At 39.3% G+C, this 288358-nt stretch overlaps 1 protein-coding gene and 1 long non-coding RNA gene across 9 annotated transcripts; one reads left to right on the top strand and one right to left on the bottom strand.

Moving 5' to 3' along the window:
• Positions 1-46374: 46374 nt before the first annotated feature.
• Positions 46375-205586, bottom strand: EYA1 (EYA transcriptional coactivator and phosphatase 1). 8 transcript variants are annotated; one of them, XM_059862073.1, is made up of 20 exons: positions 205458-205586; positions 193299-193406; positions 132045-132094; positions 130521-130648; positions 128634-128696; positions 118212-118292; positions 116267-116336; positions 115717-115859; positions 111534-111671; positions 104916-104998; positions 104314-104500; positions 93514-93653; positions 92230-92313; positions 86163-86252; positions 60531-60589; positions 60142-60302; positions 59830-59944; positions 59412-59533; positions 57103-57203; positions 46375-49801 (listed from the first exon to the last, which is right to left on the bottom strand). In XM_059862073.1, the coding sequence occupies exons 2-20, from the start codon at positions 193329-193331 to the stop codon at positions 49721-49723; spliced, it is 1929 nt and encodes a 642-aa protein (XP_059718056.1). In that variant the 5' UTR covers positions 193332-193406; positions 205458-205586; the 3' UTR covers positions 46375-49720. The 8 variants fall into 8 exon arrangements, with proteins under 8 accessions (XP_059718056.1, XP_059718063.1, XP_059718046.1 ...); XM_059862080.1 differs by having other exon boundaries at positions 111534-111656; positions 115717-115862; XM_059862063.1 differs by having other exon boundaries at positions 115717-115862.
• On the top strand, positions 132280-136982 carry LOC132335522 (uncharacterized). Its single transcript, XR_009488676.1, has 2 exons — positions 132280-132455; positions 136186-136982. It is a non-coding gene; the product is annotated as an uncharacterized LOC132335522 (long non-coding RNA).
• Positions 205587-288358: the final 82772 nt, after the last annotated feature.

Raw genomic sequence — 288358 nt, forward strand, 5'->3', positions numbered from 1 at the left:
TCTGTGTTGTGGCCAGGGCCCAAAAATTAATTTCTGCTATTATCAGGTGACAACTTCAGCTACAGTTTGAATCAACGAAATGCCCTACAAAATGTCTTGCAAAGTGATTTTCCTTCCACAGAGGAAAAAGGTAACTCATTCCTAAACTCCAGCCATGGCTGAATTATCTGATGTTGGCAGTGGTTCAGAGACAATCTACAAACAAAATTATAATCACGAGGCCATCAGTTTCCATAGGTCTGGCCAGAAAGGATTTTCCCCCCAGACCTTATCCCATTTAATCTTGTTTCTTTTGTCTTCACCGCTTCACTCCCTTCCTCATACTTAATTTCTCACGCTTCTCTCTGAGTCTTTTTCTCAATCTCCATTTTGGTTTCCCTTTCCAATCATCATCCTTTATTTACTTGATAACACTAGGTGCAAGAAAATTCCAAATGAATCAGATTTGGCTCATGTCTTAGGGGTTTTTTGTTTGTCTGGTTTTTTCCCCTGTTTTGTTTTGTTTTTTTTTTTTTCTATTCTAAATAAAGCTGAGATAGGAGTTGTAGTCTGAAATACAAATACTAAAATCTGATTGAGAATTTTGACTCCTTCATCTGTATTTTGGCATCTAAATAAAAGTGGTTCTCCAACAGCTTTGATTATCTGCAGTGGGAGTGTCAAGTGCTGCATTTAGACATCCACTTATAAAATGTTTCTAATTACAAAAATTAAAAACTTTTGGTGGTTAAAGTATTCTGTAAGTGAACTAGTAATCTTGTCTCAAAATAAATGCTTCATAGTAGCAAAGTTAAAAGTGGTGCATTCCAGTCCTGTAAAAGCTTTTTGTTCCATGGTTCCATAACACCATGTTTTTCATATTATGTTTAATTATGGTATTTCTTAGCCAAGATAATAAGTGTTCAAAAGGGTCTAATTAATAATAATCCCCATTCCAAAGACTACAGTGAAATTTGGGAAATTAGTTTGAATAGAACCATTGGTCTTTCTAATCCGTCCTTTTTCTTTGGATTGCTATTCATCAGCCATGCCCCAAAATGATCTCCACTTACTGCTCTTCAACTCCATTCTGTTTGAATCTTCATCTGTTGTTAGACTTTTCAATATCCTAATTATGTTTTTAAGTGAAAAATCTCTCATTAAACCCCAACCTAAACCTCCTTCTCATTTCCCATTTCAAGTCACAGTGGAAACAAAACAATGACCATAACAGATTTAGCCCTTTTTTATGCAGCATTGGTTACATTTAAGTTTTCCTGTCAGCACTTTTTTCAGACTGCAGACATTCAACTCCTCAAAACAAGCTATGGCTGTAGTATTGCCAAAGGCAATTGCATCAAGGGAGCTTCAGTAAACATCTTTAGAGAAGCTTTTACATTTGGAATTTTCCTTAGCTTAATGCTAATTACTTAGTTATTAATGACTTTATTTTTGTAGACCTGATAGAGGAATATGGACAGCAAAAATGGCTCTAGCATTAGTGGCTGTGTGGGTTTTATAGCTCTATTTGTAAACATGAATTTTTGGTTTCTAGATCCAATCTCTCTCTGAACTAGAGGTCAAGAGATGAGTGGAGGAAAAGGTAGGCAAATTGCTTTTTTCCCCATTAAAAGTGATGAAGAACTTCCTTATACAATTTAAATGACATGTCCATGGTGGTATGTGAAAGATTGTCTCCCCACAATGCATTTTTCTTTGTAAACATCCTGTCAAGGTGCCTCAGTGATTTCTGAATTGTCTTATCTCTGCCTCAAGGGGAAAAAGACAGTTGTCTTTAAAATCCTGTGTTTTAGGATGCTTGAAATGCTGATCTAGTCTACAAGGATTAGGCACTCTGGCATGTTCCTTAATCTGGGCCCCAGTGATGGCTGCATTCAAAGCAGAGCACACTTTGGGAATTGATGCAGGTCCCTTCTGGGCTCAGCACCTGTGGAATGTAGGGTAGAGGAAGAAGGCTAATATCTGCTTGGGACTTCTGAAATGGATTTGCAACACACGGACCTAAACATTCGCATCATGGAACCTCTTCTGGGGTCCCCTACGGCAGTCATAATGGAAGCATAACATTTAAAACTTTTAACAGCTGCAAGTAGGAATGTTAAACACTTCCAAAAATGGGTTGCATTTGAAACAAACAGTTGTCTCTCCACAGCCCAACTGGCAAATGATTAGACCTTTAATACTTTTCTCCTTTGTGCATGCCATCAGATGCAAAGTGTACACAAGGGACTAGTAGGTCACTGAACAATTTTGAAACGAAGTAGAGAAGGAGTAAATAAAATTCCCAGATGCTGTGAGGTGTCAATTTAATCTGTGTCCTCAGAACATTGCAACATGAAATGCTACTAACCAAATTAGTTGTTTTATAGGTCCTATCAGTATTTTGACACCTGTAACCCACTTGACTGTGAGGAGTTAATAGGTGTAGGTGTCTGACTGATATGGTCCATCCATGCCCTTACTGAAGTAAATATATTATGACATGCTGTGAAAAATCTCATCATTCTGCTTATTTACATGTCCCCTCATGTGTCTATATTAGATTTTTTGCACTTACATGGACTCTGGAGGACTATGGTTATATCCTATATTAGATTTTATAAACCATGTCGCTGTAACAGCAGATGTAAGCTGACAAGTACATTCCCCAACTGGTATGTATAGGTGACGTTCCATCTCATAAGTTCATGTTAGGACCAGTTCTAATAACAGCATACAAATCTCAAAATATCATACAAAACTAGGTGACAAATGCTTGGCCTTCCTCCACAAGCTGGTAAAGGGTAAAACAGAGCTTTCTAGGCAGTTGTTCTTGGATATCACACCAGTCTGGATACTCCCCAAGCATCTGATCCTGGCTAGAAACATTTGTTCTTTAATTTGTTCTGATCTCTATGACATAAATGTATCATGAGCCTCTTACTAGATCCCAGGAGGGAAACTCTTTCCATTTCCCAAAACCAGGATAGGAGCCTTTCTTTAAACACCAGCCAGCAGACAAACCACAAGGGACTAGAGAAGGTGACCTCTCACGTGCTTTGGCAGCTACAACCTCCCAGCCTCCTTTCCTGTCTAGGGCAAAATGCTCTTAGGATTGTGAACTATCTTAAAAGACACCTGTGACTTTCTTTGTCTGAGCAATAGCGAGCTGATAAAACAGAATATTTGGTGTAACTAAACAAAAGAAATTTGAAAAGTTGACTGAGCAAATATGGGTTCAGAAGCCCAGGACAAGATTTGCACTGAGACTTAAGCAGTTCTGAATGACTTACAGTGAACAGCCTCCTTAGTAACTTGCACTCTTTCTTCTTGTGGATCAGTATTAAAAAGAGTAGTAGAAAGCAATAATAAAAAATATTTATTATTTAGTACTTTAAATAAGAAATGCTTTTACTGTTTTCTGTCTTTGGGAAAGAGAATTTTAAGTGTTCACACACAACTGTGGCTGGGGTCAGTGGGACTCCAGAACAAGATTTGTGTTAGCTCAGTTTTTCATGAGCAAAGCTGATGTAACCCTGACACCACCCAGAGCCTGAAGTGGCTTGGAGAGGTAACAGGTGAAGGCAGAAGTAGGACTGCTGCTCAGTACAGCAGGATGGCTGCAGTTTTCTCACAGGACAAGGTGCGGTTATCCCTGCCATGCTGGGTCACACAGCCACACTCTTCCCTGACAGCTCAGCCTAAAAGACTTGCATGGTTCTGGGCTACAGCTGAGCACAACCAGCCTTTGGCTACTGAAGTGCACAAACCAGATGCCATTGGTAGAAATAAGAACCAGATGTGTGAGCTGGATGTGTAAAATATGTGAACTGACATGTCTGCTGAGGTCTCAGCCCTGTTGGTCCACACTATGTAAATCTCTCAGTAAGTCAAGTGGCAGCCCAAGCCTGACCCATCAGCTGATTGTTTCTGTGTTCAGGTGCCCTGGAAGTGCAGACAAGCTGTGGGTGCTGACCACACTATCCACCTGGGCCGTGAACCCTGCACATAAACCAGAAGCAGTTCCTGGGCAGGGAAGCTGGGAATGAATGTTCACTCAACAACATGCCTGGACTGTGGAAACTACCTCTGCACAGCCTTGGTTGAATTGGTTCTGTACCTGCACTGAGAGCTGGTTCAGTCTTGTCAAGCTGTTGGAGGAGCCATCCATGGTCTTGGAACAGAGGGGGCACCTATGCAGCTCCTGAGAACAGTGTGAAGATGCATTTCCTAAAACAAAGAAAAAAAACAATATGCCTTCTATTATTCTGCATCTATTGACATTCTAACAGTAGTATGAATGTTGGCTTAGGAACTAGCAAAACCTCTCCTTCAGTCCTACCATCCCATTAACTTGTTTTGTTACTCTCCTGCACTCCATTCATAAAAACCAGAAAATACCTTTTTTTTTTCCTAACTGGTAAAATCACTATTTTCTAAATTTTAAAACTTCCTAACTTTTAAAAAAGGAAATTGATTTGAGCATATAATATACTGGTAATTAAGCTCTTACATTTATGCCTTTCTTGGAAGTCAGTTTTGTTCCTAACTCAGATGTAGGATTAGGCTTTGTGAAACTGTTTGGTGCATGCAGATTATGACCATATAGACAATAGTGTGTATTTGGACTTTTTATGTATTTTACTACTTTTAAATATTAAAAACTGCATGTTAAATAGTCCTTTGAAGTCTTCACTATCTATTTGTATGGGTCTCTTGCTATTATTTGTGTAGCAATACTATGTTATAAAAGCACACATATAGGATGCACAATACAGATTTTTTGTTCCTGTCACTGTACATTATATTCTCTTCATTACAACAAAGCGCCTTGTCCTCAGATGACTCTCAAGAGAATCTGAGCTCTGTGTTGTGATCTGAAGGGCTTGCATTATACATTTGCCTGGAGCTTTCATTATTAATAGACCCTCCTTGAGCACCTCTTAGCTAACTGACATTCATTTGAGACCACTGAATTCCTAAACTTCTCTGACCTTACTACATGAACTCAAGATTCAGTCTCCAGTAGAATAGATAAATCAAATAAAATATTTTTTATTATGAGGTCTCAAATGTTGACAGCAAAAGAGAATAAAATTATATTGAAAAATATCTGTCTAGAACAACATGCTTTTATTCCTCAGTTTATGGTATTTTTCTATTGTGTCAATAAATTGAAACAGCAATTTCTTCACTTCTAGCTAGTTATATTGTATTTTTAGTAAAAGTTAAATAGGAAGTTTTTAAAAAATTATGTTCATGAGTATTTGAACAGTCAAAATGACATCATGGATTTTTTTACAGTAGCATTTGTCCTTGCCAGCTATAATATGTCAGTCAGTACAACTGTAATATGAGACTCTGGTAGGAATAGGTATTGGATTTGTTTTATGTTAAGGTTTCCTTCAGATTTTTCCATACAGTCCCTGCAGAATGAACTTTCCTGTGTTTTGAGTCACTTACTCTAAGCATTTATTCTTTTGTTTCCAGCACCTTGAGAAGAACAAGAAGAGAGGTCACTGACAGAAAAAAATCCCAGCCTCACTGCAGAAAACACAGGACCCTCTTTGGGTTTTGGGGTTCAGAGCGTGACCCTCAACAACATGCAGCAGGCAGCTTTTGTGGGAAATTGCCCTTTGGTGTTCTTTCTACTACTGAAGTTGAGGTTTGAAACACAAGACATGCTACTGAGGAGGGTGTCTCTTGAACCCTTGTTAGATATTGAGCACATAGTCTGCAGGGTTCATTCCCTGAGCACATCTGAGTTTCCAGGAGTCTAAGACATCCCCTAATGAGCAGTTTGTCTCTCATAACACTTCTGCCAACTCAGAAGGGTGTAAAGACCCACTCCCAGGCCTAGGAGAATTTCATCAGCAAAAGCTCCATACGTGTATGATAAATCAGAACAGTTAACTAACTCCATAGATGTCTTTGCCATGTAGGTAAGAGGAGTTCTGCAGAAATGTCTGGGGAGAATGGAGCTTTCAGACAACTGCAGTCCTCTGTCCAGGTGACATGAGTTTCATAGGAGCTCTCTTTAAAATCTGAGCAAGGAGAAGATGTATAGACTTGAGGTAGTGTTCCAGCTACATGACTAGTCCTGAAATCCACACAGTCATGTCATGTTACCCTCTCTGGATTATTCCTTTCTGTCTGAGGGATGTGATGTAACATGCTTTCAGAAATCCAAGTCCATAATTTTATTTTCAATACACCACTTTTTAATAGATTAGTCAAAAGGTACTGTGTTCAGACTTACACTATCAAGGCACTTCAAAAATAGAGATGCTAAACTGTGCACAGGGTTGTATACATAAGCTCTCTGAATTTTCCTTTGAAAGCAAATTACCAGCCCAAATGCAAATAAGAAGGTTGCATCTGGTGTGCCACCTTTGGAACCTAATTTAAGTGATTTGAATAAATGCTTGGAAGTATCTTTTTCCACTGACTACAGTAAAAGTCCAGGGTAATTGCCTGGGATGAATTATTCACTAAAGTTAGGTTCCTGAACTTAGACAGTGTGACTGTCTTTATTGCCTATCTCTCCTGTCTTAGTCTTCAGACTTCTAAGGTGAGCAATCAGCAGGTGGGTATGCAAAGACATGAGCAGTCATATCCGGTCAAAGAGTGAAGAAATTAACACAGAATGTTTGCAAAGTCCCTATTTTTAATAAAAAAAAAATTTTAAAAAATGTTCTGAAGGTTTTCCTTACTGTGAACATTGTCTTCATGCTACCCAGAGAAGAGCATTGCTTCTGGAGGGGGTGCCTATTTCAATTTACTTGGGAGAGAAACAGACCCCTCAGAAAGTTTTGTGTGGTTTTCAGCATCTGGAAGCCTTTCAAGGAGCATGCCAACTTGCAGAGAGTTGTGGTAATATTAAAGCAACAGAGATACTGATCAAGGACAATACCAGCTCCTTCCTAGAGGTATTTGTGGCATATGAGGTCTGAGGTGTTTCCTCTCCCCCGACTTCCAGCTGCCTCAGAGGTTTGGGCTAAGGAGTGAGGGCACAGACCTAAAGCAGAGCAAACATGAGGCAGAAAGACCATTCACAGCTCTCTACACAAGAAAAAGTGGCAAATGTTACAGTTCCTGCAAAATTTGGACCACTGGACAGAGCTGAAGGTGTTGACTGGGATGGGATATAAAGGGTTTTACTTTGTTCTTGTTCCAGTGGAGAAGAAACTGCCAGGCCTATTTGCCTGCCTTTGGAGAAAAGCCAAGGGTTTTATCCCATGGGGAATAAATTATACACATAAAATATGAGGCATCAGGTAATGTAATTAGCTCAATTTAGATGCACTATTGACATGACACTAGTGCTTATTACTAATGAATACCCTGCTAGTGAATCATTAATAATGGGAGTATCTAGCTACCATGCTTATGAATGCTTTATTGTGGAAAGGTAGAAAGTTCATTTAGGCTGTTGGATTTTTGTGGGCCAGTTGTTTGCTTCACTTTTCACCTTTTTTGATCAGCTATTCTCAACTGGGTTTGTGACTAAAAAGAATACGAAATGAGTTTTGGAGGAAATTTGGTGACAAGGGTAATGGAAAAGTATTGAATACCTTCAGTACATTGTCTTTGCATCACAGTTCTGGCCAGGGCACAGAAAAAGGCACATAAATCTAGAAGCAAACTGAGAAAGAACTGAATTTGCAACAGGAAGGGCTCATTGGTGCAGAGGATGTGCTTGCTGAAAGAAAAGCATTAAACGGTGGGGAAGATATTTTCAGTGAGGATTTACAAAGGTACAAAGACTGTCACAGACGTGTGGAAGGGGGAAATAAAACAGCTACAGGGATCTGTTTCACTGCATAGCCATATCCCAAGCCTCACTCAGGCCCTCATGCTAAAAACTGCATGTGCTCTGACAGCTGCACTTGTGGGAACCAGGGCTTGGAGCAGGGACCCTCTGCAGGTGTGCAGCACGGTGGAGGATGTGAGCAAGGGATTAAGCCTCAGGCAAGTTCCTTAAACTTCAGCTGTGACTTCTGGCACCAGAGGGTTAATGACAATCCCTGGTGTGGCAAACTGCTTGCTTCAGGGCAGCTCCATTTTTTTTAAAGTAGAGATCAGGGAGATTTGGAAGCCTTTGCAGTGGTGACTGGTGCTGGGCAGTCAAAACAGCTCTGGCTTTTCTCAAGAGGACACCAGCCCTGCCAGCAAACCCTGTCCATTGCAGCCAGATGTTTTGCTCCTCACCAGATACCAGGCAATGCTCCAGGTTTCAGGACCTGGTGCTACATCCACAACTCCTCAGTGAAAAAATTCAGAGAAATCCAGGTGAATCAAAACTTCATGGATAACAGGTTTGGAAATGCTAGCTGGAGCCTCACCAAGGCTGAAATATTTTACAGGCTGTTTGGAATCTGAGTAGTAGGATGCAGAGATGTGGTATCTTGTGACAAGCTGGCTCTGGCTTCTGGTATTGAAGCAATTCAACTGTTGAGATTTTGCAAGCCCAGAATCACTCTTATTATGCCCTTACTAACTGATTGAAGCTGTTCCAATGCCAACATATTCCATGTAAAAATGAACCTTTAAAAGAGAAAAGTCTGCCTTATAGGAAATAGAGTTTTCAAATAAAAAGTATAATTTCACTGAATTTTTACAGTCTCATTTTGTTCTGTATTATTAGCTATAGATCAGATTTGTGTGATCAGGATTGTACTTCTGTGTCGAATTCACACAAAGGACAAAGTGCTCAGGATGTTTCATGACCTTGACCTTCCCCTCTGACCTTGCTTTATCTCTTTGCAGAACCAAGCACAAAATAGATGTGCTCAGACTTGCTTGTCCTTTTCAGCTCTCACCTTGCACCCTACACAGCCCTTTTTGCATCTGTTTTCCTCCTTTCTTGTTCAAGATTAGTCATGTAAAATGTAGAAATCAGCTTACCCTTCACGTACTGGATTGCTTCAAACTATTTTGACAAAGATGTCAGGTTTTAAAACAAACTGAGACAAAAATCACACTGTATTTATGATTTGTGAGTTGAAACAATTCCTCTTGGATGGATAATTTGCTAATAAATAAAAAATACAAACCATAGAACGATCATGCTCTGAAAAAGTGAAACCATAAGTGAACATGTAGCGCATTATTTTTGACAGATTTCATATTCATTTAGCACAGTTATGTGAATTTGCAGAGGAAAATAAATATTTAGGAAGAAAAAATTACTTCTAAGCTAGATTTTTTCTGCTCTGGATTGTCTTTCTTTCTTGAATCACAGGATATTGGAGGGAACTACAAGTAATTCTCAGTTCAAAAGGTAGCTACAGAGGTAAAATAAATCTCCTGGAAGCCAAATGTCCATTTTTTTCTGGCATGCTGTACATTAGGCAAAGTGTCACAATCTGGGCTGCAGCTGATAAAAGTGGGAATCTTCCCATCCTTATAAAACTTATGAGTATTTGCTAACACTTACTATGATTATCCCCAAGAAAATATTCCTGTGTGAACATGGAATAAAATGTCCCCAATCTACAATCAGATATGGGACTATGGACCCTGAAACCTACAAGACTCTGCACAAACTACAGCTCTGTATCCATCCCACGGTGGCTCAGATTTCAGGATCAATGCTCTAATTATCCCAAACTTGAAAAGTATGCTAGAAAAATGTTTTTTGCCAAATAGAGGAGGAAACGGAAAAGACATTTCCAGTGTGAACAGACATGTCTGTGCCATAAAGACAATTGGGGTTAGTTTCAACAGAGTTGTCAACTGCCACTGTCATCCCTGGGAGTGTTTAATCATTGAGGTAGTGATATATCCTTCAGTATGGGAGGTGCTATTAAGGTGTTGTGTTTCCTTCTAAAAGCTTCTAGCAATCTCACTTCTTAGAATGACACAGCCAGAAGTTAGGAGCAAGCAGAGTACTTACCGTTCAGGTTTTCAGTGGGAATTTTGTGCTACTCGGGTGGTGGAAATGTTTGACAGATGAGGGCTGTGCATCCCCAGTTTTGCCCTTGCTTTTCTTTCAGGTTTCTTGCCTTTCCAGTCTCAGCTCTTGTTTCTCCAAGTTCTGCCTCCCAAATACCTGCACTTTCACTCTATGGACACTACTGAATGTTACAGTATGCACAGTGAATCCAGTACTTCTATGTCACATTAAACTACTGCACATGTGCACATACTGTGTGTATGGTGAAAGTGCAGAGTCTGATGCTTATTTAAAATGCATCAGACTGGAACCAGCATTTGCCAGCCCACGGGCCCATATTTTTTCATGGCCAATTCTTGGTTGTAGTATGCTTTCCTTCCTCTCCCATCCTGCTATCCACTGGGGGACAGTTTTTAATAAAGCTGTTTCCATCCTGGAGCCTCATGAGGACAGCGTGTTGTGTGATCAGGATTGTATCTCCGCTGCAAACTGAGTTCCTGTGTCAACCCAACTGCAAACAAGATATTGCTGGGCTTCAGGAAAATAAACTTCTGTATCTTCAAGGAGATAGTCAATAGGATCCCCTGGAAGACTGCCCTCAGAGACAAGTGGGTGAAACAGAGCTGGCAGATCTTTAGTGGAGTTTTCTATGGAGCACAAGACCTAGCAATTCCCAGGAGCAAGAAATTGGTCAAGAAAAACAAGAGATCTGTGTGGCTGAGTAGGGAACTGCTGGACAAACTAAAGGGAAAGAAGCAAATGCAGAGGCATGGAAACAAGGACAGGTAAACTGGGAAGAGTCTAGAGATGAAGCACAGTTGTGTAGGGGTGGGGTGAGGATGGCCAAAGTGAAGCTGGAACTGAACAGCGAGGGATGTAAAGAATAACAACAAGTATGTTAACCAGAAAAGGTCAAAATGTTCCCTGCTGAAAAACAGTGCTGGAATTCTGGTAACAGCAGGTGAGGAGAAGGCTGAGGTAACAATTTTTGCCACAGTCTTCAATGTTATCCTCTCTTCCCACACTCCTTGAGTGGATGGATAGCAGGATGAAGACTGGGGGAGCAAAGCTCCTCCCACTGTAAGAGAAGATCATGATCACCTGAGGAAGCTGATTCTACTTCAGTCTTTATGACATCATGAGCTGTATCTCACAGTCCTAAGGAAATTGGCTGATGTAGTTGCCAAGCCACTCTCCATGATATTTGAATTGTCATGGCAGTCAGGTGAAGTCACAGGTGACTGAAAAAAAGTAATCATACTCTTTTAAAAAAATGGTAGAAAGGAGGACCCCAGGAACTACTGACCGGTCAGCCTTACCTCTGTGCCTGGGCAGATCACCCAGAACCTGGAACCAATCCTTCCAGAAACTAAGCTAAGAAACTTGCAGAACAGGGAGGTGATTTGCATGTGAGAAGCATGAGGAAGAAACCCAGAACAACACCCTGTGCCCTCCATCTTGCTTCCATCCACAACATACTAAAAATCCCGAAACCTAAATTTCTCATGTAAGTGATACACCCACACTACTCTCTATAATCTATTCCACACTAGTCTGTCTTGAAGTCTAGGAAACTTTCTCCATGAATGAGGGTTAAAGTCACTGCTCCCCTGAGGGTCAGGGCACCCCAGAGCAGACAGAGAAATATTCCCCGTGCCCTGGGTTTCCACATTTGCAGACCTGCTTATCTCTGACAATTTAGCTGTAGTGCCTCAAACCCCCATCTATTTAAATGACTTGTATGTATTTTGCTCACTCTGCTCAAGAATTATATAGAGGATCAGAGAAGCATCCACCAAACTGACAAGTGTGACAAACCTTAGTTTTCGCTTTAATAGATTTGGAAAAATATTGACTACAGGGTGATTTCAGAGCTGTGCTCATCACACTATGAGTGCACACATCTCAGAGTAAAATACACATTTCAGGGTGTATTTGGTTCAGGCTTCTACATAAAATTCCTTGGGTCCTGTAATCACATGCTGAAAGCTGAGCCAGGCTACTGACAGAATAGTTTGCCTGCAGCCATAAATAGTCTTATATGGCTTCCTATAGGAGACTGTTTATTACCCACCAAACCTGGACAAATCACAGACATGCATATTTTTCAACCATTCCCTAATATCTCACACACTGCAGAAACCAGATCTGTGTTATGCACACTGTAAATTTTAATTTAGTTCTTAATTATCTCATTATAAGAGAGATAAAAGTGAGGGATTTCTCTCTCCTTTTTTTGGGCAAGGGTGTCTTTTGTACATAGGTACTCTGATTATGATTATATAAAGGTCTCTTTACGTGTAGGAACATGTTCATCTATTTTGAGAGACAGTGGCTCCATTAGATTTAGATTTTCCACTAGTGGGTCCATTTCCTTTTAGATTTGCATTGGTGAATATTCTTAATACCAATTTGTGTACGTGTGAAGGTGAATATTAAGACAATTGTCTTGGGGTTTTATATTTGATAACTTTCATATGTTTCTTCATAGCTTCAAAAGTGCTAGAAAGTTTTGCAAACTTTTCATTCTCCCACCACCTCCAGATTTGCCATCTTGTGCTGTTCATTACTCATGCTCATTCACTCCCTTTTGAGAAAATGGATTTCTAACTAAGGGGAAGCCAATGTAATGGTTCTAAAATAGGATAGCATTCTTCCAGTCTTCAGAAAAACACAGCTGAGCTCACACAAATTGGTGGGCTCTCTCTAGTGATTATTTAGCAACACAATGGCTCACCAGGTTATTTTTTTTGCTGGTGTAGCTGAGCTCCATTAAAACAGGCTGACTTTCAGCCTAATTCATAGCATTTTTGTGATTAACAATCTCAGCCATCCCCTTTGTTCTTCTTCATCCCTCTCCTTTTAATCACTTCTTGACAACTGAAAAATGGGTTAATATTGGTGTTTAAGCTAAATTCTCAAACCTGTGATGTCCAAATTGATTTAAAATTGGGGAAAATGAGTTTTTATGGCCCAGCAAATATGGCTACCCTGCAGAAGGGCCTGAAACTACCCATAATAATTGTTTTCATATTATCTCTACTGTAACTTTCCAGTGATACATTTACTGCCTGTTCTGGCAGAGGTACAACAGCACTAGTGGGCAAGTACATGTCAGACATTCCTGTATTTGTAATTATGGTTCCTTGCACATGCCAGATGAACTGAAGCATGGCACAAGTGCCTGTGTGTTTCTTCAGTCTAAATCTATACACTTGCTCTAAGCTTTTACCAGCCTGGCAGAGGAATCTCTTGTATTCAGCCTTTTCTCTTCAGCTTATAGAAATTTTTATTAAATTACAAGAGTGATGAAATGTTGAGACTGTCTTCTGCAAATCTGATACAAATCAGGAGGCCAAATTTTTATTCACATGAGCAGTTCAATTGCTTTTTGTGGGCATAGGACATAAATATTAGCAAAAATTGAGACTTGAGTGTTTTATTACATTTGCTGTGAATGAATGTGACATAGATTAAAAAACTGGGAAGTGAATTTAGTGAAACTGTTTAGTATCATAAAGAGTACTATGAGGGAAATCCTTGTTCCAAAGGAATTAATGGGAAGCCTGATGTAAAGGACAAGCATCAGAAATATGGTGTATAACCACAAGAATTCTCAGGCATATGCTCTTAGTTAAACAGTTTAGAAGTTTTACTTCTTACATAAAATCTAATATTAGGAATATTTGTGTTAGTTTAGAACTCAAATAAGTTGAAGAGGGCTTCATTTCAGCAGATTACCTTCCACACAGTGGGTTGTCTTATTTGTGGTGGAAGACTAAAATTTGTTTCCACTGGAGAATATAATTGTGTTCTGTGTGAAGTACTGTAGGTGAATTGGGAATATATGATATTTTTTCTAATTAGAGCCAGGCTTTTGCCTAATTAGATCTGAGTAAGGATTTCCAAACTTGGGTCTGACAGACTTTGTGTGTGTGATAATTTTATTGTGGCAAATAAATTAGTTTCAGGCCCATGAAGCTACATTCACTGCAAGAATAGAGAATGGGACAAAGCCAATACCTTTGCAATTCCTTGCAAGGGAAAATCCTTGTGAAACTTAGTAGTCTAAGGTATATTCTGCAAATATAAACCTATAGTAACCTATGAATACTCTAGGAGAAACCTATGAATGCCCGTGTCCATGTTGAGTTGGAAGCTGGAATGGTGGATCAGAGTTGCTCCCAGATTTTCTAGCTATTTCCCTTTTCCAGCTAATCCCCTTCAACTGGGTATTTGCTGGAAAGCCCTGGGGGGTCTGGTTTAGCAAAAACATGTGAAATTCCTATATGTTGGAGCCCTTCCATAAAAAAAAACCCCACTTTCTTATACTGAATATATGCATATATATATATATATAAATGTATTCTGATAAGTATTTGAGCTCTCCTTTCAATAACCAGAGAATATTTACAATTATTTTTAGTTCCTCATAGTCTAAACAAATGTACTCATTAGAAACAACTGAGTAATGAAAACAAACATGCCCAACCATGTAAACCAAATGCAAAAAATCTGCCGGTCATTTGTGAAAATGGTTTTGATTTGACTATATCTAAATTGGTGGTGGTATAATTTTCCCTAAGGAACACTGATGTGGTTTTACATGGAAGGTTTAATAAAAAAGGCGGCATTTGAGAAATGCAAAAAAATAAAAAGTGTCAGGATTGTTATTTTTCGCCTAAAAATATTGAGACAAAAATACAACAGGCACTGTGGTTTTTGCTTTTTTTAAACTAAATATTCTCTGTACCATCTTTTGCTAGAGGAAATCCAGACCTACAGGGATAAATGCTCTACTACTTTCAGAAATACGTAACACAAATGTTGCTCTAATCCTTTATTTTTCCTGTAGCACACATTCAGCTTACTCTGAGTTTGAGCCCACCAAGACCAGACTATGAGTGCTTCCGATGATCTTGGTTCTGTAAAACATAAATTTTAGCAACAGTAGAAAATACATCCCCCACAGGAATCTCTCCTGCAATAAATACCTGTTGGGGTTTTTTTGGAAGTTTTGTTAACAATTTTATCTCTGTGTGAATTGCAATATAGTTCTCTGGTTCATATCAGAAAGATAATTTGGTTGTTACAACAGGTCCATTAAGTGATACTTCATTATTTGCTATTATTGGACCAAAAGTAAGAATAGTTGAAGTATTTAATGGTATGAAAAGTGCTGAACAATTTGGGATTTTGATTGTTTGGTCCACCAAGAAAGTGGACATTTTTATCAGAAGACTACTATATTCCTAGAGTACGACTCATATTTTGAATTTATAACAAGGCCTTGTTTTAGATAACATTACAGTGTTGCAATTCAAACCTTTATTTCAAAACAAATATATTGATACACTGAAAAAATACTATTTAAACATAATGAGTTACAATAATTCCTACCAAGTGCTGTTCTTTTGAACAAAATACTGTTTTCTGTAGAGCAAACAGAATGGTTAAAAATGTCAGTTTATGCTTATTCTGTGCCTAGTATCTGTGTTTCTATAACTTGTGGCTAGCTTTGATTACAGTTTTCCAGCACTGTATGCCACTCAAATTAGAACAAGATTTAATTAAGTATATTAACAAACATAGAGGGACAAGCCTGCACAAATCTGAAACAAGATTCACTGACTTACAGGAAGTCCATATGGATTTACACTATTAGAGCAACATTTGGCCCTACTTCTTTGATATATCCAAGCGTATAAAGCTCAAGTCTGGACTCTCACAGCCCCTCCTCACATTAATTTCTTTATCCAATCTCATAGCCGTGTCTCAGGCTCCTCACTTAGGATACAGAGCGGTTTCTAATGCAGAAGTCCAAGAGGTTGGGCTTATTCCTCCACCTTTCAGAGGTCTGAAGGGGCATTGCTGCCACTTTGCAACTGTGATTCATCTGCAGTGGGATTGAAAACCAGCCCCTGCTCTGCTCTGCAGGCTCTTTGTGTAACCATGGCTGTCCCTGGTTCATCTCTTCTTCCCCCTCATGCCGTCCCATTGGCACGGTTTTTCCAGCAGCCAGCACTCAGCAACTCTCCTGCACCTTCAAGACACAACAATTACCTTTACCGTCTTTTTAAGAAGATCTACATATGGTTTTCTGCTCTGGAAAAGTGAAATCAGAACATCACATCAGAAATGGGTAAAATACCACAGCCTGTGAGACAAACAAATCCTTCCTCCTTCAACGGCATCAATGACTTCCAGCCAAGTTAATGCCCAGCTGCACATGTCTGCAGTAAATCTTCACCTTCTTCAACACCTCTGCATGATTTGCTGTCTTTAGGCTTACTGACACCTTTTCTCATGTGAGAACTTTATGGCTTGATAACCATAAAGGGACAGCTGGCCCCGCAGAGTGGTTACTGCTTACACTCACCTCCTAGTTAGTAGGAATCTAAATATATAGAAATGCACGGACAATTCTCACTTGTAACCTGATCTGTGGGAAATGTCTAAGCTTATTACTGTAGGGATATGTGTCTTAGATCAGCAGTGGCTTTGTAAGTCCCTTTGTAATAACAGAGCTATGGCTCACTCTGAGCAGCCCTGAGCTCTGAAGGAGGCTGAATGTAGTCCTTGGTCTGAGCCAATGGGCTGGGTCTAGTTCCAGCTTTGGCTGCCTCTGTTCATGCTGTACAGAAAAATCAGTCATGGGTAGGTATTATTTAGAAGAAATATCTAAATTCACTGTGCTGAAAGTGTGTTTGTGTCTGATTTTGTAAATAAGGGAAAAATCAAGATATTTATAAAGTTCTCTTAATTGCTCCCTCTTTCTTTCTCAGTGTTGTCTTGAAGATGTTAATTTTGGAGGTGATGCATTCAGAGCCCTCTTTTCATGGGGCTGGGATGCCCTGCGATTTCCTGTCTGCAAGAAGAGCAGACTGTCTCTTTACAGGACAGGCAGGCCTGTAGGGACAGTGACTAATTACCTTCATTTATCATGCTTCCTGGCATCCTTTCAGATAATCTGATCAAAATCTCTTATTTGACAGTGGCTCAGGAGTCATCAGTTCACAGGACAACCAGAGAAAAATACTGAGGTTTTGGGATCCACTATTGCTCTGGCCAATAAGGTATTTAAATACTGTAACACAGAGGGAAAATATTGCATGTGTGTCAGCTGCTAATAAAACTTATGTCTTTAGTTTTGCCTTTATAAATTCCAAATTCAAAATAATTCTAGCTTTGTGGATCCCTCATTTCACTGGGATGGGAAAGAACAGACAATACAGGAGAAAAGTTGTTTTCAGGTTGCTGGGAAAGAAAGGATGAAGGAGCAAGCATGCATGACAGAGGCAACCTGTTGCTAACTGAGCTGCTTTCCTTTAGCTTCCCATCAAAATTAAGGCATCCTATGTATGGCTTTTTCCACAAGGGAATTGTGAGGACCAGACTCCACCTCTTGCCAATGAGATTCTGTTGGAATTTCCCCCCTCTCCTGCCATTGAATAGAGGTCCTGGCCAGATGGAAGGTGTTCAACAGGACCATAAAAATTGGCTTCCTCTCCTGCAGTGAGGAAAGGCACATATTCATTGGATGGGGATTGTGGCTGGAGTGCATCCACAATGGCCTCATCATAAGAAAGCCTTTTCCTTATTGCCACCTTTCAGCTGGATGAATCATGAAGAATCTTTAAGGAAAAAAAAAGAAGAGCTGGAGGTAATGAGATGGAATAGCTAAAATCAGAAATGTTTTATTTCTCAAAAATCAGAAAGCCATCACCATTTCAAGCAATTGCAAGGACAGCCCACAATATGATAATAAAGCTCTCATGACTTGATGGTTTCTGTGACAAAAATCTCTACAACTGGACTACCCTGACATTGTTTTTGAAGTTTCTCATAAATTACTTTTTTCTGACAAATTATCAGTACCTCTTCTCAAAGCTTGCCAGAAATTTTTCTTCTCAGTTCAAGATGTGAAAAATATCCTTTGCTTTTACCAACCTTTTATTAAATTCTTCAAAGTTCATGGAACATGCCCTAAATACTATCTATTTATTTCATCAAAATTTCAAGTGTTACTCTCCTCCCATAGTAAAAGTCACACTCCTCAAACCAGATCCAGATCCTCATTAGTGTTTTCTTTCTTATCTGAATGAAAGCTTACCTTGCAAATCCAAGAACCTAAGAAACCTAATTCTGCACTTAACAGAAGGCTAGATTAAATTGTGCAGAAGGCACCTTTACTTCAGTTCCTCAGTCTTTCATTCCTTTTTACAAAATTTACCCAAGACAAGAGTTAATCTTCATTTAGGGAGAATTGTTTATTGTGCTCATTCTCTATACCATTAATCTGAACTTTACCTCTTGCAATCCATTACTTGAGCAAAGGATCTTTGCATAGAAAGATATCCATTTTCAAATGTGAAAATGAAATGGTAAAAAACATTTTTTTCCAATTGTAATATTCCACAAGAGAAAAAACCTCAGTAAAATTAATTATTGTTTTGAGAGATTTTGTATCTATTTTCTATTTTCTATTTTGTACATTCTGAGGATGGAAAATGAATTGGTCCATTGACCTAAGATCCAAATTTTCATTTATTGGATCTTCTAGAGATCTGCTAAATATATCTTCAGCTATGTCAATAGCAGTGTATGTCTATGGTTTTGCAAGTCATGCACGGCATGGTATTATGTTACCTCAGTGCTATATTTTGAATCCCACACACATCTATTACTGTAAAATGGGAAAGTACTTTCCCTTTGACTATGGTCTCTTAGATATTTCCTTACACTTGACTGAAACTCTCAAACATTTATTCTGTTTGTTAAATACATATTTATAATTTAATAATACATTCCAAGAGTGATCACTTAAAGCATCAGGTACTTGGAAGGTTTGCAGAACAAAGCCAATTCATACTTGTACACATTACATGACCATTTGCCAATATACATTTTGCTTTCCTTGACCTATTCCTTGCTTTTACAGCTTAAAGCAGAGCTTTAGTGAGAAAAAAGAGGCTTCTTTTTGGGATCATCTCATAATTTGGGATGTTATCACTTGGACTACAGTGGCTGTTTGTCTCTTGCTGATTTTCCATTCCTTGAGTAGGTAAGAACTGTTTGTTTCAATACCATCCTATGTTCTCAAGCAATTACTCTAATGCAACACAATTTATATTTAGGTTCTACCACTCCCAGGCTTTCATATAGGAAAGAAAAATGCAACATTAATCGCACTATTGCTATGCCTCAGAATGGTGACAGGAAGATGACATCAACAGAAGAAATGAAAAAGTTCCCCATTTCCAAGCAGAGGGAGGGGAAAAGTCTGTGGTATGTGATTATCTATACAGCACACTTAGAAGGACATTTTGCTATTACATGGCCTGTTCTCTCTTTGATATTTTGCTATTACATGGCCTGTTCTCTCTTTTTCCTGACCACTTCAGTTTTCTTTTTTCTAAAGAAAACTGAAGTGGCCAGTTAAAAATAATAAAAATCAATGTGCAACATAAGACAGTAGTACAAGTCTTTTCTTGACCTGTATCTTAACAAACTTTTCTTGAGTCTCGCTGGAATGTCTGCAGTCAGTAAGGCTGTGCATTCACAACAATTTATGGTAAGAAACAAAGGTAGGTGCCTTTTTGTGCGATTTTATGGACAAGTCAAAGTTTTACTGATTTTAGAAGAAGCTTACATCCTGCTCCCCACCCTGCCATTCCATAAACTCTCCCAGTCAATTTTGTGACATCTCACGCACACAGGGTTATGCCAGGCAATCAGTGGGGCAAAAGGACTTTTCCCTGTCCAGCTCTACAGGAGAGCTTAATAATATTTGTACATGAAAAAAGTTGTTTTAAATTTCTCAGAATGGTTCCAGTTGTTAGAAGGAATTTTAGGAAAGATGGATTAGTGGATATAATGAAGCTAGCGACCAAAGTGTGCTTAATTCCTGAGGTAGATCCACAACTCCTAAATGCAACTGTATGTTTACAGGTGATAACACCTTCAAACTGAGTCACTTTTTCTGAGTATAGACACGGCTCCCAGAGCGAATACATTTGGCCTGAGTTTACATTTTTTTCCCTGTGAATGCATTTTGCCAGAGATGTGGCATTCTGACAGGCAGAAACTCGTGGCTTTCAAGTAACAAAATGCCTGTTAGTAGTGCTTCTCAGGTTTGGGGTGAAGGCGAGGGGAGCAGGGTTGAGGTTTTGTTTTCACTTTTGTAACAGAGGACGAGAATAATTCTCCTGAAGGATGCTCAGCAGAAAGAATTGTGTTCATTCCAGGCAGTCTGAGCCAGGCAGGCACTGTGTTTTGTTTTACTGGCAAGAAGCAGTGATGGCTCACCACATCTGCTGCCCCAGAAAGGGTAGGAGACTCAGGTCAAGCTGTGGGAAGGCAAGAGGCAGCATGTGGTCAGGGTGCGGATGCATCCTGGGAATCTCACCCAGCCACTGCCAACTCCTCAGCTCAGACCAGCAGCATGGTCAAAGATCTGGGAGACACCAGCCACTACTGATGATTTAATTTAAATTCATCCACTCATCATTCACTTCTTAGGCCTTGTGGGTAATCACAGACATATCACTATAGTCCAGGGGCCCTGAGATTAAGAACCATGAAATAATCTCTTCGGATTGGAAAATCAAAGCCTGGAGCTGTGTGAATCTATGCGGAGTTTGTGTTTCAGGACTCAGATTGTGCCAGTGTCAATGGTCATTAATGTGCTCCCTTTAGGTATCACAAGAAAATTTTCCACTGTAGAGAAGAACTAGCAAGGTTAACTTTTTAGCACTGAGAAATCATCAAAAAAAAAAAAAAAAAATTGGTAAGTACCTGTAAACACTCCATGTCTGCAGGTGAGATATCCTCAAAACACTGTTAGATTAAAAAAAAGCATAGCTATGAGAGAGCTGCACTCAAATTATGGCCACACATTCCCAGAAACTTAAATTGATTTGGCCTGACTGTAAAATTTGTGTTACTCTTCAAACACATCTTTTTATTGCCAATAACACTTTTTTTTGGGGAGTTTGTTCATCAAATTGTAATTATTTGAATGTATTGAACCACAGGCCATCAGTAGGTTAACCACAGGTTTGTGACTGTGATGGGCAAATAAAGCAAGTGCAGCAGCTTCCAAGGATTCTGCTATCCCTGGAACTGGTTTGCAGGAATGCTTGAGCAGACTCTGGTCAGCACCCCCCATTGCTGTGGCTCTGCAGATCCTCACTGATGTGATGGTGCTCCGTGATGGTGGGCTGAATCCAGGGAGTTACTGCTGCAGCAAGGAGACCTCCAAGTACAGCAAGCACAGTCTGAGAGACCTTGTGAGAGTTTCTCAACATTGTTTTATCTTCTTGTAGAGTTTCTTTTAAATGCACACGGAACAGATGAAGTTGGAAGGGACCAGACTAGAGGTCACCAAGTCATAGAACAATAGACTAACAGAATAGTTTACTTTGAAAAAGACCACAGATTCCAGCTGTTAACCCAGCATTGCCAAGCCCAACACCAAACCGTGCCCCCAGGTGCCACATCTACATGTCTTTTAAATACTTACAGGGACAGTGACTCAACCACTTCTCTTGGCAGCCTGTTACAATACTTATCAACCCTTTAGGTGAAAAAATTTTCCTAATATCCAATTTAAATCTCCCCTGGTGCTGTTTGAGGCTGTTTCCTCTCATGCTATTGCTTGCCACTTGGGAGAAGAGACTGAGATCCTCCTAGGCCTCCTCTGAGGCAGTGCTAGAAAGTGAAAACCCAATGTTTCCCCCAAAATGGTGTTGTCAGACTTTGCTGCCCCTTTCTATAAATATTTGCTTTAAGTTAAATAACTCAGAAGAAATCTAAAAAAATGGTTAAAATCAATGAAAGCAGTTAAATATCTGCTTTGAGATATTTTGATTCACTAGCTGAACAGCTCACTGACTGTAAGGAAGTTTCATTTCAATAAGCATTTTGGGAACTCCAGGTGATCTGAATGACTTGGCTTTTGGTGCGTGCAGGCATGAAGAACACGGTCGCTCAAAAGGGGGAAATTCTGGCTTCTCTCATGGATGAAGGTTATTGAGGCCCAAGACAAAGGTACATCAAAGCATGGGCAGGACATCAAGAACACGAGCACTGCCTGCAGTGGGACTGCTCCTGAGCTGGGGGTGAAACCAAAGTTAAATGCTTTCCTGGGCTTCTGCTTCACCTTGCGCTTGTTTTTAAGGCATGATTTAATTTTTTTAAGCAACAAACAATACTTCATGCTACTGCAGGCTAATGTAACAAGATGGGTTCACTTTATGCACTAAATTAAAAAAATAACTCTATCCTCAGTTTTCACCTGAATTTGACATTTCCCTTGTTCTCTTTGTGTTTAAATTTAAAAGTGGTAGCCTAAGGGAAGGCGTTTGAAGAATTCTGTGTTTATAAATGGTCTGTATTATATTTTATATATGTAGGCAGTAGCTATAGTCTTCCCTTTTAGGCCTGAGGGGAAGGCAATGGTTTCCTGCATGACAGAGCTGCAGCTCCTGTCTGTAGGCAGGTACACAAAGCTCCCTTTAACTGCCTGGAAGGAGCGGTGAGATGAAACATGCCCACTGATGGTTAACAGATCTGTCCCTCAAGACTGCTTTTCACCGAACATGGCATTTGTTTACACTCAGCTAAAGCTTTTAGCTTTTTTGGCCCTATAAGAGGATTTGGCTGGTAGCCCTGCTGCTGATTGTCATATTCCCTAGCTAGAAATGTCAGTTACCACTTCTCTTTCTTCTTCCGTTCATTAAACTTTTTGTATATTTTCTCTGTCTTTCCCAGGAATTAGTGATGACATGTTCCATTTGCATATTACTGTAGTTCTTCCAGGGGATGTGAGTCCACACAGAGCTTGCAGCTTTTAACCCGCTAGGGATTCAGGGACCAAGAGCAACATAATATCATCAGAATATTGTTTGTAGCATCTTGTGTATAGAAAAAAATCCCAGTGAAAAAATACGAGCTGTTCAGCTGGAACTGAACATACACACATTCTGCTTTTCTTTCATGACCTACCACTGAGCATTTTCTCTGCAGATCACAGGAAGGTATTTCTGGAAAGCTATCACAGTATAACTATCCAAGAGGCACTCTGAGCTAAAATTGTTTAAAAAACTCCCCTTTTATTACCTGAGTTGTCACACTGGCAAAGCGGCTGATCTCTCAGATTTGCCATTGAAGAACTTTCACGGGGCTATTGCTTCACACTGCCTGCCTGAGGAGTTACCGTGGGCTGTCTCTGCTTCTCCTGTGCTCACATACAGGGGAGAAACACTCTTCCCCCTTTCCTTAGGTAATACAACTTTCATAATAATACAGAATACACTGCCGTGCAGGGCTGAGGCTCAAGATCACGCAATTAAAATTCAGTCATGGACAGATGATGTAGTCCAGCTGCTGCCAATTCACACTTGTTGGTTCCCACCCCAGAATGCTCCATTCTGCCATTTTTTCTCCCTGGTTCATTCACAAACCCAGAGTTCATTGAAAATTATTTACACAACCAGAACTGAGGAGGCAGTAGCCTCAGAGAGGTGGGTGGGAGCAAGCAGCTGGACATCAGTAGCAGTTGACTTAATTTGCCTACCATAACTGTCTTGGCTTGTTGCAACAATGAACTGGAGGGATTTAACATCACTGGAGTAATTTCACACACTTCTACCTAGCTAAAAATTATAAGCTTGTCCTAGCTCACAAGCTAAGGTCCTTGTGTTGGTGTCTAGAAAAAGTGACAAGCACCTCCAGAGGGAATTTCTTCTGTCTTAGATGCTTTCAGAGCAGCTCATCTGACTCTGTCTCCCTGGATGACAGTAAAAGCTACAGATTAGGGCAACCAGGCTGTATGGATTGGTCTGGAACTTCCAGGCATTGAAGAAAGCTTTTGAGGTAGTAACTTGTCCAGATATCAATAGCATGAGCTGATGCCTTGGGAGGAATACTGCAAGAGATTCATCTCGGACGTGTCTTCCTCCTTGATATGAGTCTTAGCAACTCTTACTCATTTCAAACCTGCAGCAGGACAGGAAGTTTTCTGCCCATCATGCTCCCTAACACATTTGCCATTCCCATTACAGCTGTTAATCCTGTGCTCAGGGTCAAGCTGTCCTATTGCAGATGTGTAGAACAGACTACCTTGGAAACCTCAGTTAATTAAAATCCAGGGAAATTAAATGTGGTATAGACATGGAAACACTGGCTTTAAAATGGATAGCTCAGAGAACAACAGCAAGTACTCTAACAGCAGGGACCTCAGTTCATGCTGAAAAACCTGCCCTTATGAAAAATTTTATCAATCTCATGCCAGAACTCCATTCAAGCAGGGCTACATCCACAACATTATCAATGAGCTAGTCAAAACCTAAGGCTGTATCACACAAGTTATCTATGCTGTAATGAAAAGTGCATGATCTCACTCCCTGTCCCTCTCAAATGGGACTTAGTCTTTGACAAGGGCTCTGGCCTAGAAAGGCTGTCATTTATTAAAGACCCACAGCAACCCCAGCTCAATTTGTGGCTGGAGCTTGGCTTTTATGTATGATGAATTAGAAAGTGGGATGGTTCCTCCTCACACTACAGGTTTCATTTTACTCTTCTTTGTGAAAAATTCCTTCCTTTCAACCCACAGACCTGGAAAGCATTTCAAAGCCTGTCCTGTTCATGTGATAGTTTGGTAACTCCTCAAGAACTGGTGAATTTAAGAAGTAAGTTAAAAGTTCCCCATGTTCAATTCTGAAGCATATCTCAGGACCACTTACGTTATTTCCATTTTGTACCACTTCTGGAATCAGTTCTTTGATTTTGGCTGGCAAAACAATGTAGCTGCATTTCTAATGATTCAACTGGACCAGCTAAGCACCTTCTCTGTCAGCATGAATACTGCAAGAGAAAAACACATACAACAAAATTTTTCTTGAAAAACGGACTGAGGTAATTTCAAGTATATATATGCTTACTTTTTTCAAACACACCTTGTTTATTTCAATTTTTTTCTGTGAAGTGGTCCTTTTAAAAAAGTCCTCTAACTATTTTTTAATTGCAAGCTGTTACGTGCATGCCAGGCTGTACATCCTCCTGTTATCCTCTTGACAGTCCAGTGAAATCTCTGCTAGACACACAGCTGCTGTGAGATCCAGTTTCATTAGCCACTTCCTGCGGCTCTGTGCTGTTGCTGGGGCTCTCAGCTATTCTTCTTCCCCTTCTTTCAGTTTGTTCCCCCCCCATTTATTCTCAATAGAGTCATATACTGTAAGGTACATCAGCTCTGATGTCTTTTCTGAAAAGTTTTCAAAAGAACTGGTACCCTTAAAGCATGCAGAGATGAATGTATCTGGTTTCACCAAAGTACAGATAATTGAGGGAAGGGGGAAGTTTCAGGCAATGGCCTCAGTTCCAGCGGTAGCAGGGCTGCACTTGGATCTTGCACGTCAGCAAACTATTTACACAGCCTGAAAGTGCACTGAGAGTATTGATGTAGAAGGGAAGGGACTGCCATTGTTTTAGAGCAGGGACACACAATTTCTGTGAAAATTCAAAAATTATAGCATAGGTTGAAACTGGCCGCATTCTGCTAAGATACTCTGCAAAGTTATTAAGTTGTACACATTTCACAGAGTGGAATTTGGCTTATTGTCTATCAATTAGTAAGTTGTTTGCAGTGGTTTGCTACCTTTGGATAAGGATGTTGTATTTGATCTGTTTCAAACAGGGGCTCTTCAGTGCAAATGGCCTTTTTTCATGAGTCCACAGCCTTGACCCAGTGGAAATGAATGGCTTGTAAATGCTATGTGATAAAGACAGTAATGCTACTGGTTTACAGAAGCTTACAGCTGATAGGAATTTTCTTCTTTTACATTTAATCTTTCAAGCTGGATTAGACTTCTGAAGGAATGTTTTGCCTTGTGGTCATTTATTCTCCTTTTCCCATTCATTATTATTTATTTATTTTTAAATGCACAAAATAATATTTTTAACAGATATTCACATTCAATATTCAAAACAGCCAAAGCTTCTCTATATTTTTTGGAAAAACATTTGGATTTGGCACATAGGGAGCTTCATGGTCTGAAATCTTTCAGCATTTCAACAGCCTAGTGAAAGTCTATTTCCTTGTGACTAGATTATCACAGTTAAGTATATGTGGCTTTTGTAGAAAGCACAATGATTGTTTCCCTAACTAACTAACTAACTAACTAACTAACTAACTAACTAACTAACTAATTTTCTCCTGCCTCCATGCTTGCTTTTATAAGTAACCTTAGAGGAGTGTTCAGTCTCTGAGGCTAGGACTATTTTAGTAAATTAAAAAGTGGCAAGGGATGTTCCCAGGCACTGTGCTTCAATTACATTTACATCTAAATTTTTAAAAGGGTCTTAGGGATGTTTTTGGCTCACACTAAATATCCAGACATGATCTGAGGGTGAGAGAGAGATGGAAAGCCTTCCCAGTGCCAACCTGAATGCCGGGACCCCACTTTGAAGGGCAAGAGTGTGACAACGTGAGCCCAAGGACCAGCTGTGCTCATTGCCAGAAAGTGGTTCCAAGCATTTTTAATTTATTAGTTCAGATACAATTTGAGTGGTATTAAGGGTCATCTACCTCTTTGGTATTTGAAGGGCGTTTAAGGTACCTCTCTCATTTCAAAGGAACTGATAATGAACCCACAAAAACTTCGATATACAAGGACACTTAACCAAGTAAGTAGTTCTCTGACAGTCAGCACTGTAACTCATATGCTTGAGGTCAGCTCCATCTTCATCACATCTCTGGGTTGAGGCCTAAAATATGTAAGTTTGGAGCTGTCTGGCCTCACTGAATTCAAATCTTCACAGAATGGTCTCTTGTTACATTGTGAAAACTATCTGAGGAGACAGACCATTTCAGCCCAATTTCAGTCATTAGGCCTCTTTTTAGTACAGCCCTGCTCTCTACCCACAATGAAATATTTGGTTTCTGCCCACTTGTACAGTTACTCTTTATCTAACCTACACGGTGTAGAAACAGGAAAAGGCACCAGCTGGTGCCTCATGTCAGGCTGGTGCCTCCTCTCAGGAGACTGATGACAGCACCAGTGTTGCCATCCAACTTAGCATCTTTAAAATAGCACAGCTTAGGGACAAAAACCATATAGAAGGCAGCTGATATGTCTGAATGAAAACTTGCATGTGCCATTCACATCTTAAAGATAAAATGGAAAAGTTGGTACATTTGTCATTGATGAAAAGAGAGAAAGTTTGTATCCCTTATTTTTACCATCTGAAAACTACGTCTCTGACATAACCTAGCTTAGGTTTCATTTGAGACACAAACAACACTAAAGACACCTCAAAGAGTGGTCTTGAAAGGAAAGGCTTCTGAACGGACCCTGAGGTTGTTGTGCATTAAGTACCAGATTTTACATAGCTAAAATAGAATCCTACCTTAACTCCTTACATGTGAATTTTTACATCTTTCTGGAAAATAGATGCTGTTTCAGTTAGATATATTGTGTCCGGAGTTATTCAGTAAAATTCTCTTGTCTTTGTTCATATTAGAGGAACTTAACAGTACCTCTGTGTTTAAAAGCTACTGGCCTGTAAAATCATGCAGAGATGACACACACAGAATGACAGAAGCAAGACAAGTAGGCAGACTATACTCAGAGATGGCTTTGCATGGTTTTGCCCACCACAAACATATGGATCACATATTCAGCATCAGCATTTGATATGGCATCATTTGATGTTGAACAGCCTTTGTGCCAAACTGCCCTGGTGACAATGTTGTTTTCAGTGCAGGGCTTGGTTGTCTTCATTGCTGCTTCATAACACCACCAAGTGTTAAGAGAAACTTTGCCATGACACAAAGGGATTCCCAGGAAAATAACAGAGATTTGTTGTTTATTTATTCACATCAAGCTCTGAATGTGGTGACAACTCCAGAAGAATCAGCATAACCAAGCCCTCATTGCAGTAACTAAGAAATACAGCTCAGACCAAGAAGTGGGCATCTTGTTCTATGATAGATTAGAAGGGTGTCTGAGAAAGCTGACAGAAGATTTGAAAAGATGAACATTATTTACCACTTTTATAATAATTTATCAACAATTACAAACCTCCAAAAAGTGAACTGTAAATCTTGAGTCCCCAGAAGTGGAGAAATAAAATCCAGGGAAAAAATATCTGCATTGCCTATGGGGAAGCCTGTGGGTCAGGACCAAAGGCACAAGGTTGCTATGAAGGGATTGTAGATAGAATACCTCAGTCAAAAAAAAAAAAGCAACAAAGAGTCTGGCTATTTATTCAGACCAGAAGTAGCCCACAATATTGTAGGCTAGTGTGGCATTGCTATGAGGTTGGTGGACATCCACTGAGGCTGGTGGACATCCTCAGTGCCATGCAACCAACTTCTGTCAAATGTGCTTGCAATAATTTCCATAACACCAGTTGCAATGGGAACAGACGGGTAGGTTGCACAGAGGTTACTTGGAGTACCTGTCATAGTAACAGGATACCAGTCCAGCCTGATATAGTAACAAGCACACAGTAATTAGTCTGGGTGTGAAAAAGCAGCCCTGCCAGAGTTGTATATCTTGACTATAAATAGGAGGGCACATGGACTTCTGGTACTTATTGAAGACATTCAACTCTCCCTCTTTGGATTAAAATCATCAAGCATTAGAAAAAAAATCACCAACAACTCAGTCAGACAAGGGTTTTTGAGTCCAGAGACAAGATGAGCCTCAGAGCAGGAAGCAAGAAATTTAATTGCTGCTTCTCTTCTCCTAGCCCTTCCTGTTGAACAATTTGTCATATCTGATTGAGGCTGGCTGACTTTATAGTGCAGATGACAGGTCTAGGCAGGCAGCGCTGCTTGTACAGTAGGACCAGGAGGAAAGCCCAGGTAAATCTGTGCCAGCTCATGAAGTTAAAACAGTTTTGCATATGAAAAGGAAACCATAACTAATTAACACCAGGCAGGTGGTCTAGCTGGAAAACTAAAATCCAAACTAGGTCACAAGGGAATATGGGATTTGGCAGATGAAACTGTAACTGAAATCATCTCCTAAGACCAGCCAAGTGAGAGCAGAGCCAACTACCCTGATGAAAAAATATGCCTGTGCTAGTCATTTCTGGGAAAAACAAGCCAAGGACAAATGACTGCAGCTCTCAGAATGAGCATGATTACATTTAGTCTTCAGGGCTTTGTTTCTAAAAGAGTTTTTTGTTAAATGCTAATCTTATTTGGTCAGATTCACAGTGAGATCAAAATCAGTTTTCATGGTGCTTTAAGAGAATCAGCAGGGAAGATGCTTGGGAGTATCAAGTATTAAAACAAAGGGAAGGGTGTGAAAATTTATGTCAAATTTTGGCGGGACTTGGAGGAAGCAATAGACCCTGCTGAGTTATGAAAGCAAAAGCAGATACCAGCAAAATACAGAGCTGGCTATGTATCAATTACAGTATCAGGAACTGTAACCAAAACGGTGGGACAAGGTTTTGTTTGGAGGAAAGAACTGGAGAAAGTGAGATTTGTGAGGTGAAAGATTCTGTTCTTTCACTGAAAGTAATGACTGAACAAATATAAGCACAGCGTCTTAAAACTTACCATGAGTAGTGTATGGACTTTGGGAAACTGAACACCCAGATCACAAATTCAATTGGTGGCCCTTAGGGAAACCAAAATGATTCCATTCCCTCAAATTCCTGAAATGTAATCCTATGAAATACCTAAATCTTAAAGCAGACTGATGGAGACTTACCCGCAAGCTAAAGAAATAGGTGATAGATTTGGACTTTTAAAAGCTTATGAAAGCTTGCAAATGTGTAAGGTAACAGTGTGTACAAAGTCTCAGCTATTCCTGCTGCTGCAGGTAGATTATTCCACTCAACTCACTCTGCCTGTGGTCAGAATATGTCTAGTTCTCCATGTGAAAATCTTGAGCTGTGCATTGAAAACACACGAAAAATACAGCCTGCAAGATCAATTGACTGTATTTTAATGGCATTCTTTGGCAAGCAACTCAGTGAAGAGCTAATTGTAATCAGCAAGCAGAAGTAGCTCTTTAGCTTTAATCAGCCTCATGGTACCATTTATACTTCCTACTATAAACACTATTATGGTAATTCTATAACAATTCTCGTTCATGCTTCGCTAAGATCATGATTGCTCGACTTTACACAGCAACGCTCACACGTAGTCACCCACATATGTACAGCATTATACACATGTCTAAATTACAGAGGCCCAAGTTCTTACCTGGTCAATAATGGTGTTAACTACTGCTGCCAGGTAAAGCCCAGACGCTTGCATGAAATCCCTGCCTTTCAAATATTTTTTCAGCCACATTTAAGTATGTACAAGGCAAGGCACAAACTACTAAGGGATCTCATTTTGTTTGTAAAGAAAGCCTGGGCCATGGAATGATGCATTCTGCCAGATCAAACTAGATTACTTGAAGACTTAACTGTCCTCTTTTCTCCATTGCCAGCTCACTGGACCTTCTATGAGCCTTCAGCCCCACATTGTGCAGGCCACCCAGGGTAAATGAGCACAGACAAACTTCAAAACTCATCAGCGTGGTTTGAGTTAACCCACTAGCCCTGTGCTGAAGTAGATTAGGAAAAACTTCCATGCTTACTTCTGAGACTGTTGGCATAGCAAAAATCTGTCAGGGTGAGTAACATCTTTTGGTACCACAAGGTTTGTAAGGTAAATGTGTCACACGTAAGAGAAATGAGCCCAAATACAAAAACTATTAGAAAGAGAGAAAAGAGAAGTGATTTGTCACAAAAGGCTTAGGAAACTATTTCATCTAGAAGACAGCAGCATGGAAGGGAAAAAAGTTAAGATTGGGAGGACATAAAAAAGGCAGAGCTGATACCAGAAGTTAGAGCGGCAGCATGAGAATATAGTTTATAGCTCTTAGTGCATGAGAAAAGCTGTCAAGCTTCTGCATCAGACTGGGAATAGACCATGCAGGAGCTAGAATCCATTTCACCAAGACAAAGGGGAAGTTTAATCCCCCTTTCATATCATGTTCTCACTAATTAACTGCTCCCAAGACATTGCCCTGCTAACTTCTTTTCTTGTGTTCCTCCAAAAGTCTTCAGTTCATAAAAAATAAGCAATTAAAAAACCAAAGAAAAGACAAGTCTGGCAACTGAGCAGCCAGAATCTCTTTTCTTTGCACATTCTACTTTAAGAAGTACATTGTCCTTCCAACAGGCAAGAATATTCTCTGAATGGGAGCTAAACCAGCTGAGTACCATTGTTTAAAAGCTCCATACCATCACTGACCTGCTGCAGTAAACTATCTACTCAGATCATTTGGGAGTCTTCTACAGTATGTGCACAGAAGAATGATGGACTAATTGATACAGTCATCATAATCTCTTTAGAAACATTCCTCATTGTCTTGAGGGAAACATATCTGAATCTGTAAGAACCTTTATTACTTATATTAAAATTATTCTCTTGGACAATTATCATATTGACTTGGGCAATGCAGACTTGGGCATTAAGCTGAAACCAAGCTATTAAGAAACCACCCTGAGGTGATTTTATGTAAAACTTTTAATTATTGAGTTAAATAAAACATCAGTTGTCTTTTAATGAAATATGTCACTGCATTCAGCCTTTCCCTTGGGTTTTCGAGGTGTGCTCAAATGAACACTCAGAGACAGCTCTGTTGTTATAATTTTTATATTTATAGTGCCAGATAAGTGCTTGTTGTAGTCTACAGAGGGACAGATAGTAGTCTAAATATGCTTGGACTACTCAGCAATGCAAACGAATATCACAGGAAAAGAGGCTTTAGGAGAATGAAATGGAAGAAGGTCAGTGTTTGGCTCCTATGGAGCAAAGCTGATAGTCTGTATTGCAGACTCACTGCATGGCTACAGGAGAAGGCAGCGCTTTCATAAGACTGTCAAGTGTCCACCCTGGGTCACCCAGGCAAACCCTGTTCCCGGACCAATTGCAGGCAGGTGCCAGACCTGAAATACTCCCAGACTACAGGAGGAATGCCCAGGGCTAGACTAGTCCTCTGCCAGGATGCAACTGCTGTTCATATGGCAGTGAGCCCAGGCATACTGAGAATCCCATTATGGTATTGTTGTGCATGCAGTCCAAGGGAAGACAAAATGGCCTGGGAATCACATTATGGAACTTCACGAGATTTGCCTTAGATGCTCCCATCCCTGTCAGGGCACATGTTGACTGCACATGTTCAGGGCCCTGACCGCTGTCAGGGACAAAGGCAGCTCTGGAGACAGCACCTGCTTAATAAAACAGGAGTGGTTCTTGACAGGAAGAATCCTGCTTCGCTGTCATAAAGCATCTTCTCTGTCTTTAACTAACCCACACAGCACAGTGACAGGGTAACATCTTTGTTATCAGAGTGCTGCAAAGTGTTTTGTAAGCACTTAAAGCGAAGGCAGTGGGGACCCTGCGAGGGAAGCAATAGAGGCTTAGATGATACATGGGCTACTGCTGGACTTGGCCCAAGGCACACTTTGGGTGAAATCAGAGTCATCCCATTGGCCTCCCTGGGATTTGGATAGCGTCAGTTTGGCTCCCTGACCACCAGGCACAGTCTGTACTGTTCATGCAGATTATGTTGTTACCCTTTTCAGCTTGATCAGCTATGCCAAAAAATTGGAGGCTTGAAGGTTATTCTCTTTAAGAGGAGAAATTGATGATGGAGTCAGATAACTTGCCTGCAGTTCTCTCTGGCTGCAATCCCTGTTCCTAAACCCAGGTAATATTAAGCAGTGGGAGACAACTTTGGTTTTGGCCAAACACATTTAAGCTTTTGAGCATGATCTTACACTTACTCCCCTTTGAGTAGAGGCACAGGTTTGTGTTCTGTTTTGAGAGGCGGCTCTCATTTCTTTTACACACTTCCACAGAGGAACTTCATAGTTCTTTTTCCAGCTTCCACCTAAGGAAGGGTGGCAGCTCAGTCCACTTCCTTCAGTGAATTCATGCCCACCTCAGTTCAGCCTGCCTGTTTCACTGTAGCTGTTCCTCACACTGCATGATTTTCTCTCTCTATTGCTCTTCCATTGGTATCAAATTTTCTGCACATTTTGTGTATTTTATGCACAATGAAAATCAATAAAACAGATTGAACAATGAAATGCTAATGAATAACAACTGAGAGATTGCAGCTGTTTCATTTTAAGATGCTTTTAATCTCCATTACCATAGCCAACAACATGCTTTTCAGCGACAACGGTTACCAGGACAGACGTACTCTCTTCATCACTGATGATAAATCACTGGAAGACCTACTCAGCTGCAGCATTGCTGTGGATGATCTGAGTCCATTGGTTGAAGCTCCTACACCAAAATCTAGGAGTCTCTGTGCAGCATCACTTTCAAACACTCAGATCTATGGAGCTGTTCCATGAAGTGACTGAAGCAGTGCAGCCCAGGCTCTTTCCATCTTTGCTTGTCTGCCTAGGGACACAGGGGAAAGTTAAGGCAAACCAGCTCAAGGTGGGAAGTACTGCACATAAATTACAGCATGCTAATCCCTTCCACAGATGCTCTCATTTAGGTGTAAAATGGTTTAAGGTTATTGAAGTTCCATGCCACTGGGATTTATTTACATTTCCTGTAGGAGGCTGTGGTTTGATGTTACAAAATGGATATCAGTGATACCAGCTTAAGAGAAATTTCCCCAGTTACAAAAGGAACAACAAAAATCCCCAAAAGACCCAAAGCAAAATATGGCCCAAAGTATTTTTAACTGATTTTGCAAACAAATCAGTTCACCAAACTTATTCACAATGAAGTCACACAAATAGCATGCTAGAAGCTTTCCTTTTCTTACTGAAAAAGTTTGTTCTGGAAAAATTGAGGTTTTATGTCCATGTTTTACTGTTAGCAGTTAAGGATAGTCCCATTGTAATCAATTTTGTTCAGTTCTGCCCTACTAACTAGCACAGTAATTGCAAAAGTGATTTAGAATAACTGTCTTAATTAGCTAAATATGTACATGCATAGTTAAGGCAGAAACATGAGAATGTTTATTCAAAAATTTCCCTCATCATCCTGTACTTTTGCAAATCCTTTAAGTATTTACCCAGTTGCCATGAAGCCTAGCACAGAGTTAGCGAATCATATGAAGTCAGTGGATTCTCTCCAGTTTGTGAGGTACAATCCAAGAAGAATAAAGCTCATCTTATGGAGATTAGTGCATTTGGTCAGCAGGGACCCTGGTCTGATAAACAGAAAATACCTGGGATTACAACTGTCTGAAAGCAATCTTCTAGATCTGAGGCCTATGTGGAGATAGGAAAGCTAGGACCAGAATGAGAAGACTTGGAGCCAGAGTGTGAATGAATGTGTACGAAGTGGAAGAAAAGAATGTGAGACCAGTTCTGAGTTGTAGTACTTAAAATCCCCCTAGGAGCTCTAGGAAATGGGCCAGGATTTGGCAGTCTTAGGAATTAGACCTAGAAGTGATCTCTTGACATGGGGATGGAATGAAGCTTCTTCCTGCAGTAGGAAAAACCTCAGTGAGACTACAAAAATTCAGCAGGAACTACTGAGTGGTACTGCCTAACCAAGTAAGAGACAATGATCTTTATTCTGCGCTTCTCTGTGGCTGGACACACTGGATAGATACTGGCAGATCTACTGTGGAGGTACCTGGGACAATTCAGAAATATTAATCTTAATTTCTAATGAATGAGTGTCAATTCCAGTGTCCATTAAAGTGTTTGAAACTTTTGAAAATTTTACTTTTACTAAACTTATTGTCTATTTAGGATTACATCAAAATAAGTCAGTAGCATTCTTTGAATAATAAACTAGAGTCCAGCTCCCTGGCAAAACTCACCTTGATCTGTATTATCATTTAGACTGCACCTGAAAACCTCATTAATTTAAATAAGCAATAGAGACTGAAATAAAATTCCATTCATGCTTAATTCTCCAATGTGGTTTTTAAAAATCTTTCTTCTTTAGCCAGTGTTATGTTACATGCTGGATGGTCTTTGCTTTGACCACCTCATAAAAAAAGACTCATAAATACTTTCATGTGTTATTTAAACTAGCGGTACTCCCTGAGGCACCATGCTTTTATTTTTAAAAATCCTTTGTGTATTCCTAAAGCATTTCTAAACCAGTAGCAGAGGTAAATGCGTATTTTAACCCAGGCAAGCCATGTTCTGTCAATATCAGAACACAAATTTTCTTACTCCATGCTGATAAGAATAAAAAATTTTTAGCAATTTCCACTTGATTCATGTGCTTCCCTCCTAAAAGTCAGCAATTTCTCATTATGAGTGTAAATAGCTGAAATTATTTTTCTTGACTAGATGCTTTCCAGAACAGAAAATCAACTCCTAGTATGCTATAACCAACACACTGGGAGGGTCTTTCTTTCTGCTTGGGAATGCTTTGAAAGAAGGAAAGATGTATAAAAGCAGCACCTGGTATGGATGAGAGCTTGCCTGGAGAAGAGTGTCATTAGTACAGGTGTGACTGTAGGCATGTGGAGCAGGTGGGGATATGGGAATGCAAAATATCACCTGGCATAAGAGATGTTTTGTTTTCCCTAACTGACAACTATGGATAGCAGTAGAATTAAGTTCTACTGCGAGCAACAAAAAATATGCAGCAATACTAATGGTATATCACATTTTAAAAAATCAAATGTAAAGTCGGATTTAAACCAAAAGGATTAGAAATTACACAGTCAGAATAGGCATCAGGCATTTGGATAAACACAGATATTCTAGAGGAGCTAGTAGGGTTCTTCCACATTCCAGTTCTGTTCCCAATTTATCTTTCAACAGGCAAAGAAAACCCCAAAAAAGTCTTTTTGGCTCTCAGCCTGAGCATATTCTTCTTGGCAATTTATAACCTGTGATCTTCTTTGTATTATCCTAAATGAGAACAGGAATGACATCATGCTGACTGAGACAGGTATTGTCATCCCAACCTCCTTAAAAGACCCAGGCTGTAGTGCCCCCACAAATATACTGACAATAAAATCAAGAGAGAGAAGATTTCTAGATCTTTTCCTGAGATTCTGCTGTTGTACTGGTGCATTGGGTTTACACGGCAGTAGAGGGTGGAGCCATAAGAGTGCCTTCTGTGAGAAGCTGCCTGAAGGTTCCCCAAAATCTGGTAAAGCCAATGCCAGATGGTTTCAGGATGGATGTCTTGCTGGCCTGAGCTAGGTCAATGAGAGATGGTGGTAATGCCTCTGTGGTAACATATTTAAGAAGAAAGAAAAGTTATTGTGCAGATGTAATTGTGCTCAGGGAAGAAAGGAGTGAGAACATGTGAGAGAAACAGCTTTGCAGACACCAAGGTCAGTGCAGAAAGAGGGACAGGAGGTGTTCCAGGCAGCAGAGCTGAGATTCATCTCCAGCCCATGGTGAAGACCTTGGTGAAGCAGCTCTGCCCCTGCAGCTCATGGAGGGATCAGATATTCACCTGTAGTCCACACCAGAGCAGCTGGATGTTCAAAAGAAGGCTGTGATCCTGTGGGAAGCCCACACAGGAGCAGGCTACAGGCAGTGACTTGCAAACCTTTGGAGAGAGTAACCCATGCTGGAGAAAATTTCTTGGTAGGACTTGTGACCCTGTGGAGGACCCACAATATAGCAACCTGCTCTTTATGGGCTGCATCCTGTGGGGAGGGACCCACATTGGAACAGTCCATGGAGACCTGCTGCCAGTGGGATGGACTCACGCTGGAGAAGTTCATGAAGGACTGTCTCCTCTGGGAGGGACCCCATTCTGGAGCAGGGGAAGGACTCTTCTCCCTGAGCAGCAGCAGCAGAAACAATGAGTGATGAACCAACTGTGACCCCTGTTCCCCATCTCGAGAAGGCAAAGCCCAGGAAGAATTCTGACTGGTAATAAATTCAATCTACAAGTTGTGTAATTAGTGGTATGGTAATAGTGATGTGATAATCATGATGGTAATTAGTGAGTGATCTTTTCTTGTCCTTATCACAAGTCCTGAATCTTTAGCAATATTTTATCTCTCCTGTTGTGGAGGGGAGTGATAGAGTATGTTTGATGGGCACCTGGCATCCAGCTGGGCTCAACCTGCTGCAGGTGGAATCTCCTTGGACACATTAAGATCAGCTGGTATAAGGGATAACCTTTTTGCTCATGCAATTCACGTCAGTGCCTGACAGGTCTTTAAGGTTCCCATTTCTTTAATGGATGAATTCCTATAAAAAAAATTTAAGTTTTTCAGGAGAACCTGCCAAGCACTGATTCTTGCTGAGATGCATCACTAAGACTCATTTACAACTTTAGAAGTAGCCGACCTGCTAGATATCCTATTTAAGGACAAATGTCACAGAAAAGTGTCCATCCACATACTCTTTTTAACAGATGTTTAATCAAATGCTCATATTGTCAAGACTTTCTTTCATTTACCCTCACAGTTTTCAAAAAAACAGACACTGAGGAAAACAAAATAAACTCCCCTGATCCTTGTCCAGACATCTCAGTTACTGGGTAGCCTATCAGGATTAAAAAAAAAGAGGAAGAAAAAGAGGTTTATGAAGAGCTGAGAATTCCATTTAATAAGGGAGGAAGAGAAGTGGCATTAGAACTGGTCTAATAACACTGGATTTGAAGCAGCTTTTTCTATAAAACTATTTCTTCCTCCCTCCCCCACACTCAGACCGTTCCCTTCAGACAAAAGCAAACCCTCCACAACATCTTTTCCATTCAGCTGGCAGTGTAGCTCTAGGATTCAATTCCAGTTCAATTCCAGTGCTGGACTGTAATTATCTTTTATACACCGTGACAGTAGCCAACATGGGAGCCATGGTCAGGAGCAGAAGTGGAGTTAGCAGCTTTGCTTGTAAGAATCTTCCTCCTTCAGACATATTACCAAATTCAACAAGAGATGAGGTTCCTCCTTCCCTGCAGAGCCACCAGCCTTGAATTTAGAGGGGTGGGAGAACAGGAAATGTAATTTCCATGTATTTTTGTTGTGTGTTCACCAAGGATGACCATTTTCCTCACCTTTTACTGCACCCTGTGCATCATTTGGAAAGCCAGAGTTAGGCCACAGTGGTACCCTCTAAAGGGACACAGAAATTCATCAGGAGAAGGAGAAGAGGGGCTATCTCTAAAACATCAAGTCTGTTTGACCCACTGGGATGCAGTAAAGAAAATAAAACAATTGAAATAGAAACAATCCTACAAACTAAAATGAAAATGGACATACAATAAAACAGGGACAACACCGAAGCCATTTGACCTTTTTCTGTGTGGGAGAAATACACAATACCTCACTGTACCTGTAATCTTCCATTCTCCCAACAGTGGTCTATGTATGAAGTTTTCCTTACTAAGAGGTAAGAGACACCAGATACAGTCAACAAGTCACTTACCTAGCATGACATGGGGAAATCAGAGGATGCAATCTGGCTCTCTTAGATACTGGAGATGTACTTGCACTCCTTCCAATACATTGCTGTTGACCCACAAGATCAGCTCAAACTGGAAAATGTATTTCCATGAGGTGCATTGGAGGACAACAGTTGACAAGGATAAGGACTTTTTCCTGCTGGCTGTATACACACTTTACTTTCCTAGGCAGCATCCAGGGGATGCACATGCTGTACAAGTCTGCCTGGGGTTCAGTGTTTTAGCTCTGCTGCTGCATGGGCTCAGCTGTCCCTGCAAGAGCAGCAGAGGTATAAGTGCAGATCCCCAGTTCAGAGGAGGGCCATGCATGGCTGTGCTGCTGTCGGACAAGCTTGGCTGCTCCTGCCATGGAGCACTGCTTCCTCTTCTTTCCAGGGGATTAGTTAAGCCCCAGCCAAATTATGACAAGATATTTCAGCTAACATGCACTCTGAAATGAACCACAGATGCTGGCATGGCATGCAAAGTGCTCTCTAAGCCAAAGCATATCTCCTAGCCTGGCTGATCCTTTCTCCCAGACTGCTACCTGTCTTTTAGTTTCTGAGAGACAAGTAATGATTGATGTTTTTCCATCAGTTATGTTATTCAACCTGTTTTTTAACCTAGGCCTAGCCTTTTATTTAATAAAAGGCCTAGCCTTTTATTTTTAAAGATCCAAATCTTATTATACACCATGCATCCTAAACTACTTCTAAATGAAGGAAGACTAGAATGCTTGCAGACTGATGCAGACAGCATCTGGCAAGCTTAAATGCTGTGGCAAAGTAACAGACACCACAAGTTAGGTTTGTGGGCAGAGGTTTTTACCATTATCCTATTTGGTTTTTGGGTCTTTGGTGTTTTGCAGCTGTCCTGATTAGTCTTACTAAAGCATGGTTCTTTTAGATTTACGGTCTGTTCTACAGACCTGAAGATTTGGGGAGTTCTGGCAGAACCGAACATCAGTGCTGGTAGATAAATAAAATGACACAGTTGCACAGATTCAACTTTTGGCTTTGTAGCTTCAAATCGTAGAAGTGTCTTTCACTTGTACTTGTTTGCTTTCCTCTTTGAAGCAAAGAAATCTACAAACCACTGTAGATTTATAAGAATATATGAGGATATCAGAGTTGGTTAGAGCCGGACTGCTATGGACCCATAGTTTATTTTTTTAATAGGCTATATCACTAACATCACAGTTAATCCATGTTTTGGAGAATCGATGATTAGTTTATAAATAAAACTCAATGCAGTTGTTTCTTCCAGGCATTGCATCTGTAAACAGGCTTAAATTTTGCATGCTCTTGTTAAGAAGTACCATAATCAGTTTGAAACAAAGCCTTTCTTCTATCCACAGGCATAAATACATTATATTCTCTTTATTTTACCCAGGCTGCCTTTCTGAATCACTGAACATGAAGACAAAACAAAAAATTCTCCTTCAGGTGAATACATAAAATGAACGAGACATGAGGACCTGATATGTGACTCTGTGACTTGATTGAAATTTAATTGATAGGAATTCCACCTTTGTGAAAGAGATAATATGCCATGACAACAAGACACAGCTCTGCTATTTTGTGTTCTTGCAGCATTACTCCAGCAACTGTGAACACAGGGAATTACTATTACATAATATCAAAACACCATGGTCAAAGGGGCTGAGGAATGGACTCTGCAGATGTATGAAGTGGGGCTGTGTATGGAATAGCTTGAGCCCAGCTGTGGCAGACCAGGCCCTGCATACCTGTTTTTGAGACTGGTAATGAGCAAGAAGGGCACAGAACCATCTGCTGCTGCTCTGGTGCTCCATTCATGGTGTCACCTGACTGATATAACAGAAAAGCAGGTGATGGGTGGCTAAAATACTAATTTCTGCATAAACATGGAATCAAAACAGAGTATCTGATGATGGGTGGGCAGGACACATGGTGGCCCTTGGTGCGTTTGGGAGCTCCACTGGTACTGACCACAATTGATGCTAGAATTGAAATCCAAATGACAGGGAATGAAGCACACAGGTTACAGGTCTGGGGAATGCTTGTTACATGTGTTTCAGCATGTTCATGTGCCAGTTCTGATGCCTAGAGAGGCTACCTGGAACAGAGGCTAATCAGAGTTAGAGGAATAAAGTAGGTATTTATTAAAAAGCCTTCAAAGGATACACCTTGGGCAGCACAAGGGCCCAGCTGTGGCTCTGCCCGAGACAGACCCAAGATGGACCTGAGATGGACAACTGGTCACGAGTTTTCATACTTTTATAAGTTTTGGTCTGTTTACGTATTGGGGTTAATTGTCCAATTACAGCTTCAGGCTATGAAGTCCCATCCTTCCAAATTGCTCTCCTCAATTCACTGTTTACATCTTTTGGGCCCAAAGCTGCAATGGTGTCCTTGGTTCTCAGGCTGGAGAAGGATGGTTTTGTCTAACTAGACTGTGAAGAGAGCTTGCTAGCAATTTACATGAAGTTCAGAGTCAGACTCTAAAGCGCTACAGAATCTGAAAGATATGAAAGCTAAAACTTAAGGCATCAGTTCTGCCACAAGAATACCGCATCTTTCTTAGCCTTTCTCTCTTAGTTACCCTCTTGCAGATTAAAAGTGATATCATTTGGTTATTTAGGTGGATTAGTAAACCCAAAGGCCAAAATCCAAATCTCAATCTCTCTACCAAATTGTGGAAATAATGGGATTTTACCTCAGACTGCAGCAGTCCCTCATTTTGATGCAAAGGATGCTTGAAGGGGGGTCTACTTTCCATTTCCATTTAGAAAGGAGTGGATTAAATTATTTTTTTCCATTTATGAGAGCCAAAATCTCCCTATACTTTAGACTTCCGAATGAACAGAATGTCAACTCACAAGTCTAAGGAAGTGTAATTAACAGACTGATTTGAAGGCAGCATTCTTAGCTCATATTCAGATTCATGTTACACAATGATGCATTTACAATGGTCTATTTTTCTTTTACATAACAATTAGGTCATAATTTCAAATAAGATTTTTTATTTCTACAAAATTGCTGGCAATTAGTTTGTCATCTGGATAGTAAAACCATCTGTCCAGAATTATTCCCACCAGGAAACTGAGGGTTTAGAAATCCCATGTACTTCCACACTTTAGAACGATACCACAAATATTCACCAGAAAGCCACTGTCTAAGAACTGAACCAAGTGCCTTGTGGAACAGACTCCTTTTGCCAGCATGTTTTCAAAATTACTAGAATGGTTCTAGAAACCTGACCAGAGACAACATAACCATTCAAAACCCTGCCAGAGACCTACAAAAGGTTTGAACATCAGTCTATATTTGGTACAGATGAAAGAGTAATTAGAAGGCTGTGGAAAATATTAGTATCCAAACTGTAACTTTTTCTCCACATTTCAGGTGCAGTACTCTCCATCTCAGAAGAGAAGGAAATGCATTATGTACTATTATGGAAGTGTCAAATAGCTTTTGTCTCAGATGTCAGTGTTTAAAACTTTGGTGTATCATGGAATATGGAGGAGGTCACTGCATGGATTAGGACAAAGTTAAAATGGCAAGAATAAGGTCATAAAAGATCAGTTTTTCACAGACAAATGTGGGAGACAATATGTTAAAAAAAACAAGAAAAGAAAGGAAAAAAGGAGAAGCATGAGATCAGTATCTTCTCTCATCACCCAGTGTCCCAGCTCAGGACTTGGACTGCTCAGCAGGAAGTCGGATAAACACCAAACCACATTTCCAAGCAAAACATGATTCAAGAACCAAAGAAAAGTCTCCAGTCAAAGCTCTGGCTTCAGGCTGCCATAGCACTCATCACGTTTTTCTTGCTCCTATTCCTAGTGGAAAAAAAAAAAGAGCAAATATTAAGCAAAAAGGTCAGTAAGCTTTAAGGGCCTACTACAGTTACAGATCTGCACAGTTGCCCATAACTTAAATTGAAACCAATGGGCAACCCAATGCCTGGAATTTTTAATAGTTTATCTTCAGGTTTTGATGGAAATGTAGTCTTTGACTTCAAGGAATCCCAATTCTGCTTATCTGTAAGAGAGAAAATCACAAAAGAAAAAAAAAAGGTTCAGAAATTGAATTTCTCAGCTGTCATTTAACACACACCTGTTGCCTGTGTTAAGCAAGAACAGCCAAAAGTAACGAGGGCACCTTCACTCCCAAGAGGTACTAACATTGGCTCTGCTGCCTTCTTGGCACACCCATTGCCTGTTTTGGTTCTTCTGCAGGGAAATGTCCAAGGACAACCAGCAGAATCTTCAGATCTGCTGGTTCACACAGCTACTGGAGCAATGGAAAGAGGAATCAGGTGGCATAAGAGAGTGTATTTGAGAAATTCTGGACAAAAATCTTACAGGACAGTGGATTACAGATGGACTATAGAAATATCAAAAAGAATGCTAATATTCACAGGAGCTGACTTTCCCCTCCCACGTAACTGTTGTTTAAAAGGGATATTGCAACCTTCCTAATTTTCTTTTGCTGAGTTTTCCTTGTCTTCTAGAGAAGTAAGTATATAGTTTAGGGGTGGTTTTTTTGTTCCAACTCCCCTTTACAAACTTTCTGTCTTAAAACAGAAGGGCTCCAGGAAGGCTCTTACTAGGTATAAATCTGTATGGTTTAAATTGAATTTCAGACTCTCATTTTATAAGAAGGTATCAGGAGCAGTCTGAGAGGATTTACCTGCTGTGTAGTGGAAATATTACTAAGCAGACCCCCTGTGACCCCAAATTAGTGACAAATACCAAATGGCATGTAAGTAGACCTCTGATATCTATGATACAGATGCTCTACTGAATTTTAAGTGAGTCACATATAAATAATGACTGCACAGATAGATTTAGGAGCTGGAACATGAATTTAATGCAAAGTTAATAATCCCTTCTGGAATTATAGCATTTCTTGAGGTAAAGGGGAATGTAATGGTTTTGTTTCTATTCAGTTGCTTGTCTTGGTACTGTGAACTGCACTTGTTTACTCTGGAGAGGTGTTTTGCTGCTTTTGGCTGGGATAGAGTTAATTTTCTTCACAGTAGCTTGTATGAGACTGTGTTTTGAATTTAGGCTGAAAACAGTGTTAGCAATTCAGGGATGTTTTAGCTGCTGCTAAGCAGTGCTTGCACAGAGTCAAGGCCTTTTCTGTGCCTCACTCCACCCCACTCCAGCAGTGAGCAGCTGGGGGAAAGCAAGGAGTTGGGAGGGGTCACTGCTGGGACAGCTGACCACAACTGACCAAAGGGATATTTCCCACCATATGGCATCATGCTCAGTGTATAAAGATGGGGAATGAAGAAGGAAGAGGGGGGATATTTGGGGCAATGGTGTTTTCTCAAGTCACCATTATGTGTGATGGAGCCCTGCTTTCAGCTGGGATGGCTGAACACCTGCCTGTCCATGAAATCGTGAATTAAGACCTTGTTCTGCTTTGTTTGTGTGCACAGCCTTGGCTTTAGCTATCAAACTGTCTTCATCTCAACCAATGAACTTCCTCACTTCAGTCTTCCAATTCTCTCTGCATTCAAATGTGAGGGGAGTGAGTGAGTGGCTGCATGGGGCTTAATGGCCTGCTGGACTGAAACCACAAGAGGAAGGAAAACAGGTATTCAGTCCATCCAGTGGATTTTTCTGAGGAGAGCTAAAGGCAGCACTGGATTTGGTGACATGAGCACATGCCTCAGGGACAGGAGCCCTGATTTATGTGCCAGTTCCCAGGACTTTCTGTACTTTGCATTATGCAGCTACAGAGAGGCAAAGTGTTTTTGCTCTGCAAACATCATCCTCGGATGCTTCACTGAGAACCTGCATGTTTGCACTTTTCTTTTTCTTCCTCTCCCAGGGAACTCCTCCAGCCCTCTGAGAGAATCAACATCATGAAGCTCCCACACAGCTCTGGGTAGGGTTGAAAACAGACCCGGCCTAAAGTCACCTCTATCCTGTGCAAGTGATCACTAATCACTGAGCTTCTGCAGAGAGGGTGAGCAGCGGGTGCTGCACAGGACACGGAGAGCTCCTGCCACGTTCCCCAGCATGGGCAGCCTCCTGTCCTGCACAGGAAAGGATTCCAGCCATCTCTTAGGGGGCAAGATGTGGTGCCCAAGTTCCTGGTAAGGGCAGGATTTTGTGCACAGTTCTGGTGCCAGTAACTGGCTTCAACAGCTCCTCACTGAGGCTCCCATTTCTCTCCATGGAGAGCATGCAGGACCAGCTGAAGCCCTGGGTGTTCTGCAGGTGGCCAGCCACAGTGACACTTAGCTTCGCTGAGCCTGAGTCCTAACAACTCCTGGGGTGCTCTGTGGCAGAGCCAAGAAATTAATTTTCCTTCCCAAACACAATTTTCTCTATTCTGGACAACTCAGCATTCTTCCTTACTCCTTGCTTTACATTATTTTCTCCCTGATTTATTATCCTACATTTTTCAAATCAATTTATGTTTGTCTTTTAATTTCTAACTACTTTTCACCTTCTCTGCACTATACCATCTATCACTGCAGTCTCAGCTATTAAACTTAATGTGATATCTAGATCTCACTTTACTTCCATGTCAAATTTGACATCACTTTACTTCCATGTCAAATTTGAAATGAATAAAATAAAGCAGGCTGGAGCTTCCTTTGCAAATTATTCAACCCCCACTTTAGGAAACAATGCACCTGTGCATAAGAATGGAAACAGCACAGTGTCAAAGGCCAGCCCTTCAGGAAGTAGCAGAGAGCAGTCCATGCAAAACATTTCTAAGTGAGGGTGAGAAACAAAACCCAAGCCACAGATGCCTCTTCCCAGCTGAGACACTGCTGGTGCTGGTGAAGTGATGGGAAGGGCAGATCACTAATAGCATACTAGTACCTAGGTCTGACTTCCACATCACCTGGCAACATCATGTGGCTTCCATGAGAGCTGGCATATCTGTATTTAGCTTTAGATAAATCCAAATATTTTAAATTTTTTCTGCTGTTATTCTATTACCATTAGCAGGAACAAACAGCCACATAAAAGCCATAAATGGCAGTATAGAATATTAGTAAAAAAAAAACAACAAAAAAATTCCCTGTATCAGAACTGGTGGGAGTTTATTTATACTCAGACAAACTGAAATGCTGACAGTTACAAAGATGGATGATTTGAGTAGTCAAATGTTTATTTATCTTCATTTATCTTTCATAGCTGTTCTGGAGAACAAGAGTAAGGGGCATTTTCTATTGCAAACCATTTGCATAAAGTCGCTTAGGCAACAGATTCAATGTTACACCATTTTAATTTTGCTGTCATAAAAAAGCTTGGCAACAAATATGTCTATCTATATTTGTGTATCTAGCTATATATCTATATGTATGTATATGTATGTGTATGTATGTGTATATATGCACATCTATAGTACAGAGAAGTTCACACAGTTGATAGGCTGTGGAGAGAATTCAGAGCATGTACTCCAGAGATTTCCATCTTTGCTGGGTCTTTTCTGGCACATTAAGGTGGATGCCAGCTGTACAGAGGTAATGGGGCAGGGCAAGAGTTTCAGGAGGAGCCAGAAGAGGGATGGCAAGCAGCCCCTCTTTGATTTACACCACCCTCCCCTGAGGCCCATGTTGAGTTATGTACTGCTGTCCACCATGCTGTGGCCAACCTGCTATCCTCACCATGAAGTTGGTGGCATAGGGTAGCCAAGAGACTGTGGGACCTCTCACTGGTCTCTTGTCCCATCAAATTCCTGAGCATAATCCTGAGCAGCTGCTGGGGGCCCATCTAGGAGTAGTGGGTGCTCCACTCAGTGACCCTTCCTGGTTACCTCTCTTTGCAGTTGCAGCCTTTCAACTCTCACAACTCTTCTCTATGTTTTTTTCCAACCTGGAGATGACTGTCTTCCACTGGATTTTCCCATTTCCTTCTAGCCCTTTGCCTGCACAAGAGAGCTGGACACTTTTGGTAGAGCCAGTCCCTGGCTAAAGAGAGAATGGCAAAAGTGGCAGCTGTGCAGCTTTGCCATTGACAGAGAACAGGAATACTGGGACAGATCTGTGCCTCTCCCTTGGCATATGACACAAAGAAACGTGTCTCTTGATATCCATCCTCTACTCATGTTGCAGGGCAGAATTCAACATGGAGAGAAGCAGAAAACTGAAGAAAAAGGCAAAAAAATAATTTCTAACAATATTTTATTGGCTTGCATTGCAAGCATTTTTGAGACAAAGGTATCACTCACTGAGCATGCATTCCAGTCATGAGAGACATAAATAATAATTATTTTTAATTTCACTTTCTTGGCACTACCTCAAAGTTACATATGTGTTATTCTTAGAATAAAAACCATTACAGCTGAACATTTTTATCAGTGTCCATCTAAGAAATGGAAACTTCAAGCAGTACTGACATGTTCCAAAAAGTGAACCCCAAGTTTATGAGCTGCCTACATTATCTCCTTCACTCTATAGGACTCCTTGCTTTCTTACAAGATTTGGATTTAAAATGGGTTTTCATATGATGCTACTTAAAAAAAAATATTTTTCTGCATATTTAGTTGCTCAGCAAGAAAGACACTGACTTCAGGGGGGCATTTAAGTGCTTACTTCATCACACTAATTTCCAGCATTATTGGTGCTGTGCTGAAAACATTTAATTCAACTCTGAGCATGCAATTTCCCTGGTAGTGCTAAGTATGTAGAAGCAGGTCCTTGGATTTTCTTCCATTTGTTAGGTCTCACTAGACCAGCAAGTGAGAGTAAGGAATAACCTGCTGGCAGCCAAGGCTCTCACTGATGGGCAGAGAAGCAAAGAGGGATCTTCACCAGACCATGTGTTACAACAAAACTATAAAACTGCTATAAAATGGTGGTCACTGGCATTCTTCCCAATTTAAAGGGCAGCCCTGCTCCATGCTTGGTAAAGTTAAATGCCAGTCCTGAATTCTCAGATATTCAGGCCTCTTAAACCTCAGAGGATGGGACTTGTAGCCCCGAGTGAGATGCCTGAATGGCAGACTCATCCATTCAGCATATGGGTTGCTTTGGATGACAGAGGCACCATGAAGTTCAGGCATTTGCTATGAGTCACTTAGAGACATTTCCAGGACACCAAGGCCTTATTCTGCACTGACCATAAGCAGTCAGTGCAGAATAAGCTGCTGCTGATAAGCAAAACAACTGCTCATCTAACTGAGCTTTCTGTAAATTAGTTGCAAGTATTCTTTAACCTATTTAACATCTCAGCTGGGCACCAGAAGGTGAATAACTTCTGTATCTTGAGACAGCAAAGAGATGAGAGATGTCTCCTCATTCCCAATCCAGAGGGCAGAAATATCACAGACTTGCATACAAGACAATTGTTTAATACGTTCACAAATCAATTTTATTAATTTAAAACAAAATTAATGAAGAAAAATTCTGTACACAATTGTGGACACAACACACTTTTTGTACAATAAGGCCCAGACAAACTGTTATTTTTTTTCAGTCCGCGAGTGACTAAAAATTGAAAAGAGCCAAGGAAAAAAAAGACAACCAATCCCCCCCATCACTGTCTACTTTGCTTGGAGAAAGAAAAGGCTAATGATAGTCTCAATTCTAAAAAACTATCCACAATGTGCTTTATGCACGCATGTGAGTCTAGCATGAGTTGCAGAACTCATACTGGGTAAAATAAAGCACATGTGCAAGTCTTGGTGAGATAAAAACCTCTCTGTTGGTACTAAGGCAATCCACAAATATTTTATCCTAGCAGCAATGTGATTCCTCCAATAGAGAAGGGTGTTGGTTTGTAGCTACATTGGTGCTCTGTAGCTTTGCAGGTAGCTGTTTTGAGGCTGGTGGTTTTTAAAAAAAAAAATGAAAGAAGAAAAACCAGAAAATTAACAACAAAGGTGAGGTGTCTTTTTAATTAGATATTTAACTGGGCCAAGGGAATTGGTACAATTCAAGCCAAAAAAAAGTCAGACTAACAGTTTATTTAACCAAGTAGCTCAAAGCCTTCAAGATCAGAAAAGTCACAAGTCACAGACAGACACGGTCTAGATTTGTCCTTTAAGTTAGTACAGACAAAAGCAAATTTTAACTCCTTGGTGATAACCATTTCAGCATTTCCATTGCCGGCAATGGATGTTATATCTTAGGAAAATCTGACTCCTGGTGGAAGAGGATTAAAAAACTTAAATGTTCATGAGCATTCTTGTTTAATTTCTCCAAAATATTCTCATTTCTAATTTCTAAAAATATTAGTGATGATAATTTCCTTCATTTTTGAATGAGACAAAAGCTATTCAGTACCAAGGTTCCAGTTTAAGTTACATCTTAAAATATATTTGTGTTCTTTCTCTATTTCTTTATGGAATGACCTCCTAATTAATTTTTTAATACTCTTAGAAAGAGTTAATATGTTAACTTTAAAAGAGGAAACAAAGAGACAATAAAGGCCTCCTCTTCACTTGGGTCTTATCTGTATTTGCTTCAACCAGGGGGGACACACAAAATCAATCTTTTCATAATCAGAGTGGGTGAGAGAAGAAAATGGCAGAGAAACAGCTGAGAACAAAACCCAATTCCTATTGACACTTGACATCCATGCTTTTGGTCTTGACAAATTTATCTAAAAAAAATCCATTATCTACATATTTATATCCAACACATTGATAAGGCACTGCACAAGTTTGTGCACACGTGGCCTCATTCTTCACCAACAAGGCGTTACTATCTTTCAATAGCATTTACCTTAACAATATGTAAAAGAATCATTCATTATTACAAATTTACACAAAAAATTCTTCCTGTACATGATTGTCTCAGTGATGTACCTATTAGTTTAAATTAGACATATTTTAAACTACTCTGTAATGTGCTAAAATCAAAAGTAGTTGCTGTACCATAAGGCAAAGGCTTATAATAGCCTTTAATCCTATTATACATATCCTCAGTTATATGATGTCAAAATACAGTCTGTTCATAAATAAGTAAAGATGTACAGAGTACCCTGGGTATGAGAAACCAAAACGTAAACCTTCTTTATAAGAAAATTACTCCACTGGTATTTTGTAAAATCTCAGTCTTCATTGTGCAATCAGGTTTGCTGTGTTGAAGAAATGGTGTGTGTCACATTGAAGAGGCTAAAAACTACAAAGCATTTGCAGGTCCTTTTTCTCTTCTTCACAGGTATGAACCTCTTCTTTTCTTTTCTTTTCTTCTTTTTTATTTTTTATTTTTTTCCCATTTTATTTTTTCCTTCTCTATTTCTTTTTGGTAGCAAATACGGTCGGGATGAGTTGTTCAAACACTCGCATGGCTTATTTTGGTTGGGCTCGCAGTGCCGGAGCCAACAGCTGTTCTGAAGAAAAGGACATGCTCCTCCATTCTCTGAAAGGGCAAGGGTTAACCCCGACTGCAGCTGTACGTCAACATGCTGAAATCACAAAGTTCTGCAGTCCAATGCTGACACAGGACACAGGCATCTCATCCACGGGCAGAAGGAGGCTCTGAGGTTTGAAAGTGCTGCTAAGCTGCTACAAGTACTCCAGTTCCAAGGCATGGTGAAGGGCCATAAGGTCAGAGTGGCTCGAGATCCTCCAAAACGGCATAGCATGCTGTGAACAGCACAGACAACATGTAAAAATAACCCCAAGCATTCTGGTACTTAGATGCACCCTTTGTCTTTCACAGGGATAAGAGAACACTTGGGGGAGAGAAAAAAGAGCTCTTAAAACCTTGAGTCCTTCATGTTTATGTCTGGTTTCTCTGACCCGCCCCCTAAGCATAAATTCTCAATAACAGCAAATCTATTTACAATAGGAACTACAGCAAACACATCAGGAGATCATAAGGAAGGGAGGGGCTTCTAATCTCTTTATATGAAAAACAGATTTCAGAACACTGCAGAAGAAAATATTACTTCTGGAAAAAAAGAAATCAAATAACACACACATGAAGCATGTGGGTAGTTTCAGGAAGGAAACAGAAAGAAAAGAAAGAAAGTGAAAGTGTTGTTTGCTCTCAAAATGTATTTGCTCCTTGTAAAAAACTACTCTTGGCAGAAGAGTTAAGAACAGAGAAATGGTGATTCAGAATAACTCATGAGTTGCTCACATCACTTTGAAAAGATCTTTATCCCAGTGGCTTCTATAACATTGGTCATTGCTAACACTGATCTTAAAGCATCTTTTCCATGAGGGGCATTAAAATAAATACATCTTTTTTTCCTATTAGTTGTAATAAAATCTGTCTGGAGCACAAATACTTTTGCAAAGAACCTGAATAAACCAAACACACAAATCCCAGGAAAAAGCACAGATTACCTCATTCATGAAGGGTAAAACTCTGCTTAAGACCTACCTTTATACTTGAAACTGGGGGTTAGCATGTCAACAAGAACTTTTGCATAAATTAAAAAATAAGAAAAAAGAGCTCTTGTCAGGAAATTATTCTGTGAATCCAGTGGGAAAATAGTTTCAATTCAACAGTATTCTGAAGGCTAACATGATTGTGTTCACCTTTTCATGGGGTCAGTTTGTGTCCTGGCATCTTTAGGAGGCAAACCACAAGCAATTAATTACCACATTAGCTTCTAAGTTCCCCAACCATTTTTATCTATGATTTTCCAAAGAGGCTTTCATCATCCTATTTCAGCAGCTCCTGAGTAAATTCCTAATTACACTGAAAGCAGTGGCAAAACTCTATCTCCTCTGTCACTTTTACTCTGCTCTCCTTTTTTCATTCTGGTCTTCTCAAATTTTAAGTTAGAGAAAACTTTTGAAAGTAATATTAAACTCACTGATTCCAGCTGCACATTTACTGTCATTTCTGTACCTGTCTCAGAAGACCAACACCCTAACACTCAGCCTATCACATCCTCTTTGGAATGACAATCCTGATTCAAATGAAGATGCAATATGGATGCATCAACACATGCCCATATTCAGAGTATGTCCAGCTTCTAGAGCAAAGGAATTTCTTCAGGAAGACAACAAAATGACCCCCAAGAAAACACCACTGTAGCAGTTTCTGTTCTGCTTTGCTTTGCTCTAGAGTGTTGGAAAGCCTTGAGAAATAGCTGATTGAATTTCAACTTGAAGATAAATTCATGAGTGATGGCTGACAATGGAGAGAACAAACGAAAGAAAATTCAGACAGACAACAGAGGTATTTAAAAAGAATGCTTGTGATATTTCCAAAACACTTTTATAGATGGATCTTTTCCTTAAGAAGGAAATGGTAAACACTACAAATTTTTTTTCTCCTACATCTTCAATCTGGACTTCCCCTGTACTGTCTCTATGCTCCACCAGCTACAGAAAGCAGATGCAGTTAGCTCACTCAGTTGCAACTCCACGTCCCAGGGTTTTTATTCCCTGTTACATCATACAGGCAGCCTTCCCTCTGTGCTCTGTCAGGCCTGACACGGCTGCTTTCCAACTCACAGATTTCCTAAAGATGAACTTCTTGCATCATGTTCAGGAAATAAACCAGCAAGAGAAATACAAAATAACAATTGCTAGTCATGCCATTCACTGGATTTTGCAAAAGTTTCTGTGCATCTATCTCTAACTTAGGCTGCAAGATCTTTCTGGCAGAATTTGAAATATCTGATAGGGATACTACATCAAGCACAAAGAGTCACGGGTTTGTGCTTGCAGCAGGTCCATGCTGTGTTTGCTAGATGACTGCACAGGTTGGCTATGCCCAGCAGTGCTGCCTCCTTCTCATGGGAAATTGCAGCTTCCCTCTTCTCTCTCAAACCCCTGTCAGGTGGGACACAGCTGGTCTCCTTGACAGCCAGCCATAGCTCCCTGCTCCTCCTCTTAGTCAGCTTGGCAGCAGGTCTGCTTTAGCCACTGGGTTAGGGATGTGTAAACAGCATACCTATGATGTGGCTGGCAAATACTTTGGTGGACACCTGCCTATGCAGAGTGTCTCTGCAGAAGCCAAGAGTCAATGACACGGATGCCCACCGAGGTCAGGCAGAAAACCAATGAACAAGGAGAACTGTAGGAATAAATTCCTGGCTTCCAGCTCCCACTCCATGCAGCTCCAGCTTTATACTGCTTCCCTAGTAACAACCTCAGCAGCACAGAGAATACACACACCAGGCAGACAGAGAAGTTAAAGACTCTGATTGATTTAACAGAAGGTTTAGCTTCTGCTAAATCAAATTACAGCACCTCTTGCTAGATGCCCACGTGCAATATTGAGTTTTGGATTACCCTGTTTATGGGTCATATGTTGATGGTCAGATTTTAAACCAAAACTGTTAGCAGTCATTATTTTGACTACATATGTCAATCTCAAATTCAGTCAAGTGTCCTCTGCTTTACTGATGTCTGCCTGTGAAAGGAGTATACCTATATTTACCCCATGCAGTTACAGCAGTGAAGTGTGGAATGACAATAGAGAAACTCAGGAAAAAAAGGAGGTTGTGAAAATCTCAGGATTATAATTATTTTCAGTTCTCCTTCATGTGGGCCTACAGGCCAGCTGCACACTGCCAAGAAATAAAGCATGCCAGGAACATGGTGGCTGCATGGGGCTGGAATCTGCTCTGATGCCCTGGATGTGGCTGAACATGGCCAATTCAGATTTCTATCAGTCTGACCCTACAGCCTTCAGAGCTGGGAGGAGGGGAAACAAACCTGATACAGCTCTCTATATATCTGTATGTTTGTGGGTATATGCAGAGCCTCACACATATGTGTTCATATATATGCATGAGGCATGTATGCTAATTTTCACCCCATCTAAGATAATGATTGTATGAAACTAGAACCTTTAAAACAATAAAATTATCATTAAAAACCTTATCTATTATTCCTGTATTAACATGCATTGTTGATTCAAAACTATTCAGCCACATCAAAAGTGCCAACACACCCATGAGATGGAAGTACATTTTCTCTTGCCAAATGACTTGAGATCACTTGAGAGAGGAAGAGATCCTTTGTATATATCTGTACTAAATATTGCCTTTAAAAAGCCATCCTGCCAACACTTAGCACACCCGTGTCATGCAGAATGCTTCTATTCTGAGCCAAGCAAGAAATGCTAATCTCACATTTGCTGCTGCAGGAGAATGGATGACAAATGCTAACCACTAATAAATAGGTGGTGAAACTGGATGCATTAGTATCTAATGGAACACTAAGTCTACCATTTCAACATATTCCAAGTAAATATGAAGCATTTGTCTTTTAAAAAGAATGAATTTTTTGGTAGATGATACTGAGTAATAAAACATCAATGAGCTTTTAAATTATTGGATTTTGATGACATTTGAAATTAAATATGGTGGCAAAATTTTGGTTTTAATGTAAAAAGTATAAAAAATGAAACTATAAATTTAGTAAGCCTAATAATGAGAGTATTATTAAATAAACTAAGATATTAAGCTATTTTATTTCTGAAATAGAAGTAATTTTATTTTCAGCGTGTACCTACTAAATGTACAAAACTTCAGCTATTTTACTCCACAAAATAGTCTTGCTAGTAATACACATACAAAACAAATCCACTTTTTGATAGCAACACCAAAAATTGCAGATTATCCTCTATTCTCCTTCCCTTAAACGAATACATATTTATACAATAAAACTTCTGAGATTTGTGATGGATTTGAATAGAAAACTCCTCAGTTTTTGTCATCTTTCATGGTATTTTTATTGTATTCCTGCCAGATTTGCTAAGCGGCCGTCTCTACTTCCTACCCCAAACCTGACCAGCACAGTGTGACTCTGAGCTTAAAAGCAGTGGCATATTGGATACCCATTTATATTCTATTTATTGCTCCACAAAGATTTATGATTTTTCCTCCCAGGCAGCATGACCATTTTGGAGACAAAGGAGAAGCCCATTTGCCTAAGCTCTCCCGCATCACCTGATGTAAAATCCAGCTCCTCAGTGTAGAGGAACCTTTGTCTCATCTCACAAATTAGAAATCCTTTGGAGAATTCTCCTAAGCAGAAAAACTCAGGAGCTGGGGTTTTTCTGTCTTATTAGTATTTCCTGAATGTGTCTCCAAAGGCAAAGGCAAAAGATGAGCACAAAACACAGCACAACAAAACAAAATAACCTCCAAAACCAAAACACAAACCAAACAAAGCAAACCAAAATGCCGAGATAATGGAGTGTCTGGCAGAAACCCCCAGACCCTTGTCCTGAGAACAGCTGTGTCACCGCAGTGGCACTCAGAGGTGGTGGCTCTGACCCACACTGGCACTGGTGCCAGCAGCTCCAGGGCACCCTTTGGACTTTCACACTGGTTTCTCTCTGCCCTCCTCTCCCTCTTTTCCTGGGGAAGCTGATATGAAGGTAGCAGCCTTTGTGTGAAGCCTGGTGTTACAGCCAACCTCACAGGCTGCTGCACAGACCCAGAAGGGTACAATCATTCCTCAATCCACAGTGCAAACATCCTGAGAGCTTAATTACCTCATCCAATATTTTGCTGGAAGTGACAGCTAAACAAAGGTGTCAATATCATAGTTCGACTAATGCTACCAGAGATGTAACAGCGTGCAGTTTTCTCAGTGTATTATATTTACTTACACCAACCAAAAGAGGCATTTTATGAACAAACTGTTTATCCTAAAAATGTTTCTCAATAAAGCAATGATCTTTTAAGTGGCATTGAAATGTTTCTATTATTGAATTTTTATGCTAATGGCAATAATAAAAAGATTTTAAATGTTTCTTTTATTTTCCTACTGCTGTATTGACTCAATATTTTCCATGAATGAAGGACATACATGAAAATCTTGTTTTATGATGAAGGAATTTATAAATGATTGGTAAATTATTTTAAATTATAAACCTTAACTTTCTTACTTCCTAAGCTGGAAGTTCAACCTTTTTTTTAATCCACTGAATGAATATAGAACAAAAAAAAAAAAACTAATTAAATAGGCTTGAATTTATATTCCCTTGAAAAGACTCATTACAGTTTACATGTAAACAATGAAGTGCTATCTAAAGAAGGTTGTACTGTTTATGCTCTAAATAGTGTAAAGAAGCACACCTATGTTAATGGCTTCACCTCAGGCCAAAGCCCTACAGAAAATTGCTGCGCAAAGGGTAACAGAAGATCTGTCCCTTCCCTAGAGAATACCACAAAACCTGACATGCTGATGGGAAGCAAGGCGGGAAGGAACCAGCTACCAAAATCCAGGGGTAAGCATGACAATGGGGTACATCACAGGACAGTTATGCCACTCTGGATTGATATGGTTTGGGTAGTTTTGGGGAGGCAAAGCTTCTGTTTTGTTTGTGTGCTCTCCAGAGAAGACTCTTGCAGGATGTGAAGGAAAAAACTAAAAAGGAAAATCTTGCATTCACAGAGTGAAATGGTGATTTCTTATTTGGTGGAGTAAGAAGCAGGACAAGAATCACAGAAGCATTTTCCTAAATCAGATTGATAGTTTATGCAGAAAGGCAGGGCTGCTGGTCTACTTATTGACTTCTCTGGCATTGCTGCAGCAGATAATTTAATCCAGAGAATCCAACATGCTTTCAACCTGAAAATTCCTTCCACCAGGAAAGAATACACACAAGTAATTGCACAAAGGAACTTTCTATACTGCTACTCCTCTTAGCGACTGGAAAGGCTTTCTCTTATGCTTTTCTGAATCATGTTTCCTGTTGAAAAAAGCAGTGGAATAGATAATGTTACCAAAAGGACTACTCCCGCCATTATCATATACAACACTATTTCACCGAGCAACAGAAAAGGAACAAAGAGAAGGAATTTTTTTTTTTTCCCCCTGATCTTAAATACAGCTTTTAAAATGTAATCATTTGCAGGGGGAAAACATTTCTCTGCAAAGATGAAAGGCATTTCTGAAGGAGAAAGGAGCAAACTGTTCCTGCCAGTCCGCCAAAGGGATATATGAAACTGAGACTCTGCAAAGTGCTGGGACGAGCCGGGAACCTACCCGCGAGGCTTCAGGGGCACAAAACCCAGATTTCATGAAGGCACACCAGTCAATGGTTGTTAAAATGCCATGTGGACTAATTAGTTTCACTTCTCCAATTTAGAAAGTCACAGTGGAAAGAGATAGAAGTATCACAGAGAGTTTTGTGGTGAAAAAGCAGCTGTGTAAAAGCAATTTATCTGTGAAAGGAAGCAGGAACAAAAATGCCCATTTTCCTGCTCTTTCTCCAATTTTTCAAATAGCCAGGGTTATGCCTCATTCCTCCAAGCAAAGAGTGTGTATCTGCAGACCACCTAGGGTAGTTTTTTTAGCAAGACTACAAATAAAGCCTATTATTTGTGAATGGGAAGTGTTGCTTTTTATACAGCTTAACCCACATTGAAACAGAAAAAGTTAATTTTTCACTTCTTCTCAGTGGGAAGCAAAAAATAATAGACAGTCAAACAGTATCCTCTGCTCAGTTATCTGAGATTATGAATGCATGCCAAGCCACAGGTTGTTGTCTGAACGAAGAATCCAAATTATGGACACACAAGAAAACGGAAATTCCTGTCTACCTACTGCAGTCCTACATGTCTTTTTAAGGTGTGACATATACGTATTTCATACAGTCAAACAGCACACTGCCTTTGATCACTGAGAATCACCATATTTTGCTTACATTCATAACATCCTATGTGGTATTTTGGGTTGCCAAGGAAAACAGAACTGTTAGTTCTTGGCACAAAAGCCAGGGCCCATTTTCTGGCCCCTTTTTGAAATGCATCAAGCATACATAGTTTAATGTGTCTTTTGGAGAACAGCAGGGCAAATCATTATCTATAGGCTTACCTGGCTTTTTACTAGATATAGTCAGCACAGATTTTATAAGGCAAAGATTTCCACCCTAAATGTCAGTGCATGCAGTCCCATGCTGAAGAAAAGACAATTTTCCAGACTCTTGAAACCGACCCTCACCGAGAGAAGGTCATTACCTTTTTTGCGCCTTGTTCTTCTTCGACACCATCTCCTATGACAACATACACTACTTTTCTTCCAAATCGTTGAATTATTCGCTCAAAACAACTTTCCTTTCCTGAAAGAAAAAGATCAGACTATTCAAGATAGGTGGTGATGGGATGTCATCAAATAAATACATTTTTAGCCTGGATCTCCCCAACCCTTGGAATTCTTAAGTAGAGCTACAACGATGAGAAGAGTCTGTCCCTCAGGATGGTGTATCAAGGCTGATGGCAGCATAGACAGCATACTAGAGGTCCACAATAAGACCTTTCTTATCTCATTCCCTAATATGACACAGGTTTTGTGGGGAATTTCACCACCAGGAGAATTTTCTACCATTTGTTTATGACCAGTAGCATGATTTGAGTAAATTGATTGAAGCTGAGTTGAAATTCTAGCTTTTTTCCAAAATCTGTGATATGGTTAATCACAGCTCCTAAAACAGTAGTACCTTGACTTAGAAGGTCACTCAAAAGATTAAGATTTAAATGCCTGTAATCTAATAAATGGGCCATGTCCTTGATACTGCACTGGGATCCAGTCATATAGCTCATTCCTTCCCTGCACACACCTAGGGAAATTATCTCAGTGCTCCAGCCCTATGCACAAGTACTATAGAAACACAGAAATCTTAAGGGTTGGAAGGGACCTTAAACTCATTTAGTGCCAACTCACCCTGGCATGTGCAGGGACACTCCCACTATAATAGGTTATTTAAGGTTATCCAAGGTTATCCAAGGTTATCCAGGTCATCCAGGTCATCCAAGGCCTTACCCAACCTGGTCTTGAACACTGCCAGGGTTGTGGCATCTACAACCTCCCTGGGCAACCTGTTTCAGTGTCTCACCATCCTTACAGTAAAGAATTTCTTCCTAATAGCTAACCTAAATTTCTTCTCTTTCAATTTGTACCATATTGGGAAGCTACAGGTAGGGTACTGAGAAGAGAAAAGAAAGCAAAAGCCTAAAGCTGAGTTTTCTCAAATGTCCCCACTATGAAAGGTCACTTTAGTCTGGCCATGGACATGCTAACTGAGCATCTACAGCAATGGATGGGAAAATTTGTGGTTTACAAAATAGTTATTTCAGCTAAAGAAAAATAAAAGTATAAGAAAAAGTGGGCTGGAAATTAAATGAAGTTTTCTAGCCATTACAGAAGCCAATCTACTTAATGATACCATTTAACAGTAGTACCAGGCATAAGAAACCTCCAGCACTAAGCTGGAACAGTGTTTGAATATTATGAATCGTGCCATGTCACAAAAATCTCATGGTTTCCTGTGACAGTCAGTGAGAGAGCACATTTTTCCAAAACCACCTTTCTACCCCATGTATGTGAAGTCACAAGTGAAGATTTATTAAAATATGTTTTAATTAACATGTATATTTAAAGCATTATATTTCACAGCTATCGTTTACTATAAAGTTTTGATAGAGGGCACTATAACTTTCATACTCAGGAAAAATTTTAAATATTTTATGGGAATGCTTTCAAATTTTCCTGTAAAGCTATGAACCAATTTTTGTTTTGTCTTGTTTTTAAAAAAAATAAAAAATATTCCACCATTTGAGCTTGCTGTATTGTAGATACTTAAGAGCACATGAAAAATGTGTTCTTGTAGCTCACAGTTATGAGGGAATCTGAGACAGAACAGGTATGTCATAATCACATTAAAAATTACAAACACCATAGCCATCTGGCCTGGGGTACTTCTACATACTCAGAATAACATCTTTTTATACTGAACCAGAAAACAGAAATAAACATTTGCCTGGCTGAAACTTATTACAGTCAGTATGAAGACACTTAAATAATTACATTTTGCAGCAAAACATCCTTGCTTCTGGTAAATTGTTTACTAAAATTTTCTCTAGAGCCCATGAAAACAAATAAGCCAGGGCTTACCTTTACAGAATTTCTCCTACTGCTGCTCTAGGGAGACTTCAGTGTTCTGTACTTACCGCCTATTAAAAACCCTTCTCAACTGCTACACAGCCCCACAGTTTTGACAATTGATGAAAAAAAAGCAATATTTTAAACATTTCTTCCTAACAGAGGCTGTACCACTATTAATAGAGCTAAGCAAAGCTTTCTCTGCTGGATCATCAGACATTTGAAAAGCACTTTTAGGATGATCTGGCAATGTTTCATAAGGATCAGGTATTATTAATCTCTGTGTTTGCTACAGTGAAAGAAAAATAGAATTAAATATAGGCTACAATACCTTTTCTTTTTAGAAATACTGCTTTAAATGTATCACAACATGATGAAAATAGCTCACCTATTTTAGTTGCACTGTAAATGTTCTCTATGGGAAATACAACCCCTAGTCCGTACAACAAGACTTTTGCCAGTGCTGGAATTAGCTGAGTAGTTGTTACGAGAATGTTCACACAGTTTGTCCTATGGAAGAGAAAATGCAAATATCCTTTTTTAACAATACAGAAAGAAACCAAAACAAAACAATAGAAGGAAAATCTTACCCCTCCCATCAGAACCCCTTCAACATTATTATCACCACTTTAAAAGAACATTTTTTTTTTACCACCGTATCAAGGAACAAGGTGCAGCATGGTCAGATCAGAATAAGAAATGAGGACGAGGTCCTCCAGCTTCAGCATTTTGCCCACCACACAAGACAGCCTCTTCCAGTTCATCATCAGTCATGCTAGAGCTTCCTTCCTACTCTCAGTACTCACCTCGAATGTATGAGGGTGAGTGCTTTCAGTGCAAGTGTTAACCAAGAATCTGTCAAAGCTTCAATTTCTGCTCTCAGTTGTAACCAAGCCTCTCTTTTTGCTGGACCAAGAAGACCTGTGGAGTAGACAAGGGCATGTCTGCACTGGTATTAAGTAGTGCTCTGTCCTTTTCTTTTGCTTTCACCAGCACAGACAATTTTCTGAAACTGCAAACTAAACAGCTCACTAAACACTCCTGAAAAGGAGTAGAAACCAGTTCTTCCCATTTACAACCTCTAATCCGTGTCTGTTAGACCCTCCAGAGTCACTTGCCTCCCACGTTGTTTTTGTAGGTGTTGTATATTTCTTTTACTCGTCTGTAGCGGAAGGCCAGTTTCCGCATCCAGTCCACTCCTCCGCGCACGCCGGTCGCCAGGCACAGGTTGGCACTGGTGGCAGCCGCGGGAAAGCCGTCGGTTCCGAAGTTATACGTGCTAGGCAGAGATAAAAAAACCCAGGGATTAATAAAAGGCAACAGGCTGCATTGAGCCACTAGCTACCCTACTTTGGCTGGGTTGCAAAGAAGGCAACCTTAAATAATTGCATTTTGCAATTATGTATTGCAAAAGAGAGCAGGCCACTGTGAGCATTCCAGCAGCCCATCCCTTGCCCAAGAAGGAATTTGCAAAGCAACTTTTTTATCTTAATGAGTTCTCTTGTACCTTAAATCTTGACCGTTGTCATCCGAAGACACGTCATCAATGTGAACCTGGTCGCATTCCTAAGGTGACAGAAAGATTTTATAATTTTCTTGATTTTGCAAATCTTGAAAACAAAGGTATTAAAAAAAAAATCTATGACCAATCTAGTCATCAGGGATATTTTTAATTGTGGAAATCAGTAGATGGCAGTCTTGTTAAAACAACTATTTCACCTATTCCCTGTGCTCATTTCTTAGAATAAATGCACACCGTCATTAGCTACTACTGTTAAAAGGCTTTCCAAAAACACATTTTTGTGTTTAGAAAGGAAAGTGGTTTAAAACAATTAGCATATATGTTCCATAAACGTTCTTGTAGCCTTTCAGGTACCTTAAAACATCATGCTGCTCAAAGCTGATTCAGTCAGTGCATAAGTGTAACTGAAACCAGACATTTTGGTAAATGTAACATATTAGAAAAATTAAACCTGATGCTAACCGCCAATGAAATTATGACCTCTGATTGCTGTTGAGCCACACACCAACACAGCCTGAGGCCAGTGTTTCAGAGGAGTGCAGATGAAAAATCTGTTCCTAGTTTGCCATTCATTTGAGAGTTGTGAGTTTCCTTCTCTCTCTTTGGTCTTAGTGCATGAAAGCAGCATGCAAAGATGAAGAAAATCTGAACAGAAATACCCAAATCAAACCATCTTTCTTCAGCTGCTGGTCTGCAAACTAACACAATATATTAAAAATTAGCTTTGTCCATCACTAAATTAAAAATTGCAATGTATATTGTTTATCCAAAAAAAAAAAAAACCCATTAAAGCATTGCTATTAACATTTTAACTGTTGGCAGGTAAACAAATAAACCTCTGACACTCTAGATCAATATCAATTCAATGATTGTAACAATAATGGATTTCAATTATTTTAATAATTTCCTCTTCTCTCTCCTAATGTAAAATCCTATAACAAATATGATCTATTTTAAAGATGAAAATGCTGCAATCCTTTATTTTTGTCTTACTTTCCTCTGAACAAATTTTTCTCTCTCCATGGATTTGTGAGGAAGGGAGGGAAGATAGAAGTGGAAAGAAACTCAAACCAGCTGTTCCCTAACAGAATTAAAATCATGACCCTCAACCCTTTTTCTAAAACATCTATTTTCCAGCCAACCCTCTCCCAGCAAGCAGCAAGCTCCAAGGAGGAAAAGACTTTGACCCTGTAACCTTCTCCTCCTCTCCTGAGGTCAACAACCTCAGATAAGAAAAAATCTGAAGAAGCCTATGTGGCCTCACATGGTGGCTGTGGATTCTAGATTTTTAAAAACATTGGCTTACAAAAAATGCCTCAGAAACTTGAAATGTTTTGAAGAACAAGGTGTGGTCTTTTACACTTGTACAACATATTCTTACTGTAATGCTTACTCCTCTGTATCTCATGCATAGGTAGCTTGTGCTAAAGAGAGAGGTAGGAGTGACAACCAGCACAGGAGAGGCAATACTACATTTGCTCATATTTAACCAGCATACAGTGAATTTCCTCCTTAGGCAGACAAAATGCATTAGATGTACAGACACAGCTGAAACTGCAAGAGTGAGCATATGCTGCCAGGCTTTGAGAATCAACTTGGCTGAAAAAAGAGCCAGAAGCTTCTTTAGCAAGTTATCAAATTCACATAATTTTTTACTGTTTTTCTGTTTAAAACCAAGAGCAAATGCCCATCCAAATGTACCACATTAACAATTCAAATACGAGCTGAGTGTAAGCTAAGGAAGCAACACCCTCCTGAGTTCATTAGTTTCCCACTTTAGTTACTCTTCTACTGTCCTGTGATTTCTCCTTCCCCAGCTTAGAAACTATGAATGACAACTGCAACAAGCTGCTGGAGAAGAGGACTCAAAATAGAAATCTGTGAAAAAGAAACTTTTTTTTTTTTTTTTAACCACAAAACTAAAGGAAGGAGTAGAAGCTCCTCTTCTCAAAGGAGCAGATGGAAGAAGGAATAACACAAAAAATTTCCAAATTCAACTCTCTCAGGGAAACGATAGAGGCAGGAAGAATGTGACCACTACATCTTAGATACCACAGCTAGAGAGAAACTGGGGACTTGGAACCTTAATTCACAGTGCCAGATCTTGGGACCATCACAAGCTTTGGATCATGACATTCTTCCCTCCTATCTAACCCCCTGCTTGGTAGGTAAAAAGTGAGAACCTCAGTGATGCATTAGAAATAGAAATTATGGCATCAAGAGAAAGAATTATTTTGGAGAGAAAAGCCCAGAAAATAAATCTGAGACTAAAAAACTGGTAGGTCAAAGGTATAGAAACATTGTCAAGAAAGCAAGAAAAAGGAAGAAAATGTCACAAGCACCGCAAATTTCAGACAAAATACTGACTATAATAAGAGAGACATAGTGTCCTCTTTTGTCAGGAATAAAAGAAGTAAAAAAGGCAGGAAGGGAACAAAGCACAAGAGATACATGTTATAATTTGGAAAGGATTAAAGCCCAATGTGATTGACACTATGTTACAGCTAAAGGGAGGTCACAAACAGTGCACGACTGTTTTGTTCCTTTTGAGTGGCAGGGCACGGCTTTGAGGCTAAATGTGAGCTTTGAGTGCCAGGTATTTTTTCACACTGTCTAGCTGACTTGGACTTTGGGCTTATGAGTGATGGCTGCATTTTTCCACCCCCGAACATGGTAAGGAAAAACATTCATTTAGCAATTGCTCTTTTAGCAGGGAAGTTATTTAGGAGTAATTCTTCAAAGAAGCCAATTACCCGCCCATCATTAATTGATGTGGTCCATTCTTCCAGGAGAACCCCTTGCATTTGTTTCCACCTGCTTGGTTTGTGTGGAGCATTCTATTTGTGAGCTACCTGAGACACTGCTCAGTCCTCTGATTAGATATAAGCAAGCACACACAGAGTCAACAACTTAAAATAGCAGTTAGCTCAATATGCACCATAATCAGGGATATGGTAAAACACTGCCTAAAAAAATAAAGCATGCCCTTCAAACCAGAACATTTCCACAAAGGTGTATATATACACATAGACTTTAAAATCCTCAAGTACTTCCAGAAAAGCTCCTGCAAGGGGAGCTGACTTGTAGCTAAATGGCCATCCAGGGAAAAAAAAAAAAAGGTTTTTTTGCAGGCTCACCATTTCAAACTTTCACAAATGTATTTGACATTTTTGTAAAATTTTCATAGGAAGTACAGTACTAGAATTCTCCCTCTAATTCTCTGGCAAAGTGAGATCTGAAACCAATACTGAGAGTCCCTGTAGAAACACAGTTATTTATGCAGATGTATTTTATTATGACAGGATCAGTTCAGCAGTCAAGTCCAAAGCAGAAAATTAAAATTGTGGGATTCTCTTAAAATAGGCTGAATTGGCAAATAAGGAGCAAAATATCCTGTGGCTTAGATATAAAGCCTATGCAGCTAGCTGTGTTTTGCTCCTAACCATGTTGACCTTGCAAGTTCAGTGTATCCAGTTTGAAATCTTCAGGAGGAACTACAAGTGATAACATGTTTGTACTGAAAATTTGTATTTCAGCCAGACAGGCTGAGACACAGCTCTGTACTTTCAGATCAATCCCTGGAAAGCAAAATGTACTTGGTATTGTTTAGAAATAATATTTTGAGGGAAAATGGGATTGTCAGCATGTGTAACCTGGCAAATCTACCAATAGTAGCTTAGGAAGTTACTGCCCATGCTGTTGTTTTTTGCTCCTTCACACAGCTGGCTTGCATGGATCCATGTGTTTGTGTCCCTCAGACCTTTCTGTGCCCCAGCTGGTAGCTTAGATTGAATCTCCGGCAGCAGCTCAATTAAACCAAGAGATGTTGCATAGAATAGCTGAGATTTGTTTCTCCATTCCCTTCTATCAGCTCTGGTTTGGGGCTCGAAGCAGCAGCAGATATGCACTCGCAGGAGCAACTTAAAGCTGCTGCAACCATTTGCCAAATGAGTGTCTCCAGTGAAATGCAGCAAGCCAAAGACAAACAGCAATCAAAAATGAATGACTAGGTGAGTCTAGCCTAAGATTTGTACATGGAAAGCTTATGTCTTCTCCCTTCTCCATTCCCAAAGCATCTGTTAACTTCTTCCCGCTGAGTTTTCCCCCTTCTCTTTTCTGTTTTTATATGACAAGCCAAAAAGTCCCAGAGATGCTCCACAGTCATCATTCACAGCTCTTAAAATCCCTGGACCTATGTAGCCCTCTGGAATCATTCCTTTAAACTAACTTAGGATCTTTATAAAGATTCATATGCAAAGCATTAACTTATGGCAGGAATGTTCTGCAAATATTTATATTACTTTGCTCCTTCACTACCACCCGTCAAGTTGTGTACTTCTGCCATAATTATGTACAATATGCTTCACTACTCAACTTACTGTAGGAAAATTAATAACAATAATAATAAAAAAAGAGATTAAGGCTGTTATAATAGTTCTCTTATCCGTGCCAATACTACATGCCAAGTGGAGTGACGCAACAGCTAGCATGCTGATCCTCTACATTTCTGTGTTACAAAACTAACAAAAATAAATCTAATAATTCTGCTGTCTTTGAATAAACACTGACATAAGGTAACTGTGGAACAGTCTGCACATTATAGAGAGGAATAATGTGAATAATATTAACATAACCTCAGAGGATGCTGAAGTATTACAGTTTCAAATCTGCTGATTGTAGCTAAAATACATTTCCACATTTGGTTAATCTGCTTAATTTACCGTGAGAAAACTAACACCACACTGCCAACTAATTATTCCAATACCTTAGTCTGCAAAGTCAAATGAGAGAGTGAAAAAAAAACCCCAACCAACAACTACCCTTCAGAATGAGCTATTTTCATTTTGCCTTTACATCAGCGGGCCCATTGAGACATCCTGGAAGCTGGCCAAGTCACAGGAAATGATTGCTGGGATTCTCTGTTCCTCTCATATCTGTCATTACGCAATTATATCCACTGCTTCATTTTCCCTACTGAACAGTAGAGAAATTTGGTCATGTACATGTGAGAACAGATCTAGCAAAACAAGTTAAAGATGCAATTCTTTATAAATGTGAAGTATCTGTAAAGAAAAAAATAAAAATCCCCAAATGTACACTGCTGTGATTTTAATACAGCTTTTTATGACAGCAGTACCTCTGTTTATGTCTTTTCCAGGAATAAGATATATACCCTTTCAGTTGCATATACCCTTTAAGACTATTATCTACTCCACAAATACTCATCACTCCTATTAGCCATCACAACGTGCTTCCTTCGGAATCACAGAGTTACAGATTGTCAATTTTTTTTTTCCAGGCAACAATTATGTATTTCAAAGCTAGGTTGTGGACACCCCACACCCCCATCTTTTTACTCATAGTTGTGACCACATGCACCAACACTACTTGCCAGCATTCATTAAGCTTTAGGAGTCAACCTCTGGTTTTCACTTGACTAGAATGTTTAAATCCCTGGTGTGTGCAGGTTGGAAAATTGAATAACAGCACACATACATCCTCTGTGTGAGTGTGTGCGTGTATATATATATATATATATATATATGTGTGTGTGTGTGTGTGTGTGTGTACATATATATATATATATATATATATATATATATATATACACACACACACACTTATATATATATATAGTATGAACTGTACCTAATGCTTCTCCACCGTATTTCTGTGCTTGCTAAACACAAAAAAACTCTCTGCACTTCCTTTCAAGCCGAGGCAACAAAGGCTGAAAAGCTGAGCTCCCTAAGCCATCACTGCAGAGTGCCTGCTAAGGCACAGCACAAACCCATGTGAAAGAGCAGTTTCTGCTAAGCCACAGCACAAACCCATGTGAAAGAGCAGTTTCTGCTAAGGCACAGCACAAACCCATGTGAAAGAGCAGTTTCTGCTAAGGCACAGCACAAACCCATGTGAAAGAGCAGTTTCTGCTAAGGCACAGCACAAACCCATGTGAAAGAGCAGTTTCTGCTAAGGCACAGCACAAACCCATGTGAAAGAGCAGTGCCTGCAGTTCACAGCTTCTCAGCGCTGGCACTCCATTGGCAGGACCTGTCATCTCTGTCTAGCCTGCACTTTGTGACCCTAACATTTTCTCTTCTTTCCCACCACAATTATTCGGTGCTGAAGAAAAAAGGTGCAGATTACCTGTGGGTCAGGCACAGGATATGAGGAACAAAGAGGGTTCTTGAAATCACTTCATTCTGTCTGACAATTTGTGGATGAACAGTCAAGGAATTAAATTGGGCTGTGAAGGCTTTCAAAATGTTCCCATTTTAAACTTAAGACTATAAAGAGAAGCTTATAATGTAAAAAAAGCCCACAAAAACCCTACCAAAACCCCCCAAATCCTATCTTTTATTGTTAAATAGAACATCAGAACAAAAAATTATTATCTCTATAAACTGTTATATATTATCTATCTATGCTGTTATACTGAGGACTAAGAACAGAAATTATTTGCAAACTCTTTTTCACAGCCAATGACTTTAAAGTACTCCCCTGCATCAAACATGCAAACCTTTTATAGCACAAAATGGATGCCATTTTTTTTCTAATAGAAAAGGTGATTAAAATCCTATTTTGCTTGCTCACATCAACAAATGCATTTGGATCAAATATGATACTCCTAAAGTAAACAGTGTATATTCCAAAATAAAGGTCTTATTCTGAAACTTGTGTTTATTAAAGTAGCTATGCAAAAACCAAGGTTTACATTTTCATTTCAGCTACACCTTGTAACTGGAAGAATCTAATTTAAAATAAAACATGACCTAAAGAAGTATCTATATGGCAACTGCAGTGGATAGAGCAGAGGGTCTCTCTAAAATCTGTTCTTGCTCCAACTCTGACAAAGTAATTTGTTGTTCTCCTCTGTTATGTTATTTTTTTTTTCTGTATATTTTGCAGGAAGGGGAGAGGGGGGATGTGAAAGAAAGAATTTTACCAATAGATCGAAACAGCTAAATTAGACTCAAGTGAATCTCCTTGAAGGGTGTGTTTTATTCCTGGAGAGAAAGGTGTTAAGTTTAAAGTGTCAAATTAACTGTATTTTAAAAGGCCAGCACTTCACATGTGCTTTCACATACTTTCTTTATTATATGATTCCCATTATCTGCTAATATATATTTTTGCAAAGAGAAAAAAATTCTATGATTAATGGGAGACAGTGAAAATAAAATATGAAGATATTTTAAGAAGAAAAAAAAACCATGAATCTCATCAGAATGTAGTGAATTATTCTCAAACTCATTAACTTGAAAGTATACTTTTAGGAACATAGACATTTTGTTGAAATGATACACTAAAGATTGTAAAAATATATTTAAATTTTAAAGGACCTAAAATTAAACTTATGAATGATTTTTCCACAACAGCCTTAAAATGTCTCATTTCTCCGGAAATGAGGGGTTCACATGGAAATTTTCACAAGATGACCTAAGCTGTGTCTTTCAGCTCTACACAACAATTAATTCAAACTTGCAGGGCCTTGATGCTGCTGACAATCTTCTAAATGCCTATGTTTAAAATGAAAGCTGCAATTCTTTGAGGGAGTGAGTCTCCCATCTTTGTAATTGTCTGCTAATGAGACAAAGGCAGGGTTTAAAATTCTCTCTGCTAACCTTGCCGGTATGGACAGCAAAAGCATTTTCTTCTATGCGCAGCCTGAAGACCTTTCCACAACACTTTGAATTTTCTCTTTCCTTTTCTCTCCCACTCCCAGTGTTGTGGGGCAGATGTTGGCTCAGTGGCAGAAGTGGGGAGTGAGCTGACCCATCACTGCCTTGCCCAGCCAGAGAAGAGGACAACAATCCTTTGTCAGAGCTCTAAGAGTGTCAGCTAGAGAGACAAAAGTTGTTGTGCCACCTTACAGCCTGTGGTGGTTTAACCCCAGCTGGCAACTCAGGGAGAAGCAACAGGAAGGTGAATAAAGTGACAAAGTGATGCTATGAACAAGGTAGGCTCCTGGGTATTTCAGCTCAGCTGTAGATCTGCAAAGAATAACCCATGTGATCCTCCTGAGAGAGCAAATTGTATAGGCTCTATTTTTAGTGGCACCTAGCATGAAGGTACTTGTCATTTGCCATGTGAAAGAAATTAAGTGGTTAATAAGTTGCATAAGCCTATAGGAATGGTCTTCTCAAGTGAGCAAAGGAGGTATTTGTTATTCTTTGTAGCTCTAACACTCAGGAACTGCAGCAGCACATTCCACAACAGGCAGGCATCTTGCATTTCAGATGGGTTGAGGCTTTTAGCTGTGTTTTGCACACACCAGCAAAGCCACAGTTCTGCCTGAATGAAGACTTTGTTTTGCATTTTTGTTCATTTACCTACAGCAACATGTGTGATGTAATTTAGTCCCACATTCATGAAGTGGAACTTCATGAACTTTCTGCAAGTCACCCATGGTAGTAGTATCACAGATGAGAAACAATTTCCAGTCATTCCCTCACACACATATTAGGGAAAACTCTGTGCTGTGATTTGTATTTCCTTTCTTCTCTCTACCCTTCCTTCCTGCACTGCAACTGAGCTGTTCTTGAATTGCTACTGTGGAAAATTAAATGTAAATAGATGGGCTTTGTGTCTCAGTCTGAGGAGAAAGGGAACTGCAAAGGGAACTGCTCTGATACCTGCTGGAAGGGAGTTCACAATCGTTGATGAGTTCCTTAGAAAGTGAACTTCTCTTTGCCAGCTCTTCATAGAACTTATAGTACTTTAAAAGTAAGGTTTATATCTCCAAAAATAAATTTAATGTTGTTAAAAGGTTTTGGAATAATTACATTTGGCTTTCCCAGAACTCTCTGTTGATGAACTATCAGAAGTTGAATCACATGCTTCTCATAAAGCATCCCTAGCCACTGTCTGGTCAGGAGGTTCCCATTACAGACATCACAAACATTGGGAGCAGGTGAACTCTTATTTCAACCAAACGACAAAAGTAATTTTTGAACAGATATTCCTCTGATGACTCCACTCTGGGTGACCAAAGATTTGTTCAGCAGCCATCCTTATGGTATTTGGGGGTGGGAGGAAAATAATTCAGTCTGCTCTCTTTGAAGCTTTCCTTTCCTTGAAACCATTCCTTGTATCTCACCAGGAATAAGGTTTATTCAACAATATTTCCTGTAATTGCTTATTTTTTTGAGTCTGATGGTCCAGAAATCTATTTTCAGTATATTCTACAGTCTTTTCTATGTTTGGTGGTTTTGTTTTTTTTTTTAAGAAGTGACCTCAGATGTTTCTTATTCAACATCTAGCCAACCAATTAGGAAATGAAGAGCCAAAGGTTTGCTAAGACTTTCCAGGGTCCATCCTCCAATCACAGCCAAATCAGACCCACTCTGCCAAAATCACATTTGTGATTTTTTGCCTCAAGCAAAACAGATATTTCTCACAGCAGTAGAACTAGACCTAGAGGTCTGAATATGAGCTTCTGTCCATTGTTTATTGCTAAATGAAGGTCATCTGGAAAAAACCAATCATGAATGATTACATTCAACAGTTACCAAGAGCTGATTCCACTTTCAGCTCATCTTTAACTATTATACTCTTTTGCAAACTCTTCTCAAGCAAAAAGTTTTTTTCTTTCATAGATTGTTTTTAAAATATTTCTATTGAAGAAACATTTAGAATTTTAAAGAATGCACACATTGTTTTTATATTCTGAGAGAATGTGATATGTAACTTTCTAAGAAATTTATTTTCTTTGGCAACACCTTGGCCAATATTTACTTTTACCTTTATCTCAACAGTGGCCGACCTCCACCTATCAACAACACAGTAGTTTTATACTGGATTTTTACTTTTTTACTGACATGGACACATCTAGGTTGATTTTTTCCTTGCTAGCATATCATTGGTGATCCCAGCACAACAAACCAAATTCATGCCATAATGAAGAAGACTGAGGTTTTGCAGTCCTCCGAGACAAGTTTGCAAATGAAATGCTTTAAATAGAACTGGGGTAATTGTCCATGAGGAAAACAAAGAGCAGGAAACACTCAAAGCAAAGCTGTCATGTTTACTTCTTGAAAGAGCTGCTACCTATTATTGCATTTAAAAAAAAAAACCCAACCAAACAATACAAATAATAACAACCCCTTTCATATTCCAACAACTTAGGAATAATGAACAAATGAAACCCACAAAGTTGCTGTATGGTTGTAAGAGAATCATAAAATTCTACGTAACTTTAATCCTCATTTTGAAAGGAAGACAATACCAGCCCTACTGGTGGTGCTGCAGACTAAATCAGTGGGTTAATCTTTCCAGCATTCTGAAAGCTTATCACAAACCAAATGTAAATGGGATAACTGTTAATACTAAGTTCATCAATATTTTAATGCATTCTCCATCACAAATTTCTTCTAATAGTATCATTTCAAAAACCATAAATAAGTAAAAAATAGACAAGTGATACAGGAAATAATATAATTTACAAAAATAATGAATAAAGTAAATAATTATAAAATTAAATTCTAATACAGCTATTTTTTTTCCTTTCTCCTGAATTATTTTAATTTCATGTTCTGCCATGGACTTTGGTATAAGTTTGAGGTAATTTTACTGATTTCTGAGGCATTTTTTCACACCCCTGCAACTGAAAGCCTTGAATTCTCACTTGCTTTATGGTCAAAAGAAATGAGCTATTAAAAAATACTCAGAATCACAGGTAACTTGTTTTGGAAGAGCAGCACTTAGAGAAGCAATACTCTGATTTACTGTTGTTCTGATTTCTTCCTTTTCTATGGGTTACCACATCATTTTGTAAACATAATTTGTCACCAACACCAGCCAGAGTTCTCTGTAGCTACTTTTTGCCTTTCTTTCAGATCTGTTATTCCTGCTGAGAGAATCTACTAAAGAAGAATTTTTCATACTGACACCAACTGTAGTCTTGCTGTGAATAACCACATTCCCATAAAAATCATTCCATTTATTGCAAAGTTGTTGGCAGACCATAGGAATAATAGTCAACTCAGGAAACCTTTTATCCTGAAATCACACAGCTTAACCCTTTGCATGACCACATGTAGTTCATACATAAAACCTATATTACCACACTGCTATTTAATTTCATTGTAAAAGGTTTTCTGGTGTTAGCAAGGTCTTAAAATTATTTTTTTCACAGTACTTCATTAAGGTAAAATTTACATAATAATTTTTTAAAAGACTAAATTTGAATTATTCAAGTAGTAGTCATGGTTTTTTCTCAGTATACATTGTTGTATTAAAAATTAGATACTCTTTCCCAATACATGAAATATTACATACCATTTGAGTGTGGTTTTAATTATAAAGTAAAAAAACATCCATACAAAACTTTTCTGGTTTTTTCTACCCTCCTATGGTAAAGAAAGATTTATGAATTTGCAATATAATTAAAAAATTAGAAATAAAACCTGTTTGCTTTATGATTTTTTTTTTTTTTTTTTTTGTGGAAGATACTTCTGCTAGTCATTATATTTGCTGTGTTAAATACCAAACTAATGGAGGTTAGATTCAGGAAAGAGACTTTAGTTCTGTTAGTTAATCCTCTTGACAGTTTGGGAGTCAGAGGTTGTATTGCTTGCATTCAAATTTCTGTCTGAATTTATTAAACTGATGGAACAAAAAAAAAAAAAAAAAAAAAAAGGTGGTGTATGTTTTCACTGTCTATCTTGTTCTGCTTGTAAATCCTTGTTTGTAGGTAACCACAGCTTGATTTATGGTTTATTCATTTGACCAAGGCAATAACGGGAGTTTTGGATTTGTGAACATACCTTTGGGAAAAATATATGCATTTTGTTCCAATAAATGAATTTAAATATTTATATTTTTAAACTTTTCAAAGTCAAAGAAAATTCCTAGAAGCTGTCTCTCTCTTGTTCTAACTGCTGGTACAACTGTCTCTCCCCCTGGCCCAACAGTGCTAGGGAAGCAGTGATTCCCCTGTGTATCCATACTTCACATTCACAATGTGAATTATACAAATATGCAGAAGAAAAAGATGAGATCTTTCAACTGACTGAAGGGATTTTCTACAGTTCAGAAAGTATCATTTGCTCAGATAAAGCTGATCTTTCTCGTGGCAGCGTTTCAGCTGAGCCAGTACTCAGCAGCCTGCTCCTGCTGTCGGTGAACGCGTGAGAGCTCTCATCTCCTGCCTGCACAGTGCCACAGCAAACCTTCACATAATGCCTGGACTACCTTGTTCTGACTGGACAAGGATCTTGGAAAACCCCAAAAAAATAAAATCAATGCTCCATTCCTTCAATACTTCATTGTTTCTTTTGCTAAACTTTTTGTCTACAATTTTTTAAAGTCCTCGTTAAAGTCTTATGCTTTAACCACACACTTTAGGGTAGTTTTAGTCTACTATAGGATCATCCAGCCTCTTGAACATATCTAAAGAAAAATTTTATATATGCAATTAACAACAGCCAAATCTGACTTTAAACCACAGAAGAATAGAAGTGATACTGCAATGAGTAAAGGAAATAATGCTCTCCCCCTTTCTTTACAGTTTCATTAGACCATTGAACTGGATGAAATTCAGATAGAGGCCTTATTGTAACCACACTGAAACAGTAGAAATCTCCTGAGACACTGAAACTCAAACATTTTGGGAACCAACTTCAAGCACTCTTTTCGTGCTTTTAAAAGTAAATGAATGAAAGAAACTTCTTAATTTTTTTCCCTGTGAAAACATTTTAATATAATTGCTACCAAAACCCCAAAACAAACAAACAAACAAAACAACCTAAAACCCCAGCACAGATATGTTTAAATTCATATGCATGCATATTTTCTTAACATTTTAACTTCAATCATAGCACTCACACATAACCACACCAGCACAAAGGGCTTTCATGATATCAAACAACTTGTAAACAACTTTGTAAATCCATGCCAAATTTAAACCTAGGCTGACAAGATTGATAGAAACCACCTACCATGCATGTTGCTAAGATGCTTAAGATGTGGTTTCAGATCTTTGTACTTATGTGAGGATTGGCTGATGTACTCTTACCCTGCACAAGGATGTAAGGATGACACTTCGTTTCACCTAGCTTCCCTAAAATAATTACATTGCGCAACTTTCAGAGACTAATCCACTCAAAAAATCAACCCGAATAATTCAAATATGAGATTTTAAAATGGTTCCTACATCAATCAGGAATTTTTTTTTCTAAAGGTTGACTGTTATGCTCTCTTCAGTTTGCCTTCTGGGTTTTTGTATTGGAAGAGTCCAATGAGAAAAAATAGCTTTCCACAAAGTAGTGGAATCAGCACAAAATAACTGCATTACGTGAATAGAAAGGGCAGGCTGGGAAAGATATTTGAGTGTAAATTAATGTTGATCTTAGCTGGAATAACTCACACTCTTTAGCACTCGCAGCTGCACCAGGGACTTCACTGGCTACATGAGATTTTACACATCTGTCAGCTTAATCAGAGACCAAAACACCAAATCTACTGTTCAGGAATGTTATTTTAATTTATAAAACTTTTTTGATTGCAAACTAATAATGGAATACTTAGTGTTATGAGCAAGTCTTGACGCCTATAAAAGTAGATAGGATTTTGTTCAGTGTTATCACATTTATAATATTTAAATAAAATGTTAAAAAAAAGTTGTTCACATCAGTTCCATGAAATATTAAAAGCCAAAATGAAACCTCTCTACACAAGAATAAAAGGAAAACAATACCATAATTAGTACATTAACTGCTTTTACCGTTAGCATCAACGATTTATTTATTTGACATTACTGCTCTATTGTTTCAGTGTTATCAAATTCATAATATTTAAATAAAATGTTAAAAAAAAGTTGTTCACATCAGTTCCATGAAATATTAAAAGCCAAAATGAAGCCTCTCTACACAAGAATAAAAGGAAAACAATACCATAATTAGTACATTAACTCCTTTTACTGTTAGCATCAACGATTTATTAATTTATTTGACATTACTGCTCTATTGTTTCAGATAATTCAATTAATAAAATGAACTTATTCAAATCTGAAGTGACAATTCTGGCACTAAGGGGCCTTCAGGATGAATCACATTATTACCTAGTTTTGGATCTAATATGATGAACCATCAAGCAGTGTATCGTATTTGTGCTTAGGGAAGGATTTGCATTGTAGTAAAGCTCTGTGGCACATATCAGCAACTTTGCAACCTCTCAGAAATAAAAATTCATTAAGCGCATTTTTATGTGTCAGCAATATAACATAAGACAGTGTTTTGAAGTCTGCTAATGGTTGCAAAGCTCTCAATCTGTTACTTTTCTTGTGGTCAGTTTTGCATCTCTTCTTTTCCGTCAAGCCTTAGGCTTTTTCAAACAACTTTATTGCTTCATTACTGGCTGTAAGAGAATTTTCTAAGTGATGTCTCATGTCCTTCATTACGTAGCAATCTCCACATGCCTTTCAGAGCCTGCCTCTGCAGCCCAGCACTGGGCTTTCTTCTGCAATTGAAACCGACATTTGTGGGGTGGATCTGGGATTCCAGTGCCAGGCCCTGCCTATACACAGCTTTCATACAGGTATTGCAATGGCTTCCAGGTGCCTTACCACTGTCCTTCAACACACTATCTCCTGACGTAGCTGATCCTAAATCTGATATTTCAGACTCTGCAGACTCTAGCTGTAATGGGGAGGTACAATTGCTACCTGGAAAGCATGCCAGCATTTGGTATTTTTTTCCTGGGAAAGGGACAAGAATGTTAGTTCTGCCACTGGAAGGAACACCTTTGAATATCTAATTGGGGAAAATACACCTTATTGCACCAGCATGTATTCCACTGACAATTGGGATGTCATCCAGAGGGACAGTGACAGGCCTGAGGAGTGGGCTAATATGAACTTCATGACTTGCAATAAAGTGCAAGGTGTTGCAGCTGGACTGGGATAATCACCCATATCAGTACAGGTTGGGTGGTGAACTGAGAGAGAGTAGCCCTGTTAAGACTTAGGGGTTCCAGTGGATAAAAACCCCTGGATGCAACCTGCACCCCAGAAAGCCAACAGTACACAGGGTTACACCAAAAGAGGCCTGAAGAGCAGGTTGAGAGAGGTGATTTTCCCCTTTCCCCTTCTCTGCCCTGGTGAGATCCCACATAGAGAACTGCTTCCAGCTCAGGGGGTCTCAGCACAGGAAAGAGAGGCGGGCTGTGAGTCAGCCTGAGAGAGCTGGGGTTGTTTAACATGGAGAAGAGAAGGCTCTGGGATGACCTAACTGTGGCTTTTCAAAATATAAAGTGGATTTAGAAGAAAGGTGGGGACAGACTTTTTACCATAGGACAAGGAATAAGGGGTAGGAAAGAGGACAGATTCAGATAGGTACATGGAAGAAATTCCTTCCTGTGAGAGTGGTGAGGCACTTGAACAAGCTGCCCAGAGAAGTTGTGGATGTGGACTGCTGGAAGTTGGATGGGGGTTTGAGCAACCTGGTCTAGTAGAAGATGTCCCTGACCACGACAGTGGGGTTGGACTAGATGATTGTTAAAGGCTCCTTCCAAACTAAACCATTCTGTGACTCCTCTATACTGTACTGGGCAATTTGCATGTCCATGTATTTCTTCACAAAGCATGCCTGCCTAGTCTTTAGCTGATTTATACTACAGCAAAATCTAGGTATCCCAAACAGAAGCCCTGGTACCAGGTGACTACATGGAGTTCTTACTAGCTGCTAGCTCCCAAGTACACACACCTGAAACACTGCCATGACTAGTGATGACTGATGCCCTTCTGCTCTAAATGTTGGGGTGTTTTTTAACCTGTGGCTTTAAAAATCAGACCTTACCTGAAATGTAAGAATAACTCAAACTGGAACAAGTACAACTTACAGAAATAACTACAAATAAAACAAAACAAAACAAAATAAACAAAAACAAACAAAAAACCCTCTAACAATAGAAAATAAATTAAATACAACGGAAAACTGGAAAGCTTTCTTGGCTGACTATTTGCAATTTTTTGGTACTTTTCTTCTTTTCCCTTGTTTGAATACACATATTTCCTAATTGTGTCAATAGAGAGAGAAGTTGTGCCAGTATGTTCCTGAGGACTAATATGTTAAAGAGACCAACCTGAAGCTTTGTTAGAAAGCCAGCTACAATTGTACACAATAACAACTGCTATAATCACCAGACTCAACTGCTGCTTTTCTCTCTTGAGTACTTTATGACAGAATTATGATCCTTGTATCTGTAAATATCATCCTTGTCATCACCAGGATAAGAAGACTAAGGCACAGCAATGAGGAACTACAAAGTATCGGCAACCACAAGCACAGACCTCGTGTCATGTCACCTACATAGATATGTTTGTAAAATATGCTCCAGACAAGTGATTAGTACCTACTGCCAGCAGAGGCTCACCCTGTCAGTGTTCAGGGCTTGGGGTACAGCTTTAGACACAAAATGACCTTGATCTGATGTTTATTTTGTGGAGAAGTTGAGAAAGCTTTTCCCTCTGGTAATGGTGTTTCACATTCGTCCTTCTGCACTTCCTTGGTCTGACTGCAGCTCCCCCAACTCCTATCATTGATCGTGGATCTCTGTAAACCTAGGCAATGCCAGACCTGTCATGGCTGTCCAAAGCTGGCTCCATGACATTTCTACAAGGTGTGGAAGAATAAATGATGGACTTCTACACTGCTAATAGTGGCCAACCTGCTCTCCCAAGTTGCTTTGGAGCTTGCTCAAAGTCTGCACTTAAGAGCTGGCTTGCATCCAAGCACTTCATTTGTTAGATTATTTGAATCTAGGACCAGATGTGCTAAAATGCTTTCAGAAAGAAGAGCATTTTGCCCTTCAGTGGTCATGGTTCTTTGAGATGTGCAATAACCTGCATACAGTAAGCCTGCTGAACCCAGTAATGAATTCAATAATGTGAATTATCATAATGCCCAGGATCCTAAATCATCCTTTGGAGTGCTACTGTGCTAAAAGTTACCAGTCAGAGTCTGTGGCGTATTAAAGTACCTCAGACCCAGGTCTGAGAGGAAATGATTTCCCTTTCTCCTTCAGATTAAAGAAACAGAACATATGGCTGTATTGCTTCAAAGGCATTCCTACAGGGCACTGCGTGGTACACTGGGGACATAGCTGTGTGCACGGCCACTGAAGGACCTGTGAGGAAAGTCACTTAGTCTCCTGTGGTGTTACTGATACCTACAAAGGAGAAATGTTCAGGCTGATGAAAAGAGGATATATGTCCCTGTCATGAAAAAAGGTCTCCTTGAGTGCCAGAAGTGATTTATAGGGTACATTTGCTTCCAGCAGCAGGGAGGCAGCCAGGTTTCACCTGTAAGAATAGAAGGCAAAGGCCAAAAAGGAACTAATGTTCAAGGAGCTATGCTCCATGATCAGGCTTTATGGATGCTGTCCTGGGTATTAGTTGCTCCCTTTCTTATCCCTGAGCTCTGACAGTGATCTCCCATCTTGGAAATCCCTGTAGTGCCAGGTGTTAGTGCAGAGTGTATCCCCATCTGCTCTAGCGACACGGGAGTCTGCCTTGCAATGTGGGCCTTAGAGGTCCTTTATGCTCCTTTAGGGAACAGAGGGGCTCAGCATACTGCTGGGTGTCAGACATCTCCACATTTCAAGTAAAAAAGTTGTCCTTCACACTGCCTTGAGCTTGAAAAGGAATAGGAGGGAGAGTTGATAAATACTCACAGTCAAATGGCTGAGTGCCACAAACAAGAGCAGAACTTCCACATAGTAAATTATACAAGAAACAATCCACCTAAAGCAGTTTTCATTTAAAAAATCTGATTGTTAATCTCTCCCTATCAACTTCTAGATCTGAGTAAATTCAAGCTAGCAGTTACAGACTTGTAGGAGTCCTGGAAGTATTTATTGCCCTGTGGGTGGAGGGAGGAGGTTTACAAAGCAAACACAGGGAATGACAGTGCAAGGACATAAATGCTGCTTATTCTCTGCTTTAAACTGTGAGAATATGCATCTGTGGAAGACAGCATCTCAATGCTTCATTAAAGCTGGAAATGTTCCCATATGTGTAAAATGCAGGATTTGTGAAATGTCTCTGTATTAATCCAACTTTATTTAATGGAGTGAGGAGGCAGAGAAATGGGCTGCTCTTGTCCTGCTCCTGGGTGCCTGAGGACTGGCTAACCTCGGTGGTGGCAGGTGGGCAGGACAGAGGAGTGAAGGTGCTGCCTGGTAGCCAGGCTGGGATGGGAGCACCTCGGCCACTGCCTGCCCTGGGCTGATGGTCCAGCCAGCTGTGGTTAATGACAGAGATTCATCTCCTGGAAATCATGTGCAACTCCAACACAGGCAGCTTTCCAGAGGGGTCCCTGCATAGTAATATGCTAATGAGGTGCCTTAAAGGTTATGAAAGTGAAGTAACGCCCCATTCTTCATGTCATAGCAGTTATGCAGCTCTTTTTGACACACAGAAGAGATTGTGCTCTGAATTTTTATCACAAACACATTAGATGTGGAACACCAAGTGGATTTTAAGTAACAGTCTCAGAAAAAATTAATCAAGGTCATCATCCTTAAATTTTTAGAATATAATTGACTATTCTAATTTTTTTTTCCTAAAAAAAGCAAAGTTACTGCTTGACAGTAGTACCTTATGGCATTCCCTGGTCTTTTATCACTGAGAGAAATATATCAACTAATGTAGCCTGAAAACTCATACCACACTGCCATTCATTATGAACTACTCCCATACACATATCATCATTTTGCATGACTCCACAAACAGAAGTGAATTGTGAACCCATGGGTGTGCATTATGTATCCTTCACAAATGGCAGAAAAATTAATGCTAATCATGACCATGCATCTATATATTTGTCAAAGGTGGGAAAAATTGATTTTTTATAATATCATTAGAATCTTATTTTGACCCTTCCCACGAAAGCCTACACCAAAAAACGTGAAATGAACAACGAGAAATAAAAGTCCTAAAAGAAAAAAAAAAAACCCATGAAATAAAACTACAAATTAATTTGCTTTTGATTTTTAATTAATTCTATAGAATTCAACAAAGCAAAACAAAAAGTATTCTAAATTTTAGGTAAGATTAGACAAGAAAAGACTTAATAAGTGATATATTCAGCTTCAGCATATACCTCTAAAGGAATAGATCTAATGAGATGGTGTCATTTCAGAACAAAGTTTACAAAGCACTCAACAAACTTTTTCAAATAAAATGTTCCTAACAATTCACAGCCACCAATACCTAGTAATATCTTTAACATACCTCATTGCACCTGATACCTAACATATCATATGCACATGATATCCCAAAAAAATTAATAAACTTTTAAAAGTATCAGTATAAAAGTATCTTTAAAGATGCAGATAGAATCACAAAATGGTTTTGGTTGGAAGGGACCTTAAAGTTCATTCAGTTCCAAGCCCCCTGACATGGACAGAGACACCTTCCAATAGATCAGATTGCTCAAAGCTACATCCAGCCTGGCCTTGCACCCTTCCAAGGATGGAGCAACCACAGCTTCCCCGGGCAATCTGTTCCAGCATCTCACCAACCTCACACTAAAGAATTTCTACCTAACATCTAATCAAAACCTATCCTCTTTCAGTTTAAAGCCATCCACCCTTGTTCTGTGACTTCATGACACCTTGTGAAAATCCCTCTCTGCCTCTCCCCTCTATGGAAGGCCACAATAAGGTTTTCTTGGAGCCTTCTCTTCTCCAGGCTGAATAACTCCAACTCTCTCAGCCTTTCCTCATATGAGAGGTACTCCAATCCTCCCATCACCTTTGTGGCCTCCTCTGGACTCACTCTATGCCCTTCTTTAGCTGGGGCCCCAGAGCTGGACACAGTACTCCAGGTGGGATCTCAGGAGAGCAGAGCAGAGGGGAACAATCACCTCCTCAACCTGCTGGTCATGCTTTTGATGCAGCCCAGGACACAAGTGGCTTTCTGGGCTGCAAACACACATTGCCAGGTCATGTTTAGCTTCTTGTCAATGAACACCTCCAAGTCCTTCCACTCAGGACTGCTCTCAATCCAGTCTGCTGCAGATTTACCCAATATAGAACGTACCCAGATTTACCTGGATTCACCCCAGATGCAGATTGCTGAAGAGGCCAAAGTGCAGGATTGTGAGCTTCCTGTGCACCCTCCTTGCTGCCCCAAGTCTCTTAAAATCCACCTTTTCATGGTCATTGCAGTCAATCTTTGAGCTTCACATTCCCCACCAGTCCTTCCTTGTTGGTGAGAACAAGGTCCAGCATAGCGCCTCTCCTTGTTTTCTCCATCACTTGCAGAAGGAAGTCATCACCAACACATTACAGAACCTCCTGGATTGCTTATGGCCCACAGTGTTGTACCTCCAAGAGATATTTAGGTGGCTGAAACTCACCATGAGGACCACAAATTGCAAATGTGAGGCTGTTCCTGTCTATTCAGAGCCTCACTAACTCAATCTTCCTTGTTAGGTGGTCTGTAGCAGATCCCCACTTAATGTCACCTGTTCCCTGCTCTCCCTGTAATCCTGTCTCATAAGCTTCCAGTCGGCTCCTTAACTATGTCCAGGCAGTGCTGCATGCACTCCAGCATTGACATCCACTGACACAGAGGGTTACAGGCCCTCCTTGTCTCCCCTGCCTGTCCTTCCTTAACATCTTGCATATTTTCATTCCAACACTCCAGTCACAAGAGTCATCCCACCAGCCTCTGTGATGCCAATAAGATCATAGACCTGCAGGCATGCACATGCCTCTATCGCCCCTTGTTTACTCCCCAGGTTGTGTGTGTTTGCATAGAAGCATGAAGCCAACTTACTGGCTGGAGTGGCTGGAATTCCTTTGTGCTGTTCTTCAGGTGCTCTTTTGCTGAACTGTGATCCCACTCCAGACTGTGGATACCTATGGGTGCCACAGGTATCAGATGGGTAAGAGTGGGATGGATTGAGGTTCCTCTCCTCCAGTTTAAGCTCTTCCTCAAGCCTATGACTGAAGATGCTCTTCTTCTCTGACAGATGGAGCCAATCAGCCCCACCAGACCATGTTTCTCAAGCAAGTTCCTTTCTCTAAAATACCTGAATGTCTCTCTGGGGTACCAGTTCTGCAACCATTTGTCAATTTGCCAGATTTGACTTGCCCTTTCAAACTCCTTTTTTATGGCTGGGACAATTGATGAAAAAAACTACCCACACTCCGGAATCCCTTAGGGTTTCTGCCCCAGGAGAAGCCTCTATTCACATTCTGCAGTCTGAGTTCTGCACAGCAGTCCTGTCCTTCAGCAGCCCTGTCTGCGTGGAGGCATTGGCCACTGTCAGGACAGATGGTGCAGATCCCCCATCAGAGCTGCTGCAGCCTTTGCCCTCAGATGAGTGCCCACCATTCTGCCCTGGGAGTCAGCTGGGATGAGTGCCCCTGACCTGTGCAGATGGCTACAGAATGGTGCTTGGTTGCTGGCAGACTTCACATGTCTGCACTTGGCTGGTGGATGTCCCTCCTCTGAGTTGTCACCTTCCCTGCACACCCTGCTGAGCAAGCAGCCACACTACGCCTGCCCTGGCCACGTGCTCCTGGCCACAGTGCTCACTAGGGCTGCCTGCTTTGGGAAGAGGGATTGGCCACCATTACTCCTGGCCTCGCACATGCCAGGAGAGTAAGCCACTCTCATGGGAGCAGCCAGCTCCTGGCGGGTCTCTGTGCTCCCCTGGGGCTTCCCTGGCTGAGGAACCCCGCTGTGAGCCACGCTGCCCTGCTCTGCTGTAGAACACACCTGCACCAGAGCTGATCACCTCAGTGGATGTCATGTCTCAGTCCTATCATCAAGTTGCTCATTTCACTAAAACACTGGAGCATACCTCCTAAAATAAATAATATGTATAATTGCTCCATATAGACCTTTAAAATATTATACCTTATTATCCCTATCACAACATAATCAGCATGCAAAATCAAACATTGTTTTCTGATGAGATAACCGTGGTTCTCTTGAGGGCACTACGTCAATGAAGTTATTCCCTCTTGCACACAATTAAAATTCAACTATAAACCAGAGAATATGAGACATTTAAATAAAAAACTTCAATACTGAAAACCAAACCCTCTTGTTCAGAAGCCCAGATACAGATTCTGGAATCTAAATTTTTAGAACACAGCACTATCTTCTACTGTTTAGCCTAGTACACTTCTATAATTTCATTATGACATTACTGCTAATGCATGAAAATACTGTTTATTATGGTACTTAGATCAAATTATGCATAAGTAAACATTAATATTTTTCTTTTCAGTATGTTAAATATCTCGTCATACTCCTTTAACATGCTGTTTAAGGAAAATTCCTAAAGATCAGAAATTATTTGCTATTACATCACTTTGGAATTAATTGCTCTAAATAAATCTGTGCAAAGTGAAGGAAATAAGGAATTTATTTTATTTTTTTCAAAGCAATAAAATAAGGACTAGTACAAGGGTGCAAATCTAACTGTAGTTCACCCATCCAGAAAGAGAATACTGACTTCAGAATGAGATAGAGAGATCTGACTGAATTTTTTCAATGAGTTTGAAATTTTCAATTACAAATATTACTATTATTATCATTACTATGATTATTACATAAAGAACAACATGCATAAAAATAGATTATTCATTTACCTGGCTGTGCCCCCTACTAAAGTCAACTGATACAGGTTGGCATTGGTTCACTTTACACAGACTAAAAATTGACTGCCAAAGTTTAGAATTTAACTTAATAACATTACTAAATCTCCAGGCTGTGCTTTGAAAAGCCACTTAAATCAAACTGTGCTTCAGAGATCACTGCTGCAATTCTGCCCTTTGCATTCAAAATGTTCAATCAGACTTCAGCATTTTATAAGACGAAAAAGTATTTTCAGTTGGATAATAAGAGAGCTATTCTGATTATAGAGTTTTCTGGAATGTGTTGGATGAAAGAAGATTTTTTTTTTTTTTATTTAAAAACATTAACTTGTGGTATCTGGAAAAATGTGCATCATAGGCCAAAGCTATGACAGATGATTGCCTGCCTTTAAAAGCTGCCTCTCTATGTGCCAAGAAGGGCTCCCTCTGAGCCTGGGTGAGACAGAGGGCATCAGCTTTCAGGTTCCCACTCTGAATTAAGCTCAGGCTCAAAGACACATCTACTTTGTGGGTAAGATATGTTCCAAATCCAGTTTTGCTGTTCTTCATACTACTGCTGGGCAAGGATACCCAAGCTCTGCAGCTCACAGGCAATGGTGCCTACAAATGTTTTCAATCCCAATAGCCCAGATACTTGTGCTGATGAACTGGAAAGATTAGACCTGAGCTATATCTTTCAGACTCAGTTCTTCATCCGTGAGAATAGATGCTTTAAGTCTGAGGCATATCCAAACCAAATTGCCCACAGTTTTGCTGAAAGCCTGACAGGCTGTGAGCAGCCTGAACTTCCAAACACCATGCAAGGACTTTTGAGTTTCTGAGATGGATGTGAGGAATCTGCCCTGAGGTCACAGCCCTTGGGAAACTGGCAGGCCCTGCTAGATAATGGTGATGCTCACAAGAATGACAAACTGTGGCTCCAGGAGGACATGCTCCTTCAAGAACACCACATTTCTGTGACATGTTCAAAAAACTGTGTCACTGCTGGTGAACTGAAAGCCCCAGTCTGTGGGGCCTAGTCCTTACATGCTGCGTCCCACAAAGTACAGGCTCCCTTACACCCTTTCACTGTGTGCTCTGAAGGCTTGTCTATGCACACTGAACGTGCTCTTCACCCCTTGGACAGGGCATGATCCCTCAGACTGGAGCTCGTGTTCCCCAGCCATAAGGGTTAGGGCTGGTGTACAAGGTCATGCACACAGCTGCTCACTCCTGGGTGCCTCTGTGTATGAGGAAGGCAGGCCAGGGTACAGACACCAACTACTACACTTCAGTATGGACATGCAACATAAACTGGCTCGTTATGGTGGAAAGGCAAAGAATCAGGCTCAGCAGTGAGCTCCTCTGCCTCCATGAACCAGCAGCTGTTTTCTCATACACAGCTTCAAAGCTCTTGAGTGAATGAACTACTGTGCTGTATTGTTAAGGCTGCAACATGTCTATTAGCAGAAGATAATCTACCACCCCTACGATGTGATTGATTAGCTTCCATTAAAGTCAGTGAGGTTGACAATCCTGTATGAAGTAGCTACATATCTGGCTCTGCATAGCAAATGAAAACACACTGGACTTTATTAAATATATTTAAATACTGAAAGAGTAGTACTTTTTCATTCTGATCTGGTTAAAATGAAATATAATCAGAAACAGAGTTGGAAAATAACTAGCATTGTTATATTTTTAGATAAATCTGAAAAATAAGTCTTATACATGCAATTTATTGGTGCTTCTTCTATCCAAAACAATCATATCTTTAAATACAGCTACCTTAATGGAAGAAAATGCTACTCTAAAATGTAAAGAAACCAGCTATTTTACTCTGAGTATAAAAAATAAACACTCTAAGGAATGGAAGAAAAAAAAGCATGTTCAATAATTTCATTACGTTCTAAGATGCCAAATAATCTGTGAGTGGTTTCTTTTTAGATGAAAAGAAATCAAAATATAGGACAGATGTTGGACAAACCACATTTGAGGTCTATCACACACTGGCATTTTTCAAATTATTTTGGCTCATCTATTGAATAAGGTGTATTTTGCTTGATTTTGAAAAGGGAAACATCAGGAAATATTTAAAGGCCAATTGCTGCCAATTAACTTTGATCAGCAAAAGTTGCATTTGAATCTTTTAGATTCTTTTGCTGTCTGGAATAACACACTATTCTAAAATCTAGCAAAACAACAACTTGATGATTAATGTGTGTTGGCAGCCCCACCACAAGCTTGCTTAACAGCTGGATTTTAAATAAACAGCTGTCTTCACTATGATGGGAAAGAAATCTGACTGTTTTCATGTTTTTGCGTTATTAAAATGTGATCAGAAATTGCTTTTTTCCCTTTTAAGATGAAACAGCCAGGCATTACAGTGACAGTCTCTTTCAGCAGTTTGGACAGCTTTGGAAGGCTCTCCCAAGCATTGCCAAACCATAGGCTGTGTAGGCTAAAAAAGCCCTTGGCAAGGCATGCAGCTCCTCGCTGCAGGCAGAGGCACCCTGGCACAGAACACCCCGAGCCTGCTGCAGGCACAGCAGCCCCAGGAACAGCCCACAGACAGCCCATACAACATTTATGATGTCCCTTGGGGCTAAGGTAACACTTGGCCACCGTGGGATGTAAGAAAGAAATCTGCACCCAGCCATCAACTGTTTATAGAAGCTGGAGTTTAATATTTAATGGCCTGTGCAGACTGTTGAATTCTCTGTGTTTACAGGCTCCTTCGGTGTATCCACTTCTGAAACTTGTCTACTGCCATCATAACTGCTAAAACCTTTGAGGACAAAACTCTACCATTTAAACTGTAGCAACCTTTGAAGGCCAGTTCAGACATTTGGTGTAGATATTATGATATATCCTAATGACTTAATTATATAGCTATTTTCTAAGCATTTCTGTATTGAAACTCTGCAAATAATTGTCAAAGCATCTGACAACACATAAAACCAGACAAATATTAAATATTAGATCATCTCTGTGTGTTTTAAAAGAATGAACACTTACTTCTAAATCGTTGAAGAACAGATGTGTGTCCGCCAAATTGAAAATCATCTCTTCCATTCGGAGTCCAAGGGACACAGAAGTGGGAGGATCCTTAAAGAAGAAATTAAGCAAGTGCACCATCAATACTGTGCTTACCACACATACCCAAATACAAACTGGAGGAACAGCTTTTCATAACATACTACTTGTATCAAATGCAACATCTGCTTTGTCAGTTTCAGTTCAGTAACTGTCTTACCCTGTACCACAACACTTCCCAGTAACACTCAAAAATATTACCTAAACTCAACTGACTCCTTGATTTTGCAGTGGGACTTCTGTGGTCCCCCTCATGCATCCCTGGCACTGGCTCTTTGCTCTCTGTGCAGAAAGAGCAAATCCATTTCACATAAAACTTCTCCAGATTCTACAACTGTTCACAAGTTTTATGATCAAGCAGGGGTATGATAATTCTATTGTTACTCAAAATAAACTGGTCACAAATGACAGGATTCAGTCCTGGGAATACCTACTGACTTTAAAGCAAAGAACTATTGATGTTTTATTTGCAAATGGTAATTATATTTAAAACCACTCCTTGATTGTCAAAAAAGCTTTAATTATGTTTCCAGCTTGGCCCACCCATGCAGAGTGAACAAAACTATTGTTTGTTATTAATACATAACACACTTTAACTTCTCTACAGAAATTACCGTAACAACTTACTCCTTACTGAGCTAATAAACTCAAAAAGCATGTTCAGCATTGTGGTTACCAAATGCATTACAGATGTTTGTCTTGTTTTGATTTTTTTGGTGTTTTATATATTTTCAATCTGAAAAATCGAAAAGAGAGCCTAATACATACATTTGATATAGAGTTTCTCATTTATAATGCCAAGTCTATCCAAGAGCACAGGAGCATGAGTTTGAAAGAGCATGTTATATTATCCCATAACAGCCTCTATTAATGATGTTAGTTTGTTAGGAATTATATTTTAAATAGAACTGAAGAAGTGGCAACCAATATTTTACTTAAAATAAGCTAATATTCTAAACTTGATGACAAGTCACAGTTAAAAAGCAAAAGATGCAGTCCTTAGTTTTTTTTTCCACCTCTAAATCAAATTAATAGATGCTTCAACATGATCTCTGAACTTTCAAACATTTTTCTGTAACTACTGGTTAAAAAGGCAAAATGCGTCAGTAGTGAAGGGCTGGAAAAGAATGGTGATTTGGCAGCCTGTTTGCCTTCTGGAAATGCCAAAACCCAAGAACTGCTATGCAGAAAAAGAATTTTTGAAATTCCAAAGCAAAGCTACACTGAGCAGACAAAACATCTATTCTTGAACTCACATCCATTAAGAGTAAGTTTTTTAAAATCAAAAAAAAGAATAGCCCTTATAAATGGGGAAAAAAATTGCATCATGCTATTTTGATGAGCTTTGCCCTTAAAAATAAGTCTTTTATTTAAACTGGCACAGTCAAAAAAAAAAAAAAAAAAAAGAAGGAATATTTGGCTTCTTAGTTCAAATGGAAACACTTTGAAATATGAACAAAAGTATTCTGTCTCTCTGTTTTAATATTGCTCTATTTGTAGACCTGTGCTTTCCTCTGCTTTACTTTTGTAGCCATGTGAGGTGGAAAGCAGGTGGTATTTTCTCTCTAGCTGGGTCTGAGGCTTCTTTTCCCTTTGACATTTCTGCTCATCTTTGTGCCCAGTTAGCAACTCATCATCCTACACAGCTCATCGGTCTTGTTCCTTTTTTAAACAGGCAAAGATTTTTGTTGTGCCTGAGCAGTAACAGAAGACACCTCACAGGAGCCTCTACTGTAGTTCTTAAAGGAATTAGATGGGCTAAAGGTCTAAGATGCAAATGAAGATCACTAGCTGATCTTGAGTATCAACTACTAATGCAACAAGGTAGAAATAATTCCATTCTGACTTCCATCCCTAAACAGGAACATCATTTTGAAAAGCAGAATATATGGGCAACAGAGCATGATATTGATTGTGACCCCAATTGATTAATTTTAAACTAATGTCTGCAAATATATATCTTACATTTCAGTGCACACAACTTGCTTTTTTTATTATTGAACATTTTTATCACATTTCTGAGTCTGTAAAAAGGGGTTTTTGTAAAGCTTTCTACCCATTTTACTCCAAGGTATTTTTACATGGCAGAAATAAAACAGAATGGTTTTCTCCAAAATAATACTAAAATAATGTCATTTATTAGTTAAATTAAATAGGCAGAAAAAAAGATAAGAAACTCGTTGGCACCTACTGAAAGTGTCAGATTAAATAACACAAACTAAATGGATTGCTTTTCAAAGAAAGCTTAACTCCTAGTTTAAACACAATCTTTTTATATAAAAAGTTCTACTTAACACAAAAACTATGTTAAACTGTGGCTCTTGGTAGCTATGTATTTAGCAGAAGCAAAAAAATTATCTGCATTAGCATTTTAAATATCTGTGTAGTCACAAACTTGAAACTGCTCTAATGAAAAGCACAAGAACCTTGGTTTAAAGCATCATAATATATCAAACTCTGCCATCAGACATTACAGTAGGGGCTGTAAACTTTAAAAAAAGACAAGGCTAGAACAAGGTTTTAAAAAAATAATCCCATACCCACCCTTCTTTTGCAATTTTAAGCCACTAATTGCTAACTAATTATTGTGAGGTGTCACACAATGAGTAGGAAAGCTAACAATCTCTTCTTGTTGCCTGGGATTTGCAGGTTCACTCAGTGTCTTTTCAGGTATGGTCAAAATCAGGTACAAATCTCTGAGGGAGGTACAGTTTAACTAAAGAAAAGAAATACCACTGTCAAACTGCTTAAGTAGGCCTTTTGTTTTGAATACTGGCACTGGAGCCAAAACATTGCCTGTATGTCATTTCTAAATTCTACCTACTTGATTTCTTTGTTTTGTGGAGAAACAAGAAGCTGAAAAACAGGAAAGTTCACTTTGGGTACCAGGCTTATTTTCCACTTAAGCCTACAGGTCACAAATGAAGGGTTAAGTGAAACCAGGCTTTGTTTTTCTCAATCTCTAAAGTTTATTAAACCACAATAAAATAGCTTATCAATTAAAGGAAAATTCCTTTAAAACCTCTGCATATAACTGCTTTCACTGGGGATGGAAATGTATGTCAAGAGCATGGTATTCTGGGCCAATGCTGGGATGCATTTTCACCTGCTCCAAGATCTTAAAGGGATCCAACCTTTTCCAAATGCCAAAAAGGAATCAGCCCTGATGTCAATTAAACTAACTGGTAGCTTTATATTTGATCAATACATCTCTCTCTGTACATAGTTAAAAACATCCAAAAGCAACTGGAAATGTTTTGGTTTTTGTCTGGAAGGACATATTCTTAGAGTTTCATGCATTTCTACTAAATTCACTAAATTTAAATAATCCTTGAATAAAAATGTAGTGCTTTATGGAGCAATTTCTGCCATGACTGCGTAAACTGAAAAATAAAGGTGGTATTATGTTACAACAAAACTGAAGGAAAAAAGCAGGAAGAAAATAGAGCACAATAGCAGCTAAAGGAGAGCAGGTGATTAAAACAGAGGCAAAAGTAAGAAGGTACAGAAAAAGGTGGCACAAGGAAGAATTAGGAAGAATGAAGGAGCGAATTAGGCAAAGAAAATCAATCCCTTCAGCAGCAAGGCCGAACATCATTCATAGTCATTCACCATGAAACTCACTCAGGCATTATGAAAAGAGCTGAATGCCAAGTTGCCAAATCCCCTATTATTTAATTAGGACATTTTTGTTTGTTTGAAGATCCAGCTTTTGTATTTTAATGATTATGTGATCACCCTAGATTTAATTTTTTAAAAGGGCATTTCTAGCCTTCATCATCGTGCAGATTTGTAAGAGAACATGATGCTGGATTGCTCATAAACAAGAATACAGGTGAAAGGAACAATAATTCCCCTCAACTTTCTTTTTTTCCAGATTAATTTATGGTCTGGATTTCTGATTTTAAAGGCCGTTAATCACAGGCAAACAGTCTTTTAAAAACATGCACCTTCTGCTGCCACAAATAAACCCTAAAATTCTCATGTTTTAGCATGTTTGCCTTGAACATTTGACACTGTCTCTCTAACATCCTCGGAAATTACTAACTGTTGTCTGAAGCTGTCAATAGCCCAAGAGACACTCTGATTTGAATGAAACCTTAAGAAAAGAAAACCAGAATGGCACAGTTCCACGACATCATCTGAGAGTCACTGACAGGCATGTTGCTACCCCTCACCAAAAAGATTTTGTATTTATCCAAAGATTAAGCAGCAATGCCATCATTCCTCTCTACATCAACAGTTGGGTGTCATTTAGCAATGCAGGAATAGTGTGCCAGATGCCATGAAACCAGAGCCAGCTGGGCAAAAGCTGCATCTTATGTAAACAGTGCCAGCAGTGATGGAGCTGCAACTGGGAGTCAGCCCTCTCCTTGAAGCACACATATTTATATCTCTTTGCAACTGAATCCCAGCCACTTTCCTCAGCTTCAACCATCCAGCAATAACGTGTTTATGTTCACATCCCAGTTAATGAATCCACTACAGGGAACTAGTAACAAATGGAAAAAATATGCTCACATTAGTACTTCTATGGCAGTGACTAATTAATTAGGCTTTTCCAGAGCTACTCTGCTGGCCAAAAGCCAGTGGTGAGTCTCTGTTCTCACTGAGCTTTTTTCTGAGCTCTGGGATTTGTTCTCCTCATTCTGAACTAAATTGTCATAGATTTTGGAATACCACACAAAAGCTGGTTTTAGCTTGAAAAATGGAAAATAACTTTAGGTAAATATTTAATACTCTTCTATAGTGCTTTTGTCCATACATATCCATACAATAATTGTTGAAACATTTGAGTTCTAGTTTCTTTTTACTATCTAAATATAAACTAACAACACCTAGGAAACCAAGGCTGCTGAATTAACTAAATATAAACTAACAACACCTAGGAAACCAAGGCTGCTGAATTAACTTGCTGTTCTGACATATAATGAAAAAACCTAATTATATTCCTCAAACAGATACACTGTTTATTACAGTAAACATTTCTGCAAACAAACCTTACCTGAAGAAGCAAGAAAGGTTGAAAAGTAGAATTTCTTTAGGTTTGTATAGGGCAAAAAGGTATTGAGAGAAACTCAGAACCTGACCCAGGCACAGACTGAACTGGAGGTAGCTTTGCCCTTCACTCATCTGGGTGTAGGGTAAAACTTTTAGTGCTAAATAGAACCTTTACAAGAAGACAGAGGCATTACATGAAGACAGACAAAACTATGTAGTTGTTCTTTACATGTAGAAATTTTTGAGGTTAACAAAAAATCACATTCCAGTTATAACTCACAGGAGGTGAACATAAAAGGCTATGACAAATTTTAGCACAAGCTGTTAGTTTTCAAATACAATCCTGACAAAAAGAAGTCTGATCTCATAAGGACATTCCTTTCATAAACTGTTCTTATTCACCTAAAATCATCTGGGAATTACCAAGGAAATTTGCTGTCTGTAGGCATATTCATCAGTTCAGTTATGATTTATAGACTGCGCATAATATAAAGGTTTGACTCATAAGCAGACTTTTGAAAACATCAGTCAATATTTAGATTTAAAAAAAAAATCAAAGGTAAAAAATTTTAGACTAATCTGGCCATGTCCAAAAGCATTCTTCCTCTTTCCCTCTCAATACAAAGCACAGCCAATCCATCATAGCAATCATTCCTGGAACTCTCTGAGGGGATGCAGATCTTTGCAGATTTTGATGATATCAACAGGTTTCAGACTACCTGTATCTACAAACCAAACCTCAAGTGGTCAAAGTATTAACTCTGATTATCCCAAGTATCAAGTATCCCAACATTATTTAAATATGTACTGAATACAAGAGCTGAGCAGCTGCAAAGCATGGACATATGAAATAGCTTGATTTTTTTTTGTCTTGTAGGGCCAGTACCAGTTTGCCTCTAAAAATCAACTAATGTTCTGGTATTCCTGATGTATCAACCATAAACCAACAAATATTACTGAACATTTCCATCAGTTTCTTGACACTTACCCTTCCATATCTGTTAGCATAGGACCCTGTAAGCAAGGAATGGAAAATGATGATTGTCTCATCCAAATCCCAAATGAATACTCTCTGTAAAAAGAGAATCAAATCAATGTGTTCCTTTGGGAAGCTAATACTTGAAATGGAAAGTTAAAATTTGAATCAGTAAGCACAAAAATGGGAAAATTGTACTGATATGGTAGCACGTTAAAACCATAGCTTCCTTGCCATTTATTTTCAAAACTAACAGGTTGGGGTTTTTTCCCAGGGTAGGGTAATACAATCTGTTAGCTTTTTACTACTATTGCTATTATATCAAATCCTTCTATTAGAATAGAATTATAGTATAGTCAAATATACACAGAAAATGAAACTGTAAAATGCAATTTTTGAAGCATGATGTGAGATAGAAACTGAAATAAACAAAGAGAAGTATCTAAAATTAAATCTTCTGGGTTAGAATTCTGTATTTCCGCAAGTCTTACAAAACAAAAGTCTTACAAAAATTCATGTAAGTGCCCTTGAAAATTACCTCTAAAACCAAAACAAAGTAGATTGCTGCTAAGCACTTTGTTTCCTTTAACTTATGTTAATTTTAATGCATTTAAGGCATCTGAAGAACAAAAACTATAAGCTTGGATGATGTGTGCATAAAATTTATGGCATCAGTAAATAATTCTTTTGCTTAGAGACAACGGAAAATATGTGTTTTAAATTTGTCCTCTGACCACACACAAAATGATAACTTAATGAAAAATAAAGTGTTCAAATACAAACATTTTAAATCCTGGTGATATTGTATTTCCCATGATGACAAATGGGGAAAGCTTCTGGAAAGGAAAAGTAATGCAGTGTGGACACTCATCGCTGTGGTGTGTCATTGGAGATGTGTTCTCAACACAAACCATGGGCCACTGGGAGGAATGTGAGCAGGGCATGGGAGAACAAACCCCACTATTGTGCTGGGAGTGTCTCTTGTCCAAATGAAAACCTGTCTTTGACTTGGGAAAATATTGCTCCTTTTTTTTTTTTCCTTTTGGTTTGTTTTGGTTTGTTTGTTTGTTTGCTTTGTTTAATCAAAAGGAGAAAGAAACACAAAGTATTTTTCAAAGGAAGTAGAAGCTCTTCCTGAAGAAGGTTCTTTGGAAGAAAAATCCTATTTCCTATGAAAATACTGTTAGGAAAGAGGGAGTTTCAATGCCACTTTATTTTTGATACATAAATAACACTTCTTTGTGCAAAATAACAATAAAGTTCTGTAACAGGCCAAAGATATTTAATATATAGTACCTCCAGATCAGAGTCAGGTGGTGGTGAAGGATTATTGTTTCTTCTGCCACGTCCACGTGATTTCCCATCTGAGCTACGACGCAATCTATCGGAATCTGAATCTTTGATGGGGGTTGACGGACTGTGGATTGTACTGTATTCTGTCACAGTAAAGAAAGAACCCTTTTACCTTTCAGTTCAATGTTCAGAATGTTCAGCTTACTTGCTTACACCAAACCAAGTCCTAACTAAAATAATTAAATATAAAACAGTAAGTGGTCATGTTGATTTATAAATTAATTCAATCTAGCTCAAATTATATGTATAAAGAGTGATAAACCATTTCAGTAAATGCCTATGAAAGACTTAGGAGATAAAAACTTCATGGCTTCATTCCTTCAATTATTACAAGATTAGGCAAAAAATTTTAAGGGATAGCAGTTTTTCACAAAACAACATTAATTTAACTCTAGCTTTTGAAACTTATAAACCTTAAATGTTTTAAAATAAATGTCATGGTGATGGGTAAGAAAAATCCAACCAGGTGTGGAAAAAACCCAGATATGTATAAATTGAAAAATTTTCCAAATTGCCTGGTTGGAGACTCTTTTAGATTGCTACATTTGAGCCAGAAGAATAGAATTATTCCAAGATATAGCATAAACAAGAACATTTATTTTCATATGGTAATTTAAATTAATAAGTGTTAAATATGAATCAACTATGAAGATTGTATTTCTAGTACTTTTCAAAGGCCTAATCAGCACTGAACACTTCCAATAAGTACCTTCAAGACAGGATACAAATCTTTACAAACAGTATTGCATGCTAATTATTATGCTACAGAAACATTTATTTATAAGAATATTTACTGGTTTTGAACAGGTGCAAAAAGAATGATAATTCATGTAGTTAAGAACAGCAGAGTTTTTCTGAAAACATGCAAGTTTAAAGATATTTTGCTACTCTTAACATCCATAGACTCTATCATAGTGACTGCTTGTACATCAACAAAGCATACACTGAGCATCAGTTTTCCTTCACATTAATTTAATTTGCAGTACCACAGTCCTTAGAAATGGAACAACACATTTTTAAATCTCTTTTGAAAACTTCCTCTCATAGTCTGAATTTCAGAAATTTATTTTGATGGTCACCATGATGTCTTTTGTTTTTCCTAAAAACACTACTTTAGTGAAGGCAGCTGCAATTTTCATGTTTCTTAATTTTACTGCTCAGTTAATATTAACTACTCTTTAGAGTTCAGTAGATACAAAATTTTTCATTTGAATCTGCTACAACATTCCTGCTTGAACAGACAGGTATACTTCTCACACAAGGGATTCTCTCTCCTAGGAAAACATCCTGTTGAGGTCAAAGGTTAAATTAAGGAGGAGACCCTGGACATCTGTGTAACACCACATATGCACAATGACTCCAAATAATAACAGTTACTTGTGCTGGATGAAAAGAAAAGGTCTTGAAATTCTCATGCTCAACCTTCAAATCTACACTCATTGAGAATTAGCATCGCTTTCACATTTCACCTTATATATTTACCTAAATATTTCAGACTTCATCAAACAAAGCAGATCAAGTTAAGATGTAACTCAAAGTTAAGCAGAGAATCTTCTGAAAACATTTGACATATACTAAACCCCCATAAAAGAAACAGACCAGAATTTCTTCAGCAGGTATATTGGTGATATGATGTTCTAAACATGTACTTCAAAACTTAGATGTAATAAAAAATTACTTTTTTTATTGACTAATTTAAATTTCAGCTGCTTTTGGTCTCTGACACTGTTTTTAGGAGTTTGGCTTTAGTTCCCAGCTTTAGAAATTTTTCTTACAGACATGCTATGCCTAAAAGTATTAAACTTGCTGAAGTAATACTAAAACAAGTAGGGAACAGGTGAGATGGAAAGAGTATAAACAAAACTCCACGACAAATAAACAAACAAGGAAATCTAAACGAGTGAGGACACAGAGCAGAGCATGGTGGGGGCAGGGAAGAAAATCTGTCTGTAAGAGGCATCAAGCTCTCCATCTTTGCAACAATTTCACTTATGAATACTTCATTCAAAATTTTAAACACACAGGGCTGCAAGTTTGGGTGGAAGCTCATTTCCATTCCTCTTCCCAGGTAATCTGTCTGGATGCACCAGACTCTCACCTGACAGAAAGACTCCCAACCCTGCCTCAGGACCCCACTTCCATCATTCCCAAGAAAGATTTGTCTGTCCTGCTCTTATGGATCTCTCCAGGAAATCTCTGCTGCTTGAACAGCTGCATCATCAGAACATACAACTTCAGCATTCATTACAACAGTAGAAGTTTAATCTGTGAAAGTGGGGGAAAAAATTATTCCCTTCACTGTACCTGCATGCATTTGAAGACTTTTCACAGATCTCCTTTGTTGTTAGATTAACCCTTCCCTGTCAATCTTCTCTGCTAGACTCTGATTCTTATTCTCTACAGTCTCACCAGACTGGACAAAATAATGCAAAGCAAAATCAAGCAAAGCTTGACTTCCTGAATGTTCTGCAGGCTACCCTCCCCTGGACACCAATTGGCCAGAAAAAAATTTGCATTTTCTACAGTATTTCCATAAATATTAGATTGGGCATTCCTAGATCACCCTCTGAGGAAGAAGTGACATTGGTTGTTTCTTGAAGACTTGGCCAGACCTTGCCCATGACTGAACAAGCAACAGTGCTACTACCTGCAGCTTCTGAGCCTGCTGAGGAGATCAGTGCTACAAACAGCAGTCAGTGTGACAGACAGCAGTCACCAGTGGGGGAAAACATGACATTGGGTGCAAGAAACATTTTCCATGTACGTGAAGGGAAGCCTCTGTGTGCATGGCTGTGTCACCAGCTCAGTGTCCAATGGTCACTCTCAGGGCCTCATAAGGAAACCCAGTAGAAGAATTCAGTGTCCACCTGAGCTCTGAGGCTCGACAAGCCCAGCCCTGACAAATTATGGAGAAAGAAAAACAACAGTGGCTGAGGCTGCTCTGTGTGCCACTAATATCTGGAGTACTGAGAGGGCTCTGCAGGGAAAGGTAGAGCCTGGAAGAAGCTGCCAACATTCCCTCTCCCACATTTGTGCAGTTCATCATTCCTGCCTAAATGTATACCTCACACCTGCTCCTATTCAGATCACATCTCCATTTTTTGAGTTCTCATCCCGTCTCCAAAGGCTTCACAGCCCCTCTCAGCACGGTGTCATCCACATATTTAATAGGCAAACACATTCTGTTCCGTCACATAATGATTAATGAAAATGTGGCCTGGTGCTAGGCCCAAGGCAGACACTGAGGAATGCTGCTGCAGCTCTCACTGACTTCTCTCTGGACATGATTTCCTAAACAGCTTTTTATCCTTCTGCTGTAATTCCTGCCAAACTGCCTTAGCCTAGCTTGCTTTTAAAATTGTTAAGTGAAAAGATTTAGCTGCCAGGGGCATCAAAAGACTTGCTGAAGTCAATTTACATAGCCACAAATCATGTTATCACTACACTCATTACTCTATAATCATTGCTAAGAGAAGGTTAATTTGTTAAACTTCAGCTGACTTCATGGTACAAGACATACTTTAATACTAGGCAAGTGAAATTATGATTTTTCTAAAGCACTGAATTCAATTTTATCCTGTCCTTGAGCATCACAAACCCAAGTAAGTGCCCTCCACCTAATCATGAGCAGAGAAGAGGGTGAGGATCAGATCCATTGCCTCCAACACAAAAGCAAGATCACCAAAGGGAGCTGGCAGCAGCCTGGTTAAACATAAGGAGTTCAGATAAAAGCTATGAGAGTTGTACACATTTTGCCAAAGAAAAAACCCCCATGCCAGCCTCTCAAAATCTCACAAGAGGGGCCTGAAGACATCCCTGGAAGTGAAGCATGCAGGGGTGCTACAGCTGCACCACATTAGCAAGTTGGATCTGTGGGATCAGGCAAGTGATGGCAACGACATCAGGCTCTGCTGGCTGTTTCTGAGAGGTTATTTCAGTGCAAGTGCATTCTGATCTAATCTCCTGGGCACCCTCAGCAGGGGCTGGAGCAATTTAGGAACTGTTCTGGAGGACACCTTCCAGGTTAGCTTTGACTGGAAGGACTCCACTTGGGTTCCCTAGGACTGCTCTGCTTAGCCAAAGCTTCACACCAAAAAAGACCCTGCTCAAAATTAAAATGCTAATGCAGGCACACCCTAAGCACACAAACAATAGCAGGTCTGGAAATCCCCTGAGACAAAAATATCTGGGATCTGGAAAAGTGCTCAGGGCAAATCTGACACAAGCCTAGCCTGTCCTTGATGCTCCTGAGGTGCCTGCTGATGGCCCTGCAGCAGGCAGGGTACAGCCTGGTGGATCCATCAGTCTAGACTGCCAGTGGAGTGGCTCTGTGTTGCAATGCCCTCGCAAATTTGTATTAATAGCAACAGTTAACACAAATTTGTATTAATAGCAACTGTAGCAACAGTTATTCCTGCATCCATGGACATACTCATCATTTTAGATCTCCCTGCTATAGCAACTCTCTGTGCTTTGCTCCAGGCAGACACTAAATGTTATAGCTTACTTCTGCTTCACCTTCTTCTGAACCAAATATAAATGAAGAGTGGGTCTTTTACACTTATCCATATAAGTGTGAAAGACCCACTCTTGACTTCTACAGTCAGTCAGAAAGAGAACATTTAAAGCCCAGATTCTGCAAATATCTTGTTTTCCAGGTGTGACTGGCACTCCCCTGCTTCTGACCTGGTAGCAGCCCCTGGTAGCATACAGTGACATCAAGCCTGACAAAAACATAACTGTGAGGAATGAAATATGTTTACATTCTGGCCTAACTAGAACACATGAACCATACTATATCAGACTTTCCTCTATGCTTCAAGGCACCATAACACTGCAACTTGACACAAGAGTTATCAGCTTATACCTCCCTTTATAAATCACTCTGGGCAGTGTTGATGGTTTTGTCACACAGGACAATTTTCCATCATCTCAAAAATAAAACCACCTTGATTATTTATGAACGGACAGTACAGCTGCAGAGACAGCATTTGCAGCACCATATTCTGTGATTCTTTTCTGTTTGTTATGAAAATCCCCCCCCAGTAATTGCTGCACTTTCTTACTGTTGATTTAGATGGACAGCATTAGTGTTCAGTGACAAATCTGGGGCAAACTGGCTATGCCAGAAATCCCAAAATCAAGTGTGTCTCTAGGTAAATCCAGCTGGTGTGTGTGTGGGTAGAGCTTTTGCTGCTGACAAAGGCATTGCAAATTTATCAGATTTTTTCCCTACTACTCTGAAAGGTTATGCAAAAAAGAGTAAACACACATTATCAAAGCAAACATATCTCATGTCACAATGTAAATTACATGGATGAGGTGGGTCCAGGGTACTCAGTACAGTCAAATGTCTCTACAAGTAGCTATGTACAAAAAATTTTCCATTCAGATTGTGCCCAGGTTAATGGCTTCCCCTAAATCTTCATTTTGCCAGTGTTATTTCAACTCCTGTGTACCAGAATAAAAATACAAGATTCAAGTAATTTGAATATGTCAGTCTCCCACTATGATTTTCTTACTTTTGCATAATTAAAGTTTCCTTTTGCATAAATAAAACAAAACACAAATTCCATGAGCACCTATACAAACTTCTACTTGCATACAACTGGACCAGGATTAAACAATGCAGCAGAATCAAGTGTATTTGTTGATGTTCTTTTTTTTACTTGTCTATAAAAAATAATACTGTATTAGCAGTAAGTAAAAGCACAAAGTAAATATTGCAAGAAACACAATAATGCCTGCTGGCAGGATCACAGAAGTATATCTCTAGTGCTGTTTTGACAAAATGTCAAAATCTTCACTTGAAAAACAAATTTAATGTTTGTATATTGAGAATTAAGAGCATGCTATTATAAACTTGACAGAAGCTCTCAACAGACTGTTAAAAATAGTGGCAAAAATGACTATTTATTTCAAGGCCTGGTTGAGGTTTTGATTTAGGATTGCATATTTAAAATAATGACAAAATATCATATATAGCAGCACTTATAAACTATATATGACCACAACTGAGAGTGGTCCAGATTTTTGTTCTCCAGCATTCTTTGTTGAAGAAAAAACATGAAGCAATCCACAATGGGCCAGTAGTACCTGTATCCTTGCTAGTTATTTCTTCCTGACTCATTAGTTCAGTTTTCAAAGAATTTGAAATCATTGTTACTTTTAATCCCACCAAAACCAAAGATAAGCATCCCAGGAGAACATTCATTATGAGAAAAGCAAAACCAGTACTACTGCACTTTGCCATTCACCACCGTATCCAATTTAATTCCTGTCTTGACAGAATTTTCTGTGATTTTCCTTCTTTGTATAATATATCCTCTAGATTTACTCTTCATTTATATTTATGAAAAAGAACAAACATTAGAATACCAGAAATGTACTGCAAATATAGCTGCATTTCTTTCCATATAGGAAAGAAAAGTTGTCTATATAAACTATTTACCCCCTTTCACTTTTCTGTCTCTAATTTATTGTTATGAAACAAGATAAGAAGAAACTTAAAAGTTTCTGGAAAAAAAAATTTCTGTAAAGACTTCTGTAAAAAAACTTCTGTAAAAGTTGCTTTCCCTTTTGTAATACTAAAGATGATATAGTACTCAAGGAAAAAGAAGTTTAGTCTTTAATTGCAAAATAGTGGCCCATGTCTGAGACCAAGTTTTGCTGGCTGGCACAGCCCTTGTAAGGTTTTTAATCTGCATTGTGAAGTATGTGAGTAATATGAAAAAACCCCCAAACCTTCCAGTAATATATTAAACACACTTATTACAGAAACCAAGAAAAATGAAAGAGATTGAATCTCAAGAACAATGCAAGCCTCTCTTGTGAGAAACACTGTTTAATAAATTATAAATACATCATCATATGAAATAGAAGGATAAATTCAGCCTTTCTGACTGAATGAAAAAAATATTGCACAAATCAAGAACTTTTTATTACCATTTGTGATGATGGAGTTGAAATATTGCAAGAGAAAATTCTTCTGGCTTTAGAAAAGGTAGTTTTTTTCTATATTAACTCCTAGAAATATATGAATGTTACACTAAGAATTTTTGAGCATCAGGGTAGGCATAGTGGATGGGGGCATAACACCATTTCTCCAGGGTAAGTTTCAACATTGGCAAACAGCTGGAAACTAAGTAAGAAAGCATAAGAAGAGCAGACATCCTCACAGCACTAATTCATCCCCAGTCTCCAGTGATCTGGTGCATCAAGAATTTCTTGTTGTCTCCGTAAATTTAATATTTGAGCTTTTCAAAGTTATGCTTGAACTGGCATAAACTTTTTGCATCCCCAACATCCTGCAGCAAAGAGCTACACAGCTTACCTACATGAAACATAAAGAAATACTGCTTTTGTTCACTCTTAACCTATTTCAATGAATTTAACTATTGGAAGGGAGAACAAATATTTGCTTATTTATCTACTTCTATTCCATAATTTTAATTCTCATTACTTCTCTTAGATACTACAGTTTAGACAAAAAAATCAGCAACTTTCTGATTACATCACTAAGAAAAATACAGGCTTTTGTTCACATGAAAATAACACTAATTTCAATATCTGATTTATGGATACAAAGACTATAAACATCTGGGCAATGAATGATTTTATCCCGACTGTGGTACAAGAAAGTTTCAAATTCTGAAAGCAAAGAGAAAGAAGAAACACTAAGCATGGAAAATCCTGGGTTTTTCTGCAAGAATTCCTGCATGTTCTGGATTGCATGGCAAAAACTTTCAAATTTAACTAGTAACTGAGGAAAATCATAAAAGGATTACTTTATATTTGGACAAGGAATTAAACATATTTGAAGTGAAATTATCTGAGATTTCTGAGTCAGCAAAACTCTACTAAAAATGTCACAAGAGCACATAATTACTTTCCCCCTTTCACATTTTTCTTACCAGACTCTTCTGTTTCACTTATTGGCCCAAATTCATAGAAATCACCTATGTCTGTCAAATTATTCTGGTGCCTCTGTAAAGTCTGAAGGCTGCTCTGTGCTTGTCCTGGCATAATTCATAACCACGTGGATTACATGTTTTTTTTTTAAATATAGAAGATGTCTAAGGATAGACAGCCGCAATTCAGCAGCTGGAGCCCATCCTACTAAATGCAATGGCTCTGCACTGCTCCCCACCATCCCTCATAAGAAGCATTCCAGTTGTGGTAAAGAATCAGCAGCCTAACTTGAGCAGATGTGGCCAAACAGCCTACAGAAATTTTACTAATTGTAATAAAAATTTGTTTAATTTGCTCTTTTGTTCTGTGTTTTTGATGCAACTATGAATTTCCTTCAGTTGAATATGCCTTCCACTTGTCCCCACTCCACCAGCATTCCCTTCCTACACGTTGATCCCTCTTTTCTTTGAGTCCAGCCTTGCTTTGTCCTCCAAGCAGACTATGTATGAGCTCAGCTGAGGGTTAGCAAAAAACCTCAACAAGAAAAAAGTACAACCATTTACAATGTCCAAGGAGAAATGGCAAGCACAGCACTGGATTTACTGATGGTTCCTTCCTTCCTTTCTACCAGCATTGAAGTGAGGCAGCAGAAGATTCTTGTCTAATTTCTCCTCAGGAAGCCAGCACTGGTATGTCAGCCACTTTAAACTGTTTTCATACCACTGGAGAGGCTTTGGCAGCTCAGGATTAAGACTGTTGTTAAACTGAACTCTAACTAGAAGTGTTCATCTCTCTCCAGGCAATCCAGAAGGACCCTAAATGGGCTTGATCCTAACCTAACTGCATAAAGAAAAAACTGCCAGAAGAAAAATGGAGAAATTTGGCCCTAGACCTTCTGCTGATTGCAACCACATTGATGGAGATGACTTTCATCAGTTCCTTCTAATAGAGTGGTCCACAGCAGGTACTTTCCTAAATGTGCCTCTGCCTCTGGTAGAGGCAGCCAGCCCATGATAACCCCGTAGCCACATTAAGAGTGGTTATTTGCAAACTGCTGGAAGGAACATTTTCAGAACTGTTAAATCAGTAATGTTAATGTCTTGGGAAAAGAAATGGAAGTCTCAGAAACGCCAGAGGAGGTGTGCACACGTCTGAAAAGGGGCTAAGCAAGCAGTGGTAGGGCATCCATGGGTGCACAGCTTTCAATACATGAAATAACAAATTAGAAGAAGGATTAGGTGCAGAACTCATCCAGGAGAAAGCTCACCAAATTCTTTCAAATTTTAGACAAAACTGTCATAATAAGAATATGGAAGATGTGAGGGAGAAAAAAAAAGACTTCTTAAAAAGGAACTGAGAAAAGTTTTGTTCAGACTTACAGAGCACAGAAAACTTTAAACAGGAGGACAGTCTTTAAATCACTAAGTTTGAGCTTGGGAAAAATATAGCTCCTCTCTTCATATGCACATTTACTTTAGCTTTTAGGAAGTAAATGCTATAATAAAGATCAATTAGAAAAATACATGCAAAGATTTTGCAAAAGATCAAGACACAGATGATACAATGATTCAATTTTAGTATCTTGATAACAGCTAAAATTTGATCACCATAGGGTTTTGGGCTAAGAGGAACTTAACTACCCCCAACCTAAAAAGAAAAGCAAACAAAATCACAAGAAAACAAAACCAAAAAAAATTTAAAAGTGAAAAGCAGGATAATTATGCAGACATCAATATGCATCCATATCTAAATGCCACAGACCCCAATAAGCACTCATATATTTAGAAAGATTCCCTTCTCAAATACAGCACACACACATGACCTCGTGTATATATAAATGTACACACCAGCTGTATTTTCTTCCCTACTTGCAGCAAATGTCTCAAAAAAGACAACACTGCATAACATTTTCTTCAGGTGCAGACTCATGCAGAAAAGCAACAGAGGCCTAGCAAATAATAGTAAATTTAGCATTGCACATAGATCAGTCCCATCAATTGCTTCAAGAGAACTAAAACCAACCTCATCCCAAAGAAGCCCGAAACAAAACCACCTGATACCACTGCCAAATCATAACTGCTTCTTCCTGCATCACTAAGAAACACATCTGCAACCTTGGACTTTCTCTCTGACAGACTTCATACTTCTGCCATCTACTAATGACTGACATGCTTGATCTGTTAAAAAGATGGATTTTAACATTTTTTTAATGATGAGAAAAGTATTTTTCACCCCTCATTTCCAAAAACAGCTGGATAAGTTTGGCATAAATGTTTGAAAAGTATCTAAACTAGTAAAGGACTGCCAAATTCCACCAAGAAAGGTAAAATGACTAGGAAAAAGAATAAGCTACTGAAAATCTTTTCTTAAGATGGAAACACTTGCTCAATTTTTCTATTGCAAGCATTATTATGTCCTCTGAAATAAAGAACTCAAAAGCTCTCTTTCAAGTAGACAGTTGGGTTATGGTTTGAAGGCCTCTTGACTTCAGTTTTATTTAAGAAAAATCAAAAGGGTTTATCTTAATGAATACAGAACTTAAAAGCACCAGGTTCTTGTTTACTGTAAAGACTTATCCATACCCTGCAATTTTTAACACACTTTACAAATAAATACAAACCACTTGCATTCCAGATAAGCTTTAAAACTGTTACCAATCCTCCTTTTTCTTTGCTCTATTTTCTGTTAAAATCTGTCCAAGATATGCCACAGGCTCAGGATTAAGAAATAATAATAAAAAAAATCAACAGCTACACAAAAAAAAATCCAATTCAATCCCCTTTCAACTTACAAAAACGTGCCTCATAGGGACCATAAAATCCATGTAATTACCTGCTGCAGGATCTGTAACTGCTTGACTGGTGATGCCAGATGGTGGTTCTTGAAGCTGGTATGTTGCATTTGTGGAGGGTGTCGTAGGGCTGGTGTTGCTGTTTGTCATGTAATGTGAAGGGTATGGTGAGCTATTATAATACTGTGCATATTGGCCCTGGCCAAAACTGGGATAAGAGGGATATTCCTGCAAGACAAAAAAGCAACTGAGTAGTCCATCAAAGTTTTGCTACTTTTCAGTATAAATTCCAAAATATAACTACAAACACATGTCAGACTTTGAGCACTTTGAGACTTTCCTGGACTGGATGCTGTAGGACCTAAAACTGTGAGGCAGTAAAACGAAATCTAAATTACACATAATTTAGTATGTCTCCTCATACAAGCAGTTTATCAGACACACTGCTGAAGATGTGTGAATAAGAACATCAACCTCTGACAATTAGCTCTAAGATGACAGATTGAAGAAAAACATTTATAAACTTTAGTTTAACTTGAAAGATGACAATTTCTTTCAACAAGCTTTTTGAGAGCTACATTTTTTCAGCAGATGAGAATTTAAAGTTTGCCAAAGTTTGCTGAACTCCTATTTACAAATTTACCTGCTGTGAACTATTAAATCCAGTAGAATTTGTGAGTGAATTATTTCCTGCATATATTCCTGATGATGTTGTAAAACTGCTGCCTGAAATGAAAAGAAAAATTATGTGAATTACTAAAACAAAGTATTGGAAAATAACTTCTATCACACAATTATATCATAACATTATGGCATATTTGTAATATTTCCCATATGTTGACCAATTCAGCTCTACAACATGTTAATACTTAGAAAGTGATAATTCATAGCTCTTACATTCTGTGTTTCATTATTACAATAAAAAAATCCCCTTGAAATTTAGACTGGAACTTTGGACCCACCTCAGGTCTGATTGAAAATTCAGCTATCACACCCCTCTGAATAGCACCCAGCACTGTGGAAGTAATGAGGGTTTCTCTACTTCTTTTTTTTTTTTTTTTTTTTCTGTTGAACAAAAACCTTGTCCCAAGAGACACCATCTCCCCTCATGAAAGTCTGCTGGCTCTGTTTCTCCTGCCACCTTTGAGAGCTGTGTCCTTTCCCCTCCCCAAGCCTCAGTCCCTCACAGGAGCTGCAAAAGCCATAACTCCCTGCTCCAAACAGCTCAGTCCCCCTGCAAAGCCATTAGGACTCACTAATCGATCAGAGACAGCCTTGGGCTGCAAACCTTTCCTCTTTTGACAGAGCGTACTGGGCATGACACAAGAGAAAAAAAGTACCTCTCTGAAAAGGGAGACCCAAGATGGAATTTAGCCCAGAGACTGAATTACTGCCTTCATCTCCCTCCTCCAGCTTTCACGAGCCACCAAAAATAGACAGATGGAGCTCTCGTTTAATACCCAACCTGAGAAGCTGTTCCACTAAAAGGGCAGCAACCCCCTTTCAGCTGTCTTGCCCTTGCTGGCTGTAACCCAGGAGTGACACAGCCACCAGCTGAGACATATGGATGCACAGGGTGAAGCTACGTAAGCCACCACAAAGTCTGTAATGAGGCAACCTATTGAACTCATCCAGCAGGAGAGCACCAGTCAGCACAGGTTATTAAAGTGCACAGGTTGTTTGCAGCCTCCCTCACCACCAAAATCTGCCTCAGTGCAAAGATAATACAGAGACCTTCGGAGTAAAACTTGCAGGTGAGCAAAGGAGACAAGAAGGGATGAAAATCAACAGGGAGTCAGGCACACAGATGCACCAATCCTCTGATGTACCCAACACAGCTCAATTAATAACCAAACCCAAAAAGAGGTTACTCATTGGGAGAAGTGACATTTCTTGCAACTCCAAAGAGGGCAGAGTGCAGGCAGGGGTCCATACTTACTACAGCCCCTGAGGGACATTTGTGAGCCATTTACTTTTCTTAAACAAAGAAACACCAAACCAATAGGTATCATAGCTATGAGGAGTCAGAAGGAAAAATATTTAAATGCAAAAGTTGCTAAAATCACATACAAGTTAAGTCTCAAAGAAGTAGATGAGAAATTCAACAGCAGTGGGAGTAAAGGATGAAGCTTAAACTTAATGTATGAAATGATTATAAACATTTATCTTCTATCTTCTACTAGTGCAAAATCTCTGATTGTTGATAGATGCTACTAATCCTGCGAACTAAAATCAGATTATTTCAGCAGAAGAGTTGACATCCAACTTTAGCAGATAGTACAGATAAACAGTACTAATGAGAAAAACATGTTGTTTTAAATTTAATTTAAAATTGGAAAACAGATGTTATTTTTTTTTATTGTGACAAACACGAAAGCCAAAAATACAGCTGAAAAATATTTTAATTTGCAATTTGAAATAATATTTTATTTTTAATAGTGCTCTGGCTGGAAAAATATAAATCACTGTGTCTCTTCTTATTTGTGTAGGGTTTTTTGAAGATGCAGTAATATTTTCAAACCCAGGTTTTAAAGGCACACAGTTTGAGCCATTCTAAAAAGATATAAAAGGCCTCTCATAGTCATAAGTAGAAAAAAACCCAGACTTTGTGCGAGGAATATATTATCTTTCTCAGAAAGTTTGGAAAATAATTTGCAAGAGCAAATGATAAAAGTAATTACATGCCAGCCAGCATCTCTCCCTCTCAGACAAAGACACACACACACACACACACACTAACATGCAGATCTCTCTTTCATCTCATGGTCAGCACTGGCTTCTATGGAGGAGGGGTAAGGGTCTCCTAGACCGTAACAAACATGAAGCAGGTTTCTCAGAAACAGCTCTGTGGGCCACCCAGAACTACAGTTGCCTGAAGTTGTTTTTAAAATACTCCAGATTTTGCAAATTGTTTTTTAAATATTCAGCCATAACATGGCATAGAGCCGCTATCCTGCCTTAGCCGAACAAACACAAAAATAAGAATCACTACAAAACATGCAAGCTTTACTGCCCTAAGTTGACTGGCTACATAGCTTTAAAATGTGATAAAAGCTGTAAATTGCAGGTCAAAGGTCTATTTTGCAAAGAGCTCTGACCCACATTAAAGCTGGGAATCCCAGTCAGCATCGGAAGGCGGCCGGACCCTGCTGGGAGTAGGGCGCGCTCCAGGTGCGGGACGCGCCCTGGGCTGCCGCGGGCACGGGATAAGGTCTTCCCCCGTGTATTGGCCACAGAAGCCCATTTGCTTTCCTAGCTCAGTCTCCTTGCCATGGGCTATGTCTATCATCAGGGTACAATGTATGTGGCAGAAGTTTAGTGCAGCTCTCTTGGGAAAGCCTTAGACGGCCAGATGGGCTATTTAAGCTCAAGGTTTCTTCCGTTTGCTTACAGTGTTTAAAAATCCTTGGCAAACTCCCCCTTGTTGTCCTAGTAACTGCTTAGCCATCCAGCACAATATTTTTATACTGTATAATAATAACCAAATACCTTAACGTTTACTTTTTTACGGTTGAATTCCCAAACCAATGGGATAGTTATTCTCTATCATCACAGTCTCGGTAACTAAAACAATGCTAGTGCTCATCACAGGTCTAGCACCCTTCCAGTGGTAGGGTACTTGGGTGGAGGGTGCAAGCCATGCTTTTTATCACAATCGAAGGAGACCCAAATAAGACATTTGCAAATGGAGTTCTTTCCTTGCTGTTTCCCCCAGCCCTCCTCCACTCCATTTATCCTCACTGTGCAATCCTTATAAATCTGCCAATATAGGAGCAACGGCCCATTCCCACAGCCATTAGTCATGTAAGTGGTCTTTCAACATCTATGAAGCAACTTATATGAAAAACAGCTTAAGGAACACACTCATTAAATAAAGTAAGCGGGGGGGAGGAGGGGGGAGTGGGGAGATGGGTCTCAGAACCGCCTGAGTCCTCTTCTCACCCTCGCCCCTATGCACGCTCCCTTATTGAGATTAGAAATTTGTGACAAACAAAAATCCAATTACCAGAATAAACTTAGCAAGGAGTCACAGGCAGCAATTCTCCTTACAATTTTCATAAGTTGGCAGCCTCTCCCCCCGCTATTGTTCGGTGACTAATGACGCTGTAATTTTAGCAGGGTCAGGAAAAGCACTGGGTTTAATTGGCTGCACACGCACTGCGAGGCAGCGTCTCTGCATTGCAGGGAGACATCCATCCCAGGGAGAGGAACCAAAATTAACTCCAAAGCTTTGGAGCACGAGGTAACCCCAGTCAGGGAACACGAGCAGGACAACTGCAAGGCCGCTAGGAAATCCCCTTTGCCGCAGGCAGGAATGCCAGCAGGGCCCCGAGCCGCTGTCATGTAACGCTCGGTTGAGGAGTAGGTTGTGGGATCCATTATCTCCATTTAGCAGCTCAGCAGCTGCACGCAGGAGATGAAGAACAGCTATTGCAGGCTATGACAAGGCTGGGGCTGCAGCCTGCCCATATACTGCTAGAGGGAAAAGGGAGAATAAACTCATTTTCCTCTCTGGAGGTTTCTGCACAAACAACTGAATAGCAGCAGCAGTAACCCCGTCTTCTGTCATGAGAATCAATTTTGTCCTTAAATAATAGTTGAAATTATGAATAGGTTCTCCTTCCAAAATTAAATCAGGAAAGAGAAACAAATGTTCCTGTTTACTTTCAACAGCTGTTCAATCAAAAGGAAGAATTAAGTCAATTTAGAGTTGTTTCAAATACATAAGTTTACTTAATGAAAATATTACAAAGACATATATTCTCATGTGTAATACAGACACATATTGTCAAACATTTAACTGCAAGAAAGACCTGTTCAGAAATGTGATTCTTTTCTACTTAGCAACTAACAACTCCTCTAGTCCTTTCATTTGAAATATTCTCCTTATTTCCAATCTTATGGTCTCTAAGGTTCCTGTAGAAGGCCAGTCCTTCCCTCACCCACACATTGTGCTGTTTATGAGCACAACAGAAAGGACATACACACCACAGGGATGCTCCAAGTCTGACCTGTGGCTCTTCTGCCCAAGCCAGACTGTCAGTGATCCATTGACTTCCACAGGTGGGCAGCTCTCAGCCCAAGCACAGCCCAGCTATAGCACAACCCAGAGTAAGACCCCCCTCCCCCCTAAGCCCTGCAGACAATTCCATCACTAAATCAGTGCTTCTGATCCTTTTCCTATTAGAGCTTCCCAACTGGGTCATCTTTAACATATTTCTTTTTGCAGAATATTTTAAGATCCTTGCCTCTCAAAGTACACAGATGAAATGCTTTCCAAGATGTTACTGTTCCATCTCTTGACAACTGTCACCCTTTGCTGAGCTTGAAAATTCTGATCTTATACAAATTTTGCATATAGCAAAGGAAAAAAAGCCATACTCTTTATGCCAGACTCTTTGCAGTCTATTGACGGAGTCCTAGCTTTGCACTACTAATGCCAGCATTCACATTACTTACAGCTTTCACTTAAAATTTTCCAAGCACTCTCTACATTATCCTTTGCTGTTCCCCCTTCCCTCCCTCTGTTGAATGAGTTTCCCATAGACATCTGTAAAACTATTTCCCTGTCCTCCCTAAAAATCCCTTTTTATTGACATCCCTCTGCTCAAGATCTTTCAAAAAACACCTTTAGAGCTGTTAGATAACCAGTATGGGGTGCCAATTGTTTATTATACATAAACAGTGTCAGCTTTATTGTTTCATTAGGCTCTTCTAGTCTGTGTGTTTAACTTTAGCCTCCGACTTCTATGGACTGTATTTTTATTTGCCTGTAGAAGTTAACACAACAGGATCCCAGTATATGACTGCGGCATGAAGGCACTACTGCAATAGAAATTATAGGCAGCCCAGACAGGATTTTTCAATCACACTATTTCCTAGCAACTGTGAATTATCAGTTCCTTAAAAGCTGAAATGTTGATTCAGAAGTTCATTTTAGCTGCTGCTGGCAAGAGTTTTGAGCTTTCTCCTACAGAGAGGTAGGATTTTTGGAGGGGGGGAGATGGGTGTGGAGGTGTGTTTGTTTGAGTTCTTTTGTGTAGCTGTCTGCAGAAAGAAAAACCAGTAACCTTGTTTGGTTATATTTACTCTGATGAGGAGAAGATAATCACTATTCAACATGTAGATGAAAATCCGTGTGCTACTCTGGTCCTGTCCCTCTTGCTTGTCAGAGCACACCATAAATCAGCAAAATTTGAGATGTCAGATGGTCACTTCTGCCCTATGGAACTACTCAACACGCAGTTCAAAAGGAGATTTTAAAAAATGCAACAAAAAACATCTCTCTTGTGTCTGAGCAAAGTAAAGGATCAATATATCCTTAAAGCTGTGGAACAAAAGCAAAATCTTATTCACTTAGTCTCTGAAAGCACTTCTGCCTCAAGGCATTTCATGGAGTGTTTACTTGGTGGCACACAGCTTAGACTGAGCTTGATAATATACAAAGGTGCTAAACTTACAAAAAAATGTGGTCCATTTCTGTGACTGATGACTTATTTCAACAATTCCAAAACGTGCAACACACCTAATACCTACTGCCAAATTCAGAGGTGAAAAGGCCTGCAGCAGACATCCCAAATTAACTATCTCAGGTAAACAAAGATTTTTTAAAAATATCTGTTAAGTGGTGAACAGAACCAGGCACAGCCAGTGACTTCTCAATACAGAAGAGGGAAAAGGAATTGGGAGAACAAGGTGGAAAGACAATAAGTACACTAAACAGGCAAGTACAGCTAGAAAATATAATTGATAATAATAGCCTGCACATACAAAGACTTACAGCTTTTAAATAGACTTCAAAGAAAGAGACTTCAATCATTACTTAGCTACCTCCACAGCTGCAGTAGGTATTTTTATCTTCTTCTCCCTCCTCGAACATGCTCAGGTGTCAAATTATATTTGGCACTTCCTAAATTCATAATCCTGTCACGTTTTACAGGACTAGCTTTGTCTCATTCACTATTTGCTGAACAATTGCTATTCAGAGATACTGATTTTTTTACTGTAACAACTCTAAAATATTTCACTATTTAAAATTTAATGAAGGAAGGGGTCCTCTAAACTGCTGAGAGCTGGCCTGTTGCTCTCTCAGCAAAGGCAATCATAATTTCATCAACAACTGCAATAAAATCAGAATTAAGAGCTTAAGCAAACATTCACTTTTATTCTAGGAATATAACAAGATAAGGAGAAAAAAAAACCCCATCATAGCATTAACAATATCTAATTAATGGTAATATCTGTTTATACAGATACAGACCTTGCATCTGGTAGCTATAGGGAGCCTGTCCAGGTTGAGGTGTGCTAAAGCTGGCACCGTAGCTGAGAAATCCTGTTTGTCCAGGTGACTGTGACTGTGCCAATCCACCTTCTGTCTTGATGCCTGCCCACAATGCACCTAAATCAGTTAGTGACAGCAAATCTATTTGTTCATATTCAAACAGGGATGGAAAATAAAATCACTTAATTAACAGTCATTTTAACACATACACCTACTATTGCCTGAGAGAACAAATATTGAGAGCATGCACAAATTAATACAGTAATGGCAGTCTAAGAGCACACTGAAAACTGAAGTTCACCAGGGAGAGGTTAAATTCAAAACTGTGTTTCCAATAACTGCAAAAGAAATTTATACATGAACAGGAAGTTGCATTATTCCTTTTTTCCTTTCCTGCCAGAGGCAAACTTTTCCATATATTCACGACATTACACAGAGCTAGATTAGCAACTTTATATGAATTTAATGAAGCATAGCATAGCCAAGATCTCCTGCCATCTACCCATTAATGACATAAATGAAAATTGCATTGTATATTATTTCTACAGGAAAATCACACAGCTCCAAGAATGGTTTTTATAAGAATTAGACGTGGATAAAGAAAACTAGCAGTATTAAGTGCAATGATGATTTTTCAAAGGTAATTAAACATTAATTTAGTTCTTAACAAATAAGCACCTAAGAGACAGGAATTACTCCTGAAGCAATCTCCTGAACTGGGAAAAACATAGCAGAGATATTAATCTGCACTGGTGGAGAAATCCATTAAATACCACATTACTCTCTCACTTCTAAATTTAGTTATAAAATAATCCAAAGTCTGATCAGTGAATGACTTGCTGCCCAGTTTCAGTGACTCTTTCCTCAATTTGTAAGGCAATGAGCAAGCAAATATCAGCAGGCAAAATACTGAGAAAATGCACACAATTCAGCCCCTGTCTCTTAGTCTTAATTATAAGGTTGTCCCAACATAAACTACCATTTAAAATAATTATAGCCAAAGTAATGGAGAAGTGATACAATATTCTTAGGTTTCACTGTGGCATTCAGTGATAACTCATTGTTCAGAAACCAACAATATTTGAACTGAATTAACTAAGTGTGAATTAGTAACATTCCTTTGAAAATTACTGTTAATCTAAGTTCATTTCCTGGTTGGATTTTTCTTTAGACAATATTCAACAATGTTTCAAGGTAGGAGCAGGCTCAGAAATTACTGCGTTGGCAAAATTTCAATACCTCCCTATATACAAATGGCAGCATGTTTTCTACCATCTAAGTAATTATTTTTCAACTGTTGTCATTAATTAACCTCAATTCCTTCTGCCAGACCTTCTAACTGCTGAGCTAAATGTGTTTGCTTGTTTTTCCCTGATGCTTACTCGATTCTTCTGTTTCATGTTACAATTAAGCAGTTCGAATGACAAATCTCGACACCTCATTTCCAAGGGGAAACTCCTGCTGTGGATGGTTTGGTATCAACAACCCCTATTTGTTAGCTGTTTAAGGACTTCTGAAATGCTGATTAAATATAGCTTAGAGAAAGTTTAACTAAATCAAGCATTAAATTTCTAGTCTAAATTTCCCTAAGCAGCCTGATCCAACTCTCCATCTCGGACGGAGCGGGAGATGAACAAAAGCAGCAATAGGAGGATGCCACTTGAGTGAAGACAACTTGGCACTGACATGCCCTTTTGCAAACCTCTGTGCTATGAAGAGCCTTTCATCTCCTGGGACTTACTCTCACACTTGCTCTCATTCCCAAAGCCTTCACTCATCAAACCTTGATGCTCCCTTCTCCCAAGTCTATTGTACTCAAGGAAGCGGGAAGGGACAGTGACACAAGAGGACTGCCAGGATCTGGAAGGTAAAGAAGCGGGTAAGCAGAGCCTTGCTAGATGCTGGTGCTGGAGCGGGCAGGAGGAAAGAGCTTCAGGAAATTCTCCAGCCTCCTCAGGGGCTTTGCAGATGAAGCAGAGCCAGGAGCCCCAGGGCAGCAGCTGTCAATGGCAATCCCCTCCACCCCCCTTCCTGCCTGCATGGCTGCATGGCTGTGGAGGTGGGGAACTGGAAAAATAAAGAGGCTAGAGGTACAGCTGAGCACCTTCCTAAACTCTACTCTAGAGAGAAAACCTGAGGCAGGCAGATACAGGAACTCACAAATACTCTTTCTTACAGTACATCCAGAGTAAAGAAACAAAAAGAAAGAGGCCTCAGCTAAGTTTTTCTTTCACATAGGCATAAGTCTTCTCCCTTTTTACTGCTGTAAGATTTCTGCCTGGATGAAAGAAAGGCAAGACAGGGGGTACATGGGGTCTAAACTGCAGATCAAAGAGTAGAATTTTGGCTCTAAGCAAGGCTTCAGCTCTTGCCTATTGCAAATGAGCGTCCTAATGCTCCCCAGTTTCACTTGGGAGCATAGACTATATGGCATGCCTTCATTATGCAAAAAATATATGTTAAGTCCTAAAACTTTTTGATGGTTATTTGCTTTTAAATATTTCTCCTATAAAGTACATCAGCAAGGAGCACCTTAGCACCAGCCACAAGGCACAAGTCTGAAAAGAACAAAGCACATAAAAATTCTCTTGGCTCAGGAGCTGAGGATTTCAGTGGTCAAAAGTAAGCTCTGCAATGTAAAACATTGCAAATTTATCTGAAGTCCTAGGCATGGGGGATGGACTAGGCAAAAAACCAAACCAAAACAAAAGAGCAGGCAAGCATGTTAACCCCCGCAAGCAGTTGCCAAGTAAAGCAACTCTCAATTACAGCTCCGACGACAGTGAGACAGCTAAACTCAAGCAGTGAAATCAAGGCCTGGCTGAAGTCAGTGGGAATTTTAGAACTGACTTCAGTGAGGTCAGGATTTAATCCAGAAGAACCAAGCAAAATACAAAAAAGTCACTGCTAGGCCCAAGCCTAGCAGTCAGCCAAGTATGAACACAAGGTGTCCACAGGAAACACAGGTCAACAAAAGCAGGGTGGGGAATAGGGCTGTCTGTTATCATCCCCCCTGACCCAGATGGAATTAGCAGACAAGATCTCATCAGCAACAGGAGCTCTTGTGTGTGTGGGTGTGTGCGTCCGAGACTCTCCATCTCACAGTGTAAGTTTAAAATACGTGCATTTGAACTGAAACTGAAACATCCAATTTATACTTAGAAACCTATTTTAAAGTAAGGGGGAAAATAATGTATTTCTTTTGCCTAGTGTTCATCATAATCTGCCATCAGATATACTTGAGATCCAGTGGATTTTCAACTTGCAGACTTCAAGATGAGATATTCACCAGTTTTGCACTTAAAACTTTTAATACTTTTAAAGTGAACAGCTTATATGGCAAGTTCTGTCCTTTTGGTATAAAACTTACATTATCTGAACATATTTTTACAAAATATACTGCTCAAAGCATGTGGATTGTATATTTTTAAAATATTACCCCAGAGGAATATAAGACCTATTTTCTAATAATGCATCCTTGCTGCTGCACTGCTATGTGGTCTGCCAGCAGACATTCTGGCAGGAAAATGGTCTCACCCATGGCAGCTTGTTTTTAAATTAAATTTTTTGGGAAATATTTGCTACTTAGTACTATCTCCTTCATCAGGCAGACAGAGCTTTAGTGGCAATTTACCTCAATTTTCACCTCCAGGGAGTTTTAAAACATTGGAAAATTAGATTTTTTTTTTTGATGGAGGCATTTTTGAATCAGTTTTTTTGCCTGCTGAAAATCAGCATAGCCTCTCAGATTCATCTGGGTTCTAGTAATCTGTACCAGCTGAAATTCAGACTTTTCCATCCCGATGTAACCTCATGCACTGCTGGGGAGCAGAGCCCTGAGCAAGTCACCAGGGCTGGGTTCTGTGCCCTGGAAACCCTGAGATCTCTTTTCCCATTCCACTGCTGCACTTTTGACGCCACCAACAGAAAGCTAATCATGAACCTCTCCTCCTGACCCCAAAATGGGTTTTATTTTCTTGAGTACCTTTTTAGCTCTTTAATACATAAATTAAACATCACTCATTCCATGGTGAGAAAACTAACAGCCTTCCACAAGAAATGCTCTGGTGCTGTCCCACTAAGCACTAACCTAAGGGTCACAGAGGCTTGATCTAAAGAGCATTTACCTGAGGAATAAAAGAGCACGGCCGGGATTTCTTACCATAGGAAGGGATTCCGTAGGGCTGGCCGGGCTGGGGGTAAGTGGCATAGGCTGTAGCTTGCTGCATTCCCGCTGGGAACTGTGTCTGCCCATAGGCAGCCATCGTTTGTGAGGACGGGGTAGGGAGAATATGTGGGTAGGGTCTGCTATTGATTACAAGGGACAGAAAATAGGACAGACACTGCATTAGACAGACATGCACGTACTTATTTTTAGCCTTATAATAATCCTGCTGCTTCATTAACACATAATCATAGGCTGTGCTAGACAATGGAAACTTTAAGAGACAAAATAAGAAAGAAACAATAAGAATAATATAATAATAAAGAAACAATAAGAAGTCAATAATTAAAGAAAAAGTGAAATATTCACTTTACAAATATTTTTCAAATACATTTTTAGCATTTAAAAAAAATTTCCCTAGAAGCTGCTGCAGTTCAAATTATAGCCTAACAGATGGACTCAATTATTATTTTAAATGAGGTTAAAATCTGCCCATTCCAGTTATTATTATTATTACTACTATTATTATTTTAAAAAGATATCATACTTGGAAGGGTAAATCTGTGGTGGGGAGAACTGGTGTGTTTGTCTTGGGCTGAAACCACTGCTTCCAATTGCTGCACCAAGGAGAAAAGAAAGCATACAGAAGTGTAAATACACACACCAAAGATAAATATTATTTTTCCTAATAGAATTTCAGAGTATTAACAAGATTTTAATTAAATTCAAATAATATCATTGATACCTCAGATAGAAAATAATATTTTATGGGGAACTATACAGGAATGCTTAACATTAAAATCTTGATTGCAAATCTCAAATACTAAATTGCCCCTTTGTACAATTCCTGAGCCGTAGTTTATTCTTTGGTTGCACACAGGCAACATTTTCAATGCAAACAACCTATTTCCTAATGGAAACATTTCCCTTCATATTTTCAAAGGATTGTTGATATCTCAAGTGCAACATTTTATTAACTTTTAGAATTTTTAAGACCTACATTTTATGAAGGAGCTTTATGCGTGCCTCGATTGAAAACACATGGCCCGCTTCAGAGCACGCGCCTCTCTTTAAAAAAAAAAAATTCCTAATACAGACTATGTATTACCTTATTACACTTCTATTTTCTTCCACCTTATCTGCTGTCTAAAATGCTTTCAGCCTTAGGGAAATCAGTTTTGCAGAAGGGTGTCCAAGGTGCTGTTAGTGAAACAGGTAAGCGGCGGAGGCTGCACCGCGAGCAGCCCCAGCAGCGCTGCGGACACGAAGCCTTCCCCCAACACTGCTCACTTCTGTCAGCATCCCTGGGTGCTGCTCAGAGCGTGGCAGCTCTGCTGGCCTCCTCTGCTCAGGACGATATTTTTGGGAGCCCTTCCCTCTCTGGTTACTGTCTGGGTGTCATTTCTCCTCTAGGTCCCAAGGTGGGCTTGGGAGCCTTTGCCAGGAAAGGGTCAGCAGCAGGTTATGAGACTACTGTAAGATCAGACAGCCCGAGAAACAGCAGGCCTTATTGCTAAGTGCTTGGAAATAAACAAGGCACACATAATTACCCCTCCCCAGCTACCCCCTTCCTGGCCAGCTACAGGGAAAATCCATCATCTTTACACTCTGGGAGGGAAGCAGGGAGCCTCTTTCTTTGCCTTCCACATCTGATAATTTTTCTTTTCTGTGGCCTGTGAGGCTGCAGACATGCCAAGTGTTACACTCCAACCTTTACTCAGATCACCACACATGTATGTAGCTACAATTAGGTACACACTGTATCTTCTTCTTTCAGAAAATTAAAATACCTTAGAAGCCTTTCTTTGGGCTTTCAGGCTTGATGCTTTCAAACTCATGAGCCTTTACAGGAAATTGAGGCTGTGACATGACCAGGAAAGGGCTGGCTACCAGGAGTCTGACTGGTTGTGAGATGTCAAATTTTGCTACTACTGAAATGTAATCCCACAATATGATATTAGATCCTTTTCTGATTTGATTTGCACATTAAAACCAATGTGCTAGAATTTCCACAGTTAGTCCACAGGTGTGCAAAACTGAGCAAACACCTTAGGTTGTTCCCACAGTGTTTGTATCCTGTATGTCAGAAGCTAAGATGCCTTTGGCTTCCTCTAAGAAAAGAAGCCTGGCAAAAGAGTGAATACTTTGGTAATAATAAATTACAGTAAGTGAGGAAGACCTACCCCTCTAATTAGAATAAAAACCACAGAGGCATGTATGTTTACTCACAGAAAACAAAAAGTAACTACTCTGGGCCAGAAAGAAGACATCAATGTCCCACTGAAGACATCAATAGACATAATAAGCCTGATACTGTAATGCTCCTCACTTGGGAAAAACTCCTGTTGACTTAGACTAAAATGAACAGAAATAGGCATAAGATAGAAAGTACAAAAGACTTTTTAAGAGAGGTGCACAAGTTTAGATCATGTAGGATAAGAAAATAATAAATGAAAAAAATGAGGAGCTTAAAACTTTTGTTCACTCCTTACCTGATCCTGAGAAATTGTCTAAAGACCCGTCTGTGGTAGTAGTAGTAGCGATCTCACTGCTGTTCATTGGTTCTGTTTTAACTATAGAAATATAAACAGAAGATATTCTACATGCTCCTAATATTCTTGCAGGTGCATGCACACACACTCACTGCAAACACGAACTCAATAAAGCAAAAATCTGCCAAAAAAGTTCTAAATCATGGCTATCAATATTTTGCATTTTATGTATTTGTGTATACAAACAGTGCAAAATACTGGCAGCTATGATTTATTTACACATAAATATAAGATGATCAAGAGGGTTATTCCAGTCCCAAAGGAATAAAAGCCACGGTAACAAACCAGAAGTTCCCATGCAACTCTCTGCACCTGTCCTGATTCCTCTTAATCCTACAGACCCAACAATAAGGATCCACATTTAGATCAGGTCACACAGCATTTACAGGCTTGAAAGACAGCAAATTGAATAAGACAAAAGAGGAAAAAATTATGAAATGGTTTTCGCTGAGGGCTGTTCAAATTTTGCTTCCAATTAAATAATTTTTCAGAGGAAAATTAAGGATTTGTGATGAAGTAAAACACTTTTCTTGTGGTGGATTTCTCCTCTCGAAATGAAAATCAACTTTATACTCAACAATCCTGAATAAAAAAAGAGGACACAGTCCTCACCAAATACTTCAAAGAATGCTTTTACATTTTATCCCTCTGCACACACAACATAACATGGCTATCAGAGAGTAAAAAATAAAGCGACCAAAAGATTATTGCCTGGTTCATGCTGATTCATAATCAATAATCAATTAATGACTTTTAATAAAACCTCAAGTAAATAAACAATTTCCCTTTCTGTCAGTCCAGTGCAAAGTCTGTCATATTAAGATCAAGACAGTATCCTGATCCAAAGAGCAAGGATGGGGCTGACTTGGCATGGATGCAAAACAGGCACCAATAGCTACTCCCTATACAGTTCATATGTACATGTGTGTTCGGGAATTACAGCCATCACTAGCAGGAACCTTTGGCACCAAGTTTGAAAAGGGTGAGGCAGAGGGACTTGCCTCTTCCCACAAAAGACCTTTCCTCTTATTACCGGTCCACATTCTTATTCTGCATGTTTGATTTCCTTCACCAACCCTCCTCCATGGGATTTGTAAGAAATCTCTCAAGATTTTACTAATCGTCCAGTATTTTCTTTTGACTCTCAGGCAGGATTTCTGCCTGCTGACTTGGGAGGTCAATGCTTAGCTGCACACACAACTCTGCTGTATCTGCATTAACAAGCAATGCATTCCATTTAGGAAAGTTTCATGAGGTGAAATGATGGGGCAGAGGGCCCAGTGTCCAAAGGCTGGGCATTTTTGAGAGTGGTTATTCAGCTTGAGAACATGAGCAGCACTTCTGCAAAGCAGTTTTTTTGAAACAAGTGAAGTCCAAGAGACTCCCCAAGGGGAATTACTGAGGTAAGAAAAGGTGGCCACAAGGTTCACTCCAAAAGTGCACTCATGATTTGAACCATAACTCTAATACAAAGGTATTTCTTAAAAACACAGATACGATGAAATATTTATTGCAGAGTGTCTATCGCAAATAATTTTTCAGAAACAGACTTTTACAGCACGTTCTACAGTTTGTCAACCTAGATATGAAAAATTATAGAATCTACATTATCTTCTGCCTTTTCTTAAAAGTTTATAACAACTACATTTTAAAGTCAAGCTTATACTTCTCTCATAGACTACTCCAAGTTTCTCCAGAATATGCAAGTCTTCTGAACCTAATTTCCATAATGCAATTGTTCTTTGGGAATAACAATGACAGATACTTTCCTCTACAGCTGGTATCTGTGGTGGGGGAAAATAGAGGAAGATAAGACAGATCAACCTAACCTGGAGTAAAGGGTGGAATTTTTCAGTATGTGCTTTCTCCAAACTCTTCCTCTTCTCTATTGGAGAAACAATATTCCATATTCTTCATTTTTTTGGATCACTGAAAATTAGCAGTCGGAGGACTATGCTGAACTGCCTCACGCAGTATAGAGAAGTATACTGTCAGTTGTTCTAGATAAAAAGCAGCTACCCCCTTCCTTCTGAAAAGGACTTGGGATTTCTGGAGGATGAGAAGTTAGGTGAGAGCTGGAAATGTCCATTTCCAGCCCAGAAAGACCAACTGCATCACAAAGCAGCATGGCCAGCAGGGCAAGGGAGGGGATTCTGCCCCCTGCTCTGCTCTCTGAGACACGACTGGGAGTGCTGCATCCAGCACAGGAAGGACATGGACCTGTTGTAGGAAGTCCAGAGGAAGGACACCAAGATGATTGGAGGTGTGGAGCACCTCCCCTGCAAGGAAAGGCTAAGACTTTTGGGACTGTTGAGCCTAGAAAAGGTTTTGGGGTGATCTAATTGTGGCTTTCCAGTACCTGAATGGAGCCCACAAGAAAAATAAAGAAGGACCCTTTGCAAGAACATGTAGTGTCAGGGAAAGGGAGAATGGATCCAAAGGAAAAGAGAGTAGGTTTAGATTAGGTATCAGGAAGAAATCCTTTACTCTGAAGGCAGTGAAGCATGGGAACAGCTTGCCCAGAGGAGCTGTAGCTTGAAATGTTCAAGGACGGGTTAGTTGAGCCTCTGAACACCTATTGTTTAAGATACCATTTTCAGAAAAACATTGTCAAAATGTAATTTCTGTTTCTATGAATAATGAGCAATACTTCTGTGCAACATAGTTTAAAACTGAATGCTGTTTACTGCACATACTACTTTTAAAGATACAGGAAAAATATGAAATACAATGCAGTGCCATCTTCATGGGAAGGAATTCTAGTTACTGAGGTGCTCACCAATTTTTCCTAAAAAAATTTATGTTTTCTCTCTCAGCTGTTCTATCTCCTGAATGTAAAAAACATCCAGGATATAAGAAAGGATGTTCCCATTATTCCTGGATCCCTGGATCTGGATATCCATTACTTGGGTGATAATAAATATGCCCTAGAATACTGTCTTTAGAAACAACCACAACCTTTATGAACCTTTGTGTCAAAGATAGCTGGAAATTTAATAAAGATGAATAGGTACTAAAAAACTCTCCATTCCCCAAGCACTTTAAAATGCCTGAACATTACTGCATATTTCCTTCTATCAGCTTAAGCACATTTAAGAGGATGAAATCTTGCTATACAAAGAAATAAAATGAGAAGAATAGCCATGGATATGAGAACAGCCAAGAAGACCTGTTGGATATATTTACCTGTACCCTTACTTCAAAGGAAGTTCTCTTGTTTGTCCAAGGCAAAACTCAACTGCCATGGAGATATTTCACCCCAGAATCACAAGGAAAGAGAACTGCAAAGGCACTGCCTAAGAATACAAGCCTCACAGTCTATCCCAGCAGCCCATGAGTCATCCATATCTATGAAGTGAGACATATGGAGCTGTCCAAGGAAGCCAGGCTTTGGCTGGGCACGGATCTGGCCCTGCCACGTGCTGCTTACGGGTGCTCTGGAGTTCAGCTCTTCACATTTTCCATGGCAATTAACATTTCTGCAACATGTCCTAAGCTTTCACAAGATGACACTGGGACATGAGTGGGAATATTGCCACATCTAGACAACACGCATTGCAAGCTTGCCAACAACAGCCAACACCATGCTCAGTTGTGGTAAAAACTGTGGAAAGTGAGACAGGAAAAGTTCCCCTTTCTGCTGCTCCTTTATCAAGACTGACCTTTACAGAGGTGCAGAATCATCAGACTTGAATTCTAGAGATAGACTCTGATTTAGCAATATACTACTAAGTTTTAGTGGCACCCAAACCACTCACGAAATAGATTATCAGTGAGAAGTTCAACAAGCAGACTAATGTCTTCTTAACCTGCTGCAAAAAGTCAGTGTTTATTTAGAACCAGTGATTTAGATTTGGTTTATATATCAAGGAGCTTAAGAAACTATGTCAACAAAGAGATTTTTTTTCCCCTTATTTTTTGCTTCTAGTAATTTGTGAGATTCTAAAAACACTTAAAAAGAAACTGTGTAAGAAAACACATGGAACAGTAGAAAAAATAGGAGTAGCAGATAATAGCACAAATGCTAGCTTGGAGGAAAAAAAGCAAAAAATTCAGAGATGTCACAACTGCTGATCTAATGTTATACAGATTGTTAAAATTTTTCTTCTAAAGGAACTCAGGGACTGCAAGTGCAATGTGCCCTGTTTTGTCAGCTGTATAGCAAAAGGTGGTTAAAAAATGACTGACATGGCAGTTTCTGAACTCTATTGAGAGAGAAAACTCCAGACCAGAACCCACAAGTTCATGTGGTTCGTTGTCCAAGTAACAACTTTCTGAGTTCACAGCTTGTCATACAGTTCCTGGTATATATATCAGTAAAGAGTGTTATGAGAAATGAGATGCTGGCTATTTAAAACATGGATTTTGAGACCTAATATTTGGCTACTCCTAGCACAGAAGTTGCAGGAATACCTCATAAAGATTTGCACCTTCAAGCATGCAAAAAGTAAGGTTTTAAAATACCTTTTTAAAATTGCTTTTATTACATTAAATACATATAAGTCTTGCTCTACTGAACTCATCTTTGTTAACAGCTATGCCATAAACATTAAATCAGAATAGAAATATTGCAAACATGCCTGACATTAAACAGGTTTTAATTTTGCAGTTTTAAGATTGAATTAACACTATGATCTTATATTCTTTGTATTTTATAAAAAAGTGGGCAAAATTAAATTATTCTTGGCTGACAGCTCTCAGTGTTCATGGGCTACAAGAGACTCAACAAAGTGTGGTAGTTAGCTTGTTTATAGACATACATAAAAATACAATCTCTTGCCCTATTCTGGCTGGTATCTTCAAATAATAGTAGTAACTAAACACCATGTAAATCTTGATTAAGTACTTTATGTATAATCAATTGCTTTTCATACACTGTTTTGCTTGACAAAAGCAAAAGCATCCCGCTTCTGTACTCACTATAGAAGCTCAAAGTTCACCTAGAAGCATAAAGATAATTTTTACTAACAACAAGACAAGAACTCTACCTTGAACCTCTAAGCTGATTATATTTTCCATTATCTTATTCAAACAGCCCTTTGTTTGTAGTGAACAATCTTGCAATTATAAAAAGGTTACAGGTTACTCAATTATACTAATTCTTATTCAGGATATTATTGTCTCTTTCTGTCACAGATTATCAAATCATGAGCTTCTGACCATGAAGCCTGATAAACTTACTTGTTACTGCTATTCAAAGAAGAGAACTCTTCCTGAATCTCATTGTCTGGAAACTACCAGAAGGTAATTTCCAGACTAAATTTTTGCATAGTTTTCAAAAAAAAGTCCCTGCTCAAAGCAGCACATTCTAGTTCAAGACCAGACTGTTCCCTGCTTTCCCCTCCTCTGATGTGAGAGGCTTCAAAACTTCTCCAATATTTGGGCTGTGGTTAACACTTAGGTTTTACCACATACACCCCCAAAACTCTCATCTTCCTCCTATGCATTTAAGGTGAAAGAGCTTTAACATCCTCGTACCTCCTCATCTAGCAGAAAAAACCTTAAATTTACAAAGAAATGGTGTCACCGCTACAGTGCAAAATCAGAAAGAAAATTCAAAAACAAAAATTCAAATTCTCTATCTCTCTGGATAGAGACAAAGGTGGACAGTATTTGTAGCTGCTAAGCAAGATTCAGCTTGGATTTTTATCTGACAACTACAGTCATGGGTTAAAATTCACTGCAGCTGGGAGATGTGTGTATCTGAGTCAAACTAAGGTTTTTATCCCTTCACACTCATATGTCCAGTTATACCAAGTGTTTCCATCTCTCCCCTGCAAAAGAAAAGGAAGTATATACCCAAAACCAATCCTTTTAAAAGTGTCATGGACTATTCTATTTCCTTTCTTGTTTATTTTCCTCTTTTCAATTGGAAATCTGACCATGCACATGTTTAACAATTTGCAGCGTTCCCAAAGAGTATTCATATTCTTTAACCAAAGCCAGACAAAATGACCACAAAACATCACAGGCCCAATCATTAAGGGCAAAGAAGGCTGTCTTCACTGCCTTCTGGAAACACGGAGATCTTCATGTGAACAGGAGAGCAGCATGGAGAAGTCAAGCCTGCTCTGTCATTTAGGTGTACAAGACACAAGACTATCTCTTGAAGACAGAAGCACAATGACAAAGCAGTTGGGACTTTTCATAAATGGGAAATAATATGCTCTAAATTTGGCCAGTGTCTGACCTCCAGGACTGACAGACTTAAAGCCAAATTCACCTGGACAAAGAGAGATAGTGCTAGCTTCTGTTCCCCTCCAGCCAGCACCACCAGCAGCAAATTCCCTAGCTTGTTTCATCAAACATGGTGACACAGGTCCTTCACTCACTGACCAGGGGTCAAATGACAAGGCTAACCCTGAAGTGTAACCAAGTCTCATGCTTTTTTATCTACTTGGGACAAGCAAAATCCATCAGAAGATTATAAGGTGCAAATGCAAATGCTAGATCATCAAGCCACAAGTCTGAAGTTGCTAAGGTTCTTCAAATGCTACCCTCTTCAGGTGTGATCTTTGACTAAGATGTTCTACCTCTGTTCCTTCTGCAGGTGCACAGTGACAGCTGGGGCTGGATTTCCTTCTCACCTGTGTTACTGGCCAGGCATATGACAAATGACACTTCACATGACATTTTTGTATGGAATCACACAACTGTACACACACGTGCATAACAGGCTGGTCCCACTGGAACGACACCGCCCCTAGAATGATGTGCTGTGGCTAGTTTTGAGAAAAGAAGTGGACATTCTCACAGGCCCTTGAAACCCCACAGCCTGTGCACTATGACTGGGAACATAGAGGTCTGGGGCCCTTGGGCACACTCAGAAGGTGCTCTCACACTACCATGCTTCACCCACTGTCTGAAACAGTGTGTTGTGAACATCTACATGAGAAGCTTTCAAAAATAAATTATATTAAAGTAATAGTGATTCTAAAATTTTCCTTTTTTTTTTTTTAAGTAATTTGTCATTTGGAGTATTTTGTTTATTTCAAATGCCTGTGGGAACCAGTATTGCTATTAATTTATCACTTAAAGGAGGTCCTTTCTTTCAGGAAAAACTCACAGAAGAAACTGAAATAGAGACTGTCAAAAATGGATGACACACATATAGAAAAGACAGTAAGTAAATAAATATTTATTAGCCAGTCTCCTCCCCAAGACCTTGCAACAGGAGTTGCTCGACTGAGTCAGCAGAGAAGTGGAGAAGTCATTTCACTGGCCAAGTGCCTATGAAAGAGGAATAATGGAGCATTATGCTACATGTGCTCAGGACAGAACGACTCTTGGTGAAGCAGGAGAATGAAAGCACAGGTAAGACAGAGTCTGGAAGGAAGCCAATGTAATACAGCAAGGAAAAAAAGATGAAGAGCAGGGAAGAAAGAATAGTCCATGTCAGCCCCTTGCCTGCACATAAATCAGATGTATCTGATTTTTATCCTCCAGAAGTGACATAGGGGGAAGGTTCCTACTACCCTCTACAGACTCCCAGCTTGCTTTTGGAAGCAGAGGACCCCTGCAGTTTTTGCCTCTGGCCAAACAACAGTCCTCTTGCACTCTTCTGGGATGAGTAAAGTAGTCAGCATCCACAGCTCTTGATGCTAATACCCTACTAAAAGGCAAATATTACATCTACCTTAAGTATGATATTATTTCAGGATGTCTAATATGGAGATATCAATTACAAGTTTCATACCAGCAAGCTCCTTAGTGCAAACACAAGTACAGAAATTTCAGCATACATAATTGACAGGAACTCCAGAAATGAGTAATAAAAGGTACTGGAATCCAACCAGAATCACCAAAAGAAGCATTATTTTGCCTGATTACCATCACCTACCACAACTTTACATCCCAAAGCACACAAAAACCCAAAAATTGTAAAAAAAATAGTAATAAATTAAAAATCATTCACTGCCAATGTCAGTTGCTTAATTGCAATACTGAAAGACTATTTTGAGTGCTACAAAGTATTGCTAGAATTTCAAGAAATATATTTTATAGACATATAATTTACTTAGAGAAATCTACATCACATGCCATAACAACGACCAGCTCTACCCTCTCTATAGATTTTAACATCTTACTCCCCCATTACTTTAGGAAATACTGGAAACAATTTTTTCTCCATTCTGTAATACTGCAACTTGACAGCAAACATGCCACACAGTGCTGCCTTTTGAAACCCCGAGGATGGATTTATGTTCACCAGACTTAAAACAACCTTTTTAATGGCTACAAATCAGATAGTCTCATAGTGGAGAGCTTTGACTGCCTTTGTGTCAGATCTCATTCTCATGTTGCAGCAGGTACTTAAAGAGTGAGAATCATTTTTTTTCCAAAGGATTTTTGATGTCCAACTCCCTTTGAAGCCTCCCTTCCTATGTATCTTTGAAAATCTGATCTTCAATTTGTTATCCATTTTCCCTTCCCACTTGATATGACAATGCCTTCCCTCCTTCCCTCTTGAACACTCAAGTAAAAGGGCAGTAGCAGGTCTGTACTGCTGAAATGAATGAAGTTGCTCTGAAAATAACAGCTCCTTCTTCCCGTCCTCATCTATTCTTTTCCATTCCAGTTGCATAAAACATCATCATGATGGGCCACAGGCTTCTGTTTCTCACTCTATGCCATCCATCAGATTTGATTTACATTCTTAAGATAAAAGTAAAGATCACCGTAGGCAGAAACTGGATGCAGTTGTCTGCCATGGAAAACAGATTTCCTACTCCTTTCAAGTTTACTGATTACTCACGGCCTTTCCCCTCTAAAGGGTATCCACCAAAGTGGGCACTGTGTTGGAATAGCCACCAGCTGTCTGATAAAACTTAATGAATGGCAATTTTATGAGCTTCTGTTGTTATTGTTCCTTTAACTCCTTCAGTATCAACCCACCATGGCAATTCACTGGCAAAGGAAGATTAGAGATAAGGCAAAACTATGAACATTTTGATCCCTACTCCAATAATTTTTTTAAGAGATTTTCTTAGGCAATTATACAAGGCCATAATTTTTATGGTATCCAGTGCTTGCTCTTTTCTACAATAGAGGGTATGTTGTGGAAATACATTTAAAGAGAACAGGAAAACCTCAAATACTGTAGTATTTATATAGTCAGCATCACCTTGACATACTAGGCCTGATTTTTCTAAGTGCCTTTAGCCAGACATTTTAGTCCTCTGCATTTGATCCTGGGAAACTTCTGTCTGGTCAAAGTCTATAATTTCCTTGTTACTTCCCCATCAGTGAAGACCATGCTGCCTGGCCAAGAGAAGAATTTTGCTCTCTCAAAGAGAATTTAAGCACACAAAGAGTTATTATATATAAGCTGCATGTAGAGATTAAATTCAGACTCAATTGCACAACTAAATCCCCATTCAGTGCTTTGAAAACTTACAGTGAAGCTAAAAATATTAGCTAACAAAGTGAGCTATCTTCCAACCACATCCTCTCCCAGAAAAACATCAATAGAAGACAAGTCTGAAAATGTGCCTTAGAGGAATTAATGCACATTTGTTTGAAATGCAGCCATTTCACTTTGGGACAGGTTTTTTTTCCCTTCCTCTTTCTTCTTCCCCTCCCCTCATCTAGTGAACATATCCTGTGCTTCAGGGTATGGAAACCTGTCAAAATCACACCCATAGTCAAATCAAATTTAACATATCTTTACAAGATATTTATAACATGCAAATACCTAGAGGCCCTTCTTCTCAGTCACATGAAGATCTCTCATGCTAGGGAAGGAGGGCTCTTTCACACTAGTGAGAATGTGTGCATGGCAGAAGCTGGTTTCACATGTTATATTTGACATGTGACGATTCAGCAGCCCACATCTCCACTCCATGTGCAACAAACAAGCCAACCACACTGCAGCATCTAGGAAGAGTTGTTCGGCAAGCCCGTACAACCACATCCTTACAATCAGCCACTTCTGGCTCAGCAGGATTCTGCCTCAAGAATCCCAGAAAAAGTAATTTTACTTCAACCTTCATTAAAAAAAATAGGAAACTTTTGCTTCATTCACTCCACTCCTTCTTAAGTCTTTTAAGCAGCTCAAGGAGCCTAACAAAACATTTTCTCAAGATAAAACAGATAAGCAGTAAAAATTCCACCTTCAGATTCTTAGGGATCTGCTTCACTCACAAATTTTGTCTCTTGGCACACATCTCATTCAGAAATAAATTATTATACTAGTTTCTTTGAAAAACTTTTCCTTCTTTGTCACTTAAGAGCAATCAGAGACAGGAATTTTCAAATTAGAGAGCTCAGAGCAGAACCACCAAGCACAAGCTGTCTCTCAGGACACTTTTGGAACAACATCCAAAATCACATGCTGAGTGCCCACGCCTGCAGCACCCAAACCTGCGGGGCTCTGTGTGCTAGGGCTGAGCAGCCAGTCTGCAGTGCTGAGGAGGGTCATGTCACCTGAGGGAAAAGGGCAAACAAAAGAAAACCGTTTGGCTTCATCTCAGGAGGCAAACATCTATTGCAAGTTAGAGCTTTCTGGGTAGAATTCACTCCAAATTCTTTTAAACTGGAAAGTTCTAGTGTCAGACAAATAAGTTACCATGGTTTAACTGACTTCCTTCAATAAACTCTGATACCTACCTAGAAGTTGAGATATTATTTCCAAATTTATTTTCTGCCTGAGGTCAGTGCATTAATAGATACAACATACACCTCATTTCCTGACAAAGTAATATTAAGCACTTCTCAGAGTGGATGCACACAGCACTACATGTTGAACAAAAAGTCAAGTCAGATGATGAACATCTTTCAGTGTTTCAAGGAACATTCCCTATTTTTTTTTTGCTACAAAAGAACCTTCAAGTTATATAGTAGGTAGAAAAGCTCATGAAGTTTACAACAAAGGCTTCTGTGAGCTAAAGGAATTTTAATTTGAAAGGGCAATTTTATCCTGTACCAGAAGTCGTATATACCTGGTAATATGATATAAAAATATAATAACATACTTGTATATTTTTAAGGAAGAAGATTCATTTATGACCATAAAATATTTTCCTGCTTAAGCTCCATGAGCACAGTAAGCACTTTATTTATCCTTTAAAAAGTGGTGTTTTTTTTTTTTTTTAATGCTTAATATTTGATTGAAGCAATACTTTTACAGCAATAGCAAAAAGTAAATTACACACAAGTCTGGCACAAGTCCCTGTTAATCTGATAACCCACAAACTGTCCCCACTACCAAGGACTCCAATTACAGTGAATAACAAAGATATGCGGGGAATTGAAGGGGGGACAACATCTGTTTGATTGACATGTGCCTTTCCTGGAAAAATGCATGTCCATAATCCTAAAGAGTTTGACAGCACTACTACAACCCAGTTCTTACAGAAAAAAAATTCATATCTTCACTACAGTTGTAGCAGTTGTAGCAGTTTACCCATACATTTGTGCTGAAGAACAATTCTGAACCTGCATGACTCTGTCTTCCCGTAATGCATTAAGTCTCTGTTCACACAGCCAGTTAAATGTCACATATGATCTTTCCCACTATTGCCATAGAAATGCTACAGGAAAGAGCATTTTTTGCCACTCGTTGCATAAACCCTTCTGTGTTTCATTATATGTATTATTATATGTATTATAGATGTATTATATTACTGGCAAAGCTGTTAGGTTGTTCTGCTGTTAGTATTCTACTGAGAGCAAACATAACTTATCAACTGCCTGACTGCTTCTTGAGAAATAGGTATCAGTTTACCCCATTGAATTACTACACCTGTTTGAATTTTGGTCACTCCATCAGAGCAGCAAGCTAGCCTGAGGAACTTTCAACACTCAGTTTTATTAGCCTACTTGACAAAATTCTCATAGCCTTAGGAGCTTACAAAAAGTGAGACATAAAGAAATACCAAAATAGCAAAAAAAGACTGAAAAATTACATTTTGTGCTATGGCAATTGTAAACACCTACTTCTTTTCTCTCATCATTAAATTTCCTTTTCAGTTTTTTGACTTTTTTTTAATTTAAGCTCTGCACATACTACCTGCTCAGTCCACTCAAACTCCATGAAAGAAACATAAACCTGTAATGAAAGCTATTGCTGAAACTTGATAATAGTAACTACTGATAAACAATGAACATTGCCTTTATGTAACATATGAATAAACACAGAACACCTAAAATAGTAAAACATTATATAGCACGCTGACTGGGAGAACACCAAAGCTAAAAAGGAGAAAAAAAAACAAATTATGAAACACTGAAAAAAAATGTCTGGCTCACCTTCTGTGCCATTGGGTGTCATGGAATTATTATTTATATGGGAGTTATCAAGTTTTGGACCACTGGGGGATTCACTACTACCACTTAGTCGTCTGTGTGGGCTGGCTAGATCCTGCATTTCCATAGACCTGAAAACAAGATGCAACTCGTTTCAGTGACATAAGTCAGCATGAATTACAGAGGAACTGCCTTCATGAGATGCAGCTTGCTATTTATCAACATCCCAGAAACACTTTGTAAAAAATTACTTTTCCCAACTTGGTCTTTTCCAGTGCTTAACTCATGTCGTAGCCCCAAACATGAGTGGCCAGCTACTTTAATTATTTTTGCAGCTTTTAACTAAATAAAACCTAGATTCCAAGTGCTGCACTTTAAAAATTGATGTCATCTCGTATTTTTAAAATACGTACAAAGATGGAATCACCAATATATGAAGATATATAGTCTCTTAAAAACAAATTAACACTCTGCTTTTTCAAGATTTACCACTCAGTGGCAATATAATGGCCCTCCAAAACAAATAAAACACTTGAAGCAATTGTGGAAACCTATCATCTACTGACAGGGAACGAGATATTCCTGATGTATGTGTTTACTCTGGCAAACTACTTAATTGTTCCTCTGTTTCCTTTGAAACAAATGCAGCATTAAAACATTATTATGTCTGCTCACTTGTTTGCTTTGTGGATTACATAAAGCGTGCCCAACTGGGAAGGGATCTGACCGACATACAGCGAGGCCATGCAGGCGCTGGTGTGCCTGAGCACTGCTGTACCTCAGCAGCTGTCGCTCACTCAAAATGAGGAGAGAGCAATTCCCAGCTAAAGCAAAAATTAAACGTTTAAGCGGCACAAAAGCAGCTGAATATTTAAGAGTTGTGCTTTCAACAGGCCAGCAGTCATCACCACCATGACACATCCCTTGGTTGGTGTTGGGGCTTATGACTGAAGTTCCCTACTCTTCTGTTCCTTTATTCCTAAAACTTTTGATATTGTTATTTGACGTACTCATTCAAGCTAATTGCTCCCAGTAGAAACTTCCTAGGTTACTGTGCCTCCAAGGCATTTGAACTAGTAATTTTTCAGTTTAAAAGAAATGCTTAGGCTCTTTTAAAGACTATTAAAATTATATATAAAATTACTCCTGCATTAATGGTATAAATATTCCAAGTGTCATTTCAGGTATAAAGCTTTTGTATTTTAACTGAAATTTTATCACAGATTCTAAACATACATCCTTCATTTAATATTTCTTTACCCAAAACATTCTACACAAAAAGAAGACAATACTGCTATGAGTTCAAAACACCTGCATCAAATATAAACTCAAACAATTTAGTAGAAAAGTTACTTGCTCATGGTTTACAGACTTGGTTGCACACACGTAAAGGCTACGCTCCAACACTTACTCATCTGCTTAATGTGAGAAACAAGAATAAATATTTTACTTATCACTTGAAGTTTAAAGAAATCCGTAACAATAGAAAGCTTGCAAAAAATTAGCATTTTTTTGTTCATTCCTTACCTGCAGCTTGAGGAAACAGCAACATCTGAACTGGTTTGGGACTTCTGCACCTGTAAACCAGGGAAACAAACAGAAGCTTCTATTACTCCACTTTACTATGAGGCCTTAATTTAAAGAAAGGCTATCACTACGGATGACAATTCTGTCCTTTAAATCCAAAGGGAGAGGAGGAGTGTGACGTGCCCCTGAAAGGCATATTGTCTTTAAATTGAAGGCTCAACTGTTGTTTCCCCGGCAGGTCTCTCTCCCTCCTCCCCGCGCCAGGGGACGGCAGCCAAGTGACGGGATAGTGATTCATCAGGGGCCCGTGACAGCTGCACAGGGGCTCACTCCTCCCCCGGCTCGGCTCGGCTCGGCTCGGCTCGGCTCGGCTCGGCTCGGCTCGGCTCGGCTCGGCTGCACCCCGCAAAGGTAACCCCGCCGCACCGCCCGCCAAGGGCAGCGCCAGCCGCTCCTGCCCCGAGCCCCTCAGCATCCTCCGCTGCTCTCATCCCTCCTTCCTCCTTCGGTCCTGACAGATTCTTGCCCTCATCACACTGGTTTTCTTCTTCCTTTGCTCCTCGCCATCCTTCCTCTGTGCCTGGGCCTCAGGGAGCCCACAAGTCAAGCTCACCCCAAAGGCAAGCTGGAGATGCTGATGTTATTTTTGGGGGAGGAGAGGTAGAGAATAACAAGGGGCAAGTCTACCTGTGGTAAAGACCTTCACTATATAGCACACAGCCTGACAGAATCACCTCTAGAAGAAGCCCATCTCCGGCCACGTCAAATAAAAATAAAAACTCCACATGCTATTGCATAGTCTTACTCCTAAAAATTGCAGTTGCTAATGAGATTTCTGATAAAACTACTTAAAAGGATACTTCTGGCTAAATAAATGGGAGGAAGCTGTAGAATTCACCTCTGAGGTTGCTCATGAAGAAAAGGAATCTTTTTTCCACTGGAAAGCCCACCAACAATTTTTTAGTTTAATCAAATGATTCCTTTTATAACTCAGGTGAGTAATAGTTTTCATATTCCATCAGAAAAACTCTGTTGCTTTACTGACAAACCTTAGGCAGTAACAATTGTCAGTGGGTGATAAAATTCAGGTGGAAATATACTCCTAGACAGCGTTAGCTTAAAAGCACACGAAAGCTTCTCTGGGCAAGGTATATATCCTGCCAATGTCTGCAGTGAGGATCGTTCTTGTGCGTTTCCATTCAACCTGAACTGACATCTCTTAAATGATCACAGAGCAAAGACAAGGGAGATGAGGCATTTTAAGTGCCATAAAAATCATCCGAGCAAATCCTACTTATGTGTCTGTAGGGTGGGTTTTTTGTTATTTTTAATCACAGACAGAATTACTACTAGCAAGAGTAAACAACTGCTAGGGGCAGTCAGGCAAGGAAGAACATTACAAATGATGTCAAGAAGCATGCAATAATGCATGCTGAAGAACATCAATCTTTTTATAACTGGGTACTTAAAGTACTGCATAACACGCTTTTCAATACATTGCTGCATGCCAAATCAAACTAGACTAGCAGATAGAGTCAAAACTCTGCATTTTGGTTTAAGGAATTTTTTTCCCCCCTTAGTTCTTTACCCCAGAAACTGCTGCAGAGTGCCTTAGGATATGCTTCTGCTGTTACTTCTAAACACCTGGAAAAAATTATAGGTGAGAACTAAGTTTGCCTACAGAGCTATCTTCACTCCCTCTTGCACAGGATCTTATAAAACCCATCTTTTATAACAGAAAAAAACTCCCTCTTCCAAATGGATGCTTTAACTAACCAATATTTTCCAACATGCACTACACAATTATTTGTACTTGATTCAAATTTTAAAAAAATGTAATCCTCACTATTTTAAGTACCAAATTTTTACAAAAATAGCAACTTCTGTACATTTGAAAATATATACATTATATGCATATATACATGTCCATGTATGTGCATAGCGAGAAAGATCTCATTGATGTAATTGTGGGACAGGGCAAAAAAAAAAAAATCAGCTCATTCACAGTGAATTAAATATATACCTTAAATGTCCTCCAACACTCCAGGATTTGTGAAAGTTCATATCCACAATTTTCATTTTCATTAGACATACTTTAGATATATTCCTTTGTGTCTCAAGGATTATTTAAAACATGTGTTGCACGTTACCAAATTTAAAAATGACTCTTTAATCAAAATAACTTTAAAACAACTAATCCTCACTTAGGCTGGTCAGCTGAATCCACAGAGTGGTCCAGGAAAAATAAATCTACTCTCAAGAATGCGAATGCAGACAACAATTAGACACAGATGTGACTGAAATTAGTTACAGTTTACAAAATGCTACACTTCACATGCTTTCAGTTTTTTATGTGCAGTACAAAATTACAACGTAGTAAGGAACCACACTTATGATGGCCAGTTAATTCATAGAATAAAAACATTTCTGGGTGGTGTGTGCTTGTGCTTTCTCTCATATATTTCCATTTTGTCGACAGGTTTCTGGGCAATTGAAGTTTGGCAACATAACTCACGTATCAAATAAAAAGTGGGGGGGAAAAACCCAAATGCTTGGCCTTATCTGGACAGAAATGGGTCACATTAAAAAAAAAAAAAAAGGAGCTGTCATACCCCCCCCCCCTTCATACTCAATGCTCAGCTTAAACTAAAAATGCCTTATAGGCTAAATGGCATACATGTTCTTCTTATACTTCAAAAACATTACTCTTTATAATTTGATTTTTGTCAGTAACAGTCACATCTTTCTCCTTAATACAGACTGCAGATTGGGCACTATGTAGTACATGGTGAGAAAAAAAGGACAATGATAGCAAAGCTACTTAAAATTCATCCATTTAAGAATCTTAAATCAGTAACATCAAATTCTGATTAGTTAATGAGGTCTTTTAAGTTTGCCCTTTTTTCTAATTAAATTTATAATTCTTCACAGATGTAGGTTTTGTTGATGTTCAATTTGTCTCTCTCATTTTGTTAAACCTCACATAGTACTCCACCAATCCACTGAATAGCCACATTAAATCTGTTAATACCATGCTCTTCAACCCCAGAAATTATTTCCAGAAGGCAAACTTGCTTTGAGAGATCATCAAACAAGACTTAAGGTACACATTTTATCACATTTTCCCTACCACAGAGCTCAGGATGCAGAGGAAAATTCATGACTTTTGCACTGTTTATTATACTTTGCTAAATTACAAATCAAAAGCATCTGACAGAAGATCATGTATGAAGCCAAAAAGTTAATAATGTTCTGTGAAAAGTAAACTGTAAATGGGAAGAGATTCTAAATTTCAGCAGCACAGAGCAAATAAAATATAGGTACTTGTCTAAATTACAGGTTTTCCACAGTATTTTTGCTCGCTAGGAGCAATTTTTTTAATGGCTATAATTTAAAACATTTTTCCAGCTGAAAAGAAATTTTCAAAGTGAAAATAAGAATTTAACCCAGAAAACTATAGCCAGCACACACGTTTTCTCTTAAAATACAGTTCTACTTTAAAGAAGCAAATTTCAAAGACAATGGCAGTTTTCAAACGAGGGTGTTCCTTCTTAGGGAAAAAAAAATCTGTCATTTTTAGGAAGGGGTGGAGGAAGGGAGGGAAAGGGACTTTTTTCCCAACAGCAATCTTTACCTCACTAAAAGAGCAACGCAGTCGGTATCTATGGACATAATGGCTTCAACAGCCAAAATGCTGCAAAACTAAAATGCCAATTGGCTGCAGAAAGGCACCTTGCTGGCAACCCAGGAAACTTGGTAATGCTTTCACTCTTCCAATAATCATACATTGCTGGGCTCCAAGAGGTTGGGCTTTTTCATTAGATATTCACATCAAAGACAAATTGTACTTATTAAAGCAAAAGCAAGTAATTGCAGTTATTAAAATTTTAATTGCCAGTTTAAATGCTTCTGAAGTGCCATCCCGTGTGCTCATTTCATACACTCATGAATGAAACATTTTGAAATCCCCACACTTTCTTCCCCTTAAGAAAGAAATACTACAATGTGACAATACTTCTATTATGACCAGCCATTTAAGAATGTCTTTCTGCTTTTCCAAGATTTTTTTTGGCTCCTGAGAAATATTTCATACTTATTGCAATTCAAACAAAATGATTACTCATTCTTTTTTTCTCCTAAGGTGAAGCATGACTCAAGCCGTCTGTCACTGCGCAGAACTGCTGAGAGGGGATGGCTGCTCATTTCCAGACCCTTCCAGGCCTTGAGAAAACTCTGACAGCAGCGAGGTGCTTGGCTAAAAACTGCATGTCATAAGTTTGTGAGCAACATGAAAACGCTGTGTGCGTACGTGTTCATACACCTGAAATTCTGTAATGTGTCTGCACACACATGTATATGTACTTTAACCAGTGAGTATCCATACAAATGCTACTCGTTTATTTGACACCCCAAAACAGTAGTCCGCACTCTGGCAGATGCTTTGCGAACCATCTCAGTATGGGTTGGAAAATAAAATAATCTTTATACATGGTATCTAATGTTAAAAACTTCCAATGGTACACTGCACCACATTTCCACTTCTCATTCCAAATTTCCCCCGGTGCTCATTTTTAAATTTAAACAAACTACACAAAACACAGTATCATTTTTTTTTCCCGGAAATCTTTTATCTCTTCCGCTTACCTCAGTTTTGAATGTTTGCTTACAGAAGAAAGAAAACCACACCAAACCCCAATCACCTCCAAAGAAGCATTTTTAAGTGCACTAACACCTTTACTTTTCCAGAATCAATCTTGCACTGTAAAGGGCAGTCCTTCCTCTTGGTGTTTGAAACACCAAGAGAATGTTTGGTGGGTCTTGGTTGCTCAAAAGGAAGACATTAATTTAACGAGACTTCAGAAGGTCTTTAACTTCCTTGTTCTAAGATCACCGTTCTGAATAAGCCACCTAAAATGTCAATAAACGTCGGATATTTCAGTTGTGTAGATGTTTATTCTATCATCTTGAAAAGTTCTCCTGTGGGGATCTGCATGTTTTCCTTGGTGTTTGGAAAATTTAAACATATTGAGCAAAAGGATTTCCTGCTTCAGAAAGCACTGTCAAAATCTCTGTCAGGCATTCTTCCTCCCAATTTTTTTATTATTTTTCTCACGCTCTCATGTCTCTTTCAACAAGGTCTGCTGGTTTCGTACCGTACGTGCCGATTTCCACCCCCCATTTAATATCTCCCCATCACGTTACTCCTATCTGCCGAACCATTAGCACTCGAGGAAATCAAGCAGGAGAATCCCTAAACCTGGCTGATCACAAAACAGAACCTCCTAACATCTGTTTTGTGGGAAGCCTACAAACCCCAGCCTGAACTACGGCCAAAATTAACTGCAGTGATTTATAACTGAGCGCCGCTCTCCTCCGGAGCGGCAGAACGCGCGGAAAGCGCCGCTGCCCCTCGGCACCGCCCGGGACCCCGCGCCCCTCGGCAGCCGGGCTGCGGCAGCGGCCCCCTTTCCCCGCTGCTGTCCTCCCCGGTGCTTCGCCCGACCCGCTGTCCCGGCCGCTGTCCGTGCCCCCGGTACTCACGGTGCCGGCGCAGCTCCGTGGGTCAGAGAGCGGCGGGCGCGCCTCCCATGGCGCGGCGGGGCAGGAGCGCCCCGGGGCCGGGCCGCGCCGGGCCGGGCTGGGCAGACAAAGCGCGGCCAAGAGAGGCTGCCTGCAGCCCCGCCGTCTGTTTGCTCAGCCGTGTGTGTCTGCCCAGGCAGTGCCTGGGGGCACGCCGCGGCTCCCGCGCCCGCTTTCCTTTCTCACTCCCCTTCGCCTTCTTTTTTTCTTTTTTTTTTTTTTTTCTTTTCTTCTTTTCCCCTTTGGGTTTTGTTTTTGTTTTTGTAATGCAAACCGCAGCTATTCTCTTGTCCCAGCCTTATTGGTTTAAAAGCAACAACTGCAATGAGGCTTGCGCGGTCTGAAGTCAGCTTTCCTGCACGGGCGAAACGCAGCCGGGGCTGCCGCGCTCCGCCGCGGAAACTGCGCGCCCCTGGCCCCCGGCCGCCCCCTCCGCCCCCTGCCCGGTCGACAGGGCCCCCCTCCTTTGCACCTTCCTCAGCCTCACCCCAGAAAAAACTCTTGAAAATCCCTCGGGTCCCTCCTCATTTAGAAAGCTGAATTGCCCGTAGATGCGTCCCCTCTTGTAAACTGGGTTTAAACTAAAGCCGTCCTAATAGAATAACCGGAATTACACCAACATTATATCAATGAGAGAAGCTAAATAGGGATACTCATAGAGGCTCTTAAGCATACAACCAGCGTGCGCGTCCGGACATGCCGTTTTGATTGGATATGTAACAGATTTGTTCTCAAATATCTGAGATTCTTGCAACCTTGTAAAGAAAGGGTCTGCTAAAACTATTTAAGCTACCCTTCTCCAATTTAAGGGTATTTATTAAATAAAATATCTGGAACTTTTAAAATGGTTTAAACCACTTAAACCATTAAATACCTGCGTGCCTAAAAACAATTGCAAATATAGCCAAATTCGAATTTTAATTATTATTAATCACTTACTAAAGTTTTAAAATTTGAAACTGTATAAAGGCTGTTTCCACAGACCATATAAATGTTTCCAAAGAAGGGAGAGATGGTTGCGCAGAGTTAAATTTGTGCATTAAGTAACCTTAGCTTTTACCAATCAATAGGTAATTAAGTAATTTAATTAGCAAGCCATTAAACTGAAATGGGTTTATGATGCTTTTCTATTACAGAACTTTTAGTTGCTCATAATTAAAAAAAAAAACCCTAACTCTTTCGAAAATACATACATTATGTTAAAAAACATTATAACATACATAGTAACTAAATTTGACCAGCATTCTCCAGAGCATTTCCACTATGCAGACAGTATCTTTCACTTCATGTAACACTAATTGCTCTACACTGTTTTTCAGTGCACATAATCCAAATATGATGAGGAAAACAGCGTAACGATTCCTAGTACCAAAAAAGAAGTCTTAATACCACGCCAGGTCTAAAGTACTAAATTTTAAAAAACCAAAACAAAACCAAAAATCATCAAACCCCCCCCCCAACTTTATACTGTATAAACAGATTGAAACAGAACTTTTTTACTTTTTTTCTCTTAACAAAAACCTGTGGTTATTCACTGCTAATATATCCTTACCTTCAATTAACTAATCTGTGAATGTGAAAGCAATACTTCTAGAGGAGAAATATCTTCTGGCTACTACATCCCAGTAAGTGAGACATTATTTTGCAGCAAGTACATTGGGAATACTTCAGGAAAGCAGATCGGTTTGCAAAGCTACAAGTCAACCTCGAGCTGAAAACGCACCTAGGATTTCATTTTGTTTAGCGGAGAAAAGGGATCTCGGGACAGTCACACACCATATATGGGAAGCCAGGTCAAAATAAGCAGCTTTCGATTGGGCCCGTCTGCGTAGCCAGCACAAACACAATCCCATCACTTCTTCGGAGTCACAAACCACAGCTCACGCCAAGAAAACTATTTATCGTGTTCTATATTAAACTGTGAAAGAAATGCAAATTACTTACTATGGAGTCACGCAGTTTTATCAGGTAAAAGTCACTGAAGCCCTGAAGCACGAGGCTACGCAATCATTCTGAACTATATGCTTTTTTGGAACAGCCACAATCTTCTGGAAAATGCTTACCACTGAATTCTTTAGCAGTGTTAATAAGATCATTTTTTAAAAGCCCTACCCAATCTGATATAAAGACACATCTTGCTTCACTGACTGTAGGAGCTACATCTATTAAAAGTATAATATCAGGCACAGACTTTAATAAAGCAGAAGTTCATTTTTTTTCCTAGAAAAACTCAAAAAATATTATATTGTTGTTGAGAGGTACAAGCTAACACTGGAAAATGTAACTCAAAACCCTTTTTCAAAAACAGTGATACTTAAATGTTGTTATGGAAATAAAAAAATATTTAAAAAGAAGACTGTGACTTCAATGATGCATGCAAATTTTAGCGTAAATCTATTTCATTCCATTACTGAAAATAAAAACACACCAAAACCAAACAGCACAAATATATGAATAAATTTTAGTATTATAAATGTAAAGGTGACCGAAACAGGCTTACTGTTGTCTAGTTTGTAGTCCCTACTGGGAGTTATATCTAAGTAATAACTTCAGGAGTGTGCCCAGTCTCTGTATTTAATTAAAGTAAGACAGATCCCCACACACACGCACAGAGCTTGATGATGTGAGGATAAACATGGGATAAATTACACAGAGGCTAAGATGATCAGAAAAAGGGTGTTGGCGATGCATTGCAAGAAAAGAATCAGCTTTGAATTTTTAATCTCTTCTGTAGTATGGCATGTAGGCAGTATGGGAACTGAAGCCATATAAGTGATCTAGATGGGGGATATGAGATAAAGTGGGGTCCTCTGTGTTTATACAGCCATTAAAGAGTGCCTTAAAGTTCTTTATCAGATGTCTGAAGATTGGACTTCAGATCAGTGTATATCATTACCCCGTGATAGGGTCTAACCTATGAACTTATCCTACAGCTGATACCATGGACCAGATCCTCATTTGGTTCAAGTGAGTGCAGTTCTTTTTATTTCAATAGGTAATCTAATTATGACAGCTGAGTACTGCACCGATTTGAAACCTTCTTAAAAGAGGTTTGTTTACTTATCTTTTGGGGTTTGCTCTTCCCAGTAACTGCATACCAAATCAGTGCAGGGTGGGTTGTTGGTCACTGGCACCCAACATCATTTTCAAACCACAATTGCACTAACACTGGGTTTGGAATGGAGATTTCATTGGGATTTGCATATGTTTACATCATGCCTAAATTTGTCCTGATTCTGCATTCCCATTAATGCAGCTGGCATCTCAAGAGTCCTAAGAAGTGAAGGACCAGGCCTATTACATAACATCAAATGCACAACAAGCCACTGGGTATATTATTACAACCATTACTCATGCAATATGGTTTTAACTTCATATGCAGTGTCACACACTTGTTTTAGCACAAGTAAAATGGGTCCATCTGGAGCACAACATTTACTGGGCTCTTAGGTGCCACGATTACAGATGTTCTGGTAATTAAGAAAAATTAGATGTAAGATGGATATGGAACAGTGGGATGTTCATATGTTTGTCTCCAAGCAGGAAATACTACTGAAATATTTAATATTAGAAATAGGCCTAGGAAGACCACACTCCACTAAAGTAAAAGATGTATCCCATTGCTCCTGAGAGCCACCACCTGGCTCTTCCCATAACAACTGCAGTGCAACGTCAGAACCCTCTGAAGCAGCAATATCCCTCCTATGCCTCCATACAAGTTTTATCTTACACATAGCAGCTGTTGCCTAGAGACATCCCTGGCTGGAACAGAAGTTTGCAGCATTTGACAGGAGCCCGTATTTTCTCATGCTACTCATGTGAGCAAAAGCAGAAAGACCTTGGTAAATACAAGCAGTAAAAGTGACAGAAATCAACCACTTAAAGTGTTCTGTCCAAAAACTATCAGTGTGCCTTAGTAGAACAATTTACTTATATTCTTTCAAGATATATTGGATAAAATTCATACTGAACTAAGGTCTGTGTGTAATGTATTATAAGAAAAGGTATGTGCTGTTAGCCATGGTTCTTAGCCAAAACACATATGAACTGTTGGCCCCAGTTTGCTAGTTTTGCTAGTTTGCATGCAGTTGTAGTTGTTATCAATCCATCATTTCAGTACAAATTACAAAACCATTTAGTATAATTAAAAATAGGAATTAGTAATCTTTATTAATCTTAAGTAGATGCTGCTTTAGCTTTTTGAATGAATGCATGACTTACATATGATTCTGAAATAGCTGACAGCTATGACATAAACAAATGCAGAGACTGCCCACAGAAGAAGCATTCGAAGTCTAGTTTGAAAGGCAATCCCTTAGTGTATCTCAATTTTTCACTCTCCAAAGTGAAAGTATGCTTTTTTTTCCCAGTAGATTTCTTGCATCTTTAAAGCATTATGTTAAAGTGAGGAAAAAATAGTGAGTGTATATATATATATATATATATATATATATTTCCAAGCATCTGTAGTGTAAATTATATATATACTCAGTACTCTAAATGCAAAATAAAAAAGTAGTTTGTCAGGGTGAAGGAAACTTTTCCTAGGTGAATTTAAACTTAAATGTATCTAATACTATAATTTCCCTTTGGGAATTTTTTAACACTCTAAATTACTTGTGTCTTCTAGAAATCTTGGAAAGGGAATGATTGACACACAAAAATACTGAAAAGCTTTGGTCTCCACATTATCTGAAGTACTTATTCTACCCAAAAGTGATGGGTTTTCCCTAAAGACTGAGACACCAGGTCTGTGACATCCTGAGGGCAGAGCTCTGAGTTCTACTGCAGGTTTAAGAGTAGTGTAGCTTTTCCAACTACAACAGTCCTCATGTTAGCAATGTCTTAGCTATTAAATTGAGCTATAGAAAATTATCTTCCATTTTCCAATAAAGTTCAAGAGTTTTACAGGGGGATTTTTAATACTGTCTGAACACCTAAGAATAAGTGGAGTGTTACTTTTATTTGTTGCACAATAACCTCTGCTCAAAAGACACATAAACATGCAACTGTTTATAAAAGAAGTTCTGCTGAAGACAAGAATGTGTCTGAAGAAAGTTATTTGAAGAATTATCAGTTTACAAGATAGGGGGTGAAATGAAGGGAGTAAATTGCAAGCTGTGAGCTTCCTTAAAAAACAGTTAATTTTTCTAATTGACATTCAGGCTTTTACTCCATCTCAGCATGGAAACATAACTGCCTAAACTCTGAAAAAAATAATCCTTCACTGTGATACGTGAATAATAATTTGCTTATAAAAATGAAAAAGTCAAATCAAATGCACCACTGATGATGAGAAGCAGCTTGCTAGCATTCTAAGGGGTGATAAAAGCTATAATCAGTAGTTCCTCAGAAGACTGGGTTGCAGGAAGAGCACACTACAAATGAGAGATTACCAGTGAGCTGACAAAATAATCAAGTCCTGTTGTTCTGTAAAGACTATAAAACACATCATTTCACACACATGTCATTTTTCCATAGCTCATCCTCCCACGACTGTTTAGGCCTTCCTCATCTTTCATTCAGTGCTACTAGAATAAAAGTAGGACTTTAAAACCATTGCAATTTTTTTTTCACAGCAATAACTTACATTTTTGCCAGTGATATAAATACAGCACCCTGTATGACATGTGTCAGCTCAGTAATACTAGATTGCCTTTTTTTCCAACTTTTTCCCACTTACATGAACAAAAACAGTTTTCTCAGCACCTCCTGTAAGGTGAAAAAGTAGATGGACAGTTCCTCTTTGTTTTTCAATTCTGAATTAAGGTCATAATCAGAATACTCCGCTAGAAAAAGATGTTTGTTCTTTAACCACAGAAACAATAGGGGTTTTTTTGTTGTAAATTCCATTTTGCTTTTATTTCCTAAATGCATTTTGTATTTTTCTCTGGAGTGTTATTCATGTCACTGTTCAACAGTAGATGGAGCAGTGGATCATTACTGTATTTTAGTTATTTGTGCCAATTATTACATAATTTGATGACATGTAAGGTGGCACAAAAACCCCAAGAATTATTATATAGAGAAAATAATTATTGATTAAAGCATTTTGAATTAGAAAGAATATTGAAAGAACAGCAACCCAAGCTCACTTTGACAAATTATTAAGACAAACCTGTATTTATGACTAATCAATACACATTCAAATTACAAACATTCCATTAGCTGAATACAGTGAATATGTACATCCTTAACTTTGAAATATTCAGTCACACAAATTTTTCTTTTGGTGATCTGAATATCTTCTCAAAGGGACATGCATAAATATTCCCCACTGTGGGCCTTGTAATGAAAAGGACAAAGTGGAAATCTAAGTTAACATAGTCCTGTGACTTATTTATACTTGCAATGATGTTTTTCCCAGAAACTGTTTTTAGGTAATTTAACACAATAGCTTCTTCTAAAGCTTATAGTAACCATATCATGAGCATCAATTGTTCAGCAGAAGCTAGATTCTCACCTATGTGTAATCATCTAAAATTAAAGATTTAGTCGAAGATGATCATCCAAACCTTCATCCTCAGGGGAGAGAGAAAGACACTTCCAGTCAATGCAGGGGACCCAATTTCGAGGTTTCCCCTCCCTGTAGACACAGATGATGGACTGAAGCTGCTCTCAGGTTTTGGTGGCTACAAGCTGCCCCAAGAATCCAGACTTTGTCCAACCCAACAGTATAATTTCCCTCAAAATCAATTGGGTCTCAATAGTAATTGTATTCACAGAAATTTCAAAATAGAGCATTCAGCTCCATTTTGAAACTTCGTATAATTACTGACTCAGACTGCCAATATTTGTTGTTACAAATCAAGGCCAAAGGAAAACTTCTCAGATGGCTTCAAAGACCCAGTTCTCATCTCCAAGCCCAGCTCCCTCCCCCGCTTCCTTCCAGCAGCATTAACTTTTTCTCTGCAATCTCACGAAAAGGAAAAAGAGTAACCTCTAAAGCTGTTTTAGACTGAAGGTCAGAATTCAAAGGATTGGTAACTTTATCCACGGAGCCTTGCAATCACATTGCTATTGGAAACACACCCAGAAGCACCAGCACGCGAGATGTTTTTATTAAGCAATGTCAATAGGTACGAGACTTGAAGGTTGGTTTGTTGGGGCTTTTTTCCCATAGCGTAAGGTTTATCAAGACTCATATTTGCAAGAGATCAAATTGTTTTCTGCCACTGAATTTTAGTTTAACATTCTCTCAGGTAAGGAAACTGGGCTCTGTGTTACATGCTAATGAAAACAGCAGCTTTGGTTTGTTTATCTAAATACTTAAAGAGAGGCACCTCTTGCAGCCAAAATGTAAACAAAGCTTAAACTCTTTTTACTACTTGGATACTTCCAGGCTACTAATATGGATTTTTTTTTTAAATTAATGGCATTATACAGATTATCCTGCTTTAATATATACCCTTCTGAAGAAATATTTAATTCTTAAACCAATTATTCATAATTACACTTTGAGCTCACAAACACAAGATAACAGATCCCTTTCAAACCTGGGCTCAAGGGGGAAAAAATTCAGACAGCAGTCAGAAATTTTGTCCCTGCAAACCTGTCACTAATTTAAAGGGAAATAGGTTAAAACAAGAATTTTAAGTGAGTTTCACAAGAATTAAGAACAAGCAAAATTGTGATTCCAGTATCTAAAAAACAAATCCTATACCTTGCCCGTCTGTCTTGTACCACATCTGCATGCCCAAAAGAGAGAAGCATTCATATCCACCCAAGCTATTCAGCTGAGGAAGTTCTGAAAATGCATCTTTAGGGATGCCTTGTCTTGCACAATGTAGGAATCTCCATACACAGTCCCCCCCTATTAAAAGGTGTTGCTAAACTAGGCCCAGACAAACAAAAATGCATCTTGCACTGGATGCCAGTTCATGAGCTGAGAGACACAGCATGGATGCTGCAGAGGCAGAGGCAGAAAAGACACTCTTTTTTGTCTGTACCAGGTACAGACACTCTGTGTCCTGTTCTCCTTATGCAATATCATAAGGAGAACAGGACACAGAGCTACACACAACAGCAGACAACTGCATGAAGAACTTGAAGTAAAGTTGAGTAACCTGGTTTTAACTCTCATTATTTGATTTTTAAAAAATTGCCTTCTGTCTGCTTACAGTATAGGGAATGAGTCAAGTGCAACTCAGAAATGCTGATTTGTCTTTAGTGAATCTAGTGCTGCTGTGATTACAAGCAGGGTATTTTTTGTAACCAGGCTGATTTTTAATAGCTCTTTTGGAAAGTGCAAAAGACAAAATTAGAGACACTTTGGAAAATTTATTAGCTTTAGTAGCCTGGAAATGCATTAGTTTGAAAGATATTCCACCAATGTACTCCACTGCAGGTGACTGAAACAGTTACTGAAAAAAACCCCAAAATTAAACTTCTGGAGGCTGAATGGTGCATGTGATGCCTTGTGGTGCCTGGGTCACAAGGGCTGCATTGCCCTGGCTGAGGACATCTCCTGCTCCACCAAGCCCCAATGGGCTTTGGCCATTCACTAAAGCATCCCCAGGCTCTGCAGCCACTGATGAAATTTACCCACACCTCAAGCCTCCAGAATGAAGGCTCCCCCTCCTGAATCTTAATGGGTATCTAGAATGGTTTTGAATTCAGAAACTGGGTGATGGTCTCAGGAGCAGCTGAAAATGGGAAATCCAAGGGATGGAGAGTGGCTGCCCCTCAGTAGGCTCTTATTCTTCCGTGAAACCCAAAAAAAGCTGCCACAAAGCAGCAGGGATAGCCTTAGAGTGCATTTATCTTCTCCAATCTCCACTCTTGTAAAACACTCATAATTTCTTTTTTGTTTGTTTGTTTTTAAATGAGAAAACACTCTTAATATCTTCACTTTCAAAATACTATAAAATATTCTGTATGCATCTCTAAAGCTTGAATTAAGACAGAATCAGCATCACAATACTTGGCCTCAGGCAAATGTGGTACACCAAGCACAGCAGGAGGCTTATACAAATCTTACTCTACTAGCTGATGAATTACAGGATTTGCCTCTTGTTTTCCTGGTAAGTAAGTAAATAATAGAATATAGTAATGCAGCACATGCACTAAAGCAGCAACTTTTAGGACAACTATTTTTACATCAATGTAATATGGGATAGCCTAAATTTTTTTTACCATCTGATGAATGTGCAGGATGAAATTCTTTTGAGCAGGACCTACATTACAAGGTTACTGTCAGCCAATGCTGGGGTCTGCTTCAGCCCAGGCCACTGCCCTGCAGTCCAGTCCAAAAGTGGACTGGGGTACCCATCAGCTGTCCTCCTGACCTCAAGGGGGTTGTGTACTGCTGGAAACAAGTCTAGTTATCTCATCGTGTTTGAGTGCACCAAGACAGCAGTTTCTCAAAATGTGAATGGGTAAAATAAAATTACTTGAAATTAATGGCAGTGAGAAAATAGCTGTAAGTTAAAATGCAATAAAATGTTTCCTATTAATTTAGTAAGAGAAGTGGACTTTAGAGAGCCTGAACAAAAGAAGAATTCTGTTTATATTTGGTTTAGAAACTCATGACTATGAATAAAAACCCAATAAATCACAGAGATCTAAGAGATTGGTCTGAGACACTGATTTGCCAAATCTTTACACTCACCTGAGCTTGCTTTTAACTTTGCAAGACATAAGTTTCTCTGCAGTAAAACTGCACTGCACAGCTTAGGGATACCTGCCAAATTTCCAGCTTCAGCACTGTTTAAGCATGTGCATCTTTTCTCTTGCTAGAAAGATCCATGGATAATACCAATAAATCTTCCCTTAAATAGCTGAGAGCTAGCAATAATGCAAAGTATTTGCAATCAGAAAGCAGTGATGTCATCTAACAGTCAATAAACATGAAAGTACACAGGCAGACATCAGTGGAAATGTGATAACCTAATATTTAATAAAAATAGTGATACCCAGACTTCATAAGATTTCCACATAGGTGTCATGTGCTCACGGGAGTGACAGCCAATATCTCCTTTAGCATATGACAATGTGTTTCTCTCCTTCCATCCCAGAAGAACTAATAAGCCACAATATCCTTCCCTGCCTAACATCAAATGCCATGCTATCCAAATTAACATCTCTGTAGGGTTGGGTCTACTGAAAGAAGTAAACCCACTAAATTTTCATCACCTGTATTGGACTTGGATTAGCTCCATTATTTGAAAATCCCCAAAAATGTACTTCTGAAACATGCAAATGGATTCACAAAATAGAAATCAAAAAAAGAAAAAAAAAATGAAGCTCTGACTTCTTCCAAGCCTAAAAACCATAAATACTGATTTATCATTTAAAATTTGTTTGGTTTCCTCACCTGCCTTCAATTACAACTCTAACTTCATTAGCTGAAAACTGCTAAATGCATTCTAATCATCTTTTCATAACTGAGCCCTGAAAGACTGTTTCATTTCTTCACAGTTGATCACCTTATCTGATTATTTCTCCATTTACATAATTCCTTTCTAGCTCTGGAAATTACTTTTCAGAGAACATTTATCACAGGAGCCATGGCATTGTCCAACACACCAGTGTCTCGCCCCTAAGCTCGTTACAAATTCCTTCCTTGGAGCTTGTTCTCCCTCACAGGGGTGACTGCCCTATGGTGTGTCAGGTGCTTACTTCCCTCCTCTTGACTTGGCAGGTAAGAGAACGGAGTGGATGTATATATTAGATCATTTCTGTGAAATTATCTAGATTTCACTCTCTCATCTCTCCTGATCTGAACCCCTGAAGTAGGAATCACTGATATTCTGAATTATACTGGCAGTGAGGACACTCCCGTGGCACCACAAGCTGGGTGGCTCAAGGTTTTGCTGTCCATTTCTTCATGAGCTGCCAGCAACAGCTGATGATGTCCACATTGACCTTGAAGGATTTTCCAGCTCTCACAATTTACTGTTTCATTACACAATTTACACAGTTTCCTTTCTTTACACGAGCCTGTTAAAATTTCCTTCTCTGGGAGAATGCCCACATGTATTTGCCAGGGGAATTTATTCTCTTAGATATTCTATAGGATCAAGAAGGTGTCTGTGTTTTGTTTGTAGGGGATCACTCTCTCTGATACTGATCAATTTGTTATATATTCCTCCTTACCTCTCTAACCACATCTTGCTAGGAAGGGTGTGAGACTCTTGGTCCTGCTGGAGATGTTATTGTTTCTTTTTTGAGTTTGGGGTCTTGGGAAGGAATTTTGTTGCTTTACAACGTCAGCAGTTGAGGATCTTTTGGTTAAAGCTGTGTTAGACAGAAAGAAAGAAAAACATTTCTTTCCTCTGATCTTTTGCATCCAGCATTCAGTCTATAGGGCAGAGAAGTTAAGATGAGCTGACAAAGCCCATGACAGACTAATTGGTGATGGAATTATTTGGCAGAAAATTGCTGCTTTTGGACAAGACTTTAAAATGTGAAAACCACTTGGTAGACAGGGAAAGCTGCAGAATACCTACTTCTCGTGCCAGGCTTTTTAAGGGCTTTATTGATTCAGAATTATTCTCATTTTACAGGCATTGTCATTTTTTGACCTGCTGCATCTGTCCTGGGAAAGCCAAGGTGGTACAGCAATATACTAACAGCTGAAATTAGCTCTGCAGCTCTTGAGTTTTGGAGGGGATGCAAACACCATATGATATTTGTTTTCAGACATAACCGCTTCATCTTTCATTCTTTCCCCAAGCTGAACTGACAGTCAGAAACCATGAGCTTTGCTTTATTGGATTTATGATGTTGAATGAAAGCCCAGTGGATAATAAAGTTAACACCATTCATTACTTAATTAATGATAAGCACCATGTGTCTTTTACTAAGCCAGCAGTAACTGGACACAGGGCACAGCGGATAGATGGGCTCTGAAACAAATGCAGAAGCCTTTCCTTCACCTTTCTCATATCATCCTGCAGTGTAGCCACAGTCTTCAGAGTACAAAGAATTCATTTAACACAATATTGAGATCCAGTTAAGACTCTGGATACATTACCAGAAGGCTGTTTGATACCTGGTGATCTGATTGACATAAACATCTCCTCTAGAGTGATGCAATAATCTGTATTTTGGGGGGCTTTTATACATACCTGTGAGTAAAGATTTTAAATATATTTTCTAAACGTGCAAGCAGGTTTAGTGACTTCATTAGAAAGTAAATTTAAAAAAAAATCCATTCTAAATAATTGCTGAAACTGTTTTCTTTTGCGTTTAGCTACTTCATTCATACGAATTTTTTATTTCTGGAGAAAAGTGGAGTTTATGTCAATAATTAAAAACATGTAAAATTATGTGATCACTTTGTATTTACACTGGCTTTTGCTTTATTGCCTGCATATTATTCTGATTGCATAAAAATACCCAGGGAAATTTTCAAAGTGGTGCATAGAGATTACACTATGCGGTTCCTATTAATTTGAGTAAGTCACATGGTTATGTGCTCACACTCTAATTTGAAAATTTCCCTCCTGCTTTTCTCCATCTAAAATAACTATCTAATTCCGGGTATGCACTGTCTGCATCTCCCACTCTGCAGTCTATAAATACAGAAGGAACACAGAGTCTTTTCATACAGACACTACAGGATGCTCCGCTAGCATTTTATACTCAGAAGAAGTCTCCATCCTAATGAGAGTTACTCCATTCCTCATGCTGCTCCTAATCCTCATCTCTAAGGATATTTCCATTCATATTTTTGCTGAAATGCCTTTTAGATGCATAGAGTGTCAGTATCCTGAGAACTTCTAAAATAATTAGAAGTACAATTACAAAAAAATAATAGGATCAAAAGAACCACTAAAACTAGAATAAGAGATAATCAACCTGTAACCCATCAAGCAGTCCGAGAAATTGTGCTTTGACATTCCAGAAGCTAATGACAGCAAGTATAAATGAAAGATTTTTGCATTTGACTATATTTGAACTTTCCCCACAATGTGCCAGGAAGGTCAGCCAGGGTATTTCAGAGCAAGGCTGTGAGTAGAGAGAATTACAGGCTTAGAGTTACTTACAGGGTTGCCAGAGATGCCCTCTGTTTTATAGCTCACAGGCTTCAATTTTCACAGTTGCTGCTTCTAACCAGTTTTTTTACATCTCCTGAAAACCAGGAGTGGGGGAAGGGAGGATATTTTTCCCCACACAGATAACTTCAAGAGATCCAGTGCCCATGGAGGCAGAGGCAATGAACATGGGCAGCCAGGGGGAGCACAGCTGGCTGAAAGCAGTGCTTTGAACCAGGCTGAAATACAGTGGTGGAGCAGCTGCAATGGGTTTGGAGCTTCCATGTTGGGAAGAGAAGAGAATCTTCTCGAAGAAAAGATCATGGGGTGCCTTAAGAGAAGAGAATCAAGCGGCAGGGAAGAAGGAGAGGTGTGCTGATGGCATTGGTGTAGTTCTGGAGAGGAAAGGTTTCTGGCTTTGGGGACGCAAGTTTCTTAAAAGCGAATTTTCTGGGCTTGGAAGTCCTGAGACCAGCCAGGTACCTCTTACCAACTCCCCAGTCTGGGGAGAGGGACATACCAGGGGTTACATCATCAACAGCACCTTTAGGACCAAAAGGCAGTTTGCCTGCACTGGAGACCAGCATGCCTCCAACCATACCATCAGCAGCACACAACAGCCCTCTCCTAGAGTTTCACAGATGTCCACCCAAAGGACATTTGTCTTTAGCCTCTCATCAGCCAAGGACACCTCCACACACTCTCCACAATCCATCTTTGTGTTTTCCTGAAGCCTAAAGGAGTGTGACATGTTTGAGGCTGGCTAGCTTTCCATCAGACTGGATTGAGATTTCCCAAAAAATTAAAAAGTTATTAGGAGATATGCAGCTAGACAGACACATACAAAGAATTTTGCAAAAGCCTTTTTGCTTTAGGAAACCAGGTTATAACAAGAAACTGCCTGATCTCCATTTACAGCTCTGTTCAGCTTTTTTTAATGAAGTTTTTGATTTTGCTGACAGGGCAAATTCATTTTGCATAGAAAGACAGTTCCCCAGAGGGTAAGATCTGTCAGTTGTCACACAATAGCCTTTCAGTCCCTACCTACCAAAGTAAAACTGTCCCTCAAGAAATCAGGTTCTATTGAGCTGCTAAAGGAAGGAAAACAACACTACAGACAAAAATTGTGCATTGCTTCCTTTCAGGGACCAGCTATGGCTGCAATCAAGAAGTCACCTCTTATTTATATTATAAATTTTCTGAATTTATTTTTTCAATCTCAGACCTGGAGCTGTTAACAGCTGGACTGTCCTCTCTTATATGTGGGTCAGATTGACTTTCTCCTCTTTACCACATAGCAGCAGATGATAAGCAAGAGTGATGTCAATGAAGAGCATCTTTCTTCACCCATTCTTTCAGTCTACTTTGATGGATACCAAAAAATAAAATCAAAGGCACCACAGCAATGTAGGGAAGGATGAGACCACTGGAAAAGAACTACAAGCCAACAACATTGGTACCATGTATGAGCTCATAAATAATCTGATTTTCCACCAAGCAGGTCTTGAAAAGGCTTTGTTACACAGCCTGCTGCAATGCCTGAGGCTGTCAGCTTGTTTCAAAGCAAAAGGGAAGACTGTTGGCAACCTCAGGGCCTAAAATGGTGGGAAAAAACTTTGCATCAGGGAGAGGTGAAGCAAGAGTCTTTCATCCTCACTTAATGACCTGATGCCTTGATGATTTCCAGCTAGAGTCATCTGGTTTGGGAAAATTATCAATGGTCTGTAGAAAAGGATTTTTTCCTGAAACAAGCAAGTCTGAAATCAGGAATCTTTTTACCTAAACTATCAAAAAATATTTTAAAATATGTAAAAATAAAAAAGCTGAAAAGTCTTTGCATTTAGAATGTCTTAAAAAATTACTGTATGGTGCAATTTTCTGAAAACCCGTATTTCCCTCTGGTTTTAACAAGTTTTTCCTTTTTAATGTAATTTCCCTCAGACAGCATTATTTTTACTACTATCTTAACTCCTCTTCAGAAACCTGTTTCTAGTAAAACAGTAATGGAAGGGGAAAGCACTAAACAAGAAACAAAGGTGAAAATTTCACACCTCTAAGTAATATTAGTAATAAACTCAATATCTTTTTGTAAAACAATTAAAATTATATTAATTCAGAACCATATTAAATTGATTCTGTCCTTTATTAATAAAGACAAGTGACCAAAGATTATAACCAACTAGACTCAACAATGTCACATGTTTTCACCATCAGTGTTAAAAATAAAGCTGAAAAGTTGAACACAGCTGAAATCAGTAGATTTTAAAGATACTGATACCTATGCATTGTTCTATTAATTATGGTCTTTATTAAATGCAAAAGATAGGGGATTTTGAAGGAAGTTAAGTCTTTAGCAAGATGTAAATAAAAAGCCTGCCTACAAGGTTTTCATACCAATGATGAATTCATCACTGCAATTCTACTTTTCCTCATAGATCGTGTCTTTGCTCAAGTAAAACTATCAAAGTTTGTATTCAAAGTGCTAAGGAGATGTATCAAAAAGCCCTGCTCCACAACATAAGCTCATTTTAGGGTTTGTGTAATGCTTCAGCCTTTGAAGCTCTTAGAAAGTTCACTTTTTCACCTGAAAAAAAAGGTATCATCACATGCAAAAGGAAGAGAGGAGTATGTGGAGAGCTGCAACCACAGTCAATTTGCAAACACTGAAACTTTTGTGCAATATAGGTGTAAAAATTGCATACACCTACCAGTACATCTGGCCTGACTGGATAGCTATAATTTGAGCAGGTGGCTGACAGATGTCATATCTCAAGCATGCCTTTTCATGTTCATTTTTATTTTAATCTCATTTTCATGTCTCAAGTATGCATTTAAAATTATTTGCTAACATATTGTAGTGTGTAGTGTACATGATCCTTGAAGGAGATTTCAAAGTAGAGTTCAAAGCTGCCAATTGATTATACAGTGGGAAAAATGAGAATAACCACTGCCAATTTACCAGCCCCCAACACAGACATAGATGGGCTGTTCCACAGCTAACTGCGGCAACAAGGTTTCAGAATGCAAAATACAGAAATCTTTGCCAAAGTTAAAATGAAGGTTTTGCTGCAACTTGCTGAAAAACATATTAAAATGCTGCTTTTAGGCTGAGAAGATGTAGATGTAACTCACCCTTTCACTATTCAAAGATTTGCAGATGGTAATTTCATTGTTCTGTAATGTTTAAAGGTTTTCCTCTAGACACTATTTTTAAGCTTCATCCAGAGCTTTGGTTCTGCAGAGGAAGTGTCAGAAACCAAGAATTGCCAGTTATGGTACCATCACTTGCTTCAGATAAGATCTTAATACTTTAAAAAAAACAACTTCTGTGTAACTACATCCCAATCTTACATATGACCATATCTATCCAAGTGGGAGATGAGTGATTATTCTGGAAAACGAGAGCTAAATTCTCGGCTGGCAAAAGCAGCATACCAAAAAGCAAACTTAAGTTCTGAATATCATCTGGAAAGTTGTCCTAATGAATGTAATCTCCCTCACAGGAATAAAGCCATTCCATCAAACCCACCAGGATACACTGAGATTTAATTAACTGTCCTGACTTTCAGGAAGAAAGTACCAAATAATAACAACAGGTGACATTGATGAAGTCTTAAATACAAAATACAACTGTTTTGCCAAATACAAGCAATACTCTTTTGTTTTTATTAACAGATGCATCATGTCTCATTCCTTCAAGATGAGGACTGAAATGCTCTATAATAATTTGTGTGAACTTTGGGGCACATTTACTTAAATCCTCTAAAATATGCAGTCTTTTGGCCAGTGAATTTCGAAGTTAATGAAGCAAACATCCTCTTACATGCATAAGTGATGAAAAAAAAGGAAATAAATCTTTCTGTTTGACCCCCATTCAAATCTGAACAAGAAACACGAGCACTTTTAAAACAAGGAAGAATTTTGCAATGTATTAAAAGCACATGCTAAAGCCTACAGCTACTAAAAAGCCTCTTGCTCCTCACTTTATCACTGCACTGCATATGCCACCTCACAGGTGTCCATGAGCTTTTATCCACACACAGTTTCTAAATGGGAAAAAAGAAGAATCAACTAAAAGCGATCTTATGATGACTTTGCAATTTAAAAAAGAAAGCTCTTTGAAATGCTGCCCTGAGCCACACAGAACTCTAGTTGAATAATTAATTACATATTGACAAGGTCTTATAAAAGAAAAGCTCAGAGCTGTATTGACATTTATATCTTTTTCTTAAATTCATTAGAAAATGTCATTCTGCTTGAAACAATTATTGGTAGCTTACAGTTTTTGCCTTCATATCCAAATGCTTATCAAGAAGATATGTGGTTGAGGATGCTTTATGGTCGTAGGACTTAACAAGTTGCCTAAAATCTAATCTTTACGATTGTGTAATTTCTATTACGAGAACATTAGAGTCCTCAATAAACAATTGAGAAATTTTCATGTGTACTTAACAACAAGTCACTGTGTGCTGCAAATATTTCTTCAAGCTATTCTAATTTTGCTTTACATCTGAATTTTCTGTGCAACCAGGAACCTTTAATACACAAAATACAAGCAAAATCATGATTTAAAATGACTGTCCATGAATGTTATTAGGTAGGATCTAAAAATAAGATGCACCAAATAATTGCAATATATGCAATACTGTCAATGTTCTTTATTTCAAAAAGAGAGAGGATAAATTTTCATATTTCTGTTTTCCTATTACATTTGCAATTAATTGAACTAATATGGCATGCACATTTCTGCTGGAGCTCTTCTGTTACAGTACTTCAGTTGCACTTAATAAATTGCACCTTCCATGAAAAGAAAAGGTGATGGATTGAAAAATGTTTAGCACAACCATGCATAATTGATAGGTTCCCTAGTGCAAATAAGTGTCTAATAAATAATTAAATTTAATCTCATTATAAGAGTTTTCATAATGGGATAATTTAATTAAATGAAAGCCAAAGGGTTCTTAGGGGTTGAAAGATGCTGCTGATGCTATATTTGGCTAATGGTCTGGGGATAGTATAGTGAAGAAGGGTAATTCACATGGGTACATGCATTATTTAATGAATCCCTCTGAGATGGAGGAAAGGACAGATCAATGATAACTTGTCATTTTATCATTGCTTACAATGCACATTTAAACAACCTGGGAAATGTTAAAAACAGAGAGAGAATCTTGCAAGCCTTTACAGTGCATCAGGCCCTCTCTCTGCCAGACACACAGAGAACATTGCCTTTTGCAATATGCAGTTTCACTCTCATCTAGCATTGGCAATTTTTTTCCTTCTTTCAGACCAAAAATAAAAGCAAAGCCTTACAAGCATCTGTACAGTTAGGGCAAGCCTGCCCCTAAGTGAAAGTTATAATGGATACAGCATGTATATCTGATACTAAAAAATTGATAGCCGTGTCACGTGGGACCCATTAACAAGCTTTCTGAGTGGGCTGAGTTTTGAGCTTTAAGTCTCCAGAAGCACTTAGCTAGGGTAGGATACTAAAACCATACAAGTCTAAGTAGTTAGCTCATTTGCAGGTGATCAGTTATGAATTAATATGAATACTGAAGGTTATATCTTTACAGATAAGACAGAAGTGTCACCTTGCACACAATAAATGTGAAAGACCCAAAAAGCTAAATGGATGAGTTTGCAATCTGAACTTTCACTTTTCCATGACCTGTACACTCTCAAGCATTCTCATTTAGAAACTTTCATCTTTACTGGTAGACCCTGAATACAATGACCACTGTAGCAAAGCAGGCTTGCAGTTTGTCTGACGGTACCAGACATTTTTATCAGAAAGATAACAATCACTCTTTTAGAAAAACAGAGGGATACAGTTGCCCATGATTTTGCCATCTGAAGCATAAGGATTATGTAACATACATGAAAAAATATTTTTATTACTGCACTTGTTATCTGTTTTACTTTTGTAAGTACCCTTCCAAATCTTTCTGAGCCTTAAAAGTGATTTCTCTTCTATCATAACACAGGGTTATTACATGCACAAAGAAAATTTTTTTTTTTGCTAATATCAATGAAAAAATTTTAATTTTTGTTTGGTGCTGTGCTATGAGCAGAAGTGGCAATGAGCTACACAAAAGGGTGTTCAAACGTCTGTAGGATCTATGACTACAGCAGCCCACATTGTCCTACCAAAGAGTTTGCATCATATTTGCCAGTTATATGAGGTACCACAGGAGCTCTTCAGCCTTTCCTAATCTTCACCTAAATTATCTTGTCTTAAATTTGCCATCTCTCCAGTCATCCTATTTTTGGTTGATTAATAAGTACACTAATCAAAGTACTTTTATTATAGATGCTGAAGGTTTTGCATGATGAATAGCAATCTCCTGTTTCTCCTATTTGTTTTTTATTCTCCCAGATACTTTTCAATCCACGTGGAAGTTTAGCAGTAACATGTTTCTTGAATTATTTCTTATGAGAACCTAAACCTTTCTTGAAAAATCCAAATACACTGTATCTGTCTGGTTTTTGTTCACCTTCTCAGTGACTCTCACAAAGAATGCAGAAACCTCATTGTGTCTCACACATGTTCTCTGAGGGATTTACACTTCCACACTCACTGGTTACCTCATACAAAAATATGTCTCAGTGCTTTCAGTATTGTTGCTCATGTTTTTTGACCACCCCCTTCTTAAGCTGAACAAATACAATGCCATTTGGCTTTCTTGCTGCTGCTCTGTTATTTGGTTTAGCACCTCCTTCAGCATTGAAAACACAAACAGTTCCTCACTTTGTATAAAAAGTAGGTGTTTAATTTTACACTAACACAAATGAATCATTCACGAGTCATTACAGAGATGTAGTGCCTCTTTCCTTCCCAACTGTTATATTTAGATTGTTACAGTTTAATAGCCTGACTGATTAATGTTTTGGCTTTTACAAAAGGAATAACGGGATGGTTTTTATTCTAATGGGGATTTGCAAAAGAATACTATCAAAAATTATCACAAAATATTTTTTGTTATTTGTAAGATACCTTCTTCCATCTATTTCTTTACAAACAAACAAACAAACAAAAATACACGTCTTGAGAAAATGAAACGTTTTCTGTCTAGGGTGTCCAGAATTCAAAAGCCTGATTTCCACGAGGGTTAGATATTCTTGGTGTCTATGAAAGAAGTTTCAGAGACAATGTACTGAAATGAAGATGTTCTTTTCTATAAATAACTTCTTCAGACACAGTTATCTATATAAACATTTGTGTACATTTTATGACAGATTATTCAATTCAAATGGCTGAGAAGTAAGATCTCTGATGATTGTAGTCCTTCAAGAACTAGTGAAGTTCTCCATCCACTTCCCATCTTCTCTAAGGAGGTCTCCAGTAAAAGAGACCTCCAGTAAACCAAGCTAAAACACACAAGGCATTATAAAATTGAGAGTTCCCCTGTTTTATATAAAATACTGGACAAATACAGCAGTATTTCTTTTTCCTTTTTCAGATTGCATTTCCACAATGTCTTATTGGAGCATAACTTCAATGCTGAAATATTCCTACTGGTATCCAAAGTTTAAGACTTTCGGGTCAGAGGAATTTTGTTTTTTTAAAGAGTGGAACCTTCTATTTTTCTTATTAAATTACGAAGTTCATTCCCCCTGCCTCCAGGAACTAGTTTTCTTACCCCAAAACCTCAGCAGACTTCTACACATGATATTGCAATAGTGACCATACCATAGATTTGAATTACAATCTGTGATTTCTGGATAATAGAAATCTGCTCCTGCTTTCCCAGCCTGTATGATAAAATTCCAATAAGTCATAAAAGGGAAAAAAGACTCAAATAAGAAAGTGACATGGAGATATTTTGACGGGAATCTACCTAAGAAGAAAAATTTCTGTTTTCATGGCTTTTTTTTCTTTAAGAAAATTCCTGTCACTCACCTAAAAGTCCAAACTTTGGCACTCAGAGTTTTCACGCTATACTCCAATACCTGCAAAATTTAACATTCACTGTGGCAGAACAGTGGCTCCATGTACTCTAAACAGTCAAATCACCACAGTAGAGTATGGAAATATTGTAACTGAGCTGCATCAGCAGCTTGTTTTCTAACCTGATTCTACACGCCAGATCTCCTAGTGAGGAGTCAGTACTTGGCACCAGTTAGTGCCTGTGTGAAGCTCTGCTCATTGCACTCCTGCCCTACTGAACCTCAAAGAACAGGAACGAGGAGGCAATGGAAGAAATACATGTGATATGGCCCTTTAAAAGGCAAACCAAAACTCATTTCAAAAAAAAGCATCTGTACTTAAGCTATTGTGCATTTGGGGCTTTTTTGATATAGCTAATATTTCTTTTGAAATCTACTTCTGTGAACATAATTTTGCTGTAGTATTATCGCTTCAAGAAGAAGTGAATCTCGTTTATGATGACATTGTGCAGGACCTCTTTAAAATATATAAATTAAACCTGAGAATGACTTCCCAAATGAATATATATTTTATTATTTCCACAAGTCCCATGAATCAGCATTTCAGCCTAGCTATTATTTTAAACAACCAAGCACTAGCACATGAATTTACACTTTTAATTTTTATAACTTGAAATACAGGAATGACCCCAGAGGTTTTTTCCTCAGTGTACCAGTCCATATCTTGTAAGTTTGTTCAGTTGAACATAAATTTAATAGGCCTCAATAACCAAATGAAATCCACAGTTTTACTGCCACTTCTGGACTCCTTCCTTCTGCTGTGAAGTCCTTCCCCAGTCGATTTCCATGACCTCAGTTCTCCATGAGACATACTAGTTGGCATTATGAACAACAAAACTTCAGTTATGCCGGAGAAAAAAATCTACTTAAAATAGAAAGAAACCAAAACACTAATATTTTTCCTGCTTGCCGCATGGGAGGGATTCTCTGGTAAAACTGGTCGAAATCTGCAGAACTTGGAGTGGTTACATGTTGCTAAATGAACCCTTCCCAAGGCACTGCAGGGATGCAATCAAACAAAACTCAACTAATCAAAGAGCAAACTGTCCATCTATCCATACGTTGATCCTGTTCATTCAGCAGCTGTTGCCAAGTCCAAATGATCACAACTCTTGATATTCAGAAGGACCTGGAGATCTGCTCCCTTCCTTCCTCATGCTTTTCTGTCCCTCCATCTAGTACATCTCTCCACAGTCTCAGGTGGCACTAAACCTCCTACAGGCCTTCCAAGGATGAGAACAAAATGCTAAACTGCAGTTCATTTCCATAAAGACAGAAATCAAAAGGAAAAACTTTCTATCTCTACACCTAACCATTGTAAACTGAGTCTTTACAGTAGAAATAACACATTTTGCAGGGGAAAAAATCTAGATATCAAGCATAAAACTATCAGAGAATCTCAAGGAACTCTTTATGTTTCCTGCCACCAGTTTGTGCTGGAAATGATCTGTTGGATATATTTTATTAAGACTTTATGAAAGCCTCAGCTTCACACAACCCAGCTACGAGTTCTCAGCAGCCCTATAAGGACAGAAACATTGGAGCCAAGCATAAAGTTGTGAGAGATGAGCAAGGCTCAAAAAGAATCTATGAATCTGGTCTTTCCAACACCTTACACAAAGTAATTTCTGGTGTGCTGTAACTGCTGAATGCAAACTTGCAAATACAGCTGACAGGTCAGTTCTGTATTTTTAAACTACTAGCTGGAAAGGAACAGATTTTCACTCCTTTCTCTAGGCATCACAGGATCTCTTTATTCAAATGGTAAATGTAAAAAATGGAATTGATACTTAAAATGCTTATGTTTTGTCTATTTTAGCATTTTTCTTTGAAACAAACATAAGACAACGCCCTTTAATTCCCTTTGAGCATGTATGGGAATGTCCCCACCTACTCCCTTAAGTCCAGTCCTAATCCAGACACAAGAACAAAACATTCTTGAATGCAAAGTAACAGACAGCTGATGAAAACTTTGAAATACATCCCCAGAAGGCTGAGATTCATTCATTTGCAAAAAAAATTTATATGCTCATAAAAGCGGATGAACCACTTTTCATAGTATGAATTTTTTGGAGACACCTTGTGTTGAAAATTAACTGTGCTAAGAAAAACACAAAGCAAACCAGACCGCAATCAAGGAGCAGATGTCCTATGAGTTTTATGAAATACTAAGTAGTAGTTAAATGGTATAATCTGGTGAAGATCAGCAAAACAGAAGCTCTCTGAAGATAAACTTGTGTTCCCAGTAGCTTTGTACATCTGACTTTCATTTTAAAGTTTCAAATCCCATCAAAAGGGCAGAAAGCAAAAATGATGCCAAGACAGTATGTCCTCCTGAATAGATTAAGTGGTAACAGTAGAAAAGAGGAGACCTGACCTTTGGAGGAACCTTGTGTGATTAATATAAACACCAGGTCACTCCTATCCTGTGAAGAGGCACTCAAAACCCATGCATGCAACACAGAACTCTGAGTATCCACAACCTAAATATCCCTCCCAACATTTTAGTTCTTCCTAAACTGAACCTCTGGGCACAATACTTACAACTACTCACTGGTGTCAGACAAACACTGGTACAGCAGGGAAGGCACGGTCCTAACAAACAAAGGAGAGGGCAAAAAAATCTGGAGGACTTAAACGTGCCAACAGAGAGCTGTTGAGAGCTATTTGAAAGGTAAAATGTGGTCTTTATTTCTCAAAATAGTATGTGGAATAAACCCCACAAAATCGACCAAGTCCAGCAGGTAAAGGGGAACCTAACTGCAGCCTTCCAGCACCTGCAAGAAGATCAAGAAGAAAAGAGCCAGGCTCTCAACATTCATTGATGCCTGGTGGGGGGATTTAGGACAGCAGGCACCAGCTGAAACTCAAGAGTTTTAGAGTGTATAATAGGAAAATCTTTTTCACCCTGAGGTTAAAAACTTGGAGGTTTTTCAAGATTCGACTAGAGAAAGCCCTGAGCCACTTGGTCTGGCTTTATGGATAATCTTGCTTTGAGCAGGAGGATGAATGAGGAACCTCCTGGATTGCCTTCCAAACTGAATTTTCCTATAATCTTAACAGCCTAAGTTATTAACTGTTAAAACAGATAAATGGCTAAATAATTAAATATTACTTACAGAAGAATTAATGCACAAAGCAAGAACATGTAGCTCTAGTGTATTGTTTAGCATTGGCCACTGCATGCTAGGCTTTCAGATTTCCTACACCACTTATTATACAAGTGTCTTGATAAAGCCTTGCTTAGCATGTATTAAAAGCTCAAAAGAAAATGGTAACAAATCTTAGTCAATAAGCCATAAATTAAATTGTCTCCCAGTAGATCTTGGCATGTTACAGTACATTTCCATCCAGTAGGCCTTGATTGGCAGATTGTAATGATTCATATTACATTAGTAATTCATGAAATAGTACAATATACATTATCCTAAAACTATGTTCAGACATAGTGGAGGGGGGCAGCTCCAAGAAGCTGACTATTCTTCTCCATTCCTCACCTCCAGCTAAAACAAACAGCAGCCCACCCTGTACTTTACTAACACAGTCCAAAAAGTAATGAAACACAGAACAGATAGTTTCACCATGACCTCTCTGTCCTTCTAGGTTCACTTTTCCTGATGACAAAGGAAACAGATTGTACAGGAAAATTATCTGTATCATTTCTGGGCAGACCCTCACTACCTACTAAGGATTTAGGTGGCCATATACCATGTCCAGCAGAGCAACCTGATGATTGGGAGAAATAAGAGGTGAACTTTTAAAATGAGTTTCCAGCATCAGTTCTGGACATCTCTGATTAAACCCTTTCCTTAAAGGCTGAAGATTTAGCATTGTCAGGCTCCAGCAGTGTCCTTGAATTTGTGTTTGCAGTAGAGCTGCAGGCTTACATAGGTAACTGAAGCACCTAATACCTGCTTTGCAGCTGTAGGTGCTCTACAAGCCAATATGCTTTTAAAGTCCAGGGATTCTATGCAGTGCTATATATTTCTGAATGTCTAGGTATGTATTGATATACACACATACACATAAATAGTTGCAATTAATTCTCCCAGGAATTTTTTGTTTCCTGTCAGCTGTTGATTTGCCAGACCTAGGCAGTCCCGCTAGAACTTGGACAATGCTCAGAAAAATGGTATTTATGACCTATTAAATCAAAATTATGCTGAAAATCTATTTACAATATCATTTGATTTGCAGTATCCCTTCTGGTGCAGTGAAATGGTAAGGAAATAGTCCTTTTTTTGCAGTGTTTCTATAGTGATTTTGCAGAAATATTTTCCATTTGCTAGGCAAATTGTGTTACACGGCTTTCTTAAATAAAGCACTGTACACTTCAAATGATAAAATTCTGGCACCATGGGTTGTTATTTATATCAGCAATGTTAAGTACGCCATAAAGGTTCAGAAAGGTAGAGAAACATACCTCTGCCATATTATCTATTAAACTTGCAAAAAAAAATTGAAGGTACAATTTCCTCCATCGGAACAGAAGGCTTGCTGCTGAAGTTAACAAAAAACATCTGGTTTTCATTTGAGGTGCAATGAAGTGTTCATTAAAGTGTCCTTGTTGGTCATTTTCAGCCTTTTTCTTTTTTTTTTTTTTTTCGCTTGCTTCACAATAGTTTGTGTCCTAAGTCTTTGGTAATTACAGCGTGCTACTAAAAATGGTCATTGTCATTGTACCATTTCCCTTTTTCTCCCCTTTGAAAAATTGCAGGAGAAACATGAAAGAACCAAATGCAGATCTCATCTGATTGTAAGAGCAGCTTCCACAGCTCACCTTGTTCATACTTCCTAGGGGTGTTTATTTTCTGCAATTATTCATCTAGGCTTCACTGAACTTGAATACTAATAAATTTTAAGAAGTGAAACAAGAAGCCTTCATGCTGTCTGCAGGGAGGCCTCAAAAAACTCTGCATTGAGGGTTATTAGTATCAGCACCAAAGGTGCTAATTCTTTTTTACTTGTCACAGATAGCCAGATCAGGTGAAAAACATAGGAAAAAAGAAAATAAAACCTTTGCACATTTTCTCTGAAGACGTGAACATCCTTGCATGCTCAATCTAAAGTAAAAAGGTTTAATATAAACTGTAAATACTTTCTTTAGATTTGTGTTGTGTTCCTCTATAAAGTTCTTAGATGCATTTTATATAAGTCTTAGCTTTAAAATCTTAACTTCAGTAGTTTATACCTAAATTTGGGGGGAAATATCAATTATTTAATTACGCAAAAGAAATGTGCATTATTTATAGTCACAGTTTAAATTCAAGAAAGCTACTTCTGTGCTTTAAGCTACATTTCTGTCTCAATGCTTGAGGTCAAGAACATTCAGCAGCAACATACTGAAGGTGCATACAGGTACTGCATCCTAAGTAAATTAACATTGGTATGGTTAACAAAACTACAAGGATTCATAACACTTGACAGGCAAATAAAAAGACAAGACTGCCTCCAAGAACCCATACATGTGGAGTTAGACTGAAACCTCTCTGAAACATGCAGCAAAAATTCACAGGACGTAAATGTGGGCTTTAAACACACAGAGAATGTACATGCTTACCGTGTTCTCTGAAACTAGAAGTATTTTAATAGTTACACAGGTTACACAGAGGTGGTTCTGCCAGCAGGCACAATAAAACCATTCTTTGAGTGACAGGGGCTATAAAAACACATAAAAGCCCTGCAGCCTGACAGGGAAAGGGTGGCAAAGCAGTTGCAGAAGAAATGGCTTTTCAATATACTTCCCAGCCAAGCTGGCAGAAGCCTAGATAGCTTTAGTGTACACATGTTTTAACTACTAGGTGAACAAGTTCCACAACAAATTTGCAGCTTTCCAATATCAAGCTGATTGACATAAAATGTCAAGAAAAAGTGTTCAGCCATTTCTAGAATCATAAGAAAGAAAGTAATGCCACCCATATTCAAAATAATTATCGTTTTTTAAGTTGAGCAATACATTAGGATTGTGAAATTCATTTCAGGGCAGCAATTATTAACTTTACTATGAATATCATAAAAAATAGTTAAAGCTGGAAAACTGCAGCTTATGGGAGAGACTTGACAACATATCACATTTTAGCAAGTCAGTCCTATGGACCAATCTGTTCACACTTGGCATGCTTTGAGGAATTCTGAGAGCTGTCTCATAAAATTAGGTCAGCAATGGGATTTATCTTCTTTTTAACGATCTTTTCCTTCCCCTTATTCTCTGTTGAGTGTTTACAAAGGGCAGAGAAAGAAGTTGATTCAAATGCAGGGAAAGAAGAGTAGCTGAGAGAGAAAATGAGCTCTGTGGCTGAGAAAAGAATGAAGAATAGGCAGACCAGTGAGCAGAGGAAGGAAGAAAGCTAAGGATTAGTAAGGACAGGAGACGGGGATGCAGGGCTGCAAGGGGCAATGAAGGACCGGGGATTGGAACAAGAGGTGGGAACACCCTGGGAATGAGCACTAGAACTGACCATGAGAAAGAAGAGTGATCAGGAGGATCCACTCAGGAAAAGACATCAGTATGGATCAGGGCTGAGACTGCTTGCTGGGGTAAGACACAACGGGGATGCCCAGGGGATCCACCGCTGCCCTCTCCAGCAGAAGCCACCTGCAGGCGGCCCGTGGGCAGCCTGGCTCAAGTGTCTCCCTGGCCAGCCCGGTGATCCAGCTCCACATGCTGAGGACAGGCAGGGGGCAACTGTTTGAAAAGCTCCCCTAAAAGCAGACCAACATATCCCAAGAGTCAAGGAAGAAAGCAAATGAATGCAAAAGGAAAGGATAGGAAGTAATATGGGCATGAAGCTAAAGTAAGGAAGAGCTATTTTTATAGATCCTGCATGCGATCACTAAAGCCAGGATAAAAGGTGTTTATTTCAGGTGGAACCATCACCTAGAAAAAAAATGTCCTCTGCATGAGAACAAGCCAATTTTATTAATAATTTTGCTAAGTGCAGAAGATAAGTCATTCTAAGAAAAATTTTTCCTTACTTTCATGCCACATCATTCTTTTTTGACTTCTGTTTACTTGACTTAACATCACTCTTAATATCCAAAAAATATTACCCAACAGGGACCATCCAGAAAACCCCATTCTTCACAGCTTTTTGAAAGCCCTTACCTACAGCAACATTCCCGTGTTTCCTGAGCGTACCAGTTACTCTGGGTCTCTTTATGCAGTAAAGATTATTGTATAATAATTTAGCATTGTTCACTGCAAATACTTTAACTAAGTCAAGCACCTGAGAAAATGTCATTGTTAAAGGATCCCCTGAACAACATGAGTTTTCTATTTCCCTAATGATGAAAGCCACAGTAGTTGTGGACACTAAGCACACCAGAAAACCAAGAACGGGATTGAAAAACTGTCTCTAAATACCAGCAATCACATTTCTATGTACCTTTTAAAAATAATAAAGATAATTTACATGCATTTAAATACATTTCTTTCCTTCCCATTGCACATAATCCAAATATTGCATTCCTATCTTATATGTGATCCATGGCACAGTACTGTCTGCCTAAACACTCCCATTTAGTACAAACAGAATAATTTGTTTAGCTATATAATCAGCAGAGAGGCAGCACACAATAAAAGAAAGCATTCCAGCTTTAAAATGAATAAAAATTGATTGTGTCCCTATAAAAACTAAATTGGCAGAGTGTTAATTGCATTTCACATAAACATCTGTAGCAGTCGGTGACTTGTTACTGTGCTGTAATGCAATACAGGACACTTAGGAATAAATGCATCCTCTAGATGAGTTCATAGAGATTTTCTAAAAGCGCCTGATGAGATTGTAAAAATCTGATTAGTCAGAACTGCTAATGACACTTAAAACAAAGGGAAATCTTTAAATAAAATTATTTTGCTTTTCTTTTCTCTTGATAAATTATATGCAAATTACTGTTGATTGAAAAATGCTTGCCTTGAAGGGAAATTCATACTAATGATGGAAAGGTCATCAGACAACAAAAGTATTTGTCAGAAATCTGCAGGCACGTAAATAATATGCTGGAATAAGAAAAGATATAAATTTCTTATATTATTTGTTGCTGCTATAATGCATGAAACTCTCCAGGGAGGAAAGCAGACTGGTTTGCTTCCCTGGAGACCTCAAAGTAAAGACACAGTTCTCCAGAGATGGAAACACGTGTTTAACTGTATCACCTCAACATCAACCACATTAGTCACATGCAAATGCATATCTGCAAGAACATGGACTAAGAAAGCCATGATATGGAATATAATCAAAACCAAAAGTTTATGCCCGAGCTGATGACAAAATAAATAAATAAATAAATAAATAAATAAATAATGTATAGAAATTACCAGAAAAAATAGATGTCTTTCCAATTCTTCCACTTAAAAAATCAGAAAAACGGGAATGGCAATATAGCTACATAAAAAAAAAAAAAAGCATCAGTTTTAACCATTTCAAATGCAGAATGAGTGTTTTCACTGTAGCTGTGTTAAAGCTCTACTGTATTAAATATTTTTTTCAACAACAGTGATAAAATACAAAAATCAAGTGAAATAAAAACAAAAGTTGAAATTCAAGATTCTCACTGAAAATTTTTAGAATTCCCTAAATGTCAGGTCAGAAAATTAAGCCTAACTTTTTAATTTAATTGTACTTATTATGTAAAACAACTACAACATCTAATCAAGAAGCTGTACAGATATGAGAAAGCCACTACTGCATAAGTTGCAGCTATGGAGAAATGGTTTTGGAGCAGATTTCAAAACAAATCTAAGCAATATGTGTAAAAAAAGAGTTCATCCTGTTGTGACATGCAAAGTAATCCTCCCCAGAAGGTGAACCTTGCAAAGAGCAACACAAACAATCAAGCTGAGGAAATATGAGCTATCAGGAATCTCTCAAACAACTAGCTTGGTGGATCTAGGGCTGGTGGATCTAGAAAGAAAATTGAAATTGAGAAGAAGAATGTGAATTATATCATTACTGATTCTTAAAAGTCTCCCACAAAGGCAGTGAATTACCCTCTGTGAAATGGGAATGGAGCAAACTCCACCATCATGCTAGATATGTGTCCCAGTGGTACAGTGGTAATTAAGATGTTTGATTCTGCTTCAGAGACAGTGATAGATGAAATAATCTGTTGAATTTCCATGCTTTTATCAAGATTGTTCATTTCTTACAGTCAGCATATTTAAAATATTATGGTGGTATGTAATGTAGTAAAGAAAAAGTTTAAAAGGTGTTATTTTATTCATAGATCAATGATAATTAGTCTCACACGGGCTTTGCATATCTATTCATATACATATACATATACATATACATATACATATACATATACATATACATATACATATGCATATACATATACATACGTATAACAAATGTTCTTTGTAGATAAATGGTAAAGCAAGTATTGATAACAAGATTGAGAAGTGTCTTGTATCATTTTTAGCACTACCACTTAAACTACTGCATCAGCCAAGAATGGACTTTATCCTCCCTGGATTTCTATACAACAGTAGTCCCATTCCTGATAAGTGTGTCTCTAAAGAAAACTCTTCTATAACTCTAAAAATAGTAAGTCCCAGTTTCAAGCTCTGATTTAGTTGAACAAACTCATGAAAATGTAGCAAAATAAATAATCTTCAAACCTTGAATGGAACATAGAGGAATTCTAAATTCAATAAACATGTTTTCACTCCACTCCCACATAAACTGCATTTTTTCAAATGGACAAGGCTTGTGTCTAACCTCACAACATACTGCATGTTCCTCGCTCAAATAGATTATAATAATGTGTTGTAAAGCCACTTGGTTTGAACTGTGGCTGATGCAGTACCCTTCAATAAATAAAAAATGAATGGACATATGGAACCACTAGAATCCACTCTATTCATCCCTTAATGGAGGGTCCTAAATCACAAACCATAAGTTTAGCCTGTTGGTAGCTGCACTGATTATAATGAGACCATTTACTCCTGAGGTTAATGCTTAAGCTGACTCAGATTCTTAAAGCAATCAGATAAGGCTGGCCAAGATGTGGTGCTAGACAGAAGTGGATGTTCAAAGGATTTCCCTGCTAAATAGAAAGGTAAGCAGAAGGGTTTTAGCTGGGCTGCCAACTAACCCATATTGCCAGGAGAGTCCAGTTTGCTAAAGGTGACATCTCTCAGCTGCTTTGGGACTCAGAAGAAAGGCAGGTCAACTCCATGGAGCACAGGGACTCTTCTTTCACTTCTTACTGGGAAATCACACTCCTACTCTCTTTGACTCTCCTGAGTATGTAATGGACCCCAGGCAGCTTTTTACCCCAGGGATTTTAAGATGGGGCTCCCACAGTGAAGAAGTCTGCCCACCTCTGGTTTAAATATTCACAGTTCAGCCAATTCTACATTCTCAAGAGCCTAACTGCAACAGATTCAACTTGGCTGCTTCCTCAAAGGCATTGGGAAATACAGGACACATTGCATTTGTGCTCTCCTCCTTCACTGACATTGCCCCAACTGCAGCATAAAGCCAGGAAGAGATGGAGCAACCATTCAAGCCATCTCACACAGTAAAGCTCTTCCCTGAAATGTCAGTAAAATATCTCTGATTTTATTTAAATTACTGATTAGAAAGCAAGACAGGAAATTCATTGGGTTCCTTCCAATTAATACTACTGTTTTCTGTGAATTTCTGCTAAGTAAGTTCATTCAGTTAAAGTATTTTTTGTAGTAAAAGTTTTATACATTATAGAATTACCAATTGCATCCATCTTGGTATGAGTATTCATTTTTCCAGGATGCATGGATGGACAATCCCTTGAACTTTTAAGTTCTAGTGCAAAAATGAAATACTAATGCTTTTAGCATATGAATATAGGGAACTGAATATATGTTTATGTTTCTTTCTCTGACAAAAGCTAGTATTTTTATAGCAGCTACAAAAGCAAGATTCCTAGAAAGCAGCTCTGACAAGTATCCCTTTTGAAAAATGGAAGAGAAGAAAGGAAGAGAGCTCATTCTCCATGCACTAACGGGAGTGTTTTGCTCTATACATGGCAAAGTATTTTTCAAACTAAGTTATTTAAAAAACAATAAAGATATCCTTCTGCCAGATGAAAAATATTTCTACATTTTCTGATAAAAGATAATTTTTGTCCTTCAAAATCTATTATACAGACAACCTGTAAAATGCTCTTCCAAGATTGAGTGTTGTAGCAGTCTGGTATGACTACTTACTGAAATACTTTCAGTGCATCATAAAATTAAATTATGTGTTCCAGCTCATTGGCTTCTAATTTAGATGAAACAGTAAGATCTGAATTCATAAGGCTGGTTGGTCTGTAAGGGGGCCCCAGTAAGGGACTGCATATTAGGCTATTAAGACTTTAATTTTAGTTGGGTTGTAGTTATGTCATGTACTTGAAGTGAAAACATGATTAAACATTTTGAGAAAAAAAATGATCAATGGGATGCTTAAATGAGCATTTATGGGGAAAGCATTTAGACCTGGCATTTATGCAGACCGTAAACAATTTCTAATTACATCCACAATGTCTTCTCTATGAATAGATCATGCTTTCTTCCTTTTATAGATCAGCATTTAGATAAGAGGGAAAAAATTGGTTAGGGGTTAAATGTAATTTCAAATAAGCATCAGACTCAAACTGAAAGATAGAGTTAATTGCTTCTCCCTTGCATGTAACTAAATCATCATCTTCTCCTCTGGAAGGAATAAATCTGAACATATCTCTTCCATGGCAGCAATTTTCCATTTTGTACAACCATTCTCTCATCTCTGTTACATTTTAAATAAGTTCAGTGAGTGAAGAGTCTGCCACAGAGAGTTCATTTTTACAGAGTGTTAGTTCAGCTGCAACTTCTCCTGAATGATTTAATACATATAGCTATTATGTAACTCAGATTGTCTTCCTATGTTTTAATTTATTCAGTCATTTCCTTTTTAAAACATGTGCTATAAGGTACAGCATACCTCCTGGTTGTGATTTTGAAAGCTTTCAATTTATTAGTTAGATTTCAGACACTTAAATATTTAGTTATAAAAATGTAAAGATTTAGAACAGTTGGAAACCACTATTTCCATATTTTACTCCTGTCTTGCAAGGGCTTTTGTCCCAAGGTGAATGTGGTAATGATGTAGATTTGATTTGGATAAGCCCTAGATAAGGTATTTTTTTCCAGAAACACACATTGAGAAGTTGGTTGGGAGAAAAAGTTTTGAGAATATGAGCAAGCCACCAAGGATTAGAGGAAGGAAACTTGGAGCTGCATCTCTCCTGGTGTTCAAGTATGAAGTCGTCCAACTCATTAGTTATCTTATTCAACCTTGACATTCATTTATATGGAAGACAAGGCTACAAATGACTTTAGCAGGCATGCCGAGTCTCTTCCTGAAAGAAATACGGTCAGAAAGAAAATACAGTAGTCATTTCAGAGCAACTTGCAGGAGGAATGTAGTCTCTGTTAGGAGCTTATCTCAGGACATTAATTATTTGTTTTGCCTAATAAACATCCTATTACACTGGTTACTATGTTTAGGTTCAAGATTGACAAGGAGGTCTTGCACAGCAAAGATTTAGCTACTGTCTCATGGTGCTGCAGATCAGATGCTCAAAAACCCAGGTCTCACAGAGAGTTGTTTTAATATTTGTGTAGCAGCCAGGCAGGCGAGTTTCCTGTATAAAAAGGACATTTGAACTTTGGGCGTCAACACTAGAAGAATTCATGTTCTTTAATTAGGTCACTGATCCCTCTAAATTTCTATGTCTTGACTAGACATAGAAACATTTTCTGCTCCTCAAGACAGTCAGCCTGTCCCCTCTGGTTCTTCTGAAAGAGGATGGTTAAAACTGTCTTCCAGGCACATTCATCTAAATCCCCTAGACATTGCAATCTACATAACACATAGAGTGTTTTTAAAGGAAGAGCAAATCCTATCAAATAAAATCAATCATGTTGCACATTAATTTTCAGGAATGTGCATAATGAAATGGGGCACCTTGCAAGTGGGAATATGACCCACAAATATCTGGATAAGGTTTAATCATTTTTAACTAAGATTTATAGTTGCAGATGAATCTTAAAAGTCTGTTGGTCTATTAGCACTGTTTAGTGTAACAAAAAGGGAACTAAACATTAAAACATACCAAAATTTTATGGCTCTGCATCACTTTTGTGCTGGCCAGGACCTATTCTTTTCTTTTCTTTTTTCTTAATTATCAGTAGTCCTGCTATTAGTCACTTTCCAGGGAGTAGACATCAATAAATTTCTTTCTTAGTATTAATGCTGGCTATTACATCAGTAATTCTCTTCCAGGGGCTGCTGTGGTACACACAGAAGTACTACATGAGTTCCCACCAAAACATGTAGGACACAGAAGTCACACAGTGGAGATTACACCTTCCTTCACACTCCCCATCTTACTTCTTCTGGGATCTTAAAAACCTTACAATTGCTTTCCCAAGATGTGCTATCCAAGTTATTAATTTCATAATCTGACTGTGCAAAATATCTAAAGTTTCCTTTTAACATATATGTGATCCGAATTTTAAAAAGATCCTGTGGAATGCTACTTGACATCTAACTTCTTTTACTCAGAGGTGTCTTTTTAACAGAGAATGATGCTTAAAGGTTTGACATCCTTCTTAGTTATATTTTATATTTACATAAGAGAAAGATTATTATGTTAAAGGGTATATGTTAAAACTTAATGTGTTTTTTCATTTTGACTGTTTTTTGAATTCCACAACAAACAAAAATCCAACTTCACATAAAAAGAAAAAACACCAAGTATTTTACTGTCATGCAGGCCATGTGTTTGTCATCCTTTGCTTGGTAACATTTGGATCTGATAGAGGGCAGCTTTTACAGTGCTAGGGGACAGAGATACCTAAGTGGGAGAGAGATCCTTCCCCATAAATGGAAAGTCTGCCTCATAACCTCAGTCAGATTTTAGATAATAGGAAATCCAAGGAGGAGACAGCTACTGAAAACTGAGCTTCATAAATTGCACCAAAGGTCTACTTTTAATCTGATAGAATTCAAAATAATAGTCTTTGAAATGCACAACAGACTAATAGACTAATCCACTACAAACCAATTATCAACTGGTAGAAACTGCCATATATATAAAGGGAGGAATTTGGGCCATGGAGTTATCTCAAGTAAGCAAAAATGACACTTGCAAAAAAATTGGGAGGCTCATCCCCCTGAAATCAATGATTTCTTGCTGATTTCAACAAGGTCATAGTTTCTCTCATGATATCTGCATTAGGTTGTAATCATTAAAAATAATTAAACATATCTTAATTTACCTAGGAATACACATGTGATTAGAGCCCTAGACACCACACTGAACAACATGTATGCTGTTTGTATCATGACAAACTAATAATAGGTGGTAAACAGAAGAACAGATCTGCAAAAAACACTGTTTGTTCATAGGACTATCTACAGCAACTCTGAAATTTTTCACTTACGCTTGGTTCATACTGAAGATCTTCCCTGTATAACCTGAAAGCTCACAATCAAAAATCAAGCAAAATCAAACAGCGTGACAAACGATCTGCCTAATCTTCACCTTGGCTGGTGTTCAGAAATGTCACCTACCTTAGAAATGAGTCTTGGCACTAGCAGAGTTTCCTTGCTAATTTTTTTCCAATCAGATACCCAGAAAAGTTAAGTGTAACAGTCCCTTTACAAGTCTCTTTCTGGGAGATGCAATGTACTAACTTTGAAAGGTTTTGTGATTGTAACACTTTGCTTCTGCTGAGATGAAAAGATAATACAGAAGGAATTAAAGCAAGGGACTGGGGATAAATACTTGAAAATTCAATTCGTTTTTGAAACAAAATTTGCTTTAATAGATCATTTTTATTTTATGTAAACTTGAGATCCATTCTCTACTCATGGTAGTTACACTTACAATATTATTGAGAAATTTTCTAAACATCTTCCTAGTTTACCTAAAATATATAACATACATAGGTATTTATATAACATTATTATATTATATTATATTATATTATATTATATTATATTATATTATATTCATATGCATGTACCAAAACATATGTTTTCTTCAGGTGTGTTTTACAGAAAAAGGCAGGTCACTGGAACAAAAAAGTTTAAAATCAACAACCTCATCAAGGACATTGCTGAACTGCATCTTCACCACAGCTGAAAACAACTGCATTAATATTCAAATACATGCCTAATTTTTCCTTTTGTCAATACTTGTATAAATCTTATTAATGAGAAACTCATCAGTAAGGGTTGCAAAAAAGTTTTTGGCATAATGTTTTTTCAAAAAAGCCATCAGTAACACCCTTTTGTAACTTCAGTAGTTTTTTTAAAGCTGCTCATTTATTAAGGTCTTTGAGTTGCTTGATGGAGTTTCAACTACCACAGCTATTCCAGAAACCACTGAGTAAGTCTAATTCTAACCCCTAAAGCATCAAGAAGAGATGAAACTTCAAGTCTATTACTATTATTACCATTACTATTTTTGCATATTTTAGAAAATAAAGTTATTTAGAAACCTTACATACAGGTTCAGCAAATTTAAGACCTTAAGGGAAGTATCTGTGATGGACCCAGTTTAAGCCCTACATAATGCAAGCTACTTTATAAAACAAATATTTTACAGTTTAAAGCATATAGAATTTTGTGTTAAGGATATTCCTAGGCTTAAAGCCAACAGGGCAGCAGTTTACTTGATGGAAACCTGACTGCAAGTCAGAAGAGACAATAGAATTTAAACTAGTTTTTGGTAAATGTTCTTGAAGTACCTCCTTAACAATTTCAGAATTATGCATGTTACATTTAGTACTCAGTAGTATAAACTGGATTAGGTGGAAAAGGCAGAGGAACTGAGAACATCTTACCACTTGTATCTACTTAAGTCATTCTTTGCAACATTCAGCTTCATGTCTCAGTAATCAACTCAGTATTGTACTCCTCACTGTAACTTACCTTACAATGTGAGCAAAGATAAGTCCACTGACAGGTACCAAAGAGTTACGGCTTTTGTGTCACTGTATTAGTAAATTCACTAATTTAGTGATTACTGGTCTTCCCTGCAGACAAGGGCAACAAATGGAGTACTTAAAACACCCCTCAATATAAAAGGCAGGGAACTGGAGGCATCCCAGGAAGTAGGGAAAAGCATTGTTTTAATGTTGTGGGTATTGAACTCCTTTTGTGCATTACATAATGGGAAAATATTTGGGCCCTGGCATTTAGCTAGATTAAATAGTTTTTGCGGTTATCAAATTTTGTAGCCTAGTTTCAGCTTTTAGAAGTTGCCACAAAAGCAGTTTTCTGTTATGCACACTGTACAGGCATAAACATTATCAATTAGACAAACTGACAGAAAATTGCTGGTCATTCAAAAGCGAGAACTTCCCTCAGGAATTGATAAAATTCTATCATGCTCTCAAAAGTCAAGGGGTGTGTTTATGCCATAAGCATTACACAGGAACAATAGTCATTCAAAATACAATCATTACTTTGAATTTTTCTTCAAAGGGAAAAAAAAAAAAAACAGAAAAGAGCACACTTAGATCAATTTCCTAACCTAAGCAGCCATGGTTTACATCCACAATCTGCCCTCATGTTTTACTGTTTGATTTCTTTTTTGCTTAAATGGGCAGCCACTGTTAATTATTGCCAATTTCTAGACAAATGCCTGCTTATTTAAAGCTATTTCCTTTGAAGCTTAGGGATAAGAGTGGCCTTGAAAAATTGTTCTCATCTTGGGAGAAAGGAGTATGTCTCAAATCCATTATGAGGGCAGGGAGGCGGCTGCCGTAGGGAGCCTCCTGGTTTGAAAGCAGCGCAGGTTTGGCAGACAGCAGTGGGTACTGCACGGTGATGGGTGAGATCAGGAGCACAGCTCAGCCCCACTCCCCCATCTGATCATTCAGAAGAGCAGGTGAGACCTCTGGCAGGACCCCATGGGAGTAGAGGGGCCCAGGAAAGATGGTTCACCCTCACCAACAACCTCCCCATGCTCTGTCCTTTCCAAATGTAGGAAAGGCAAAAGGGCAGCATGGATGAAAAAGACACTCTTGATTCAGCTTAAACACAAAAATGAAGAACATAGAGGGTGGAGGCAGGGACAGGCTACTCATGAGGAGTATAGAGACACAGCATGAGTGTGCAAGGGTAAAGGTAGGGAAGCAGCAACACTGAGCATCTCTGAGAGGTCACAATGATTAGAGGAGACTCCTTAAGACTTCAGAAAAGTTATGCAATATCATCATCAAGAAGAACAAGAAGACTCTGGGAAAATACAGGCCAGTCAACCTAACATCAGTCTCTAGGGAGATTATGGAACAAAACCTTTCAGAAACCATTTTTAGGCACAGGACAGACAAGAAGATAGAAAGGAATAGCCAGCATAGAGTTAGTAAGGATGATTTGTGCTTAACTTGATTGCTTGTGAGATGAAACAACTGGCTCTGTGGACAAGAGTCTGCAAGCCTCTCATGGTATCCTTTCAGACAAATAAGTAGAAGATAAGGCAGGTGGAGAATCAGCTAACTGGGTGTGAAGGTTTCTGCTCAGCCATGTAAAGGCCATCTGACAGGTAGGTGCCAGTGTCATCTCACCAGGCATTGATGTTTTAAAAATCAATGTTTTAAAAAGAAGCAGGGAGAGGGGTGGTGTATACTCTGAACAAGTTTGTAGACTGCAAAGTTTACAAGTTTGAAGCTCTGCCCTCCCACACTGGTAGAGGAGAGTTGCAGTTCACCAGAGGGATATTGATAAACTGGAGATATGGGTCTGCAGGAAACTCATGGAGTTCAACAAAGGGAAATGCCCAATCCCATGCCAGGACAGAATAACCCCATGCAACAGTGCAGGCTGGGAGCTGACTGGGTGCAGATTTACAGAAAAGGATGAGAGAGCATTTGAACACGAGCTATGAGAAGTGAAGAAAGCCAGAGAATATGGGGCTGTATTAGCAAGAGTGCAAGCAGTAAATCATGGAACATTCTCCCCCCTTCTATTTGGCACTTAAGAGACTGCATCTGAATTACTGTGTCTAGTTTTGGCCTTCCCAGTATAAGACACTGGAAAGGGCCTGACAGAAGTCTATCAAGATTAGGGGGAACATTTTGTATGAGAATAGACTGAGAGAACTGGTTTTGATCTTACTGCTCCTTTTTTTCCAAGTAGGAAGATAAGAAGATGAAGCCTGATTCTTCTTGGAGATGCACAATGACAAGGTAAGAGACAATAAACATCAGGTTCAACATGGGAAATTACACACAAGGAGAAAAAAAATTCTTTCAATATGCTAATCACTAATTCTCAGAGGACAAGCTGAACACAGTTTATTTGGGATACATAAGAAAATGTCAATACCAATTTTTTCCTTGTGGTAAATTTGCAGTTCTTTATTGTTCCACAATGGAATTCCCTGTGATTGAATGGCACACTCTCAGGAGTACCTGACACTTTGTGCAGCAAGACTGGCATAGCAATAGGTCTCATCCTAGAAATGTTTTTTACATGCATGAAGATGAGTCTTTCCTCATAGCTTAATTATTGACTATAAATTATACAGTGAAAGAAATAACTTTCAGCAGGAACATCAAAATATGACATCTGGCTGTGCAACCAGACATTTCTACTTAACACATCTGATGTAAGGAAGCTATTAATTTTCTAAATACATGCCCAAACTTCTTTGTAACACCTGACACAGTATTTTGCTAGGGTAATAAAAGAAAGCCTGACAGCTGCAATTTCTAGAAATATGGATTAAGCCTTTCAATATGCTCTTGGAAAAGTTTTCTCTTCTATAATCTTCTGTAATTTGTTTTAAGATGGCTGATCATTCAGACCCAGAGTTTTGCATCCACTCCAGCTCCAGATTATTTTTGTCACAAATATATTTAAGCACTGGGGGAAAAAAACCCATATAATCTACTTCATATTCTCCCTGGCACTGGTTTTAAAATTATTTTGTTTAAAAATTTCTTCCAGGTACTCATAACCAAAGATTACAGAAACAAAAATCATGCTGATAGACTTGATTACCACTTATGCTAAAAAAACCACCCCAAATTATATTAACTGAAGGGGAACATTGCAGAGAAAGTATCTGGCTTTCTCTTCTGAGAACGAGACGCACTGGTGCCTTGGGCTGTCTGGTGACAGGAACTAAATATATTATCTGAATTCTCCAAGACATTCCACTTTGAACTTAACATGCCAGTAGTCATGGTACTAGTGAATGGACAGCTGCCATGAGGAAGGCATTTAATGTTCGAAACAAAGATTAATAGACCAACCACAGTTAAATATATATTAAATAGGAGAAATACATGCGGCAACTACTTTTATATTTATAATTTAAAAATAATGATTCTAAAATTTGCATTGTTTAAAAAACCATCAAGTTAGAAGAGAATAGATTCGTGCTGCTATTAAAATTGCATCACGTAGCCCCCTGTTCATGCAGTATCATTTGTACACAGTAGCAACAGCAGATGACTAAAAGTAAGACTACTAACTTTGCCCTATTTTAAAAACAGCTAAAGAAAAAATTTAAAATTTGATTTAATTTATCCTCGCATTTTCTTCATTTTTCTCCCAGTACCACTTTGCATCAAGCTACTCAATATACTAAAAAACTACTAAATAAGTTCTATAATTTGGGTTATTGCAGAATATTCCCAAACTATATTCTGACCAGAGGAGAACAAAGCATTGTGAAAGTATTGAATAGTGTCACTTAGAGAAGTGCTTAGCATTTTAAAATGTCAATGTCTGCTATAGAAAATAATTGCTCTAGAATTTAAATAGCACTAAAGCATTCCTTTTTTCATAAACTATATAACAACCATGATAAAAGTGTGTGCACTCACAAAGCAGAAGTAGTCATACAAAATAATATGCCTTTATAGAAATTACTGCATTTACAGAATATAGAAGAAAGTTCTGGATCAAATTCACAGCTTTAGCTCTGCACACACAATTTTTATTCCCTCCATGGGGACAGATAATACAGTGTTAAAATCTAGACTTCAGATCTTTATCACTTCAAAAACATATGGGTCAGTCTCTGTGTGTTTTGTATTTGTCCATTGGAACACAGTTGCTGTGAGCACTTACACAGAGGTCTTTGTAGATGTTAATAGATAATTTTTCATGCCTGGCACTCTCATTTTACTTTCAAAATTATAAATTCAATGCTCAGGACAATAAGACAGTGCTTAGTGCAACCTCTATACATAACAGAAGCTTACCACAACTAGCTCAAATTATTTAGACTAATATGATGAGAAGGAAAACATTACTGTCCCATTTTGCAGACAAAAAATAGGCAAACTACAGGGCATCACCAGTCATAGAAGCAGTTTGCAGGACAGCCATGGAGAGGATTCATTTCCCAAAGTCAGATTGATGTCTTAATGACAAAACCCTCCTTACTACCAGAACATTACATCCAATACACAAGGAGATCTCAAAGCAGAGAAATTTCATTTCCTCCCTACTGAAGTCTCAGATGTTTAAAAAGTGTCACCAGAGCAATCATGAAACTGTCACCTTTAGTGACAGTTTAGGCTTACACAAAGATCTTGGATTAAACACATCAGATGTTACACTTAATCTAGTCCTCCAATTTTGACGCATTCAGAACTGATAAAAATAACAAAGTTTTAAAACTCCTTTATGAACAGTAAAATGAAAGGTTGTGGTGGATTTAGAGAATGTCTGTTTCAGAAGCCTAGCTTCTGGACTCCACATGGTCAGCTTGTTTATGATCCCAATGATGCTTGTTTAGCATCCCTCCAAGAGCCTCTACAGCTCTGCTAACACCACCATCACACACTTCATCACAGTCATGTTTATTTTTCTTGGCAGACCTACACAGGTCCTGTGCAACAGTTCCTATCACTTAATTTACTCAAATGCTACTTTTATACCTACAAATTACTCACAGAAAACAAATGTTAAAGCACAAAACACACTGGGTTTGTCAGCACCACTTGTTTCTGACAATCCTCTTTGACTTATAAATGTAGCTCTCAATTTCCCAGCAGGGTGCAAGGCTTACAGGAAGAATAATAATGCCCTCTAAACTTGTATCTCACAAGGATTTGGTATGAAAGATACTTAAGCATGAAACCTTTGCCAAGCAGCCCTGCAAAAAGAAAAAATACTAAGGCAAGAACTCCATGACAGTAAATGCCATGTGCAATAAAAAATGTGGCAAGAGTTTGCAAGCCTCTCTAAGTAACAGCAGTAACAACAACATAAAATCTCCCACTGAGTTCACTTGACACAAACTATCCTCAACTGCTCAGCAAAACCAAGAAGGACAGGACTTCTATTTGTAGCAGCTGTCTCTAATGCTGAACGCCCTGTGAACACTTTGCAGCGAATAATGTTTTCCTACTTAGCCACTGACAATGAGAAACTAGAGCAGCACAAAACATTGGTGGTTGAATAAGATGAGTGCAAAGGAAAAAAAAAGTCCGCAGAAGAGCACTGGCTTTTCGGCAAAGACAGCTGAGATCTGCAGTTTATTATTAGCACCAGCTGACAGTCAATGGGAGTGAAGCCAAAGGTGTACCAGTACTTCAGGAAAGGAGTCAGGATGACCTAAACAACATCAGTGTAAATCTGGCATTAGTGTGAAGCAAGCAAATTGTCAAAATGCTCATCAGCAGAAGTACATAATTGATAACTCTCAAAGTCATGCTGGAAAAATATTTAACATCCATTTTTATTTTCATGGCAGGTTATAAAAGACTGAAGAGCTCACAGGCACAAATAATTTTTCAGGTATGTGCTGCTGTGATCCTCGGTCAACTGAAATAAAGAACGTTTCTGTGCCAGTAAAACATGAGAACAAAGATGAGAAATCAAAGGCTGGGAAAGGCAAGTAAGTGGAGGAGTACTTTCAGCTAGAGGTAAAAGGAAGGAGCAAATGACATCCTCCTTTTTGTCCCAAACTTGCCTCACCTCCCATTCAGAGTTATCTCCCACAGCATATTACCCACTCCTGGATTACACTGCAAGTGCAGTTCCCTCCTTCCTCCCTACCTTTGATCAGCACACCCTCTTTCTGCATAATACACTGAATGCCATAACATGCAGGTAACAGCTCTAAAACACAGGAGATGCTCTAAAGGCCCAGGGATTCAAAGGTGCTGGCACGACTCTTCTCACTACATGATGACAAGCAGTCAATGCATCTTGGCATTTCAAGTACAGAGGAGTCATCACACCCCACCATCATAATGATCCCCACACAGACTGTCTAAATCTTTAATAAAGAAAAGCAATTAATGCTTTCAGAATTTTAAGGTATTACAGTTGCTTTCTTTCTGCTAACACTTCTTGCTCTCTTCCCACTTACATGCCAAAGCATTTCATGGAGGTCAACAAGTGGATAAAATCTTTGTTATGCCATTATAATCCAATAGTCATTGGATAAACTCTTCCCTGGAAGAAGCGTGGGAAGAGACAGGAAAGGGATTTGGAGCTGCTATGCTGCTGGTGCCCAATATAAACAAGAGTAGAAGGAGATACAATTAAAATAGAAATAGAATAGCTTCTGTCACCTGCACACCTTTAATTGTAATACATTGACCAAGTTGGGCTCATCATGATCTTATCAGCTGTTCTCAGACCTACAAACTATGCTAGTACCAGGCAGTGAAAGGTATGGTTTTAGCACCTTTGCCAGTTGAGGATTCACAACTCGTGTGCTAGAGGAATCATGCATGTTAATTAGGACACACTTTTCTTGAACAGAGGGCAACAGAGGTGGGAAATAGGAAGAATAAAGTGGAGAAAGAGGAGGACAAGATAAGAGCAGAACCACACATTTTGCACTCCAACTGACTTGCTCAGGATTTAGCCACAGTGCATAGGAGTGATGATGCAGGCTGTCTTTTCAGTCGCAAGCTCTAAGATTTACCCAGCAACATTGCAGCAGGCACTGGCTGCAAGTGTCCACTGAAGCCAGGAGTGCTAAACTGCAGATCTGACTGGTTACTGATCTTTAAAGGGGACAAAGCCCTGTAAAAGAGTCAATCTTCAAATAGTGCATTTATTCAACCAAAATATAAGAAAAAGTAGTCACTGAATTACTTACTAACATTATTGAATCAATTCAATTTTCATTAAAAAAATATTTTTAAAATATAAATTAAGTTATTAAACTCTCAGAATTTGCTTTTAGAACAGATGGGCTTAAAACTCTAAAATTTAGTCATCCATTGTATCTTGCTCTTAACTAAACATGCAATTTCTTTAAGTGACAGCTTGTTTTCTCTTTCCTCTCTCTGTGCCATCTGCCAGAATGGGTCTTTGATCTTCACCTGGATATAAATTTTTTTAAACTCATAAAGCTACTAATTGACATTAAAATAATACTACATAAACAATTGAATGTTTCCCAGCAATATCTTTTCTTGGTCAGTGAGATGCAGGTTCCAAAAGGAAAGCAAAATACACTCCCATATGCAAGTTCTTCTGGAAAGTTATGTTCCCACTCTCCCAAAACCTATATGTCTATCCCTTTTGAGCCAGACAATAAATCAGAACTATCCAGAAACTTTACTAGCAAAGGGAGAATAAAGTTTTGGAGACAGAGCTTTTAACAAAAAGATTGGATGACAACAGAAAAAGGAGGTAGGTGGCTGAGACAGGTGTTTCCTACAACCCTATCTCACAAGCCAAAGAATGCAAAAGAGAGCTTAAATGACATTTCTGCCTGATTAGAGCTAGAATTCAAACTGCTCCTCCAGGAAAGCTCCATTCCTCTTGTTTGTCTGGAAGAAGATGCTCACCTGTAGCCAAGAGGGCAGAACACTTGATCATAAGGGCAGGGTGTTCATTCCCCTCTCTGCGCCAGCCCAAGCTCTCCGTCATGGGCAGACTCCCAAGGTACCATCACCAGAGGACAGAGTGAAGAGGGGCTGGAATCACACCTTCCTGATTTGCAGCTGCTGCCAGTGCCTCCAGTTTCTGGGGTTTTTCTGTGAAAACTATTTAACCTAATTCATCACAAGTTGGTACAGAGTTTTAGCTTCCAAGACTTTTTTAACTGATTAGCTTCAGTGAGAAAGGTTCTGAATGTCTGTCAGAGACATTACACAAGCTGGGTGCCACACTCTACAGTTAAACACCTGAAACTGGAAAAGGGCTCATGTTCAGTAGATTCAAATGCAAACACAGGAAAACATAGGCCAAAAAGTAACCCAGCCCTGAAGAGCCATTTGTTATTGTCTCAGATTAATATAAAAACTTCATTAAAAACATGCAAAAAGCCAACATTTAACTGTAGTAACAAAGGAAAATTCAGTCAGGAAAACACTATTACAGAAACAGTTAAATTAATTATTTGCACGATGCTCACTATCCAAGAAGAGAAGACCCTGACAGTTCCAAAACAAAGTATCAGCAGAAGCTTTGGGAAAGATTAACAAAATGAAGAGACACAAACCAGCCAGATTCAAGAGTTCACCCAAGAGCTCTAAAACAATGGAAGCATGATCAAATCAGCTGCTATAATAAACAAGATAATTGGAAGGCACATGGGAATATGATGTAATGGCAAAGAGAAAACATGGCTTTGTAAAGAGAAGCCATAACTTCAAGATTACTAGCGTTTCTGTAAGGAGTTAACGATTATTTGGATAAGGATGATTTGGTTAATGTAGTATATTTAGATTTCTGAAAAGCTCTCATAAGCCAAAAGCTCTTAAATTATTTTGTCATAAGGTAAAATAAAAGATCTTTCATGAATTACTATTTAAAGGTTGGAACTGAGTAAGGGGGCAGTTTTCACAATGTTACTAGTGCAATTGCAAAATGACCAGGTCTGTTAAACATAAATACCCTGGAAAAGATGACAAACAGCAAATTGTCAAACAAATTTGCTACATAACTCAGGTCAGCTTACAGTAAATCTGCCTAGAGAAAACTGCTTTTATGGTGACTACACATGACATGAGCTGGTGAAATTCTATGTTGATAAATGCAAAGCAAAAGACAACTCAAACTGAGAATGGACAAGGATAAGTGCTAAATTATCCCAAGGAAGAGCTCTTGCAGTTGTTGCCAATAATTTTCTGGAAACAAAGCCTTAGTGGCTAATAGAAGTCAAAAAGGGTGGATGTAGTGTTTAAAATTATTAGGAAGGAAACACAGAGTAAAGCAGAAAACATCACAAAACTGGAGTGCTCACATCTTGAATCTCTCACACAAAGCTCAGCAGCAGCCTCAGGAAAAAACAAGGCTCCTCAGCTTGGAGGAGACACCTTTGTGTCATGAAAACAAGAGAATTCTACCAAATCAGGAAAGAGATTGCAGGAAGTGAACAGAGATTGGCAAGTCATTATTTCTCATGTCAGGAAAACTTAACAACCCCATGTTTTTGCTGCAGTTATTATGCAGCAAGCATAAAACAGAACCACTTTCTTTGAAAAGGCATAATTATGTTGTGGAACTTACCACTGCAGAGAATAAAAGCACACACATATCCAAAAGGAAATTCATGAAGGAGAGCATTAAACACAATGTTTGGGATGTATCTTCCATCCTCTCAAAAGCAGGATTTGCTCTCTTTCTCCTACTCTCATTAACTGTCTGCCACCAGTCCCAGAACACCAGGCTAAGTTGTCTATCCCAATCTGGTGGCACTTACCTCTTGCTCTTCTCTGCTAGTCCCACTCTGAGGTTCTTCAAGCTGTCATATGAGGCTCTTGCTTTTCTGTCCAGCCCTGAAAGTGTTTGCTTCTGAGTAGTTTTTGTCTTTTTGTCTCACTAGTCAGACCAAAATACAAAATCAAATTAATTACACTCCTCAGAGGTAATTATTTTTTAAAAAAAACCCTGCAGATAGAGAAGAAATTGCAAAGATGGAGATTCCAAGCTAGCAAGAAGTGCATGATACTCTTTGCTCCTGATGATTGAAAGCGGATGCAATAGTGGCAAATAAGACAGTCTTTGAGCATCAATAAACAAAACAAGCTAAGAACAGAAAGAGCTGATGTCCAGTGCTGCAAGGATTTGGCAGTGTGCTTGTCTTCTCTTTATAGAAAGCATAATGGCAGCATACAGCCCTTACAGGGACTGAGCAGAGGATTTGTGCAGTGTCTGCACTATAGAAACCTGCTTGATGTGCCACTTAGCTTTTACAGAGCCTTGCAAAAACCAGAGAAAAACATAACATAGATCTTGCACCTCCCTCTTCAAAGTATTGTTGCAAAGGACAAAGGTCTGAGGTACTCATCAGCCTACCACTAAATACACCTTGCTTGTCCCCCAGAAAACTAATGCTTCAAACTCGAGTAGAAAAATAGAAGTGGAACAGGGCAACCCTAAATTTAGATTCTTTTTTCATGTACATATAACTGAAGGTGAAAGCCAGGCATATAAGCATTTAACTAGTTGATTCTGAATACTGAGATACTTTTAGATCTTTTAAATTATTTACAGGCCTAAAAGGGTGGTCAAACATGAAAAATATGTCCAATTATTAAGAATAAAAATAAAAGAAAAAATAGATCATGCTTACTTTCTAAAAATATCTACAGTACTAAACACACATTCAGCAAGAGTGAATTCCTGAATCTATGAGCACCAAAGCAGTGCTTGCTCTAAAAGCTCTCACTCTTTGAATCCCCATTCATTTTGCCCAAATGCTACACTCAGATTATATTCTAAAATTACTCCACAGCATAAGGAAAGTATGAAAATGTGTCTGAAATTACTTACTCTCCTACTTTCTTCTTTTAAAGTAGAGTTTTTAAAAAAATAGATAAAACCTTTTTTTTTTAAATCTTCAAGCAATTTCATTCTTTGACTCGTGACCACTAACAGCATTTACAGCTCTGTAAATTACAATCAGGATAATCAAATCCTGTTCTTTGGGGTAGGAGCTGACCTTCATAGGAGCGGGGAAGAAATTTTTTCCCATCTGCCGCACTGCACAGTTGTAGAGGTGCATTGTCAGTACAATGGAAAGTCCACCCCATGTGAATGGTGGTGGCAGAATATAAGGCTTTGAATGCCAAAAATGCTGAAATGACAAATTCTATGTGATTGATGAGAAATCCCTATGAAGCTTTCTATTCCCTGCCAGACTCTGCTGCTGTGCTGTGCATGGACCACGAGACCACTGGGTCTACTACTTCGAGGACAGTCTAGACAGTACAGCTACAGCAAGGCAGACAGGAATAGAGAAGAATCTCTTTCCTACCAAGTCTGAATTTAAATTTCTCCTGTTGTAAACAGCTCTTTGACCGACTAATCTTACCCCCAGCAAATATAATTTGATTTTACTGTAGCCATATATGTAAACATAATATGAGAAAATCATGGCATTAACATTATTAACTACTAACAAAATTATATTCCTCAAGTAAAAGCTGGAACATAACTTAATTTAATCTAATACATTCCATGCACACAGACACACACAGACACACATATATAAACTCACACCAAAATAACATTAATTTAAACATCATGTTTCTGAAATCCACTAATCTGAGGTCAGTATATACATGATTGAAAACTGCACTTAAACAGGATTTCTTTGTCATTCTATTGTATTTTCTATTACCATGGGACAACAGTAAGAATGAATATTTCAGAGAAATCTGAAATTGGGAGGAACTTATATTTCAATATCCCATGAAAAATAATAAACTAAAACTAGGAGTTTGTTCTGTATGTAGGAGCAATACCAGTGACAGCCACAGCCCAACCCAGTACCATCAATATTTAAGTGCCAACTTGAATCTCCCATCTGCTGACATTGCTATCCATACAGTTATCAGGACACACATGTGAGCTGCACAGCACTGCTCCATGCCAAGAACAACCAAATATGGCAGAGGAAAAAGGGCGAGTTGGTGACCAAAATCCTTGTCAAAATACTCTTTTAAGGAAACATAATTCTATTAAGCACAGGTAGAGCTCCTTCACCACTGGCTTAGTGACCATTACAGACAACATTCCTTCTGCTGGGAAGCTCCAGCTTACCTGCAAGTCAATGTCATGGGGATGAAGCTGAGTGCTGGAGTTGGTCTGTGTCATTAGTGTTGCTAAATACAGGGTTCTACCTATCCCATAAATATGTATGGTAAACTTGAGACCAAATTTACAAGAGAATGTCTCTAAAAAAGTTGCTGAAATCTATGTGATTGCTCCACACGGTCTTTAAAATGCACATTCAAGTAGCTGAACATGAAATACCTGATCTGTAAAGTTTTCACTCTATTTCTAAATATTCACATTCTCTCTTACTCCCTAGAAGTATCCATAGAAAATTTCAGGTTTATGTATGCATCGAAATACTTCTCTTTTGTATCTGCAAGAGTACAAAATTGTATTAATTTCTACATTTACTCAGATGGCATCAGGACAGGGGGTGGAAGAAAACAGGAATGGCATGGAAGTCTTGGCATCTGAGTGACTACCCCAGCTTTTGAAGCAGCAACAGAAACCCATCCTTTTAACTAGAAATTATTATTTTGAGAAAAACCGTATGTACTTAAAAAGAGCATTCCAGGTAGTCCACTTAATATTGCAAAAATATACTTTGTACTAAAGTTTTTTTATAGAAGTCAAATTCAAAAAACAGTTTAGGTATGTGCATGTACCAGTAAAGCAGTCTGTGTATGTGTGGGTGTGCAAATACCATATACCCAGATGCAAACCTTCAATGCATTAAGTAAACTTCAGCTCTATACCTTAGTACTCAATTCTGAGTCTGGTTACCTTCCGGATTGTTAAGTCTTTCTAAATTAGAACAAGCAATTTCTCTTTGTTTTACCTAATATTTGAAAATGGCAAAAAAGTCCCATGGGTCACTGAAAATTATCCCTTCATTCCTGCCGCCTGTTTCAAGTCAGTCAAAACATTCCAGACTTCAAAAGGGGGCTTTGCCTGCTAAGGCCATTTTGGTGTCCTTCTATGGTTGGCCTATGAGGGATTGGTTATTTGGATAAATTAGTTTGTGGAGCCTGCTGGCCTTCTAGAAGACCTCAGTGTCTGACTGCAAATTAGTTCTACCGAACATGTAGAAATCCCTGGGCAGACGAGAAGAAATAAATGGTGATAAAATCTAATACTACAATGTTTGTAATGTGATTTTATTCTGCTCTGTAGCTTGTAAGCAAAGCTAATGTTGAATTAAAAATTTTCAAATATAAAAATGTCCATGAAAGCACAAAATCAGATCAGCATCCGAGTCACAGCAGAGAAGGCTGGATGCCAACTTTAAAGTTAAGCTTCCCGCAGGAATCTTTTACAAGAGCAAACAAAAAACCTCCTGGTTTTCCACAGAATCAAGTAGGTATTTACATTACGGATGCACCCCTGCTTAAGCCAGGAAGTCACACAGTTGAATTCGGCTGGAGCTTGGGCTGTGAATAAACTGCTATGCAGTCTTTCAGTGCATAGTTGTACAACTGCCTAAGGAGAGTTTATCCTTAAGGAAGAGAAGTCAGAGAGCCAAAACTAACAAACATGGCTCCTCAAGCGGAACAATGGTCCAGAAAACCTAGTAAAAAAGAAAATAAACTTCACTGGCAGTTTGCTTTTTAGTGTTAAGGGCTAAGCTACAACTTCATCAAGACTTTCAAGAAGAGACTCCATGCTGAACAGTTGCACACAGTGGCTGGAAAAAGTCAGATGGATTGTGTATTTCTCATATGCCCACTTTTACAAGTCATCTAAAAATGCCTCACACTGTAACAAAGCAAAAGCTCCACCCCTCTGAGGAAATAAGGATTTGTAATCAAGATTAGTGGTGGTATCTGTTGACGGACCCCCACAAAACCCCAGCAAGGTCTTTGTGACCTTGAGGAATATGCCCAAGGCTACAAGATGTGGGTAGTCAGTGCTGCAAGCACTGCTGCCTGTGGCACCTTAGGATTTCTGCCACCAACAAGGAAAGGTACATTTTAAATGACAAGAATTTCTCTGTGGTGTTTCTGCACAGATGAATGAAGAGCCTGTAGTGAATAATGTTTTCAAACTGTCCACAAACAGCTTGCAATTTTCAGGAGTATTTTCACTAAAATGTTTTGAAAGAAAAAGTTCTATTAATAGTTACTGATTGAGCAGTTGCTATAGACGGCCTAGCAGGAGCTCACTTCAATTTGGGGAACTTAAATCCATCAGCTAGTTCCGGCTGTTCATTCTTTTTGACACTTACTGAGCGTAATAAGTGGGTTTTGTGGCTTATGTTTCCAATATTCTACCAATTGCAGATAGAGAGGGGAAGGGCAGTGGGAAGGGTGCAGGCGATTACATTTTATAGGCTCAGTTACAGATTGCAATTGCATGGTGCTTGTTGGTTATTGCCTCGCAGAGCTTTCCAAAAAGGAAGTGTGTCACGCATTTCTTCAGAACAGGAGGGGAACACAGAGGGGAGAACTTTGCCAGCCTTTGAGAAACACGAGGCAGCACATGCATGACTTTCTCAGTGACAATGCTCTAAGTTTTCAGCCAAAGGTAAAATACTTCTATTTTCACCCTTCTTCCTCATAGACTTTGTTCCCTAATGTGACAAACAGGTAATGTGAGTAAGCATGACAAACATGTCATTGATGATGCTGCTCAAATGTGCAGGTCACCAGCCATGCCCTCAGGCACAGCCATGCCACCACCGTGGCAGTGGCCTCTGAAACCACTCGAGAGTTGTGCTGCCGGATCCTGGCTTGCCTTGAAACAAAATGAACTTTCTAGCCCTTCTGGTAGTGAAGATAACCTTGAAAATGTGAAGAGAGTGTAATCTGATGCCTCAGTAAGACTGCAAGGAGCTTGAAACAAAGACAGAGAGATGTGAACTGCCCCAGCCATCTCTCTGTGGGCCCCATGGACTCAGCATTTCTGTGGTCGTGGAGTCTGGCATTTTTCCAAGATTCCACAGAATCTCGCATGTTTGCTGCAAAATTCATTATTTTGCTGCAGCCAGGTGCTGGATGTTTTTTGGTTTGGGGTTTTATTTTCTCCCTCCCCCTTTCTTGCTGAAACCAGCGACTTGCTCTGTGTCTTTCCACGAACAGAGGTAGGAGGTGAATTCTCGGTGCAAAGTGCCGCTCTCTGGTACGTGGCATGGCAGAAGTGTCCGGGCAGCATCAGGGAGGAGAAAGAAGTTGGAAATACACAGCCAGGCTGCCCAGAGTGCTGACTGAAAGCTGAGGTTTGGGGATGTGGGGGGAATCAGACAAGACAAACTGCAGGAGTGGACCAAGAGCACCTCCTTTTTTGGCTCATTGGGTACACACTCTTTGGATCTACCTTGACTGCTGAGGGCCTCAGAGTCTTCACTCTGTTTTCCAGATGGGCAAACTCCATCATCAAAAAACACTCGATGCTGAAAATACTTAGTGGTGTGCAATTTTGCAATGAGAATTTTCAATTATGAGCCTGGACAGGGTAGGAATGAAAATTATTTTATGTTATATAATAACTTAATACAGCTACCAAAGCAAGAGTTATGGAAGAAAAGCCCTCCAAAATATCCCCAGAGGGTATAGTAATTGCTGAAAACATGCCAGTATTTACTTGTGAAAATTTTCTTGTGCTGGGTTTTGCAAATAAATAAACCCCATACATTTAAAAAAAAAAAATCACAGTCAAATAAAATGAAATAAAATACCTGCTGACCTCTACACTGCCCTTTTCAAGTTTTTTTTTAAGAAGTCATCATCAGGGTACCTCTAACTACCTGGGTTATCACACTGAATCTTATCAGTGTTTGTCATGTTTTTAGGGCTTCTAGAGCATTTCTAGGGCAATAGATTCATGCCAATGCCAAGTTTGGAACAGGTAGACTTAGCCTACCACAAATACAAGCAATTATAATTTTGCCTATTTTTTTTTAATCAATTTGGTATAAGATGTACTATTACACAGCCCCAGGCTCCTTACAATCAGAATTTTTCTAACACCCAAAATGATATTTTCATCTCAAAAATAATTAAAACAAGAGATTGTTTTTTTATTTCTCAAGTATATTTGAGCAGTGGGACTTGTTGCAAATGACTGGCAGACAAAAAAGCCCCTTCAGGATGGTGAAGAAAATACTAATTAAAAAACCCCAACCATTTGTTTCAGCTTGATGACACATGAGTGAACAATCTTTGATAGGTTATCATTAGCAACCAAGCCTCAAAGTCTTTTTTGGACTTGGAAAGAAAGCAACAGAACTTCAGTGAAATTTTCAGACAGGATAAAATACTGACATCCTCTGTCCAGCCAGCCTCAGGTTTGTTTTGCTGTAAAGGAAAGGCAGGGGCAGAGGTAATGTTCAAGTTTGCAAGCCCAAGTTTTAAATCAATTTTCTACAGAATGCAAATCAAGCACATGACAATTAGTACAATTAGAACCATTTCTTGATTAGGAAATGGCTAAAATACTCTCTCAGCTGTGTGAGTGTAACAGAAGTGCAGAAGTGAGTTTACTGGGCTTATTATGGAATCCTCTGTACACATCAACACTGACAGGCTGTATTCCCTAGTGCAACACCGTCCTCTTCCTCAAAAGAGAAATCTTGGCCAAAGACAATGGCAAAGTACTTTCCCATATACTCTCTCATACTGTTGTCTGATAACTTTTTTTTACATTATCCAGCTTCATTTCTCAGTTGTTGAATAAAGCTTATCCACATGCACCTGAAATTGCTTCCACCACATAGTTTGCATTGGCCAGGTACTAAATTAAATTACCTGTCAGCTTGTGTGTAGGGAAGTTTTATTCTTTTCCTATGGACTAGCACCAGGTTTTCAAAGTCGCTACATGTGCTTGGGATCTTAAATCCCAAACAGGTTTGGTTTCTGGTTTCTAATTACAGAGTGCTAATCTATCCCTCACCCTCTCTTTCTTTCTATGCACACACACAGAGCAAAATAAACAAAAACCAATGTTCATGCCATAATCTTTATTTTCACTGAGACTATTTTGCCTTCTGATGACTGCTTTTAGGAAATCTCCCTGCTGGTCAAGTGGCTGATGCAAATGCAGCAGACTGTCCAGTTATGAATGACTCCAAGTGAGACCTAATTGAAGGATCTGATTCCAGGGTTTTATACCCCAATTTTAAACCTCTCCAATGAGACTGCAATCAAAAATTGCACACGCCCTGCCCTGTGTCATGTACATTTGGGCACCTCAGTCCTCATTTACAGAAGCCTGAGTGCTGGTCCGTGCAGTGGGTCTATTCAGCAGTTACTGGCTTAGATTTTGATAATCCTGATAGAATCAACAACTGCCACCCACTTGGGTAGTGTGAAGGGAAACTCTGAGCAGATGAAGCATTTTACAGGCTCTCTGGACTAAGTGGTGAAAAGAAGGAATGGAATGAATAACCCCAACAGGAGTGCTGGTGGTGCCAAACCATGAACAAATATTTCCCTTCATACTCCTGTTATGTTAAGTGACAGTTATATTTGTCATTACATACAGCCCCAGAACACAATTACCCAGCCCAAACCCTCCACAGCACACAAAGCCCAGGCCATGCCGGGCACACAGAGGGGAAGTATTGCAGTGGAAGCCACAGAAAATGCTGACAGCATCAGGGAATGGCTTTTCATGCATGGAGGAAAGCCTGATTCCAAATGGAACGAGGAGCTTGGGTGGTGCTGAAAGCTCTGGCATGGCAACTGCAAACAGGACCATCCCTGTTTAGTGCCTGTTGGTAACCATGGCCACCCTTTCCCTAAAAGTGAACTGGTCCTGTCCACACATGGTGGTAGCAGTGATGGATAAATACCCAAACATACACATAGAGACAAGACTGGAACAAATGAATATTGGAAAATAATCAAAGCCATATTTTGCTTCAGACAGCAAAAATTGCACTACACATGAAGTGTAACAAAAAACACACAGCAAAACAGGCTTTTTATCAAGGGGCTTGGTTTTTTCTACTCTGTTGCTACATGAAATGGAAGCATCAGGGAAACTGGATACAGAAACATACAATACAAAGGGAAGAGTGAGAGAGAATAGACTACTGTCAAATGTAGAAAATAAACACATCAGGAAAAAATGCAGGAAATAAGTCTAATTAAATTTACTAAATAGCTTTTGGACTTATTTTACAGCTGGTAAAAATAAGGTAATCTCAATACGCACACTTTCTGTTAAACAATTCAGAATAAAAACATATATGTAGCATTTTGAATTTCACTGAGTGCCAAGAATGATGTCACAAATTAAACTAACAAATCCAAAACACACAACTAATCATTTGACCGTGCATTAAACATTCTTAATTGTGCTTGATAGTTTGCAAAACTTCTTATTATTGTGACTCTACAGACAGGCATTTACAACAAACAACAATGCTACTACATTTTTTTGCCACTGTTCTTAAAACTTTGCAGCTAGGAGTTGCACTCACTTTTCCCAGAAGCAGTATTTGCATATATTCACAAAGGCAAAGAGAAATAACTTCAAATAATGGGATGAAAACTCTCCAACAGATAAAAATGTAAACACAGCAGGCCAAATATTTCTTAGAGAAAGCAACAACCATCATTTTGTAATATGAATCACTGAAGACAAATATTTTTAAAGCCGGACTTAATTTTCTGTAGCTTTAGCACAAGCCTCCATCTCTCAATTAATTTCATCATTCCCTGCTTCTTCCAATCACTAAAAGTGCATGTAGCTCTCTTAAGACTTTCCTTCGCTTGGTTGCCACAAAAATAATTGCCACTTTAAAAGCCACAACTTTTTTTCTCAGGACTGACAAGTTGTTTACTTACAGACTTCCCATTTATTCCCTCGGGGTCTTCCATTGAAGATTTCTCCTTCCAAATTATATATGGGCTATTAGTGACAGGGAGCTTCAGACAGTGCTAGTGCACACACACCTGTGGAAAAGACAGCACCACATCGTCGGATTAATTTGTTGGCATGAAACTAGGAGCTGATCTTCACTTCTGCAACTTTCCAGCAACTAACAAGTATTCACAAGTTGGGAGCAGTTGCCTTTGAAGAACTGAATCAGTCTTGAAAACAAACACATAGCCGAGCTGTTTATTGCGAATCCATGCATGCCAAAAGCAGGCAGCGAGAGCCCCGTGGTGCTCACTGTCTGCAGAAGAATAAAAGGCAGCCAGGAACGCTCCTACCGCCACTATTTCTGTGCCAACAACGCATCTCTTCTTCTTTTTTTTCCTTTTTTTTTTTCCTTTTTTTTTTTCCCTTTAAGAAGCTCAGCCTTCCCCTGATATCTATCAATGTCAATCGTACTTTAATGCTAAGAGGAAATAATAACAAAGCAATATGATTGTAGACTGAGCCAGGATAAAAAAGAAAATCCATGAAGTTTTCAAATGTTGCCCTCAAGCTAAGGATATTTTTATACTAAATCTCTTCAAGTTTACATTAGGTCACAGTCTTAGGCCTCATAAATTATAAATATGGGATGCTTTGTGTTCTCTCACCTTCGGAAAGGGTGCTCTTTGATGTTTAAAGTAACAGTGAAGTACTCAGATGAAACACCAAAAGCTTACCCTCCCAAAGAGATATCAACCCAAAATATGGTTTCCTTCCTCCTTTAGAATAAAATGCTGTAAACATCTTAATATTCAGAATTATTCAATGGCGTAATTTAAACAAACCCAGCTAAAATCCTCATGAGAAAAACTGGGACTTTTTTTAAACACATGGGGGAAATGGTGTCAATAAAGAATAAAAATGAAAATGTGATTTTTTTTTAAAGTGTTTACACACACACACACACACACACACACACACATACACACATATTATATATACACAGAGATGTGAGTAACACTTTGCTCTTCTGTGACAGTTGAAGATATGGTCTGAAGACATTCTGTTTGTCCTAAACCACTCTGCATATGAAACACATATAATTTAGGATCAGGACCAAAATCTTACTCTTTATCTTTCTACCTGGATACCTAGCAAGAAAGTAAAAAAATCCCTTCAAACCCCATTTTTTTGGATGCTGTTCATTGCACATATTTGGCTACTTCTATAAAATCTAAGCATTAAGAAAGTGTTAACAGGTCCACTCCACACCCTAAGGAAGATGCTAATATGAACCATGCTTCTGCAATGCATCCACTCCCTTCTTTCTGGTTTACAACTGAGAGATCAAATCCAGTCCTGCTCCTGCTGAGAACAATGGCCAATCTGCAATATTTCTGTGAAATCAGGGTTTGGTGCTTATATTTGTTCTAACACCAGATTATAGGTTAGAAAACTATTTATGGCTTTTAAAAGTGACAATTAAAGTTAGGCAGGGAATGAAAAGATATTTTTTCTAACTTAAAAAAAAAAAGAGAGAAGAAAACAGCCCTCTTACAATGCCCCGCTACTAAGCAATGACTGACATCTGTTTCAAAAACTCTTTTATTGCAAAACTCAATAAATGGAAAAACCGCACAAACTGAAAGTCTGCCACTTCAGTGAGGGAATAAAATGGAGCCTTTTCTAATGGAAAAATATTCAAAAGTCAATTGATGTAATGCTGGTATGGATGACCTGATGGATTTTCAGATCAGCAGTGCTCTCTTTACTAATGGAAAGAAAACTTTACAAAGACTGGTAATTTTCTCTTGAAGCCCAGAAGGAAAAAGCATGTAGGTTTTAGTGTATATTATAGTTCAGCCCTAATTAGGCGACCTAACTTGCAGGAACTGCTGTGGCAAATATTTTCTCTCTCTGGGAAAGATTCCTATAACACACCAGTGTTAAAAGAGCCTACTCTTGTAATTTCTGCTCTGACATTTGCTGCACCTCATGTCACTGCAAAAGAGGTTTACAAAAAGCTCCTATATATGTGGGCACCCACCCACACTGCTAGGGGGAAAGACTTGTCTTGCTCAGAAGACACCAGAGATCTCTGACAGCAAAATCAAGTCACAGTAACATGAGGGTTTAGATGTTAATACAGAACAGCTGATCCACAATCAAGTCATAATAATTAAGTAATTTTAATTTTGAAAAATTCAACTCCTAAACAAGAGCAACTTAGTGATCCTAATTCTAATTGTCATCGTAGGTTATTTTTAACTTTTAGTAAAGCTTTACAAAAACTAATTAAATTCCCTTGATGTGTTAATGTATCAAAAAATATATCCGAATTACACAGTATCTATTACAGAGAAGCGGTTATATGCAAAATGTGCCAACAAATATGACTAGGACAAAAATTCAATTTATTGAAAAAGACAAGATCTAAATTGAAGGGAAGTAATGAAAGCACATATCCTGTTTTATTTTTCTCTACTTCTTTGGAAGTCATTTGCTTTGTAAAATATTACCATTAAATACCCAACAGTATTAGGAGTCCTACCAGCTAAAGAAGTACTGTTGTACCAGGCACGATGACCAGCAGTCCTCTTTCCAAGCAGCTATTACCATTTAAAAGGGCATTAAAAAAGCCCACAGAGTAGCACAGACAGTGGTTTATGGGGGATTTTCATTCCCTCCTTTCTGAAACGTTGGCCAGCGCTGTGCAATTTTCCCCACACACGCGGATCCCAACACGCGCCTTTGCCGCCAGGCACGGGGTGGCTGCCAGCCCCTCCCAGCCATGCTGCAGAGGTGGCAGGAGCTTTGACGAGCTCCTTGTCATGGAAGTGCTGTCCCCCTGTCCCCATCTGAGCACCCACCTAAAAACCTGGCAAAAGCCAGTGGCTTATCACCCAGGAAGCAGACATTAAACATAGTCACTGATACATGCCCTCCTAGGCTGGGAGGTGCCAGTGGAGGCTGACCACTTGCAGAGACTACCAAACACAAGGGTGACCAAAAAGTAACTGGCCATGGCTGACCCCAGCACCTAGACACCTACATCTAAGGACAAGGAATCTGATTCTTTACGCTTGCCAAGCTGTTCTTCATAAAAGCTGTGCATTTCCCATGCTAGACCTCCAACAACACTAATCCACATCTTGAGCTGTCCCAGGGCTGCTGTAACACACCTTCAGCCGCACTGAGCCCCTGACAAAACTCACAGTGATCAGAAACAGCACCAACACATTACCTTGGGCTGCCTTAGCCCCTCCATCACCGAGGGGAAGGAATTAAACTTTTCATCCTGTTCCTGTGCCACCAGCAAAATCAGTTCTGTCTTACATCCTCCCAGCTGATTATGCCATTGCAAAGTCTCCAAGATAAGGTAATTTTTAGTGCCATCAGTGGTTTCTGCTTTGCTCTCTCTTATTTTCTTATGCTTTCTCAGGAGCTGATGGGATTTTTCCAGTAACACAGTGAAAAAATTGTATCTCCCCAACTATACACATTTGTTAGAAGAAAAAGAACCCCAAAAGCCACACATGCTTTATCTTTTAGTAAAGAAAATAACAAAAGAAGTTCTGAGGCTGGATGAAATGGCCTTTTTTTACCCTGTAGATGATAGCATGTGGTATTTTGCAGTTACTGTGAGGGAGCTCAATGGTTTTGATTTTAGGTGCTATATTTGGTAAATTTCCTTTTAGACACTTTCTAAAGACTCACTACATTCACTCTATTCCCAGGTAGGTCTCTTGTCCCCCACCCCCCTTCCTTTTAAGGTGTTACATTTGGCAGATAACCTGGGTAGCATTTAGAAAACAATTATTTCCAAATGCTGGGAAAGAAACTTGCCAAGTGTAACAGCTGAAAACCGAAAAGAAAGGAAAAAAAAAAAAGAGGAAGGAAATAAAATGGAAGAGGAAAGGTATTTTTAAAAAATGAAATTTGGTAGGGACCTTTCAGCAGCTTTATAAACAATTAACTCCAGGGCTGTGACTGAAGACCACCTCTGATTCAGCCTGGGACGCCTGCAGATGCAATACAGCATCTTGCCTTCCACTGAGCCTCAGGGACTCCAGCAAAACAGACAGGTGCCCAGATGTGTGGGACCTACCATGCACATCTGCTGGAAGGCATCCACACCAACTGCAGAGCTGACACCGAGCAGACACAGACTCTGGGGGTGTGCAAACCCCCAGTCTGCTCTGTGGCCATGCAGCATGTAGGTAACACACTGAACAACACCACAGGGGTAGGTCACCATTTCTGCACCCCCATAAACAAAAATGTTCATCTCAACAGACCTTTTTTTTCACTACCATCAAACAGAAATGCATGGAGTGTCAGGACTTGCAGCTGAAGTAAACCTGCGGGAGAGGAGGCTGAATGTTTTCAGTTTTATTGGTAAGGTTTCCTTTACATAAAATAGAACAAGCACTCTGGTGTCCTGGACAGGCATGTTTAAAACCCAAAGCTCTTACATTCACTGTCAAGTTTAGGTCTGGCTTGAAATTAATCTTGTTCTTTATAAGTAAATAATACAAATTTAGTATCAAGAATTTTGTTTTGCCATCTAGATAATCACTTTTAACTTCACTTCAAAGATTAAAACTATGGTATTTCCCTAACATTTTTTACTTCACTGAGAAGTTAAAGTTCTGGTAAGGAAACATGAGGTCTCATCTGCCTACACATGAATCTCACTGAGTGTTGGACCAGAAAAACCAAGGAGATTCAAGAGCAAAAGCAAGCAAGAAAGAAGGTAGGAATGAAGCACTATGAACACAAAAAATACATCACATGCAAATGATATCAGTGACAGTCTGGGAAATACATCTGTGATACTTTCTGAATCCTGATTACATTTATAAAATTGCTATCACACTGTAAGCCTAAGTATGTCGGGAAGGAACAACTCAATAATAGAGTTTGTGCCCCATTTCTCCCATAAACCATTAAATCATGGAAAAGGTGTTGAGAACACAAGGGCCACGATACTGGTTGAGACCAACATCCTCCTGGTGCTGTCTCCAGCAACAGCCATAACTGGACAGAAGGGCAAGAACAGAACAAGCATATGCCATTTTCACAGCATTTTCCCAGTTTCCTGCTATTCCTAGCAGTTCTGAACATTCATTTTTGGGGGAATTACTAAGAACTGAACAAATTTTCTTGGAATTATCTTAGATGTCAAGACCCCTTCTGAAGGGGTCAGCTTCCTTCTTCTGACCGTGTCAGCCCAGAGCCGATCACCTTCCATGCACAGCTACAACCATTTTAACTGAGGTTTAGCAGTTCACATTTATATCTGCAGAATTTCAGTTGTCATTTTATTGTCTACTGACTCGTCTCATAAGGTCCTTGAGCAGTTCTTCACCACTCTCCTTGCTATTCACCTCAAGTGGAAGAAACCTACAAAAATTATTCTGCTTGATAAGCACACTTATTGAGACCTTTGGAGAGTGGAGTGGGGATAACAAAAAAGTCCTACCTGAAGAAACAAACAAAGGCAAAAGGTATTGGCATGTTTTTCTGGGAATCTCCTGGTTGCTAACTTCAGCAAGCTCAGAAAAGCTCTCTGGTCTCCCAGCGTTGGAAAAGATGGTCAAGTACAAAGAAAACTCTCCGGGGGTGGAGACAGAAGCCTGAAAATGTGGTGTTCAAAAGTGAGAAGGGTAAGAAGACTGGAGAACGGGAAAAAATGAAGTAAATAATTTGCCATTGCTTTTACAAGATCTAAACCTGAAATAGAACTGATTCAAAAACTGTCTTCATGAAGTCTTTGAGTTGCTTCCCACATCCAATGGTCAGGAATGGTTTTGAACAGGAATTAGGACCTGGCATGAGCTTCAGGTATGAAACCTGGTGCCTGCAAAGGGCAAATTTCTAAGTTCAATCTCCCTCACACAAACATGAAACAAGGTGCCTCAGACAGGAAGCTCCACAAAAGGCTAAAGTGGGAGACATATCCATACAAAAATTTAAAGCAATAATGTTATTCTAAAAGGAGAGCTCTCCAAACATAGCAAAAGATCATATTTTTCATTGAATACTAAATGCACACAAAACCCAAGCTGTAGAACAATGTTAAAATTATACTGGTTACTTGCTCGACAGAATTTCTTTTCTAAATTACTTTAAAAATTAATACTACATTTAAACTACCCAGTGGGATCAACTTTATTTGTATCTGAAATGTAGGCTGAAACTGTTCAGCAGAAAAACACACTAACAGTTTAGGACAGGAAATAAAGACTATTCTTAAGGTGAAAACATAAAAATTCTGCTTTTAAAAATTAATAAAATTACATTTTACAAGGTAAACTTTGCCTCAAATAAGAATCAAACAGCTTTCCCCGCAGCATTCCATAGGATCTCTCTCATCAAAAAGGTAGAATTTCCCTGGTTTTATTTATATATCATTAACAAAGAACAAAACCAGAATGCAACAGCCAATTCCTTTGTCATCACGTCTTTGAGCAATAGATCAGTTTTCTGCTTTCTATGTGTCAGACTACAAAAGGTGGGGGGGGATGAACAGATTAACACTATTAGGTGAAGTGTCATGGTTACTAAAAAATATGAAATACCTACAAGAAAAAATGTTGAGCTACGAATCATAACTTGCAACTGGAACACTTACCTAGCTCAGGAAAGAAGTGTAAGGTACTTCACAAACAAAGCTTTCTTTCAACCCGTGTGGTTCTGTACAATGTAGTAATTATATATCTGCTTTAAGAAGCCTTTCTACACCTATTATAAATTTAGATTAAAGGTAGGGCATTACTTATTATTTTACATGGCTTTTAAAGTAGTTTGTAAAATATATGAAGTCTATAAAAGTTTGTGGTCTAACAACAAGCAACTTGTCCTGCTTCTGCATAATTCAGTGCCAACAGGTAAAAGTTTGCTAGTTATAATTAATACAGGTCATGTGTAGAGGTTTTAAGGTTTACACAGAGCAATTAAAGTAATTTTCCTCTAGGTGAAATGTCTAAGTTTTATAATTTTTTAAAGTTTTTTTTAAAATAAATCAGATAAATTTGAGTCTAAAGTTGTAACAACCTTCATTAAAACCTAGGCTTCCCCCAGGCTGGTAAAAGCATTCAAGTATACCAGCAATATTTTCAGTAGTGGATGCCCCAGCATCCCAGAGAGCAGAAAAATCCACCCAGACAGATGGGTTACAGAGAGCATGGATGCAAGGGAGTCACCCTGGCTACAGAAAGCCAACATTCAACCAGGAAATGCAGAGGCCAAAGTCTTGGCATCTCCTGGCGAGGGGGCCCCAAGCACTGGGTCAGGGCCAGCTGAGGTCCCAGTGCATCTGTGAGAACCCAGCTGCCTCTGGACTCCCCCTGCCCTTGGGAGCAGTGTAGCTGTCCTTGTGTGGCACAGAGCCACGTCTCTGGTGTCTCCATGGGAGTGCCACTTGCAGATCCCACAACGGATCAACCACCACCTCAGTGTGCACAGCAGGGACCTTCCTCACACCGCCAACAGCAAGGCTAAGGGTGCTGCTCTCTTCTTGGCAACAAGAAAACTTCCCTGTCTCTTGAAGTCAACCAAAATTTTCACTGATAAGTCACAACAATCACACAGTGCAATGAGCATGTTTTCTTCAATCTTTACAACAGATCAATTTCTACAAATGCTTCTGCCTCTCTTCATGTAGCAGAGATACCAACTTGAAATTGGGATGAGTTTCACCAGTAGGTGCAAGTAGTCTATTTTCTTCATTTGGACTCATTTCTGAGAATGGGATCTCTTTCAACCTCTGTTAAGTCCAAATGAAAGAGCATGAATGGTCCTAAACTGAGAAAACCAAAAGGCTGTACCACTGAACTGTCAGATCTGTCAGTGTGAGATCCAATGGGATATTTAAAGACATCAGATCAGCCTAAGCACCTACAGCCATTTACACTTCCTTGTTTGTTTGTTTATTTTGCAAGCACCCTTGTGAATTAGAATAAAGACCCAGCTGCCCCTTTAGCCACCTAAATACCCTTGGAAGCCTGGCTCATGGTGACCAGAAATACCCCAAATTCACTACCTGAAAACTAATTTTAAAGCAGAAGTGATACTGTTTTTACCTAACAATGATGCCAACTTTCCTTCCTGTTTCTGTTCTACGTCCTCAAGCTCTTGCCTCTCAGGAGCAATCCCAGGGAAGGCACTGCCCAGCTCCCTGCGGGGCCATCCCTGCTGTCAGTGGCTCAAGCAAGGAGGCACTGGTTGGGACCTCTCTCTCTTTTCTAGTCAGCAGTTTCTCCTTATGAAATTAAACTCCACCAAATTGTTAACAAATTTGGACAATTAGCATTGGAATATTACAGGAGAGAAGAAAAAAATTATTGTAGGAGTATTTATAGGGCCAAATAGTATCCAAATTTCTTGCAAAACAATGCTAAAACACTTTTGTTTTTTAATGCTGTTCTGTTCAACTTCATCGTCTTTTGCTTGAAAGATGACATTCTTCTCCTCTGGCTTCTTCCAGACTATGTTTTCATGAAAATGAATTCAGTAACTCCTCATTTTTAACATAATAAAAACTGAAAACTTAAGGATTTGGAACCTTGATTTGGTTTTGCTTACACAACTACACAAAGATGCATTTTGTGGGTTTTGTCAGCAAAAAATGCACCTAGTCAAACAACAATATTCAGTTTCAGTTCTCCATACCTCCAAACTGCATCTACCAATGAGAATGAACTCTATATACATTCATGAAAAAAACAAAATACTCAAGAGCAAAACACAGTAGAAATTAAGTAGTTAAATAAGTTTAATAAGTCAGTCTGTCCTCCAGCAACAGGCACACTTCTTTAGTGTTTGCTTATCCTAATAGTCTTGCAATCCTTTTCACCATCACAGCTCAAGATGAAACTTTAATTATTGTTAAATATTACTGACTGTAGCAATATACCAAGTGGGAAGAACAGAACAGATGATGGTTATTATCTATAGAATACAATTTTTGCAACTATTAAAAAAATAGTTTAGTTTATCAAATAATGCTATAGCTAAATTTTTATAAATAATATTGCATAATAATGGAAAAAGTGAAGAATGAACTACATTAACATTTTGAACATAATATTTCACTTTCTTTTGAGAACAATATAACCTAAAACATAAAACAAGAAATTTTATTCACACAACACTATGCAATCACCTTCAATATTCAGATGATAAAGAGCTCAACCTATTGAGCTGAGTAATTAAAATTCAAAATTTTCAGGAATTAGGCCAATTGCCTAAAGTAGCAGTAGGTGTGACTCGCTATGGAAACAGCATGGGAAGGACAGAGAAACAACTTGGAGTTGGAAAAGCTTTCAAAAGCATATGAAGTACCCAGCTGTGGCCTCCTTGATTTTAAGGACTTTACACACAATTTCCGCTCTTATAAATAAAAAGAGCTTTCTCCTAGCTCACTTCATTATAAGGGGAGCTGCAAAAATGCAGACCCACCTCAAAGGGTGGGAGTTCACCTGGGTGATTTTTCCAGGCAGCCCAGCACAGTGGGGGCCCTGGGCAGACTGAGGCACTGAGTGCCTGCACTGCCCATGCCCCCACCCCCTGCCCAGGCTTTGATTGGGAACAGCAGCTGCCCCCAGGCTCCCCCAAGAGCTGCCCCTCTGGTGTCACTGCCAGGCAGCCACAGCTCACAGGCACACCATCAAATCCAGGCAAACTTTTCTTGGTCCAACCATTAGAGCCTTCTCATGGTAGTTTGACCCACATCACAGAACTCAGTGGTAAATTTGTATTTTACTTCCTAGGTCCATGCAGCAGGATTAGCACAATCAGACAGAGTGAAAAGATATTCTGTGTCACAAAGGGAGGGAAAAAAATAAAAAAGCACTAAAAGTGTCCAGACATTTGAGAAATCATTATCTTATGATGTTTGGTATATCAGATTAAACAGTCAAAGAGAGTAAAAATGATAGAAAGGAAAGAAATCTCAAGCCTCCTAACTCAATTTAAACTCTTAGTTTTGTATCACTCTCTCTAAATCTAGAAGGAAAGGTTATTTTGAGCAATAATATTTTTGGATTCTATAATTAAGCAATTGAATGAGAGAAACAAATAAAATAATGTAAAATTCTCTAAATGGACAGGGTGCCAGAGGGTCCCAGTTTCTGGCTGACTAGGAGAAACTGTTCAAATGACCTTTGAAGATTTTACAATTCTCCTGCCAAAATCCATCCCTCACCTTGCCCATAGTGACAAGTTTTGCAGCACAAGGAAGACAGAGCCACAAACAAAAAAAAACAAAAAAGAGTGACTTGCTTCCTCCTTTCTCTTCCTACCCTGTTTGTGATTCACTTCACAGGGGAAGATGTAGCTAATGAAGAAAATTAGAAATGGTACATCAGGCTTGGAATGAATAACACCAATTATTGGTGCTATTGGTAACCATTGGTTATGGTCACACAAGGAACCAGTGACTTCATTTCTCCTTAGATGGGTTATAAATACTTTTATTGATGCTATTAGAATTTCTAAAGGTGAACCATTCAGAAAGTGTAATCCATACATTTTAAAAGGTTACTGAAGAACATTCATTCTTGTGTTTTACATCACACTTAAATCTACAGTAGAACAAGTTGTGTACAAGCTAGAACAAAGGTTTGGGAAGGAACGTATCGAGACTAGCCTTCAGAAGATGTGCCAGCTACCTCCACGAGCTGCAGTCCTCAATTAGGGACATTTCCATACATATTGCCCTTCTGTCTCTTTACTTTCTGCTGCAGCTGGACTACCTGCTCCGTGCCTACTCCATGATCCTACAACTACCCTCATTACAGTTCATGCTTACACAGCTTTTGGCAGAGAATGAACAGCTCTAATCTGGAAATTGTTTCATAGGGACTTTCCACACACCACTCTTTTTAAAGAACTTCTGACAGCACTGAATGACCATTTTCTCTTCTTATAACCATATTTTTATTTTAAAGTATTATGGAAAGTGTGAGTCTTCAAACGTAGCAACTGCCTGGTGATGCTGTTCATACTGCATTTTGCTGGAGCATATGTAACAATAAGAGTGTTTTGCTACTAAAAGCCAATGGGAGCTACTCTGCAATTTAAACAATCTAATAGGGGGGGAAAAAAAGGCGGGGGGGGAGCGAGGGGGGAAGCCTACTGTTATATTTTCATAATAGAAGAAAACTCTGACTTTCTGATAGAAAAATTGCCAATTTGAGTACAGTCTTAAACAACAGAGTATTTCCTGCACACACAAAAAAAAAAAAAAAAAAAAAAAAAAAAAAAAAAAAAAAAAAGCTTTATCTCTAGGATGAACAACAGGGACCAAAACCATTTCATAAGTAGCTACATCCATCCATCTCTTTGAAGGTCTTAGGTGACGGCGGGAGAAATAAGAACCCCAGAAAGCGAGCTGAGGCAGGATACACCTGTGGGTGCACCCCCTCCCTGCTGCCCTTGCTCAGCACTCTCCTCCTCAGGTGCTGGGATGCGCGGAGCGGAGAGGGATGAGCACCGGACATCATCCCTCCGCGCCCCGACGCGCTGGAGGCAGGCAGCCAGCGGGCTCCCGGCGGGGAGGCGGCCGCCCCAGCGGGGCCGTGCCCGGGACGCCGCTGCGGTCGCGCTCAGCGGGGTCGCCGTCGGTGCCCGGGCATCGGTCTCGTCCGTCGGAGGAGGAGCTGCGCACTCCTCGCTCCACTGACACTTGCCGTGCCCACAGCGGGCAGCCCCGGGGAGCGGGGCGAAGGCGGACACGCTTACACACGGCGAAGCGTCCACAGACTGCTACCCTCCGACACACAGCCTGCGTTGTGTTACCCTCCGACACACAACCCGCGTTGTGTTACCCTCCGACACACAACCCGCGTTCAGCGCTGCCGCAGCGCCCGGCGGCCCCGGCCGGCACCGGGGCTCCCGCGGCGCCGGGCGAGCCGCGCTCCGCCGCCCCTTCCCCTCCCACGCCGGGGCTCCCGCGGCCTCGCCCCTCCCTCCCTCCCTCCCTCCCTCCCTCCCTCCGGCCGCCGGCCCCGCTCCGCTGCGCGCCCGCGCAACCCCCGGCACTGAGCCGGCGCCTCCCGCCCGCCCCACGTGTCCGGCACCCCCGGCCGCGGCCCCGCCGCCCGGGCTCGGCCCGGCCCGGCCCGGCGCGCACTTACTCCGCGGGGCCTCCGGGGCGGCGGCGCGGGCCCGGCGGCTCCCCAGGAGCGGCGCCCGGCGGTAAGTTTCGAGGAGCGCGGAGCCGCGCTTGGCGGGGAGGGGTTTCGGGGAGGCGGCGGCGAGAAAACTTCCCTGGAGCGGCTCGACCGCCTCCTCCGCCTCCTCCCGCTGCCGCCGCCGCCTCGCCCGGCGGCAGCACCGCGCCTGCCCGGCCGCGCCGCCCGCTGCCGCCGCTCTCCGCCCGCCGTCACACACGAGAGCGCCGCTGGCCGCCCCCATTCCCTCCCTACCAACACACGCTTTTAAAATTATTATTTTCTTTCATTTTTTTTTTAATTATTATTTCTGAGAATTAAGATGTTATTAGCGACGGAAGGATGGGGGCTGAGGAATGCCGGCTTCCTGCAGCGCCGCGGGAGGTAAGGGACGGAAAGCTACCGGCAGCATCCCGCGGCCCCAGGGGCTTGTCTGACACCGCTCCTCACCATCGTGGGTAAAGCCATCGCTTGGAGGCACAGAATGAGTCAAGGCGTCAAGATCTGCATGGGAATGCTGCGCTGGGAGAAGCTGTGCTAGGCATATGGCACCTGACCCCGCGGACTTCGGATCACCCCTAAAATCCGAGTTTGTACGCATCCACCCCTCCTCATTACCCATGAAGAGAGAAAGCATGGGTCAGATTCCATATTTGCTTCGGTTATAAAGTTACTGCAGATCAGTGGTAGAACATCCTCTTCACTTCCTCATCACAGAGACATGAACTTAGACCCTGCATAAGGTGTATAGCACGGGCATCCGAGTATAACACAGGTGAAAGCCCTGCTCAATCTGGCAACCTGGTCCAGACACTGAAGCAAGCAGAGCTGCTGGGGTTTTTTTACCTATAGTTGTAAATATGAACACTGCAGTCCAGGCCTTCTCCTCCTCCCTTTCTTCTCCCTTAAGCCAAAAAGGAAAAAAAAAAGTTACCATTGCTTCAAGTTCTTCCATTCCACTCCTTTGTCTTCAGTACATACTCTTCCACTGTTTTCTTTTCCCAGCTCTCATGGTGTGCTTTTATGCCAGTTTCAGAAAGTAAAAAAAACAACCCTATCTCTACCTTTAAAGAAATTAAAATTATGTCCCCACAAGCATTTATGTAGGTATACAAGTTATGCCATTTAAATCACTAGAATATCTAATGTTTGTCTTGAAGGACACAAATCACATGGAATCTATTTTAACTTTTTAACAATTTTAAGGGTTTTTTCCTCCACAAGTTTCTTCTCCAGTCCTGTAAATTACAGGGTAAGAGTTAATCAAAATGTCACATGTACATGGGGCCATGTACAGAATATTCACAGAGATGGAGTCCACATTTTTCTGAAGTTAAATGAATCCATTAGGCTGTATTTTGAATTGACAAATATGGGATGTTTACATGTAAGGTTTTTTAAAATTTTCATTGTACCTATATTACTTCAACATTGTATTTCTTGTTCGGTATATTTTTAAGGTACAAAACCAAGTTTAATTCCCACTAAATCCAGTAGCCAAAACTCACCTTGACCCACAACAATGGGATAATGGATTTTTTCACTTCAGGGAAGCAGATTAAGTTGCTGTAGCATACCTGACCTGTGAATGTGATCCATAGGCTGTAAAAATTTCGGTTCACAGATTATGAGAACAACTCAAGAAAGGTAAAGTCGCAGATCCACTTGCTCTCTTGCAGTGGAATGTGTAATGGAGAACAGCACATGTGATTCTATGAAAATCTCTAGAAGCAAAATGGAAAACCTCATCTCTGCAACATACTTTGTCCTGGACTTATGGAATAGACATGTGCAGCTCATACTCTACCTTGCACAGAGCAGTTTCTTCAGAAATTCATGATCTTTGTTTGACTATCCACTCTGTCATTAAGCCTTTTTTCAAAATCAGGCGTGGGGCTTATTGTATGTCTAAATTCTTTTTTCACCTAGAAATCTTACTGGTAAAAAAAAAAAATCAAATATTCTTATTTCATATGTATTTTGTTATTTTGAGCAAGTAGGACAGTATTCGAAAACTATACAGACACCAAAAATATTTAAGAAAGTCTCTGCCAAAGCACATCTAATTCACCAGAGGTGCTCTAATTTTTGTGTTGGATACCTCAGAATAAAATGTTAATGTCCACTGCAGCAAGAGCCGAATTGTTGCACAGGTATGTGAGAATGCTGGCAATACAGCTCCAAGGAGGACCATGAGAGCCCCCAACTTGCTTATAAAAGAGCGGACCTCCTTCCTACAAGAAACCCTGGACATGGTGGTGGTAAGTGATGTGGATTGTCTTAGATTTGGCTTAGAGGTATTTCTGTAAGCTTTCCTTTTCTGCAGGGTTATGAGCTGTTAATGTTGTGAAAAGCACACAAGTGAAGGCTTCAAGTGAAGCCTATAGTTAAACACTGAGTAAAAAATTAGCATAATTACCCTTCACAATCGGAAATTGGTAAGCATGGTTTATAGATCAAAATGTTTAGAATAGCAGTGAGATTGCCATCCTGCTTCCTAGAGTCCGGTCTAATGAGTTGTCAAGCATCTGCTGCTGCTACTGGATTAAAAACCAATTGTGAAAACTCCCTCCCACCCCAAGAGCTGTCAGGTCACCTGCTGCCATTTATCCCCTTATCTGCAATAGAAACCTCTGAAATGTTAAGTGGTTTATTCGACCTGTAATGTCAGCTAAAACTGGTGTGGGTCTCCCTTATGTGGCTAATGAATTTCAGTAGGAATAGTAAGAAAGCATATTAGGTCTGACAACTCATAGCCCTGAAATTTGAAAGACCGGTGCCTTTGAGAACTGACAGTAATGCCAAGGTAAACAGTTTCTTTTCTGTTATTCTTTCACTCCTCAAAACAAGCACCTCTCCAAATCTGAGAGCTTCTGGCAGGTATGATGAATGGCAAATCCTAATGAATCCCATGGTTTGGCCAGAAGTGTTAGGACTTAGCACTCTGTACAAATTCTCATCTGAAATAGGAGTATCAGGAGCCAATTTCTTGAACATAATTTATTCCAGACACTAGCTGGAATAAACAGCATTCTGTAACCTCCTCAGATACTGTGCCAGTAGGGAGCTGTCTTTACACTTCTTTCAACTAAGCAAGGGATCCAAATACAAAATTCATCATTCAAGAATACAGTGTGGTTTAAGAGACTGGAGGATTAGAGTTCATTTCCAGGGACATTTTTGTGTCCTATCTGTATGACATTTTCTTTCTGAATCAGGTCTACTGTGGTTTGCTGTTACCTTGCCCTGATGAGTTTAAAAAAACCCAGCACTGGGGTTTAACTTTCTAGAAGCATCTCAAGCTTATTCAGTTTCTACAATATGTTTCACTTAAGTTTCATTCTAGAAAGGAAGTATAAAACGGGACTTCCTTAGTTAGTAAATGTTCTTTTGTCTCTCTCAAAGTCTTTTCAGACCTTGATTCCTTCAGTCACCGCCGGGCGTTTTGTTACAAACAAAAGCATTGCCATGAGTATGAACCTGACTTATCCATGCAAAGAAGGACAAATAAAACTCAGCTTTTCAGTTCCAGGATCAGATGCTGTCCTTAGCTACACGGAGAAGTAATTAAAAGCAAGATTTTTATTACTACGAAAAAAGACAATATTCAAATGGTGCCTAATGGCTTCTAATGGAACCTGGAAACATTTCTGAGACAGACGATATTGGGATTCAGTGCAAACTGGCACCCATAATGCCGTGTTGGTGAGCCACGTGTGACAACAGATCTCCACCTACTCCTTTAAAAGGTCCCACGAGAAGACAAATAACAAATAGTCCATTCAAATGTTAATCTGTCTCATCTTCTAACTCTTGATTATATTTTAACTCCCCAAAATAAACCATTTTCATATGTGATGCTTATGTTTTCAATACCACCAATGTTTATCTTCCATGTGATTGGATGATTTAAGTATAATCCAATTTGTTTTTCCCTCTGCTATGCTGCTCATCCCCCACCCCATCCCCCCAGTAATACATTATTTTGTCGCTATCTTTCTGATAGGTGTTTGTCTAGAATTAATGAAGATGGAGGTGGGTGGGAAAAGCAGCCATTTAGCATTGTGTGGAGGAGCAGATAAGATCGTCTTCCAGTTTCATAATCTGCTAATTGTGTCGCTGCAGATAGAAACTTCCCACAGTCTCCAGGTCAGTGGGAAAAGTCCCTCTGACTTCCAATGACTTTTGAGCGCTGTTTTTTCAGTATCTGAAAATTAATCTCGCATGCTAAGATCTAACAATGTAGACACTTCAGTTTTAGTTAAACTACTCCCCGAACTATTTAAGAATACATGAATTTACAGAATTTTACTCCATGAAATAACTGGCTAAAACCAGGCTATGGAGTAAATTATCCATGTAATCCTGTATTTTAAACTGTCTTGTAATTTTAATTGTGCCTTAGCTCATTAAGTTCTTAAAACTGAATACTCCATGTGCAGTGAAAGAACACCCTTAACCTTGCTCTCTCCACAACTCCAGATGAGGTTTTTCGGCAGTAAAGGCCTGGAATCAGAAGCCTGTGTACCTAACATCGGTATTAACAGGAGGCTGAACCATTCAGAGCAACAAGCCACTTCTTTAAAGTCATATTCTGCCAACATGGACTTGTGCATTATTTAACATAAGACCATTTGTAAATTAGTTAAGTGCAGTCAGTATTGCAAATTTTGAAGTGCAGTTTATCAGGTACAGAAGTTTAATCAAAGGAGTCTTGGGAAACTTGTTCGTATTTCACATTCTTTGTTTTTCTTTAGAACATTATGGCTCGATTTAACTCCCAGCAGTCCAAGAGGTTGGTTGGTGTAATTTAATCATTTTTGCTGACAATGTTAAGTCTTGCTAATCTGTCGTTACCTGTATTCTCCCTAAGTTCAATACAGAAAATTTCTTAGTATATTTGAGGAGAATTGTGTTTGTAACAGGAGGTTTGGGTGTCTTTGAAGAAAATATTAACTAACAAGGCAAATATTTATTGTAATGATGACAAAATAAAAAGCTTGTATTCTTTTAATGAGTAAAATTATATGAAGGCGTTGCAACACGTTTCTGACAGGTTACTAGGAAAAAGTATCATCCTTAGATATCTGGGGAGAAATGTTTGAATTTAAAATTACCATCTCTGAGTTTGCTCAAGTTCCTTCTGAACACACGTGTGGAAATACCCTAGAAAGAGATTTTCTTTGTCAAAAAATGTAACGAAACGGCGAATTTTAAGTAAATATTTTCCCACGATGAAATTCGACAGTGCAAACGTGCTAGGAACAAACCAGGGAGCAGGGGGAAGCGGCGCCTCCCGGCCGCAGCTGCCCCAGCCGAGCCGCGCTCGCCGCCCGCCCCGCTCCGCCTCCACGGGCCCAGGGCACGCCGAGCCGGGCAGGGAATGCTGAGCTTAGTGCTTTGAACACTCCCCTCCCTGTCTGTTTGGTGGGACTTTCTAGGCTCGAGGGACGTGGAGCCCTTGAAGGATGCTCCGAAGGACACGGCAGGAACGCACCCGGCGGCTCTGCCGCCTCGGTCCCCCGCAGCGAGGTTTGGGGGCAGCCGGATGGTGGGCCGGGACTGGGCTGCAACCATGCGCGAAATCATCCCCTTCCACCCACCATGGACCGACCCCTGTTTCGCTGAGGTGACCTCCTGTGGCACCCAAGGGATGGTCCTCCAACACTGCTCGGTCGCTCCAGTGGTGTCTTAGGGCCAAGAGAGGAAACTAGGAGATCATATGCGGGAGAAAAAACCGCAAAACCTATTCGGCTGAAGCCCGCTTAATAACGTTCTAAAAGGGAGTAGAGAATGTCCCACTGATCCCTTTGGCTGTTTGCTGCGCTTGAGCGCAGCCATTGCCAATAGTCGCGTAAGGACTTTGAAGTTATGGATATTGTCTTCGCGGGCATCAGTCGGTGCTTTAATAGGTCTCGTTCTGGCTCGGTCGCTGAAAGACGTAGGCAAGCCAAAATTTCAACGCTCTTCTGGGGCATCTAAAACGTTAGGTCCCTCCTCCGAGAGGGACTTCTGTGTGAGGCCAAGCGCGAAGAGATGAATGAGTGCATATGTTCAAAATTACATTTTCGACAGAAATTCAGATCTACCGGGTCGTGTTTAAATGCGAAGTGGGAGAGAACGGGGGGGCTGAGGGGGGGCTCAGTATGCAGGAAACATCACTGGGAAATCTGGAATGTAACAGGCAGGATCAAAAGTTAATGGCCTATTTGATGTGAAAAGTGAGCTGGGGATGCCGGAGAGCGAGAGCGAAAAGAGCCGGCCAGACGCACGCAGGGCGTCGGCGCAGCCGGGCCCCCCAGCCCCACGCAAATAGCTAAGCCAAAAATACAGCGCAGGTAGGAGCGCTTCTCCGTCGGGTTAGCCTTTAATCCGGTGAGTTTAACCTCCCGAGTGGGGCGCTGGGGTGGCTGAGTCGGCCCTGGAGAGCCGCGCCTGGCATCGGCTGCCCCCGCAAACCCGCGTACAACCTCTCCGCCGCCTGCTGCGCACAGCCCGGGCAGCCGCTGAGAGCTCTCTGCCCGCAGCACCGGGGTGACGCCGCGGGTCCCCGCGGAGCTGCATGTGGGGCGCTGCGCCGGGGGGCGCGGTGGGGTGCGGGGGTGCGGGCAGCGCGGAACGCCCCGGGGCGCGCACGGGCTGCCGCTGTGACCCCGCTCGCAGAGGCACAGAGCTCGCACCGCCGCTCCTGGGGCTCGGCCAAGCCCAGGGTTCTGTCTGCGCCTGGCACAGACAGACAGGGAAAAGGTCCGGTAGGAGAGGATGCGCTCCTATGGATTGGCAGGCCACGGTCGATGCTCGCCGAAATTACAGACCACCCTGCCACACAGCATCGAGCCATCTTGTTGATAAAACTAAGCAAAAAATGTCAGCCTCTAGTACCATCAGAATATTTCATCCATGCCAATTTGTTTAACGATATTTTTCTAAAAATAACTCTTTCCCCTGTTTGGCTCTGTTTCTTTGGCTTTAGCATAAGCTTTGAATTAAAACTGTTGACAAGATTGTAACGAAAATACTGATTGATGCAAACATGCCCTGAAACAAATCCTCACCTGATTCTGGTTCTATGACTACGCTGATTAAAGCCAACCCCCGCCTCCAGCAAGCCCGACCGGGGTCTCCAGCTTCCAGAGGAATTGCCCGTCGGGACATTACGGTGGCAGAAAACGAAGGCACAGGGACAATTACCGAAAAACAGGGTTTGAAGGGCTAGGGCTTCTGCAAGTTGGTTGGAAGCGACACCGAGACAAACACATCGAATGCAGTCTGTTTCTCCCTCCTTGGTCTTATCCCAACTGCCAGATACAGTCAAATGTTGAGAGAAGACTGAGTCAGGCCACTGCCAACGCTAGAATAAAAAGAATAAGAGAAGCCAAAAATGCCTGTGGTCTCCGTGAACTGCATTAAATCACGGAGTGGGTATATTTAGGTGGATAATGAAGCGCGTAAAACTGTGGATAAAAATCAGTTGCCATGGACTGTCTAGGATTTCGTGTGTTTTTATTAATTTTCATAGGAGACTTTAGGATTTACGTGATTTCCCAGTTTCAAACTCCGGACGGAGCTCTCTCGGCGGTGGGAAGCGCCGGGGGAGGCGTTCGCCGCTCCCCGCCCGCCGCAGCCGCCCTGCTCCGCGCCCTACCTGGGGCCGGCCCAGCCCTGCCCCGGCCCGGCCGCCTTGCAGGGGCGGCTTGCGCTGAGAATGGAACCTAAGGGAGCCTGAGTCAGGAAAATGGGGAGATCTGGTCTGACTGGGGAGCGTGTCCAAACTTCTGCTCCAGCCCTGATGACCCAGCTGCAGATCAGCTCTGCGGGAACACGAGGGAGGTTTGGCCTCTGACTGTTCAGGCAAGGAAGGGGGAGGATGCTGCTGCCTCCGCACAGCAGCTCTGTTCCCTGGCTGAGCAGGACAAGAACAGCCCAGGTTCCAGCTACAGGGCAGCTAGCCTTGCAGCCTTCCCATCTCCTGACTGACCATAGCCGCCACAATCTCCTCGTGCTCCCGCTCCTCTGTTCCCCTCCCTGGGCGCCGGCATCAGAGGTAGCACTAGCGGGGGCCACTGGGGCCGGGTAAACAGGAAAGTCCTGCTGGATTCCCTGGCGATTCTCCCTGAGCCGAGGGGAGGAGCGGCCACCTTCCGCTCCCTGCTCTGCTCCCGCCTCGGCCGCTCCTCTCCCTCCCACCGCTCTGTGCGGGGCACGGGGCCGGTGGGGGCCGTCGCGGCCCTCCCGCACCTCCGAGGGGACAGTGGGATCCCGCAGCATGCGGGAAAGCTTCCCGCTGGGATTTGTGTTCTATTTTTTTAACAGCTACTCTTTGCCGGTTTAAAAAAACACAGCCACATTATTTTCAGTGAAATCAGTATCGCTGCGAATCTGTGACTACCGAGTAAGAAGGGGCTGGAACACGGGCGGGATTTGCAGAGCGTCACGGTCCCACAGCGGCGTTATCCTACATCATAAGCAAAACTTAACCACCCGCAGCGACCGCATCACTGACACCCGGCAGCATCCCCACCCGCGTCTCGGGAGAGCGCAGAGCTCCGCCTCGGCTCACCAGCACCTCAGGAGCCCCGACAGCCTGCGGGCACCCACGGGGGCCGGGCGGGTCTGCGCGGGGGGGTCCGCGGGCAGAGCAGGTGCAGCCGGCGCTGCCGTGCCTCCGTGCCTCTGCGGGATTCACCGCGCGGCCGTGCCTGGTATCTCCCCTCCCGCCCCCAGCCCCAGAGGTTTGGCCTCTGTTTGTTTGTTTGTTGTCATTTCCTTTTTCTGGTGTAACTGATTTCAACACAATTGCACCTCACGTTTTGTTCCTCGCTCAGACTTAAGCTACGTGCCAGCCGGAGCCTGAGATCCCCTGCACTACTTTCTGTGCCCGTTCATCTTCACATTCCTTTTAATTTTTTTTTTTTCCTCTTCCCCGTGGAAGTATAGACACATAGATGTGCCAGGTTATTTTCAGATGGCCAGTGCCCAGGACTTCAGACCGGTTAGCGAAGCGGCATCAGTGTCTCCTCATTAGCGGGGCGTGCGTCCCGGCGCCCGTCACCGGCTCAAATCCCGGCACTGTCCCTGCCGTACCTGCCTGACGGAGCCCTCAGCTGGGAGCACTCCTGGCTCGGGTGGAAGGCAGGCGCTTCTCCCCTCCATGCTCTCAGCAGTAGGGGACTTATTCTGACAAGGAGAGAAATGACAGCATGACTTAGATACTCATTGTCACTCCACTGCCTGCTGGTGGAGGTACCTGCCGGATTAACAAATTCAGGTTTGGATCAAAACCTGCCTTCCTAAATAACACGGCACAAAAAGCCCAGGTGGCTCCTGGGCTGCCATTCACCTTTACTTTATAAAAACTGAGAGCTGTATGAATTTTACCAGCAGCCCTGGATTTTCCCGTGCATGGGCTGGTTTCTATTGGACGCTGCTGCGTACAAACGAGGGAAGGAAAAGACGCTTTCTCTGCCAGGGTGTCAGAACGGTACGAGATTGTCATTTTGGGCAATGGTAAGGTCTAAGTTCAAGGATGGGAGTTTTGCTTGCCAGGCACTTGGAAGTGTGCAAGCCCGCCCTTTTCCGCCCCGCCTCACTCCCTCCCACAAATCAACAGCAACAATAAACTCCGGATGCCAATATGCCAATAAACCTTAAAAAAAGAAAAAAAAAAAAAAAAAAAAAAGGGCAATATAGTTAAAGATCCGCCTCGAATACATCAGCACATAAGCACATAGAACGCCGAACCATCCTTGGCTCTGAGCCCCCTCAAAACGTTTCTCTTTTTACAGGAGTGGATGGAGACAGTGGTGTCGACGATGTACTCATCGGGTTCACTGCTGTGGCTGACTCCCCAGGTCCCTGCTGCTGGGGTGACAAATATCCCTCTCAAAGGTGCCAAACAACATTTTTTATTAGCCCAGCTATGCGGGTAATGGTGTAGAGCATTTAAGCGCTGTGGGTCATCCCCAGCTTGGTATCACGGTATATCTCTCCCTTCCGATTCTCCTCTGACACCCACGGGTGACTGGAGGGTGTGAGTGTGTGTGCACCCTAGAATATGGCAGCGTGGAAAATACATTGTTTCCTGAAATAATAAACAATCAACTTGTTAAAATAATCCGGTTTTCACCGTGTTTTGTGTGTGGAGGAGTGCTTACCTCAAGTCTACTCAGGTTTCCCAGGCATGAAAAGCCTGTAAACATTGCAAATCATCTAGGAGAGGCGTTGAATTCTACGCGTCTAGAAAAAGACACGTACTGAGTTTTTTAAAGGAAAAAAAAAAAAATTGCAGGATACGTTTTAAAGAAAAAAAATTCTAGTGAAGGGGAAAATAAGGGAAGCGAAACCAAAATGGTACTGGAAAAATCTTGGCTCTGGTAAGCAAAGAAACACTCTGTCTTCTTCCAGCGTCACTTGATGAGACCATAAAGAGACACATATTGTGCATTTTCTCAGGTTTTCAAAATCCTACACACATATAGTAATAGCAAATTTCAACAGCTATTGCCAGGGCTCGGGTTGGTTTCCCTCAAGTGAAGAAATGCATCTTTAAGTGGGAAATCTGCCATTGGCTAACCACAGTCAGAGATGTCTGCTGGGATAAACAGCATTGTTAATTCCTTCAAGCTCCATCTGTGGAAGTGATAAAGTGCAGCCATTATGGAAGACTGCAAAGTTAAATTAATTAGGTTCCTCCATTATGCTGCAGTCTTCTGAAGATGATTGCTATTTTCCTCTTAAATGCCATTATTCCTAAATCTATCTAGAAGCTGATGCAATTAAAGTGAACGTAATGTAAATTTAACAACACAAATGACACTTTCCTCCCCGTATGTTTGAATGGGGCACGTTTTTCAAGCTTGGACTTCCCCCGTAAACATGTGATGTAACCTTAACAAAAAAAAAATTCAAATAAACCGGTGTGTATTTGGATACTTTTCTTCGGCGAATTCTTGGATCAATACTTTTGTTTCATGTTTTCATGTTCTCAGTAATGTTAAGGGATCCAGTTACAAACTCTTGCCAGTAAGAAAGAAAATATGCCCTGCTGTGCACCCTCCTAAACACTTCTAAGAAATAGTGTTTTCTTTTCATTTGGAATGACGATTTTGTTTGTCTGCTCTGCCCCGGCGAGCGAGACTATAGATTATTAGTAGACACATTTAATTCCGGACCATAACGCAGGCGGCTGTGCCCAGGGCCGACACACGCCCTCCCGCCGGGGCAGTGCCGGGAGGGGGCGAGGGCACCCCGGAGGTTCCTGGGGCCGGGGCTGGAGCCCACCACCACTGGGGCGCTGCCTCCCGCCCTGCTGCCTCCGCCGGGAGTCCCGCCCCGGTGCCCAGCTGTGATTTTATTTTTATTTTATTTTATTTTATTTATTACATTTATTTCTTTAAGGAAGAAACGTGATTTCTCTAAGCCTCTGCAGTGCTTCATGGGTCATTATGGCTTAATGCAATTAACGTAACCTTTTGTAACCCAATATCAAGTACTTCCAGGACAAATCTTTAAACAGATCACTAATCGTAAAACAAGTTACGGTGTCTGGAGTGAAAACGAAGCTATTTGCTATTCCCGCTGATACTTTCAGCTTTTCGTCCTTCCCCCTTTCTCTTCTCTCTTGCTCTAGCATCTCGGGTTTATGGGGTTTGTTGGAATGCTGCTTAATTTCTTTTTTTTTTTTTTTTTTTTTTTTTTTTTTTTTTTTTTTCTTTTTTTTCTTTAGGTCTCTGTTTTAAGCCACTGAAATCCAGCGCTGGGTTTTTACGGTTTTCGTGAGAAAGGCCGTCGGGAATGCGCTGCAGGAGGAGCTGGAGGAGCAGGCGGGCGCGCTGGGGGCGGGAGTTTGCGCGCAGAGATGAGCGAGCATCCTCAGGCGGCACCGAGCCCGGCCGGGTCCCGCCGCCGCCCCGGGGGCCCGGGGTGTGCCGGGGCCGGGGCCGGGGCCGGGGCCGGGGCCGGGGCCGGGGCCGGGGCCGGGGCCGGGGCCGGGGCCGGGGCCGGGGCCGGGGCCGGGGCCGGGGCCGGGGCCGGGGCCGGGGCCGCGGTGGGCTCCGGGGGCGGAGGGACATCCATCAGCAGCGGCCAATCAAGCGGAGTGCCCTCCCCCCGGGCTAATTGCTTTTGCTTTTATTTCAATTAGGGCCGGCGCTTCCCGGCGCGCTGCCCTCAGCCGGGGCTGGGCAGAGGAGCCGTAACACGTGTCGCTGCATTCACAGACACAAATATTTCCCCCGCCAGCCCTTGTAGAGCTTTCCGCAGCACGCACAAATGGAGCAGGTTTGGCTGTGAAGTTTATGTTTGATTTAACGGGGAGAAGCACTTCCTGGACTGGTCTTTCCTTCCCGCCGTGCCGCTTGGGAGAAAATTCCAGCAGGATATTTAAATTTGGTTCAAGTGTCGCACGGATCATTTATAGGTGGTTCAAGGTAGAGCCACCACTTTACCTTAAATTTAGGCTTATTGTTGCGTGTCTATGAATATATTTCTCTGTGTGACTGTTACGTAGATCATGTCCATGTGAGCAACACCAACAGAGGCCCGGTTTAGTGATGTGGTACCCACCACAAAAAACGGAACAAAAAAAAGTTGGGAGTAAATTATACCGGAATTCTGGTTCAAGGGAATTGCACCCCAGTACTCAGAATATTAGATTCTGTTTGGATAGATTATTTAATCTACCACCCACCATCTCTGTACTTCAGTTTTCCCAATAATGTGTGCAAAATTGGTCTTGTCCTGGTTTAATTTTTACATCCAAGTTTTTGTTTGTATTCCTTGCTACCCCCGAGGAAAGAGAATTGCTCTAATAATGCCGGAAAAAATGTTGTACTCTCACAGTGTACTTGTGCATTCTGCTACATTTTATGAAGAACTCTCTATAATGTGTCATCTTTTACTGTTTGGCATTGGACTTTAGCATGTCAGAAACAGGAATTAAGTCTGCATATTAATCATAACAATGTATTTTCCAAAAAGGATGTAATAAAGGTAATATTTGAAAGGTCCCGGTTGTCAGTTTCAGAGGAAAAAGAAAATCACTTTAGCTTATCTGTCTTTGGAGAGAGTGACAGGTTTTCAAAGAAATCTTGCAGAATACACAATGCATTCACCTTGTCTGGTTTAATAGAGGCAGAAAATGATTAGAGTGTGTTTTAATACTTGGTGTACATGTGATGTAGGAAGCCAAGCCTCAGAACAGTTTAAATGTTGATATATCCAACTTGAAAAAGCTTGTCAAATAAATCAAACCGTTCTGGGGGCAAACCCATGTTGTTTTTAAACCACAGAGCGGGGCAGTGGGCGTGGTTACTCCCATGGTTGAATGGTGAATGTATAGATTTAAAATACATTTTGCCACACTGGTTTTCAGAGGATTGTTTTGGCCTCGTATTCCAATACCATGAGCCAAAACTCTGGTCAATGTTTTGACAACAGAGCCAGGAAAAACAAAAAAGGCTTACCCTCTGAAAAAGAAATGAAGATGTAGTGAAGGAAAACAGTAGTCTCTCTGCCACTGCCTTACTCAATCCATATGTGGACTTAAACACAGGAAATACCCACCATTCACCGCAATCAAGCCAGGGGCTTGTGCATCAGAAAGTGCCTTGTGGAACTAATTGTAGTTTATTAAGATTGTCATTGACATAGAAAAGCATTTTGAAATTTGAAGTCAGAACATTTAAGGAATACAGAAAAAAGATAATCTGCTGCATGAGTGTTAATTTTTAAAGAAATGTGTTTACCACAACACTGCAATCTTACAATGTGCACTTATTATGGCATTTTACATAAATTAATTATCATTTTGTGATGTTTGTGATATTAAACTCTTTATGCTTACTCTTAATCCACAGTTCTTCTGGTGAAGGATAAGTTACAGAATAACTTCAAAGTGGAACAAAATCTAAACTTCACCAGTTTAAAAGGATAATAAAGAAAAAGCATGGTACCTTTCATCCAGGCAAGATTTACGCAGAAAACAAATAATAGTTTCTAGATTTTTTTTTTTTTTGTCATTTTACAAACATAAATGGAAACTTGTCCTTGCCAACAAGTATTTGGCAAAGTGTTTATTTTGGGACTTTTATGCCAGATATATTTCCTTGTGAGGTTTTGGTGATGCTTTTCCTGACCACATTTTTTTTAATCATTATTATTTTGCTGTACCGTTGCATTTAGATTTTTAGCGTGGTGAGTCACTATTAGACCTGACAAAACAGTACTGTGATTGCCAATTAACTTCAACCTCTGGGTAATTTTCATTGAATTTATGTTCCTGTGAACACCTGTGATCTTTGCCTGATGATTTTTCTTCCTAGTGCTTTCCATAGAATCAGGAGATCAGGAGACCATTTGTGCTTCCAATGGTGTAGGGTTTTTCATACACTGCTCTACTGTGGGTCAAGTCACTTGGCCTTCCAGATAGACTGGGAAGTGCAATGTGTTTTCCACAGCTTTCAATACATTTGAAATTCAATTCTCTACACCAGCCACACAGGTACTGTGGCAGGACTAGGGAAAGGCAATTTCAGTGCTTCAGATGGTGTCTCTACCTGAGATTATTTTGATCTTATTGCTTGTCTCTGATCCTTCTTTTTTTCATCATCCAAATTTCATGAAAAATTGCTGTTCAAAATCTCCTCTCTTTTAAAGAATTTCAAGAGCAAACTTGTCCACAAAGAGCAAGAGTTGCAGTTGTCATTTCCACATGTTGAAATACAGCTGAGTGAGATTTGGAATACAGGTAGCTGCAGCTCCCAAAGCTGTGCCTTCAAACCTTACTTTTGCCTGAAGTGATTTTAACCCACTATGTAAAATGTTGTGTCAGTGGATGCTTGCTCTCTTTTGCCATTTCTTAAGAGCCCATTTTATCTTGGCTGATTCACAATCTAGACTGAGGTGTGGGATGCTTAAGGGTCACCATTCAATTTTTTTTTCTGTTTCTAGTGCTAAAATACATTGAGAGTATCCCAGATCTTCCTCCAGAGTCGGTCCACAGGTGACCACTTCCTAATCCCAGTTATTTTTCTACCTTAAGCAGCAGCCTTATCCTGATATTTTGCAACTTTTGCAGATTTGAGTTTAGATTTTATGAACCATTCCTTGCATTTTATGCGGTCTGTTGGGGGAAAAAAGTGGAGAGAAAGTCTGTGTGTAAATACAAAAACAGGGGATGAATTTACAGGCATGAGTCAAGTCTGATTGTAATGTAAACACTACTGATTATTGTGTTGGTAGATGTCTACACCAAAGTGCATTTGGAGTACACTAATCCATATGATATATTCAGAAAGTAATCGAATATGTAAGAAATCGAGAACAGACAAAACCATTATTTCCCTATGAAGTTGTTCATTCTCCATACATATGATTTTTAACTTTTTTCAATGTGAAACAGTGCATACACAAAAAGCTGATCTGAAGAAAACTCTCAGCTCCATCCATGCGTCCAGCAACATTCCTGTGGGAACGAAAAAAAGAATAAAAGTTTGGCATCTTGAGATCTGGACTTTGGACAGATGCACTGTCATTAGTTTTCAGAAGCGAGAGCAAGGGACTATGGGCACTCAGATCATATTTTGAGAGTTTGTATTACTGACTTTGGAGTGACAGCAAGTAAAAAACACCTCTGAAGGTCAATGTAATTAGATTTCTAAGTCATCCATATTTTTCCTGATGAAACGAACATTAGACTGATGTGTATTGAAGGCAGTGAAAGTTAAAAGTTTTGGCTTCTTTGCTTTCTTTCTCTTTGCAGCAGAGTTTCTTTGGCCATTTGCCCATTACAGGTCTCTGCAAAGCCAGTGTTTATACTCATCCATTTTCTTTTGCTTTTTTTGCACCATAGACATCTAAATGTATAAAATGGTGGCATTCTGTAAGGACACAAAGACAGCAAAACAATAGAGAGATGCTAAATCAGAAGAATGTAAAGAAATACAGGAAGTGGTGTGGTAAGAGGAAAGGCAGAGATAAGAGTGTATGGGGGTAAATCTCTTCCTTTAAAATTGTTCTTATGAAAACTATGAATTTAAACATACAGAACATCAAAGCCTTTGCTGGATGCATCTGCATCTCATCCATGGCATGCTGGTCTGGTGTGTTGCACGTCTGTAACATTCAACCAGAGCCATGGAGGCAGGCATGGGAAAGAGCACAGATTTATAATGAAGAGGCAGTAGCCAAATTGAAACTAGTGTGAAAGTATGAACTCAGGGGAAGCTAATATTCTCAGAAACAGTCATTGATGTTTATTTATGGCATCAGAACATCAAAAGCAGTCAGGGCTGTCCTGAGCCTACTCTATCTCGGTTTTGGCATTAGTATATGGGATTTGAATTGCATTCCAAGCCCTACTACTGTCAATTATGCCCATGCACCAGCCTTTGAGCCTGGTTACTTTAAATAAAGGCTTTTAACTCCTCAAAATTGTAACTAGTTTCACTGATGAGTAGTGTGAGCACAATGGCACAGACTGTTAAAAAGAGTCCCTTTAGTTTGTAAGACATGGTATCAGTAAGAGTTGGGAAACCTGGAGTATGAATTAGACAAGACTGCTGAAGACAGCAGGCTTTTTCTTATGGGCCATTGCAGAGTTCTTAAAATAACCATGTAATCAAGTATTAAATCTAAATCATTTAGGCAGTCTTGGGAAACATACTGTTTCAGATAAATTATGGATCCTTGGCTGATGTAAACAGATATATTTCTATCAATGTGCTCCTCACACAACTATGGGCTTATATCCATAATAATCCATACACTGGACAGTGGTCTGCCCCCATCATCCAAACAACTTTCTAAAGTGTAGTCCATCCTTTCAGAAGTACAAAAATACAGACCTCGAAGTACATGTACTCTGAATTGAAGAAAATGTAGATGTCATTGTATATAAAAATGTATTCCTAGATCAAAACAAAAATAATACATTTGTGTCTGTAACTGTGTGTTTTTGGGGGGGGGGGGGAATGGGAGGAAAGGTATTACTTTACATATTTCATTTTCTAATATTTCAGAATAAATGGCCTGGAAAAATCCAAACATTGTTATTTTTAGCCCAGTTTTCTCTCACTCTCTCCCTCCTACTACCCCTTCATCTCCCCAGAAAAATTCAGGCCAATTTCAACCACATTTGAGAAAGGAGGAGAAATCCCAAACATCGTTAAGCTCCAATAACTGCCATGAAAATTTGTGGTTGGATAGCAGAGAAAAAGGATATTTGTTCTTCCAGGTAACTTGGCCCCTGTTCGGCAAAGTCAGCTCTGCTTCTGCCTGGCAATGCCTGGGTGCACGCAAACGCTCGTGGCCACGCATCAGCCAGCTCACCTAGGGCTCTGGGACAGCTCCAGGCTGTTCCCTCTCTTGCCAAAAGGGATTCTCAGGTGGGGATGTGGGAGATGAATAGGGTTAATACAGGAGGAATGTGCAGAGGATATAAGACAAAACATACAGGGGCTCAGGCTCTATTAACTGCTCATGGAACAGCTTGTTTCTTGAGTGTACCTAAGGCAGTTATTACATTCTTTCCTAGACATTGAGTCCCATGTTTATAAAGTATAATCCTTGGATAATTTATCACTTTCAATAAATACTAGCATTCAATCTTCATGCTATGGCTTTTTCAATGAAGTAATTTAATTAAAACAGGATCTATAGTATTTTTACACCAATGTGCACAATGTTAGGTCTTTTTAAAGGACAATATGCTAAACTTTACACCACAATATACTTATGTTAGCTTTACTTAAGTTACTAAAGTTAGCTTCCTATTATTTTGTATATGTATTTTAAGTATTTTCAAATTTAGAAGCAATAGCTGTATCACCATTTTTTATCCAAGTGAAGAGTATTTAAGAAATGACATGCTCAAAAAAAAGGGAAAAGTAAATGTAAAAGTAAAAAGGGAAAAGAGGAGTCCTGGTAGACAAGGTTAAGCTTTTAACTACTTTTTGCCTATAGCTTTTGATTTCAGAACAAGAAATCTGGACTTGGTTTGGGAGAGTTGGTGGTGGATCTCTAACTTGCTGGGGTCTGGAGTCCTCAAGTCCTTAATACAGGCCAGAGGGAAGTCAAGAGACTTTTGTGCTGGGAGTCGTGATTTGTTGCCTGGAGCAATCTCTCTTGTTCTGCTGGCTCTGTGGGAGTTGGAGAGACCTGACCCCCAGCTTGGACACTACTCTGAAATGCCTTCAGGTGCATGGTGTAGGGAGCCTAAGTGGAAAAGGAGCTTGTTCTGACCCTGCTCTCTGCACAAGATAAACAGCCACAACAATATAAGAAAAGGTTTCTTTCCCCCTCAAGATGGACCTGAAGCAACAAAATATCTTTGTGAGAGAAGGAAATTAAGATCCTCAGCCACCTTAGCAGCCATGCAACTTGCCATCACATCTCGTCCCAGACCAGGCCAGAGGGGCCACATGCAGAGAGGACTGAGAGGTTCCCTCCTGGGCTCTTTCATTTTCCATCTCCTCTTCATTCCCTGTCTCAGGGACTGCCCTTTCATATGCCTTTTTCCACATCAGCTGTCCTGGAGTGTTTTCATGTTCCTCAAGGGGATTTCTCTTGCTGCTTCTCCATTCCTGATCTTCTGTGGTCACCCCTTCAGACAGCTGAGTTGCTCCCAACTCTGATTTCCTAATGCTTCTGGAGCCACTCCATGTCCTCTTTCCTCTACTCTCTTCACTTTCTGCCTCTCCTCTTCCTCTCATGGCATCTCAAGGCTTTCTTCTTTTATTTCTTCCTTTCTCCTTTTCTAACTCAGTCCTTGGAAACTCAGTTCATTTCTGTGACTTTTTTTTACCATCTCCAGGAGGGTGGCTACCGAGTCTAAATTTCTGTTGAAATTGACAACATCCTTCATTTTTGTCTCTGCAGTTCTCATATTTCACCCCTCAAGTCTATCCAATATGCAATTGCCAACATTTTCTGGCTAGCTCACATTGCAATTTTCTCACTATTTAAGTGAAAGAAAAAATAGGGCAAACTTTGGGTCTTGTATCTCCACAACACAAAGGGGATACTTCTATTCTTGGTGGTGTACCAGGTAATAAAGATAAAGCTTATTTTATTCTGAAGTCAGACTAGATTATATATTTATGTGTAGCTGCTATGGTGACATTTACAACAAATCATTATCATTCACATGAAATAATCTGTCAAATATGCAGGGATTTAAATCTTGTACCACTAAAATTTGACTGTGCTCTTCTTAGCTGAATGTTGAAAATTCTGTGTAGTTCTTAAAACAACACTTTTCCCTCCAAAATATATTTTCCAAAGCTGTATTATTGTAAATTACTATAAATGATCATCCTTTGTGTGGTAGAAAAGGATGGCAATGGGAATGCTCATTCCTCCTGAAGAGCCTTTGTTTGAACTGGCAGAGGACAACCAAGATCCTTCTGCCACGTGTGTTCTGCAGGAGCATAGAGAAGAGATGGAGGCATCTCCCTCCAGTCGTGGTTTGGATTTAAGTGAAGAGCCTTGCAAGGCTGACCTGACACTAGGAAGGTGACTCCTCTCCAGATAAGAACTGAGCATATTTCCATCAAGATTTACAGACTGTGATGAGCCATGGGCAGGGTGCAGATACCAGGGATAGGAAAGTAGACACATGGAGGGGACAAGCAGGTAGCACGAGTCTAACCATTGTCATTTTGCTGCTCCTCATGGAAACTGTCTGCTGGCTCCAAAATTAAACAGCTGCACTTACTTCTATGGTATGCTAGACACCAAACAGCATAATAGAAGCTGTCCCTCTAACATGAAAAAGTGTGAGTTTCTATGTGAAGACCATACTGATTTGGTAGGTCTGATGACCTTTAGCTACACTGTCAATTCCTGGATGTGTGCAGCCAAATGACAATGAAGAGATGTCACACATGATGTGTTCTTGTGATTCAGTGAACATGAGCAAAGCAAAAGAAGACAAATCTATCCATGAGTAAAGATGAGGAGTAGAAAACTAGAGCACACACTCATTGGTATTAAGGTACAGACAGAAGTATATCACTTTTTGTTTTGTATTTAATTTTTTGGATGAGCACCAGAAACAATAATTCTTTTGTCTGAATTGAAAGCTCTTATTTTCAGCTGCCAAAAATCCAAGATTTTTTTTTTTTTAAAGATCTCAGAGACCTGGAAACAATAAATGTTTTGTTTCCTCAGATCCAGTGATGGAGAGCTGACATGCCAAAGCCATTCTTCTGTTTAGTAAAGATTTCTGCAACATTTGTCTTTCCATTAGGGACATCAGTAGAACTGAATTAGTATTATACTATATGCCTCACCCACTTGTTTCAAAGATTAATTTAAGCCATATTTAATATCCTCTGGAAAACCTAATATATGGCCTAAAATATGATGGCCTAAATTCTGGCCATGTATATGATGTTTGTACCTAATCTAATGTTGTGGAACTCAGTTTGTCGCTGCTCCATAAAGCCAAGAGGTTTCCTTTCCTGCATATCCTCCATCATGCAGGACCAAGGACAACTGGAACAGGATGGGCAGAGGACTGTGGGTGTGTGATATGTATACATTGCCAGTGCATTTAGCCAGAGTGGTTGAACACAATGACTTCATCCATCCTGGCATGCCTGAAGCGTGACCTCAGCTCACTTTGGCTTCAGTTTGTGTTGAAGATTCTTAGCAGGTGCTGGCAGCTCTGTGGATGTGACACAACATATATAGCTCTCTCTTCATCCAAGAGGCAGGATCAGTTTCATGCTGACCCTGCAAATTACATTTGCACTATGTGGAGTTTGTCCTCTTGTTGTTGTAGCTTGGATGATCTAAGTTTACAACCGAGTCAAGGCTTGCAAGCAGAGCTGGTATCTTTTACACGAGCTAACTGGGGCAACAACACAAAAAAGTAGTCCTTGAGCTTCAGCAGCAAAGGTTTGTCTTGTCCCTCTCTAATGGCAAACAGAAATACCGCAGGGCCTGTGTTACTCTCCAGAGATGGGCCATCGCCTGCCACCTCATCGTTATACGTTTAATTTTCTTCCATGCATCCTTAGGATACTTCCCTGTGATGGAGATTCACAACAACACAGGGCAGTGATTTGAAACAGAGTATTTTCATTTGTGCAGTCTGTTGCAGTGGTGACAGGTTTGAAGGGCAGCAGCTGTGTCCAGCAAACGACCCTGTGTGGAAGTGTCAGGACTTCTTCCGTGCATCTACTAAGACATTTTGCTTCAGCCAAAGCCTTGACTCTCAGCAAACCACCCCGTTCAGGATGCAGGGCTTCTCTTTGTGCCAGGAGATCTTAACCTGCTCTGAAATCCACTGCTGGGTTTTCATTCACATAGATGTCCTTCCATATGGCAAAATTAGTGCTGGTCACATGTGTTGTGTGTGCAGCAGCGGGTAGTATAGGCTGGTATCAGCAGATCAGTGGAGCAAATCTGTTCATCCTAAGGACCAGGAGTGTCAGAGGGGGTTTCCTTTGGTCTAGCTTGTGATTGGGTCTGGGACTTGTGCTACTGTGAGCTATTGGAGTGATTAAGGTCCAGTCCTGGAGCACATCTGGCTTAGTTTCATCCAAGGCTTGTTTATGGAATGTGCTCTTAGACCACTCTGTGCTGTGAACCAGAGCACAGTGAGTGGGAACAACCAGGAGGTTTGTTCAAAAATTCACTTCTGCTCTGCCCTGTAGCACTGCTGCAGATTCCTCGGGAGAGCACTGTGCTCTAGCATGGTGCAGCAGCACTTCCTTTAGCATTGTATTACCTTTTCTCAAGGAACCACGTGTTCCTGAAGGTGACTTGGGATGTAGACAGACACTTTTTCTGCCGGCATGACTATAACAAGACAGAAGTTACGTGTAGACGTTATCTTCTAATTGAATACATTCTAACACCACCAGGCAAATTTTATCCCTGGGGCTGGGTTACAAAGCCATAGACTTTCTATGACTGTGCATGCAGAAACTTGAGTAACCCAGAAGGTACTTTTTAGGAGAACTCCTAGTCAGATGAAATATTTTTACTATCTATACAAAAGTAAATATTCTATTTTTAGTGTCGGGTGATGTATAAACTTTTTATAACAAACAAAAGAGTGTGGTGCATTTATTAAAACGAAACAAAAACCCCGAACCAACAAACAAATGAACCAATTAAAAAAACCCAACAAAACAATACCTCCATCCCCTGAAAAAAAAAAAAAAAATCAAGGAACCTTTTAGAAGCCTCCACTGAAAAGTTCAAGAGGGAGGAGTGTGAAAAATAAGGCTGACCATACTTACCCTAATGAGAGGTGTTTTTATTTGTTAGTGGAAGTACATTCTTTAATAGGCTAAAATATTTAATCATCTCAACTTTACTAGAATGTTTTAATCACCAGAATGATTTAGAATGTTTTAATCATTAAATAAAAAATATAGAAAATACTGGAGGCAATAGTTTTAATAAATGTGAAGAAAGAGCTAAGTGCCAAGAAACACATTAAAAGTTATTTTTTGTCTGTACTGCCCCAGTTCAGTATGGCTTGCACTCACTTGGCTGAGAGTTTTCCTCTGAAAGCATCCCATTGATTGTGGACAGAAGATGCTGTTATATTCCAGCATGTGACTTTATTCAGACACCGTTGTGAAAATAGGGCAAAACTTAACAGAGGGAAATGACATTAGAAAGTTGGTTTAGTCAAGGATTTTTTATGGATAGTGTATTGACACTGTGAGCTTAATGAAGAAATTTTGCAAGGTCTGTGATGATTTTGCACTTTCTTCAAACAAATTCTGAAAGCCTCCCCTGCACTCCTCAGTTTTAGCTGTGCACTGACTAGGCTGAATTGCAGGACTTTGCTTTAAGCACGGTTTCAGCAACAAGATAGTTTGGAGCAGACAGAAAAAAGTACAATGTGTGCCTGAACACATTGTAAAATAAGAAATGTAAACTATGAACATGGAAGAAGAAAACAGAAAATAGACTTCCAAAATCTTCATAAACCATAAAATATGTCCTATAAGTAAAATAAAATCCTCTGTCTATGCCAAACATTACTCCATTGTAATGTTTCATTGCAGTGTATCCATTTGCATGAGCCACTAACTCCCATTTGTATCTGTCCACTGATCTAGACAGACAAATCTTTGCACATCTATTCTTTTGGTGGATTTATCAGATTTCCAGACCCATTTTGCCCATCTTTGCAATTTCTGTTCCTTCCTCACACGGGTGCTGGCTGCAGCGGATTGCTGATGTAGGTCTGCATAACTAATCCTGTGGCATCAGGGTGAGCAGTTCCTTTACTTGCCTTCTCTTTCTTTTAGTCCTCCTTGAAGTGACCCCCCCCCCACCTTGTCCTTAATATGATTTGGAAACTGGCTGCCTCTGCAGTGAATTTAAATCCTGTATGGCACACACAGTACACTACTGCTGAGGAGCACAGGAAAATAACTCCCTCAGACTCCCATGCTCCAGCTCCTTTCCTAAAACGTGCATCCTTTGTGCAGCTTGTGCACTGTGTATCCAGCAAGCTAAATACTGCACACTGTGAAAGACTTTGGGGACACAAGATTGCTAGAAAAGGCTTTAATAAAGCAGTTTTCTAACACGGCAGTTTTTGTTTATTTTCGGAGTTCAAGAACACAGTGCTTTGGTAGTTCTGCAGTTCCGGATGTGTTAGGTATTTAAAAAATCAGTTCCAGAAACCAAAGCAGTTCTATCCAAGGTACATCAAGGGCTAGATTCCAGCCACACATTCAGTATAAATAATGTAAAACCATCAGTCACATTTTATAGTAAGCAAAGCAAAATTGAAGAAGTAAAGACAAGCAATAAAATAATTAATATTAGTGGAAAATAACTGGTATAAAGTAACAAATACGTTTCTGTAGACATACCACTTAACTCTAAAAAAATATATACATACATATATGATGGCTACAAATGAGCTTGTGATTTTCTTCCAAAAGTATCTGAGCAGGAAGTAAAACATTTTCCCAGTGGATGAAATAACATTGATTTTTGCCAATCTAAGCAAGGCAGATTTAAATTTTATGTGTGTCCAACTGCTTGTTCCCCCTCAGCTAATAACCTGCCTGCTGGAAGCATTTCAAATGAAAAGGAGTTCACAGTTCCTAAGCCCAGCTCTGAATATATCTGCCATGCATGTAAACAAGTAAACCATTATGTTTCTTGTTGAGATAAAGAATACCATGATAAGTGGGGACTTTTACCAAACAAAGGGCTTCCTATTGCGAGTGTGGATAATCTTCCAGAAAACCCTGTGTTTTGGCAAATCACACCAGATTAATCTATTAGGCATCTCCTTTCATCATCAAATTTCCGCTGCCTATCACAGTGGCTGCCTTATCAAGCACCCTTTACTCAATAGCAGGCCCATTCCTAGGATTTCAGGTGCTGGCCTTCCGAGCTCAGAAAACAGGTGTCCCCACTGTTTTCAGGCAGGAAAGGTCCCTGCACAGAAGCCTGGGAAAGGGCAGGGGTATCAGACACTGTTCTACCTGAAGGAACAGGTAACAGGAAACTGTTGATTCAATGGGCTGACTTAATTGGCAAGCATTAGTCAGCACTGAGTGTTTCTTGTGAATTAAAAATCCTCATAAGAATCCTTACTGACAAAAGTTTTGGAAAGGGGGAAGATATGTGCCCAGAAATGCCCTCCCAGGAGCAGTCAGTTCTTGTAACTCTATTTTAAAGAGCTGCATTCTCTTGGTGTAGTACAGAAAATATGAGCTAGGAGCAGAGGGCAGTGTCAAGCTTTACCTGGTTATGTGCAGTGCCTGAGCTGTTAGGCAAATTACCTATATTCGGGAGGAAATGGATTTCAAATCTCAAATAAAGGCTAATATTCTGAACCAATTAGTATGATGGATGAGATTTTTTGTTTTCGAGCTCACTCTCAGTGCCTTCCCTGGCCAGACTTTTTTTTTTTCTTTGAGTTAATGAAACTGGGGATATGGTTTCTGACCAGATTATTCATCTGTGAAACAGGGCCATCCACTTGGTCACTCAGCAACAATGCAATATGGACCACATTCAGAGTCAGTGGCATGAAGAAAGACATTTTAAGGTTGACAGAGGAATGTATTTTACAGGAGCCAGTAAATCCTTGCTCATCTTATGTAACTTTCAGGGCTTATCTCTTCTCATCCAGACAGCATCAAGCAGCTCCTGTCCTGGCTGGTGTCTCAGTATCTGCCTGCCTTCTCAGGCAGAAAGACTGTGCTCCATTCTGTGCTCCAAACCCCGCTCCTGAAAAATTGGCTTGTACAGACTTTGCTGTAATAAAATCAAGGCAGGCAGGAAGGCTGGCATAGTGACAGCAGGAAGAGCCCATCTGCTCTCAGCTCCTTGCCTCGACAGCAGGGCTGCTCAGAGCACCAGGATGAGCCACCAGCTCCGCTTGGTGGGTAGGAAGGAGTTGATAAGAGCATGCCTGCCCTTCCGGGACTCCACAGCACAGGCTTTGTTTCATCTACAGATGCTTAAATGGTCTACGGAGCAATTACAAACCAAAGGAAGGAATAGCCAGCTCTCTCCAGGTTTCCTCAATCAGCACGATTGAATTTCTCAGAGGAAGGCAGCAGTAGCAACAGCAGGCTCAATGACTTTTCCTGAAAAATGTTGTCCAGTTTAAGATTGAGCTTTCATTTAACTACTTGCTGTTTCATTTTATTAAGTGCAAATTGTGGCTTAATAGATTTACAGTTGCCATAAACTTCGGCATCATGGAAGCTGTCAGACTGGCCAGTTGCACAGTGTATTTCTCAGATGATGCTAGGAAGGGTGAACAGGATAAGCCAGGCACCAAGAAGGTCTGCAGAGTATTTTAAGGGGTCTGTGCACTGTGTTCTGAGAGGCAGACAGAGATGAATCACAAGCAGTTGCTTTCCTTCTGTTCCTCTCTTTTCTAGGAATTAGAGTGGAGGTAGATGATTTCAGAAGTTTATCTGCAAATGAAAAATAGCTCATTTTGCCTTTTCAGACATAAACTTTGTAAATTGACTGCTAGACAGTGGTTACCCCAGTCCAAAACAGTTTGCTTTTTCTGTGTGCCCATTACACTGTAGCTCTGTTCTGCACTCATTATACTATGTTTAGTTCTAGATACATACCAGCAAAAAAATCGATATTTTTTTATACATACTGGAGTGACTTCAGAGACAAACATCAAATCTGATTGATGGCAGAATGTACAAACTCCTGTGAGAAGATTAGAAAAATTAAATTAAAATTATTTGGTTAAGCATTGATGGGACACTGGGCATGAGAGACACCTACAGTCATTTTCCCTAGGACAATTTTATGTCCTTGTTAGATGACTGATTCACCATGGATAAGAGGGAAAGCTGCTTACCTTCCTCAAAGTAAGTGAGAAGGGCTAAAAATAGGAAAAGATGAATTTTCATTTTGTGTAGGAGAGATTTTTGCCACTTCTAAATAAAGTCTCCTACGGGAGACTATTCATTTTGCAAGTCAGCAACTCTTCCCACCAAAGTTTTCTGGCAAATATCTGAGGTCCTCTGTGTGTTGCTAAAAAGTTGGTTCATTTATTCCACACAGCTTACATAGGGATCTCTGTTACCTCCCCATCCAGATATGTACAAAAGAGCTTAGAGGCCTTCAAGGAAGTTTGATACTAGAATAAAACCAGACTGCTACAGCTCTGCTCTGTTGCATCCCCTGAACAAAGAACTCTCCCGTGTAGGGGTATCAATGTAAGGGAGAAAAAGATCTGGTGTCCTATGTCCTGTACACATTTTCCCTCTGTGTATCCACACAGGGGTATTTCACATCCTTGGCTTACACTGGAAAATACCTCCATATGCAAAAATGCACCCCAGATGTGAAGCAGTAGAAAGGAAAGCTGTAAGTCAAGGTGGGGGGAGCCTATTTTTGCTGTTACTGCACTCTGAAAAAGGTTTGCTTTATGGGCCAAATATTCTGCAAAGCACTGAAATGTGTGTGTGAACTTTGTTGAGTGAAAACCACCCTACCAGAGGGCAATATATCAGAGGACCTAATAACTATGTGAATAGTTTCTCGATGTAATGACCCTGTGTGAAACAAGGCAATTTATTTCAAAACAAATTTAACAGAAAGATAATTTTTCTGGTGACAATACTGGGAGAGTTAAATTGTAGTAACTGTACTTACAGAGTTCTGAATTACAAAATTCATACTGTTTTATGATGACTTGTAAAGAGGCATGAACCTGCCAACTGGACCTGAGGAGACTTTTGCCCTTCTGCTCTTCCAGCACAGTTCAGGAGCCCACAGCTTACAAGGCCAGTGTACCCTTACAACCCATTCTCACTCCTTACCTGTCAACAGCCATGCTACATCCCATAATGTGGTGTATAGATCATGTCAGAAGGACTGGAACAGAATTATAATGTGTTGGGATATGTTCAGAGGTACTGAAATCATTACCAACCCAAACCATCTCACAAAACCAAATAAAAGATGTTTATTTTTCAGACCTTCTTGTGGTCAAGCTGTTAAATTGTGCTTTAATGGAACAAAACAATGCTTCTAAGGCAGTCTGTAGCTGACTTTGTAATATTTTCAGCCCCAATTCCATCTAAACAAACATGAAGTGTTTGCTTCACTTACCTTTGGGTGAAAACATATCTTAAGAGACACAGCCAAAAAGACTTTCTTTTCTCCCCACAGTTACCACATGTGTGAATTCAATTAATTTGTTTCTGCAAACTGGATCTTACAGTATGAATAGAAGTTCAGGTTTTCAAGGCTTTTGGTCCACTCTGCTAATTACAGTGTAAAGCACTTCACGTATTTGTCACCAAGGACCATTTTGAAATCACATAAATATCTCAGAGAATTGCCTAAATCTTCTTCACTCCATTAGCAAATGTCATATTTGCAGATTGCCAGAGGACTTGATGGTCACCATGCTCACAGACAGCTGCCAGCATGCTGCGGCCAGCGAGGCCATTTGTAATTCTCATTAACAGCTCTACCATTTTTGGTTGTATGAAAAGTGATAACACACCGATCTAACAGTCATTAAGAACTTTTTCTTACTCCTTTAGGATTAATTTGCACTGACCCAGAATTCTCTATTTGCTTAACACAAGCAGTGGGCCACTTTGATGTTATCTGCTTCTATAAACAATAGCATACAGTTCTCTCCTGGGCTAAAACAGCTCTTACTCTGCTGAGAATTAGCTGTATTAATCATTCTGAAGTCCAAGAGTGCATGATCATAAATTGTGTGCAGGGACCTCACTTAGCAACTCCCAAGACTCTCATTTATCAACATTTTTTTCCCTTCCTGGATATTTAGTATGTAGGGAGTAATTTATTTCTGAGCCGGTGCCTTGTGATGTCTTTCATGTTGAAGTAAAGTTGGAAAACTTTCCGCAACAAATATAATTTTTCTTACTTCCTTAGTGTAAAAAAAAAAAAAATATTAGAGACCACAGCTACAGAATGATTCCCTCAAGTGGTCAGAACAGAAAACACAGGCCAAGCTTGCAGTCACAGAGCTTGAAATTCAGTGAACCAGACACCAGTAACTAAAAATGAGACAAATTGCACACCAAAAATACCTTTTCCTTGTTATAAAATCACAGTTTCAAAAGTGAGGGGCAACTTTTAAGCTGATACATGCCTAACTTTTCTTACCTTTCTTAAACTAAGTTGCCAGAACATTATCAAGTTATAATTAAAGCAAGATGAAATCTTCAGAGAACATTAATTTCATTTATATTTTCACAGAAAAGGTCTGGCTACCAGTGAGTGATGCTTTTGTCTTCGCCATTTATTGGTCTTTTCCCCACCGTCAAAACTCAATACAAATCTGCCAAAAATGTAAGGATGAAAAATGCTGTTCCATACCAGGTCAGAGTTGATGTGATACAATGTATTTCACACTTTTAACGCAGCTAGTAAGAGACTTTTATTTAAACTCTCCCCCAAAATCCCCTTGTAAAAGGATACAAAGAGCATAAAAAATTCAAGAATAGAGGCAGCAAAACTCACATTTTGACTGAAAGAATGAAAACCTTGGGTCTCATAAGGCAGTCTTTTATCTACATCCTCAGCTTTTCTTCAGCTTTTGGGTTTTTTCATTACCTAAACCAAAAGGGGAGACAGAAGCCTGAATTCTGCTTTCCTTGAAAGGAGCATATGTGAAGTATCTTCATTGGCTTACTGGGGAAAGTCCAGAGTTGAGTAATTTTTGATGAGAAAAGAATTTTGGCCCAACTCAGACAGAATCAGACTCACATGCACAGAAACTTTTCAAACATTTTTCCTAGTTTCATCTAGTTTAACTTCCATTTCAAAACTCTCACTGTTTTATTGTAAACATGTGGTTTTAAAAATACTGCACTGATCCAAAGTTATCAGCATGTGAGTTTACTTTATATTAAGTAGTTAAAAAAATATATGAACATAAAATGCCAACAGAAACAACAAAAATATAAATAAATCACCACATTCAGCAAAAGTGCTTTAATTCAGAATGCAATAAAGACAGTCAAGGTTTAAAAAGTTTATGCCAGAGTGTAAACTGAAGGAATCAGTAATTTATTTTTCTTTCCTGCAGACAGTTTTGCTGCTGCAGCCAAAAGATTCTCAAAGGCTGTCAAAAATAAAATTAGGGAGTAAAAGAAAAAAGACAATAGAAAAATGTTTATTTCCCCTCAAGAAATTCTGGCTTCTGCAATTTTTTGGCATTTTTCTCAGCTTTTGAGTACATTTGTTTTAGTACATTTGTTTCCAAGAAGTGCTGTTATGTTAACAGGTTCTCCCTCTCTTCCCATAAATAAGTGTTCAAGAGCTGTGATCTATCCTCACCTAGAGCTGTGCCGTCTCAGTGATATTCATCAAATCATGAGAACAGCAGTTCCTGTAAGAACTGCTCAGACTTTGGAGGCTGCCCTAATTCTTCCTGGATTTCTAATTACAGAAGAGTTTGCTACCAGAGTCAGAGGACAAAATTCAGCCAGAGTCACGTGAAGCACCGTGAGATTTTTTAACGTAGTAAAACTATCAGTAGCTACCTGTGGAAGAATTTTCCTTTAGGACTATGAACACATGTTGCCTGCCAATGCCTTTTGAGATGATGTAGGTGTGCCTGAGCCAGTCCTATCTCAATGTAATAAAACTCACAGAATCATAGTATATGCCGAAGTGATCCGACCAGGATCACTGACCCTAACTCCTGGCCCTACACAGGACACCCCAAGGGTCACACCTGAAAGCATTTTCCAAGCTCCACTTGAACTCTGTCAGGCTGGTGCTGTGACCACTTCCCTGGAGAGCCTGTTCCAGTGCCCTTGCCTTCTTGCTCCTTCTTGCTCTTCTTGAAAACTGGGACAATGTTAACAAGCTTCCAGTCAGCTGGGACCTTTCCAGAATCCCAAGACAGTTCAACTATCATCAAGAGAGACTTTAGAATGATATCAGCTAGTTCTTGGAGGATTCTTGGAAAAACCCCCTCAGGCCCCATAGATTTGCAGGGATCCAGATGAAGCAGCAGATCTCACACTATTTCAGGTTTGACTGACTCTGATCATTCTCAGAGTCATAGTCCTCAGGCTCAGGGCACTGAGACCACCTCAGTTTGTCATTCTTGTTGAAGACAGACAGAAAAGAATGCATTAAATACCTCTGTCTTGTATCTGTCCCTGTTTGTGAGAAGACTGTCCCCATCTTGTCATGGGCAGATGCTGTTTCTACATTGCCTTTTGCCAGTATATTTGGAAAAAACTTTTTTTAATTGTCCTCCAGGTTTCTGACCCACTTCAACTCCAGTTGAGCTTTGGCCACATGAATTTTCTCCCAGCAGTAGTGAGCAGCATCTCTGCATTCTTCCCATGTCACCTGACCTTGCTTCTACTGAGTATACACCTTCCTTTTTCACCTTATTTCCAAGAGAAGATTCCTGTTCAGCCAAGCCAGCCTTCTACCTCACCTGCTTGACTTCTCAGTTTGGGAATTGCCTGCTCCTGTGCCCTTAGGAAGTGATTAAATAGCAACCAGCGTTGAAAGGCCCTGGCATCTGCAAAAACATTTTCACAGGGGACTTAACTTACTAATTCCTGAGCAGCCCAAAGCCTGCCCTCCTCATGTCCAGAGTAGAATTTTGTTGGCACTTTGGGCTTTGTTGTTCACTAGTTTGGCTATGTCAGTTTGCAGGAGTAAGGACATTTTGACCCTGCCTCAGGAAACACTGCACCTCACTCCAGAGAGTACTGCAGACATGCTTATAATGCAGTTAATCTGTAGATCAACCCATCTTTATTTAAAATGCTGTGGATGGCTGCTTGACACAACCCTCAAGGGTTATTTTTTCATCACCCATATGCTGAGAACTGTACTCCTGGCAGGAGCAAAAGCAAATAGGGGCTTTCAACTGCCCTCACTTCAGTGGATGGTCAGCAGGCTTTTGACTGCTTGTTCTGTGCTCCTTTTTATACTGCTGCTGCAGCAAGATTTGATCTGGGCTTATGCCTTGAGCATTATCTACTGGATCCTGTGTCTGTAGCCTGAGACAATGAAACTATCTGCCTAATTTAAAATCCATTTTAAAAGTTACAGCACTTCCACTGCCCTTGTCAGTTATGCTTCCATTGGCACATCTCTCAGGAATTGCATAATTTAAATACAGCTATTATTTTATTGAGGTCTTGGTATTGTTATTATTACCTCTCCTGAGACTCAACTTCTGATATTAATTTTGTGCCTTCTATTAGCTGTTACAGTATATTCATTTGTATTTATAGAAAATGAATCTTTTGCTCTAAAAGCCCGTTTCTAAAATTTGCAATGCTGAAATATGTGTTTATTTATGAAAGTCCGAAGTCCTCAATAATGTCTCATCAACATGTGAAGGTATAAACATAAAATTCTGTTTGCTGGTCATGTTACAAATAACAAACAAAAGTTTTAAGGTCCATTTCAGGCCTTTCTTTTTATGGCTGTATTTGGTGGCTCACTGCATCAATAATTTCATGATACTATGGGAGAGGCCATGTAGACCCAAGGCTCCATCACTGAGGACTCTTCTACTCCCTAGACCTCTCTATGAGTGCAATTGTGCCAACAGGTAATAGATGAGGTGTCTATAGATGCCGACAGAAATCTTCTTTTGTGTTCTTATCTCATTGCAAAAATATTCTGCCACCTCTATTCAAGACACCAGGAGGCTATCTCACTTGTGGAATTCTTTAAAGGAAATGCCAGCTGTTTAGAATCTAAAATTCAGGTAGTTGGAATTATACTGTGACATCACTGATCCCAAATTCTCTGCAGAGATTTAAGAACAGGGTCAGCTGGTACCTGCCCTTTGCAAATGCAGTCTTTCCAACCAGTGTTCCCTCGTGTTCTGGATCCCTGCTGGAGGCACAGCCATTTCTCTAAGTAGGATTTCCTTCAAAAGCTTAAGAAGGGGCAGAGAGGAGAACAGCTGCATTCAATTACCAAAAGCATGTGTCTGCTAGTCAGGAAGAAAGGTTGACTGCTGCTGCTCAGACAGAACAGCTCCCTGTGCTGTCTGAGCAGCAAACTCTGAGAAGAGTTTCTCTCTGTCTGAGAAGCAAACTCTGGCAGATCAAAAATATACAGTATTTTATTTTGCTGAGAACACTAGTTTTGAAAAGCAAGGCAGCAACTTGCCTTGAAGAAGAGTGGCCTCTGAAGAACTTACACATTCTGGTGGTCCCTTTAAAACAAACAAGCAGAATCTTTCAAAAATCAATTTCTCCTTAAACATTGTTTCTGCTGTAGTTTGGGGGTTGAGGGTAGGAAGTAAGCAGCCTTTGATCATGATTTCTCTTGAACCTGTAAAAATGAATAGACAAAACCTGATGGTCTGTGTGGATAATTTGCTCCCCAAACATCCTCTCCCAGTTGCTCTTGTCTGGTACTTTGCTCCCTGGAATTTAGGTTTCTTTCAAAGTGGAATATGAAAGTGCTCAACGAGTACCTGAGGAAGAGATCACTTGATGGGAAGTTGTGGCCCGATTTTAGCAACAGAGACAATGTCAAGAGCTCCATTTACGATGCAGTTGTATGTAGAACAGCAGGAAATGAGGAATCTGCTCCCTGTCAGCAGGTACTCAACAGAACCAAAGTGAAAACTCAGATGAAACCATTTGGACAGATACTCTATCACTCAAATATTGGCTCTGCTTTTGACATGGTGTGTCAGGTTCTGCAAGGGGGTGGAAAAGAGGATGAATCTCGGAGGGCTTTAAGAACAGACCACAAATACAATGCTCATGCAAAACCTTCAAAAGAATAGGCATATTTTTTTAAAATCTTTTTTTTTTTCCCCAAAATATCTGTTGACTTTTAAAAATACTGAATTGCCGACGACCACCATACTACACTGAATTGAATAGAGCTCTGAAAGTGAACTGGAAGAAAATATACAGATTATGGGCCTTTGAATTGGAAAACAGCCAACATTGTTCCTGTGATTTAGGTGATCTTGGATATAAGAGCATTTAATATTTAACTTGTGAATAGTCTCCAGTTAATTTACTGTGGGATTAAAAAAAAAAAAAAAAAAAGGAAGAAAAAAGGAAAAGAAAAGAAAACAAAAGAAAAGAAGTCCAGATGACAAAGTTCGAGGATTTTAAAAGTAAGTAGAGGAAGGAGAAGGTTATATCACACTTAATCCTACAATTTCCTCACTGCTAATGAGTTATAGGAGGAGATGCAGTTGTTCTAGCTTCCGAACTGTAAAAGGCAAATAGGAATACAAATTCTGTTGCCCTAAAGCAAAATCTGGTAATTCTACCCTCAGAATGCTCTGTGTGAATCACCTTCTGACTAGGAGTTCAATAAACTCCTCCTTTCCAGAAAGGAACTATTCAATATGAAAACACATACTTGAGTTTTGCAACCATTTCTGATAGGTTGAAAGGGACTGTTTGGAGGCAGAGGTAGATGGTGATGCAGAAGGGAATTAGGGACAGCAGTTGGGAACACAATGGCCAGCAGCAGCAAGGACAGCTGGGGCTGTGCAGCTGCATAGGCAGATGGATTATTGGACACAAGAGGAGACTTCTTGGGTATAACTTTGCAAAAGTCAGTGTTGCTCATATCTGAAGTCTGAGACAACACGAAGAAATAGCTTATGATCAAAGGAATTAAGCAGATCCTTACAGTGAAGAAAACTACTGTCTTCCTGTTGCCTTTTTGTAGGGAAGGAAAAGATTGCTATTGGTCCTTTGGTGAAAAAGAGACAGATGAGACAGAGGGTAGAAGGTGTTACCTCTTTGACCCTGAATGTGATGCTCATGACAGAAGACGAATAAACATCTTGTTACTTTTGTGTCTTCTCCTTGAATTCAGGTTTCCCTGAGTGCCAGGCTTGGCTTCCCTGTCAGTTCCCATGGCACTGGTACTTGTGGGTCATGCTCTCGAGTCTCATGAAGAAGATGCAGCCATGCTGTTGTGCAGGCATTTAGATGAGGACTGAGCCTATCTCTCGAAACTGTATATCTCCAATTTTTTTATTTTTTAGATAGGCAATCAAATACAATAATTCATTCAATGCAGCTTTTTTTTTTTTTGATCAGCTGCTTGTAACAAGCCCTTTCTGCTTCACATCTGTTTCAAGACATGCAGTTAGCTTCTGTTTCCTTGTTATTCCATCTGCAGCTTCACAGCTGCATGTGTTCTACACACTGCTGTTTTGTTCACTGACAGCATTTAGATTAAGTCTTTATTTCTTTCTATAGTCACCATTCTGATAGATGTACGTGTCTCTTCAAGCCCACCTAGAGATGAGGATTGAAATTTTATCTACCTCAGTATAATTTGCTGACAAAAAGGACAGGCAAACCATATTTTTCATTTGATTTAGTTACTAATTGAAAACAAAGTTTTATGCATTTTTTATTTTTAAGTTCATTCTCATCCCTGGGAGGTGATGGTGGTATTCAGATTTTGTAAATCAGTGTCCTGAGCACTACTGAAAAAGGTTTCAGTCTTTCAATATCTGGCATCGTTTTCAGGGACTGTGTGGCTGAAGGAATGGAGTGCTGAGGTTTTTCTCTGCATACAGATGTTTTGACTATTTAAACAGACACAGAAATATCTCAGCACTGTTGCTATGTCATATCACAGCACATGCCCAAAGTATTCAGTATGCTCCCTGAACTTATAAGAAACAACACCAGCTATCAGATTCTGTCTGTGAAATCCATTCCCTCCCTTAAAAAAAATTAAGGAAAATGAAGAGATTTTACTATTATCAAACCTCAGGACACTGTTACCAACTGAAGTGCCAATTTAACTTTAAGCCTCTCTTTGATATTCTTCCTTGATGAGAGTACATGATGCCCATAAATCCAACTTGGCAATGATTCTGAAAGGTCACCTGTGGATATTGTTTTTCATGGTATTAAATAGACTGTAATGGTCTCATTATTGCTCCAGAAGGACAACTGGAAGTCCCATTGGTCTTCTTGCTGTCTCATAAATAATTAACAGGCTGTTTTAACTGGGTCTAACCTTTGTACAGAGTGGCTGAACTTCACCGCTTAGCAGCGGCAGAAGAGATGCAGAAAAATATCATTCATCATTGATGGTACCAAAACATTCAGGAGATCTAGGAATAAAAATAGAAAAATAATAATCAGGTGATAATCAAGCATTTTACAAGCAACTAGTACAGCTGTCTTTCTGTACAGATATGAATAGTTTTAGCATCCTCCATCACTCAGGTTATTCTTATTTTGTTTTATGTGTCTTACCACATGACCTGTAAGCCATATTTTCAACATGAGAAATTTAACTGTGGAGTAGGTGAGAAAAGTTCAAAATGTTTATTTTTCTCTTCTGCCATAGGTGAAATACAAAAGAAGAAGGATTAAAGAAGGACCAGATTCTTCCTACTATCAGGTCAAAACTTTCAAGTGGGGATGACTACAAAAAAATCCTGCAATTAAAATTCTTTAAATTATTTCTTGTTTAGATAAATAGTCCTCTCCATCTCTTCATTTTGAGCATCAGCAGGGTCTAAACTAGTGTTGGATTCGATGCCTAAAGTACAATGCTGAAATCTGCCACATCTCACCTGGAAAGTCTCCAGGTTTCTTGGTAGCAACAGCCAGTTTTAGCAATCAGGAGCCAGGTCTGATCTCACAAAAGATGTTTCATCATGACAAAGTTGGGAGTAGTGCAGAAAATGTTCCTGCTATTGGATACAGGAAAGATTGTCTGGAACAGAAATGCTAAATTCCAGCAATGGAATTGCAAAAGAAGATTAAATATAAAAAGGGGCTTAGACAAGGAGAATCAAAGAGAGAGAGTAAAAGAGAGACAGAAAACACTAGTCTCTCAGATGTTTCAGTTTTACAGAAAGGCAGAATAGGTTGTCAGTAAGAAAATGATCTGTATGTTTTCACTGCAACTGTTCCTCTTGTCTCCTTTGCTCTTCATTTTGGGAAATGAAAATATCTTCCATACAAACCATGGCAAGTTTGTATAGAAAAATACACAGTTTAATAACTCTGCTTTTGAAGTTCACTTCTGTATAATTGTATTCTCTTCTTGACCCTTACATTCAGAGACTGAAGAATGCATGACAGTTGGAGGAAAAGGAAATCTCTGAACACCCATCACAGGAGGAGATGTGCAAGGGATTGCTCTTGAACACGCATCCTCTTCCAAGATGCTTGCTAGCAACCCCACATAGCAAAGAGCTTGACATAAGGAGAAGGAGGAATATTTTAGAACAGGAGTAGCAGGAAGCTCCAATGGCATATTACAGAAAATTGGCAACCTGGTGGCAACATGTTTGGAGAACACCTTGATAGTGACAGTCAGGGGAGTCCGAAGTCAAGCAGCTTTTCATGTGGGAGCCAGGGGAGGTTTTGAGCTGCTTTGCCCTGCTGATCCCTGAACTTCATGGGTGTTAGAGGACTTGCTCTCCTGCCCTTCTTGCCAAGAAAACAAATCTTTCCCTTTTAAGAAGACACTCATGTTAAAGTCCTCAGCTTAAAGACATTAAAAAAAAACCCAAACCAAGAGGGGGGCGCTTCCTATGTCTTTTTCTGGAAACTCTTCCCAAGACTTTGAGAGCTCCTTACAGTTGAGTAATCCACATTTTTACCTCATCTTCTCTTTCTATTTTGAGCTATTTTTTACATTTTTCAACCAATTTAAGTGGAAAACAGCAAGAACAGAAAGACAGCCTGCAGGTAATTTTATGAAGTAGCCATAATGGGTGGTAGTTTCTAGTTGCATGCCACAGAAACTCAGTGGTAAAGCTCAAGATGTCTGTGGGGTGAAGGGGCACTACTTGGAGAGATTTATTAGGTTCTTAACCTCAAGTTAAAAAGGGAAGATAAATAGAGGAAAGTCTCCTCCCAATAGACCTCAATTACTTACAAAGAGTCAGAAGACGCATTGAAAAGCTAACATTTTTTTATCACAGCTTTCTGTATTCTCTATGTAACTCTTCTCTAAAAGTTGAACTGATGAATTACTTTCAGGCTGAAAAGTTCCCTCTCCTTGAGGGGAAAAAAAACCCCTAAAAACCCCACAAAACCCAAGAGCATCTCTGCATTCTCCCTCTGAGCCCCCTGCTTGTACACACAGACACACTGCTGCAGAGATGTCCACACGTGTGGACCTTTGTGCTCTGCCCTCCTGTTGAAAAGCCCTTGTGCACTTAATGAGCAGATCCAAAGCTTCATAAAAACAAAGTTCTTTTACTGACTTTAGGAGGTCAAGACTCGTATATAAGCAATTTGAGGAAAGGGAAACAAAAAGCTATTAGTTCTTGCCGATGTTTTTGTGCCCTGAAAAAAAAAAAAAAGAATTTTTAATTTCTTCCATATTGAAGTAGAAATACAAAAACTCCTAAAGTGACAACTTGACTTGCAGCAGCAGCCCAATGGCAAACATCAGCACTTACTGATCATGCCTTGGTGTTAACTCATGTGGTTTCTATGCAATCTGAGGGCACAACTACAGGCTGTTTGTAATATCCCAAATTCCTCCTACTGTCTCTAATGTTTACTTAAACTTTAGAAACTCAGATGTGGATTTTCATTCATTTTAGCCTAGAAAATATGGTGCTTTTACTGACTGTTACTACTGAATGCAGTTATGGGATGGAAAGCAAACAAACCTTGAAGATGCAGGTGTGTGATGCGTTGAAATCTGATACTGCTTGCTGCCCGTAAGTAAAATAAACAGAATTGACTTATATTAACTCAAGTGTTGATTGTAACCTCAAAGTAATTTTTTCCTTTTATCTCTTAAATATATATATATTGGTGACATTTTAAAACCCTAGGTCTTAATTAATTTTCTGAGGGAGTTTTTCCTAAATACACAGGACAGGTTCTGATCTTTGACATTTGGTGGAGTGTAATGACAGAGGAGCATTGTCCTGTTTTCATCACTGGCTTTAAGGGATCTTACAAAACTCCCCCGTTACAACAGTTGTTTAAAACAAATCTGGATCTGTCTTCTTTCTGCCAGATCACAATCATCACAGAAATTTTAAAACAAACAAAGAGCCAGAGGCTACCTATTCCTCTGTGCAGTGACTGAAAGCTGCCAAGGCTGGACCAAAGCCAGCCTTCAGGTCAGGTTTACATTATCACCAGCAAAGAAGGAAAATCGGGTCCTGAAAAAAAAAGGTACTGTAGTTAAAAAGAGATTGAAAAAATCTGATTAGCACATCTGCAATTAATCAAAGCTGTCAGAAATAATTCAATGAAACGTAACTCTTTGCTGAAATCTCTTTTGACTCAGTTTACAATGGTCTGAACAATTGTGCTCCTCTTCAGGAAAACAAACAAACAATTTCCCTGGCAAACAAGAAAGGGAGTATTGCTTTAACTCTACCTGGGATGACAGATTTTTGTGTACATATCACTGCAAGGCACATTGGACACGCTTTCTACAGCACTTATAGAGTAAATTTATATATTTCTTAAAGGCTTGTACTCTTAACAGGGTGACTGAGAGGCTGCAGGACTGGAAGAATTAAAGACATGTTTGGTTTGGTTAAGCACCTGGATGAGAGGCTGCAAAGAGAAGTTTGGGGGCTGTTGAAAGTACCGTACATAATACAACACACTTTCTCAAGGTTCTGTATTTGATCAAAGTTCCCGTGTGGTTTTGAGAGAAGTTGTGTCCATAAGGAAATCCCTTTTTAATTTCATTTTTGTTTTGTTTTATTTTATTTGAACATAAAACTGAAGCTTTGAAAGCTTATTTTAAACCTTAAAGATCCCTTACAGCCTTTCATGAGAAGCTATAACATCAATAATGATGCTCTGGCTTCCTGAATTTCCCTTCCAGTTTTCTTGGATTCATTACTTTTCCCTCTCCAGGAGATGAAAGCTGGCTCTGCGGTACAGAATGGATGCCTCTGGGGTTTTGGTGGGGAGAAAGCCATCCTTGCTTGGACTCAGAGAGGCCGTGGTCCCATGCATCATTGAGCAGCTATTGAAAGAAGGGGAAACTGGTGGACCCAGGGATTTAATAGCAGCATTCTGACTCTCTTCTGTTTGGCCACAGCAGGGCTAGAGCAGCAGGATGTCTCCAGCTCCTGCTGCAAAAGTAGAGTCTAAAATGACTGCATGTGGCCCAGCTTCATTTCCTACATCTTTCATTGCTCTTACCCTAGCCTACCTTTGGTATCTGCCTGTCTGCTTCCACACCGGCTCTACAGTGGGGCTGTGTCTCCACCTGGAAAGTTCTTCATGAAGGGGCTCCCCTGTAGACCTGCAAAGAATGGAGATTGCACGAGAAGAAAGAACCCCCTAGGTGGTGGAGTGACCATGTTTGCACACGTGTAAAGGAGTGCAGTGCCAGAGAGGTCCAAACAAATTCACAGTCCTGTTGTGTTTTCCTTTTAACATTGATCCCATGACAGACACAGTATTTTCTATCTGTGCACACTGATGTGTGCAAACACCCAGACTAGAACTCCAAACTTGCAAATACAGCTCCTTTAAATAGCACACACTGCTCTGTCTTGGCTCTGCACATGCTTTTTTTCCCTACTTTTGTCTCTCTATTTTGTTATGTCACATCATAATTTAATATTTAGTCCTGCTGCTAGCTGTGAAACACAAGAAGTATAATAGAATAGCTCCCAACATGTTCAAGTTCTGGTGGGAATGGCCTGTGCTTGCTGCATCTAGGAAGCATCTTAACCACTAATGTCACTGTGCAGAGATAGAAGGGCCAATAATAAATAGAGCAGTGAGGATGAAGTGGATGTGTTTTATAGTATTAATTTCACAGAACCCAATGTCCTACACTTAGGAGGACTTTTAAGTATCCTAATAGTGGGTTTATCTCCTGTTAGCCAAAGTGTAAACAAACAAGAGAAAATAGAACTGTCACTGTTTCATTAACTTGATATGAATGGAGCACAATAAAATTGGATATAGTGTTGTTACACTTCTCTACAACCACAACTTTGGATGGCGTACAAGTCTTGGAAATTGCACTTTGTGGATAATAAAATAATGTGAACAATGAATATCTGATCCAAATCTTGTTGGATAATTATTATTAGAGATGTGAATATTCCCAAGAAGGTAGCTTTTTTCAGTTCATTGAAACATTCTGTAACTCTTTTTTTTTAATGCATATTGCTGGCAAAATGTCTAGGGTGGAAAATCATAGGCAATTCACATCAAGTAAAATGTGTAGGCCAGGAGTTTTGCATTAACATATCCATTCAGCTGTACTGAATTTATAACCCCTTAAAGCAGTACAAAGGGTTTTAGTATTGGATATAAATTATGTATAAAACACTCAGCATGAACTGTTGTCCCTGTATTAAGGTAGATACATCAGGCATAAAAAATAAATGACAAAATCTACATTAATGTTAAGAGGTCAACTTTAAACTGACAAAATCAAGGAAATGCAGAATTACTGCTGAATCCTTCTTTCACTCATTTTACCCCCTACTCAGTTCACACTGGGTCATCCCTCTTCTTTCCAAGATGGAGTAAAACCTCTGCTAACAAAAAAGGAGCAATCTGGAGTCACTGCCTGAAGTAAATGTGGTGCAGGTGATGGCTGGGGACTACTGCTAAGAAAAAAAAGAAAGAAACCTGCCTTTCATGTAAGAGCTACAACTTCCTTCATTTCTACCTAGGAACATTCTCCTCCTAGGTGCTTCTCCCTTCCATCTTACCCTACCAGTGTGTGATACACTCACTCAACATTTAGCCTAACACACCCCTCTGTATGAAAAGTTCTATTCTGTTAAAATGGAACCCAAATAAGGTTTGGCCCTCAGGACATGGATAAGTTGTAAGTAATAGTATTTCAAATAATTCAGAGATGGTCGCATTCCAAAGTGTATCACATTATTTTCCTAAGAGCTAAATAATGTCAGCGTCATTAAGGGTAGAACTTAAAGGGTGAATGTGAAGCAAAGTTAATAAAAAGAACTAATTACAGACTGTACCCCAATAAAATACTTGGATCCTCACATCTATACCACCACTAATCACTATCAACCTTCCTCTTTTGGAAAAGAGATAGAGACATCAGAACTAGAGACTGACATTATTTACCCTAGCACAGTATCTTACACCTTTTTTAACCTGAGGAGATAACCCATACAAACACACAGTGTTTGTATGGGTCAGTGAACATAGGATGTAATTTAAAAGACTTAAGGATAAACTTGACTTCAGATAAGGCAATGGGAATATGGGTTTCATCCAAAAATTTCATGTTCAGGAGGGACTATTTTGTTAACCCAGCCTATTTGGAAGAGCTCTCCAGATCACAGGTTTTCATTCTTTCCTGTTAAAGAATTGATTTCCTTGTGTCACCCTTATTGATGGTGGTTAGATCAGCACCAAAATTAGTGAATGCTATCAAACTCAGTAGCTTGTGAATGAAGAGGAAAGATGTTCAGCTGGAAGGCTTCAAGTGACAAAGGCCATAAGGAATTATTTTGCTTCAAGGAACAATTACACACTTAAAAAGTAATTTTAGTCCCACCTGTAGCCATTAGATTGCATTATATTCTAGTGTTAGGAACCAAAAAGGTCCCTATTGCCACGTGCAAGTAATTACAGATTGTGATCTAGTTGTTTTTGTGAGCCTAATAATCCATAACAACTTAACTGCCAGTCACACATGGAAGGTTTCAGTCGTCTCCTTCTGTACCTGAGTCAATAATTGTCAAGCCAAAACCTTGACTTATTGTTGACACAGGGTGGACTCGCAAAGATTTTCAAAATATTTCCACTTCTGTCAAAAAGAAATTGTAAGGGCAAAGAAGCTGGAGATCTTTCAGCAATTAAGGTGGAAAAGGTGCTGATGCTTGTAGGGTTGGTTACTGCTGCAGTTTCTGCAGGACCTGGGAACATTGTCTTAGATGTGATTGTCTGAAGGTGCTGTGTCAAGCTGCTGTTTTGGGAAGACTCTCGAATTAGTTAAATCCAAATGTTTCTTTCTGCTGTATTTCTACACAATATATATGTCTGGCACATATATTCAATTTCAGAAAGATTAATATTCATAACATGAAGGTCACAGAAATGTTGATAAATGTATTTGAGCAAAAATTATCAAGGTCAATTTTCAATACATTTATGCCACTAAATTAAAAAAAAAAAAAGAAAAAGAAAAAAAAAAAAAGAGGTGGGTCTTACGTTCTTCCACAGATATTTTGGGTTTAAGGATGAGTCTTCCAGTAAAGGACACTGAGCATTCTCAACTCTAGACCTTCTTACATGGCTAATGGAAAGGTGCAACCCAAAGGACAAGATCCAGGTGACCTGTGGATAGCAGCATGGAGGCTGAGCCTGGCTTGGCCAGCACATCTGTCCTGCAGTCCCTACAGGTCAGGTCCCTCTCACAGTACCATGTGTAAGTGAGGGAAACATTTTCTGCTCTTACAATAGTCAGGTCACAAGGAATGCTGAACCAAAAACGAATTGTAATCTCATGCAATCAATGCAATTTCACCTGATTTATTGGTGAAACTCCAGGACAGCAAAATCTGTCCTATTATACAGGACATATTATTATGCCATATATTATCTGGAGACAAATTATTGGCTGAAAAGAGCTGAAACTGGAAAGCTACAGGACTTGGTGACACAGCCTATGATATCAAATATTTTTCATGTTTAGTACATTTTTTTTTTTTTTGAGAAAAAAAGAAAATTATTTTTCCAACTGTTTTCCATTATATAAATTTCTAACAGAAATTTTGGCTGACATTTATACCTTTCCAGGATACCTGAAAGGAAGAGCAGCTGGAACTGCAGAGGCTCTTGAAAAAGAATTCATTGACCCAGTGATTTGAATTTGTGTAATCTAGTGTATTATAAAAAGGTGTTAGTTGGATGACTCTTTAACAATTAGGATGAGAAATTGGGATGTGATTTTTTTTTTTTTTTGTGAGAGACAGGAAAAGCTCAACATTATGTCAAAAGTGCTGAAAAACAAAGCTAATTAACCCTTGCTCCCAAACTTAAAAGTCATGAATGAATTAAAAAAAAGGTAATTATCCCTGAAGAATAATTTTATGGCAATGATGAAAAAGCATTAAGATAGCAGTGGAATGATGTGTGCAGTGAATTTGCTTACAGGAAGTAATACAAATAGCCAATATGGAAACATTCACAAAATAATTACTATACAAGCAACCTTTAAGTTCTGAATGAGCACAAAGATTCAGCCATGCTTTTGACTTTTCTTATTTGAAGTGTAACAATGCTTTAAGTACCAAAATGTAAAATCTGTTCTACAAATGTCTATTTAGTTACATTCTTTCATGAGGGCATTATGGCTTTCAGGTGCAATAAACTAACCCTCTTTGTAACAACACCCCTTTATAAACACAAAGCAAATCATTATGTGGAAAGGGGAGAAGTTAAAAGCCCTAAATCTTCCATTCCCAAGGATACTGTTACCTTCAGATAGAATGTATTTTTTTAATGTATGTATTTACTGCTTAAATGTAGTATATTACCATTGGGTTTAACTGACAAGATTTTAGGGAGTTCTTCATTACTGATTTATATATATACATATACACACATATATGTTCAACTACCCATACACTTTTTTGCTCCTGTTTCCTAGCATAAAATTATTGCCTTCCTTGGAACAATGAAAATGAAACTGGTTTCTAGACCAATGACTATTCTTTCTTTGAAGAGGCTCTTAATAGGATGCATGAAACATCTGGAAGAATTAAATCAAAGGGTGATGGAATTCCCACTGGAGAACACATGTCAAACAAGAAAAAGAGTCTTGTGGAACAAATGAGATTTTGCCCTGAGAATTAGCAAGTACAACAGCTAAGCTTAGCATTGGATTGAGATGAAAACTCCTAAGAGGCCTATTGATACCCTTTTTAAACCTCCATCCTGCCTAAAAAAGAGAATAATTTGTGTAATACATTCTACAAGCAAAATATCTGTTTTTCTTATTCACAGCCACTATTCAGAGAAATTCCTGAGATCCACAATAATCTACAGGTAGGGAAGATGGTCTGGGTGACAGACTGCACCTAATAAGCACACCACCATTAGGAGAATGTCCAGCTATAGCTCTAAAGCTGCAGTGAGGCACACTGCAAATATACCCCAAACCCCAAATATAGTAGATGCATTATGACCCACAAAGAGAAAAATTATCATCTGCAGCTCAAGTTGTTCATTTTGGCATTTGTGCAATTCCTGTTGCCACACTAAGGCTGAATTTCATTCAGTGTCTTTCTAAGAAAATATTTTATTAAGGAGAAAATAAAGGAGAAAATTAAAAACAGCCTCAGAAACTGATAGTCACATGTCTGTCTGCCTTGCAGAGTCATCTCCTCTCATTCATAACTGCCAAAACAAATTAAAATGTGTCTCTACACTGATGACAATTTCTACAAAACTGCACTGTAAAGTGGTGAGTTAAAGCAATTTAAAGAGTGATTTAATGAGAACATGCCTAAAGGATGGGATGCCATCCAACAGGACAAGATTGAGAATTGGGCCCATGGAAATCACATGAAGTTTAATAAGACCAACTGCAAAGTGCTGCACCTGGGTCAAGGCAGGCCCTGGTCTCAATAGACTGGGGTGAACAGATCAAGAGCAGCCCTTGGGGGTGCTGGTGGCTGAGAGACTGCACAGGGGCCAGCCTTGTGCACATGCAGCCCAGAAACCCAGCTGTGTCCTGGGATTCATCAAATGCAGCGTGGCCAGCAGCTCAAGGCAGGGGATTCTGCCCCTCTGCTCTCCCCCCATGAGACCCACCTGGAGTGCTGTGTCCAGCTCTGGGGTCCCCAGCACAGGGAGGACATGGACCTGCTGTCCACAGCAAGTCCACGGGAAGGACACCAAGATGCTTAGAGGAATGAAGCACCTCCCATACGAGGAAAATCTGTGGGAATTGGGTTTGTTTAGCCTGGAGAAGAGATGGCTATTGGGTGGCCTAAATGGGGCCTTCTAGTACCTGAAAGGGAGCCTACAAGAAGGATGGAGAGGGACTTTTTACAAGGTCATAACAGGACACGGGGAGGATGGCTTCAAAGTGGAAGACAGTAGGTATAAATTAGATATAAACTGTGGATGCTCCATCCCCGGTAGTATTCAAGGGTGAATGAAGTTCTGAGCAAACTGGTCTAGTGAAGGATTTCCCTGCCCATGGTAAGGAGTTGGAACTAGATGATCCTTAAGGTCCCTGACAACCCAAAACTTTCCACAATTTTATGAGAATGAAGTTACTTTTACTGGGAAAATAAAATGCTCCTTCATTCATATTCTAATGGATACCCATCCAATCTTTTTCTATTTCTCTCTTTACATTCCCATAAATTAAAAGACTTATGGAAGACAAGTGGTAAATAATGGGCAAGGCTATGACTGCACTATATTATTGGGTGAAACAAAGGAAAGTTTCAAAACTTTATTTCACATTGGTCCAAAGGCAGTTCAAAAGAGATGTGATATGGTTTTCCTTTTGTTTTTCTGAAGTTTACTTCGCCCTCACTTAGTAGAGAATGCTCTACTCATGAAAGAGGGAACAAGGTGAAATGACTGCAAGAAGTGATCTTGGACTGGAGACGCATTTAGTGGTTGGATTACTTGATGGTGTTCTACTAAAATATTTTAGCTCTTTTGGATTTATTAAAAACATAACTCCTGAAATACATTACCTCTTATTTTTATTTTGACTACAAAGCGCTTTTGTCTTTCCACTACAGCAGGACTGATTTGAGAGGAAGTCAGTCTGTTACTGAAGGTGGTGGGAGAGCAGATGTTCTACTGTGGACAACAGAATGTGTTTATAGTACTGCAAAATGCAAATTGGAGCACTTCCTTTACCCTTTTCTATCTCATGCAGTGGTTCCCTTGCCTCTCCAGAGAGGCTGTATGATTTATAATTACAAAAGGTTTGATCCTTTTCCATCTCCTGGTCGTGTATGGAGGGGATCACCTACTGCTGTATTCCTGGTGAAACTCAGTCTGTTGGGCCTTTATTCAAACCACTGAATCACTTATATTGGAGAAAAAACGGTGCACAGTAGGAAACATCTAAAGGATAAAACTGACTTTTGGAATCTCTGTGGAAAATAAGCTTCCTATGTAGATAAAACAAAGAAAAGTTATTTTCACCATAGTTAAATATTGAAACAATATGAACAGTACTCTGAAATATATAACCTTAAAAGTGAATAGTGCAATTTACAGACTTCATCCCACCACATTAATTTCAAAGACTACGGATTGCTCAGTACACCTGAGCCTTATGCCTTTTGAGCACACCAGTTTCCCAGACTATCATTCCTACAATCATTCTCTTTCATCCTTGGAAAGCTTTTCTTACAGATATTCTTCATGCAAATTTAAGAATTATTCCTACTTTGTAGATCTGCAGCAGCATGTTGCTGTATTTGCAAAAGTTTCCAGACATGCTGGTTCTCTGCCTTTTTGTTTGTAAGTTCAAATTGTGCCAGAAAGATATGCAGCTTTTCTGTGATCACAAAATTAATTGGGTTTGTCAGCAGTAGTCTGATTTATGCCTCCATTTAAGCCACAAATGTGTGATCAGTGCTGAAAGTGGTGGTGGATAGGTCAGCATGATGAAATTTTTCACTAATGCTTTACCTTAAGAGAATCTTAGTGTATTCAAATAATCTAATTTCCTTCTAACTGCTTTGTATTGCTTTAAGCATGTCTTTTCTTAAGATGAACTGGTGATTTGTTCTGCTGAAAATCAATGGTGGAAAATGCTTTTTTTCTTCAGAAATACTGTATTTATTGTTGGAAACATAAATTAAAAGGGCTCCTGTTGTTATGTCTGAATGTTGTTATCCCAATTTTGAAAATAGCTTTGAACATAATGAACAAACTCTGCCTTTTTCTCTCATACACAAAAGATTCCATAAATTCTTATAAGTCAAAATCCATACAGTTCATAATAATGAATATTTGCCTTTAGTGTCAGCAGAAGTTGTGTTTAAAATGTACAGACGAGGAAGGCAGCAGCAACTCACAGGGACATTGTTTATAGAATCAGTGCCTTAATTACCAGGTAGTAACACAAGGCATACTTTAAAACAAAGCAGAGTGAAACTCTGGAGAAGTTTGCAACAGTGCAACAAGTAAGACTAATTTGCCAATTCAATAAAATGAAACATTACATTTTCTTCTTTGTAAACACCAGTAAGAGTCATGTCAGCTGCCAACAAATGAAAGATCTTAATGTATTCTAGTGAAGTTTCTTTCAACAGAATTTCTGCTTCATAAGTTTTCTAAACAAGAAAGCATCTGAGCTGCTCCAGCATAGAGCTTTTAAAGGCTATCAAATGGCATTTAAAACACACACACATTCTACATAGTAAACTCCAACCCTCCTTTCCCCTCTGTGTTAATGGTACAGAGCGTCTCCCCATAATTAAACTAAACCCTGAAATCTTGACCATTGTGGTTGCTAAAGATGCCATGCACTTTTCAGGAGAGGAGGGGCATTAACCACAGTTTCCTCCACAAATTCCCAGCCAGGTAATTGCCTGCCTAGAAATCTCCCATCTAGCTTCCACTGAGTAAGCTATTTTCACTCACCCTCTTTCTGAAGCTGCTGGAGGGCATTGCAGGCATGGCCTGACAGCTGTGTTCAGTCTTAATGTTCTCTTGCTTTGCTGAATATGAAAACACTGCTACCATAACACAATAAAATGAACAAAGTGGCAGGAATATGTTTGCCATAAAGTTTAGGAATAGCAAGCAAGCTAATAAAAGCATTGGTAAACCAGGCCAATAATTTCTACAAAAGATACTGCTGTGTAACAAGTTATCCATCATAGCAGATAATACAGATTTGAGGCGAAAAGTTGATGATCCCCAGTTCACACATTCAACTGAGCACATCTCATCTTTTTTAAGGAGAGGAACAGCCTGGACTTATTTCAAATGTCAGCTGTGCAAGTAAGACAAAGCCTTAGAAAGAAAACGGCCATTCACCTAGTTTTATTTTCAGGCATGCTTACAAAACTCTCTTCTGGTTTCTATCTTCTTGTAACTTGATGGGAGCCTACAGGAGACTAAGATGTTCAGACAGAAATTCAATGATGGAGCTCAGAGTAAAATGACACAGCTTCCCACATTCACTCCAGAGATATTTAATAGGTTCTGTCATAATCCATATGTTCTCTTCAAAAAATAGGAATAAAAACCAGCTGCCTTACAATAAATTCTAACTGCAGTATGAGTTAATTTTAAACTGATGTAACATTCAGTCAGTTTTCATTTAAAATGACAGTGGATATCTTTGCCAGACTAAGTGTGGATTTGTAAAAACAGATGAGGAACAGTAAAATGTTTTTCCTTCAAAACAAATATTTCTTTTTAACATGGAGCTTTTAGATAATAGGGGATTGTTCAAGTGAAGAAAGACTTTACATTCATCACCATGATGATGTATTACTAAAGTACTGTACTTTTGGACTCTGTTAGGAACCCCTCAGGGATGTGGCAGAGCAGATATTGCAAATGGTACCTGATGCCAGTTCTACTGGCACTCTGGTACTCTGAAACAACATGCTGGCTCTGGTGGCATCAGGATGGTCAGCACCACTGGGCACTGGTGTGGTGCCTGCTGACTCCAGCCATAGATGTCAAAAAAAGGAGGGAAGCAGCAGGCTAGATTATATTTATTTGTTTATTTCTACTATTCTAGCCTGAAAGAATTGCCTCAGAGAGGTTCCAAGTGATTTAGAAATTTTCAGATATCACTCCTATGAACAGAAAATAATAACAAAAATATAGTTTGAAGTAACCAAGATCCACATTAAAAAATGCAGCAGGCAACCCACTAATACTGCTCATTCCTACCATTCTAGCTGCTCTCAGCTCCCTAGAAAACCACAAATGACTGAGGAATAAAATAGGCTTATAAGATCAACAGCTTTGACTGTGCTAGCCCAAGAATGTAATCGTTGCAGGAGAGGGGTATGGTGGGTCTTGGCACACACACTTGGCAATAGTATGGCATGTCAGAGTGACTGGGACAGATGTGTTATTGAGGCCCATTCTGATACCTTACAGTGCTTTCAAAATGATATTTCATCTTAGGTCTCAAAAAGAGCAGATCAGTCAGGTAACTATTCTATATCCTCTTTAGCTGAGCCAAAGGCTTTTTCCAATCTTTACTTTCTGAATTGCTGTCCCAGTTCCTAGAGTGATAATGCCTCAATCCTGCATCCTTGTTCTTGATAGCAAGGCTGATAAAAACAAAAGCATTTCAGAGACTGTCTGTACCCAACAAGACAACATGAATGGTCCCATACAAAAGCTCCAGATTAGATCTGACCAGTCAAGACAGAAGTTTGGGAGTCATCATTTGCTAGATGAATTGGCCAACTTAGTGTCCAGGACTGGTCTTAAAGCTGTATAATATTTACAACAGTGGAGAAAGAATTAGAAACAAGAAACACAATTATACCAAAGCTTAACCTTTCCATCTTTTGAATACCCTCTGCATTACCTGTTGCACTAAACAAGGGTGGTTAGGAACATTCACCAGCTTCCATGAAGTGAGAGGAAAAGTAGGGTAGGAGTTTCTTCTGGCAACAGAGTTGTCTCTGATTTCCCATAAAATATGATAGGAGAGTCTGATAGATGTCTGTAGGATGAACAAATAGTATTGAGAAACAAACAGAGTATGATTATTTTCTGTAATAACAATGCACTCAATGCAATTATTAGGCACTGCATTTCAAGAAAATCAAAGGAGGAATATTTTGAACTAAACCCTAGTTAAATTATGAAACTCATTGGGACAGAATAATCGGAAGGCCAAAGGCCTGAACTGGCTCACAAAGGGATGAGACAAGTTCCTAGAGGATAGGTCCAGATACTATTGTTCATGTTTAAATGCAGACTCAGAAAACTCCTAAACTTTTATTTCCAGTAAATTATGAAAATGTACTAAGGGACAGATTGCCTCCTGAAACTTGTGTTACAAATTCTGCCCTATTGTAACCAATGCCATTAAAGACTCAGTGCTGGGCTCAAGTGGACTTTCAGTAAAAAAAAAAAGAGAAAAAGTCTTCTCTTTCTGAGAGGGATGTGGGGTATAAGAATAATCTTTGAAATAAGTCATGACATAAAATTCAAAACCATCTGCAATTTTAAAAAAGTATTTTTGATGGAGAAGCAAAAATGGACAAGCTGTCATGGAGAAAAATGCTATCCCAAAAATAGCAATTATTTTTCCCCTTGTGACAGGTAGGCTTAACCTTGAGTGGGTGGCCTACCTTAACTTTGAAATAATTGTTTTCCCTCTGTAAGCTTCTGACTATACAAATGCTATACACATGTTTACCTTTAATCATATGGATGCTCCCTTGAGAACCATGTATCTTTCTTTTCCTGTGCTGTGTTGATATGCTATTCACTGCTTTCCCTTTCAACTTCAAGTAAAGTGACACATCTTGATGCCTTAAGAATCTAGCTTTTATATTTTTCAGATCCAGTACTGCATTAGTGTATAATTCTAAACTCCATGTAGAGTGTTAGTAAGCTCTCTTCTCATTTTGGTCAGACAAAACAATCCTTCTAGGCCTGAGAACCAAGGACACCCTCTGCTTCAGGCTCTAAAAAGTATAAACAAAAGGGGGAGGTACAAAACTGGGGATGCATGACTTCATTACCTGAAGCTGTAATTGGAGAATTAACCCCTGGTATGCAAATAGACCAAAGTTATATCTGTCCAAATGTGACCACAGTCCATTTTGGGCAGACAAAGCCCTTAATGTACCTGAAAGTCCTTCATTAAATAAATCTGGTTTCATCCTTTTAAGATTGTCTGACCTCTGTTTCTAAGTAAACCCAAAAGAGTCATCAATCTCACATATGCATGGCCATTATGCAATGGTCTTTCAGTGGCTAAGAAATCTATTACAAACCTTTCTAATCAAAATCTCTCATTAGCAGCTCCAGGACAGTTAATACTTGAGCAGCAAGACTGTGTCAATGCCAACCAAGTGTGAACTCAAATGATGTTATTTACTTGATTCATGAAGCAAAAAGGATTTTGGGGATGCAAAGACAGGCTTTGTTTAACTATTGGGCTGGTTAGCAATGCAAAAGGATTTTATTTTATCTTTCAGTTTTTCTTGTGTGTTTTTTCTGTCTGTCCCTCTCTGTGTTTTCTTTTCCAGATGCACTGTAACAAATCCATGAATGTTCAGACATCTTAATTAGGCAGGACCCTGGAATACACAGGCAGATTCTTGCCTTTTTTTTTCCTAGAGAACCGCAGAAAAATGTGGTTATTCGTGATATTTCCTTGCTTGGATCTATTCAGTCCCTTTGTCACAGAGTAATAGAATATTTGTATTTTTCATCAAGCCTCTTCTCTAGCTAACTCTTATGAGGGTGGAAACTTCTGGGCAGAAGATAGCACATTTCACACTAGAAACACACTGATACCTTCATGAATATTTTGGCACTGCTCTGTAAAATATTACTCAGTCCTTTCCAATTATCTGTGGGCTTGATGTGATGTACAGTGCAAAAATCAATGTCAGTGAATGTGTTATTGGTAAAGGAATAAGGAAAATAAAAAAGGTAAAAGGCAATCTGAATACACAATCTTTATCTGAATGGGAAAAAAATATCCATTACTATGACTGGCTACTTTACAAGTGACTGGAAAGTGCCATAATTTAAACCAGAGTACACTGTTTCTTCCTCGGGTTCCAGTTTTTCACTGGAAGCCTGTTGAACATGGCTGAAAAGCACACCATTTGAAAATGACTGCTCTGCGTCTCCTGGTATCTTCTTTCTGAAGTAAAATTTGCAAGTGGGCAAGGGCCCTGTAATAGGGGGGGCACTGCAGTGTCCAGTGGCAGAGAGAGCCAAAGGACTGAACATGATGGGCATTTAGGAGGGCCATAGCAGGGGGAGTGGGATAGAGCTCAGCTCTCCTGGTTTCCTGCATCATCTACTGTAGGTATTGTGTTTTATTGTTTACTGAGTCCTAGCTGTGCAAACAGAGATTGTTACTTCCACTTGCTCCAGTTAATTATTTCAGGGGAGGATGGTAGCCCACACTGCATAGGAAGTTGGATTCCTCTTGCCCTTGAGATCTATGAATCTGTGAAACCTATAAAGAAACCCTTCCTAATGTTATTAGGAATCTTAACCATTGCAGGGAACTCTGAATGCACAGTTCTGTGTGGGTTAGAGCTATTGAGCTTTGAACACCTCTGTTTCTAGGACATGATGGCTGTCTCCCAGGAAATAATTAGTGAGGGACTCTATGATGCTCATATCTCTGTTCTTGTATCTTAGTTGCTGAGTAGCAACACTTAGCTATCACCTCCCAGGGTAATAGCAGCACCCACTCTTCCCATTTATGTGGAGCATCAGCTGATGTCTAAATGTGTTGACAGAGACCTTGATTTTCTGAGCTTTCCATGGTGGCCTACGTCCATGCTGATGTGAACATGTGACTCGATAAAAGAAGCTTTCAATTCTGATTAAGAAAAACCACATGAAGAAATGTCAGATGGTATGTGGAGCCTGGCCCATGCCTGTTATGAGAATAGACTCCTGCCCTTGAAAATTCAAATGAAAATGTTTATAAGGAAGTTGGTAAGGTAGAATAAATCCCTCTAATTGAGTAACCTAATCTTTCAAACAATCTTTCTCAATGCAATGCTATTTACTTTGGATTCAGAGTAAAAAGGGAGTTAAAGGACCAATGGGGCTTTAGGTTTCCCAGTAAAGTGGTGGCATTGTAGGAAGGGGGCAGAGTATGAGATGGTATTTATGGAATAAAAATTTCTATTAATAAAGCATGAAAAGACAGCTATGCAGCACTGATCACTCCCTCACTGTGGGAATTCCTGTGGAAGCACAATTCACATAACTTTTCACTCCTCTGTCTAACTCAAGATGGGATTAAACATGGCTAGAAAACTCTTTACATATGAGAGGTGGGAAGATGGAGAAGAGGCAGCAATTAGCAGCTGCCCCTTCAAAAGGAAGACCTGCAGAGCCCCAGAGGAAATCTTGAGAACTGAGGAGAACTTGCTGAACTACTGAGCCATAAATGCTAAAATTCCTTACTTTTCAATTCCTGCATTGTAAGATATTTGGGTGGTCAGGGGCTGGAAACTCCTGCAGGCAGCCCCAGGACACAACCTTGCTTTCCCCCATTCTCTTCTGCAGCCCTCTGCCCCAGCAGTATCCTTAATCCTCACTTCTCACCACTCACACAGGGCATGCCTAAAAATACACAGAGAGGAAGAACACAGGTTGTCAACACTTCTTCTCCCTGTAACACTTACTTTGGCTGCTCTCCTTGTACTCAGCCACATCAGATCATCTCTGTGTGCTTCTCCATTTTGGTATTCCACTTTGCACTGCTTAAAGAAATTGCTGTCACTGTCTGCAACCATCTGAAGCCATAGAGGAGATTGCAGTCACAGTGTATGGTCAGCTATGTCAGGAGAGTAGACAGCTTGAATTTTTATTAAGATCCCAGCAGGTATTATTTGGGAATGCTTTGTGGTAAGGAGAAGGTAAGCAAGAGATTCCTCATTTACTTATGGTTTAGGACTGCATTTAGCTTCCCTTTCCCTAGTGCTGTGAGTTTGAGCCATGCACTTAAGCCTGTAGAGCTATTCTAAATTTACACCAGTGTGAGGGTGAGTATCTTGACTGTACATATTTACTAGTGATTGTTAGCCACAGTTTAATTTTAAATGCATTAATATCACCAAGCCTTTTGTTTGACCACCCACAGTTCACAGCAGAATGGAAGTAGTGACATATTTCCTACCCCAAAATCTGACAGATGCTTAGGTAGATAAGTACTAGATATGCACTTCAGCCTGTGTTCCAGTATTACTTTGATATTAAAAACATTAATATCAAATCAGGTCTAAACAATGTGAACCCTACTTTACAATAAATATCTGCCATGAAGTTATGAGGATTAACTGGCAACGTAGTATTTGTTTAAATTGCCTGCCAACTGTGTTTTTTCTTCTTTGAAAAATCCAACATGTGCATAACATCTTCTGTTAAGTCTGGATGACTCTCTTAAATGGAAAATGCACCCTATTGACCTCATTTGAAAAAGCAGTTTGGACTAATATAAATTTACTGCAAAGCCATTTAAATTTCCTATCTGTTCTTTCTGCGCTGTGTTTACTGAATGTGACAAGTTTAAGTAGATCTAAAGTGGATAATACTTTTCATCACATTGTTGCTTCAATTGTAACTATTCAAACTTCTGCTTAGTTTCCAAAATGAGAAGAAAAGCCATGTAAAATATAATTTTGAAAATATACCGACTCAAAGTTCTGTCAGTTCTGCCTAAACAATAAGAAACTATTCATTCATAATGTATGTGTTCAGTCATTCTGTTCACACAATAAGTTGTCCTGTGAATTTGAGAGATCCAATTGGACTGTGAATACTCCTGTCCACAGCAACAGATGCAGCTGTGAGGAGGAGGCTGGATCTGTCTGTGTGAGCACCCGTCACAGCTTTCCTAAGTTGCTGCATAACAAGTTCCTGGAGGATGTAGGCAGCAAGTGACATATCAGCTTTGAGCAAAGACAAATTCATTTTTAGGAACAGCTCTTTCTCCTCAGAGTTGGAAAAACGGGTGGGTTTGGAGGTGTTGAGGGCTGCAGGCAGGGTGATACCTTATAGACTTACCAGCTTGTGGCTTTTACTCCATTTTTATTTTTAAAAAAACAGCTGGGAATTTTTTTTCATTTCTTCCTCAAATGAATATTGGAGAATCACTGCTTCCAGTCATTCTCACATGCAGAGTCAGTGTGGGTCCTGTGGGAGAGATGAGTGAGGGAGGTCATGGCTTGGAAGAGTTGTGGGGGACTTGAGCACCACCTTCACCTGCAGCACCCACCGTGGGGTAAGATCTTACAGGGATAGGCCTGAGCTCTTCAATGAGAAGAAAATAGTTGAAGAGTGGGCAGTCAGAGAAGGAGAGTATTGCTAGCTCTCACAAAGTTCACACTGACTTTGAACTACTTACATTACTTTATTTTTTCCTCAGTAGATTATATGAACACTACGGTAACATCAGGAATATCACATTTCAGGAATATTGGAGACAAAAACCCCTTAGATTTTTCTTTAAATGTAAAATTAAAATCTCCAGTAATGGAGAAAGAACACTAGAGTAACTATACCATAAGGAGAGATGCAGAGTGAATTTAAAATTTCTGTATCAATTAATAATCTGGTATTTCAGTGTAGAAGCTTTTCATGATTTTGTGCAAAACTTATTATGGAAATGTCTATACCACCAATGGAAAACTAAAAATTGAATGCCAACATCCAAAACAAGTATGCCTTTATATGTAGCACATTTATTCTTCAGTGTACATTTTTCTTCTGGGTTTTCCGGAAATATTTGAGGCATCATATATGGTATTAATTTTATCTTCATGGAAAAAAAGTTTTTATTTCCATTTCAACCATTTTTTATGTTTTTGTTTAAAATGAAAAATGCCTGATGTAGTTAAGGTTGAGCCATTTATAAACATATCAAACATTTAAGGCAAAAATATGCAAATGAGACTGTTCATAATCTGTCAAATCACCTGACAATAAAGCTATCCTATCAACACATTCTTTCTAAAATCCAGCTGATTGATTGGTTCTGTTGTGTGACCAGAACAGTAAGAGACTCATGATGTGGTGACTCATGATGAATTTCACAACTGGAAAAGCCTTGTTGAAAAATCCTTTAGTGTTTTAGATAGATTAGACAGCTGCAACTCTTTGCTGTTATTGCAGCTGCTATTTTGAATAATTATTTGCACTATCAAAGCAGTTAGGAACAATGACTATGAATACATTATGTGAGGAATCCCCATAATTCTCTGTGCCCTAAAAATCTCACAGTCCAACTGCAAGAAAACAGTAGATGAGATTGGCTACATGGCTTGGTTCTGAGAACGATCCCAGAAAAGAAGAGCTTTGGGGAAAGACTCTGAGATATCTTTATGGAGAAATGGAGGCAAAATTTTGCTGTTTCTGGAAGAAAGAAAAGAATTTGCTTAAAGATGTCCCTGACTGATGAGATTACAACAGCATACTGCTGAAGGACTAAATTTACTGGTGAAAGACATGGATAAGTAACCTGGAATAGGGTATGATGGCTTTGAAAGTGAAAGTAAATAATCTTTTTTCATATATTTTAACTAGAAGTGAGTAACCCTATTGAAGAGTTTATGCACTCAAAGGGATTAATCAAACATATTATCACGACAAGATATCCTGCAAAGCTGTGATGGCACTATGTGTTATCTAGGCTAGAGGGAAGAAAGCTATAACAACCAAAGAGAGAGCTTGAGTGACTTTTTGGCTATCTGCCTAATTTTGAAAGCCTATTAGAACTGCCATAGAAATAAAGCATTAAGTTTAGACTTGATCTTGAGAGGGAGTGTCCAGTAGAAACTGCAATTTAAGATGCATTTGATTGTCTCCACTGAAATCACAGAGTATTGAACTATCTCACTTAATCTTATTTAACCTGACTGGCAGACAAAATGAAACATGTAGTTCCTTTTAAAGTCCCAGAAAAAACCTACCTTGCTAGGTGCATGCAGGTAATGTAAATTAACAGAAATGAATTTTGATGCCTGGGAGCAGAGGTTTAAAAGTCTTCCAGCCCAAACAAGAACATTGAGGTAAGAGCAGCTCTAAGGTGAGAAATGGACATTCAGAGCAAAACAGGTGATCTACTCAGCTCAGAAGAGGGTTAACATTCTATTTGGTGGCTACTAACTGGATACTCTTGGTACGTTTTTTGGCTTAGTAAGAAGTAAAATATTTCCAATCTGATATTGAAAATATTGTAGTAGCCTTGGAGCTTCTCCATATAATTGGCCTAGTGCTAGATATGTGTAGGCTAGCAGATGGCAGAATGACTGCAGTTTATATACATACATTACTAGGCATGCAGTTGGATGGTGAGTTTACAGATTAGGCTTCCAAAGGGAGAAAATAATCTTATGTCCCTGCCGGACTCTTCTAATAGACAGAAATGGGAGAGAAAAACATCTGATACCTAAAATAGGAAAAGATCAATGCTATTATTATATCTAGTGCAGAATGAGCACCGAGGTGGAGAGAAAAGAAGGTCTAAGTATTCAATTAAATGTGGTGAAAACACAACTGGAACTACAGAGGCAGATACAGTTTGTTTTGGTCACTGGGAAATCTGGCATCACTGAAGGACATCTGTGAGATAAATATGGGAACTGATTGTTAGAAATGGGTAATTTCATTGAAGAAATGAGTCATTTATTGCTGAAGAAAAAGTTATCGATAACAGATGAATGGGAAGCTGGGAGGAGACACAGCTAGGACAGGTTACCCCAACCAACCAACCAACCAACTACCAACCAACCAACCAACCAACCAACTACCAACCAACCAACCAACCAACCAACCAACCAACCAACCAACCAGATATTCCAGAAAATATTCTCAGTACATAAAAATGGGGAAAGAAGGAGAAAGGGGGTGCTTTTGGAGTGATGGTGTTTGTCTTTCCAAATAGCAACGGCACATGAGGGAGCCCTCCTCTCCTGGAGATGGCTGAACACCTGGGTGCCCCCTGGGAAGCAGTGAATTATTTCCTTGTTTTTCTTTCCTTTGTATACATAACTTTTGCTTCTCTATTAAACTGTCTATCTCAATCCACAAGTTTTCTAGCTTTTACTCCTCGGATTCTCTCCCCAGTCCTGCTGGTGGGGGAGCTGTGAGCGGCTGCTTGAGGGGCTTGGCTGCTGGCTGGGGTTAAACCACGACATTATGCCATTGGACCTGTTATCATAGTAAGATGCAACCTATTAAATGACCAGATCTGACTAAGGTTGAACAAACACATTGAACAGAAGCAGCTGTTGTGTTAAGGGAAAGAGCCCTCTCCAGACAGATTTCCTGTTCTGCTGTTCCTCAAGGCACAGTGTGCTCTGACTCCACACAGGGCTCACGAGTCGTGTGGCTCCTTAACAGTAAGCAAAGGAAGAAAGTGAAGTCCTGCAGTCCAAGAAATAACCAAAACTACTGCCTGCAGTCATTTCTATAGCATGTTAAAGCCAGGTTCAAATGTGCTTGTAAGTTTTCATGAAAAGAATCCTTGAATTTTGTTAATTTGACTCTTCCATTTTGTCATAATCATCATGTCAAATAAAGAACTTAGAAACTACAAAACCTTTTGGCCAGTGGCTAATTAAAATTTGATTAAAACAACACAACAGAAAGGACATCTCTTTGTATCATGTGCAGATTATTCACCACTCACTGCCACATCGCAAGTGGGAATTTGGGGGAAATAGGCCAGTTTCTCAGCTGCAGAAAGCTGGTACTTTGGGATACTGGCATTAGGGATACAGTCCTACTGTGATCTTGCAGTGTGCACTCTCGAACTCAGACCAGAGTCAGGTTTCAAGTTAATGATGTAGAAAAACGTATTTGTATTTAACTCATACCTGGAAAGTCAATAAATGAGTGAATCAGGTATTACCATACCTTGGTAAGTGGCATTATGTACCAAAGTTAGGCATATACTCAGGCTTTGCCCTCCCTACTCTAATTCACTTCTGAAGTCCGTAACCTGCACCGGCTCTGGTGTCACCCAGGAGGGTATGAGTCAGAAATAAACCCAAACTCAGTGATGCACTGTTCTACAGTGGTAACAGCAAAGTTACTCTTCCTCAGATGAGCATGCACATTGACATTCACATCCCTGTGGTTTAAATATTTTTTCTAGGAATGAATGATTAAATTTTTTTCTTGATTCAGTCCAGTTTTGCTGATTGAAAACCAACCTTGAGTGCTCGTTGCACAAAGGCACAGAAACTTTACAGAGACTGACATTATACTTCTCATTATTATGAATTATATTTTTGTAAGAAATGGAACAGAATGAAATCTCTTCAATATAAAGACATTATATTATGATTGCTCTACTCTTAAAAGATTATCTGAAGAAAAATAATGTCCAAAGTTGTGATACTGGAATAAGTGTTTTGTATTGCTTTTCTACTCCAAGGAATAAGCAAATATTAAAATAAGGAAACTGGAAACTAGTATATTTAAATTGCTCAATAAAAAGAACAAAACCACATTTCTTGAATAGACCTATTGTTCTTTAAAATGAGAGGAAAAAGGCAACTACCATAACTATTCATTGCTCTCCACAAAAGTACAATATTTTTTCATTATAGAGGAAATCACTGAAAGGATTTAACTTAAAGTATTTTAATTTCTAAAACTAGACCATTTTCCTACCCCTTGAAATAAAAAAGCTCAAGAATTATATAGGAGCTTAATTTGTTATATGAAAAGACTTAACCTCTTTATCTCTAGAGAATTCTCATTTCTCAGGCTATTGATGTCCTATTTAATACACTCCAAACACCGTGTATGAGCAGGCATGTTAACTTTTTCTTGCACATTAATTGAGGACAGAAGTTAAGCAAGTGGTGGCTATATCTTAAATCAGAGCTCTCATAACTGTCAAAGATGATTTTGTCATAGTTTCAGATGTGGTTTTGCCTTCCTATTTCTGTGTTGGACTGAAGGCATCTTTTGCATGGACGAACAAAGGCAGGGAGGAACAAGGACAGTCATCTTTGTGTGGCCCGTACAATTGCACTTACTTAGTTTAAGGAAGGAAGTGAGGTCTGTGACCTTGCCTTGCTCCACACTGTGGAGGGTACACCATCCTAAAGGCAAACATTAATTGGAAGCCTGTTTTAGTTAGGAAAGGAAAGAGACAAAAATTGGGTTTATGTGAAGGAAGCAGAGGAGAAGCCAAGGGGAAAGCCAGGGGGGGTAGGTGCTGAGTGGGAAGTGCTGAGTGTAATATCTGTGTTGCTCAGGACTGTGGGACAGTGCTGAGGGCAGACTTTGAACATGATGTGCAAGGACACCACCACACCTGCCAATTTTTTGAAGGACTTACAGTGTAAAATTCTTGGCTGCAGAACAGCTCTTGATGGATTCAAAGAGAGAAGGAGAGAGAAAATGGGCTTAGGTACATTGCAGTCCAGGGCACACAGACCTTATATCTGATGCATTTTTAGACAATATACCTTTGAAAAGGGTATCTGACAGATGTTTTCCACTGCCCTTTTCTGCCTGCTGACCAGCATCTCTGCTCAGGTAATGGGCACTCCCCATCTGCCCCTTCTCACTGCGTACAGCTGCTGTTGCATAATTCCCCTTTATGTACCCTTCTCTTGCCATTACTGGAAATAGTAATTAACAACGCCCCCCACCCCCCTCCCTCATCCCCAGTCTACTTTTTCTTTTATTTTTACTCCCTGGTTCTGGTTTTGCTGCTGCTAGCTCTCCATTTACTCTGACAAGGATTTTCAGACCCAAGCGTCCTTCAAGAAATATTATCTCTTAACTGGAATATTATCTGAAAAAGTCATCTGTTTCATTGTCCCTACCTAATATAATCATCCCCAACTACACTTGCACATCTGTTACATATTTATGTGTTAAGGGTTCCCCTTGCCCCAAAGTGACTGAATTTAGAGATATTCTGCAGGTGACAAGTTTGCATGCTACATAGGCACAATGAGGTGTGAACAGTTCAATTGCCAGCAGGGAAGAAAAATTATTATAACCTGCACCGTTCAGAAAGCTTTATGTTTGGAAATCATATAATCTAACCTCAGCCTTCCAGGTAATTAATTGGTGGTAAGGAGCCAATAGAGGAAGTGGATGACTTTTGGTACTCATACACTTTATTTTACTTCCCACACGTCTACATCATAACCAAAAGCATCTGAGCATAAAAGATTCTGCAGCATCTTCAGAAACATCAGCGAGCCTCAGTAAAATAGCTGAACCTTGACTCAGCCCCTTAGGAACTGTTATAAAACCATTTTTGTGAAGTAAAGTAGAAGGATGGGTGGGAAAAAGAAAAACAGATTTTGTCACTCCCAAAATATGCCCAGATTCAACCTTCACTAACCCCATTGTGTAAAACATACCGAAAATTATTAAGAGAAAGCTTGCAAGTGTAAATATACTTATTCTCAATGAAATCAACACCATCAAACTGATTTGTAACTATTCCCTTAATACTGCTATAAACTTTACTGCAGTGAAAACACTGGCTATACAGATTGCTTTCCTCTTCCTCAGGATGTGTTTCACCTTTGTGGCATTGCCACTATAAATCTCATGGTCCAACAACCCCTTGTCTGCAAGTGATTTCAAGCACTATCATAAAAACGAAACAGACAGACTTAATTTGAGTTCCAGACTTAAGGAAACTCAACTAAAATATTAGCATAATTTCGCTGAAGACGGAGGAAATTGTTAAAATATGTGTATTAGAGAGTGTCTGCAATTCAATACATCTCTTAGCTGGCTCTTGGGTGCCACCCAGTGATTGATTTAACAGCAGGTTTGTAATGCTGTCTGTGGTGCACCACAGGCTGTGTTAAAGAAGCAGCACTGATCACAGGAGATCAGAATCAAGAATGGTAGGAAGTATAAGAGATTCACGACATGTTAAATCTGAACCTGTGAATAGTAAGTTCTGTCTGATGGATTTAGTGCTTGGAGAATTTCTATGCTGAACAATACTCCTATTTGTTTCACAGATTCAGCAACCATTGTGCATATATCTTCCTGAAGGAAATTAGGGAAGCTTGTAGTCTTTTGATTTTTTTGTACTTTATTTCTATGAAAAATACATATTTATTATTTTAAGATAATAGTGGTGCTCTGCTTTCCACCAAAATAAAAAAAGTCATTTTCATGCAGAAAGAGTACATGTTTTTCTGATGAGCATTCTTTAAATATTGTAAAACCACTGGAAAAAAAGTCCTAGTTAAATACTAAAAGAGGTGTGATGGAAATCTGCTAAAATAGCTGGTACCAAAATTGAAAAATCCTTTCCAGTGATACTACGTGAGAGTATGATGCTGTCCCAAGGAAATGTGATGCTGCTCTGGATCACAAGTGTTTACAGGCAATTATCGACAACTATTTAGAAATATTGATGTGAAAAAGATTTCTCCTACAGAGAGCTATCTAATCCCACAGAGAAAGCACAATCATTTCTACTGCTAGAGTCAAAAAAGGCTAGAATTTTTGAAGTGGAAGAATTGAAACAATCCCTCTCAAAGCATGGCTGATTCATCAATACTGAAGTTTTAACTGAGGGTAAGATGTATTTCACAAAGTGAGGCTGCAACTGAAATGAGGATGGTTCTGGTCCAAAAATAATTAGGTGAAAGAAGTAGAATTAATTACCAAAATGGGCAATTCTTGTCTTGAAAGTTATTGCTCCTCTGAGTTGGAGAAAAGATTACACTGGGACAGAGTACAAGTGTTTTGCCCTGTGTCTCAGCACAATATCTGGCTGCTGTGCTACATACCTGCACCTCTGCAACTCTCTTTGCTAAAATGCTTTGCAGAAGCTAAAAATTTTATATACACTCTCCAACTTTAAGCTGAAAAATCTCTTCTCTTTCTCTTATGTTCATGCTAGCTGGGGCGGGTAGAAGTTACCAAATTGATAAGTCAATTAAGTATAAATGAATGCCAGGAAATGAAAGATTATGGCCTTAATTTCATGTACCATAAAGCAGCACGTTCTTTGTGGTTTCTTAGAAGGCTTAACAGAGTTTATTGTTTAAGGAGACAATTTTATCTAGAGATTTAGCATTAGATAACATTTTTTGTAAAGCATTTTTCATAACAGTTTGATGGAATGAAAAAGAAAATGTGTTTTGAGTAGACTGGTAAGAGACCAGCAGGTCCAATGTTAGCACCTTCCCCTTCCAAGCAAAGAGGGAGGTTTTGAGTTGAATACCTTTGGGCTGCAAAGAGAGAACAGGATTCTGTCAGCCTAATCTCATTATACTTGTAGCCATTACAGTCAAAATGAGTTTCCTCTGCCTTAGTTTAGGTTGGAGTAAAAGCCAGTTCTCAGAGGAAAAGGGTCATTACACTAAGGTAGTAAGCTACTAAATTGAGCTTCTTATTGTACTGGGGTATACACATTTATGTTTTCTTTAGCCATAGGGAGTTGAGATAAATAATTTGGGCATTGTTTACTAATTGGAGTCAGATATTATGTTCTGATGAATTAAAAAATAAAAAGAATAGACAATAAAATGATAAAATGAAATATGTGAAATGTTAATTGTACAAGAAGTGGTTTGGGACCAAGATTTTGTTCAGAACACTCCCACACTTTGAGAAAATGCAGCATTAAGCCAGCAATTTGTGGCTCAGGCTCATCTTAAATGAAGTGAAATGAATAAATATATGTCATAGGAATCAATATTCTTTTGGCAACAATCCTACAAACATATGTGAATAATTTTGTGCATGTGAGTTCAATTAGATTATTCATATGCACAGTGTTAAGTCAGATATGCAAGTGTTTGCATTATTGGAATCCCAGTTTATGGATGTTCACAAAGAGCCAAAATCTACAAGGAAAAGCTCAGATGCCACAAATGTTCATGCAAGTAAGTATTTGTGCAGAGGAATACAGTGCTTTTATACTCACAGTCATGAAGTTTCTCAGAGGCTTCTACACACCACAAATCAAGAAAGGCCAAGTCTCACATGTTGCAATTTTTACATGCTTAAATAATTCATTTGATTGGGCATAATTAAATATTAATTGATTTGATGGCCAACAGAGAAGACTTTTAATAAATCTCTAATGGATTTGATATATCATTTCTAAATTTTAGCCAATTCACATGAATTCCAAATGTCTTTTTATTTTTTTCCCCTATTTGCATCAGTCTGTAAGAAATTTTGAGACATCCCAACCTAGATTAAGTAAACAGAACTGATGGTTAATGAATTCTTAATTAAAATGAATACAACATTACCTAGCAGTGGCTGACTACTGCAGCCACCCTTTCCATACTTTTTTTGCAAATATGCAGAAAATTGCAACATCATGATGAAAAAGCTTTTTTTAAAAATTAATCATATAGAAGTAACTGTGACATGGTGCAAGGTGAGCTGTGTAAAAGTTGGGGCCCTGGCCCAGGAGACCTGGCTAGAGGTACAAAAGTAATTTCCAGGCCAGTGTAAAGAAAATAACATAATTTCTTGTCTTTTTCTGTCTTTCTCTGAGAAAGGTAGGCATAGAAATCTTTTCTATCATGTGAGGGTAAAGAGCAGAGGCCGAAAGAAATTCTTTCTCTTTTCTTCAAGCAGGCAAACAGTGCATTTGTCATTCAAGAAACAGTCAAAATCCTTTAATTAATGAGGAAGCAATTAAAAAATAGCAACTAAAATTACAGGCCACATAAAAGTGCAGCCAAGGGTGCAAACTAATGTTTTACTGAATTTTGAGTCAAGCCCCAAGGATATAGCGGGAATGACTGTTGATAAGTTGGGTGACATTTGTGTGTGACAAAGAGAAGAAAAACTTACAAGGCCAGGAAAGAGAGCTGGAACAAGTCCTATAAGTGGCTGACAAAGGAAATGTTTGAAGAAGGAGTTTTTTAGTTAGGTACAGAGTTCTCTGAAATAAAAAAAGAACCTTTGCTTTGCTCTTTGGCCATTGTCTGCAAGGATAAGGGACTTTTCACGCTATTTGAAAGTGAATAAAAATTAACAGATTCTAGTACAGAATCATAGAATCATATAATATCCTTCTTCTCAAGTGAAAAAGAAAATGTAAGAAATTAAATCGGAGGTAGCCACACAAGGTGCAAATGATGTGTCAGATTTAAGAGGATATAAGAGCCCATACACTATGAGGCTGTGCTGCAAGAGCATTTTACCTGTGTGATCACCTCTGGCTCAAGACAAAGGTGGTAGCTGTGTTCCTACATTACTCATTTGTCCAGTCAGACACTGTTGAGAGTTTTCAGTCCCTCTGTCCTGGCAGGACCAGGTTAAAGCTGTAGAAAGCTGAATGCAGGTCTAAGCAAGCTTCCTTCTGTACAGGGCAGTCACCCATACTTCTTGGCTGCAGTGTCTCACCTCAGCCGCATGTAACTTAAATAGGTGTGATAAAGATACTGTAAATTCCTCAGCAAAATATGCTTTAGATCAATGTGTTATTGAATCATGGTTTATCCTTGAGAAACACTATGTTAGCAAAAAACTTTCCCCCTATCTCTCCAACATCTGCTAACTAAAAATGCTGAAGTCTTTTTTTCCTTTCTCAGTTTTTCAAACTAATATTGATTTTACTTCAGCTAAAAATAGTTCAGTGGGAAAATGTCAGTCAGAGGTGCCAGCTGACTAAAGAAGAAAAAGGATAACATCTCGTAAAACACAGAGTAGAACTGAAAATTAAATTTTGATATTAGTCTGCTACTCTCAGTGGATTATGTTAAATTTTACATGCAAGGAAGCATGTATGATAAAATGTTGCTATGATTCATCTTAATTCTACAGCTGAGGAAAATTTTGTTGGAAAGACTGTTTTTGAAACTGAAAAAACAGAGCAGATTTATTTTAGTTTTGTCTACCAAGATCCATGCATTTCATGGTAACTTTGCAGTAAAGCATACTAAAAAGGCACCACATTCAATACAGTCTGACTCTCACTCAGACAGTTTTTGGGCTAGCCTGAGATATATTTAAAGCAATGCTTATTTTACTAGAACACCACACTGCATCCACTCCTACCACATGAGATCAAAATCCTTATGCTGTTCAATGTTGTCAGTGTTGTCTATTGAAACCTTCTTCCACAAAATATCTCATTCCTTTTAGAAATAAAGTTTTCTCATTCCAGCTTCTGCAACCTGCCTTGCCTTGGATAGTCCCTTTCTTGGAAGTGGGACAATGAACCTTGCTCAAACCAGGACATTTTCCCTACTTGGAACACAACCGTGAACATACTGAAGTTCTCTGTTGAGGCCATTTCAGTAAAGTGGTTCCCAGAAAGGTGCTGTGTACCCTGACTGGCTGATGTTGTGTTTGCTTTGCCTTTTCAGCTTTCTCCCAGGAAGAGAAGTTTAGGCACAGAGTGTTTTTTGGGTACAGTTTTATTTGCTTCATTGTGCACAAGACTGTGTCTCTCTGATGTTAATTGTGGTAAGATTGAAGGAACCTGCACTGGCGGTAAGAACAGTACAGGGCAGTATTTTGCAGTTTTGAAAGGAATTTTTTTCTTTCTTTACTCCTATGTAGAAAGTCATGCAGTTTTGAGATATGGTTTTCTAGGCAATTATCTTGTGCAAAGCAGTGTTTGAGATATGAGGGAAAAAGCTTTCTAAAAAGCTTATGGATATGTGCTGAGCATTTGAAATAATGAGTATCTTTGTTTTCCTGGATAGTCTGTGGGAACTTAATGTCTGTGTGGATCACATCAAAGATATGCTAAATTTACTAATGGCTTTGGCTACTGGGTCCTCTAACTTTCTGGAAATTGTCCAGAGCTGAATACTTCGGAATGGCACCAGTATAGAAAGTAACTTCACATGATACTGGTCCCTCTCTTACAGCTTCTGGAAATATACTGGTTGGGGATTTCCTGAGCTGAAAGTTTAAGCTTCATTGTTGTTCTTAGGAACTGTTGACAGACTTTTATGCACATTTTACCATCTAGATATTAAAATATTCCTATTTTTTATATTTACTATGTCCTGCAGTAATTGAACACAAAAAAAAATTCTTTAGAGATTGCTTATTTTAAAACTTCTGACTGGTCATTTTTTTTTGTGTGCTCAATTTTTGACACCAGGAAGGCACTCTGGAGAGAAGAAAATAAGCCTGTTGTGCTTCTACCAGCCAATGTTCTTTGAAAGCTACACTTGAGTTTCACATTTAGTTTTAACTTGTGCACTATTCCCATAGCCCTGGCACACATCTTTAAATTAACAGATAGGGGATGTAGAAGCAAATGCAAATGGAGGGAAAGTTCATGTTGCTCAGCCCTCAATTTAAAGAGTAGCAACAGAGATTCTTTGAGATCACAGACGGATTAAATTATTCATCCTTGAACTTGCAAGATCATAATTATTTAAATCCCTGGTCGAAATTAATTTTATCATCCGAAATGCAGAACATCCTCCTAAAGACATCAGAGAGAAAGAAATCTACACCTCTCCCCAGTCTTCATGGTTGAAAATTGAATGGGCAATAAGACAATTTCTCCCCACCTTTCAAGGTTGTCCCAACTCAAAAGGCAAGCAATGCCTTTGTGACAGTTCAGGCTGGTGTGATCTGAATATTTTGGTTCTGCTTGGGACAATCTATGTGGTTTTTTAAAAAGAAAACATAAATATTTGCTGAAACAGATTTTTCTTTGTTCATGACATTTTGTTAGTAGGCATCACTGTGTTAAGTCTCTCTTTTTGATGTTACCAGCCCTGTATGAATTAAATGTGTCTTTCTTTGGAAAAAAGAAAAACTCTATTGGTTCTCGTCCAAACACTGATTTGTCGACCGTGTATAAGGAATGTAAGTGCATATGTAATGTCTTCAGCTACTATTTGAGAAACTCTTCTACTGTAAATGTGTTGGAATAAAACCTTTCATTTATGGGCATCCTCTGTAATATGGCACTGGTAAATGCCTAGCTAGTAACTGAGACCAGACCACCCACTAGCTCAACACAATGGATGACTGACAAATACTAGAGACATGCAAGGAACGAGTCTTATTTCTCTCTGCAGATCTTAAAATCTGCCCAGTTGTCTGTCCTCTATGTTTTTTATTGCCACACAACATTCAAAACTGGAAAAATTTTCCTTTAACTCTAACCCCACACACTGCCCAAGCATTATTGAGAAATGCTTTCAACTGTAGTGGCAGCACCGAGGGTGAGTATTGCCTTCTTCCAGAGTTATATTTATCCTGTTGTTTCTGAATTTGAAGGCAATAAAGAATTAATTTAAGAAAAGTCACATAACTAGAAAGCAGCAATGGTGTAACTCTTTACCATACTATCAATATATTGGTACCTATATTGAGAGGATCAGTCACATTATGGAAAAATCAATACTGGCTCCAATAACTGCTAAAATCAACACTGGACCTTTTTCTATATGTGTTAAACTCTGGTAGCCAGATAAAGTAGCCTCCTTCACTTATCTCCTACTCCAACCAAAATACCTTCTACTTCACCCTGATGTAGGGCGTAGCATACCAAATCAATGTGACCAGCTATATGAAAGTATAGTATACAAGAATGCAGAAAAAAATATACTGTGTTTAAAGTAAGAAAAAGTAAGACACATATGAAAAGTGAGGTTAATGTTCACAATGTCATTTCAACAGTACTGAAACAGATGAGAAGAGTTGAATGTTTATCTAATCAAATATCCCGAATGCCCACCCCTTTGAATGTTTCTGTTGGGAATCCTGTTGATTGGAATTCTTAAGTCCATTTGTTAGGTTTTTCCTTCAGGAAGCTCTACAGACTATTTTATGATACAGTATAACATGACTGGAAGATTGCTCAAAAAGGAAAGGTCAGCATTTTACAGCACAACTTCATTTCCATATGTTTAGAATCAAAATGTTTGCTCATAAAACGTGTTCAAGAGTGGGTGCCTTTGTATGACCATACTGAAAGTTTGGAGCTTTTCAGTCCACATTTAGGAACAGAAGAAAAACACTGTTAGAGGTTATGTCTTTTTGTATTCCCTGACACACTTGGGTATACATGAGGAGAATACAGAATTAACATGGATCTGCATATTATAGAATGGATACAAAAACAATATAAATTGATGCCCAAAGGTTTATTGAAACAGCATTAAAATGAATGAAGATAGACAAATGTTTATCTGCTGAATGATATTGAAAACTTGCACCTTTGAATGTTTTGGCTGCAAAGACTGACAATGATAAATCTCTTTCCAACAGCTGTGGACAGCTGTTTAAGTCTGGGGTCTAGAGAGCTTAATTGGGGAAGTGTGTTATAAAATTAAAGTGCCAATGGCTCATTAAGTTATGTGATGACTTTGTGTGGCAGGCCAATAATACTGCATTCCAGGCTTTGGGAAAGGACATGCCTAACTCTCTGTTAATTAAGGGCTTGTTGAAGAATGCAGGTTTGCCAAACTGCAGTGTTTTCATAGGAGAGCATCTGCGAAAGAAGACTCAGAGGGAGAAGCTATTTACAAGAGTTTATTGCAGCTAGAGCAGATTTCTACCTCTTTATTTCCTAATGTCTGGGCATGTTTACCTTGTTTATAAACTAGTGGGATACATTAGATGCAGAGAAAGGACTATCAGACCTGCTTTGATAAATGACCATTTCTCTGAGGTGAGTAAACTATTACCTACACAGACACAAATATAAAACATTCCACCCAAACATTAATACTTGCCCAAAGCATAGAGAAAAAGGTTTTCCAGGGTGACCAGAAGGTTAAAAAACAAACACCTGAGAGAAGTGCAGTGGGGTGGAGGAGGTGAAGTATATTACAGCCATAAGGATTATTTGCAGGAATGTGTTGTCATCTTTTAAATAGTTTGTATGTTGATTTGTTTATATAGCAGGAATTCTATTTGTCTATTTAAATCTCTCATGAGCTACAAAACAAAGGTGAATGACCCTTGCCAGCAATGGTATGGGTTGTAGAACAGGGACAGGGGGACTGCCAAACTGGAATTAGTTTGCAATTTCATTGCAAACATGCTGGCTATGGCTTGTGCTAAGTGCAACCAGCTTCACACTCCCTCCTCTCTGTAGGGCTTAGAGGGCCCCCAAACCTGGGCCAGAAGATTTCCCTGTCACTGTCAGAATGCAAGGCCACAATTCCACATAGCAATTTGCTTTAGAAACAGGCTGGACATGCTGTCTGTTAGAGTTGACCTGCACAAACTTCCTAAATAAATACAAGTAAAAAAGTGCTGAAGGAAGGACCAAAATGCAAACAATACAAGAGAGATGAACACACCAAATTGATAAGAAGCTTTTCAAATGCCAATGTGGAAATTTGAGACACATTCTCATAATTTCTTTCATTTCTCTCTAATATTTCCCTTCACATTTCAATTAAAGATTTATGTCAAACTGCAGAACATAAAGTTCATTCATAACTCTGTCTTGTTCTTAAACTGCTGACTTGCATTGTTTGGGATTTTCCATTAACCATTTCTGCATAAGTCTTTAATAACACTTACCATGCATTAAGATGGAAAACTTATTTATCTGTTTTCCTCAATCTAGACATCTTTTGCTAATAAGGTCAACTATCAATGACATCTTGCCTAGAGTTAATAGAGGCTTGATATTAAAGATTCACACTTACCTAATCATAAATCTGAAATAATCCACATTCAGTGTAACTATCCAGAATTTATATAAACAGAAAATAGTTTGTCCTGAACATGCAGCAACAAGCAGGCTACTTAAAAATGTTTGAATAAAGGTGTTTAAATGAAGGTTTGGAGCCTGGCTGTCATTCTGTAAAACTGAAACATGGTAGAAAAAGGAGAATTTTTGCTTATGTCGAGAGAATTTTCTCTACAAATAGATTATTGACTGTCTTCATAGTAGGCTGTATAACAATTATTTTGTTAAGTGCAAGACTTACTTTACTAATGAATTTGAGGCATCATGCCCCCGGTTAAAAAATCAGCAGTTGCTGAAAAAAAAGAACATTTTCAGTAGCTAGGTACTTTAAAATTTTATTTTATTGTAGTCTTTGATGTAGAAATAATTCTGCAGAGTCTATTCATGAGCCTGAAGACCAGCTGATGTGTATGTTCACACTTTGTTGTTCTGTGAGCTATTTATTGCTGCTTGTAAAGTTTGAGTGGGTATACTGTAAATATTTTCTCAGAAGGTGAAAAAATAGTCCTTATGTAGCATTTAATGAAAAGAATTCCATATTCTCTCTGTACCCTAGAAACATATTACACAGAATGAACATCAATAGTGATGTGGGTGTATTATATATGTATATATGTATAAAGTGCTTTGGTTTTTTTTTCCTCACTGAGGGGAATATTTTACTCCAGTTTTTCAGTTTTTAGATTTCTATATTGTGACAATCATCCTTGTGGATGCTAAGAGCTCGTTGAACTCCATTCCTTGGGAGCTCATTGATGCATCTCACTAATTGACAGAGGACAATGCTGTTGAACAAAACAAGTTGAAGTATCTCTACCTCTAGTGAACATCTGGCAGAATTATGTTTCCTATGAATTAGTTAAAACACATGCTGCTGAGGCATGTGGCCATTCTCCTTCACAATATTCTGTCCAGTATTTTAAAGGCAGAGGATGAAACTGTGGTCTTATCTCCGCCACTATTGAAGCTTTGGACAGGTACCAAGGCCTGATTTGCCAAGATCTATTTGTGTTTGAAAGTCTCACAGAGACACTCCTGGTATCTCAATGAATAACTTAAGACCTGTCATTTTTCAAAATAGACACTGTCAACTCTCATGAAAATAAGATTTGAGGTGGCAAAATTTCAGTGCTAAAGGTGCCCTTTTACATCCTTTATTTGTTAATTAACACTCTTCTAGCAAAGGCCCAGTACAGTCTGGCTCTGTTTCAGCACAAATAACAACAGTCAGCTCAAATCTCTCTCAGCAATGGATCAATCTAATCTTTTTGACTCTGTGCTCACACAGATGAAGAGCTGTCACAGGGAGATGTAATCATCTCAGGTGAAGGATTATGATAAACTGATGAGATGTGGTAACTGTTAAATGCTACTGCTCTTTTGCAAGTGACTGACTGACTACAGGCTAAGTTTCTCTGTGGTTCACTCCATTATTTTCCATCCACATAGTCTTTAAGGAGGAAACACACATCCTTTCTGTGGGCTAGGTATTTCTGCACAGGCATGAGGTTTTTGCTTGTAAAAGGGCCTGACCTTGGCCAAAGTGTATTACAGTTTTGGAAAGCAGAGTTGATATATAGCCAAGCATATCCTGAAGGCATGTCCTACAGACAAATTTTGGTTGAACATGGTAATATGGGGATGCAGTAGCCTCTTAAAACTCAAGTCAACAAAAATGACAAGGCTTTCTTGGATTTTTCTTAGTGTAAAAAGATTATGAACTGTTCTCTGTTATTTTTGGATTTACTAAAGAATGTGTGTTGCATTCCACATAATTCATGGTTTCAGCATTCTATATTTTCCATCTCACTCTAAATTATTAAGAGGACCTCAATGTTCATTTTCAGAGATATTAAAAAGGAATACACTTTTCAGCTATTTTTATACATTCTTAAAGGGAACTTCAGAATTCTCAGTGACTACAAAAAGAGGAATTTGCAGGTGGTTGGGCAGCCTGGATATACCAAGAGGATAATAACCTAGATAATCAAATCAATATGTCTGGTATCCTGGATTAAAAATTATATATTTTAAAGAAAAATAACATGAAGATTAAAATAGAAGTTCAGAATAGCACCAACAAATATTGAAAATAGAAAGGTACAATGCGTTTTCCAGCTTTGCAAAGTGAATGGCAAATTGGAAAGGAGAGCAGGAAAAAGTGAAAGAGTTACTTAAAGGTCAAGTTCAACTTTGGGGCTGTAACTATATTCACCTTTGGTTGAGTTTGCTCTTGAACTGAGGAACTTCAAAAGCACAGGCTGGTGACTGACATTGTGCAGACAGGGAAGCATTAAAGCTTCTTAAGCTGATTTTGATGATATTCAGCTACTTTACAACATTCTCCTCTTAACATATTTGGCAAACAGAACAAAAACAAAGAGGTTTTCTTTTGCAGCATGGCTTCCTGAGGAATTGTCAAAGTTTTTAGTCTAATAGGATATCCTTTGCACTAATCCTTTTCTCTTTTACTACACTCCTTTCAGAGTGGACTTGGAAAAGTACACAAAGGAATTTTCATGGTCTCTCCAAGGGAATAATACTACTATGTACCCCTACACAGAGAGGAAAAGTCAATAGGGGCAGATTAAATGTGTTGGTCATTTGACTGAGCTAGAGCTGCATCTAGGTAAAAGCCCTTACTACACTGACATCTCTATGCAGTGGGACATGTGCCCAACCTGATGTCCACACTAGAATGTTTTTCTCTGTTGACAGCAGTGGGGTAGTTGCTTTGCTGTATTGATCCACTGTTCTGACCAAAAAATCATGTTTTTCCAAGCAGTTCTGTCATTTTCTACTGACACTGCTCATTTTGTAATGCAACAAGTAAACTACTCAAGTAAAAACAGTCTAAATTGTGCATGTATTTCAAAGGAAAAAAATGAACAAACAAAAAGATCTATGTGCTGAAATTGTAGTTTGATAGGTACCTTAAACGAATAGATTTATAGAAGACATTGGCTTTCAAATGTTGTTAGTTGTAGCAACTTATTCTTTTTAACATATAAATTATGATATTTATGTAAGCTTAGGAATTTTCCATTCAACCAGTTTTTGAGCACTATGAAACTTTGAAGGACGCTTGTGTAAACTAAAGCTAAATCTTTTTTCCATGGTTTTACTACTGCTTTTCAAACACAATGTCAATCATTCTTCTCTCAGCAGTCACTAGCCAGGTTATTTGTGTGTTTCCACACTGCTGCATCACAAAACATCATGCCCACTTGCCTCAAAAAGATAATATCTAACACATATGGAGACTGCCTTTGATCTCCACGGTCTATCTAGAGGTCACAGACCTGTCTTCTTCTCTCCCTCACTTCAAATAGCCCCTTTCATTTACTGTGAAACTAAACATTGGAAAGACAAAGGCAGGAAAATAAAGGCCTTGATTTAGTAGTGCCTATATGTTTGGCTGTTTCAAGGTAGATTTTAGTCTTCTAGGTCTTGATATTAATTGCCTTGCATTTCTGAATCATGGCATACTGTATTTGTTTTCATGCATGCAGCCTTCAAAATTCAAGCTGCTATTTAAATCAATGCTTTGTTCATAACTTAATAACCATTAAGAATCTGCTAATCAATTGCAATATTCAGCACTGAATTGAACTCTGTGGGAGTTACATGGCAAAGTCTGGTAATTTTCCTTGGGTTTTGGAGATATATTTTTATTTATTAACATCATGTTTTTAATGTAGATGGAGTATATTGGGTGATCTTTTAAATTATCGTGAAAATAAATTGGGATGGGAAGGTGAGGAAAAAAGTGGCTTTATTAGAAATCTCAAGGTCTTAGAGAATAAAAAGCTGTTCCGCCCTATGTGGAACAGGTGAGCAATTGTGTGGTAAATGATTTCATAATATTTGCCAAAGGAAAACATTTCTTTTTGACATGCAAAAGCCAGACATGTTTCAGTATGACCACTTTTGTTTTGCTTCAGGAAAGCATGTACGTACCTAAAAAAGGATTTGAACAACATAGTGCTACGTGTTCCTCAAAATCACATGTTCAAAATTCTAGTCTTGAAAATAGCTCTGCCATAAAGACCTTTCAGTATTGACCCTACTGATCTGCAGTTCTGCTCAAGTTCTTCATGTTCTTACTCTGCAAGTGAGAACTCTCTTACTTCTCATGAACTTCCTCAGGTATCACCGCTCAAATTACTTACTGACACTCAGTAGACACTTATAAACAGGAACTTATCTGCTTAACTCCCTTTAAGAATTCAAGCCAGTAGAAGTTTTCTAAGAATATTCAATAAATTAGAATTTTTCATGAAGTGCTGTAGCAATTATTGATTTTTCTTTTAATATTGGTTAGCTGTGAAAGAAGAAATTGTCTTTTTTTTTAAAAAGAGAGTAGTCACCCAGATTTTATTGTCTTTAATGACAGAAAAATCCAAGTTTCTACAGAAGAAAGCCTAGCTGTGAGGTCACTGCATGTATCGTCGGGAATTTGGCATATATGCTGCTCCTCACCAATTAGTGGCTAGGTCACTCAGAGTGTGCATAGTAGTGAAGTTCTGTTTCTGGGTCCACCTTCTCTTACAACTGTTTGGGGATTTGTTCTGCATTTTATGTTAAATCTCCTTACAAAAGTTCAGAGGATTGCCACTCCTTTTAGGTGGAATATGAACTCTTTCTCTTAAGAGTTTGTTTTGTCCTCATCAGAGAAGTATTTCCTATGCAGTAGACACAGGAAACAGAAGATGTGAGTCTCAAAACAGTCTCTGGATTCAAGGAGATGTGTGAGAGCTGAATAGGGTTAATCTGAAGCTCTGGACCACTCATAGCTCATAGGATGGCCTCAGTACCTAGAATACTAATTATCAGTTGTGTCCATTGACCTTTTCTCACCTGCTCATTTTGCAAAATAACTATTATATTGTTCTGTTTGATTATAAAAATGAGCGAGGAAAAGATTTTGTGCCAGGATCACAAGTAGAGGAAAAATTATATAGGAAAATACTGACATTTAAAATGCTGCTCAATGTTTTCCCAGATTTACTGCTGGAAAGAAAATAATCCTCATACCTGTCCACAGGTGTCTGTGTCTCTTCTGAAAATCAAGTACCTTGCTCAGAGAGCTGGAGCACATCTGGGAGCAAGTACCGTGGAGCAAGCGCAACACATTCAGCATTGCATCACCTACATGACATTCTGCATCTCTTTAGAAGGGACTGAAAGAAAGATGCTCATATGTAACACTGTTAGAAAAGAGCTGTGTTGGATTGTACCTTTTACAAGAAACTGCTTTGCACCATACAAATCAAAGCAGCAGTGTTTAAAGATAGAGTTCTATGACGGAGAAAAAGAAGTTACTTTGTGTACATGCAGATATTTCTATACACACACACACACAGACACACAGACACACACACACACACACACATTCCCACTCCTTTACTTGAATTGTCCCCTATAAAACATTCAGCTTCTGAGCTTACAGCTTTACATACAGATGGATACAATTTCAATCCTCTTGGTCACCCAACAAAACACAGTTACTTCAGGTTGGCTCAACAACCAGATGAGAAACTTTGTGGGATGCAACTATAAAGCTATGATGAGAAGTATAACCAGCTTATTTCTGTGGTTATAATAAATTTCAGATGCATTTTTTTTTCATGATAGAGGTAATTGCTCTTTCTTGAATTTATATCAGATATCTCTTGTTAACTATCAGTCAATACATTTCTGAGCCCATCACTTCACTGTATTAAGTCAGGGAAGAGGTGCCAGCAGCTGATCCTAATGATCTTTTTATACACTGATAAACTTTGCTGATGAAAGCAGAATCTTAAGTAACACTAACACTTTAAGTGGTATAGATTGTTCTCTGTGATATTTCAATACATTAAGAGAATGGTTGAAGAAATACTTGATGAGTTTCAATGTGAGCAAATGTTAAATGATGTATTCAGGAGCTAAAAATAGTAGCACTCCCTGTACATTGCAGAGTAAAGAGTGAAATGTGCATGGGTTGGAAGAGAAGGTACATGACGATGGAGTATGTTCCTCAGCTGCAGTAAAAGACAGTTAATATGATAAAAAGAGAAGCTCTGCTTGGAGAATCTTCCTCTGAAGTTTTTGCATCCAGATTTGGCCTAATGAAGTGTGAGAAAGCATCTGAAGAAGGACTGGAAACTGAGCAGAGGTTAGTGAGGCAATGGCTGATTTTTTTAGAGCTTAAGCCTAATATGCAGATTATATCCAAAGAAGAAGTAACAAAAATAATTAAAGTCATGGGAACTGGAGAGACCTCAATATGGGGAAAGATTAAATATGCTACAACTATTTTGTTTGGAAAGTAAAAGGAAGTAGGACATCAGAATTAAAAATAACAATAGCTAGAAAGCAATGTAGTCTTTCCAAAATTTAAAGAATGAAAAATAATTAAAGGGGAGACATATAAAGAATATTAAGTTTAATATACTATTTATGCAAGTAACAAAATCAACTTTGATTTTAGAGTTTTATTTTTAGAAGTTTCTTAGTAAAATCAGAAAGAAAAATGGACAAACATGAAGAATACATTTGGAACCACAAGGAAAAACTAGAAAGAACAAGAAAAGGCAGTATTTTTTCTCCATGCAGGATAAGTGGCATTAAAAGATGGTTTTCAGTCTGAGATGATATTTTGGAAGACAACAGAGCTTCAGCAAGTAGGGCCAGCATCCACACAGAACAAATTAACTTTCTCATGACCTAGGAAACGCATCTTACCATGCTCTGAACCATTCAACATAGATTAAAATTATATTTTATTCAGATAATTCAGATGCTATTTTAGCACCAAAACTTTGCAGCCATTTCTGAAAGAGTGACAATATGTAGGAGGAATCAAAATGTTGTCTTTTTTCTGATGTCTTTCTGAAAGGAAAAAAGGTCAATAATGAAAATAATATTCTAAAACTACTGAAAAAGACAAAACAAGTTGATTTTCCATGCTAGAAGTGCAAACCTAAACCCTAAAATTATATCAAGTATGTTCAATATCAAACACACAAAGTGCTGCAGGACCAGCTGTGTGTGGTTTGAGGTTGCCTGTAGGGAGTTGTTTCCAGTAGCTTTAATTCATGTGGGAAGGTCACCTCCTCTGAAATATCTGCTGAACAGTGTTGAGCAGAAACCCTATGCCTTCCTCTGCCCATTGCTGGAAGTGGAAAATCAGCTGTCTTGGTGCCATTACTGATTTATCAGTGTCCCATAACTTATTGTCCACATGCTTTGGCACTTGTGGCCTTGCACGTACCTATTTGTGTGCCAGAGGAGCAGAATCTCTGTCTCTTAGAGGTGACAGCTGGAGGACTTACTTTGCCTGCTAGGTACCACAGTGTGAAACCACTCTTTACAGTTCCATTCACTGAGGGACAATTAATTGAACTAATTCATGAACTTTGCAGAAGAATCACAAGCAGCAACAGACCATCCATGTGTGAACAAATGATACTGCAATTCTCTCATTGCTTTATGGCTGAGAGAGAAAATAGCAGAATTACTTTAAGAAAGGGTTAAATTTTAATGGTAGCAGGCCACATTGTCCCATAACAAGACAGTTATTAACCTGTGCCAACTACTTTGGGTATTGGTGCCCCACTCATAAAGAAATGAGTATCAAATTTAAAACAGAGTACATCTCTTCCTTTTGCTTCTATGACTTTTTATATCAGCCGCTATGCCAAATTATTGCTGGATTTATTTCAATCCTTCTGTGTCTCAATTTGTTTTTTAGTGCTGTAATAGAAAAGTCTTAAGTCATTTTAGGCTCCTTTCCCATTGGAGTCAGCCTTATGGAGTCACCGTGTCTCCATGTCAATGTGTATTTATACATATATTTCTGTCTCTCTCGGTGTCTCCTTTGCAGAGTAGCTTCTGCACCTGCTGCCTGATTTCAACCAAACCTGGCAAAAGAACAATACTCTCAAAAATTTAGTCCCTGCAAGTATTATATGCAGGCAGGGGGCATGGCCTGATCTGTGGCCCAAGTAAGGAGCAGATTGCTACATAGCTTATCAGTCACAGAAGCACACATGTATGACAGAGATCTCATAGACATCTCTATCAGATTTCTTAAACAACAAGTAAATCAAAGTCTAGAAGAAAATAGGCTGTCTCAAGAGAACCATTTGTTCTAACAGCAGTTTGTGGCTGTCCCAGTTTAGACTCAATTTTCCTATTAGGGCTAAATGAAGAAGCACAAATGTCTTTCTTCAAAGCCACATGTGCATAATGATAATGTTTTCCTGCTGCTCTTCATATGCACTGCTTCGTGTATTTTAAAACTAGGCACATAAATAAATCAATAGTACACAAACTTTTCTTTCAGCTCAACCAAAAGAGCCTGCTAAGGAGTGATGGCAACAAATATACATACTCCAGATTAAAATGGTAATTATTTTGATAAATTTAAAAAGTCCTGTAGGTGTGAGTAATAGCACAGTAAAGGTGATTAACTAAAAAAACCCCAGCCACTGGATAAATTAAACATTACTGTCAGGACTTTATCAGGGTTGATAAATTCCAGCTCAGTCATGAGGACTGACAGAAAATTCACTTTTGAACCTGGAGGTTATCAGTTTTGTACATCTCCCAGCATTTACTGGAATACTGGGTTGACCCTGTCTGGATGCCAGGATCCCACCAAAGCTTCTCTATCATGTCCTTCCTCAGCTGGACAGGGAAGACAAAATATAATAAAAGGGTTGTGGGTCAAGATAAGGAAAGGGAGAAGTCACTCTCTTGTCATTGTCACAGGCAAAAATGAATCAACTTGGGAAAATTAGTTAATAACTGATCAAAACAGAATACAATAATGAGAAATAAAAATTAATTTTAAAAGTGAAGAATGGAAGAATTTTCCATTCTTCCCATGCTTAACTTCACTCCCAAATTCCCTACTTCCTCCCTGCAGTGGCAGAGAATGGGGGTTGTGGTCGGTTCATCACATATTGTCTCTGCTGCTCCTTCCTCCTCAAGGGAGGAATCCTCACACTCTTCCCCTGATCCAGCATGGGGTCCCTTTCATGGGAGACAGACCTCCACCAACTTTTCCAACCTGAATCCTTCCCATGGGCTGCAGTTCTTGGGCAAACTGTTCAAGGGTGGGTTCCTTTTTTCCATGGGGTGCAGTCCTTCAGGAACAGACTGCTTCAGCAATGGGTCCCCTGCAGGGCCACAAATCTTGCCAGCAAATCTCCTCCAGCCTGGGCTCCTCTCTCAATGGAGTCACAGATCCTATCAGGAGCCTGCTCCAGTGTCAGCCTCCCATGGGGCCACACAAACAACAAGCCAGAGCCATGGGACAGAGTTGAGATCACTGTAGTGCGAGCCCCTCATCACCACTGCACCCTTGGGCACACGCTGAGCCCAGGGTGGGCTCAATAGGCAGGGCTGTGCTGCTGCTGGAGGCAATCATAGCCCATAACATTTTTGAGAAATTAAGAAGGAAACTTCAAAAAATAATTCTTCATCATATCAGCCAAAATATATTAAAGACCAATTTGTGTGTTTATTTTTGTGTCAACACTGTTCTTCTGTGTTCTGCCCCCTTTATGATTATTTAGATCCTGCAAAGGATTATGATTCAGAGATGCAAAACATGTCATAGGCAGATGAGGCCTCTATTTCTGATGAGTGGCTTTTTAAAATCAGCTCCTATGTATGGAGCTAAATATTTACATGGGCGAAGATTGCCCTGATTGGCTGCACAGTGTTTCTTCACCTGGGAACACGACTTTTATGACTTAACAGCAGCCCTGTCTAAACTTCCTGAAAGGTGGATTGAAGAGGAGATACTGGAAAGTCCAGCATTATAATCTCCTTTTCTAGCACATGACTATCATTAAAACAGTATTTAGGCCACCTCAGCGGATTACCTGACATGGCTCTGCACTCCAAACAAGTGCCCAGAGGGGTACTTGGCAGGCAATGGAGGTGCCTCCATTTCAGCAATGGAATGGGTGCACTCCACCTGATTGTGACAGTGATGACCCCTGGCTCCTGGACAAAGGATTGGCAGTGAACAGGCTGTGGGACAGCCTAAACCTCAGCAGGTTGTATTAACACACTCATACTGAGATTCCACTTGCAGCTTCCTGCCTTACTTATGGTTACAGGCAAAGAAAAGCAGAAACGTGTTCCACATTGCAATACATAATCCCCAATTTCATAAATGACTTAGAGGTCTGTAATAGCTTCTCCTTCCCTATTTTAGTGAGAAAAGGCCAACCTATCTCCCCTTTTATCTTCCTTGAATGCAAAATATTGTTCCTCTTCCTAACTGAAACATTAAAATAATCTAGTTGTTAGCTAAGAAATTATTGCTGGTTATGAGCTTATTATTTCAAAAATGAAACCCTTTTTCTTTTACCTAGTTCTTGACATTCTGCTATCCTCAACAGAGCACTTCATTAAAATGAGTGGAAAGAACAAGATTGCAGTAGAATAGTTATTTTTGCCATTCAAAAAAATCTCCTCTCAACTACTGATAGAACTGTAAAGGAATTGTCTTTATTTTGTAACTCAGTGAATGGAAAACTGCTTCTGAAGTAGGTGAGCACATTTTACAGAACTACTCACCATAAACAACTTCCCCCTCCCTGCTCCAAGAAAAAGGTAGCCATTGATAAATAATTTTCCCATAGCTACAAAACTGATTTGTAGAAGTTAAATTGTTCAAGGCTAATCAGGCTAATCTGAGGGAGAGGAAGTTTACCCTCCATTTCCCAACAGATTCTCTTTAATTTTGCAGTCACATTGACAGGTGGCCTCATCACTCAGGCATTACAGACCACCTTGAAGATATCAGCACCGTTGGCCTTTGAAGTCAGAATAATCAACCAGCCATTTGATACTCTATCAGATGAAATGGCCCTGTCAGGAAAGGCTGGCTCTCAGGTGTACTGATTGTCTATCGAAAGGAGATAACTTGATACAGTTTACTGTGGAACAGATTTGTGGACCTTGTGGGATGTTATAACAGATGTCTCTTTAGATGCACTTCTTCACAATGTCTCTTAAAAAAAATATTCCCAAGCGACTTTCAGCAGAAATTATAATACTCTAATTTCCTGTCTGCAATATTCCCACAATACTGTGTAGATAGGCAAATGCATTAGCTATGGTTGGGGTCAGAGATGCACAGATTCATGTGACATATCCATGCATAAATCCTGTCAAAGCTTAATTCAAATATTGTGTAGTAGACAATATTATTAAAGTCTCCATTGCTTTACAACAGTAAACATTTTGGATACTGCCAAAATCAGGTACGATACTATTTTTAGAAAATGACAATTTTAAATTTTCTTTAGGATTGTCCAGGATAATAGAAGATTTTTCACCAGGTTATTTTGACATATTATCAACTTTAATTCTAATCATGTAACCTTCATTCAACATGCATTATATTTTTAACAAGGTGAGTGATTTAACAAAATCCAAATTTTTAAAATTATGACGTTTAATTCCACTTTTGCATGTCCATATAAATGTCTACTTTCAGAAATAAATATTGGCTTGAAAGATTTGAGTGCTTTGCAAATCTGGAGAACAGCAAGACTGAAAAGTACGAAGTATGGTGGTTTGGATCTTTTTGTCCACTCTAACAAAATTTCAGCTATGGAGGTATAACAATTATATTCTTTCTCAATGAAGTGATGTTTTGTGATGGCTTCCAAATAATGGGAGTAGGTCTTAAAACAGTTAAAGATCATTTGTTTGTGCGTACAGCAAATTGGAGTTGAAAGCAAGAAAAATGAAAAATAATTAACAAAAAACATGTTAAATATCTTATTGTTTAATAGAACTTATGACTAATCCATAGCATTTACTTGGGAAAAAGTGAATAAAAATATTTACTTCTACATAAGCAGTAGAAGTAGTTTATATCAGGGGTTGAGAAAGTTGTGCTGTGGCTGTTCTATTTATATGACAGACAGGAAACTAATTTCCATGAAAGACTCTGGCTTGTTCTAATAGTAATTATTCATCAGAAACAATCACAGAATGTTCAGTCAGCAGTAAATGGTCTATTTGATATCATTAGAGCAGCTCAAGGACTTAAAGCCGCCCCTTTCTGGGTGTGCAGGTGTGTTAGGTCCCACAGTCAG

Source organism: Haemorhous mexicanus, chromosome 1, assembly GCF_027477595.1.
Source record: "Haemorhous mexicanus isolate bHaeMex1 chromosome 1, bHaeMex1.pri, whole genome shotgun sequence".
NCBI classification, from domain to species: domain Eukaryota; kingdom Metazoa; phylum Chordata; class Aves; order Passeriformes; family Fringillidae; genus Haemorhous; species Haemorhous mexicanus.

What these genes read in the sequence shown, in the direction of transcription:
- EYA1 (XM_059862063.1), bottom strand. Translation starts at nt 193,331, where the DNA reads ATGGAAGACCCCGAGGGAATAAATGGGAAGTCT. An exon ending in CCACAGATTTACCCTTCCAA is followed by an intron (nt 115,863 to 116,266) that starts GTATGATATCTT and finishes TGTAATCAATAG; the next exon opens with CAGACCCTACCCACATATTC. An exon ending in TGTTCTTCAACGATTTAGAA is followed by an intron (nt 60,590 to 86,162) that starts GTAAGTGTTCAT and finishes CTGTCACCTTAG; the next exon opens with GAATGCGACCAGGTTCACAT.